Raw genomic sequence first — 253,089 nt, 5'->3', positions numbered from 1 at the left:
TGGCTCGTGAGTAAGTGCTTACTCGGAATAAAATTGAAATTTTATACATTTAAATCAAGAAAATAAAAATAAATCGAAACTTTTTTCAAAATGTTGTGAAATTTTACATACCATTTCTATAATAATAACAATAATAATAAGGGACATGTTAACTTGTGCATTTAGGGCACAAGTTAAGAAGCTTAAAAAGGAAATTAAAAATAAATTTTATATTAAAAGTATAACTTTTGCAACTTTTAAGATATTGAATACACAAGTTCCAAGAAAAACTTTCTACATTCGCTTTCTTAACTTATACCCCAATGACACAAGTTAACATTTCCCTAATAATAATAATAATAAGCCTTTAGCCTTCGGCTGTGTTATAACTTATAATCCTCACATGTTTTAGTAAACATAGCAATAAATATAAAAGTGAAACTCTCTTATTTGTGTTTTTGTAGCCAAGGTTCGTCCTTACTTTGTGTTTGAAGTTAGGGATGACAATGGGTATCCAATGGGTAGGGTACAACAGTGCCCGTCCCCATATCCGCATTTATAAAAAATACTCATACCCGTGCACGTATCCTCGTGGGCAACAACTTTAGTCTCCTTCCCCATACCTTATGGATACCTAGGTGTCAATACCCGCACTTTAACTATGAAAAAAAAAAACATCACAAATGAAATAAAACTACGATCCCAATTTTTTAAAATTAACTCATAAAATAACATGAATCGTGGTATTTTATCAAATAGAAAACATCCAAAATATCCCTAAAAAATTATACACCGGCATGATGAAGTTGTTATTGTATTAAGCAGTTGTTTGGTTTAAGTTTAGGTTTAGGTTTAAATAGCTAAATTAATTAATTAATTATACATAAAAAATAAATAAATAATTTATGATATTATATAAATATGTATATGTGAGGTTGCGAGTCTGGGCAGTATAGTACTGTTACCCGTGCCCATGTCCATTTAATTTTGTGGGTATTACCCGTACCAGTGCCCAGACCCATAAAAGCGGGATTTTATCCTACCCATTGTAGGTATTTTTTGAGTGTACCCATTGGATCTGGGTCCAATTGCCATCCCTATTTGAAGTTGACCTTTAAAGAATTTTTTCATGATTTAAAATTAAGGATTCTTCCCTTGCAATTAATTTGCTCGACGATGGTTGTATTGCTTTCATACTCAAAGGACGCTCATAAGTAACATTCATCATATACACGATGATTCAAGTTTAATCTTTTGGACCCAAGTCTAATGTGTAGCAAACTAATTTGCATATGAATTCGCCGTACATCACTTAAGTTTGGATACAAATTTTAAGAATTTGAATTTCTTCAAGTTTTTTATTTTTAAGGTTTTGTTCGTGGATGCCATTTATTGTTAATCGCATAAATTATGATAATGCTTTAAAAAAACATGTGTGGATTACGATAAAGTCGGAAACTTAGTTTATACATTTTTCAGTCATTATTACAAGTAAAAATTAACATTTTAGATTCATTCATTAAATGATGTATACGGTATATAATAAAAATCATATACATAATTAATTGAATAAATTTAAAATATAGATTTTTTTGTTATAATAGTGATAATACTCAATAATGAGTTTTTTTTTTTTGACAAGAAGAATGAGTTAAGTATCTAAGTTTAAAATAAATAAAATGATAATAATGAAACATAAAATACAATAATTAGAATGTGTACTATAAACTAAAGAATCAAAATTTGTAAATATTTCTAAACTAAAGTAAAAGCTCGATAAAATAACAATACAAGTCACGTCGATTATAACTATGAAAAGTCATAATCATGATCATCAGGGCTTCCTATTGCCTTATAAGTTTGATTTACATAACCATTTCTCAAAGACATACGCAAAGCATAGTTTGGATAAAGTTCCCATGTACAACCTTTCGCACAATAAGAACCACTTCGAAATCCCAAAAATTGTCCAATTTCTTTATCATGTTGCGTCAATAAACAATTGTATCTTATTGTGGTGAGAAATTTGAGTTCAACCTCAAATGTAAATGGCTTCATGCTAGAAGAATTCAAATATCCCGTTTTAATATCATTCTCGCTCGATATGCATTTAACACGAACATTCTCGCCTGGTATTTTAGATGTTATTTTCACCGTTAATCTTGGATGAATCAATTCGTACCACAAAGAATTTGAAGCTTGAGTAAAAGGAACAAATGCCAACACAAAAATTGTGAGAATGAAGCAAAGTTTAACACCTCCATTGGTAACATCCATTGTTGATGGTAATTAGAATCGAAGGTATCACTAATTGGTATTTTTCACCATTAATTATTTTTTGTGCAACAATAGACAACATCTTCATGGTGTAAAAACAATCTGCAACAAGAATTAGAGTTGTAAACCGTTATTAATTTGTGGTTTTGTTTTGTATTGTCTCTAATATGTCCAACTCCCTCCCATACCTCATGTTAACTAAGTGCTATTATGGATTTTTATAGTAAATGTAGATATATTTTGTGGTTGTGCCGAGAAGAAATTATTAGCCATCAGTTACTCCATACTAAAGATATTAGAATTAAATATATTTTTGGTCCCTATAAATATGTTAACTTTTCGTTTTAGTCCCTCTAAAATTTTCCTTCAACTTTTAGTCCCTATAAAATTTTCAATTACTACTTTTGGTCCCTATTTTTAATTTAATTTTTGTATTTTTTAATAAAATTATGCAGAAATGTGTAAAATATTATAAAAAAATTTGAATTTTTTAACAAAACACAAATTAAATATGAATTTTTAACCATAAAAAATATAAAAATTCATGTTTTGTTAAAAAATTTTAAATTTTTTTTAAGTGATTTTTATAATATTTTGAATTTTTGTGAATTTATTAAAAAATATGAATTCTAGATATGAGTTTACTTTAAAAGAGGGACCAAAAGTGAAGATTGAAAATTTTATAGGGACTAAAAGTTGAAGGAAAATTTTAGAGGGACTAAAACGAAAATTTGACATATTTACAGGGACTAAAAACATATTTAACCCAAAATATTAGAGTTACTTAATGGGGACAAGACCATTGATTGTAAACGAGTCTTTAAAATCACAAAGGATTCATTTTGCAAAATTAAGAGATGCAAAATTTTAGTCGTTGTTGAGGGTTTTACTCTAAATGATTGAATGATCATGCATAGATTAGATTTTTTATCTTATATTTGAGAAAATGAATGTTAGGGTCACACTCTCTAACACACTCATCTGACACACTTCAATCACAATTGGTCAAGTCAGTAATATTATTTTATCTTCTAATCGACTCTGTAGGGTGAGAAACTACCCTTTGTTAACAAAAAAAATTAAAAAAATATTCGGAACTTTCCTTTAGATCCGTAACAATTTAGCTCTCGATCTCAAGCTCCTTCCAATCTGTCTTGGTCGCTGTTATTGCCATTGTTTATGTCAAAAACTCTTCTAGTTATTTCTGAAACATCTTCATCTCAAGATCTCTTTTTTGTTCCTTACAACTTTGTGGCCAAAGTAAAAAAAAAATATCTTAACATGTTTTCACTTGCCAATGAATTTTTTATCTGGATTGCTGTGGTTTGTTTTTGTAAAGGATGGACTCTTGAATGTGAGGTAGAGCGCGCAATGGAAGAAACTTTTGGGAGGTTGCAATTGGAGAGGAAGACAAAAAGTTAAATCTAAATGATATAAAAATAAAATAAAATGAATGGTTACACATTCTATTAGTGAAGCCCGTAACAAGTAAAATAAAATAAAAAGTGGTTGATGTGGCCAATTGTGATTGAAGTGTATTAGAGAGAGTGTCCCTAGCATTCCTCATTTGAGAATAATTATCTTCTATCGTCTTGACATCAGTTTTCATGTTGATATGTTTCTAAATTCCATTAAACACGATTATCTTATATCATCTCAAAAGCTTTTAGACCATTCACATGTTTTAAAGGTTTTGTTCAATCTTATCGTTCCAACATCAAACTTCATCGTTTAGTACTTTGGTTAAAGTCCAAAATATTTCTTTTAAAATAATAAGATTGAATAGATATTTTTTTTTAGGGAGGACTGAATTAGATACTTTGAAACTTAAGAAGAAATAATTGGAATTATAGAAATCTATTATTTAATTATTATTTTTGTTGAAATTGACTTAAAATTTGATGGAAATAATATTGTTGCTAAAAATATAAAAGATTTGATTTAAATGTATTTTGTGTGCTTTCGGAAGATTATTGCTGAAAATATATTTATGGACAAAAAATATATTTTTGTACCGTATGAAGGAAGATTTGATGCAAATATATTTTTAATAGGAATATTTGATGCAAATATATTTTATGCTGAATGAGGAAAAAAAGGAAACGCATCTTCAGCGTGATATTCGTTTCAAATTTACGAGTTATATTTCTCTATAACTATAAACCTTGTATCAAATTAAATTTGAGAGAGGTTGAGAACCCGAATACAAGGGTTTAGAAGCCAAGTAGAGATTTCTCTTGCAACAAACATTAGGGGTTGAGATTCTTTTGATCACCTTGGGAGAAACACTATTAAGATTGGTCTCTTGGTCATGGGAATAGATTCAGTCACGCGGGAAGAGAGATCCGGACACGGGAAGAGATTTAGGATTTAGGTAAAATTAAGTTTGAAGACTGATTCTTGTAACATTTTAATATCTCTTTTGTAAAGTTACTCATCACTATAGTGGAACGGAGAGCTACTCAGACTAGGTCACTATTAGACCGAATTGGATAAACAAGTTTCCATGTGTTCTCTCTTTTTTCGTTACACATGTTATATTAGTTGCTTGATTAACTTGCTCCATATATCAAATATTTTATTAATGTGATTTTTATCGAATTCACACCAATTTTTCATAATTCCTTGGTAAAAGGAGAACTATTCATGTGATGAACCCATAAAAAAAAAAAAAAAAAAAAAGCTTAGCTTTGTTGAACTTAGATTACAAGAGTTTTTTATGTGAATTTTATGTGATTTGGTGAGACCATAATTTCGTGCACAGAGAGTGTTATTATATGTTGAGCACGTGTTATCACGCGCCTACCTTATATTGGTTAAACCGTTGTAGGAGTTGGAAGCGCAAGCTTTGTTGCTCGATTTCAATGGCCGCCGCGTCTTCTTCTTCTTCTTCTTCTGTTCGAATTGTTGTTGTCGGTGATGTGGTAAACTAAACTAAACTAACTCTCCTTACTTTAATTTCGATAATCTTCGATTGTTAATATAATAGTACCTTCCTAATCTTTTTAAGCATGACTGCTGGAACTTTCAACAAGATTCCAAAGCACTTCAATTCCTCCAGGTAATTAATTATTCTCATTTCATAAGCATTTTTTCAATAAGCACTTAATTAAGTTGTTTACTCAATCGCATCCTTGATATAGAAAGGTTGGAAAAGAAAGTATGTCCAAAAACTATGCTATGCTCTTGGCTGGGAGCTAATTGAGAATATAAATTACTGAAACAATCAAATTAAGGGAATTCAAAATTAAAATTTTGAATTTTTTTCTTCCTTTTGATTGGATGTCACATTAACAAGTAGAATGAAAATGTAGAGAAGATTATGCTATTGCATATACAAAAATATTCTCTTGAGTTAATGTTTCAAAAGAATAAGTATGTAATATACAAAAGTACTATTTTTTTCTTCTTTTTTTCACTTTCGTGTTATTCATTGTGGTGGAATTAAGGTTTAATGTAATAAGTATGTAATGTATGGGTGGGTAGGAGGGAAACATGCATGTGTGGACTTGATTGGGGTTTCCCCACTTGTGGGTTTAGGGACCGAGTTTTTTATTGTGGGACATACAACCCTCAAAGCCACTTCAAACAAATTGGCTAAACATGAGAAAACATGTTATGACAATCAGCTTGCTTGCATTTGACAATTTTGGCTTCCTAGCACTAGAGGTTAAGGATCTTCTACAAAGAGCTCAAAGAGTCATGCATAACAATGTTGTGTCTCATAGGTCTTTAAGAGGATTGATTTTGCCATCTAGAAAGGGTTAGCGGCGCAGCTTGTTGCACGCTTGTCTTCTATTCCTATGTAATTTTTTAATAGTAGTTATGAAATGTTATAATAAAAAAAAAAGATAAGAAGTTGTCTCAGGAAAAAAAATCTACTCAAAATTATGTCGCTTAATTCATACTCCCTCCGTTTCAAAATATAAGCAAAATTCACTTTTTAGGATCATTCATTTAATGATGTATGTGGTTCATAATATGGACCACATACATCATTAAATGAATGAATCTAAAAACTGAATTTTGCTTATATTTTGAAACAGAGGGAGTACTAGATATGCCATCAGGAAACCTACAAATTTTGTCGCTTAATTTTACATATGCTCTTAAATTTCAATTTCCAAAAGTCAGTCGCTTAATTTTATAGTGTGTGCTATGCTAAATATGCTGTCATGATACCTATAAAGAAAGCGATTGTGTTGTTTGTGTCTTAGTGAGTGTGCAAATTGAATTAAGTGGTTTACATTTTACAGTTAGTTTCCTTTATTTTTATTTATATGAACCTAATAACAAGCATACATATGTATATCTGATCAATCAATCTAATATCGACCTATATTGCACTGCAGCCAGACTTGGTGCTCTTTACAGGCAAGTTTCATTGTTACTGCTGCTCAACCTATCACACTATGTTGATATTTCTTAAATTCATTTAGTGTTGTTGGTTCTTTGTGGCCTATTCTAGTTGGTGAGGAAATAGCGGGTGCATACCTTTGAAATTTTGTATTGAATTCCATGGCATTGTTATTTTGCACATATAAATTACTCATAACTGTTCACTATTTCATCATATTCTGTTTCTTATATCTATCAATGATTTATTATGATTTTTTATCATATGATTCATACTTCTCTTAATGTTTACATCCTTTTTCAACTACACTGAATTGAATTTTGTTAGGTGATTTTGGCGAGGAAAATCTTGAAATCGTTCGCAGTGTTGCAAATATTGAATTTGCTAAAGCAGTTATATTAGGAAATCATGATTCCTGGTTTACTAAGCGGTTTTCTGACAGGTGAATTTTACATGTTTGTCCTCAAATCATTTTTCTTTTGTGTGTTAAATTTACGTGGTGGAAAGCTTCATCCACAAGACTTTAGATAATCTCATTTTAAAACAAATGATGGGATACAATAACAATGGATTTACAATGTGAACAAGCAGTCATTTTTACGCACCTGCATTTCCCCCTCTCCCTAAACGAAAAGCACCCGCACGCGTACACATTCACGGAGGCAGACAATCTCATGGATCCAAAAAATTTGGATTTAAGTTTTGTCCATATGTTAATTACATATTTCATTTGCAGTTTGTTTTCTGCCCTATAAGTATTAGTTGCAGGCAGTGATTTGCAGTCCAATTTTTTACTAACATTTTGATTTAAATGTCAGTGAGAAGGATAGAGTTCAGCTACAGCTAGAATGGTAAGTTCTAAAGAATTAATTGTACCTTATGATTACAATCCTGATGCCTCACCTAGCATGGAAATTTTATTGTTGTTCCATGATGAGTACACTCTTGATGAAAGCATATTTGCTATCACAATCCATTGCTGATATGTGTATATAATATGTGGGTAAAGTAACAAGTTCATACTTTCATTAAAAGAAAATGGGCCAGATATTCTAAATCCTTTCCCATTGAGGGTTTGAAAGAATTCTAAGATCTCTATGCTGCTTTTTAACTGTGGAACAAAATTTCTTAAGTACAGAGAAGTTATCAATGCATGAGAAAGAAAGCAGATTACTTAAAAGCCTAATTGGCACCTTTCTAGATTTACTGAAAAGTTCACTTATAATATTTTGTTTTTATAGAATTAGTTGGATAATTTATTGATATAAATGTATATATTACTGTGAATCTCAGCCTTGGCAAGGAGCATGTGGCTTATCAACGTTTAGATTTACCTCTAATAAAAGTAAGTGTCGTTGGTGGGCGGCCATTTTCATGTGGGGGTAAACCATTATTTCGAAAAAAGCTGCTGTTTGCAAGGTGTGTATTATGTAAAAGCAATTATAGACAATTTGACTCTCTAAGGGATCCAATGTCAACTCAATGTTTTAAGATTCAAACCTTTGTTTCTAATCCCAACAAGAGAGTTGAGTTTTCTTATTTGCTCCAATTATGTGGTCACTTGAAAAGAGTGTTGCAAAAATTTTCCATCAGAGCTAGTTTGCTTCAAAATAGTTTGAGGAAAATAACCACTTTTAAGGATTTGTGAATTGTTTTTGCTTTTGAAAAATAGTCAGAAATCTGATTGTAATGAAAAGTAAATTTGAGTATCTTCTTAGATATAATCTGATTATAATGAGTGAAATAGATAAGAAAATGCTAAAAAAATGATTTTTATAATTGTAAACTAACAACAAATAGGTTGTACTTTACATAAAAAATCCCAATAATAAAGTAATCAATTTTTATAAATATAAAATTATACTTTCTTAATCTTAAATGGATGGTCCCACATAAGGCCATCTATTTATGTTTCTGATGTATTTCCAATATCTAGCACTATCAGACACCTAGAGTTACTTGACTGTAATATCCATTGTTTTCATAAGGCATAAGCAACACTGAAACGGTAAAAGTGAAGTTGGATGGCCTTTTTTTACTTCACATGAAGATAATGTATGGTATTTTACCAGTACTGAAGTTGCCATTGTAAATCATAGTTGATATTTCAAATTTGAACTTTTTCTTAGATATGGAGTTAAAGACATGGATCAGAGTGCCAAGAGAATCCAGAAAGCTGCTATTGGTACACCAGAGGATCATTTTCTGATATTACTTGCACATAATGGACCCACAGGTGCAACACAGAATCTCTTCTCTAGCAGTGCTGGCTTGTCACGTCAAATACCAAAATAATTCCTGAATTTTCTTTGTGCAGGCCTTGGTTCTGGTTCGAATGATATATGTGGAAAAGATTGGGAATTGGATGGTGATGGTGATCATGGTGACCCAGGTAATAATTAATATATACATCAGAGCTTGGATTGTTATTAAAAATAAAATCTCGTGTTTTTGGTTATTGGAAATCATTACAACTGTCAAGTCCTGGTTTCCCCCATTCCAAATTAATGTTAAATATTTGTTTTCTTCATTTCAAATGGCTGTGTACGTTCTTTTCGTATGTCGAATAATAGTAGTGATTTGCCTGGTCATTTTCTGTTTTGGTGGACATGTCCCATAAGATGCAAGTGTGGTCGATGATGTCAATGTTGCAAAAATGGGAAACTGATTTAACTAGTTTATTATGTTTGCATAACAGATCTAGCATACGCAATATCCTTGCTAAAAGAGAATAATCAGGTATCTATTCCTTTGGTTGTGTTCGGCCACATGCACAAAGAGCTCGCACATGCCAAGGGTTTTAGGAAAATGATTGTCATTGGGGACGACAACGTCATATACTTGAATGGGGCCATTGTTCCTAGGGTCAAAAGTTTGAGCGACGAGGACAAGAGAAGCTTAAAGGTTGAAAGTCCTATGTCCTCACTAGTGGCAGAAGGTACAGCAAGAGCCTTTACTTTAGTTGAGCTCTCAGAAGGAAGAGTTACCAGAGTTGCAGAAAGTTGGGTATCTGTTATTGAAGATAGGACCACATTAAAAGAAGAACATATATTATTCGAAGACAATTAAGAATCAAGATCCTCATCTTCTAAGTTGTCGTTTTTACTTACGGGACATGGTATTTAATGCTTAGATGAAAACAGTACGAGGTGACATATGCTTTGATATTAATTCCTTATATAAATGAATATATTGTAGCTAATGTTAATATATGGTAATAGACATCATAACATCGGCTTTGATACCAATTCCTTATCTAAGATTTTGGTAGTAATTCATATTTTCCTTTTAGCAGAGAAGATACCTATCTGTTTTGCTTGACCTTGCACATTTTTTCTTGATGCATCTCATATCAGCACATAAAAATTTGCTTTCGCAAATATAAATAAATAAAATATACAAAATTTGAATGAGGAATTGGACATAGGTGAAGCAAGGATGGGTACTGGCTTACAACAGCTGATTCTCTGTACTCCTACTGGGACGAGGTGCAAATACTTAGGAAGTCAACAAGATAAATGATTTCTTGCAAGCATACTAAAATGACCAACCTTGAACCCCTCCAAAAAAAAAAAAAAAAAAACCAACCTTGAATGATGATATTTTTTTACACTGGGCCAATTTGACACCTTGAACGTGTTCACAACTCAATACTGTAGCAAAAATAAAGAAGATGACAATTGCTTTTCTCACATCCATTGTTTCCTAGAGACACATGGAAATGACCAAAAAACAGCGTTGCTATATGGTACGATAAAAAAACTGGTACGATAAAAAACCGCACGAACAAGCTTCAACACATCTGTGCGTACACGTCTCTTGGCTAGCACCGTCATAAAAGACGCAAGCACCGTCTTCGCCGTTGTCCTGGTCATTGCCGCCCCAACCACCGTGATAACACCAGAGTTGGTTGCTGCCACATGTTGCCAACCACTGTAGAGTCACCACCAACAATATGTCTCTGGCACGCGACTAGTTTCAACATGTTTACCAGTTCCGACATCGGCGCCGGAGGAGAGAACATTTGGAAAGGCACCGGCGTGGGAGGTTACTCTTTTTACTACCATTGGAGCGTTTTTGTCAGATTACTTTCATTTCCACCATTGGAGAGTCGATTACTAGTTGCGATTTCATGTAAAATGTTATTTCAAAGAAGGATATAATGTTACGGTTGGTATAAAAAAAAAAACATGATCAATTTTTTAGTAAAAATAATATGCAAGAGAGCATATCACTGTTTCGTGGGATTTGCACGAAACATCTTATCGTGCACTTTAGCATTTTTCCTAATTTAATGAGTGCAAATTTTCAAAGAGACGTGGATGATTAAACTTTGGGAAATGACATTAAGCATTAAATTGGCATAAAAGTAATTTTTATGGAAGGTACACTCTCCGGTCACAAATATAAGTAAAAATACATGTTTTGGATTCATTCAATAAATAAAGTTTGTGGTCTTTATTGTAGATAACATACATTATTTATTGAATGTATCTAAAATATGAATTTTTTCTTATATTTATAACCGGAGGGTGTATGCAATTAATGCATGCTTATCATAACTAGATGTGTACAATTTGTGAGTTAGAATTGGAAAATGATAGTAGTATAATGAGAGTAAATTTCAAATGAGTGATGAATGATTAAACTTTGGAAAATGACATTAAGGATTGAATGTGCAGAGAAGTGATTTTGTGGACGTTTTGTAATGTCTGCATGCTTAGATAGACATGTGTAGTTAATGAATTAGCATCGGAAAATGATAGTAGTCTAATGAGTACAAATTTCAAATCAAGTATGAGACGATTAAGCCTTGGAAAATGGTAGTAGTCTAATGACTACAATTATGGAGTTAGCATTGGAAAATGGTACTTCCTCCGTCTCATAATTATTGTCTTTTTAACAATTTTTCTTTTTTTTAAAATAATTGTCACTTTACAATACCAATTTAGCATTTATTATTTTTTCTCACTATTATACCCTTATTTATTGAATCTCAAAATAATTGTCACTTTACAATACCAATTTAAGCATTAAATGAATATAAAAGTATCTTTACAAAATGAATAATGATATTTGAACAATCATTTGATGATAATTTTTGTGATAAATTCATTTTTCATTCTCTTCTTATTGGTAAAAACAATAGAGAGAAAAAAAAGGACTAGAGAAATAAGTACATCATGTGAATATGAGAGAAAATTGTCTAAAAATTATTACAAAATAGTTGTTCAAGTATCATTTATCTTACAATTAATGAGTTAGAATTTTAAAATGGTAGTAGCATAATAAGTGTAAATTTTCAATGAGAGATGAAGGATTAAGTCTTGGAAAATGGCATTAAAGAGGTTTTTTCTAGATTACCCTCTCTTATTTAGAGGGTATTTTACCCTCTCATAATATCAACCAATCAAAATGTAATATACATTGACAACATTAAATGTCATAAATGAATCAATTTTTTTCTAAAAAAAGAATCAATTATAATCATAAGGCAACTTTTAATACTTTTAATTTTTATTTAATTATAGACATGATTACATTAGAGATCCTTTATCTTATTTATTTGTTACACTTGGGTCCTTTATCTTTATTTTTTTCCACTTAGGTCTTTTATCTCTTATAAAAGCACATATACATCCTTTTTCTCATTTTTTTATTAAAAAAAATACATAATTTTATTTTTTAAAGTATCTTTTTATTAAAAATGAAACAAATCCAGAAATATGATGAAGATGTTCATCATTTTCATCTTCTTCCTTTGAATCTTCATCATCTTCATTGAATCAAAAAAATTTCTACACAAATATATCTCCAAATATCATGAATTAATGTTATATTTACCTCAAATCTTCTTTTAAACACAAAAATCAAACCCCTATAGGGAAAGAGATTTAGTTTCATCACAAAAAAAAAATTGTTATATAAATTGTCACGCTGTATATTATTATTATTATTATTATTATTTTCTAACTCAATATTCAAGCCCGACATAAAAATAACCCCAAAATTGATAGCAACTTTGCACATCAATTTTGTTGTTTCCAGAACAATCTTAACTTTCGTAAAGCCTAACCCTTCCGCCAATGACTAAGCCTCCACCATCCTCCTTGCAACATTTATGAAATTAAGGTTTTGATTTTTGTGTTTAAAATAAGATTTGAGGTGAATATAACATTAATTCACGATATTTGGAGATATATTTTAGTAGAATTTTTTTTTATTTAAAGAAGATGATGAAGATTCAAAGGAAGAAGATGAAGATGATGAACATCTTCATCATATTTTTGGATTTTTTTTTCAGTTTTAATAAAAATATATTTTTAAAAATAAAATTATGTATTTTTTAATAAAAAAAATGCGAAAAAAGATGTATATGTGCTTTTAAGAGAGATAAAGGACCTAAACGGAAAAAAATAAAGACAAAGGACCAAAGTGTTACAAATAAATAAGATAAAGGACCCATAATATAATATTGCCTTAATTATATTTAGGTGTTCAATCTTAATTAATTTACACTACAAGACCGGCTTAAAACAATTAAAATTTCACATCAAATTTCTTTCATCTGAATGTCCTTAAATTTATCAGTTATATTCATAAAATTTATTCCTCCCATTTTGATTGTTCAATTTTGTCGTTCCCAACTGCCGCATTTTTCAATTTTCGTGAGAATCGTCATGATTTCAAATATCGTGAGAATTGTTGTTATTTCCAGTACAACGTCAGATATGATGACTTGATTTTTCTTTTTGATTTGATTTCTCTTGGTTGTGATGTAGTTAATTATAACAATTGAGTAAATCATCCGTTGTACTTTGAGGGCTGCTAGCAGGTGTTGCCGCTGTGATGTTGTGGAAGTTTGCTAGCATTTTTTGGTTGTTGCTGAAATGGTTATGTGATGAGGCTTTTGTTCTTTTATTTGGACTTAAAAGACTTTTGCTGATAGCGAGACAGGTCTATGCGTGTTAACAGATTTTATTAGGTTGGCTGCTTAAATAAAAAAAAATAAGTCACGATACCTGACGCGGTTCTAGAAACAACGACAATTCTCACGATAATTGGAAATTGCGGCAATTTGGAACGACAAAATTGAACAATCAAAATGGGAAGAAGAATGAAAAAGAAACAAAAAATGATCAATATGGAAGAATAAAGAAGAAGAAATTTGAAAGAAGGAGATGTTTTTGTTCTCACGTTCGGGGTTCTGGAATGGAAGAAATTTTATGAATGTAAATGATGAATTTAAGGACATCAAGATGAAAGAAATTTGATGTAAAATTTTATCTGTTATAAGTCTTGTAGTGTAAATTAATTAAGATTGAACACCTTAATATAAAAAAAAAATTAAATCATTTGTTGTTTCAAAAAAAAAAAATTAAAAGTATTAAAAGTTACCAAGATTAACTCTCCTTCAAAAAAAATAATTAAGATTAACTCTTTTATTTTTAGAAAAAATCTACTCATTTATTTGACATTTAATGTTATCTATGTATCTTACATTTTGATTAGTTGATATCATGAGGCAGGTAAATTACCCTCTAAACAAGAGAGGGTAACGTAGGCTTCACCCATTAAAGATCGAATGCACATAAAAGTGGTTTATGGAGGTTTTGTAACGTATGCATGCTTACATAGACATGTGTAATTAATGAATTAACATTGAAAAATGGTAGCAGTCTATTGAGTGCAAATTTCCAATCAAGTATTCTCTTCGTTCACATTTATAAGTAAAAAAATGACTTTTTAAGTACATTGAATAACTAATGTATCCGGTCACGTTTATAGGTTAGATACATTAATTATTGAATGTACTTAGTTGTTTTTTTGCTTATAAATGTGACCGAAAGGAGTATGAAACGATTAACCTTGAAAAATGAAAGTAGTCTAATGAGTACAATTATTGAGTTAGCATTGGAAAATGATAGTAGTTCAATGAGTACAAATTTCCAATGAGAATTGAAAGATGATACCTTGGAAAATGGCATTAAGGATTCTATGCACAGAAAAATGGTTTTATATTTTTTGTTCTATATATAGTTTTGGTTCATGTCAAAATAAACCACAAAACTGTTTCATCCCTCAAGCGCGTTTCATTTTTCTTCCTCTGTCAATGTCACATAAACAGTGTTGGTATTTTTTGGTTTCGGATGATTTGGTTCAGATGCTTTATCTCTTCATCGAGTTTAGAGCTCAATATCGTGTTGATATCACCAGGTTTGCTTCCATCTTTTATCTCGTTTTCTTAGTTTATTTAATTTTGATATCCCTGTTTTACTCTACTACCTCTTTTCTTAATCCTTCATGATATTATGGAACAATTTTCATTGTTTTTACTCATCTGATGTTTTATTTCGAGTGAGTGGAAGGATAGGACTTGGACTTTTGTCATTCTTATCATCTGATGCAGTAGATTCAGATCGTGTGGGCAAAAAGCTCTCCTCTACCTTTTACTCACCAAAAAGGTAATATGCACTTTTTCTATCCCTTTCTATGGCTTAAGAAGAAGATATGGGAATAAAAATTTGTTTGTTTTGATGCATGAATTTAAAGGTGACACAAAACATAGAGGAATTTAGTGACGAAAGCATGAGATCAAATGGAAATAAAGCCAAATGAGACGAACATAAATCCATTGTGTCTTTGGGACCTTATTCAAGCTGGAACTCTTATATGAGATTATACTAGGGTTGTTTTGACTAGGTAGCAAGCACAAACTTCCACTATGAATGCTGGTTGTAACTCGTTGATATATCCATAACGATTTTTGAATACTAGGTGGGATGAACAATGGGGTGATTTGTCTCTGATACATGCTAATAAGTGTGTTCCCGTATCTATCGGTTCCTGTATTAGATTTTGCTTTAGGAGTGGCAACAATGAGGAATGTTGCTAGCTATATGAGTCATAGCCAAACTCCCATTGTGTTTGTTCAGTTTAACTACTTTCAATGGAGAACATCCATCCGATTAGAGACTCGAGCCTTGATAATGGGGTAGTAGCAAATATTAATGAGAAAATCACTGGCAACATCACTATATATAATTGAATATTTTACTAACTTTTTATATTGTTAATGTTGAAGTTGAGTTTTCATTTAGTTTATGTATTTCTACCATTCTGTGAAATGTCATTGTCATGGAAGAACAGTAGGATGAAATGACAGAAGGCAATGGTAAAAACAAATAAACTAAATGAAAACTCAACTTCTACATAATCAAAGTCAGTAAAACATTCAATTATATGTTGCAAGGTTGACAATGAACTTCTTATCAACCTCAACTACTACCTCATAGCAAGGCTCAAATCTCTTGTTGGAGGGATGTTCTCCATTGCAATCATCATAAGGTGAGGGAAATTCAAATTATGGTGATGAAACTGAACAAGCGCATTGGAAGTTGGTCTCTGACTTGTATTGCTAGAAACATTCCTCATTGTTGACATATCCAAAGAAAAACCTAAAGGAGGATATGATTATAGGAGGAACTCACATGATTAGCGTATATCATAGATAAATCATCCCATTGTTAATCTTGCCTAGTATTCAAAAACCGTTTTGGATATATTAACGAGTTACCACCGACTTTCCTAGTCAAAGTTTGTGTTTGTTCTTTTGTCAAAGCAACACCTGTGTACTTGCATATAAAAACCCCACCTAAAATAAGGTTGAAAGACTCAATGACTTTAAGTTTGTCTCATGGATTTATTTCTATTTGATTCCTGGCTCTACTCACTAAATTCCTCTATCTTCCGTGTCACCTACTGATCCATTTATAAAAGAAACAAAACTTCTGGTTTTTCTTATCTTATAATTAGGACATATAAAAAGTGTATAATACATTTTTTATGAGTGAAAATGGGTACTGGGTGAAGAAAAGACTTTTGCACACGTGATCTGAATTTACTATATCAGATGATAAGAACAACATAAGTCCATGTCACATTCTACTCCGTTCTATGAAGCATTGATAGTGAACTTTTTTAGATGGTATGTGTAGATACACCAAAGATATATGTAGGTCTATGTCATACATCTCGTGTATATGCTATGTTTGAGGGATTTATTTTGCTAAATTGAGACTCCATTTATCTTATGGCTGGATTTTAAGAAACCGTGCTTTCTGTCATTGGCGGTTGCACACTTACTGTTTTTTGACAGGTGAGTTTTACAATCATTTTGCTTCTACGATTGGTCAAATTTACAAGGTAAAAAAAAAAAGCTTCATGCTCTTAGCTTCTTCCAAAAGACTCTAGATAATTTCATTTTCTTTTAAAACAAAGGATCGGATGCAATTACTATGAATTTACAACGTGAACATGCAAACATCTTTTACACACAGACTCAACGACCGACAATCTCATTGATCTAATAATTTTGGATTCAAATTTTTTCCATATGTTAATTGCATATATAGTTAATAATTTGAAGTTCGTTATCTTCCCTTTAATATCCACTATTTTTATAAAGGCACAAGCAACAGTAGAACTTAATGTTTTGTGGTGCTTTACCATCTTTACTGAAGTTACCATTGTAGCTCTAGATGTATCCAATTTGAACTTCTTCTTAGATATGGATTCAAAAACATGGATGAGTGCCAATAGAATCCAGAAAACTGCTCTTGGTACACCAGATGATCGTTTTCTTATATTACATGCACATAATCTCTTCTCTTGCATTGCTGGCTTGTCACATCAAATACCAAAATAATTTTGGAAAAATTGGAAAATTAATGTTGAAGACAGGACCACCTTAAAAGAAGAACATGTATTATTTGAAGGCAACTAATTAAGAATCAATTATCACATGGTATTTAATGCATAGATGAATACAATCCGAGGTCACATATGCTTTGATGCTATTTCCTTATCTAAACGAATACATTGTATTTAACGTAAATATACGGTGTAGAATTGGCATGGGCTTTGATACTAACTGCTTATTTTAGATTTAGGTAATTCTTGTGTTTCATTTATCAGAAAAGATATTCATATGTTTTGTTGGGTTATCCAGGATGTTTCATCTATCATCATTTGTCATGGTGTGTTCTCTTTTACTCGGAACTTCTAATGTGATGCCATTTTATTTTCCGATATTTAGTTATCGGCGTTGTTTATTGTCTGTTTGTCTCCCGTTTCAGTGATTTTTATTTTTTTTTGCAATTATAAGTACTGTGCATGAATTCTGATGTTGATTGGGCACGTCTATATCATTTTCACGTTAGGTTTTTAATGGACCCAATGACAATTGCAGCAGATTATTTGTGAGCTTGTGATCCCATATGTGGTCCATGAAATGCCTCCCATAACATTGAGATATTCCAAAGTAAAGGATAAATAAAGAGGACCAAACTTTGATGCTGACTGTTTGGTCATCTTTAGGTGAATGATTTACTCAAACGAAAGAAGTAATATCATTTGATTAACCATGCAAATAGCATATGATATGTTATGTTACACAAATACTATCACCTTTTTATGCATATTGCATTAGTACTATCCAATGGGTCAACACCAATCAGCAGCTTGTCATGCATATTGGATTTACCCTTGACGCCTTTTTAAAGCCTGCGATTCTATAAAAGTGTGATGTAATATTACTATCCAATGTCTTTTTTCTCCTTCCTTCTGAAAGTTTGGTGCACCGAATTCTAAGCGGTCTATGCAAATACTTTTGACTCCTTATGCTCCTTTACAGCCATTTGATGATAATAGAAAATAAAGTGAAAAGGAAAAACTTTAGTATTCCCAAGCTCTTCCCTTGGTTGCCATTGACATTGATTCTGACCGTGCTAAAAGTTGCTAGTAATGACTAATGTAAGAATTTGGAGCACCATTTTATAATTGTGCTTTGAGACTCGATTGAGGAATTGAATGGAAGGTTAGAGACTTGGAGATGGACCTTAGAAATGTATGATTTTTGCCTGAGTATAAGCAAGATAGAGTATATGAAATGTAACTTCAGCAAAAGGCAAAATAATTCTACCTGAAATGTGAATATCATACCCAAATCAATTGCTTAAATATCTTGGGTCCATGGTATAAAATGATGGAGAAATAGAAACAGATGTAAATCCTTGTATTCAAATCATGTGGTTGAAATGGAGAAAAGCTTTGGTGTTTTATGTGATAAGAAAATACCACTTAAGTTGAAAGGAAAATTCTATCGGTCAGGAGTCAGACTAGTAACATTGTACGGTACAAAGTGTTCTACGGTTAAGAACATAGAAATCAAGTAAACGTAACGAAGATAAAAGACAAACATTTTTCAAAATAAAAAAAAAAAAAATTAACACAAAGAAATGTCTTTTTTATTAGAGGAACGACAAATAACGCACATGTGGAACTGAACTAAGTTTTTTTTTTAAGTGAACCTAAGTTTTTTCTTTAACAATTTCTTTCATTCATTATAAATGAATTAGTGTTTAAATAATTTTCGTCGATTGATAAAATAATTGATGATTTTTTTTAAAAATTAAATCAAATGAGAGATATTTTAATATACTGTCATTAAATGCGAGAGAAGTTTTTTTAATTAATTTATGGTATATTAATAAAGAAATTAGTGTTTAAATAATGTTTTTTGACTGATAAAATAATTGTTGGATTTTTTAAAAATTAAATCAAATGAGAGATATTTTAATATATTATCATTAATTTGAGAGAAGTTTTTTTAATTAATTTATGGTATAATAATAAATAAATTAGTGTTTAAATAATTTTTTTTGATTAATAAACTCATTATCGGATTTTATAAAAAGTTAAATCAAACGAGAGACATATCGATATATTATCATTAAATACGAGAGATATTTGTTAAGATTCGTTTATATTTCATTCCAAAAACAAGATAATTTTGTTTATATTTTATTTTATTTCAAAGGGAATATATCATTAAATTGGATAGGACAAAAATAGGGAATAGCTAGAAAGAAACAAGATATTTGTAATTTAATAAAAATAAAATATATCAACACTTTTTTTTAAAGGAAAATTTATTTTACTTTATTTTTTATTTTTTTTATGAGATCCAACATTTTATTATCTAAAATTGTCAATATTAAATAGTACATTTGTACGTAATAAAAAAAGTAATTCATCTTAAAATGAATGAATGAGGAATCCAATTCAAATTCCGACTTATGAATATTAAAAAAAAAAAACATGTAATAATCAGTATCATTAAAATGGTAATAAAATAGTAATATTGTATCTTATGAAAAGGATGAAAAGGTGAGAGAAGGAAGGAAAGAAAGGGAAAAGATGAATGGTGATAGCAGAAGATGTTGTTCCTTCCAGCTCACCCGTTTACTACGGACATTCACCTTTCCTTCTTCTCTTTCTCAAATCAAAAATATTTTCTTTCCTTTTCCTTTTTTTTTCTTCTTCAAAATCATATACATTATAGAAATAAAAGATAACAATCTCATCAACTTTTTGCACACACATAATTATACCCAGAAATCTTCGAACATTACCCAAAATAACTCTTTCTTTTTTGTTCTATATAATGTTTTCGTAGTTTAAACCACCACAAAATTGTTTTTGTTTCATCCCTTCTGTTCTGTAAATGGGTAATGTCACGGGAACGGTGGCGGCAAAGTTTGCGTTTTTCCCGCCGGAGCCACCAACATACGAAGTTTACAAAGAGAACGATGATGGGGTGTTGAAGATTTCCGGCACGACGGATAAAAGCGTCGACGTTCATATTGTAGACACAAAAGGAGGCAATAAGATCGTTGCTACGTTGTGGAAACACCCTTTTGCAAGGTTTACTATATTGTACTCTCATGGTAATGCTGCTGATTTGGGTCAGATGCGTGACCTCTTCATTGAGCTTAGAGCTCATCTTCGTGTCAATATCATGAGGTTTCTTTTCTTAATCCCTTATATACAATTTTGCATGCTTTTATTAATACAACAGTTTTTGTCTGTTAATTAATAATTAGCCATGGTTACTAATAATTCATATGATAATAGAGACTTGGTAGCTTTATGGTGTTGTTTTGAATTCATTTTGAAGTATAAACAAAAGATCTTTCTAAGTATTTCTTGGATCTTTGTGTTATTTTGCAGCTATGACTATTCTGGTTATGGACGTTCCACAGGTAAGGTAAGTAACTCATTTTACTAATATGAAGAGGTTTTGAGTAACACAAATTATCAATTTTTTGGTTGAATTATGTTTTTATCCAAGTGAATCTAACATTTATCTATATTCTTTCCAACTGTGATAGCCATCTGAGTTCAACACGTATTACGACATAGAGGCTGTATATAATTTATTGAGGAATGAATATGGATTTAAGCAAGAAGATTTGATTTTGTATGGTCAATCCGTTGGAAGTGGACCAACGACACACTTGGCTTCTAAATTGCAAAAATTGAGAGGTGTTGTACTTCACAGTGCTATTCTTTCTGGATTAAGGGTCTTGTACCCTGTAAAGGTCACATTTTGGTTTGACATTTTCAAAGTAAGTTTTGCCATACAATTCTTATACCACTGCCATAATTTTTAGCACTGAGTTTTGTAGTAACAAAAGTTTTCAATTTCGTTTCAGAATATAGACAAAATTCGGTATGTCAAATGTCCGGTGTTTGTTATACATGTAAGTATGTCTTTCTTTCCATCTATGTATGTAATCAGTTTATGCAATTGTGTTCCCTTTTCTGGTTATATTTGATCAATCGTTTCTTTTTGAGGCTTCTGTCCTGATACGGCGTTTCTGTAATTTCCTATTTAGCTTGATGATGATTTTGTCCACATGAAAGCTTGACTTAACCCTCAATTAGAAAAGAATAGCTCAAGTCTGAAGTCTGAATGCTTGATTGCGTATGTCATACAAAGCCAAGTGCACATGATTAGCGTGTATCATAAACAAATCATCCCATTGTTTTCCCATCTAGTATTCAAAACCTGATTTGGATATACCAATGAATTACCACCCGCATTCCTAGTCAAAGTTTGTGCTTGCTCCTTAGTCAAAACAACCCCTGTGTTTGTCTCATTGCTTTATTTCCATTTGATCCCATGCTCTCCTCATTAAATTCCTCTGTCTTCCGTGTCAGCTTTAGATCCATCCATAAAAAACATATATATATATTTTTTTTTTCCTATCTTCTTCTAAAGCCCTAGAAAAAGTATATAGTACCTTTTTGGTGAGTGAAAATGGGTACTGAGTGGAGAGGAGCCTTTTGCACGAGCGATCCTGAATCTACCCTATCAGATGATAAGAACAACGAAAGTCTGAGCCGAAAAGTTGTGCTCAATTGAATTTTCTTTCTGGAGGTAGTAGTAATCCATCCACTGAAATGTTTTTTTTTTTTTTTAAATGTTTTATTTCGACTGTTCAGGGACCTGGTGGTGTTTGAATACTGGTATTTTTTATTAGCATTTCATTTTATAACAAAGTATAGAAATGTTTTTTTGACTTGTATTGTCGCCACATTATATTTTTCTCCCTGTTTAGTAAATATCTTAAGATTATGTTAATAGGTAGGTTAAGTTTTGTGTCAATCTGTTCATCTCCTTTAGAACAATACAATAATGAAATTTAGGTTCTGGAATAAACACTGAAGACATCAGTCTGTCTCATTCTTGTGTTTCTTAGAATAACTAGTGCCCCTAATGGACCTCTCCTATGAAACTCCAACTGAAAAGGGGGGCGGATGAGTACAGTTCAGTTCCTATGGTGCATCCGTTTGTAGTGAGTAGGGTCTCTTTATCGCTGATCAGTTATTACCCTTTTTCATGCATTGTTAACCTAAAGGCACAACAACAATCTACAGTTCAAGTAAAGATATAAAATATCTAAATGATGTTCAATTTGTTGTGTATATTTAGTGGATGGTCATCATGGTGGGATGTCAATATGTAGATTATATCTTCTGTCTGATTGGAACTTCGTATCCAGCATAGATTTATAAAATATATGGCTTTTGGAAAAATGCTGCTTCCATTTTTATTTTGAGCAGTCTACACTAGTTATCCTATGTATGTCTGTTACAAAAGATGTTTAATGAATATCTAGCATTTATCTATCACTCCGTGTCCCCATTCTACCAAGTACCAATACTATTGATAGAATAGGTAACCACACAACATTTTTGGTGCTTAACGACAGTGATTAATAACTTCTTTTTCCAGTTCTAGAAGAAATACTGAAATTGATATCTTTTGTTATGTTTTAGAGCGAACAACACAATCATTGGGGAGATTTCAGAATATGGAAACTTTTAGTTGTTGCCTAGTTTATGAGATATGGCCGAACAACATGTAGCAATAGCATTATAGTCATTGTTGTAAATGGAGCTGATTTCGAGTATTAAAATTATTATGGCTTTCAAGTTTTTGTTGTATAATATTGCTTAGTCTCATTATTTACGGATTCGGTACTTTATAGTCTGCAGAAAGCATCACAACTGACATGGATATTTTTTGACACTAATAATAGTTTTGTTTCTGCTTATGGATTGTTTACAGGGAACAGAAGATGAAATTGTGGATTGTTCTCATGGAAAGCGGTTGTGGGAGCTCTCAAAGGAAAAATATGACCCCTTGTGGGTTAAAGGTGGAGGCCATTGCAACCTTGAAACTTTCCCCGAGTACATCAAGTATTTGCGCAAGTTTATCAACGCAATGGATAAACTTTCTATCACTTCCCAAACAAACAAACAACTCACTCAGAGTCCTAGTATCACTGATTCCAGACATACCAAATGCTTAGGATTTGTTAAAAGATAGGTTCATCTTTTTTGAGGTTTCATAATCAGTTTGTTTATGGAAATTTACCCTCAACTTCAATAGTGCCCATGTCACTTAGTCTTTAGCTTCATAGGTTTTTCAATTGGCACTCAGTACAATGAGTTTATTAGAATTATAGGATGTCTAGGACCCGACAATTTTCTTTTGACAGTGTCTTTTCTTTTTGATCAATTTCTTGATGATGTCTTTGATCTAAATCCTGTTGAGATAGTGACAGCTTTATTTAGGTGGTGAACTCCTTAGTGGTGTTTTGTTTTCCTGTTTAGTTATTGTCTACTTGATTTAAAATTATGGTAAAGTTGTTTTGCATATGTATAAATATAGGTTCATCATAATAAAAGTGTATCGACATCTTATAATTAACAAGTATTAAACCAATCAACAATGATGTTGTACTCCGAGGCCGTAATTGACAGTGTCTTTTAGTATTTTGAATCATTGACATCTTCATGATTTGCTGTTAAGTTTGAAGACATAGATTGTGTGATGTTCACAAGATTACGCAATCTCAAGTTCAACTTTAAAAAAGAGAAGTGATATTTGGACAACCAAAATAAAATAACTTTAGGGACAACCTTTATTCCTCTCTTTTCATTGGACAATAACAATAGAGAGAGAAAAAGAAAGAGAGAAAATAAAAGTAAAATGTGAGTATGAAAGAGAAAGTTGTCACAAAAATTGTTTAATAATGGTTGTTCAAATATCATTTCTCTTTAAAAAAATATCCTTAAAAGTAGGTTAAAAGCTATGGTCTAACGAAAAATAATGCATGATGTGATGGTCATTTATTTTGTTTTTGTCAAAAGTGTTCTATTTTTGTAGATACTATCAATTTTAAGGGAACAAAGCTAAGAAGAGGGACTCACTATACAAATAAAATAAAAGTTGATATATTTTAAAAAACTAAAAAAAAATTCAAAAAATAATCCTATATTTTACGGAAATCATGCTAATACCGGAGGGGATTGGAAAAGTTTGTGGAATTGGAAGGGTCTGCAACATATTCAAACCTTCATTTGATTGGTTGCTCATGATCGCATTTTAACTAATTACCGTCGAAGTAGATGGGGTGTTGACATATCCCCAATTTGTCCTTCTTGTGGGAGTGAGGATGAGACTACTCTTCATGTACTCAGAGACTGCACTTATGCAACTCAGGTATGGATCAGACTTGTACCTTCAGATTGTATAACTGACTTTTTTTCCTTTGATTGCAGGAATTGGGTTTTTACAAACCTCAACAAGCGTCAAAACAGAGATCTCAACTCTAACTGGAAGACAACTTTCATGACTACTTGCTGGTATATTTGTAAATGGCGAAACAAGACAGTCTTCGAGGAAAATTTCCAGAGACGGAGAATCCCACAAGTATCATCCAAAAGTTTACTAGTGATATTGAAGATTGTACACTTAATCATTTTCAAATGGATCTTCGACACACTGAAACAATTTATATTGGCTGGAAATATCCTCAAGAGGGATGGATCAAACTCAATTGTGATGGAGCTTGCAAAGAGAATGGAGATCGCTCGGGTTGTGGAGGCTTACTTCGGGATGCTAATGGTAGATGGATCAAAGGTTTTGTCCGCAAGATTGGCACTTGTGATGCTCTTCATGCAGAGATGTGGGGTATGTACCTTGGTCTAGAGTTGGCTTGGAGGGACGGTATTTCTCAGCTTTGCATTGAAAGTGATTCAAAATTGCTTATTGATATGATAACAAATAATTGCAAGATGAATGGGACAACCCCTGTACTCATTCGGCGTATTCAGGTTCATCACACTTTGAGAGAAGGCAACTGAAGTGCTGATTGGCTTGCCAACTTCAGCCTTTACCATGGATTCATGGAATTTTACTATTTTGGAGACCCCTCCTAGTGAGCTCAATAGTCTCTTCTTTGATGACATCTCTGGAGCTTGTATGCCTATAAATGTTCGTGTAATTGTTTAGTTTTCTCTTTTGGGCTTCCACCCTCTTTTGTACTAAAAAAAAAAAAAAAAAAACTTGAGGTAATCTAGAAGTCCTAGCTCAACTGGCAAAATGCCGAAATTGTTAGGCCGGATGCCATGATCGAGGTTTGAACCCCGGTACATTCATTTATGTGTGTAAGTTTATAATGGCTTTGCCATTTCGTATATCTACCAAAAAAAAAAAACACTTGAGGTAGAACTTATGGACTCGGTGGGTTACACTTGTTTTGTTGCATTAAAAATCATTACTTTTTTTTATTTTTTATTAATCATTACTTAAAAAAACAGATAATAAATTTGGAAAATATCTTATCAATATCGAATCATTTCTTTCCTTGCAAGTTTAGAGTGTAAGCACTATTTTTGTTCGCTATCCACAACAAATCTTCGACATATATAATTAGAGACGAAACCCTACTTTTTTGTGTTTTTTTTAAGACCCTACTTTTTTGTATTGTTAAGAAAAGTTCACAACGACAAATAGCAGAACAAAGCCTTTGACTACACTTGTGTTTTTTTCTCTCTAGGGTTTTTCTTGAGTTTTTTTTTCTATTTCCTTTGAAAATTTAGAACTTTTTCGTCTGTTATTTGTGTGATCACTGATCACTACTTGTTTTTCTCATTCGAGTATTTGATTCTAGTTCATGATGGTTGTGGTTGTGGAGGATAGTTTCGGTGTTGTCAATGTTTTAGGAGAAGGTTTTCCGGCGGGTATGCGTGTTCTGGCAGTTGATGACGATCCAACTTATCTCAAAGTGCTGGAGAAGCAACTTCTCACATGCAACTATAATGGTTCGTTGCCTTTCTTTTTCGTTCATTCAATATGATTAAGCATTGATTATTCTTTATGTTTACTATTCTCCACATGCAACGGTGTAAACATATATTGGAAGTAGCTTTGATATAAGGAAACCTTTTTTTTTTTTCTTCTTCTTTGAGGCGTCGATATAGTAAACCTTAATTCTTTTTTCCAGTAAATTGGTGATAAGGTTAGTTTTCAGGGTTTGAACTGTCGTGAATTCGTTAAAAAGTTACATCAATAAAACTTGATGTGTGGAGCAAATTAATCAAGCAACCAAAACAATGTGGGTGACACTTATAAACACAAGTAAAATATAGAACAACAAAAGAGAAAGAGAGAAAGAACACACGAAAATATACTGACACCTACTCTGGGGGGAGAGAGCAGCTTTCCGTTCCATTATAACTTTTGAGTAACTTTACAAAGAGATATCAAAGAGTTACAAGAATCAGTCTTCAAACCTAATTCTACCTAAAGTCTTGAATCTCTTCCAGTGACCAAGAGACTCAATTCTAATAGTGTTTCTCCATGGTGAATCAATCAATGATGATTCAATCCCAACCCTAGTGTTTGTTGCAAAGAGAAAACTTTACAAACCCTAGTTTTATTGTTGGCTTCTAAGCCCTTGTTTTTCTACTCTCTACATCTCTCACTTTTCATCAACGTTTATGTTTTTTCTACATTAGCAAAAATCCGGCGCCGATTTTTTACGAGACAGAAGTCTTAAAACAGCACCCAAAATCGGGTTCCAATTTCTCCAAATCGGCCGTCGATTTGGCAGTTTCATAAACACCAATTTTGAGTCATATACTCATATTACAACATGAACTACGACCTATTTATCATAGGCTATATAAATGTGTTTGGAGTCTGATATGTATTAGTGTCCGATGCAACTTTGACGCATGTCATGTGTTAGTGTATATTTATGCTTCATAGGTTATAAGTCTTCCAGTGCCCGAATGTCTACCACTAAAGCTACCTACTCACACATATATCGGTTGACAATTTTCTTGATTTTAAATACATAAATTCATTCTTTTGTCAAGACTGTTCTGGGAGTGTTTGTTTTGGCTTAAAATAAAATTATTTTGTTTTTGTAAAATGTAAATATTATTTTTGAGATTTATAAAAAAAGATGAAGTTTTTGTCAAAAAAAAAAAAGACGAAGTTAATTTCCGTTTATTTACTATCATATATATATATATTTTTTTAAAGATTTAAAGTACTTACACTTGAGTTCCTTGTTTTTCTTAAAAGAAAAATAGATTTTGAAAAAACTTTTCGAATAACTTTTCGTTTTGAGGCTAAAAATTAATCCATTTTTTTAACAAAATATTAAAAAAAAAATCTGAAACAAACACTATAAAATCATATAAGTATTTTTTTGGTTAAAAAAATAGAATTTTTGTCTTCAAAAAATCAAAAACAAAAGGGTCATCTGTTTTCTCTACTTCTAAAGTTGAAATTTTAAACTTTTTAAAGATTATTACTGTTTTATTGGGCTGACATATTTAGTGCTTTTTTTGTTTATTTTTTCTGAATGGCAAAAGAAAATTTTATTAAAAAATATGAGTTAAGTACAAGTAGTAGGATACAAGTAATACTCACTAAATCACTAGCTTGATTCTTGGTTGTTGCAGTTACTACAACTACGAAACCTGTGGAAGCGCTAGAATTGTTGAGAGAAAAGAAGGATATGTTTGACCTAGTAATTAGTGATGTTAGCATGCCAGACATGGATGGCTTCAAGCTCCTTGAGCAAGTTGGACTTGAAATGGATTTACCTTTCATCAGTAAGCTCACACACCTTTGTCTTAAAATCTGTATTGTTTACCTAATTAAGATCCACTTCTTATATTCAGATTGTATCTAAGTGACGATTTTTTGTGTGTGATATATAGTGTTGTCAGTAAATGATGATATAGAGAAGGTGATGAAGAGTGTTATACACGGTGCTTGCAACTATCTAGTGAAACCGATCCGAATGGAAGAGCTTAAGAGCATATGGCAACATGTAGTTAGAAAGAAGATTGAAAGCAAGGATCAAAATCAAGGTATCATTAGTGATGGGGTATATGGTCAAGACACCTCATCTGAAAATATTGCTAACAAGAATAAAATGCATGGACGAAAAAGAAAGGAACAAACTGAGGAGGAAGAAGCAGAACAAGATAATGATGAGAAATGTTCGACTCGAAAGAAGCCTCGTTTAGTTTGGGATCATGAGTTGCATCGAAAATTTGTTTCTGCAGTTAATCATGTCGGCCTTGACAGTGAGTTTATGTGACAATGATATTTTTTTTTTTACTTTGCTAATTTGATGAATGATTGTTAAATATGGATATTATTGTTCCTAATATGTAGTTTCTTCAACTGTTATTGCAGAGGCTTCGCCTAAGAAAATACTTGACTTGATGAATGTTGAAGGACTTACAAGGGAAAATGTATCCAGCCATTTGCAGGTACAAATTATATATAACTTTCCCTTTTGTAAAGAAATCTCAGACTAGTTTATCATGAAAATATTTGATCGCCTCCATTTTGCAAATACTGTCGAAGTTAAAGGGGATAATTTACTTTTTAACTTGTTCTTGTAGATAAATAATGATCCGTTGCTCATTGAAACTTCAGCAAGCAAGTTTATGAAACGTAAGTATAAAAACTGCGTGTAACCTCATTTTCGTTTTCGATTGCAGAGATACAGAATTGATATCAAATGGCTATCTAAACAGGATAGAGGAGATGATGCGTTGGATCCCTACCAGCAAAAGGGTTCAGTAGGTGGATATGGGGATTTTTGCACCTTATCTGGATCAACAAGAGTCCTAAGCAGCATACTGCCAGCATATGCATCCAATGACATGTTTTGTCGGCTGAACGCACCGTCCAGTTTGAACTTGGAAGGAATGAGTTCTTCTGCACTAGTCCCTCCACTTCAGTCTCATAACATTCCCAATTTCGAGACACCAATGTTTTCTGAAAGTGAAAGTTCGAGTTCTGTACATGGCATTCAAACGTCAATGGACATCAACCAGTTTCAGCAGAATATTTATCTGCCTGATAACATTAATTTAAGTCCAATTGATGATTCAAATGCAGTTACAGATTCCTCTAGCTTCCAAGACATCGGAGCCACTGTCAATAATGCAAATGTTTCTCTTTCTTGCATCTCAAGCAATCACATACAAACACATAAATCAGGAGCATTTATCAATCACTCTCATGTTGAAGGTGCTGCTGTGAAAACACAATCTTTTAACCCCGTCACAAGTGGTTCCTCTAACTTTGCTTCCAATTCTGTTCCATTGAGTGAGGATTTTAACAATGATCAAATGTTGCACAATAACTTTAAGTTTGCTTCTCCCAGTTCTCATTTTTCTTCGACAGACATTGTTGCTGTTCCTTTGGAGGAAACAATGCAATGTCAAGATGGCTTACTTGGGAATGTTATAAATGCTCCATGGTACACACAACATCAAAATGCGAGTTCTTCCTTCAACAATACCTTGGATTATCTTGCTTCTTCTAATGGAGACACTAGTTCCATGGTACATGGTTTAGCTCAAACTAATAGTTCATTAATCACTCAGATGCCTGAAGTTGAGAAATTTTATTCAGATGAAAGAACTATGGAATCAAACGGTGATTGCTTTTATGAGCAATTGCTTTCTCTAGATGGATTCATTCAGAATAGTTGTGTGCCTTGGATGACACAATAAGTGAAGTGGTTAAACAGGTATGCACGATTAAAATATTCTTGTGTTTTGTTCACTTTTTAAATAAGGCTAAAATATGGTTTTGGTCCCTGCAAATATGCCCCGTTTTGGTTTTAGTCCCTGTAATTTTTTGTTTTGTTTTTGGTCCCTGCAAATATGTCTCGTTTTGGTTTTGGTCCCTCTCCCCACTTTTGTGATGATTTGCAAGCGTGACACATAATAACTGAATCCATTTATTAGAAAAATAGTTCCTGCAAAATCTTTTGATTTTTAAAAAGGTCCCTGCAAAATATTTTACTTTTGAAAATAGTCCCTGGAGGGACTATTTTAAAAAACAAAATATTTTGCGGGGATCAAAAACAACAAATTTGTTTTACAGGAATTAAAACTAAAACGATGCATATTTGTAGGGATCAAAACCATATTTTAACCTTTAAATTATGTGCAAGTCTATTTATAGATGGAGAAATACAATTTGATGCTTACAATGTTGGATCATGCAGTTGAATCCTTCTGATTTACCAAGAGTTTAGGAGCATCAAAGCCGTGGAAGCTATTACCCTTGTCTTGGAGTCGTTTCATCGAGTAGTTTAACCAATAGTTTAGATTTATATATGTTCAAATTTTGTTTCTTGCATCCCAAGACTACTTTTGAAGAGATTTTGACCTATTTCTTTAGTAGAAATAGTATGTGCTAGCTGTCAAATTTCGCATTCTTCTTTATCATCTTTATGTATAAACTACTTTCTCACTCACTGTCACTGGTTTCCTCTCTCTAAATCAAGGTTATCAAAACCGGACCGGACCATCCGGTTCGACCGGTTGAACCGTGAACCGGGCCATTGTCCGGTTCGGTTGGCACCATAAACTGCTAGTTTACAGAACCGGATAGCAGACCGGGAAACCGGTTGAAAACCGGTAAAAAAACCAGAAAACCGGCGGTTCGATCGATTCTGCAGGTCAAACCGGTTTTCCCTTTTTCATCTTAAAAAATTCAAAACAACACACGAGTTGCTAGAAATGAGGCATAAATGTTGGGTTACGTAGATACATAAAGAAGAAACAGAAAGAAGAAGAGGATAATTTGAAGAAACAAGAAATGTACTGAGGTAAAAGCAACTAGCAAGTGAATACTGATAATGGTGAGATGCGCCGCACATACTGGTACTGGACAAAAAGAAAATGGTGTGGTCAATACAAATTGAATTAGGGTTACAACTCTTATATTAGTGTTTTGGGCCTAACCAAGCTACATGACCCACTAGCTTTAAATAAAAACATATACGTATCAATTCATATAAATTGTAATTATAAGTAAGTATTAATTTATGGGTACCCCTGATATGGTCCTTTTTTTTTAAGGTCCAACTGTGGTCCTTCTAATATGACCTGATATAGCCCGTGGTAGATGCAGTTCCATGTTCTTCTCTCTGCTTCGTCTCTTCCTTCCACCGCCACACCAAGTCCTTTTCTTAAACGGATCAGACCAAGTTCTTTAACTTCTTAAAAAACACATGACTAAGATTCTACTGTGTGAGGTGCTTAAAGGTTTTGGGGTTAGACAGAGTTTTTAATTTTTACGATTTATGTCTTGGAATGAAGTTGCAGAAAATTTAAGGACCAAAAAATTCTGCAAAATCTAACTGTCCTCAATTCCACTTTGTTGGGGTTGCAAGTTAAGAGGATATGACGAGGGGGAGAGTGGTGGGGTTCACATATGTTAAGCATAAGATGAGTATGGGTTTCTATGGGTTGGATTATGTGATGAGAGAAGTTGTAACTTAATGTGTGAGTTGTTATTCAAACTTGACTCAAAAGCTCATAAACTTCAAATCCAACAACAACAAAAAAACTCATAAACTTTGTTCTTAACTTCCACAGAAAATGAAATTGTAAACTTAAATTAGATGCATAGTGAAATTTGGGAGTTCCATGTCTTTCAAATTCACCCACACATAGATATTGATGCACCTTTATGGGTAATGTTTTTAACTGGAAGAAGCTATGGGAACCTGCTATAACCGGTCATTTTATGAGGTCCATGGTTGGACCTTTAAAAAAAGGGACCATACTAGGGGCCACCTTAATTTATATTACCTCTTAAAAAAATAGTTAATTTATTCCCAAAAAAAGTATTACTTTATATAAATAATTTGTACAAAAATATGAATATTATATTATTTTTGTATGTTTTTTAATTATATAAAATTTAAAATGTATATTTACTTAATACCGGTCCGATCCCGGTTGAACCCCGGTCCAACCCTAAAACCTCAAACCCATTAGCACACCGGTTCAAAGACCGGTCCGATTCTGATTACCTTGCTCTAAATATTTATCTATTTGGGACTTGTTTCCTCCTTTATTTATTTATATTCATACTTTGCCATTCAAAAAAGAAAAAACTGGTTGCCTCTCTCTAAATATTTCTTTATTTGTTTGGCTTCTATGATACGGATCCAAAGACATGTGCTTACGGTCATTTTGATTTTGTCAGATATGTAGACATTTTTTCCATTTTATGTTGTGAGTTTGTTCACAAATTTATCTTTTTTAGTTCTAATGATGTTGGATTTGTGTGATTTTCGTATTCTACTAATTTGAATATAGAATATTTTTTAAAAAATAAAAATTAAATCAGTAGTATTACTTTCTATACTCATCATCAAAAGACATAGAATTTTGCTCTCCCCCTGCACTTTTCGTTCGCACCCTGCAGCCATACCAAAAATGTCCTTGCGCTAGTTAAGTAGCGCAAATGTTAAACTATGTGTTACTTAATTAGCGCTGCGTCACTTAAGATGCGCATGTATAAAAATACTGTGTAAGTTAACTCACGCCTCACACAAGTTTTAAACAATCAAGCTGGGATTGTTGTTGTCATCATCATAGGTGCATAAAACAAAAGAAAAAACTGGCCTTTTATATTATAATATGCTATCCCTTTCATACTATAATGTTGTTGTGGTGCTCTGTTATGATTAAGTTTCAACTTTTACAAGTCTTGCTGTCACATTTTCTATGCAAGAAGATGGATTCTCCCATACACGTGGCTTTCAATTATAGCTTTGCATGCCAGCTCTTTTGATTCATTGGCTTTGCATTTAATATTCATTGGCATGGTATTTAATATTCATTAAATGGTTTCTCCACCGCAAAGCCATGAATGCAAGAAACATGTGCCTAAGATGACAACAACAATTCCAACTTGATTGTTTTAAACTGGCGTGAGTTAACACACACGGATTATAACACCTGCGTGAGTTAACTCATGCAGCGTGATTTAAGTTACGCAGGGGTTTTTTCGTCATGGCTGCAGGGCGCAAGCGAAAAATGCATGGGGGAGAGCAGAATTCAAAGACATGTTCTTGGGCGAAGGAGCTATGCGTTACTTGTAAGCCCGTTTGCGTACGTACAACATTAGCAAGTGTACTAACTTATATCGAAGTAATAAAATTTATAAGATTCGTATCCACATGGACTGTTTCAACTTCTACTCAGGAGTGTCATTATTATTAAGGATGTTTGTAAAATGGGGGTTGCACCGAGGCAATTGGTTTGGATTGCAAATGTAAATAAAATGGTTACGGTAAAATTGGTTTGAGAAATAATATGGAGAGATGACTAGGTCAATCAATTCATCACTCATTAGCAACCTGTTTCTTAAGTTTACGAACGATATACAGTTAACGACAAATTAACAAAATAGATATAAGCCCTCTTTCCTGATTATAATTCCCTAATTCCTCAGGTGAACCTATATTCATTCAAGGTTAAAAGTCCGTTAATTTAATTATCACAACCTAACAACGCTCCATCCCTAGATTGTCCGTTAGATTAAACAGTATAGATATTTCTGAGTTACACGCTAGTGTCAAGAGTCATATAAACTCCTGAATCAATTATATTGGGTCAGAATCATAAAAGCATTAAGAACCATTTATACTGAATAAACTAGAATGACATTCATAAAGATTAAGAGTTACAGGTTACATATACATGAGCTAGAACAGAATCATCTCTTGACCTAATCAGAAAGGATCTAGCTAATCATGGTTAAAGCACAAATAACTAATATGAAAGAAGGATTCATTACATGAAATTGGTAACCAGATATGAGTTTTGATGGTCTCCCACTCCAGATCTCCAGCTCCAAAAGACAGTTTCTTTCTCCAAAATTTCGAACCCTTGCTTAGAACGCAGCTTGGCTTTTATAATAAAAATCTGGGTCTCGCCAAAATCGGAGTCCGATGCCCCAAATTGGAGCACGATTGGTAATTTAAGTTCAAATCCAATCCGACGCGCCTGCCAAATCGGAGAACGATGGACTTTCATCGTAGCCCAATTTTTTACGTGGCCACAACCTCAAAAATTCTCTCAAATTGTAGCTCGATGCTCATAGATCGGAGCACGATTTCTGCTTTTCTTGCAAACATAAAATATGCCATTTGTAGCTTCTAGCACATGCATAATCACCTGAACTCAACCAAAATTACATAAAAACTATAACAAAAGTGTTATATGACCTAGTGTCATCACTTGTTTTGGCTCCCAGTTTTTTTTATTACTTGTAATTGACTCTTTCAGCTGAGGTTTTGACACTCCTTATACTAAAATCTCCAAACTTTCAGTAATATATTTCATTTTAACTTCTTAAAAAAAAATTCCCAACATAATATTAATATACTAAAAACATTTACTTTACAAAAATATGACGGACTTAATTCAATCCCACTCACAAAAGAGTTTGTAGAGACAAACGAATAAATTTTCGAAATAATTGACCAGTAATTCTTGCATGTATGCTAAGGTGGGAATATGTAGAGACAATGTACAAAATCATTTATTAAAATTAAGCAATTTACGAGCAAACCATTCTTTTTACAAGGACTAAATAAAATTTATATCATATGAGAAATTAGAATTGACATATTATCATCAATGATATGATATCATTGCATTGTTCGGTTTGTTGAGTGGATAAAATTATTATTTAACAGACTTAGTTTATGTCGTTAATTACTACTTACAAAGGATAAAAAAAATTCATATGCATACACATGTAGTTTTCTACATCAAGCAAGCCAAAGTTGGGGACTGGACCATCGACCACACACCATCAAGCATCACGCTATACCACCGGATCATTGCCAACCGTGTATTAATCTTTAGGCTTTCAAAAATTCTTCAATCCATCTCAAAATTACCTATTTACCCCTAACAACAATTAACTTAGCTGACTTTCAAGATATTTTTAAATGGGTTTAAAAAGTGATTCATATGATCTAAAAAATAGCAAATGACACTTAATTATTGTTGGAGAGACAAATGACAATGACAGTTAAGTGTCGTTCGACCAACAACAATTATGAAATAAGAAATTTTAGAAATAAGAATCATTTACTCTATATCAAAATACAGCTAAGGTCTTCTTGTTCGTATGATATTAGATGAACGTATAATAAAAAAATAGCATTGCTACGTAGTGCGAGAAACAATAGCACGACACGAATCATGGGGTAGTGGTGTTATAATTTCAAAATACATAAAAGCTAAAATAATTTGCAATCTCATGAAGGATCCTACGGCACTTATTAATTCGTTGTTCCTCGTCATTAGTTTTGTTGCACCATAAAACTTTTTCTACAAAAAAAATTATTGGGATCTCATATAGTATAATAGACCGTATTGGTAAATTAAATGCAAAATATTAAAAGCATTGATAATTTTAGACATTTCTTAATAAATAGTATTAATTTATTTTTTTGGTCAAGAGTATTAACTTTGTTTAAATGTAGTTAACATTTTGTCTTTAACATACAGGGATCTCATAAAGTACTATAATAGACCGTATGATTAAATTTATGATTAGAAACTTTCGAAGTTTCCATTTTCATTGTTTCGATTCTGACAGTTCATATTTTGGGAGACAAAATTGTACAAGACCCGTTTTTGTCCGACAAAGTTGCCTTAATTTCTTTTTGAGGGGCCTTTAAAAATATTTATTACCACCAAAAAGAAAAGAAATATGCTTCCACTAAATATGATGGGTCCTGCTAACCGGTGCCTCCGGGACACTGGTTAAACATACCATAAAAGGAAATTATTACCATAAAAGGAAATTGTTTTTGACTTTATTATAAATTAATTATACAATTTCAATGCATTAACTACTATATAATTTCCTTTCTCATATCCTTAACCAGTGCCCCGGGGGCACCGGTTAGCATTTCCCAAATATGATATCAATTTTTGTTGACTCGTACCTCTCCAATAACAAGGATTAAAAGATCCACAAGTCCTAATTCAACTATCATTAATATCAAGATTGTTAAGCGAGACATCACGGTCCAAACCCAACATTTCCACCTTTGTGTATGAGTCTATAATATTTTGTCATTTCGTCTATTAAAAAACAGACCAAAATGTAGTGTATTTATTGGTTTTTCAACTATAAGCAAAGGTTAATCACTCAATCAATATTTAAATACTACTGTTTCAGAAATATCTTTGCATTAATTATAATGTTGTGAGACGATAACAATTAATCAAGGATGGTAAAGTATTTTTTACATAAAATAAAAAAGAATTAAATAGAAATAATTTTTTTCTTCTTATAACGAAGGAGCAAGTTGAAATATAATCAAAGAAAATGGGACTCACCTCTGAAAGAAAAAAGGACCCGTACTCGTAAACATTGGATTTCCTATTGTCTATTGAGTCACGGGTTCGTTTATATTTCTAAGATTATATAGGACTCAAGAGGAAAAAAAAATCCGTAACAAATAATTTGTCAAAAAAGCAATTTTTTTAAGGCTAATTTTTTTTTGTAGACAGAGAAAAAGATTTGTAAGAGTTTTTTTTTTTTTGACACGTTCTATTTTTGGTTGCAATTTTTGAGACATGTTCCCCAATTGAAGTAAAATAAAATATTTGAAGGATTATATTTTCTGAGTCACTCCTAATAACAAAGTCGCGGTGCGAAAATTTCGTAATCATTAGATGCCAAAATAAGCACACACATTTAATGTCCATTAAACCTCAATAAACTCAAAACAAGCATCGAAAATTATAGTATTAGTCATAACAAGCACATAGTAATGGTTAAGAAAAAAAAAACTGATAATAAATTTGGAAAGAAAATATCGCATCAAATCATGAAATCAATTTCTTTCCTCAAAAGTTTCTAGTTTTGTTTGGCAAATCCCCAACAAATATATTTAGTTACAAAACCTTATTCTTCTTTGTTGTTAAGAAAAGAGAACAAAGCCATTAAATATATTTGCATTTTTCTCTCTAGGTCTTTTCTTGAACTTATTCGTGTGTTATTTGTTTGATCACTAATCAATATACTTGTTTTCTGTTTTGTTTATTTGTTTTCTGGTTTATGATGGCTGTGGAGGATCGTTTGGTGGGTGAAGATGTTACAGAAGAAGGTTTTCCAGTTGGTATGCGTGTTCTGGCTGTTGATGATGATCAGACTAGTCTCAAAGTGCTGGAGAAGCATCTTCTCACATGCAAGTATAATGGTTCGTTGCCTTTCTTTTTCATTTGGTCAATTTGATTCTCCATTTATGATGCTTTCATGTTTTCACTTACTATTCTTCTCTCATGCAATGATCTAAACATATAATTGGAAGTATCTTTGATATAACAAACCCTTTTTTTTCCCTTTTTATTTTATTTTATCGGCAAGTGTTAGTTGTTAGTGATTAGTGAGTGACTATTTTAGTTTCTAGGGTTTCAACAATGACTTCTTGGTTATAAGCAAGCTATAAGAATGTTTGGACTCCGACATGTGTTAATTAGTATCGGGCACAACTCATTCAATCACTTACATTTTCTCAAATTATTATAAGTGTGATGTGTATAGGTTATAAATTTATAATGTTATGTAAGTTTTCCGGTGTGGGTGTGGTTATGGTGCATAAGGAAATCCTTATGCACCCTGCATAAATCCAAAAATGGTTTCTGTGAGTTGTATTTCAAAACCATTAGATGTACTTAATGGTTTCCAGCACCCTGCATAAAATTATGCCAAAACCATTTTGCTGTGGAAATGGTTTCTGTGAGTTGTACTCCAAAACCATTTCTGGATTTATGCAGGGTGCATAAGGATTTTCTTATGCACCATAACCGCACCCTTCCGGCGTCCCTCACATCAGCTACATATAGGTTATATACACACATCAGTACAGTTTTCATGAATTTAGATACAAAAATTCATTCTTTTGCAATATGGTTGTGTTTTAATCGTGTTCTCCTAAAGTTGAAACTTACATCTTTTAAAGATTACTTCTATTTTAAATATCTCTCACTGAATCACTACTTTGATTCTTGGTTGTTGCAGTTACTACAACTACGAAGTCAGTGGAAGCGCTTGAATTGTTGAGGGAAAAGAGAAGCATGTTTGATCTTATAATTAGTGATGTAAACATGCCAGAAATGGATGGTTTCAAGCTCCTTGAGCAAGTTGGACTTGAGATGGACCTGCCTTTCATTAGTAAGCTAACAAACCTTAAATTGTCTTAACATGTGTATTATTCAGCTAATTAAGATCCACTTCTTATATTCATATAGAATCTTTAAGTGATGATTTTTTTTTTCTATTGGTGTGATATAGTGTTGTCAGGACATGATGATAGAGAAAGGGTGATGAAAGGTGTGATGAAAGGCGCTTGCGACTATCTAGTCAAACCGATCCGATTGGAGGAGCTTAAGAACATATGGCAACATGTAGTGAGAAAAAAGATTGAAAGCAAGGATCAAAATCAAGGTATCATTAGTGATGGGGTATCTGGTCAAGACACCTCATCTGAAAATATTCCTAAGAAGAATAAAACGCATGGACGAAAAAGAAAGGAACAAAGTGAGGAGGAAGAAGCAGATACTGATGAAGAGAATGACGAGGAACACTCAACTCGGAAGAAGCCGCGTTTTGTTTGGGATAACGAGTTGCATAAAAAATTTGTTTCTATAGTTAATCTGCTTGGCCTTGACAGTGAGTTTATATGACAATGTTTTTTTTTGTTTTTTTTTTTTTACTTTGCTAACTTGCTTGACTTGAAAACATGAAACTTAAGACCATTGATGATTGATACTTAAATATGGATATTATTGTTCCTAATATGTAGTTTCTTCATCTATTATTGCAGAGGCTTATCCTAAAAAAATACGTGACTTGATGAATGTTGAAGGGCTTACAAGGGAAAATGTAGCTAGCCATTTGCAGGTACAAATTATAACTTACCCTTTAGTAAAAAAAAATCAGACTACTTTATTATTAAAATATTTGATCATCGCCTTTTTGCAAATACGGTTGATTTGAAGGGGATAATTTACTTTTAAAAATACACTTGCATACAAATAATGGTGTGAAATTTTTTTAGATCCGTTGTTCATTTAAATTTCAACAAGCTAGTTTACGAAACAAAAGTATGAAAACGGTGTGTAAGCTCATTCTTGTTTTTGATTGCAGAAATACAGACTTAGTCTCAAACGACCGTCTAAACAGGCTAAAGTAGATGCTGCACTAGATCCTCTCCAGCAAAAGGGTTCAGTACGTGGATATGGAGATTTTTGCACCTTACCTGGATCAAGAAGAATCTTAAGTAGCACACTGCCAACATATGCATCTAGTGGCATGTTTTGTCGGCTGAACGCACCATCTAGTTTGAACTTTAGACGAATGAGTCCTTCTGCACCAGTCCCACCACTTCAGTCTCAAAACATTCTCAGTTTCAAGCAGCCGATGTTTTCTGCAAGTGAAAGCTTGAGTTTTTCCCAGGGTGTTCGAACATCGGCGGAAATTAACCAGTTTCAGCGGAACATTTATCCGCTTGGTAACAAGAATTTAAATCCAATTGATTATACAAGTGCTTTTACAGTTTCTTCTGGCTTCCAAGACATCAGAGATACTGTTAATAATGCAAATAGTTCTCTTTCTTGCATCTCAAGCAATAACCTATCAACACATAATTCAGGAGCATTTGTAAATCACTCTTCTGTTGGAGGGGCTTACGTGGAACCAAAATCTTTTAATCCTGCTACATATGGTTCATCTAACTTTGCTTCCAATCCTTCTCCATTGAGTGAGGATTTTAACAATGATCAAATTTCTGGCAATAGCTTAAATTTTGCCTCTCCCAGTTCTCACTTTAGGAAAAGTCCAGTTGATTTTTCTTCGACACTTGCTGTTCCTTCGGAGGAAGCGATGCAATGTCAAGATGGCTTACTTGGGAATGTTGTAAAGGCTTCATGTTACACGACGCAGCAGCAAAATGTCAGCTCTTCCTTCAACAATACCTTGGACTCTCTTGCTTCTTATAATGAAGACACTAGTTCCATGGTACAAAGTGTACCCCAAACAAATAGTCAATTAATGACTCAGATGCCTCAAGTTGAGAAATTTTATTCAGATGCAAGAGTGACGGAACCACGTGGTGATTGCTTTTTTGAGCAACTGCTAGCTCTAGACGGATTGATTGAGAATAGTTGTGTGTCTTTGGATGACACAATAAGTGAAGCGGTTAAACAGGTATATACGATTAAAAATATTCTTATGTATTAATCACTTCTTAGCAAGTTCCATACTGATTTATTTTTTTATTTTGTAAAAGTAAGTTTATGATTCAAGATTAAAATGAGACGTAATTGATAGATGGAGAAATGAAATTTGATCTTACAATGTTGGATTTTGCAGCAGAGTCCATCTGATTAACCAAGGAGCATCAAAGCCATGAAAGTTACTCCAGTCTTGGAGCTGTTTCATCGAGAAGTTTAACTAGAAGCTTGGATTTATCTTAAAATTTTATTTCTTGCATCCCAAGACTATTTGAACTAGAATTTTCTGTAGCCGCATATCGTAGCTTATGGCTGGCCGTAACTTAGAGGAGATTTATCCTATGTCTTTAGTATTACTAGTATGTGCTAGCAGTCCAGTTTATTTTTACAACTGTTACTATTATCTTTATGTTTATAAACTTTATATATAAACTATTTTTAAAGACTGACTTCACAAGCAAGAACTGTTGCATCAAACAAGCTCTTAGTTTGTGGTGGATTGCTACCATGAACTCCAAGTTCAATACAATGAGTACATGACTGTAAGTCAGAGAATATGCAAGGGATGTTCTAGTTTTAGATGGAAATGGTTTCTATCGTGTTAAAATAGCGGCCCGTGAATTAGTATTGTTGGACAAAGATCAAATAACTCACGTTTTCAGTTACTTTTCCAATTTACCACACTAAATATTAATCCAATTGAGTGAGTGTGTGGTCTTCTGACATGCTGTAATTTGTGTTAAGAATTTCACATTGAATAAGTGTTCAACCAAAGTTCTAAGAATTGAGATGATTTAATTTTTCTTAGACTTGCAATTTAATGGACATACACTTCAAGAAAGTCTCCAAAATATCAACACTTCAATAAACAAGAGAAAATACAAGACCAAAATGGTCCACGCACTAAATGTGAAATTGCATCATTCAATGGGAACAATTATCCATCAATTCTACCCAAACAGAAAGAAAAAAATGCACCACTCAAATGCAAACTCAAAGCATCAATGTACAGTTGTACACATAATCTGAGGAAACATAAACATAAACATGCATATTTTTTTTTAAGGAATAAACTCCTACCATATTGTTGTTGATATTCCATTGTTCTATGATATCAGTTGAATAATAAAAAAAAAATATAAAGTACTATTTATTAGAAAACAAAACATCAAATGCATTGATAATTTTAGACATTTTTTAATAAATAATAAAATATTTTTTAATGTAGTAGTTAACATTTTGTCTTTAACATACAGGGATCTCATAATTTATAGTATTTTCGGTAATTTACAAAGAAGGTTACTAGACCCTACTAATAAAATTGTGATTAAAGACTCCAAGTTTTCATTTTCATTGTTTTGAATCCGGCTGTTCATGTTTTAGGGACAATGCTGTACAATCACAACGATTTCTTTTCCTACAAGATTACCTTCCAAAAGATTTCTTCCGATCTCAATTATAAACCAAAACAAAGCTTATCCTACGCATTTGTTGGCTTCAAATATAAATAATTACTGTTTGTCAACGAAGGTCGACTCAGTTGATAAGTGTGAGAGTTTTTTTTTCCTTCTTAAAATTCAAAGTAGGGAATTGAAATGTAACCAGGGAAACAAGGACTAGTACTCGTAGAAATTGGATTTCTTGCTGTCTCATGGTTCACACATTCAAAACACCGGTGACTATTTGATCAAGATTGAGAGAAAAACTTACTTGTAACCCCTATGTATCTTGCACCACTACATCTGGGGATTTCTTAATCATTACATGCCAAAAGAAGCACACGTTTTTATGGAAAATAAAACATGTAAAGACAGAGTGATTCAATTTGGAACACGGTTTTGTTTCTGTGGGTTACACTTTGCTTTGTTGTATTAAAAATCATTACTTAAAAAAAAAAACGATAATAAATTTGGAAAACATCTTATCAAATCATGAAATTAATTTCTTTCCTTGCAAGCTTAGAGAAAAAACATATTCCTCTGTGTTTTCACAACAACATATAGCAGAACAAAGCCATTGATTGAATATTTGTGTTTTTCTCTCTAGGCCTTTTCTTGAGTTTGGAACTTTTTCGAGTGTGATTTGTCTGATCACTGATCAATACTTGTTTTCTGTTTTGGATATTTGATTCTGGTTCACGATGGCTGTGGAGAATCCTTTGGAGGTTGAAAATGTCTTCAGAGAAGATTTTCCGGTGGGTATGCGTGTTCTGGCTGTTGATGACGATCAAACTTGTCTCAAACTGTTGGAGAAGTTTCTTCTTATGTGCAAGTATAATGGTTCGTTTCCATTTTTTCTTCTTTCTTTCAGTCAATTCATTTCTGCATTGATGATTCTTTGATGTTTTCCCGGTACTATTCTCCTCTCATGCAGTGGTGTAAACTTATAATTGGAACTATCTTTGATACAGAAACCCTTTTTTTAATCGGGGCAAATGTTACTTGTTAGTAATTTAGTGATGATTATATTAGTTTTTAGAGTTTGAACCACGACATATTGGTTATAACTTATAAGCTTTGTAGTCGGTGTCTAGCGTGTGCTAGTATCCAACACCGACACATCTTACATTCAATCACTTTTGTTTTCTCAATATTTTCGATGTGATGTCACAATATTTTCCCAATTTTTGGTTTATTTCATGTATAAATAAGTAAGCTTTTATGTTTAGCCACCCTAATAATATATGTTGAACTACCCAAACAAGTATATTTGCCAAAAATTTAGTAGAAACATAAAAGATAAAAAATTATTATTTGATTGGAAATTGTATTTCTCGTGTTTTGACACTTCCGGTCTTTGTAACAAATACATAGAGAACTTTGCTAGCAATAAAAATGGTAAGACAAAAGTCGGAAATAAAAATAGAGGATGAGTTTCTTGCAAATAATTCAGTTGTTTTGATTGGAAAAGACATTGCTAGTCTGTTTGGTACAAATTATGAATGAATATGATTTTTTGAAGTGTTGTTGAATTCAACTTTCCTAAATACTGTTTTCTCATTTTCTATTATTCTATGCTGCTCTAATTTGCATTTAAAATAAGTAAAAATTATTGCAAATTTCTTTGAGGACACTTTATTTGTTCGCTTGTATAGTATTGTAATCTAATTGTATATGTACATATACACACACATCAGTTGACAATTTTCTTGATTTTAGATACAGAAATTCATTCTTTTGCGAGACAGCGGTATTTTCTGTTCTCATAAAGTTGAAATTTTAAATCTTGTAAAGATCACTACTATTTTATTGGGATGAAACATTAGTGTTGGAAGTGGGAACTAGAAGCCTCACTATTTTTATTAAACGTTTGCTATTAGTGGGTGAATTGACGGTCCTTTATAACACAGGAAGCCTTTTTATTTTAAATGTCTCTCACTGAATCACTACTTTGATTCTTGGTTGTTGCAGTTACTACAACTACGAAACCTGTGGAAGCGCTAGAATTGTTGAGGGAAAAAAGAGATATGTTTGACCTTGTAATTAGTGATGTAAGCATGCCAGAAATGGATGGATTCAAGCTCCTTGAGCAAGTTGGACTTGAAATAGACCTACCCTTCATCAGTAAGCTCACATACCTTTGTTTTAGCATGTTTATTATTCAGCTAACTAAGATTCACTTCTTATATTCAGATAGTGTCTTTAAGTGATGATTTTTTTTTGTGTGATATAGTGTTGTCAGGAAATGATGATAGAGAGAGGGTGATGAAAGGTGTGATGAAAGGCGCTTGCGACTATCTAGTGAAACCAATCCGATTGGAAGAGCTTAAGAACATATGGCAACATGTAGTGAGAAAGAAGATTGAAAGCAAGGATCGGAATAAAGGTATCATTACTGATGGGATATGTAGTCAAGACACCTCATCTGAAAATATTGCTAACAGGAATAAAACCCGTGGACAAAAAATAAAGGAACAAAGTGAAGATGAAGAAGAGGAAGAAGAAGAAGCAGAAGAAGATAATGATGAGGAACGCTCGACTCGGAAGAAGCCTCGTTTAGTTTGGGATGATGAACTGCATAAAAAATTTGTATCTATAGTTAGTCAACTCGGCCTTGATAGTGAGTTTATGTGACAATCATTTTTTTTTTCTTTTGTTACTTTGCTAATTTGATTGACTTTAAAACATGGAATCTTTAACAAGACCATTTGATGATTGAAACTTACATATGGATATTATTGTTCCTAACATGTACTTTCTTCAACTGTTATTGCAGAGGCTTATCCTAAGAAGATATGTGACTTGATGAATGTTGAAGGGCTTACAAGGGAAAATGTAGCTAGCCATTTGCAGGTACAAACTATAATTTCTTCTTTTGTCAAAAAAATTCATACTAGTTTATCATTAAAATATTTTATCACCACCTTTTTGCAAATACCGTCGAAGTTAAAAGGGATACTTTACTTTTAAACATATGCTTGTATGCAAATAATGGTGTGAAAGTTTTTTATATCCGTTATTCATTGAAATTTCAACAATCTCCTTTATGAAACATAAGAGTGAAAACTACGTGTAAGCTCGTTCTCGTTTTCAATTGCAGAAATACAAACTTAGTCTCAAAAGACCATCTAAACAGGCTAGAGTAGATGCTGCATTAGATCCTCACCTACAAAAGAATTCAGTAGCTGGATATGGAGATTTTTGTACCTTACCTGGATCAAGAAGAATCTTAAGCAGCACATTGCCAACATATGCATCTAGTAACATGTTTTGTCGGTTGAACGCACCATCTGGCTTGAACTTGAGAGGAATGAGTTCTTCTGCACTAGTCCCTCCACTTCAGTCTCAAAACATTCCCAGTTACAAGCAGCCATTGTTTTTTGCAAGTGAAAGCTCGAGTGCTTTAAAGGGTGTTCGAACGTCAGTGGAAATTAACCAATTTCAGCAGAACATTTACCCACCTGGTAACATGAAATTAAGTCCAATTGATGATTCAAGTGCATTTACAGATTCTTCTGGCTTCCAAGACATCAGAGCTAATGTTAATAATGCAAATAGTTTTCTTTCTTGCATCTCAAGCAATCACCTACAAACACATAATTCAAGAGCATTCATAAATCACCCATCTGTTGGAGGTCCTGCTATGGAACAAAAATCTTTTAACCCTGCTACAAGTGGTTCCTATAACTTTGCTTCCAATCCTTCTCCATTGAGTGAGGATTTTAATAATGATCAAATATCTCACAATAGCTTAAAGTTTGCCTCACTCAGTTCTCAATTTAAGAAAAATCCAGATGATTTTTCTTCGATACGCGTCATTGATGTTCCTTTAGAGGAAACGATGCAATGTCAAGATGGATTACTTGGGAGTGTTGTAACGGCTTCATGTTACACGCATCAGCAAAATGTGGGTTCTTCCTTCAACAATACCTTGGATTCTTCTAATGCAGACACAAGTTCCATGGTCCATAGTGTACCCCAAACTATTAGTCCATTAATCACTCAGATGCCTGTAGTTGAAAAATTCTATTCAGACGAAAGAACTATGGAATCAAATGGTGATTGCTTTTTTGAGCAATTGCTTGATGTAGATGGATTCGTTCAGAATAGTTCTTTGCCTTGGATGACACAATAAGTGAAGCGGTTGAGCAGGTATGCACGAATTAAAATATTCATGTGTTTTGTCTTAGAAAGGTCCATACTGATTTCTTTTTTAATTTTGTGAAATTATGTTTATGATTCAGGATTAAAATGAAACGTAGTTGATAGATGGAGAAATGCAATTTGATCTTACCATGTTGGATCATGCATATGAATCCTTCTGATTTACCAAGAACCTATGAGTATCAAATTCGTGAAAGTTACCCGTCTTGAAGCCATTTTATCGAGTATAACCAATAGTTTGGATTTATATTCAAATTCTGTTTCTTGCACCTCAAGACTATTTGGACGTGATTTTGCTGAAGCTACAAATCATAGCTTATCTGCGTATGAATAATCATAAGTTAGAAGAGATTTCACTTAAGGATTTATAAATTTTATATATAAACTATTTTCTTAGTCATTGAGTTGCCTCTCCCTCTTCATATATATTTATGATTTATGACTGGTACTGCTTTAGAGATTATTTTTGGAAAGCTACTCTTTGAAATTGTTTTTAGAGTTTTTATAAATTCTTATTTTTTTAATATTAAATTGTAACAAACGGATAAAATACTCTTTGAAATGATTTTTTTTTATTTTAAAAAATGATTTTTTTCCTTAAAAGAGCTACAACAAGCGGCCTCAAACTGCCCGTTTGTTACAGATTACAATAAAACTGATTTCGAAGCCAAATCAAACATACTGTTAGTTTGCAGTAAATTGCTTCTTTTTTCTTTTTTTTTTTGAGGAAAAGATGCTTATAGCATTTCATTAATGATAATAGATTCAATACAATCGGGTACTTCCTAATATATTGTGGGACTAGCTGTTAAAGTGGCTTCACCGGCGAGAACGTGGGCAGCCACATTTGCTTGTATCCGACTAAACTCCACCCTAGAGTTTGCAAATGAGGAAGAAAAAAGATTCTGACATGCTATAATGACTTGGCCAAACTCTGTTGCATCATGGCGGTGAGAATTAAAAGCATCTGCAGTTACCTTGGAGTCGACCATAAAATCCACACCATCGAATTGCATGTCTGCTAACCATTGCAATGCATGAAACAAACCAAGAGCTTCCCCAACATCAACAGAGTACTTTATAGGAAAACTCATAGTTTGAGCAAGGATAAAGGTGCCATCTTCATCGCGTAAACAGGCCCCAATACCTGTACGGTTCCAAGAGGAAGAGAAGAAGCGTCAATGTTACACTTTACTCTACCGGGTTGTGGTTTCTGCCACAGAGAAGGACTTGCTGACGGTGGATGCACATGCCGAGACTGTGATTGTAGGAGCTGCTGAGAGGTGCCTCTGGCATGTTCTGACCTGTTCTGCATAGATGAAGGCTGAGACTGAGGTTGCGCTGACAGCCATTCGTCCATTAAGTGTCGAGCCCGGATCAAAAACATGAACACACAGCTCTTGTTCGTTTTGCCAAAATTTAAGGTTACGGTGTTTCCAAAGGCTCCATAACACTGCCGCCATGCGCTGTTTAAGCAGTAAATTGCTTTTATCTACTATAAATTCAGCATAAGAATGAGGTAAGGATATTCCCACCATGAAGGAACGAGATCATGTATGGTATTATGGAAACAGATCATGTATTTAGCTAATCTTAAAGTCACTTTTAAACTCAATGTAAGGATGAAACATTATTAGAAAGTTTAAACAAGAATTTTTTATCGAGCCGTGTTAACTAATTGTGGTAAAAATGCTTCTTTCCAATATTCAAAGTTTAAGGTAGAAGTAGAATAGCAAGGTTGTTGGTGGTGCTGTGCTGAGTTACTTGTGGCCAAGTCCCACATCGTTGGATGGAAACAACAGACACCAGAGACTTAAGTATAAATAAAGTGCTTTGAACAACGACCATTACATAGCGTTCTCAGCCTATCCTTTGAAGGAACATTTTTTTAAAACTTGAATGTGGAATTTTGTTTTGAAAATTGTTCAATCAATTTTTTTAATGCAAAATTCTACATTAAAGTACGATCAGAGTACTTATTAGTTTTAGCATGGCTCCAAATCCAATAATTATTTTTTTTAGGAAAACAGTTTTTAGGGGCATATGGCTTCAACGTTTATTATTTCTTTTGCTTCAGTCCTCTATTTAGAGGGTTTTAAGTGCGAGAAATACTTAGTTAGGCACAAACACTAAATATTACATGTTAGGCACACACGTAAAACTAAAAAAATTAACAAGAAAAGGATTGAAGTGGTATCAATTGATGTGTTTGTGTTTAAATTTTGTGTCAATGCTTGTGTTTATACAAGACCATCTCTATGTATATAAATTTTCATAAAAATTTACGTTTTAACGTTAGTATTTCAGGCACTTGGCATTTTTCAATGTTAAAGAACAATGTTGTATTGCACTTAAAAAAAATGAATTTCTTAATTTCCTTTGGGGGAGTTTTCAGTTCGTGAAATCTTTTCTGTTACACTTAGATTACATTGCTCTCATATGGTTGATATAAGTTATAACAGCTGATTTAGTTTTACTAGCTGAGAAACGGGTTTGGATTCTCCTGCTGTCTATATGGTTATTCAAATATTGTGGTTGAATTGTGTATGTATAACCCAAGTATGTATGCCCAAATATTTACAAAGGTCGTAGCGTCAACTAAGGAAGGAAGAAATCAATGCTAAAAATGACAAGAGCAATTGCCGCCTTATACTGTGGAGGCCGAGAAAATGCAAAGACAGCAAAAAGTCAGTCACTTCTTGTTCCTTTGACAGTGGGAAATCTGTATGAGTTGTGAGGGTGCGTCTCAAAATGTTCTAGAAAGCTAAGAGCCTTTAATTTGGTGGGGGTACTTGCAAAGATTTCATAGCAACAGACAACTGTTGCATCTCTTACAACTTCATGTTGTGTTTGGTTTGATGCGCTATGGCGTCAAAGACACCTTCATTGTGTTTGGAAGCCAAATCAAAGACGATTTTAGTATGGAATGGATTGCAATGACTTCAAGTCACAAAATGGGTAAGGATCTTTTAGTTCTAGATGGAAATTGATTCTCACATGTTAAAAACGGCATAGTCATTGCAGTACGTCAATCAGACCAAGTCATCAAACAACTCACAGTGTCAGTTGATTTCCCAATCCAATTTACCATATTAAATATTTATCCAATTGAGTGAATGTGTGGTATATTGACGTGAGGTAATACATGTTAAGAGTGCTTCATTGGATAAAATATTACCTAAAATTCGATTTTGTAAGGATTAAATTACAAACAGATACAATATTCTCTAGAGTGATTTGTTTTTTAAGAAAAGTGGTTTTTTGTCCTTAAAAAAGCTACAACAAATGACCTCAATCGGCCGGTTTGTTATGGATTACAATAGAACTGATTTGGAAGCCAAATCAAACACACTCATAGTTTGTGGTGAATCTTAGCCAAATCAAACTGATTTGAATTGCTTTTAAATTCAACATAATGAGTATGACTACAAGTCAGAGAATGAGGTAGGGATGTTCTAGTTCTAGATGGAAATGGATTCTCTCAGGATCTTTTGCGTTGCTTCAATGCCAAGTCTATTTAGAGGGTTTTAAGTGCACTCGGTGCGGTTTAAGGTTAGTATTTCAGGCACTTAGTATTTTTCAATGTTAAATGTTAAAGAACAATGTTGTATTGCACTTCAAAAAAAATTAAATAATGAATTTCTTGATTTCCCTTGGGGGAGTTTTTAGTTCATTAAATCTTTTATGTTACACTTAGATAGATTACATTGCTTTCATATGGTTGATATAACAGCTGCTTTGTTTTACTAGCTGAGAAACGGGTTTGGATTCTCCTGCTGTCTATAATGGTTATTCAAATATTTTGGTTGAATTGTGTATGTATAACCTAAGTATGTATGTCCACATATTTACAAATGTCGTAGCGTCAACTAAGCAAGGAAGAAACCGATGAGTCTTGAAATATTCTAGTAAGCTAATATTTGGTGGGGGAACTTGTAGATATTTCTGAGCAACAACTGATTTGGCCTGACATGCTTCCAACACACCTTCAGTATGTTTGGAAGCCAAATCAAACACAGTTTGCAGTGAATTGCTATAATGTACTCTAAGTTCAATATAATTAGTGTGACTACAAGGCAGAGAATGAGGCAAGGATGTTCTATAAACCAAATGCAGAGCAAAACCACAATTCAACCAAAGAATAAATAAGATAAAGAGAGTAAAGAAAAAGATAACAACACCAAGAAATTGTTGACCCAGTTCGGTCCAACTTGACTTAATCTGGAGGAGAGATTGATCCCTCCAATCCACTATCAATGAGTTCTTACAAAGAGATACAAATGGGTTACAAGAAATTAGCTTCAACAAGCTCACAAAAAACAACCCTAATTTCTACCCATTTTCCCAATCTCACCAATGAACAAGACACTCATGATTTTCACTCTCCCAAGGTGTTTACAATTGTTTCCCAACTCTAGAATCTAACCCCCAAAAGAGAACCAACCCTTAGCCTTTGATTTCACTAAGGATCTTCTCTTTTGGTTTCACGAGACTCACCCAAGTTTCTCACAAAAGACTCTACACTCATGTGTTTCCCAACCCCATGAATCTTCTCCAAAAGGCACCAACCCTTTTCATAAGAGCCCCCTCTTTTGGTTCTCCAAGATTCACATTTTGAAGCTTTGAACCTCACCCAAAGACCCTCAACCTTTAGTATCTAAAACCCTAAAAGTTCCCTCCTTTGGTTTCCATGAGATTCACTAAGCTTACCCAACAAATGAGTCAAAGAATGCATATGTAGTGTTCAGATCCGGGCAAAATTGTGTCACAGTTGGTGCGTACGACCCAAGGTACGATCAACCTTATCCTGAAAACGTGTCCAACAAGCCGAAAATCGTGTCACGTTTTCCCAAAATCGTGTCACGATTGGACACCCTGCAAACCATGCTCACTGCCTTCAAAAATCGTGACATGATTGCCAAATCGTGTCACGTTTCTTCACTTTCTCCAAAATCATTTTTGAGGCACCTTGACTCTAAAATGATGATGATGCTAATTTAACCATCAACCACCATTCTCCTTTACCTTTCCCTTGCATCCAACTACACCAAGTAGTTCCACAAGCTTCCAAGTCTTATTCCTTGAATCCAACTACACTAGGATTTTAGGTAGTTCCACAAGACTACACCATAACTTCTTCGGCCCCCGGAGTGATCAAACCCGTCCTCCCGAAGATTCACTTTCCTCCAATTACCCTTGGTCTTTTAGGTAATCACACAAGCAACACCATACATTCTTCAACCCCGGGAATGCCTCCCGTACTCTTGAAGAATTCACATGCTCACAACTAGAGCATAACACCCAAGGCCTCCATAGTCGTACCATTCTCGGTGTCACTAACTCCACCTCAAGTTGAGCTTTCTCTACCTCAACTTCCAAATGTGTACACACACTATGCTTTCACCTTGTCACTCCACCTTAAAGGTTGATCACGAGTATTATTCACACCGCCTCTCCAAGCTGAACTTACCCATTGGGAACACACACATCACCGCCATGACACCACCATCATGACCTCCTCTCTTTACACTTAACCTTCTTTGATTGTGCTAGGTTGACCAACATCACCGTCTCAACCTTCAATGCTTCCATACACTTCTATTGAACCATGCTTGTTTCCATCTCCAAGATGTAACCTTTGGTACCCATGGTGCACACTTGACAAACTTCTCCCCTTGCCCCACAGTGGGCGCCAATTGTTGTGAATTCGGTCAATTCCAAACTTCACATCAATGAAATTTATATTCGTGGAGCAAGTATCAATGACAACCAACAACCAAAATAAACCACAAGCAATAACAACAATATAGACCTAGGTTCTCTAAGGATTATATTGCTTGTGGTTTATGTGATATTGAGGGGAAGAGGCCAATTGAGTAGCCTGCTGAGTTTCTCGTGGTGTTGGCTTATGTGATGCACCACCAATTAAGTTTAACTTTTATCCTTTCTTCTTGGCTTCTTGCTTCAATGGCCACATACTACTCAAATTGTCCCAATAAAATGTTAAATGTTGTCTTGCATTTGGAAATGAACTGTCTGAAGCTACAACTGCAAATCGTAGTTATGGATGGTCGCAAGTTAAAAGTGGTCAAAGTTTGCAACCTTTTTTTCTATAAACGCCATGTTTATAAACTTATGCTAACCTTTTGGAGTCATCCCTTTTGTATTTCAACCTAGCAAATTGTTTAGGTAAATAAATTATAGTTAAAAATCAAGTAGTTATCTTGTACAGTTAATTTTGTCCAGCAAAAAAAATCTTGTGCGGTTAATGCTTATTTATCAGAAAGAAATGGATTGGACTGCCGATGGAAACTATGGCATCAACATTGATTATTTTGTAATGGCAAGTGCAACAATTTTAGTTGCATGATTGGAAGTGCATTCAACTACATCAACCTCACGGTAGGAGAATATTTAACCACGATTATTAAGAAGCTATAAACCCTTGCTTCAAACAAACCAATGCAAATAACTGTCTCAGTTGGCAGACATAACTGTAAGCAAACTTAACAGAAGATAACCATGCTACTATCCATTTGGCCATCTAAACACAATTCAAGTGAAACGAACTTGACGAATTCATGAATAATCATTTCTTTCCCATGTCGCTAAATAACACTTCCATTATAATTTCTTCAAACTGGCCAATTCCTGATAAGTAGCACCAGGATTTCTTTTCTATTACTATTACCATCACAAAGAAATAGAGCTTGAGTGTTTGTATACATAACACATGTTTGTCTAACATTCACATTCACATGGAATTAGCTATAGCCTACATGTTCCTTGATCAGATTGATCAGAACAGATGGAGTTCTTCACATGATCTCTCTTACATACTAAGTAGTTGGTGATGCCAATTAAGACATGAATTTCTTAATTTCACTTGGGGGGGATTTCAATTCATTAAATTTTTTATGTACACTTAGATTATATTGCTTTCATATGGTTGATATGATATGACAGCTGACTTAGTTTTACTGGCTGAGAAACGGGTTTTGATTCTCCTGCCGTCTATACTGGTTATTTAAATATTGTTGTTGAATTGTGTATGTAATACCTAAGTATATCCACATATTTGCAAGTGTCATAGCATCAACTAAGGAAGGAAGAAATCAATGCTGATAAGGACAAGAGCAATTGCTGCCTTAAATTGTCAGGCTGGGACAATGCAACCGAAATCATAAAGATTAAACATAGTACAAATAAAAGCTAATGATATGCACAGCTGTATATCATTAGCTAATACTGTCAAGTGTCAACGGAACACGGAGGTAGTCACTTGCATCTTTCTATTGAAATCAAAGACTGCATGAAATTCAACTATATAAATTCAGTGATTTCTTGTTCCTTTGACAGTGGGGAATCGAGCAATGTTCTAGAAAGCTAAAAGCATAAAATTTGGTGGGGCTACTTGTAGAGATTTCATAAGCAACAACTGTTGCATCTCCTACAACTTCATATTGTTTTTGGTTTGACGCGCTATAGCGTCGAAGACACCTCCATCGTGTTTGGAAGCCAAATCAAAGACACTCATAGTATAGAGTGGATTGCGATGATTACAAGTCACAAAATGGGTAAGAATTTTCTAGTTCTAGATGGAAATGGATTCTGTAATGCTAAAATGACATAGTCATTGCAGTAAGTCAAGAAGTTCAATTGAATGAAGATTAAGCCATGAAACTCACAGTTTCAGTTGATTTTCCAATCCAACTTACCGCACTAAATATTAATCCAATTGAGTGAATGTGTGGTATTGTTACATAAGGTAATACATGTTAAGAGTTCTACGTTGGATAAAATATGACCGAAAAGTTGGTTTTGTAAGGCTTAAGTTAATCCCAACCCAAATTCTGAGACTCGGTATAAATGACAAACACTTCAAGTTGAACGAAGTCTCCAAAATATAACACTCAAATAAACAAAGGGAAAAAACACAACATCAAAATGGTACATGCACATAATAACCAATAATTAGTGAAATTGCATCATTCAATGGGAACAAAATTATCCATCAATCATCTCTACACTAACAGAAAAAAATATTGAACCATTCGACAATTTCTGATACAACAAGCTCAAAGCATCAAATGCACAGTTGTACACATAATCTGAAGGAACATAAACAAACATACTCAAATACAATAACCAATAATTAGTGAAATTGCATCATTCAATTGGAACAAATTATCCATCATCAGTATCCTAAGAGAAAAAATAATTGCATCATTCTACATTTTCTGATACAACAAGCTCAAAGCATCAAATGTACACTTGTATTGTACACATAATCTGAGGGAACATAAACATAAATAAACATGCTCAAATACAATAAAACAAAATCCACATTGTAACATAATTATAAAATCATAAAACAAATACACAAACAAGATTGAAAAAACTTATCTATAGAACAGCACTACCCTGTTCCTGTTCTTCAAGCTTCTTAATATGTGCCTTAAGAACCATAATAAGTTCTCTAGCAGGAGCTTGAATGGTAGTAACCAAAGCAGAAGAAGGACTTTTCAATGAACCCAACAAATTAGCATAAATCTCGCCACGTGTCGGCAATGTTTCAAGTTTCTTAAACTCATCAGGACCATAAAATTTCCCTTCAAAAACAGCACCAGTAAAATCATTTTCTTCAAGCTTCTTCTCTTTCTGAAAATCTCTATAAGGCTTAATAGCAGAGGGAATCTCTTCAGTATGAACAAACAACCACACATTCATACCTGTCATACATGGCTTCAACGTCTCCCATTGTGTTCCTTCAAGTGCTTTATAAACCAACGTGTTCTTCGCAACAACGAGTTTCGTTGTTTCAGGAAGAGTTTTTCGAAGTTCTTGAAATTGTTTTACGGTGAAGCCTTTGTAGTTGATTCCGGCGAGGAGGTAACAGTTTTCAAGTTGTTCTTTTACGGTTTCAACTGTTTCTTCTTTCTTTGTGCGTGAAATTGCGGCGTTGATGGATAAACGGTGGGTTTTGGAAATGGGTCTATGTTTGTATGATGTGGGTGGGTTGAATGGGTTAATGGGTCGGGTTAGGATTTGAAAAGATTGGGTTTTGGTGGATGGAAGAGAGAAGCTGAGTAGAGTTGCAGTAGCTTCCATGGTGATGATGGAAATGGAAGATGAAGAAAACTGAAAATGGGATAAAAGGGTTGGTTTGATTCATATTGGCTTATCTTATCCCTTTGTTTCTTTGGTTTTTCATCAATCACAATGGGGGCAATATGGTACTTTGCAATGGGTTTCAAATTTATTTTATTTTTTCAACTTTACTTATTTTTTAAATACTTGTATTAACTACTCAATAATATTAATTACTACCTCCGTCCCTAATTATAAGACCGTTTTGAAAGAAAAAAAAATTGTCCCTTTTTATAAGACTCATTTTCTATTTCCAACTACATTAATTATTTCTTTACATACATGCCCTTATTTATTATACATTTTTTTTCAATCAACAATAAATAACATGTTGAAAACATAAATCAACACTCTCTTAAAAGATAAAATTGTAAAAATAATAGTAATTACAAACATATTTAATAAAAATATTCACTCTCTTAATTCCCGTTATTTTTTTAAAAGGGTCCTATAATTAGGGACGGAGGTAGTATTCAATAACTTGTCTTCGTGACCTAAGCTTAGTTGGTATGGATTTATTTTTTAAATACTTTAGAAGTCTATTAACTATTCAATAATTTATTTTCGTGATCTTAGCTCGGTTGGTATGAACAATGCATAATATATGCAAGATCTAGGATTCAAAACCCGGCCACCAAAAAAAAAAAAACTATTCAATAATTTTGAAATTGGTTTCTAAACTAAATAAAATTATAATTAGGTTAATAAATTAGTAAATAATTTATAGTTAGATTTATGAACAAGGTTTTAGTTGAGTACTTAATTTTTTAAAAGGAAATGTTAACTTATGCTCTTGAGACATAAGTTTAGAAACTAAACATAGAAATATTTTCTTGAAAATTGTGCATTCAATGTATAAAAATCTTAAATTTTATCTTTTCAATACAAAAGTTATATTTTAATTCTCTTTTTAGCTTTTTAACTTGTATCCTTAAGACACGAAGAGTTAGCATGACTCTTTTCTAAATAATGTGTAATTGAGCTTGTATATTTTAAAATAATTTGTGCAAAGGTCTCTAAACTTGTTGGTAATTGTGAATTTTATTATAAATTATTAGAGTTTAAGAATCATTTGTAGACTTATTGCATTTTTGTTATGTGTATTTCACCAAAATTGCAATTATGCTTGACTTAGTCTAGTTAATTGTGATTGTAATTATTTAGCAGAATTTGAGTTTGATTTTTAGTTGTAATAATTTTCGATCATATTTTACTTACCTCTGGTCGAACTATATTTGAATGACTCGTTTTTCCTTAAAACGAGATGTTAACACCAAAAACATTAATAATTACATTAACAGATTTTTAATCCTCAAAGAAAATGACTAATTAATTGAACGTATTTCCAACAAGTTTTTTTTTTTTAAGGAAATGTTTGTAGTATTTCATTAGATTTTAATTCACAAATACACAGTGCCAAGGCATGAGCGATTTGATTGGTTTTTCTCCGACTAAACTCGACAAGAGAGTTTTTAAAAGCAAAATTACAATGATGTCTACATTCATACATGATTTTATCAAACTCAGTAATAACATTGCTTCCTTTCTGTAAATAATTCATCACCTTCATTGAGTCAAGAATAAAATCCATGTTATGAGAAACAACAACAAGGCTGTGAGGAACGATCCTGGTTCAGTTAATGTGCAGGCACGTGATGAGAAACAACGTTTAGCTGTGAGTATTCAGGAACAGGCGAAGAAAGTGCAGGTGAACCAGAATGTTGTTTCTTTCTATTTTACAAATATTCCTCTTGATATATCATATGTTTCATTGAGACAAGGTTTTGAGGTATGTGGTATATTGGAGGATGTTTACTTGGCACGTAAACGTAATGTTAATGGTGGTGCGTTTGGTTTTGTTCGTTATGGCAAAGTGAAGGATGTAGAGAAGCTCTTGAAGGCTTTGAACAATGTCTGGTTTGGAGATTGGAAGGTGGTGGCTAAGGTGGCGAGTTTTGGTAGGAATGGAGGTGGTAGGGGTGAAGGCAGTGTTAGGGGAGAGGGAGAAAAAATTAATGAGGGAGATAAAGAATTAGAGGGAGAAAAAAGAGAGCTGGGGGGAAGGAAGGTTGTTGACGGAGAGGCTCAAGGTGAAGGGAGGAGTAAGGGGCTTGAGGGAGATGTAGCTGCGAGAGGAGGGGTGGTTAGTAGAGAAGAAGCTGAGGCAAGGGTGGAGAAGAGGGTGAATGTGAGAGAACCGGTTGGTGCGAAGGTGGTTGTGGGAGAGGCTGCGAAGATCCACATTCCTAAATATACCTCCAAGGATCAGGATGTTTTATGGGCTAGTAGGGGATGGTTGCTACGGTTTTGAATGGAGATGCGATCCCTGTGTTGCAGCGACGTATTTTTGATGCGGGCTTTGAGAATTTAGACATAATTCCTTTGGGAGCTGATAAGGTCTTATTGAGAACTGAAGATGATAGTGATGTTAACTTATTGTTGGCTGAAGCATCGGAATTTTTTGCAAATTTTTTTTCTAATATTATGAACTGGAGGAAAGATATGGTGGTTCGCGAAAGAGGAGCTTGGGTGAGGATCTATGGGGTGCCGTTACAAGCGTGGAACTTGGATTTTTTCAAACTTTGTGTCTTTGACTATGGTCGTTTGTTGAAATTGGATGATTCCACTCTGGAAAAAATCCGGTTTGATTATGCTCGGGTTCTTATTTCTACGCCTTCTGTGGATTTAGTTATTTCAGATGCAAAGGTGATGATAGATGGAGCTATTTATGAACTTAAAATTGTGGAGGAGGGAGGGTTTTCGTTGGGTGAAGATGCTTGCTTATCGGAGGATGAGGAGGTTAAAGAAGAGGAGGATATGGAGGATGAGAGAAATATTGGGGATTTACATGTTGATGGTGAGGTTGATAATTTGATGAAGCATCTATCAGAGGAATGGCAGAAGGAGCAGCAGGACCTTCAGGTTCATAAGGTTATTCCTATTAACGATTTTCCTTCACTTGTTGAGAGTCCGGTGGTGGGTACTAAAGAGGTGTCGAAGGGTGTTACGGAGGTTTCCTCTCAAAATCCTTGCGCAGCTCAAACAGTTCCTTTACAACAAGCTAACAACAAGGTTGTTTTGGAGGATGATATCGCACGAGCTGATTTGGATCGAATTTCTTGTAGTGGTGCTAAGAGGAAGAAGCATCGTACGTCTTCATGTCATGTCCTCCTAGTCGGGTCCATACTGTATCGGCAGGTCCGTGGAGTTGGGAATGGGCACGTCAACATAAGGAGTTGGTGATTGGAGATGCAGCACCTGTTGAAATTTTAGACTTTAACAAACAGACTTCTAGTGCTATTAAAGTCACGAGAAAGAAGGGTAATAGTTCTTTTCGGCACTGTGCAATGAATTTGAAGCGTATTGCGAGGTTATCAGAGGAAGACCGTAAGGTTGTTTTGCGTGCCTTGCGCAAGAAGAAAAGGAGACATAAGGTGGTGTCAGATACTCATGTTAATAAGGTAAATTCGCCGGTTAGCTCTTCTGTTAATGATTCACAGTCATCTGTTAATTACGACTGGTCGAGTTGGTTAGTACTTCATGGTAATAGCAAGGCTTTATCGGATGATGTTAGGGGGATGGGAAAGTTAGTGGGGGTGAATTTTCAAGGGGATATTCAAAATAGGTTTGATGTGTTGTCAGGTGTTGGAAGAAAAAATAAAGAGGTTGATGGTGGAGAGAGGTAAGGCCGAGGGTTGGGATGAGGAGGTAAGGGTGTTTGTGGTGTTGTGGAGTGGGTAGTGTTAATGAAGATTATTCCTTGGAATGTTAGGGGCTTGGGTGGGTTTGAAAAGAGAAGGGAAGTGAGTAACTTGGTGAGGGAGAAAAATCCGTTTATCTTATGTTTACAAGAATCTAAATTATCTGTTGTAAATGATTTTGTGTGTAAAGGCCTATGGACTGATAACCGTGTTGATTTTTCTTATCAACCTTCGAGTGGGGCTTCAGGAGGTTTAATAACTCTTTGGAATTGTGAAGAGGTTGTGGTGTGGTCTTCGTTTAATTTTGATCATGTGTTAGGAATTCAAGGCCAGTTTGTGAAGACGGGTGACAAGTTTACTATTCTAAATGTGTATGCCCCGTGTGATGTTAACCGACAACAATCTCTTTGGCAAAATATTTCAGCTCGTTTGACGTCGCTGTTGGACGAGAATGTTTGTGTGTGTGGAGACTTTAATGCGGTTCGATGTCCCGAGGAACGAAGAAGAGTGGGCAACGCTGTGAACTATGCTGGTAGTGCAAGTTTTAATGCTATGATTGATGATAACGGCCTTATAGATTTACCGCTTCGGGGTCGTAGGTTCACTTGGTATCGAGGTGATGGGAGGTCGATGAGTCAGATTGATAGGTTCTTGCTGTCAGAAAATTGGAGTTTGTCGTGGCCTAATTGTTTTCAGATGGCTACGTCGAGAGGTTTGTCAGATCATTGTCCTCTCATGTTGTGTGTTGATGATGCAAATTGGGGGCCAAAACCGGTTCGTATGTTAAAATGTTGGGAGAAATTCACTGGTTATAAATCTTTTGTTTGTGAGACCTGGAATTCGTATCAGTTTGAAGGTTGGGGCGGTTTCGTGTTGAGAGAAAAACTAAAGTTGATTAAAAGGGACTTATCGGTGTGGCATAGGACTCACACGAATAATTTACCAGCTAGGATATCGGTGTTGAAGGATCGTATTGGGTTTATTGAAGTGAAGGGAGAGTCTTCGTCTTTGTTGGAGGATGAAATTGCCGAACTGCATGGTCTCTCTGAGGAAGTGTCCGCTCTTTCTAGGGTTAATTCTAGTATTTGTTGGCAACAATCTCGTCTGCAATGGTTATGTGAAGGGGATGCTAATTCTAAATTCTTTCATAATATTATGTCTTCTCGGAGACGCCGGAATACTATCCCATTCTTTTTGGTCAACGGTGTTTTAGTGGAAGGGGTTCAAGATGTTAGGGCAGCGGTGTTTGAACATTTTTCTTCTCATTATCAAGCTCGTAGAGTTCATCGGCCACGTATGGATGGTTTAGTTTTTCGATCTCTTGCTGTTCGCGAGGGGTTAGATTTGATCAAGCTTTTTACTGTTGTGGAGGTGAAGAATGCTGTGTGGGATTGCGAAAGTTTTAAAAGCCCTGGGCCTGATGGTATTTCTTTTGGTTTCTTAAAAGATTTTTGGGATTTGTTGAAGGGTGATGTGATGCGTTTTTTGGTGGAATTTCATAGAAATGGGAAGTTGGCTAAAGGGATAAATAGTACATTCATTGCACTTATTCCTAAGGTGGATAATCCTCAAAGTCTTAATGATTTTCGGCCCATTTCATTGGTTGGTAGTATGTATAAGATTTTGGCGAAGGTCCTTGCAAATAGACTTCGTTTGGTCATTGGCTCTGTTATTTCTGACGCTCAGTCGGCTTTCATTAAAGGTCGCCAGATTCTTGATGGGATATTGATTGCAAATGAAGTTGTTGATGATGCTTACAAACGTAAAAAGGAATTGCTTCTTTTTAAGGTTGATTTTGAGAAAGCTTACGACTCCATTGATTGGTCTTTTTTGGAGGAAGTGATGGTGAAGATGGGGTTCCCAACACTTTGGCGTAAATGGATTAAAGAGTGTGTGGGGACCGCTACAGCCTCGGTGTTGGTCAATGGCTCTCCAACAAATGAGTTCTCTTTAGGAAGGGGGTTGAGGCAAGGGGATCCCCTGTCACCTTTCTTGTTTCTCTTGGTGGCTGAAGGTTTCAACGTGCTTATGGAGGCTATGGTTGCTAAAAGGCTTTTTCATGGCTATAGTGTGGGTAGTCATGACCCTTTGTTGGTGTCCCATCTGCAATTTGCGGACGATACTTTAATTTTATGCGAAAAATCGTGGGCTAATATCCGTGCTTTGCGCGCTATTTTATTGATTTTTGAAGAACTCTCTGGTCTTAAGGTCAATTTTTCTAAGAGCCTTTTGGTAGGGGGTTCATGTTCCGGGTTCTTGGTTGGCTGAAGCATCGTTGGTTTTGAATTGTAAGGTTGGTTCTATTCCTTTCATGTATCTCGGGTTGCCTATTGGAGGGAATGCTAGTCGGTTGGTGTTTTGGAAACCTCTCATTAATCGTATTAACTCTAGATTGTCGGGTTGGAAGTCGAAACACTTGTCTTTGGGTGGCCGTCTGGTTTTACTGAAGTTTGTCCTATCGTCCCTTCCTGTTTATGCTCTTTGTTTTTTCAAGGCTCCGTCAGGTATTGTTTCCTCTATTGAATCTATTTTTAATAATTTTTTTTTTTTTTGGGGGGGGGGGGGGGGAGTGCAGATCACCGCAAAATTATTTGGGTAGACTGGAAATCTGTTTGTCGGAGTCAGGAGGTTGGAGGTTTGGGGGTTAGGAGAATAAAAGAGTTTAATTTAGCATTGTTAGGGAAGTGGTGTTGGCGGGTGTTGGTAGATAGGGATAGCTTATGGTTTAGGTGTTGGTGGCGCGAAATGGGTTGGAGGACGGTTTGTTGAGAGTTGGAGGGAGAGACGGCTCTGCTTGGTGGCGGAACATAGCGGGTTTACGTTCGGAGGGTTGGTTTTGTAATAATGTTAGTCGTTTGTTGGGTGATGGTAACAATGTTTTATTTTGGACTGATATTTGGTTTGGAGAGTTGTCGTTACGTGATAGGTTTAGTAGGCTGTATGAGTTATCTTTATTTAAGGGAGAATCTGTGGCAGCAATGAGAGCTTTAGGATGGGATGAGGAGGGTGAGGCGTGGAGGTGGAGGCGTCGGTTGTTCGTGTGGGAGGAGGAGTCGGTGGTGGAGCTTAGGCTTTTACTTCACAATGTTTCTTTACAGGCACATCAAAAGGACAGGTGGCTTTAGAAGGCTGATTCTTCTTCTTCTTACACAGTTCAGAGTGCTTACAAAATGATTCTAGCTCAGACCCCGTTAGACCAGGTGTCAGAAATGCCTTCTTTTTGGCACAAGGACGTCCCGTTGAAGGTGGTGCTTTTTGTGTGGCGTTTGTTTCGTGATCGGTTGCCTACGAAGGTTAATCTTCACAAGCATCAAGTTTTAGATGTTGAAGCTCAATTTTGTGCTGCTGATTGGGGTTTTCTTGAAACATCCAATCATTTATTTCTTCACTGTATTTTTTCTGGTTCGGTTTGGAATGTAATTGTTAATTGGTTAGGCGTTATTACAGTTATGCCTAATGATGTTCAAGGGCACTTTATTCAATTCAGTCTTTTAGGTGGTGTCTCTAAGTCCAAGCAATCTATTCTACAGGTGATTTGGTTTGCAACAATGTGGGAGATTTGGAAGGAAAGAAATAATAGGATTTTTAATGCAAAGGTTAGTTCTGTTATACAGGTGGTGGACAAGATTAAATTGTTGACTTTCAAGTGGTTAAATGTGAAGTTTGTAACTCTTCCCTTTAATTATCATGGTTGGTGGCTTAGTCCGTTTACTTTACTAGGCATAGGCTAAGGGCAGATTGGTGTTGTTTTGTTTTGTTTTGGTTTGTGGTGCTCGCAATCTGGAGTTTTGTAACATTCTTACTTTGTTCTTCTTTTGAGGTTTTTATTCCTTTGCACACCTTGTGCTAGGAAGACCTCGGGTGTGTTAATATATTTCATTTTAGTTTCTTAAAAAAAAAATCCATGTTATATACCTGAAGATCTGACACCCACAATATAGCATGATAAAGTCCGAATAACTCCTCCTCCAACGTCCACGAAGTACAATAGAGAGTGCCACAAGGTTTTTGCAAGCACAAAACATTCATTGTAGTCATGAATGCACGTAACAAGTTAAACATCAAGTTCTCACATTGTGCATTTCTCTTTTTTTCATTCTATGTGTTGATAAGACCCGAAAAATTTCATCTGATGTATACATAATTATTTTATTTAAATTTCATAAAAAAAAAATAAAAAAAAAATATGTTAACCTCATTATCTATAACATAATTAATGCCACTTTTTTATTTTTACGAAATTAGTGGTCGAAATTTACTTATGTTTATAAATTTAATTAATGTCTGTTTTATTTTTATTTTTTAGTGATGTATGGGAAAATATTTATTTTATGATACTATAAGTACTAACATTAACACGTCCGTCTTTTCGTTGTTATTGATAAAAAAAATAAAAGATAAATAAATAAATACAATGAGAGGAAAATATTGTATGTATAATTAGTTGATGATAATAAATTCTTAGTCATTGGATTCGTTCTTAAACCGCTACTAAGGATGTTTATATCAAGTAGCAAGAGGTTTTGGGGAGAAAATTAATATAAACAAACATGAGATGATATTCAAATAACTAATAAGGATTTCTATTCGTCAAAAAATAACTCTAATAAGGATGTTTTCCGTTGTTAAAGCGATTCATATCTTTATCTTTATAATTTTTAGTTTTGAAAACAACTTATGAAAAAAAAAACTCTCGAAGGAATTAGGGATTTGAAACAAGTACATGTTGGTGTATTATGCCGCTACATCACAGATGATTATGATGTTAACTCAACTTCCCTTCCCCCTTAAAACACGGCTGCACTTTCTCTCCCCTTAGTAAATGTTGATTGACCACTCTCCCCGCATCTGGCAATTCCAAATCCCTCTTCTTTATTGCTCCCCCTCAGTTCTCACACACTCCTCTCTCTTTTTCAGTTTATTTTTCGTCCTTACCCCCTTCATTCTTTACATGTCAATCTAATATCCCTCATTCACTCCATCTCTTTTACTTACAAGAACAAATATGATATTTCATAATCACGATCTCAATTTCAATTCCTCCCTCATCTCTCCAAAATCCTTTTATCTCCTCTTCTTTTTTGTCATGAAGATGAATGTTATTAGGGTTCAAGAGTTTTAGATTTTTTTGAATACGAGGTCATTCCAAGTGATTACTAGACATCGACCCGTGCTAGTAATAATTGACAATGAAGTAAAAAATAATATAAAAGTGCAATGGCATAGTTGATTTTATAATGATACATCTCATATTAATGTTCAAAAAAGAAATCCTCTCATATTTTTCTTTAATGGATCCTCACAGACCACAAATCAAACCTGCACAAAAGAAACTAAAATATCGTCAGAACTCCCAATTTAAAATAGCAAATCCTTTCAATGGTCGTTGCAAATGTTCAACAATTTTGCAACCGAACTAATGTTCAACACTTTCAATCTCAAAAGCAACCAAACTTAATTGAACGAACAACAAATTTCAATAATCATTTAGAATATTCATATGAAAAGTCCACACATACAACAATTTTGCCGACTTAATGGCGGAACAGTCTGATCCTTCAATTATGCTTAAAACATCATGCAATGCAAAACCAAAATTCAATTATGCAAAATAAAAGATTAACCACCCCTTGTTCATTTTGAAACCGTCACCAACAACAATATCATTCTATACACCAGTATAGTTGAGTTAGTTCAAGTGGTTCTCAAGAGAACAATCCAATTTGAGCTTCATAAGCAATTCGATTTTTCCTGCAACTTCATTCCCATAACACAATAAATTGATATACATTTTGCTCAAACATATAATTAATGAACCACCATATCACAACATAAATTAGAATACATAAATAAGAATATATAATTAAGAAGACGTAGATAAGAAGACATAAATAAGAAGACATCTTTTTCATTAAACTACTATTAAACTATAAGAAAACACGTAACACAGTGAATTTTCATCTAGCTAGAGCTGTATTGCATTATACAAAATTATACATCATAAGGAAATAATAAAGTGATTGTAATCCAGTAAAGTAAGAAAAAACTCATTGTATTCCCAAGCAAGGTTGCTTATATAAGAAAGCTAAAGCTATCATCAGAAAGTGCATTTACTGTTTTCTCTATTTCTTTCTTAACAGCCATCCTTCTACCAAAATCAAAGGCTTCCATACTCTATATGAGCATCACTTTTTGGAGATATTGAGCAACCTATCAATATATCAATTCACTCACCTGTCACATTTCCAAAAAACAATAAGATAAACAACAAACTTGTTTGAATTAGAACAAATATGAAATAAAATAAAATAAAAAGATTTGTGCATCACAATTTAAAAAAGGTATGGCAGTGAGAAACAGAACATATTGATTCAAATGAGCTAAAAAAATAAATAAATTAGAATCCATTACTCATGAAAAATGCCTAAATTCTTTATCTCAAAATCTATCATTCGTACGACCAAAATATTTATCGATCTGAAAAGTCGATGCTAAAGAGAAATTACAAAAGTAATAATTAGAAAATAGAGATATAAATCGGTGTCAGAAGAAAACCTAGAAAATGAGATATTTCTTCATCATGATGGTGTGTTGGGAAGGAAGAGAATTGAAGAGATAGTGGGAGAAGAACAAATGATCAGGAAATAGAATGGAAAAAGAAAGGATTTGCATCGGACGGAAACTGCATCATAAAAATAGGACATTTTGGTATTATGGAATGGAAATTGTTGCTAATTGGCTTCAAATTTGTGGTTTGGAAGAATAGAGAAGTCGTGACACGATTTCATCAACGTGTCACGATTTTCGGGCAGCGAGCATGGTTTTTCAGGATGCTCAATCGTGTCACAATTTTGGGAAAACGTGACACGATTTTCAACTTGCTGGGCACGTTTTTCGGATAAGGTTGGTCGTACCTTGGATCGTACGCACCAATCGTGTCACGATTTGGACAAACGTGACACGATTTTGACAGCTGAAGACTACTATATAAGTGTTCTTGTGCAGATTTTGGAGGAGAGCTTGAAGAGAGAGAAACTTGGATTACAAAGGAGGTAACTTTAGGGTTGAGTGTCTTTGTAGTGAGAATCTCTTGGGTTGGAAGTTGTAAACACTATGGGTAGTGAGATTTCACCATTGGAAGGATCAAAAAGCTTTCTTTTTTGTGTTTTCTCTTAGGATTCATTGAGTGTGGATGACACAAAATGGGTAGAAATTAGGTATTGTTCTTGTGTAAGCTTATAAGCTAATTTCTTATAACTATTTTGTAACATTTTCATCATAGTTGATTGAAGGGCTGCTCTCTCCCCAGACTAGGTCATATTGGACCGAACTGGGTCAACAATCTTGGTGTGTTTGTTCCTTTCTTTCATTGCTTATCTTTATTACTTTGATTATGCTTGTGGTGTTGCTCTACACTTAGATCTATGTCTGTTTTTTTGTTGTTGTTGCTTGGAGACACTTTATCTATTGATTACCACTTCCTTTGCTCCACACATCTTTGTTATTCATTGGTGTGATTTTGTCTGAATTCACAACAGAAATAATAGGAGTGATTGCTGTTTTTTTTGTTATGGATAAGAATAGGAGGATTTGTTTATTTGTTTAGTAAAATTAAGGAGAAAAATTATGAGTGATTTGTTCATTTTGATTTTCATAACAATTAACATTTTGATTAAATTAAATAGGATTAATATAGTAAAATTAAGCAAAGAAATTAGGTTAAATCTAAGCCAAAATTTTGCGTTCGGATTAGCTTTAAGGAATAAGAGATATAGTTTTTTGGCTTATTAGATCGTTTGGTCCCTTATTTAATTTCATATTTTCATTTTGGTCCACAATTAATAAAAATGGTGTTTTAGTCCCTTACGTTTTCCTCCGTTTGCCAAATAAATCATGACTGTTAAGTTTAACTCCAAATAACTATGTGGTCCACCGTAGACCTTATTAATTTTTTAATTTAAACCGTTTGATTTTTTTAAAGAGAATACTACCATTGGATTATGCAGTCTACTTTATCTAATGGTGAACCAACACCGCCAAATTTTATTTCATTTTCTTCATCTTCTTCATAATTCAACAACACCATCATCATCACTCATGAACAAGCAAGAAAAAATTCCAGAAACAAAAATCAAAAGAAACATCACATGATTAACCTCTCTCTTTCAAATTTCAATTTCTTATTCTTTGTTCCAAAATCAAGTAAAACCACCAGCTTCATCGGTAACACCACCAGCTCACAATCCAAATCAGATCATAAGGTGCACAATCATCAAAGAATGCATCACACCACTCAAATGCGTCGCTCCCACAACCGTCACTCCTCTTTACAAATCACTCCCGTTTTCCACCACCGAAAACTAACACCATCATCATCTCCGGCCACGGCTCCGATTCCGGCCACACCATTGATTAAAGTCACAGACCCTCTCATTCAGAGCTTCTTCTACAACCTTCTTCTCTAAAATCCCCCATTCCCGATTCCACCCTTTCTCCACAAACCCCCAAATCGATAACTCCGTTAGCCCCATTTTCATTCCGCCGTTACGAAACCCCAATTCCTCCACCGTGTTCTCAACTCCGTCAAACAACTCTAATATGAATTAGAACTCCTAATGGGTTGGAATTAGAGTTCCTGAAAAGAACTCTGATTATAATGTTCCCTTGAGTGAATTAGTTTTATCCTTCTGAACTCTATCGTAAAATAAATGAGGTTGTTGCATGATCGGTTCCCGTAACAATGGGTTGGATGAATTTAATTGAACCAGGAGGGTTAGAAACCACACCTGTGAAGGTGAAAGAACCACCATAGTGAAGAGCCATGGAACAAAGAAAATCACCTCACACAATACAAAGATTCAGAATCAGAACAGTGTTGAATGTTAATGGATTAAGGTGATGAATGAAGAATGGGTTTAAATTTTTTGGTTATCCGATTTGATTTTTTTTTTTTTTATAGAAGAGATGATATCGTGGTGATGAATGAAGAATGGGTTTAATTTTTTTTCTTCAGAAGAAGAGATGATATTGTATTTTGAGTTTTAATTTTTATTATTTTTTTGGTTTTAAATGAGTATGAAGATGGATGAAGGTGATGAAGATGAAGAAGAAATTGAAGGAAGAAGATGAAGAAAAGGAAAGAAAAATCATGTGTTTGTGGTCCATTATAAGAGTCAAGGGTCTTGCATGATCCAATGGTCCCCTTTATGTTCAAAATGATCAAAGGGCTAAAATTGAATAAATTAATAAGGTCTACCGTGAACCATCTATAATGTTGACTCACAATAGACATTTGAGATTAAAGTTGACATAAATGATTTATTTGACAAACGGAGGAAAATGTGAGGGACTAAAACACAATTTTATTAATTATGGGACCAAAATGAAAACATAAAATTAAATAAGGGACCAAACAATCTAACAAACCTAGTTTTTTTAGTTGGTTTCAAGTATCTCTCTTCATTTTTCTTATTTTTTTAATTGCAAGGGTTATATATTGGTTACTTTTATAGGATTGTCTCTATCCATATTTAATCCACACAAACATATATAAATTTTCATTTAAACCTATAAAGGTATGCAAGTTTTGACAACAGTTGGGAAAGAAATGGTTATTGCTCACTTCATCAATTTGAATTTTTTTTTAGTCCCGTAAAATTTCCTTGGATGCGACATGTTAGATTATAGCATTTTGTCCAGAAAATTTATTGTCTAAACTTTTTATCTCTAATGGCTATTGTTTGATACAGTTTGCAATATTATTTTTTCATGTGTATATTATTTTCATGTTGGGCTGTTTGTACTCCTCCATTTAGAAGAAGTTTTGAATCTGTTTATCTCAATACTTTTTTTTTTTTTTATGTGTACATTATTTTCGTGTTGGAACAATTTATAAGACTTTAAATCTATTGTTTGCTAAAAAAAAGAATTTAAATCTATTGTCTAATTATGTTCAAGTGAAATATCTTTTTAATCATTTTCCTTTGAAATTCAATTTTTTTTCGGTAGATAGACGAAATGACAAAGTCATTATAAACTCACACACACAAGTTGAGGTACCGAGGTTCAAACCCCGATCATGGCATCCGACCTAACAATTTTGACATTTTGCTAGTTGATCTAGGACTTCTGAATCCTTTAAAATCCAATTTAATATCGAGGAATATTTTATAATTGGCAATAACATAAACATTGTACACAATGAAAATGTTTGTGGTATTGCAATTGCGGTGCACCTATTTTAAGTGCACAAAAATTTTGTTCACCAATAGTTTATATAAACTCTCCATAGCAAGTTACTCCCTCATGTCTTTTATATTCCCTCCGGTCCTTATTATAAGAAACAATTAACTTTTTTGGTTCATTGTATAAGTGATGTATCTAGTCTATATTTACAATAAGATACATTAATTATTCTATGAACCTAAAAAGTCAACTTTTTCTTATAATAAGGACCGGAGGGAGTATAAGAAAAGAAATCAAAAATCATCAAAACCAAGATAATTATGTCCACTAATATTGAAAAGATCAACATTAAATGAGAGTTAGAAAAGCCTTTTAAACAATAAATGTACCTTAAAAGTTGTGACTTTTTCTTATAAATAGGACCAATTTTTTTTTTTTGAAAATTTTCTTATAAATAGAACCGGAGGGAGAAGTTAATAGACTTATAAAGTATTTAAAAACAAATCAAAACTTCTCCAATTGCCTCTCCCTCTCACCATTTTGTCGTCACATTGTTTGTGACCACCTCACCATCACTATTGTAAATTGATTTATGATATTGGAAATTATTATAACTTGATTTCTTCAATGGTATCATTATGTCCTATATATAGCCAATATGATAGTTATATATGGAACTCTATAAAACCCGGACATCGCACAAGTTAGAGTATAGTTTTAACAAAACATGCTTTACCTAAAAATAATGATGTTTGTTCTCCCTATTTGCTCTTTATCCTAAATGATAACATTCGAGAGAGTTATCTTCCAAAACCTGTAACTTTAAAAACACAAAACAAAATAAAAAACAACGCCAAAAAATAATAGGGTGTGGATAGAAGACAGCTCCTTTGCACTTTTGGCCCAATCTATTTTAGAATTGGGTTTTGGTCAATAAATCTCCTTTTTCATTAAAAAAAATAATTTAATCTTTTTAGTTGAAATCAAATTGACGTTTCAAAGATTTCTTACCCCCACACCCAAACCTATATAAACCTTCAACCATCACTCATCTCTCTGCATCACTCTCACTCTCAAATTTTCTCTCTCTCAATCGCAAATTAGGGTTTCAATTCTCTCTCTTAATCGCAAGTTAGGGTTTCGCATATCAATTCCCAAATCATTCGATTGGTGCCGCCCAGCACTATCGTCTCTTCAAGAAACGACGCCAAGTTCTTCTTCAACCTCAACCGTCTTCCTCCATTCTCTAGAAAAAGGTACCATTTAGGTTTCGATTGTCATTCTTTGTCGTGATTCAATCTCTGAATCGCGTTCTTGTATTTAGATTTGGTCTGGGTTTGGTTTCGTGATGTTAGATTCAGGGATAATTAGTTATAAAAATAATAATTTGATTTGATTTTGGATTTTTTTTTGTTGTTGTTGATGCTGTTGCAGTTAAGAGAGTCTTCCATAATGGTTGCTAATATCTGGTCCGATGATAACAGTCAACAACTCGAAGCAACTACGGAATTTCGGAAGCGTCTTTCCATCGGTAACTGTTGATTTTATTTGATGTTTTTAATGCATTATCATTATTATTATTATTATGTTGTTTTGATTCTTGATGTTTGTTGTGTAGAACGCTATCCTCCGATCGATGAAGTTATTCAATCTGGTGTTGTTCCTCGTTTTGTTCAATTTCTATATAGGGAGGATTTTCCTCAACTTCAGGTTTCAAACTTGTCCTTTTTCTTTTAAATCTTTTGGAAATTTTTGTAGTGTGGTGTAGCCGTGTAGTTAAAATTTGTTGTTTTGATTGGTTGTTTGTTTGTGTGACTTTGTTTGTTTAGTTTGAGGCTGCTTGGGCACTCACAAACATAGCATCTGGAACTTCGGAGAACACTAAGGTGGTAATTGATCATGGGGCAGTACCAATATTTATCAAGCTACTTAGTTCACCAAGTGATGCTGTTCGGGCACAGGTATGTTTATACTAAAATGTAATAGCAGTAGAACTGGGATTGTCCTTTTTTCTTTTTCTGAACTCTAAAACACTGAATTTGTAGGCTCCGTGGGCATTGGGAAACATTGCTGGTGATTCCCCTAGGTGTCGTGATCTTGTTCTCAGTCATGGTGCCCTGATCCCGCTGTTATCCCAGTTGAATGACCAAACAGAGCTTTATATATTGAGAAATGCCATTTGGACCTTGTCAAACTTTTGCAGGGGCAAGCCACAACCCCCACTTGAGCAGGTAATTGTTGTTTTTATTAAATTAAAACTGAACCTACAAGACGACCTTTATCTGTGTATTAATACTAGAATTTTGATGGACAGATGAGGCCAGCGCTTCCCGCTCTCAAGCATTTGGTTTTTTCCAAAGACGAAGAAGTCCTAACCGATGCATGGTGGGCACTCTCGTATCTTTCTGATGGAACAAATGACAATATCCAAGCGGTGATCGAGGCAGGTGTATGTGGCAGACTGGTGCAGCTCCTTCTGTAAGTACCAATTCTTATTCCCTGGTCAGCCAATATTCTATTGCAATTATTGATTATTTTGGCTCTAAATATATGTGCATGTTTTGAAGGCACCCATCTCCTTCAGTGCTGATTCCTGTCGTTCGCACAATGGGAAATATTGTAACTGGAGACAATATGCAGACTCAGGTAATGTCATAATGGATTGTGTATTGTTATAATCAGCTGCAACCTAATGTATTTCTAATTAAATTTACCTTTTATTGAGAAAAGTACTGAATTGGTGTTGTGTTAGTTATTTTGGAAATATAATTAAAATTTGAAATATTATAACCTGAAATTTGGTGGGACTCTTTTTGTCAGGCTATTATCAATCATGGTTCACTCCCATGCCTTTTGAGCCTGTTGACCAGTAGTCACAAGAAAAGTATTAAGAAAGAAGTTTGCTGGACTGTGTCAAACATTACAGCTGGAAACAGAGAGCAGATACAGGTAAGCTAATAAATCCCATTATTTTGATACTCAAATGATGTAAAAGCGCTCTGAACTCTACCTTATATGTACGGTGCAGGCTGTCATTGAAGCTGGTTTGATTGCTCCCCTAGTCAATCTTCTTCAAAATGCTGAGTTTGACATTAAAAAAGAAGCTGCATGGGCACTCACTAATGCTACATCAGGTGGTACCCACGAGCAAATCAAGTAGGTGAAGTTATTTTTAATTGTTATTTTCTGGCTCTGCTTCATGCTGGCAACATTAGAGTTTACATATTAACTTACCAAATGTTGTTGTTATTACAAGGTACTTGGTTAGCCAGGGTTGCATTAAGCCTCTGTGTGATTTGATGGTTTGCCCTGATCCAAGAATTGTTACTGTCTGTCTAGAAGGTCTTGAGAATATTCTGAAGGTTGGAGAAGTGGAGAAAAGCTTTGGTAACACGGGAGATGTCAACTTGTATGCTCAGATGATAGAGGATGCTGAGGGATTGGAAAAGATTGATAACATGCAGAATCATGACAACTATGAAATTTATGAGAAGGCTGTTAAAATTCTTGAGACATATTGGTTGGAAGATGAAGACGAGACACTAACTTCATGGTGTCTGGTCTAGTGATATTTCACTGGGGAGAAAGTATGTTGCAGCAGCTAGGACCAATGATGTGACGTTTGGTGGGAGGGATGGGGGGTTCGGTCCAGTATCTGTTGTCAGTCCGGTCTAGTGATATTTTGCCGGGGGAGAAAGTATGTTGCAGCAGTAAGGACCCATGACATGATGTTTGGGTGGGGGGTTCGGTCCAGTATCTGGTGTCAGTCTGGTCTAGTGATATTTTGCCGGGGTAGAAAGTATGTCGCAGCAGCAAGGACCCATGACGTGATGTTTGGGTGGGGTGTGGTGGGGGGTTCGGTCCAGTGTCTGGTGTCAGTCTGGTCTAGTGATATTTTGCCGGGGGAGAAAGTATGTCGCAGCAGCAAGGACCCATGACGTGATGTTTGGGTGGGGTGTGGTGGGGGGTTCGGTCCAGTGTCTGGTGTCAGTCTGGTCTAGTGATATTTTGCCAGGGGAGAAAGTATGTTGCAGCAGCAAGGACCGGTGGCGTTTGTGTGGGGTGGGGGGGGTGGGTTGGTCCTTGAAATTCATGGTATCTGGTGTCAGTCTGTTTTGCTGGGGAGAATGTATGTTGCAGCATGAAGGACCCGTGATGTACAGCAATGATGAGATGATGACTCTTGAAGATCTGCATGCCGCCATCTCAGTATATTTAGTTTACGTTGTTAGTAGTTCAGCTATCGCTTATGCGGCTTTACGTTGTTAGTAGTTCAGCTATTGCTTATGCGGCTGTGAGATTATGTTTAGAGTTTACTACGTACTATGTGAGAAACTATTGGAGGTTTAGAGTTTACTACGTACTATGTGACAAACTATTGGCTGTGAGATTATTTATTGGAGTATTGTTTTAGACTTTCATGAATATCTTTTTATTGTAATTGGAATTTTTTATTTTACATGGTAATTGTTTTCAAGACATAACCGCCGTATTTTTAAAATCTAAACAAACAATTTTCATGCATCAACCAGAACGAAAATCTACCTATGAAACACTATCTATATTCGTCCTCGTGAGCTTAGCTCGGTTGGTTTGAACAATGCATAATATATGCAAGGTCTTGGGTTCAAACCCTGACGATAAAAAAAAAAAAAAAAAAACACCATCTATGTTCAAACATGTATCTCATATTCATTTAAATTAAATGTGTACCTTTCACTTAAGTACCATCTCATTTAAGTTGCAGCCATTTAATGACAAGTAAATCATAAATCGAACCTAAAGATTGTTATTTTACTTGATTTGGGAGTCTACATTTAAAACTCAAAGCGCATGGGGTTGCCACACTAACCTTTATGTTCAATTCGTCCCACCAATAATTGTATATTGGATGCAATAGGAATTACCAGCGAAACCCCTTCATGATAATATGAGTTCCTTGATGTGTATTACACAACTACACCAAACGTATCTCCTAACAGTATTTTACGGATTTATGGTTCCAGCAATTCACTCGTGCATTAGAGAATTGATGGATGATTTAGAGCAAGAGAATGAGGGAGAATCATGTTGTTAATGTGACAAAATTCCATTTTTGGTTGTGTCCAAATTAATGCCCAAATATCAAGCATTTATAGTGCATTATATGACCCTTCACATGAGAGAAAACACCCCCTTTGACTTGAATCAATGTTATGGTTCATTAAGCATCCATTTGCCAAAGGTTATGATCATATACACTTGAATCAATGTTATGTTTCATTAAGCACCCTTTTGCCAAAGGTTCCAATGTATATGAATGATTCCAATGAAGAGTTACAATTTTTGGTTGTAAAGTGATTCTATTATTTTGGAAAGGCTTAATGATGTGTTTCGTCCTTGCAATTAGGCGTCATTTAAAAATTAGTCCATGTAATCGTTAATCCTGGCAATTTACCCTTGCATTGTTTAATCATTTAAAATTTCGTCCTTTGACCAACTTAATCACTACCAAGTCATCAAATTAGCAAAATGGCATGTGAATGGACAAAAATACCCTCGTCTTTATTATAAGAAGAAGATGAAGACAGGGGTAAAAATGTCATTTCACGAATGGATGATGAGGGTATTTTTGTCTGTTCCCATGCCATTTTGCTAATTTGATGACGTGGCAGTGATTAAGTTGGTCAAAGGACGAAATTTTAAATGATTAAACAATGCAAGGGTAAATTGTCAGGATTAGCGATTACAGGGACTAATTTTTAAATGACGCCTAATTGCAAGGACGAAACACATCATTAAGCCTTTTGGAAATCATCAACAGTTTTATGGTTGTGGATCATTCAACATCATCATGTTGTATGTCATATCACCATTTTTCAGTCCAATGAAATGAGATAGGGATTAAAGTTGAAAGATTTTAAAAGGGTAAACTATAACAACCTCCCCCAAGTTATGGATAAATACAACAAACCTCCCCTATATTTTCAAAATCATCGTATACGTCCCCTCTGTTACGTTCAGTTAACTCTATGTTAGAAATCAAAGTGCATCATTTGGTCATGCGACCTTTGCGTTTCCTCTCAAAACCGCCAAAAATCATGTGATTCTAATAAACAACCTTTTGTCTTCTCTCCATAGTTGTTCATCTTCACCCTCACTTGTCGCTGTCATCTCTTATCATCTTCCTTCATCACTGGTGATCATTGTTCATGTGCATTCTCTCTATCGATGTCTTCGTCGCTCTCAATAGCTATTGCAACATCGTTTTTTCTGGTGTGTTGTTTTCTATTAGAAAATTTTAATTCGAAAAAAAAATTACATCTATTAGAAGATTTTTTATTTATTTTTTTACCTCAATTAGAAAGGAAACATATATTCACAAACAACTAGAATACATAAAAAAAAAACAATCACAAACAATTAGAAAGGAAACTTATATTCACAATCAATTATATTGACAAATGCATATTCTGATATTATTATGCTAACAATGAATTATGATTCAAAACCAGTTGTATCATGACCATATGTAAAAACACAAAAAATTAACCAGCATAAACTATCTTGCAATTGATCATCATGGCTCATGAACCAGTTTTATTGCGCTAACGTTTGAAAATTATTAACGATATTTTTGTTTATGAAATTTTGATTTTGATTAAAATTAAAACAAAACACGGTCCTCGTGAGCTTAGCTCGGTTGGTATAAACAATGCATAAAATATGCAAGGTCCGGGGTTCAAACCCCGGCCACCACCAAAAAAACTAAACTAAACACGAATATCTATTCCAATGACATAACAATATAACAAAAAGTATAGTCTAAATTCTTATTTTTTAATCACAATAGTCAATTGCGGATGGCGGCGCGTAATGGCCGACCCCAAAAATGCTATTTGATAACTTTTTTGACAAATTACGTAAATAATACTATAAATTATAAACAAACATATATCTAATATAAAATTAAATATAACATTCAAATCTCATGGAACATTCATAAATCATACAAAACACCCAAATCTTTTGAAAGCTTTTACTCATGAATCATTTATATATCATACAAAACACCCAAATCTTATGAAAGGTTTCAAGTTTTTAACATAATATCAAAAGTCTTAATCAAATTTAACATAGTAGTCAATCTCGGGTAGCGGTGCGTAGAGGCCAACCTCAAAAGTGGGATAGCGGGTTAGCGTATAGCGGTATGACAAATAGCGGTCACAGATATTTGATTATTTTTTGAACAAATTACATGAATAATAGTATAAAGTATAAACAAACTTTTATATTTCTAAAAAAAATTATATTTAATAAAAAGTTAAATATAACACTCAAATCTCATGAGACATTCATAAATCAAAACACCAAAAAACAAAAGATAGAGAAACAAATAAAAAAAATCATAAAACAAGAGAAACCATAAAACAAAAGAAAATAGAGGACAAAAAAAAAATAGAGAAACCATACAACAGAGTCAATTTGGTTTTAAAAATCCTCAAAATATCCTAAAATCAATTTAGAAATTTGGAAACCATGCAAAATGTTTTAAAAATAGTGTCAATTTGAAAATTTTCAACTAAAATCAAATAGCGGTTGAAGCGGCCGCTGTCTCATTCTGGACTGCTACGACGATTAGCGTAGCGGTTCATCGCTGCTACACTATAGCGCCGCTATCGGCTGCTTTTGACTACTGTGTTTTTAATGACACCAACAACAGTCTTTATTTCTCTAAAAAAAAAAAAAATTATTATAGAAAAAAAATTAAGGCTATAATTGAAATAATGAAAAAATAAGTATGTATTTTTTTTAAAGGAAAAAAGTAAGTATTGATATAATCATCTAGTTTGTTAACTTTTTAAAGGATAAAGGAAAAAAAAATTGGACATACATATAATCATATCGAGTTTGTTACACTTTTATTTTAATATATGAATTTTTTTTTATCTATTTGTTACTTGTGTTATTTATATTGAAAATTGAGGGCATTTTTGGAAAGAGAAAAGTCAGCCCGAAAGAGCTTAAGGGGGTTATTTTCTTTATATATATATAGTATATATTATAGAAAAATTTGTTGTTCAAAGGTATATTTGCGTTTGTTACACTTTTGTTTTAATATTTAAATTTATTCTTATCTATTTATTACATGTGTTATTTGTATGAAAAATTGATGGTATTTTTGGAAAGAGGAAAAATCAAATCCAAAAGAGCTGAAATTAGTTTTTTTCTTTATATATAGTATAAATATTGTTGGTGTCATTGAAATAAATAATCAGGATTAATTTAGTTTGTTATTACTTTTTTTTTTTTACAAGAGGTTTGTTATTACTTGAAAGTTACAAAAATTTATATTTTTAGTTTTAATCAAAATCAAAACATCAAAAAAAAAAACACCGTTAATAATTTTTAAAAGTTAACGCAACAAAAAGAGTGGAAAGACGGGCACGTGAATGCCCGTCTTTTCGCTAGTTCTCTATAATAATAACTACGAAAATTAATGATCTACAAAAATACAATTTTGCTTCATCTTAATCTTTTGACACCTCGGCATATATTTACCCTTTTGTGTCTTTTGCAACAAAAATTCTATTTAAATAAGAGAGAAAATAACTTTCAACAAATCCATTCTCTAATTATGAAACTTAATGTCTAACAAAAATACAATTTTACCCTTTCTTAATATTTTGACACATCATCAAAATTATATCCTTTTGTGTTTTTTTCTTCAGCCTCCCCCTATTTTTCTCTCTTAAAATCAAATTAAAACAAAGGCCTAATATCAGTTTTCGCCCCCTAAGAAAAAAAACTACAAAACCGCTCCCTAAGTTTTGTAACTTTAGAAGTTTTGGCCCCCCAAGGCCAATTTTTGGTAAAAATAAATAAATAACAAGTGGCACCTCACTTAGGGTGCCACGTCAGCGTAGACCGAGTCAAAATTGGCTTTGGGGACCAAAACTACCAAGATGCAAAACTTAAGGGGCAGTTTTGTCGTTTTTTTTCTTATGAGGTCAAAATCGCAGCTTTGAGAAAGTTAGGTGGTTAAAACTGCTATTAAGCCTAAAACAAACTCACTTGATAAGACACGCTAACTTAATATTTTTTTTCAAAAGAATAAACAAACATAATCTTAATCTCAATCACAATAAGAACAAATTTTCAGATAATTCAACTTCTATTTATATTTAGAGTTTAAAACAATATATTCTCTATAATAATTACGGAAGTTAATGACCTACAAAAATACAAATTTACCCGGGCATAATCTTTTGACACCTCAGCTTATATTTATCCTTTTGTGTCTTTTGTAACAAAAATCCTATTTAGATGAGAGCGAAAATAACTTTCAAAAAATCTATTCTCTAATTATGAAACTTAATGTCTAAAAAAAAATACAATCTTACTCCTTCTTAATAGTTTGACACGTCATCAAAATTACATCATTTTGTGTCTTTTGCTTCAACCTTCCCCTATTTTTTTATATATTAAGAACAAATTAAAACAAACTGACTCGAAAAAACACGCTAACTTAATCTTTTTTCAAAAGAATAAGCAAACATAATTTTAATCCCAATAAGAATAAATTTTCCTATAATTCAACTTCTAATTATCTATAGAGTTTAAAATAATCTATTCTCTATAATAACTACGAAAGTTAATGATCTTTAGAAATAAAATTTTGCCTCATCTTAATCTTTTGACACCTTAGCATATACTTACCATTTTGTGTCTTTTGTAACAAAAATCCTATTTAGATGAGAGAGAAAATAACTTTCAAAAAATCTATCCTCAAATATGAAACTTAATGTCTACCAAAAATACAATCTTACCCCTTCTTAGTATTTTGACGCGTTATCAAAATTATATCCTTTTGTATCTTTTGCTTCAATCTCCCCATATTTTTTTCTCTCTTAAGATCAAATTAAAACAAACTCACACGATAAAACACACTAACTTTATCTTTTTTCAAAAGAATAAACAAAGATAATCTTAATTCAATCAGAACAATTTTTTTTATAATTAACTTCTAATTATCTAAGGAGTTTAAAACAATCTATCTATTCTCTATAATAACTACGAAAGTGTCCCCGTGAGCATAGCTCAGTTGGCAGGGACATGCATAATTATATGCAGGGGCTGGGGTTCGAACCCCGGACATCACACTTATTCACCTTGAAAAAAGTGAATTCTAGCCACTAGACTACTTGACAAAAAAAAAAAAAAAAACTACGAAAGTGAACAATCTATAAAAATACAACTTTGCCGCATCTTAATCTTTTTACACCTTAGCATATATTTAACATTTTGTGTCTTTTGTAACAAAAATCCTATTTAGATGAGAGAGAAAATAACTTTGAAAAAAATCTATTATTTAATTATGAAATCGTAATGCCTACAAAAAATACAATCTTATCCCTTTTTAATATTTTGACACGTCATCAAAATTATATCATTTTGTGTCTTTTGCTTTAACCTCCACCTATTTTCTCTCTCTTAAAAACAAATTAAAACAAATTCAATCAATAAAACTAACTAACTTAATCTTTTTTCAAAAGAATAAACAAATATAATCTTAGGGGGATGTATTGGATTAGGATTTTATGGAATTTTAAAAGACTTTTTAATTACGAAAAAGTCTTGTGGTATTCAATCAAGACTTTTTGCAACTTAAAAAAAGTCTTGTGGTATTCAATCAAGACTCTTTTTCATTTTAAAAAAGTCTTGAAGTATTCAATCAAGACTTTTCATCACTTAAAAAAAGTCTTGTGGTATTCAAAATTATTCAAATTTCAAAGGATTGTTTAATAAATTGGATTTTGATGGATTTTGTGGGATTTTGTAGTGTAATTTTAACAAGAAAAAATCTTTCATGAAAAGATGAGATTTCTTGAGATTGTTTTTCTTTTAAAAGTTACTCTCTCTCTCTCTCTCTCTCTCTCTCTCTCTCTCCCCCCCTTCCTTTTCTCTCTTTGTTTCTCTATCTCTCCATTCTCTCTCTCTCTCTCTCATCTCTCATCCCCCCTCTCTCCCTCTCTCTATCTCATAAAAAAATAAAAAATTGTATTGAGAATATTATGATAGAGAGTATGTCGTAATCAATGTTCCACAAATCGAGTGTTAACTCTCCGAGATTACCGAGTTTACCTTTTTATGTACAAAAATTGTGTTAACTCTGAGGTAAAATCGGTTTCTCGTAAAATTAGAAGGTTTAACGAGTTTGATTGAGTTAACACTCGGTAAACTCGTCTAACTCGACCGATTTATAATGGCTGACACAATATATTTTTTTGAAAGATTTATAAGTGCTGGCATAATTTTAAATTTGTACAATTGAATTTTGTGGGAATAACATTTTTAATAAATAAAAAATGTGTATTGAGAATAATGTGTTAGAGTGTTTTTTAGTCCCTTAAAATCTTATAAAATCCATAAAATTCTTAAAATTTGAAAATCAATAGTAATTTTTTTTTATTGGTTTTATTTTTCTTTATTCAAACGCTAGAATTTATTTGTTCATTATTTTTATCATTCACGCTTGTAAGTTTGCTCTTTTTCCCTTAAAATTCATTGAATCCTTTGAAATTTTAAAATCACATAAAATCCTTTGAAATCCTTAAAAGTCAGTGTGATAAATCCTTTAAAATCATGAGTGTATAAAGTCTTTTAATAAAAAGTCTTTTAAAATCCTAATCCAATACACCCCCCTTAATCTCAATCAGAACAAATTTTCCTATAATTCAACTTATAATTATCTATAGAGGTTAAAACAATATATTCTTTATAATCTCTATAATGACTACGAAAGTTAATGATCTACAAAAATACAATTTTTCTCCATCTTAATATTTTGACACCTTAGCGTATGTTTACCCTTTTGTGTCTTTTGTTACAAAAATCCTATTTAGATGAGAGAGAAAATAATTTTTAAAACATCTATTCTCTTATTATGAAACTTAATGTTGTCTACCAAAAATACAATCTTAACCCTTCTTAATATTTTGACACGTCATTAAAATTATATCCTTTTGTGTCTCTTGCTTTAACCTCCACCTATTTTTTCTCTATAAAAAACAAATTAAAACAAACACACTCAATAAAACAGGTTAACTTAATCTTTTTTCAAAAGAATAAACAAACATAATCTTAATCTCAATCAGAACAAACTTTCCTATAATTCAATTTCTAATTATCTACAAAGTTTAAAACAATATTTTCTCTATAATAACTACGAAAGTTAATGATCTACAAAAATACAATTTTGCCCCATCTTAATCTTTTGACACCTCAACATATATTTACCCTTTTGTGTCTTTTGTAACTAAAATCCTATTTAGATGAGATATAAAATAACTTTTAAAAAATCTATTCTTTCATTTTGAAACTTAATGTCTACCAAAAATACAATCTTACCCCTTCTTAATATTTTGACACGTCATCAAAATTATATCCTTTTGTGTCTTTTGCTTTAACCTCCAACTATTTTTCTCTCTAAAAAACAAATTAAAACAAACACACTCGGTAAAACACATTAACTTAATTGTTTTTCAAAAGGATAAGCAAACATAATCTTAATTTCAATCAGAACAAACTTTCCTATTATTCAATTTCTAATTATCTAAAGAGTTTAAAACAATATTCAATTTCTAATTATCTAAGGAGTTTAAAACAATATATTATTCTTTATAATAACTACGAAAGTTAATGATCTAAAAATCTAAAGAGTTTAAAACAATATATTCTTTATAATAACTACGAAAGTTAATGATCTAAAAAAATTGACCAAAAACCACCCATCAATGAAAAACTGGAAGACAAAACCTAGAGAGAAAAATTAGGGCTGGTTTGTTAGAGAGATAGAGAGAGAATGTTTTATAAAAACGTAGTTTGGATCCCCCTAATTTCACTTACTTTTGAAATTGATCCCCCTATTTTAAAAGGGAGTTTCTACGGTACACCCTTAAATTAAGGTGTACCGGTACACCTATTTCATAATTCAATAAGTTAACAATCATTTTTATGTAATAAAGAGATGTCTATCGACTTTTATATTTTAAAAAATATCATTTCATCATTTATAAGAATCATACTAATTTTTTTAACATTTTATCCAAAAAAATAATCAATATTCAATAATATGAGTATTAAAAATTAAAAAAATTTGAATTTTGATTTGCCGACACTTTTGAAAAATAAAATATAATTATTATAATTGTAACTAATAGAAAATATATTTTTTCTAAGAAAAAAATATTCATTAAACTATTCATTTAATATATGGGTGTACTGGTACACTCAATTTTTTTGAGTGTACCGTAGAAATTTCCATTTTAAAATCACACAGTTTTAGTCCATCTTTTATATTTTTGAACTTAAAAAAGATGATATGTCAAATTTAAATTGAATTTTTTTCGAGAGATTTATGGTTGTGGATCATTCTACATCATCATGTCGTATGTTATATCATCATTTTCTAGTTCAACAAAATGAGATGTGGACTAAAGTTGAGTGATTTTAAAATGGAAGAACCAATTTGGTGAGTGAGTAAAAATAGAGGGACCAAGATTGTAATTAAACAAAAAAACCATAAATTAAGCTTTGCATGTGGCTGAATGGAAACAAATGCAGTTTACTCGTGTTGGTTGAATGATTTGATGATTTATTTATTTTTGAGAAAGATTTGAATAATTTCTATTTATTTTAATGGGTTATTTTTATAAAAAAAAGAATTGATATAATTAATTGATTTAATGAGTGGATTTGATTTAATTTGTTTTGATTTGAGAAGAGGATTTCGATATTATATTGATTTTTTTAAATAATTTATTTTGTGTATGATTTTGTTATGACTTGTTTCTTTTTACCAAGATTTTAGTCCGTGATCTTTTGGAGCTTCAAAGGTAGCATCTAATTTGCAACCAACAATGCTCTATAACCTAAATGAATCAAACAATTGCGTAACAAGCAGCATGCAAAGGATGGAAGGAAACTTATGGAAAATAAAAATAAGAAAGTAATTAGGTTGGTGAAATTTCCTATAGTTGGAGCAAAATAAGAGGAATGAGATGTAATCAAATGATTGAACTTAAATGATTAATAAATTTTATTAAAACACGAATAGTTTTGAAGAATATGAATTCGATTTATGGGTGGATACATATCAAATCTTTTTTTTCTAGAAATCAAAAGGTTCAAAGAAAGGGGGTGTATTTATGATAAAATAATGAGGGTCATAGGGTGAGAATTTTTTTTTGACTGCCTTAAAAAAATTATTATGGCACATAAAGGAATCGGATTTTAAAAGTGATAAAATTGGTAAAAAAAAGTGATAAAATAAACATATATTAAAAACCATGGCTCATTAATTACCTATATTAGAAATAAAACATATATATTTAGAAAGGAAAAAGATAGGTAGACATCTTTTTTACGTTTCCATGTGACAAAGGTATTTTAATAATTTCACATCACATCATCATCCTCTCTCATCTCTTCTTTCAATATTTTTGTCACTTGTCACAACTGCGTGTGGGTATCAAAGTGTGTACGCTATCTAAGGTGGTTCATGTATAAGGTTCACAAATCACAATCAATTAGAAAGGAAACTTATATTCACAATGAAATTATATTGACAAGAATACATATCCTGATATTATTATCCTAATAATGAATTAAGATTCAAAACCGGTATATAAACTCTTGTACTCACGACCATATATAAAAACACAAAATTAACCAGCATAGACTATTATGCAATTGATCATCATGGCTCATTACCTCTATTCTGTTCTGTTTTGTTATGTTTTACCATGTATATATCTCTTTCTGCCTGTACTACAGCATGCAATGGGAGAGCCAGAGGTTGTGAAAGGTGTAGACTTGGAGAGGTACATGGGTCGATGGTACGAAATAGCTTCTTTCCCTTCATTTTTTCAGCCCACAAATGGAGAGAACACTAGAGCCACATACATTCTCAACAGTAATGGCACTGTGGATGTTCTAAATGAGACTTGGAATAATGGTAAAAGAGAGTCTATACATGGCATTGCTTATAAGGCTGACCCTAATAGTGATGAAGCCAAACTCAAGGTCAGATTTCTTGTTCCTCCATTCTTGCCATTTATTCCTGCTGTTGGGGATTACTGGATTTTGTACCTTGATCAAGATTATCAATTTGCTCTCATTGGTGGGCCTACCGAATTATTTCTTTGGGTAAGCACCTCTATCTACCTTTGACTTTTCATGTTATATTGTATGGTCGTGGAAAGATCTATGTAACTCCGACACTTACAAAATACCTGACATGACACCAATTTATGTCGTTGTGTTTGATATTCCTGTTATAGGGGTAGATTTATTGTGGTCGTTTTAAAAATTATGAATCCTCAATTAAAATAACTTTTAGTTCATGAAAGAAGTAAATGAGACAATTTATCACCTGGTTGAATCAAATTGGAGATGTGAGAAGAACATGTGTGTAAAAGACCTTGTTGTACGATGTATTTTTCACATGATCATGGAATTTTTTTCCAAGGACTAAATTGGGTTTTTCATTTTTTTCCTCAAGCACCACAATTGATCTTCCCTCTATTTTATATGTGTGTGTTCTTCTCTATTTCAATTATCATGTCATGAGTGTATACTAATGTTCCTTCGTACCATAACTTTGATTATTTTGGTTCCTAGATATTATCCAGGCAAACCTATTTGGATGATGAATCCTACAACAAACTTGTTCAGAAAGCTAAGGATGACGGGTATGATGTGACCAAATTGCACAAGACTCCGCAGAGTAATCCTCCACCTCAGTAAGATAATAAGGTCCTCAAAACACCAAAGGCCTATTAACGAATAACTAGGTGTGGTCCATGTCATGACATGAACATTGTTATGGAACTACATCTTTACCTATTATGATGCACCGGGTAATCATTTTCCTTTGTTAAAATAAAATCAACAGCCACACCTCAATAATTCACAAATGGATTCCTTGCATATTCAAAAAGAAAAATAATGGGTTCATTGAATTTTCCCCAAAAACTGACTCTCTCTCTCTATATTCATCTCTTCCCCGTAGTCCATCAAACGCAGTATAGTTAAGAGTAGTGATATTTGAACAATTCTTTTGGGACAACAGAAAAAGGAAGAGAGAATAAGAAAATAATGTGAATATGAGAGAGAAGGTTGTACAAAAATGGTTGTACAAATATCATTTCTTTATAGTTAAATCTAACTTCAGATCTATATTTTCTTTCAAAAAAATATGTGTAACACTAATGATATTTCATTAACAATATAATGATATTTAGAATTATTGAAAACAGGTTGCGATAAAAAAAAAAAAATGTTGTTACTTAGAATGATACAACGCTATATTTAAGCATCAATATGACAATATCCATCAAAACTTGTTTTGAATTTTAATCAATCTCATTCAAATGTGCATATCAAGGATTTCAGTCATTTTCGAAGGGTATTGCCTATGGAAAACTTACGTTTTTCTTATGGTGTTTGTGTTGAGTCTGAGTTATGGTGAAACTTGACCTATAAATACTTCAGAATATGTTTTTAAAATAGAAAAGAAAAAGGAAAATCATATTGTTTTCTAAAATGATTAATCTCCATTGTTTTTGCGGTGATTTAGAATTCTAGTTGTCCATGCCCTTAATAGTCTTCTTTGTTTGAAAAATCCATACAACACTAAATTCATATGACTAAATTGTTTTCTTTGTTTCGTATTGATCAAGTTATTATTAGAACACAAAAACTAATCCAAATTTGAATAATCTTAATTAAGAGCATCGTAATTTGTTGCAGTCAATAACAAAAGTAAGAAAACTTCTCTTCTTTATTATTGGCTATGGTCAATAAGAAAAAGAAATCTTAATTTCATTGTTTTTTATTTCTGCATAAATCTTAATTTCGGTAACAAGGATTGGTATCGGTGGCAGCCGACTAGGGTAGGAGATAATAACAAGGTTGTTGATTTTCATTAAATAGAATCTCACGTTTGTGATTAATTGTTCTCGTTAATTTTTCATAATAATCAAGTGTTCTCATTAGAGTCACTCCCTATATATATATATATAAAAGATAAATATATATATAAAAGATAAAAATATGGGTTACTGTTTTACCCCTATAATATAGATCATTTTCGGGTTGCCTTGTAAAATAAAATTGTTTCAAAATACCCTTTAATAGGTCATTCAAAAACAAATTGTTCTTAGATTTTTTTTTTTTTTTGAAAATGGTCTATTAGAGAGTATTCTAAAGAAAAAAAAATTATAAGAGATAAACCCAAAAATAACTCATATTACAGAGGATAAAAACACTATTAACTTTAATAATAATGCATACAAAAAATATTTTAGTCAAACGATAACAAAACAAAATGATCTTTTCCATTAAAAACAAAACGAAAACAACACCAAATAGTTATCTAACCTCCTATCAAGATCATCCAAGCTTCAAATAGGAGGAAGACCGTAAACATAACCATAAAGTCAAATCATATCCTTTTGATAGGATGGGGTAGCAAAAGCTACCCCAAATTTTTTATTTCAATTGAATTACTAAGTATATATTAATCTACCCCAATAATATATTTTTAGCTACTTCAAACAAATTAGTTTGCAAAAAATTAGCATAAATTAAAAGGTTAAAGAATTATTATTTGATAAATAAATTTATTTGTTTTATTTTGACATTTCGGACTCTACAACAACTATAGAGAAAATATTTTTAGCGATGCAAATTATCAATAGTCAAATATAATAGACGAGAGTTTAATGTAAATAGCTTATTTGTCTATCTTGAAAGCTCGTTACGGTGAGGAGGGGGGAGGTTGAAGGACGATGGCAGCCATGCTTCGACTTGGTGGAAGGCGATGTGTGGGGTGCGTGAGGGCCTTGGGGAGGGTGTAGCGAGATGGTTTGAAGATAACACTCGTCGGATTATGGGTGATGGGAGGGACATTTTATTCTGGCATGACATTTGGGTGGGAGAAATTCCTTTGAAAATAAAATTTCCCCGCCTATATGAGTTAGTTGAGGATAAAGAATGTTCGGTGGCGGATGCGAGGAGGGTTATTGGGCCAGATAGGGGTTGGGAGAGTTTGTGGCGTCGTCGATTGTTGGCTTGGGAGGAGGAGAGTGTGAGGGAGTGTTCTGTTTTACTACATAACATTGTTTTGCAGGAAAATGTGCACGATGCTTGGCGTTGGATCTTAGATCCTATTCAGAGTTATACTGTGCGGGGAGCATATCGCTTTCTCACTACCTCTGGAGATGCTTTGGATATGACTCTGGTTGACGATGTCTGGCAAAAACATATTCCCTTAAAGGTGTCTTTGTTTGTGTGGCGTCTTCTTCGCAACAGAATCCCAACAAAAGACAATTTGGAGCGACGACGTGTTATTCTTCCTATTGACACGGCTTGCATTTCAGGTTGTGGAGAGGTGGAAACGGCTAAACATCTTTTCTTATATTGTGTCATATTTGGCTCTCTTTAGTCTCATATTTGGCGTTGGTTAAACATTTCTTCAGTTATGCCGTCTGACATCAGACAACATTTTATTCATTTTAGTCATATGGCGTGTAACACCCCATTACCCAAAAACAATTAAATAACAAATATTCATCAGAGTAATTCCACAACGGGTATGCTACACTTCATTTCAAAAATTTCTTAAATAGAAAATAAAACTATTTAATTCAACATCTTTCATAACTTCAAAATCATGCAGCGGAAAGTTTGCATTTCAAATAACAACAACAAAGGTTAAATTCTCCAAACAACATCTTGGCATAAAGCCTAACAACAAATTCAACCATCATAGGGCCATAACAACAAGTTCCAAAATAAGATACATAGGAAAGAAAACAATAATAAGAGTATTTCTCATCCCACGTATCAGAGCCCTAGACACGACATTGAGCCACCACCAACTACTCAGGATCACCTGCAAGTTACCCATAGGAAGGGCAACATTTTCAAGCAGAAGGGGTGAGATTCACAACAATAAAATATAGATAATAAAATCTTCAATTGAATCTAACACCCTAAACATCAAATACATCATCTTGCAAATATAAGTATATAATTCACAAGCAACAACAAACATCATCAAAATCCATCCGTCACAATATATATAATAAATATATGTATTCATTCAGCAACATCATCATCATCAATGTGTCGACTACAACCAACAACTAAGACTCATGCAAATGACATGACAACACTGCTAAGACAATACCTTAGACTCCTCAATAAATGCAAATATGCATGTGGTACCAGACAGGACCGAAGCCCTCACCGCTTTTGAATGGTTAAAGCATTCATCAGGACCGAAGACCTCACCGCTGTTGAGCAACTAGTGCTCCAGGACATGAGTCCTCTCCGCTGTTTATGCATATACAATGGACCTACTTGTGTATATCTACATACAACTTTGTTATCATGGTTTTTGGGTGCCAAGCCATTAATGGGACTTGAACCTTTTGACCGTTGATATCTCTCTTTTTTCTTGGGAAGGGTAAAAGGAGAAAAACCCTTGAGTTTCCGAATCCGGGGGTCGTTTTCGCTACGGGAAGGTGTTAGGCACCCGGAGCGATTATGGTATTCCATAAGAACCGCTCTCCTAAGTTTATTTCTACGCTTTAGTTTTATTGCTTATTTGTAAAAAAGGGAAGGTATGATTAGTGAAGAATGGGGGTGAGAAGAAGTAGAATTTGATTTTATTTCGGCTTGGAGGAGTTTTGACTCATTGCCTACGTACCCTTTTAAGGGATCAAAACCGATCGTAGTTCATTCTCAAAAAATAGTTTTTGTTTTTGTTGGTTAATTTTAAGTTTGAAAAGAGATTTTGAAGAATAGAGATGAGAGGCCTCACGGGCATAAGATTTGGAAAGTGTGAGGTGGAATTAGTCATTTTGCAAAAATAAAGTCCAAGGAGGATTAAGATTCATTAAAAGTTTTACTTAAGAAAATAAAAGGGGAAATAAGGAGTTTTGACTCCATTTTATTTTCAAAAAAAGGTTTTCAAGTGAGGTTATCTGCACGTTTTGGAAAAAGTTGGATTTTTCTAAGTGTTTAGACCTAAGCGTTCGTCTAACCATACAATCCTATGCATACATCTAAGGTGAGTGTGTGAGTGTCGGTGCGTCATAGTGTCCATAGTCCATATTACAAAAATTGCCTAAATACATTCTATGGCCCCTTTGCCAAGCTACAAACCAATGATAACAAATTATATCACCAAATGAATTAAAACTTGCAAAAATACATGCTAAGCTAAAGAAAGTGGAGGGGGTGGTGGAATACTATGAAATGTATGGCACATGAGATGAAATGGTTAGTAATCATAAAGCATAAAATAGTAGGAAATAATCAAAAGGAAATGCATAAGAATGGCAAAGAAAAAGTAATAAAGTGGTAATAAACCTAAAAATTTTTGATATGATACCTAAAGGTGCTTGCAACCCATAATCGTCACATCATGGCAATTTTGAAAGAAATTTTGTTTCAAGCCATGACATGAAATTAATGGAGACACATGCAAGCAAGATATCACACCAAATTCATAGAGAAATTTGACACTTTATTTTTTAAAACAAACACTTGTTGCTTGTAAAACAAGAAATCCATAAAATCATATTCAAAAACAGCAAACAAAAGCACATTTCCAGAGGCATACTCATCACCATATTAGGCATCAATTATCCATGTCATAATATCAAAGTGTCAAGAACAAAACATAGCAAAATGCATACCAAAAGTGTAAAAACACATGGAATTAGTTCATGCCATTTTAACTTTTTTTTTATGCAAGAAACACCATAGAAATACCAAAAATGTATCAAGAAACCACTAGGATTTTTTAGGAATTTTCATAAAAAAAGGTGAGTAAGCAACAGGTGCAGATAGCAAGGAAATACGGTGCAAATAGCAAGAAAAACAGAAAACGTGAAAGAAAACTAAGCCCAAACCTAAAGCCCACACTCAAAACTCAGATTGCACAGGAGCCACACGATTGATCCAGGATTCTGAAACCCTAGATCAAACGGCCAGGAATCAAAGAAGGATGGACCGGACTGGACCGGTCCGGTTCGCTGGCTTATAAAAGTGAAGGAGCACCGGTTTATTTCATTTTCCACTCCCCTTTCTCTCTCTAACTCTTCTCTCTTCTCTCATCTCTCTCTAACCTCGCCGCCGGCGAGGATGAAGCTACGGCGGAGACCTTGAAGGTCCGCCGGAAACTTCATCTTCTCCGGCGAGTTCATGCAGTTTCCGGTGACCTAAATTTCTAGATTTCAAAGATTCTTGCATATTCTGATTCGTCCTTTAACCCTAAACACGAATCCAGCAGTTATTTTTTCAAATACAGTTTGAAACGACGTAGATCTTAAAAAAACTTTTACGGTTTCGAAATAATTTTTGATTTTTGAACAAGAACGTTTAGATCTTTAAAGATCTACATCGTTTCGACGTTTGATTATTTTTTTGATGCTTGTTCTTGCTTTCAAAACTTTGATCCTTACGGATCTAGGTTTTGATGTTTACGGTTATAGTTTTCTTTGAATTCTGGAAACTTTGGATCTGTTTTGCTTGCGTGATTTTTTAGGTTTAACAGTGATATTACTTTTGAAAAAGAGGAAATGAGTTTTACCTGAAGTTTTGGTTGAAACTTTTAATGGAGGAAAATCTTTGGAAAGAAACTTGAATGTTCTTGATGATTTTGATCCTTCTGCTTGCTTTTTGGACCGAAAATAAATCGGTTTACCGGTTCATCTTCTTCATCTTCTCTGATTCTTTCTCTACTTCTCTGTGATCACGTGCTTGAGCTTGCTTCAATGCTTCTTAGATTCGCGTAAAAACCCTATGATCAGTGCTTGAGCTTGCTTCAATGTGAGCTCGCACTTTGAATTGTAGGATAATTCTTCAATCCAGTGATGAAGATTCACACGAATCTCTGAGGATTGATGTAAAAATCAATGAATTTGTGTATGAATTTGGTTCTGGAAATTTCTAGGGTTCTTGTGTTCTTGATGAGCTTGATGATTTTGATCTGTAACTGCAAGGAGAGAGAGTGTGATTTCTGTTTGTGATGTGGCGTGTGATTATTGCTTCTGAAATCTGACTTAATGCTTATATAGCTGACATGTGTGCATTGGAACCAATAGGAAACTGACATGTGGCATCTGAACTTGTATGAAAGAGGCACGGATTTGGACTTAAAAAATGAACTTTGGACTTTTCTGCAAAAATAAGAACTTGAGGACTAAACTGCAATTGACAAAAAGGATTGAAATGAAAATTGGAAAAGAAACTGGACTGAAATGAAAATTGGAAAAGAAACTGGACTGAAGTGCAATTTTGGACCTTTTCGAGGACCAAAAATGCAAAAATAATAAAAACAATACAAATAAAAATAAAATTGGTAATTTGACCAAACGTAAAGCGGAACACAAATAAAATTGACAAAACGGACTAAAACGAACCAATAGCCTAAATGAGGTACTTCAAAGTAACCTCTCTATGCCAAAATTTTGTGTAAAATGACCAAAATGCCCCTAGGGCTAAAATTGACCTAAACAGACTCAAATTGACTTGACACTGACTCAGATGCAAGTTTGAAATGAATTTAACAAGGTTTACTGATGAAATGTAAAAAACAATCTGAAAAGACTCAGAGACAGTCACAAGGATGAAAATGGGCCCCACTGCAGGAAATGACCAAAATACCCTTCTGTACTACTTTTTGCAAATTTTGAAATAAACTGTGGTAAAAACAATGTAATGATTCAAAGACACTTTTGAATGACTTACAAGACAAGTAAAGACATTTCAAAAGGTTTTATGCAAGAAAAACATAGGTAAAATTGTGATTGGAAATACAGCGAGGCAGAGACAAATTGAACTGTGCAGTTGAAATTTGATAATTGACAAAGTTTGAAATGAAATTGGGCCCAGTATTTTTAGGTCCAAAAACAGGGTATAACAGCTGCCCCTATTTAAGTTTCTTTGTCTGGAGAGTCAAGAGACGGAGTCTTTGGCTTGACAGGACGAAGATACTTAAATATTAGCATTTGCACTGTGTTTGGACGTAAAAATACGCCTACCCATTTTCAAATAATATGCATGCCATGCATCATTTGGATTATGAATGCAAGACCTCATGGGGATTGGAATTAACAAAATATGTCGTATCCATTGCGGGATTGGTAGACACTGACAAAGATAGTGAATAGCAGAGTAACGGGAAACTGGAAACAAGTTGGACAGGTACAAGCTGTCCTTGGATTCAAACTAGCCACTTGACCGGGGATGAAATAAACAGACAACTGCGAGTTGTTCTTATGGATTCGAACTGGTCACTTCACAGGGGATAGAGGTTACTGGACAAGCATGAGTTGTTCTTATGGATTCGAACTGGTAACTCACTTGGGGATATTGGAAAGTGCGAGTTGTTCTTATGGATTCGAACTGGTGACTCGACTGGGAAAAAGAGAAAATTGACAAGTACGAGTTGTTCTTACGGATTCGAACTGGTCACTCGACCGAAAGCAAAGGCAAATAAACAGGTGTGAGCTTGTTCTTGGATGCGAACTGGTTACTCCACCGGACAGAAACAGATAGACAGGTACAAGCTGCTCTTGGATTGAGCTAGCCACTTGACCAAACGGAAACATATTGACAGGTACAAGCTGCTCTTGGATTGAGCTGGGCACTCGACCGATAACATAGGCAAATTGATAGGTACAAGCTGTTCTTGGACTTGAACTAGCCACTTGACCAAACAGAAACATATTCACTGGGGATTGGTTTTTGACAAAATATAGATTGAGATTGACTTGACGTCAATTCGATTTGAAAGGTAGAAATTGACCGATATTATTGGCTCACAAGGTTTTGACAGAGAACCTGACATGAGTATCGAATTGAGACTGATGTTGACATTGGAAATGCAATATGCATGGATGATATAACAGTTTCATTAAATGTATGGGCACGTAATATGCATGATTATGCATGTATGAATGCTTGTAATGCATGACTGTTGGCAGTTTGTAGGCACGACTTCACGGGGAAGACAAGACATTGGATTATTGGGCACGTAGTGGCTCGTGCTATATTACACATTCCTGGAAATCCTCTTTGGAGATGACGTCGTTGGGAGACGTTTCGGAACCATGGCTGAGGGCAGGTAGGTATGCAACTTGCTGGAGATAGAATCTTGGAAGACCCGACTGGGGAAAACGCCGTTGTGCTGGGCATTTCAGCGCTGGGTATGTTGTAGACATTGCATCTGTGGTCAATGCTTTTTGCATGTTATATTCTCATTTTCATTCATCATTTTTGCATCCCATTTTTGCCTGGATCGCCCTTTCGGGTTTTCGATCCACCGGGGAAATAAATTCTTTTCAATGCCCCATTTTTGCCTGAACTGCCCTTCCGGGTTGTCAATCCAGCGGGGTGCTCATTTTTGCCTAAGCCGCCCTTTCGGGTTCTCAACTTAGCGAGCCTATTCAATTTCATGCATTTTCATTCTGTTTTTTTCATTCTTGCCATTGACCACAGACTATCCTGGAGGAGAACCTGCTTGTAACATATATTGAAATAGACATCAACATACTCTCGCTCATGCATGTTTCATTTGAATGTACCCTGTTGCTCAAGTTTGCTTTTCAAAATAGACAAAAAGTTTTCAATTTTCAAAAATGTTTGTTTCAAGCATTGTCATTATCAAAATAGAAGGAAAATGATTTGTATATAGCTTTGAAAGTAGAAGAAAATAGAGTTTCAAGCAAAAGCACAGGCTCAAATTGATGTATAAGAGTGGTGGTCAGCCGAAGGCGTGACTCCACGGATTTACAAAGCTTGGAAAATGGTAATTTTATTGGTTGGTGGTACATTGAACACAGTAATCATGACATTTCCTAGAAACTTTGAATTCGCAAGCATAGGAGCTTTTGATGAAGATGGTCATTAACAACTGCAGATGCCCCAAGGGGACGGTGGTTAGCCAGATATAGTTACTTGCCTTTTGTTTCAATCTCATTTTTGCATGAACCGCCCTTCCGGGTTTTCGGCTCATCGAGACGCTCATTCTTGCCTGAGTTGTGTACAATCTCAGCGAGCTTTTTCATATATATTTTTTGTCCCTTATTTTTGCCTGGACCGCCCTTTCGGGTTTTCGATCCACCGGGAAGCGCATTTTTGCCTAGGCCGCCCTTTCGGGTTTTCGACCTACCACGCTGTTCTTTTCATATTTCTAGGCAAAGTATTTCTTGACTATATCGGCATTCACTGGATTTGGAAGTTCTACACCATCCATGTGTGTAAGAATTAAAGCACCACCGGAGAAGGCCTTCTTGACAACATAAGGACCTTCATAGTTAGGCGTCCACTTGCCCCTTGGGTCGGGTTGTTGGCTTATCCTCCTTTTCAATACAAGTTCCCCTACCTTGAATTCTCGAGGAAGGACTTTCTTGTCAAAAGCAGTCTTCATTCTTGCTTGATATGACTGTCCACGAGCCATGGCATCCATACGTTTTTCCTCAATCAAATTCAACTGATCATACCGGCTTTGGCACCATTCAGCCTCAGATAACTTTGCTTCCATGATCACACGGAGGGATGGGATCTCCACTTCCAAAGGAAGAACTGCTTCCATACCATATACAAGAGAGAAAGGGGTTGCCCCGGTTGAACTGCGCACTGTAGTACGGTAACCATGCAGAGCATAGGGTAACATCTCATGCCAGTCCTTGTAAGTAGTTACCATCTTCTGGACAATTCTTTTGATGTTCTTGTTAGCGGCCTCAACTGCACCATTCATCTGTGGTCTATAAGGAGAAGAGTTATGATGCTCAATTTTGAATTCTTCACAAAGAGCTTGCACCACATTATTATTCAGGTTGGTACCATTGTCGGTGATAATCTTGCTGGGAACACCATATCGACAGATGATGTTGTTCTTGATGAACTTAGCTACCACTTGCTTGGTCACATTGGTATAAGATGCTGCTTCAACCCACTTGGTGAAGTAGTCAATTGCTACTAAGATGAAACGATGACCATTTGAAGCCTTCGGTTCAATTCTTCCAATCATGTCGATGCCCCACATTGAGAACGGCCATGGGGAAGAAATAACATTGAGAGCGTGCGGAGGCACATGAATCTTATCAGCATAGATTTGACATTTGTGGCACTTTCTGGCGTATTGGTAGCAATCATGCTCCATGGCCATCCAGTAGTAACCTGCTCGTAACAACTTCCTTGACATAGTATGCCCTGTAGCATGGGTCCCGAAGGTACCGTCATGTACATCATGCATTAACTGTTCTGCTTCATGTTCATCAACACATCTTAACAATACCATGTCATAGTTTCTCTTGTACAAAATATCTCCATCTAACAGGAATCTACTGGCCAATCTTCTCAGGGTCTTCTTATCTTGTTTGGAAGCACCCGGCGGATACTCACGGCTCAGCAAGAACTGTTTGATGTCGTAGTACCAGGGTCTATAGTCAACCACATTTTCACCAGCCTGATCGATCACATCCCCAATAGCAAACACATGTGAAGGTCTTTCAAGGCGTTGCACTTTGATTAATGGCACATCATTCCAATGGTTTACTCGAAACATGGAGGATAGAGTAGCAAGAGCATCAGCCATTTGGTTCTCATCACGAGGAATATGGTGCAACTCAACCTTTGTAAAATATGTCAGAAGACGCCTCGCATAATCACGATAAGGAATCAGCTTAGCATGGTGGGTCTCCCATTCACCCTTTATCTGATTGATGACGAGCGCAGAATCTCCATAGATGTCGAGGTGTTTGATTCTCATGTCAATTGCTTCCTCGATCCCAAAGATACATGCTTCATACTCAGCCATGTTGTTGGTACATTCGAACAAAATGCGGGCGGTAAAAGGAATGTGATGCCCCTGCGGGGATACAATGACTGCCCCAATTCCTTTGCCATAAGCATTGACAGCACCATCAAAGACTAAACCCCACTTGCTATTGGGATCTGGACCTTCATCAATCAACGGTTCTTCGCAGTCTTTGGATTTCAAATACATGATCTCTTCATCGGGGAAATCGAATTCAATTGGTTGATAATCATCAAGAGGTTGGTAGGCAAGATGATCGGCAAGAATGCTACCTTTGATTGCCTTTTGAGTTTTGAACACAATATCATATTCAGACAAAAGCATCTGCCAGCGTGCAATCTTCCCAGTAACAGCAGCTTTCTCAAAGATATACTTTATCGGATCCATTCTGGATATCAACCAAGTTGTATGATTCACCAAGTAATGACGCAGGCGTTTGGCAGCCCAAGCTAAAGCACAACAAGTCTTCTCAAGCATTGTATACCGAGTTTCACAATCGGTGAACTTCTTGCTTAGATAGTAGATAGCATGTTCTTTCTTTCCAGTTTCATCTTGTTGACCAAGTACACATCCCATGGATTCATCAAATACTGCCAAATACATAATCAAAGGCCTTCCCGGGTGGGACAAGGATAGGTGGTTCCAGCAGGTAATTCTTGATGCTATCAAAAGCTTCTTGGCATTCATCATTCCATACAATAGGCTGATTCTTTCTGAGTAGCTTGAAGATCGGCCCGCAGGTTGCGGTCATGTGAGATATGAACCGGGAGATGTAATTCAGACGTCCGAGGAAACCTCTGACTTGCTTCTCGGTCTGTGGAGCTGGCATTTCTCGGATAGCCCGGACTTTATCAGGATCGACTTCAATGCCCTTTTGGCTGACAATGAAGCCTAATAACTTGCCGGATCTGACGCCGAATGTACATTTGTTGGGATTCAATCGAAGCTTGTACTTTCTCAACCTTTCGAACATCTTTGTCAAATATTCAACATGCTGCTCCTCATCTGTTGACTTCACAATCATGTCATCCACATATACTTCGACCTCTTTGTGAATCATGTCATGAAACAGAGTAATCATTCCTCTTTGATAGGTAGCACCAGCATTTATCAAGCCGAATGGCATCACTTTGTAGCAGAAAGTACCCCATGGAGTGATAAAAGACGTCTTTTCTCTATCTTCAGGAGACATTTTGATCTGATTGTAACCGGAGAAACCGTCCATGAAGGAGAACACCTTAGACTGAGCAGTATTATCAACAAGCACATCAATATGAGGTAATGGAAAGTTGTCTTTTGGACTGGCTTTGTTCAGATCTCTGAAGTCAACACACATCCGGACTTTACCATCCTTCTTTGGCACAGGTACAATATTGGCAACCCATTCAGGGTACTCAACTGTCATGAGGAAACCCGCATCAATCTGCTTTTGAACCTCGCTCTTAATCTTGAGAGCCATATCAGGATGAGTCCTTCTCAATTTCTGCCTGACGGGAGGACATTCAGGCTTGGTGGGGATCCGATGCTCCACAATCATAGGATCCAGACCTGGCATATCTTCATACGACCATGCAAAAATATCCGGATATTCCCGGAGGAGTTGGATGATCCTCTTTTTAACCCCTTCCTCTAGAGCAGCACCGATCTTGACTTCTCGCTTGTTTTCCTCGGTACCTATGTTGATAAGCTCAATCTCTTCCTGGTGAGGCTGAATGGCTTTCTTTTCTTGCTCAAGTAACCGAGTGATCTCATATGGTATGTCATCATCTTCCTCATCTTCGGCTTCATACACAGGGAATTCAAAATTTGGAGGAACCGTAGGATTACTGTGTTCAACGGGTTTATTATGGTTCAACCTGCATATAATGATTGGATGATTTTAGAAAGAGTTTTTTTTTTCATGCAGATTTTTGAAATTAATAAGAAAATACAGACGTTTTGGTTTTTTCTGGCATTACCATTTTTCCAAGAAAAAGGCACTAAAAAAAAAAAGCAGTCGTGAAAGAAACGACAATTTTTTTATTCATCAACGGCAATGCCGAAACAAACATGCCCTTACAGAAAATATCACTTTCGCTTTGGGCAGAGCGAGAGGATTGTTATTTTTGAAAACAAAGCGCTAAAGCAACAAGACACATTACTCGGAAACATGCATGATTGAAGGAATGTCAATGGCATCCCAATCTCTCGCAATGCCTCCTGGTGTAACAAATACAGGCCCGAGACCAGATCCAGTGGCTTCTTCAGAGATAGCATTAACAAACCCTGCACTGTGGAAGACTCCCGAGGAAACCCTTGATGACGGGGAGAACCCGAGACCTTCTTTACGCTTGTTCTCACAGAGCTGTATCACCTTGCCCCAACCGGCAGTCTGACCTTCCTGGATAACCCTCTGAGCATCTTTCAATGAAGCCATAGCAGCCCCAGCTTTCTTAGGCTCTGCACCTTCAATGATCAAACCTTGGAAAGCAGTCCCTTCAGCAGACCCTGCTTCAATACAAGAAAAGGAAGACAGCTGGCTGACTAAGTATGCTTCTTCACCATGGATTGTAACGAGTTTTCCATTCTTCACAAATTTCAACTTCTGATGTAAGGTGGAAGTAACCGCACCCGCATCGTGTATCCACGGTCTTCCCAGCAGACAACTGTAGGATGCATTAATGTCCATCACTTGGAAGGTAATCAAGAAATTCTCAGGGCCAATGGTTATCGGCAAGTCTATCTCTCCCAGCACATTCTTTCGAGATCCGTCAAAAGCTTTGACCAAGAAAGTACTTCTTCTCAAAGGGGTCCCACAGTAGCTCAACTGATCTAGAGTTGTCTTGGGCATTACATTGAGTGAGGAACCGGTATCCACCAACACATTTGATATCATGTCTGATTTACAATTCACCGAGATGTGCAAAGCCAGGTTGTGACTCTTTCCCGCTTCCGGCAACTCTTCTTCACTAAACCAGAGATTGTTACAAGCAGTAATATTTCCCACTATGCCACCGAAACGATCTACCGTAACTTCGTGGTCAACATAAGCCTGCTCCAGCACTTTCAACAAGGTATTCCTGTGAGTCTCAGAGCTTAAGAGTAATGACAAGACAGATATCTTCGAAGGAGTCTGCAGCAATTGATCAACGATCTTGTAGTCGCTCCTCTTTATTATCCTCAGAATCTCATCTAAATTCGAATCCTCTATAGATTTGCCTGACTGGTTCACATCTGTAGCAATGGGTGAAACAACGGTTGGAGTTGCTTCTTCAACTGGTGGAATGGTCGGTGTAGCTACCTTCTTCTGAAATAACGGCGGACGAACCTTCCCGCTTCTTAGCGCTGCAGAAGTTCCTTCGGCAATATTGCTTACTGTGGCAAAGGAGGCTAGAGGCACCTCTACTCCATTTTCTATCATAGTAGCATTGTATTTGTATGGAACAGCCTTGTCCGAAACATAAGGAATTGGTCCTGGCAACCTTATCACCAAAGGCTCAGCACACTTCTTCAAAGGCACACTCTTGACAGGCGGATCGTGAAAAACTGGCACAATCACGCAAACATCATTGACAGTCAGAAGATTATCATTCATCAAGCTTTGGATGTCGTCTTGAACAGTATGGCAACCCAAGGGATTACGAAGGCATCCTAGACATTTGGCATGATCATGGCTGAACAGAGAAGCTTTGCACAGCTTGATGTGTAGAGGCACCAGAGGAGTGGCAACATTGCGGACATCAAGTCTAGGAGCTTCCTCACACACTTCGATCATATTCACAGCGGCATGATTTGGTAGCGGATTGTCGAGGACATGTGGAACATTATTCTCAAAAGTCAGCTTCCCTTGATCAATGAGTTTCTTCACGATATACTTCAAAGCATAACACCCCTCGACATCATGACCTAAGGCACCTTGATGAAAATCACATTTGAGATCAGACCTGAACCTTGGAGGCAACGGGTCAGGTGGGGGCTTGCCCTGCCTAGTTGTACAATGCCCTCTTTGGAGTAAAGTTGGAAGAAGCTCTGCATACAACATAGGTATAGGAGGAAAAGTTGGTCTAGTATATTGCTGCTGCTGCTGTTGAACTGGCGGTTGATGTTGTACCTGTTGAGCAATGGCATTGACAGGAACCTGAGGTTGGCCCGGTGGTAAAGGGTACTGATGATAAAACGGTGGGAAGAACGGATGCTGAGAGTACGGCACATATGGGTATGACGGAGGCATTTGAGCTGCATTGATAGGAGCAACAGTGGCCATGGATTGACCGGCTCCCGCTGACACCATCCCCACTTCCGTTTCTTTCTTCTTGTGGTGTCCATTACCATACCTCTTCGACGCACTCGCAGAAGATTCAGCTTTCTCAAACACAATGATTCCATCCCTGACGGCTTCCTCAAGACGGGTTCCCATAGTGACCATCTCCGAAAAGTTGTTCGGGGCAGCGATGATCATCCTCTCAACATAATCTTTCTTCAAGGTCTTTAAGAACGTCTGGGTCATTTCTTCTTCATCTAAAGCAGGAGTGATACGGGCAGCTGCCCCTCTCCACCTTTGCGCATATTCACGGAAACTTTCCTCCTTTTTCTGAGATAGGGACCTGAGGAACTCCCTATTCGGCTTCAAACGAGTGTTAAACCCGTAGTGGCTCTTGAAAGCAGCGGCTAGTTCATCAAAAGTATGGACATCATCTTTGCTCAGACTAGTATACCATTTTGCGGCATCTTCCATCAGACTGTCTTGGAAGTAATGGATCATAAGGGAATCATTGTCCTTGTAGTTGCCCATCTTCCGGACATATTTGACAATATGATTTTGAGGACAAGTCAGCCCGTTATACTTGTCGAACTCCGGGACTTTGAACTTTTTTGGAACATCTACCTTCGATACTAAGCAGAGATCCTGAGTTTTAATAGAGTCTCCATTTCCCCTGTTGGCCTTAATTTCCCGTCGGAGCTCTTTGGCAAGTTCTTCCATTCTCTCTTCCATAGTTCCGGTTGTGGCAATACTCCCGCGGTGCGCATTAGCATGGACAAATTGAGGCACCGTATTCACAATGGGCTCTGTAACAGTTGTTGCGGCTTGAGTCAAGGCGGTACTAACAGGAGTTAAGTTTGCCCCTGAGATTGGGCCACTGTTGGTAGTACCAGAGGTGCCTGCCCCTGTATTAGCAGTATAGTACGGCGGAAGTCCGTAAGGATACCCAGATGGCATGATAAAGCGGGGATCAGTTGTTACGGTAGGAGTCACATTTGCAGCTGCAGAAACTACAGGAACTGGTTGTTCCTGAGCAGCCAACAGAGCAGTCATAGCATCATGAGCTTTGGCTAATTCCTCCTTTAGAGCTGCCAATTCGGTACGGAGCTGTGTGTTCTCTTCTTCCATAGCCCTTTTCTTTCTTCTGTATTCTCTGGTTCGATCGGTTCTATCAGGTTCGTAGACCCTCTGAGTACGAGCCACTTTTCACACTGCGGCAGAGAAACCAGGAGGTGGTAAGCACTTGGAAGCCTTTGTGACCGATGCATGATGCATATGATGCATGATATGCAAATGCAAGTGCGAAAGACTTATTTTTCATCGAAGGATTTTTAAACAAATTAGAAATCTTGCAAATAATCAAAACTACATAGTATTTTCAAAAGGAAGACTTTGAAATTTCAACAAGATAAACAAATGAAGCCCTCAAGCATAGGAAGTAGTCGGAGTATCATCGGACTCGGAATCTGAATCACAGTATCTGGCAAAGAAGTCTCGTCGTCCTCTGGCTCTCTTGGAATCCCTCATAAGCAGCTCGTCTTTCTCTTCCAATTCCCTCCGGGCCTTAGCTAGTTCTTTCTTCAGCATCAGGTTCTCATGAGTCTTCTGCTCATCTCTACCGTCCAAAGTCATGATTAGATTCTCAGCTTGATTGTACCGAGCTTTCCATACTTGCTTCTCATGACTCTCCATAGCTAGGTGCTCCTGATACATATCCTGAGTTGTGGGGAGTAGAGGTAGAGGCATAGATGGAGTGGATGAAGACACGTATCTCATAGCTGGATAAGGCATACCAATCTCCTCAGCTCGATCTATCACCCACTGAGTATAAGCCTCATGAGCAACACCGGATCTCACACCTAGATGCTTCACACTCTTCCTTCGAACCTCGGACCAAGCATTCATGAAAGCTTTCCTTTGTCCGGTAGGAGCATTCGTGTAGAAGAAGAACTCTGGAGATGTAGCAAGATTGATGGGCTTCGACTTCATAGGGAAACCAAACTGTCTCATAGCAAGCTCGGGATTGTAGTTGATTCCTCCACGGGTACCAAGAAGAGGTACATTGAGAAAGTCTCCACAACCCATAATAATTTCCTTCACCTGAGCGGCAGGAGTGAGCCAGACGACCTCATTAGGAGTGAGAGCCATAATCCGCTGCGAGTAGGACCAGTTCTCCGAGTTGTCATGGAAGGAACTCGGAAGGTGCGAAATAAACCACCTATACAAAAGAGATATGCAGCAAAGTAGGTATCCGCTAGCAAAGTAGGAACCGGGTTCTTGGAATGAAAGATCTCGATAGCATTCATGTCCACAAAGTTGTCGAGGTTCGGAAAGAGAATGAGCCCGTAGATAAGCAAAGCAAGAATAGCCTCGAGTGTATCCTGACGAGTAGTACTGAGATTAGCCTGATCAAGAAGGTACTTCGAAGTGAACCCCCGGATGTGAGACTTGGTAATAAGATGGTTGGAGACGTTGGAAGTCTTGAGGTAGAGATCCTTAGCAATAACCAGAGGAGTAAGAGAAGTTTCGGGACCGGTGAAAGGCGTCTTCTCGGCTATAGGTAAACCCACTAGATTGGAGTAAGCCTCGAGAGTAGGAACCAACTGGAAGTCCGGGAAAGTGAAGCAACGGAAGCTCGGATCATAAAATTGCACTAGAGTGTGCACTAGCTTCTCGTCCACATCGGTTCGGAGCAAAGTAAGCAATCCCCCATACCGGAGTCGGAACCCTGTTTGACTCTTGACCTTGAGTGCCAACTCTCTCAAACTAACCAAATCCACTTCCTTGAACTTGTAGCACTTGGTCTTCTTCATACCTGTGATTATTTGCAAAAATTTCCATTTGTTTAAACCCTTCGATGAATGCATGAAAAATGTTTATGCATGAATGCATGTATGCATGATTGTGTTGTGTAGTTGCAAAGAACAAGGTGGGTTGAGATTCAAAGTAACAGGGCCACGGATGGGCACGGCGTCCGGTGAACTAAGGCTTTGGATAGTAGTAACCAAGGTTCTAACACAGTTCCCAAACTGCAACCTCTCTCACATATATCATGGTAGTACAGGACGACACCCGTTCCATGATTATTTGTAAGAAGGTCTAGTTTGAGTGTAGTATCGCGTGACGACTAAAGTTTGAGACAACACTCAATTTAGCCACCGCACTACGTCCTAAAAAGGCTAGGATGGGTTTGGTAACTACGGTTCATAGCTTCGTCGAACAATTGAAAGTGAAGTGCCTAAGCATGACAACACACGCCGACAATATCACCTTCAAAATGCCTCAGCTATGTGAGATTGATCGCATAATCCAATACACGAGGCAACCCCCGGATCGAATTGTCGATTATATCTCTACCTAAACATAAGTTCACTCAGCCCGGGTATAGGACTTTTGATATTCTCACCCCACACGTCAAATGAAAGTAAACAAGTATTCACATATGTAAGCAATAAAACAAAGCGTAAATATAAACTAAGGAAAACTAGGCGCGACCCGCTAAAAAAAATCCCCAGTGAAGTCGCCATTTCTGTTATCATGGTTTTTGGGTGCCAAGCCATTAATGGGACTTGAACCTTTTGACCGTTGATATCTCTCTTTTTTCTTGGGAAGGGTAAAAGGAGAAAAACCCTTGAGTTTCCGAATCCGGGGGTCGTTTTCGCTACGGGAAGGTGTTAGGCACCCGGAGCGATTATGGTATTCCATAAGAACCGCTCTCCTAAGTTTATTTCTACGCTTTAGTTTTATTGCTTATTTGTAAAAAAGGGAAGGTATGATTAGTGAAGAATGGGGGTGAGAAGAAGTAGAATTTGATTTTATTTCGGCTTGGAGGAGTTTTGACTCATTGCCTACGTACCCTTTTAAGGGATCAAAACCGATCGTAGTTCATTCTCAAAAAATAGTTTTTGTTTTTGTTGGTTAATTTTAAGTTTGAAAAGAGATTTTGAAGAATAGAGATGAGAGGCCTCAAGGGCATAAGATTTGGAAAGTGTGAGGTGGAATTAGTCATTTTGCAAAAATAAAGTCCAAGGAGGATTAAGATTCATTAAAAGTTTTACTTAAGAAAATAAAAGGGGAAATAAGGAGTTTTGACTCCATTTTATTTTCAAAAAAAGGTTTTCAAGTGAGGTTATCTGCACGTTTTGGAAAAAGTTGGATTTTTCTAAGTGTTTAGACCTAAGCGTTCGTCTAACCATACAATCCTATGCATACATCTAAGGTGAGTGTGTGAGTGTCGGTGCGTCATAGTGTCCATAGTCCATATTACAAAAATTGCCTAAATACATTCTATGGCCCCTTTGCCAAGCTACAAACCAATGATAACAAATTATATCACCAAATGAATTAAAACTTGCAAAAATACATGCTAAGCTAAAGAAAGTGGAGGGGGTGGTGGAATACTATGAAATGTATGGCACATGAGATGAAATGGTTAGTAATCATAAAGCATAAAATAGTAGGAAATAATCAAAAGGAAATGCATAAGAATGGCAAAGAAAAAGTAATAAAGTGGTAATAAACCTAAAAAATTTTGATATGATACCTAAAGGTGCTTGCAACCCATAATCGTCACATCATGGCAATTTTGAAAGAAATTTTGTTTCAAGCCATGACATGAAATTAATGGAGACACATGCAAGCAAGATATCACACCAAATTCATAGAGAAATTTGACACTTTATTTTTTAAAACAAACACTTGTTGCTTGTAAAACAAGAAATCCATAAAATCATATTCAAAAACAGCAAACAAAAGCACATTTCCAGAGGCATACTCATCACCATATTAGGCATCAATTATCCATGTCATAATATCAAAGTGTCAAGAACAAAACATAGCAAAATGCATACCAAAAGTGTAAAAACACATGGAATTAGTTCATGCCATTTTAACATTTTTTTTTATGCAAGAAACACCATAGAAATACCAAAAATGTATCAAGAAACCACTAGGATTTTTTAGGAATTTTCATAAAAAAAGGTGAGTAAGCAACAGGTGCAGATAGCAAGGAAATACGGTGCAAATAGCAAGAAAAACAGAAAACGTGAAAGAAAACTAAGCCCAAACCCAAAGCCCACACTCAAAACTCAGATTGCACAGGAGCCACACGATTGATCCAGGATTCTGAAACCCTAGATCAAACGGCCAGGAATCAAAGAAGGATGGACCGGACTGGACCGGTCCGGTTCGCTGGCTTATAAAAGTGAAGGAGCACCGGTTTATTTCATTTTCCACTCCCCTTTCTCTCTCTAACTCTTCTCTCTTCTCTCATCTCTCTCTAACCTCGCCGCCGGCGAGGATGAAGCTACGGCGGAGACCTTGAAGGTCCGCCGGAAACTTCATCTTCTCCGGCGAGTTCATGCAGTTTCCGATGACCTAAATTTCCAGATTTCAAAGATTCTTGCATATTCTGATTCGTCCTTTAACCCTAAACACGAATCCAGCAGTTATTTTTTCAAATACAGTTTGAAACGACGTAGATCTTAAAAAAACTTTTACGGTTTCGAAATAATTTTTGATTTTTGAACAAGAACGTTTAGATCTTTAAAGATCTACATCGTTTCGACGTTTGATTATTTTTTTGATGCTTGTTCTTGCTTTCAAAACTTTGATCCTTACGGATCTAGGTTTTGATGTTTACGGTTATAGTTTTCTTTGAATTCTGGAAACTTTGGATCTGTTTTGCTTGCGTGATTTTTTAGGTTTAACAGTGATATTACTTTTGAAAAAGAGGAAATGAGTTTTACCTGAAGTTTTGGTTGAAACTTTTAATGGAGGAAAATCTTTGGAAAGAAACTTGAATGTTCTTGATGATTTTGATCCTTCTGCTTGCTTTTTGGACCGAAAATAAATCGGTTTACCGGTTCATCTTCTCTGATTCTTTCTCTACTTCTCTGTGATCACGTGCTTGAGCTTGCTTCAATGCTTCTTAGATTCGCGTAAAAACCCTATGATCAGTGCTTGAGCTTGCTTCAATGTGAGCTCGCACTTTGAATTGTAGGATAATTCTTCAATCCAGTGATGAAGATTCACACGAATCTCTGAGGATTGATGTAAAAATCAATGAATTTGTGTATGAATTTGGTTCTGGAAATTTCTAGGGTTCTTGTGTTCTTGATGAGCTTGATGATTTTGATCTGTAACTGCAAGGAGAGAGAGTGTGATTTCTGTTTGTGATGTGGCGTGTGATTATTGCTTCTGAAATCTGACTTAATGCTTATATAGCTGACATGTGTGCATTGGAACCAATAGGAAACTGACATGTGGCATCTGAACTTGTATGAAAGAGGCACGGATTTGGACTTAAAAAATGAACTTTGGACTTTTCTGCAAAAATAAGAACTTGAGGACTAAACTGCAATTGACAAAAAGGACTGAAATGAAAATTGGAAAAGAAACTGGACTGAAATGAAAATTGGAAAAGAAACTGGACTGAAGTGCAATTTTGGACCTTTTCGAGGACCAAAAATGCAAAAATAATAAAAACAATACAAATAAAAATAAAATTGGTAATTTGACCAAACGTAAAGCGGAACACAAATAAAATTGACAAAACGGACTAAAACGAACCAATGGCCTAAATGAGGTACTTCAAAGTAACCTCTCTATGCCAAAATTTTGTGTGAAATGACCAAAATGCCCCTAGGGCTAAAATTGACCTAAACAGACTCAAATTGACTTGACACTGACTCAGATGCAAGTTTGAAATGAATTTAACAAGGTTTACTGATGAAATGTAAAAAACAATCTGAAAAGACTCAGAGACAGTCACAAGGATGAAAATGGGCCCCACTGCAGGAAATGACCAAAATACCCTTCTGTACTACTTTTTGCAAATTTTGAAATAAACTGTGGTAAAAACAATGTAATGATTCAAAGACACTTTTGAATGACTTACAAGACAAGTAAAGACATTTCAAAAGGTTTTATGCAAGAAAAACATAGGTAAAATTGTGATTGGAAATACAGCGAGGCAGAGACAAATTGAACTGTGCAGTTGAAATTTGATAATTGACAAAGTTTGAAATGAAATTGGGCCCAGTATTTTTAGGTCCAAAAACAGGGTATAACAAACTTGACCATGCATACATACTCCATATGACTCCACTTAAACAACATGTATGATTCAATAATTTTAGCATACATCACAGTCATCAGCAACAACATCCGGTAAAGATCCAACCATCCAGAAATATGCACAATTAAATATAACTATGCTTAAAACAACAACACTCAATCACTACCATTCATGCAAGAAAATCAGCACACAAAACTGGGTAGCTCGCCTCGCGAGCACATCTGCTCGCTATGGCGAGTTCACAAAACTGGTTGCTCGCCATGGCGAGTTCAAGGCGAACTCGAGGGCGAGTGAAAAATAGGTGCTCTCGGGAATTATGACATTTTTCTCACTCAGACCTCAAGTCTAAGCTCCCTATTCATCTTTTTAACCTAAAATTTGCTCCAGTCATCATTAAAATCATTTATGCACATTAAACCATCCCCAAAACATCTTATAACAACATTTCAAAAATCAAGTTTTGATCTGGCTTGCTCGCCACGGTGAGTTGGTCTGCTCGCGAGGCGAGCTATGAAGTTGCTCACTCGCCATGGCGAGCACAGCTACTCGCGAGGCGAGCGATGAACTTCTGTACGGGCAGAAAACAGGTTTTTCCCCAAAATCCCATTTTTCTTCAATTCACTCCCCAAATTAGTTTATAGATGTAAATTGACTTACTGTATACATTCAGAGACTATTTCTAACACCAGAACTACATTCTCTACCCCAAAATCATCAATTCTCACAAAACCCATAATTTCCCAATTTTCACCAGAACACTGTTAAACTCAAAATCAGAAATTGAAATCTATACTACTGAAGTAAACCTCACCCTTACCTTAGAATTGCAGAAAGAAATGCACAGCAATTTGGTTCCTGGGTTCCACTTGTTCTTCTCTCCCTTTCTTCCAAAAGTTGGTTTCACGTAAAAACTGTTTCTGACATCTATTTTCCTAACTTCCTCTTACTTAACTCCCTTTATTTTCACTTAACTCTCCATTAATTTTAATAAATTCTATTAACTCCCCAAACTCCAAAATAATTATTATTTCTCACTTAATCACATAATATTAAAATCAACCATATAATAAAATATATCACACCACATAAATCACCAAAAATCATATATATAAATATATATGTAGACTCCACATAAATCAAAATAATTAAATAAATCGACTAGGGCGTTACATGGCGGGTCTGCCTAGATTTACTCATTTATTCTTGAAAATTATTTGGTGTGCCTCCGCTTGGGTGTTGTGGAAGGAAAGGAATAACCGTGTCTTCCAAAATACGGTTTCTCCTCCATCGACCCTTATTGAAAAGGTTAAATTGCACTCCTTTTTATGGCTGAAATCGAAACAGATGTCATTTAGCTACAGTTATCATGATTGGTGGAAACATCCGCTTTTGTGCATGGGTGTTCACTTGTAATTTTTTGCTTTATGGTGGTGCCTCTTTGTTTTGGGCACCTTGATGTTGTAAATACTTTTTGGGTGGTTGGCCTCTTGCACACCTTATACGAGGCGAATCACTTTGGTTAATATCATATCTCATTTTAGTTTGTTAAAAAAAAAAAAAAAAAAATATCCAATTATGTATATATTTGATTTCTTGCTACCTAGTTTTATAGAAATTTAAAATATTTAACCCTTATATTGAACAAACAAATAATATTTTAAAATAGATAATTCTCGTTACCTAAAAAATTATTTATATTTGACCCCTTAAAAAAAATATAGCTTCGCGGTTGAATCATCATCCCCTACACAAATCAAAAAGGAAAGTCAGATATATCATGGGTTTAGTCTAACTCCACGCTCCATACATGATTTCATAAATACACGTCTACAAGGAGAGAAAACGTGTTGTTGTCCAAAAATACTAACAGCATCCACAATAATAGTAAATTAAAATGAGTCTTTAAATAGGTCATATACACGTCATTTATTTATAATTTTTAAATAAAAGTATTTATTAACGACTCAATGACTTCATGGTGTTATACTAAAAAAAAAGTCCTTAAATAAGTCCACTATTAAGGACTTTAACATATGTATTTAAAAAATAAATAAAAAAGAAATTGACAAAAAGAACTCGGCTCAGACTGTCCGGTCGAACCGGTCCAACTGTGAACCGGTGGGTATACCGATAAGACTCGCTGAAAACCAAACAGAACCGGTGACTCGGCCGGTTTTCGAATCAAACCGATTTAAGAAATATTTATTACTGAATTTGAAAAAAAATTGCAGCTTGTGTGAATAGAATCGAACCATATACTTCATGGTTTGTAACAAGGAACTTGACCACCGCACCATCTTGCCTTTTTTATTTATTTTAGGAAAAATAGCATTTCATTAATAATAAAAATTTCAATACAATTGGGTATATCAAAATAAACGGCGGGACTAGCTAAAGACGTGACCTCTCTTGTAAGAGCATGAACAACTACGTTGGCTTATCGCTTAACAAACTTCACCCTAGAGTTAGAAAAGAAAGTGCTGAACAAAGAACGACAGGAGGAAATAATACAGCTAAATTTGGACAAGTCATTCCTAGTAGAAAGGAAAGCATCAGCTATCAACTTAGAGTCTGTTTCAAAATCGACGTTGTCAAATTGCACCATCTTGCCTATTGTATCATGTTATGAATCAATTTTTTTTTTTTTTAATAAGTTATGAATCAAATTATATATATTATACATCCGCATTTTTCCCTTTTTTCTAAAAAAAGAGCACATCAATTTTTTGTAATATACATATTATATTAATATTAAGGCTTAATTTATCATAAGGTCCCATAACTTAATTCTTTTTTTTTGAATTGGTCCCATAACTATTAAACGTTTTAAAATGGTCCTTTATCTTTGTTTTAGTCATCAATTTGATCATATTTTATTAATTTTAAATCCAATAAAAAGAAGACCGTTGGATAATGGAGGTCCATTGGATCTAACCATGTATTACCAACACATAATTTATATTGATTTCTTCCTCATCTTCATCTTCTTCATATAACCATCATCAACATTCATGAAAACCCAGAAAATTCATGAATCAAATCCAGCAACTTAACAAACACAAAATATCATTTTTATTTGTTCAAAAAAAAATTTGTGCCTCCAAATATTTTTCGTACTAAACAAAAATAAAAATGCTATGAACGAACACAAGACAACCGGTGGTTTTTCAAAGTGCGTGAGAGTGAATTAAGTAAACGGAAATGGTGAAAAAGATGCAGAGAGTTCTGGAGTTCTATAGTGAAATCGGCGACATGGTATTAATTATTCACCATATCATTATTATTCCATTTTCTAATTTCAATAATTGAATAATTGTGTTTTGTTTTATGATTCAGAGATACTCATTTATGAAAGCACAATTAATCGCGAAAGTAATTGAAGCATTTGAAATCAAATAACATTGCTAATGATGTTTATCAACATAACTTTTCTCATCGCCCTTATCATTCATGATTGGATTTGATATTTTGTGTTTGTTAGTTGCTGGTTTGATTAATGATTTTTCTGGGTTTTCATGAAGGTTGATGATGGTTATATGAAGATGAGGAAGAAAGTAATTTAAATTATGTGTTGGTGATACATGGTTAGATCCAATGGACCTCCTTTATCCAACAGTCTTCTTTTTGTTGGATTTAAAATTAATAAAATAGGATCAAATTGATGACTAAAACAAATATAAAGGACCATTTTGAAACGTTCAATAGTTATGGGACCAATTCAAAAAAAAGAATTAAGTTAAGGGATCATACAATGAATTAAGCCTAATATTAATATTAACATATACACTACCCAAAAAAATATTAATATTAATGCAAAACAAAGTTTACTTTCACTCAACAAAATATAACTACAAATATTGAAATATATATTACACTTCGTTTTTAAGTTGTCGAGTCATCGATTCAATATGATTTAATATAGTTAAATACTTATACAAATTTAACCTTAAGACCGAGTGTTCTACCCGAGTTATCCGATTTAATCTGTTTCAGTCATGCGGTTCAACCAGTGACTCAGTGGTTCGATCATTGACTCAGTGACCCAGTACACCTGCCGAGTCGATGACCGAGCCGAGTTTTAAAACTATGGAATCACATGAACTTGTGATTGTGAGATCAACTTTTATCTACTTTGTTTTCTATTTCAATCGTAGAACCCGTTAGTTGCTGAAGAAAAAGAGTTTTTATATAATTGTCGATAACTAATAGATATCTACTTTTTTCTTCCTCCAATGAGGGTCTTTAATAGATTGAAGCTCTGGTTAAATAAATGATTTTCCATTGAAGATGCTTGGTTTTATTTTATTGTTGTAGGAGAAAATGTACCTCATAAAATTTACATGTTGAGATGAGATTCCCAAAACTTATTAATTAATGTATCACAAAAATATGATGGGCTTAGAGGGAATATATCAGGTACGTTCAACCCATTTTGTTATGATAAAATTATATTAAATGAGAACATAAATCAGTTGGTATGGACAATATATAATATATATATGAGTTAAAGGTTCGAACTCAGACATTCTACTTCTTCACATTTAAAATATGCGAGCTTTCACCATTAAACTACTTAACTAAAAGAATTAAAAAAATTACACTAATTAATTTTTATCAAAATAGTTTCGGCTATTAGACTACTTGACTAAAAGAAAAATTTAAAAAATTACACTAATCAGTTTTTATCAAAATAAAAACTACACCAATCAGAAGAAGTCTACGTAGAAAATTCCGTCAACAAACATGCACTATATGCACTCATTTTGTGAGACAATTTCTTATATACGGGTTGAATGTACATACATTCAGTGGACGAATGGATGGGCTATATCGATGGCACCTTTATGTTCTACTCAAATTATAGACAAATTATTCAATAATAATATCATTGTTATTATTCTTTATTCTTATCATGAAAAATGGTAAGATGTTTCTTTAAATTCATCGAATATGGCATCAGTTCAGCTTCAAACACTTGATTGAGATGGACACATAGGTCCACTATACATTTCTTGATCAAGAAGTATCGTCTCTTTGGTTTCAAGGCTTCACACATGAAATTAAAGGACGTAATTTTGGCATTTTGCAATCATAGTTATTTTCCTTTATTAGAAAAATAGAAAACCACACAAATTTATATTGTATACGTGTAAGGCCCAAACGTCTCAATAAATTAAATGAACAGAACCTTATCAAAATTAACATTCAAAACTAGAATATAAACTCATACCTAGGACCATATAATAAAACACAAAGAAAACCTTGGAAAGTTACTCCAATCTGATAAGTGCTAACTAACCCTTGTTCTGTTCTATTATATTGTGTCTCTATACCTGAAATAGAGGAAGCAATAACATCCACACAGCAAAAAATGGGAAACACCGTAGGGAAGGACAAGGAGGTTGTGAAGGGTGTAGACTTGGAGAGGTACATGGGTCGATGGTACGAAATAGCTTCTTTCCCTTCATTCTTTCAGCCCAAAAATGGAGAGAACACAAGAGCCACATACACTCTAAACAGTGATGGGACTGTTCATGTTCTCAATGAGACTTGGAATAATGGTAAAAGAACCTCTATAGAAGGAAGTGCTTATAAGGCTGACCCCAAAAGTGATGAAGCTAAGCTCAAGGTCAAATTCTATGTTCCTCCATTCTTGCCAATTATTCCTGCTGTTGGAGATTACTGGATTTTGTACCTTGATGAAGATTATCAATATGCTCTCATTGGCGGGCCTACCAATAAATTTCTTTGGGTAAGCAACCCTATCTCTAACTTTGCCTTTTCATGTTAAATTAGGCATTGACACCAAGTTACATCCGACACATGTGATTATATTTAATTAATTCATTTTTTTAAATTTATTATAGCATGTTTATGTTCAATGTCGTATCTGTGTATGTGCAGCATCCGTGTCTGTGTCATAGCTTCATAGAGAAAGAAAGATTAGTTGTGGTTACCACAAATATTGTGTCTAACAAAAATACTAGAAACGACTTCTTAGTACATGATTGAAAACAATAAACCTAGACAATCTAGCTATGATTGACTAAATCATAGATATGAAAATGTTTAGCTAAAGACTAAGTTGTTAAATTTATTTTTTACATGACTAAAAATTGTTTTATTTAAGGATTAAATTGAGCTTCACATTTTTTTTTCAAGCACCACAAATGATCTTCACTCTATTTATATAGCGAGTGAACGCCCAATTTGATCACTCGCAATTTTTTCGTGGCTCAATTTAATCTTTGACGAAAATAAAATCAAAAGTTGTTCATTACATTTTTTATATCAGAGACAATTAGTCTTTGACTCATTATGAGAGACTGAGAGAGACTAATTTGTTTTGTCCGCAGTGCAAAAATGTCAGAAAATACTTTAAGTTTTAATTTTGTCAAGGCTAAATTGAACTGTGATAAAACTATGAAGGACCAAATTGAATCTTTCATCATGTGTGTATACTAATGTTCCTTCATACAATAACTTGGATTATTTTGGTCCCTAGATACTATCCAGGCAACCCCATTTGGATGAAACAATCTACAACCAGCTTGTTGAGAAAGCTAAGGAAGAAGGCTATGATGTGAGTAAATTGCACAAGACTCCACAGAGTGATCCTCCACCTGAGTAAGATGAAGGTCCTCAAGACACAAATGCCTGTTTGGGAAATAAATAAATAAATAGTTATGGTCATGACATGAACAATATTATGTAATCAGGCTGAAGAAGTGTTAATTTCAAGTCATAAATAATATGGATCAATTTAGTTTGGATATATTTGTAAATTGTAATGCGTGTATTGGTTTGTTCTGTAAACAAACTATAGATAAGTTGGTATTTGATACTCAAATTGTGTAAGGAGTTGTTAACTTATTGTTGGTGAGAATCAATGTTTGATATTCTACTCCAAAGATTAGTTGTTTACTTTTCCTTTTTCGTTGTTGAATATCTCTTTTGCTGAGCAGTGGGGATCCCATGATTTATCCTTTATCTACGTACTAGTACTACATCACTCTACACATGGTTGATGTGGGAAAGGTATGGGTAGGGAGCATTCGTTCATATCATTGTTGTGGAGTGTGATTGAGTTAGATTACCAACTCTATCTCTTTTCCAACAGCACCCTCTCAAACTACCAAACATATATACCTGTTGAAAATCAAAATAATATGACGAAATAATGTTTACAAACACTTAATTTGAGACAGGAATACTGAAATCGGATCACAACGTCTTTCACTAAGATGTTCCACTGATAGAGAGTGCAAACTGCAAAGTGAAAGTATTACTTTATACGTGATATATCAAATGAATGCAAACTCAACAATTACAAATTATTGCGGTTGATTTGTTAAGAAAATATATATATATATATATATATATATATATATATATATATATATATATATATATATATATATATGGGGTTTGCTAGGATACACCCACTAGTTTTTATTAAGGTGTGTTTTAGCAAACATATAACTAAAAAGTTGTTAAATACAGACCTTCTAAAAAATCTTAAAATCTAATGGCAAGTTTAAGAGGATGATGGAAAAATAGAGTAGATTGAATTGTGTGTGGATCCACAAGTTCTATCTCAACTTTAAAAAATCTTAAAATTATTAGGCCGAACGTCATCACTTGAATTCAAATTCAGGTAATTTGTTTCTGAGTTTATAATAGTTTTTTCCTTTTGTCTATCTATATCAGGGCGAGAGAATTGTATTTGAAAATGTATAGGTGTTATCATTTTTGTTTTTAATAGATCTAGATCCTTGATTAAATCCAATGGTAATTTTTTTACACTCCACCAATGAAAGAACTTGATTGAGCTTTCACCATAGCCACCATAAAAGTTATGTGAAAAAATTATGATTACTGAAGAGATATTTTTAGTCACAAACTAGCTCATTGTGGTTGTAAACGGACTACCTATATGTCAATGAAGAAAGATAAGTAGTTTCTTTGAAGTCATAATAAGCAGTTGAAATTGACACATTGGTCCACTCTCCATTTCTTGATGAGGAAGCAAGCATTCTCTCTCTCTCTCTCTCTCTCTTGGATTACGATAATATTCGAGAAGAAACGGTCATCCTATCTATTGTCATAGGATTCTGTTTGACACGTGTAAGGACCAGACATCTCCACGTCAAAGCTCCAAACCCACGTTATTCTTTTTTACAAAAGCACACAGAAAAACCTAATTCATTTCCAAGTTCCAACACCAAAACACGAAGAAACCCTTTTGTTCTGTTCTTCTTTCTAACCTCGATAGCATCAACAATGGCAAACAAAGAAATGGATGTTGCGAGAGGTGTGGATTTGAAGCGTTACATGGGTCGGTGGTACGAGATAGCGTGTTTTCCATCAAGGTTTCAACCAAGTGATGGTAAGAACACAAGAGCAACCTACACTCTGAGAGATGATGGAACTGTGAATGTTCTGAATGAGACTTGGAGTGGTGGAAAAAGAAGTTACATTGAAGGTACTGCTTATAAAGCTGATCCTAATAGTGATGAGGCTAAACTTAAGGTCAAATTCTATGTTCCTCCAATGCTTCCTATCATTCCTGTTACTGGGGATTATTGGGTTTTGCACCTTGATCATGATTATCATTATGCTCTTATTGGACAACCTAGCAGGAATTATCTTTGGGTATGTGTTTTACTTTTTCAATTCAATTGAGTTTCTGAATGTATGTGTTTTGAAACCATTTATGTTATTATAATTCAGAATCTCTAATTATGTTAATTGGATTAGGTTATTTAGGTTGATTTTTCACTTGGTTAGTAAACTATTATATGATAATTTAGGGGCTTTTCATAAAAATTAGATTTTGGAATGTAGAGTAATGGGGAAGTCTGGACTATATATAGAGGAGCCAAATTGATGTTGTATTGTATTGTTGTTGCTGGAATTAGCTAGCTAGTGCTAAATTGAAGTCTCCAATCAAAGGTTATAGAGGTTTTACAATGGCATCACATTCACAATTGCAATTGTGTCCGTATTGGCCACATTTGCTTGTGCTTTGATGCAATTTTCTGATTTGACCCGCTCATAGATAGATTGAGAGTAAGAGAGAGATGTCAATGATGTATATTCATGTACCTTTCTAAGTAATTCGATGACCTTGTGTAATCAAGTAAATTTGATCTATCCCGATTGAATTGCTTCCTTTAGACCAACGGGGATGGGTCTAGTGCCTAGACACCCACAACATGCCGAACGAAAATTTGTGTCGGATAGTGGCTCAAATAGGATTCCCTCCTTAGAGGGAACCCGTGGGAAACCAAAAAAGTACTTCTTTTATAATCAATGAAAAATAAAGTGTACTAAATTGCGTCCTAATATATGATTAGGGTATCACATAACCACAAATCCATTACTCCAACTTATTTAAAATTATGAAAATGCATTTGTTTGGCTTGTGAATATTTTGCTAGTGATTTGTTAGTTTCCTACCATAACTTGGATCATTTTGGTTCCTAGATATTATGCAGGCAACCCCATTTGGATGAAGAAATCTACAACGAGCTTGTTCAGAAAGCTAAGGAAGAAGGGTATGATGTGAGCAAACTGCGCAAGACTCCACAAAGTGATACTCCACCTGAGCAAGAAGGTCCTGAAGACACCAAAGGAATTTGGTGGTTCAAATCCCTGTTTGGAAAATAAATAAACAAACAAGTATGGTTATGAACAGTGTTATGTAATCACCTCTGAAGTAGTGTTTATTTCATGTCATGAATAAAGGTCTTTGGAACTCTAATCAGATCAATTTAGTTTTGATTTCTATATATATCATCATGTATTTGCTTGTTTTGTACATATAGACTGAAGATGTGAACTTTAGTAAAGTTGGTATTTTATATTCAAATTGTGTTTGTTCTTACTGTTTTTTTGAAAATTCACAATTCAGTATGTGTTATTTTACAGCATTGTTTATTTGTTTACTTTTTCTCTGTTGAATTTGGTCTAAGCAATGGCCAACAAATGCTTTCTTAGTAAACATTAAAGTTGACTCGAATTATTGGTGTTTAAGCCTTAAGGATGATAATTCTACTGAGAAAGCTCTTCTGCTATGATAGGAACTTATAAACTGTCACCAATCACCATCAGTAAGTGGTAATACGGTATGGTTAACTAATTGAATGCAAGAATCCAATGACCTTCAGTAATCTGTTTAGTGTAAATTTCACATTCATGATAGATGGTGGTGTACAAGAAGATTTTAACTTCATATTAATAGGCAAAAGACATGTGAAAACAAAAACTTGCGTCTAAATGATAATTTGCTAAAAGGAGAGGAATATTTCACCTATTTTAAGTCTAATATTCAGTTCTCTTTGGCAGTCATCATAGTGAAAAACTCAGAATTTCACCAAGGAATTGATAGAGATAGACAAGTGTGCCAGCAATTCACTTCAATAATTTCATCGCAACATAGAGGTCTTCATTTTTTATTTTTTTTTGAAGGAAACATAAAGGTCTTCATGTTCATTTTAGTTTTCATTCAATAAACATACACATTGATAGATGATTTATTGGGGTATATACACTTCAGAACTTCTTTGTGCAACTATTAACAAGTTAATTAGAGTGAGAAAATGAGAATAAACACGATCCAAATTACTTTTGTTCTTATTCATTTAAGGTCAAAGGTCAATGACAAGAGTAATTGGTGAGTTAATTTTTTTTTCCCTTTTGTCTTGATTGGAATCCATAACTACTCACTCTAGTAACATATAGTTCAAACTAGTTGAGCTATCCACCCGTCTATTTTATACTAAATTTTAAATTGTGATTATTAATGATGATATAAATTAACGGTTTTTTTTAGTCAAAAATAAAGTTAGCATTTCTTATGAAAACAAAAAAAAAATGACATGTATTGTATTGTGTTGTATTTACGAACCACAATTAAGAGTTGTATTAAATCAAATAGCAATTGAACTTACCTATCTGACTGAGGAACTTTAGATTACCAATCTCATTTCTTCTTAAAATCAGAAGGTTAATTCAAAAAAAAAAAAAAATACAAATAAGTTACACGTAAAAACAGTTATATTGTATTTACGAACCAAAAATATGAGTTGTATGTATTAAACGGAACTCTGCCTGCGATTTAGTAGCTAACCCCGTGTGGTAGGTATCCCCACAATATCAAAACACGCAATTTAGCACAATATTTTTGTGTTTTTAACAAAAGGAAAGTAACCAAAAACAGTCCACATGTGAAATTAGATTCTAATAATAACATTGTTATTGGTTGTCCTATGAATTGAAATCCTGACCAGCTATTTATGCGCCTCAACTTGTGATGGAAATAAATAGAATTGTTCTTATTTGAGTCAATAATTTAACTCTCCAATTTGCTTCCCTTTTTCCCCTCACATTCCCTTGAGGGTCTTCCTCACGAGCAAAAACTGTCATAGGGAATGCCTGTTTCATCCATCTAATCTAATAAACATAACATAACATATGATGATCATTAATTTTTGGGTATGCATATGATGTTTCATATTTTCTGTTTCCATTTAGATCATTTTCTTTTGACTAATGTATGAGATTATATCAATATTTATGCACGAGGTTAATAAATCTTACTGCAAAATGAACGTTAAAAGGTTGTGTTCCAAACAATGAAAAATATCATAATGAAGGCCTTGTGTTCCAATTAATATTTTCATTGTAATTCTAATTCCATGTTTTGATTGACATTGATTTTGAATTGTGACAGGAAAAAATAAAAATGCTCAGAAGGTTGTTTCTGTTTTCATTTTTGCTTCATTCAACGTTGGCCCAAAAACCTGCCGTTCCTCATCATCATCCTATAGCTCCACATCAACCTGTAGTACCTAATCCTATCCCTGTCAAGAAATGGTCAACATTAAGTGGTTGGTAATCCTAAACCTTTGTTTCTCTGCCTTGTTTCCATTTGATGTTCTTCTGATCAATGTTGGTAAATTGCAATTATTCTGTAATATGTTATTTAGTACCAAATGTTGTCATATACCGCGCTATAACAATGTTGTGTAGCGGTTAAAAAAACCACTATTTTCCATAATTTGTGATCGACAACATTGCTTCTGGTAATGCTCGGCATATTGATTCTTTAAATCATACCTTGCAGGAAATGAACCACTTGTAATAGCCCGTGGTGGTTTTTCAGGACTTTTTCCAGAAGGTACTGAGAAAGCAATTGAACTATCACAAGACATAAGCATTTTCTTGTGCAATCTTCAGCTGACAAATGATGGTGGTGCCTTTTGTGTGACTGGGGCTACCCTTGACAATTCAACAACTATAGAAATGTTTGATCCTAAGCAGAAAACTTACAATATCAATGGGAGGGATGTGCAAGGACACTTTTCTACAGATTACTCTGGTGTTCAGATTGAGAATGATGTAAAAAGTGAGTCTTATATCAATTTACATTCTCTTCATTGCATTTTCTTATTAGGACACCTTGTCATACAAACATGGATGGAACCAGAAAATTAATGAGGGGAAAAATGTAGATTATATATTGAAAAATTGAGCCATTTAGAGTGAAAATAAAATAACTGCTAGGATTGTTGGTGCGTGCATATTAAATAGATAGATGAACTGCAAAAAGTCATAACTAGCTATGCTTATTTAAGCATTGGAACTTATAACTCAAGTTTCTCTTTGCTATGACTTCCAGTGACTCAAGCCATATTTTCTCGACCCGATTTTTTCGATGGTGTTTTCCCAGTTGCTAATGTTGATGCTCTCCTAAGTACCAAAACACCACCAAAGTTTTGGTTGAATGTTCAGGTTCTCCCTCTGTTGAAATTGAAAATCCTGAAGCACCGCAGTTCATTCTTTTACTTCTTTCTTTCATCAGTGTGTTGCGTGTTGATCAGTTTTTTTGTTGTTGTTGCAGAATGCAGGTTTCTACACCCAATACGGCAAAAAAGCAGTAGAAGTTGTTCTGGAGATTTTGAGAGCTCTTCCAGTAGACTTTGTTTCATCTCCAGATATTGGTTTCTTGAAGAGTATCGCCAGGCAACCAAACAAAGCAACCAAAGTCGTCTTTCAACTTCTTAACGCTATGGATGTCGAACCACAAACCAAACAACCATACGGAATTATAATAAAGGATCTTGTGGCAATCAAATCATTTGCATCAGGCATCATGGTCCCAAAAGAATTCATATTGCCTGTTAAACCAGACAAATATCTAGGACTTCCCACAACACTTGTAGCTGATGCACATAAATTAGGACTAGAAGTATATGCTTCTGGTTTTGCTAATGATTTGTTTTCAAGTTACAGTTATAACTATGACCCTACTGCTGAGTACCTTCAATTTATTGACAGTAGAGATAGTGTTGACGGTGTTGTCACTGATTTCCCAACTACGGCATCAAATGCCATTGGTGAGATAACAAATCTGAAATCTCCAACTTTTTAGTTCATGATCTATTTCTAAAATAGCAAAATCACTCTTCTAACCTTTCTCACATTGTTTTTTTTTACAGGGTGCTTTGCGCACAACAACACTTTGCCCAAAAAAGGTATATATATTATAAGTAATGTCAAGTTTTCTTCAATCCTACAGTTATGACATGAAAAAACAAAGAACAAACAAGTCTATAACGATACATTTGCTTTTGTAGGACCGACATTAATCATAAGCAGCAACGGATCAAGTGGTGTTTACCCAGGCAGCACTGATCTTGCATATCAGCAAGCTATAACCGATGGCGCTGACATCATAGATTGCTCAGTTCAAATGACAAAAGATGGAATTGCCTTTTGCGCAAATACCATAGATCTTTTAGAAATAAGCACTGCTTTGCCTAAATTCATGGCTCGATCTTCCAGTGTCCCTGAACTTCAACCAAAAAATGGAATTTTCTCCTTTGATCTTACATGGACCGAGATTCAAACATTAAAACGTAAAAACTTCCTTACAACATTAGCTCATATTAAATTGCAACTTTTCAACAATGAACTTAAATGGTATATATTTCCCTTTTCAGCTCAAATGGTCAACCCTTTCGGCAACGAGTTTCAAAGAAACCCAGCAAATAAGAACAACGGTAAATTTGTTACCCTGCCTGAATTTTTGGATTTGGCCAAGACAAAGGCAGTTTTTGGCATTTTGATCCACATACAGGTGAGCAACATCGCCAATTCCCTATATTACTTTTATTTGAAAATTTCCTACTAATGCTAAGCACTAACTCTATTTGCTTCACAGAATGCTGCTTACCTCGCATCAAAGAAGGGTCTTGACATTGTAGGTGCTGTCACCGCTGCTTTGAGCAATGCTACCTTTGACAAGCAGGCCACACAACAAGTCTTCATCCAATCAGATGACAGTTCGGTCCTATCCAAGTTTAAGGATATCCCATCTTACAAAAGGGTGTTGCTCATTGAAAATATAATAGACGATATACCAGTACAAACAGTGGAAGAAATTAAGAAGTACGCAGAAGTAGTGAATATTCCTAAACTCGATGTTATTAAAGGATCTAATTCGTTGTTGATAGGATTGACAAATGTTGTTAAAGAGTTGAAAGGTGCAAACCTAACAGTATTCGTCCATATTCTCAAAAATGAATACTTGTCGCTGGCATTCGATTTTTGGTCAGATCCAAATGTTGAGATTGCTACTTACATGGAGCTTGTTGATGGCATCGTGACCGAATTTCCAGCCACTGCATACAGATTTATGAGTAAGTAATACCAATATGTTTAGCTTTCTTAGATTACTCAAGCAAACTGTATAAACCTTCCTCATTGTACCAAGAGATTTAAGTACCATTTTCTAATTTGCAGAAAGCCCGTGTAGCGATCCGAATCACGGGCTTGCCATCTTACCAGCACATCCTGGTGATCTTTTAACTATGGCTCCAGATCTTTTGAAACCAAAAGATGAACCTCCTAGAACTCTACAAGTTGCAGACGTTGTTGATCCACCTCTTCCTCCAGTGATTAACCTAGCTAAAGCTGAGCCTCCTGCTGCACCTACTCCTCCACCACCTGCTTCAGGTGTAAGGGCATATGGTGCCAACTCTGTTATCTCCCTAGTAGCAGTTTTGGTGGTTGAAATGTTTTACGCTGGCCATTGATTTTATTAAATTAGCAGTGTCACAATCTTGGATCGGCAATTTTCGTCCCAAAATACTTTAGCATTTGATTATATCTCGATATAGAATGCATATGTCAATGTTTCTCCAAGGGATGAAACAAAAAAAAAAAAAAAATGTGAGAACTACTGAAATATTCATTAACACAGATTGATATAACCAGATCAAGGCTAACTTTAAATGATTGTGCAAAATTCTCCATATTCTATTAAGTTCAGTATAGTAGTATAACAAATGAAAAATAATAATCAGATTTATGTTCGGAATACTCAGAAAATAAAAGTCTGAGGGATTAGTACTACAGTTCCGCAAAGAGTATGCCGACTCACACCAAAGACAATTGTTAACACAGTATTGGCTAGATGATGTATGGAACGAGGGAGGGAAAATTGAATGAATAGAATTCAACAAGAAATTCCCATCTTTCGTTCCATACAACTCTACTCAACACCACATTAATTGGAGTTTATGGTTTTGGTTTCATATAATTACTAGATCGATCTATCCATCCATCCATCCAGATCCACACTCCAAAACAACTGTCATATACTCTTAGCGATTAGAGAGAGAGGGAGGAACAAAGAATGAAAGTATGAACGAGATCTTGAAATAGAAAAAGAGAGTAGTAGTAGCAAAAGGAAAGGAGTGTGGAACCCTAATTTTCTGATCAATGTCTCAGTGCTCACTCATATTTATACACCAGACTGACTCGTCTTTGCTTCTTTCATAGTATTTGCCAATTCTACCCTTTGTAAAATTAAAATGTTTGAAATTTGAATAAATTTTTTTAATAATATAAAATACACAAATAAATATTAGTAATACGAAAATCTCCACAACTCAATTTTTTATGTGAATTTATGGTAACTTTTGTCATTTTGTCTATCTATTAAAATAAAGATAAAACATAATCAAAGTGAAAATGAGAGTTATTCTAAAACTTGTTAAAAAATATTTGTACAAATATCATTTCTATTGATAATAGGATAATTTATAGGGTTATGTTATGTTGTTAAGTGTTCTAAGGTCTTTTGTTAAGGAAACCAAAAATAGATTTTAAAAAAAATCAAAAATCAAAAGTAGATTCAAAGATGTTTTCGACTTTAAAAAAGTTTAATTCATTGCTTTACTCCATTTCCGAATACAATATTTCTATTTTTTTTTATCATTTTCATTAATACATCAAGTGCACTCTTTAGCATAATCCCTTATGAGTATGGTATTTGATTAAATAAAATTGAGTTGACATTATTCTTAATACAAGTACAAATCTCCTTCTAACCGATAGGTTATTGTTTTATTTATGCAACGAGTTTATTGTGAAAATATTTATACGATGATTTTTAGACTCGTGAAATATTTGAAAAGGAATTGCAAATTGTGATATTGTTTAAAGTAGATGAGTCGTTGTATTACAATGATACAATGAAAATTATACGAAAATAAAATATCTATGTGTACTTATTTATTTTTCAATTATGGAGATTGCTTAGAATTTATCTATAGATCTAGTGAAGTACTATATATTATGAATGTTGGTTTGACAATATATGAGAGATATGTTCGGTTTAATGACAACTCTTTTATGACTCTCTAGCTTGGCTTGGTACCAGTGAGAGCTCTTTTATTCTTAAGTGGTGTGTTACTTCTAAATTCGATATGACTAATAAAGAAAGAGGCAGACGTGACTATTCCTATTTAAAACCGTATTTTAATTAATCCATGTAAATCTTGGTTGTCCTGTGTGTTCGGTATTACCTACCATGGAAGTTATTTGGTGAAGCCGGAATGAATTTGTTTTTTTAGAGTGCTCTGATTTTGAAAAGAATTCTGTCTCTTTATCCTGCACTTTTTCCAAATATAACCCTACGTGAGTTAAGTAACGCAGCGATATTTAACATGTGCACCTCATAATCTATGTGTGACTTAAGTCGCACACCACTGAGCCTATGCGCGAGTTAACTTGCGCAAGTTGGCCGGTGGTAAAAACTGAACCACAAACATTTCTTGGACGGTAGTCAATGGTTTTAATTGGATTTTACACGTTTTTCTTAAGTTTTTCTCACGTTTTTGGACCTCATTAAGTGTCATATACCTTATACCACCAATAAAAACCCTCACATACTTCCTCTTTTCCTCACATTTTCTCCTTCCACTCTCTCCCCCTCTTTCTCTTCTTCTTCTTTGTTTCTATAGTCTCTAGGGTCTTTATATCCCTTTAGGTAAATACCGGTGGCTTTTGGAGGAAATAGTGGTTCGTTAAGTTGCAGAAAAAGACATCATCCCTTGAGATAAAATTAGGTTTGTTTCATTTTAATCCTAAAATCTTTTAACTGTGGGTAAAAAGAATCAATACAGGGGTATAAAAGGAACCAAATTTAAATTTAACTCAAGGGGTCTTGATGTCGTTTTCCCCCAACAGGACGGATCACTATTTTCCCCAAGAGCTATTGGCATATACCGAAGAGGGTAAAATATATGTATTATATAATGTAATGTTTGAATCATAATAATAAAATGAGAGTTATTTTTATTAATTTTGTTTTTTATTTGTATTTATTTTCGCATTTATTTTATGTTTATGCTTATGTATTGAACAAATGAATATTGAATAAATAAAATCGATTTTATTTTCTAATTTTGCATTTAATGAATAAATAAATTAGAATGAAAATTGAATTAGTATAAAATCGAATTTATTTTAAGTGCATAAATAAATTAGAATAAAGTGACCAAATAATTTAGAATAAAATAAAATAAAATAGAATTTATGTTTAGACTTTGCGCCATATTGACTAAATAAAATAATTTATTGAATCATATTGAATAAATAAAATATTTTAGACTTTGCGCCATATTGAATAAAGTAAATAAAATAATTTATTGAATCATATTGAATGAATTAAAAAAAGTAGCCACTTTGCGCCACTTAATGTTCGCACTAATTTACACCTGCGCCACTTAACATGTGCAACGCCACTTAACATGCGCACAAATTTACACTTGTGCTAGTTAACTAGCGCATGGGCGTTTTGGGCATGGTTGCTGGGTGCGAGCGAAATGTGTTGGGTGAAGAGCATAATTCTTTTGAAAAACAACATTGTTGGAAAGATTAACGAGCTATTTGAGTAAACCTCAAAAGGCCTTAAATTTCCGCTTCAAGTTCAATGTTTATACACTTGCGGCCTCATATGGATATTCATTGGTCTACTCCTACAAGAGAATTTGGTCAAGTTAAAACATGGATTGAGCTATTTGTCACCTTACCGGGAGGGGTATGTGTGGCGGAAAAAGGTCAAGAGTGAGAGTGGCGATGGTTGTGTGGTTAACATGTCGTAATTACATGAACAAGAGTGTGTGATCAACCAAGCGGAGCTAAAAATAAATTTGGAGGTGGGCCAATTTTAATGTGTAATTTTATATATTTTTTATTAGTTAATTTTAGTGACCAATAATCTTTATCTATGAAACATAATATAAACCGGGTTTTAAAAATATTTTAACATAAATATTATATAATTTTTATTATATTACACCATATTTTAAATTTAAAAAAGAATTGTACATAAGTTGGTGAATGGTATTAGATTAGATATATTAAGAATAAACGCAACATGTGTGGTTGAAAGGTTGTTGCTTTAGTGGTTTGGAGATTTTTAGAAAGACTATGGGTGCACTCGTTCAATTCCCCTTTGAGATTTAATTGATTTTTTTTTTAAAAAAAGAACCATAATATAATATAACTTCTTATTTTAATATTTGCTATATACTTATTAAAAATTAATCTCTTTACTGGTCCATGAGTGGCTCCGCCACTCTGATCAACACGATAAACCTATATTGTTCAATTCTTCTCCAAGCAATACATTGTGGTTGACACACAATCTTCGTTTAATGGTGTGGTGAGAGGTGAGGGGAATTAATTACGAGAGATTAAGAGCTCGTTTGTTACAAATTAAAATAAAAGTGATTTTGACATAAAATAAGTTAGAGATTATATTTTAGAGATTTTGTGAAAAATCAGAATCTATTTTGTATTTGTTTACCGTAATAAAAATCACTTTTTTAATTTTTAAAACAAATAATCTAGTTTGTTTGGATATAACTATATAAAATGGATTTTTTGTTATAAAATTAGTTCAATCTATTTTTTGAGAAGCTGCTACATTGAAGTTTTTAGATTTTATTTAAAATCTGTAACAAACGGATGCAAAACTGATTTTTTTTTTTTTTCTTAAAAAAGCTATAACAAACGGGCTATAAATTATGGGTTAAACACAGTTTCCTATTCTTAAGGTTTTGTTTGGGAGTTTGGAGGAGAAGGGAGGGGAGGACTTTGGAGGGTTAAAAATATATAGAAAAATGGATCAAAAATTCACATTTTAATTATGATAAACTAATACTTATGATTAATATGCTTTTTAATTTTAAGAATATTATAACAACATAGATTGAATTTGAAAAATTCATATAAATCCTCTGTAACCCCCCAAAACCCTCCCCCAATATAATTTTTGAGTTCCCCAAATGAGGGGGATTATCACGAGTAAAAAATGAACCTTCAAAGCCCTCTCCTCCCAATGTCTTTTATTCCTTCCACTTGCTCCATCATTTTTTCCAAAACCCTCCCCTCCCTTCCTCTCCAAACTCCCAAACAAAGCCTAAGATTTATTAAGTAGGTCTCAAACCCATGCATTTAAATCAAAAGAAAACTAAAAAATATGTAATTTCACCTTAATTTCTTAAAACAGATCAATATCACACCTAGTCAAGGTTAGATTTTAAAGGTCGTGCAAGTTTCTCCATTCTTTCTAGATCAGTATAACAAATGCTAAAATTTACACAACAAATAAATAATACAGAATCTGATTCAAATGAACCACTTAATATGAGATACACTTTACACTAAAAAATTACTTATCCAGTCATTTTGCAGCTTAAACAAGAACATTTCAACTACAACATTTTTTGGTACGGCAGAAGAAAGACAGTTCCATCTACAATACAATGTCAAGAGTAACAAAACAATTGTGCATTTCAACAGCATAATCTTCACCTGCATACTCAAAAGTGAAACTGAAAGTTCATCTAACAACAATACAAGACAGTCAATGTTATAATGCTTGAAATCAACATTAGAAAGAAAGAAAGCTTTTATTTCTTGCGAAGTTCAAATAAACCAATATGAGTGTTTCACCACAAAACCAAGGTTTTTTCTAGATTACCTTTGAAGAATGGTGGGTAATTTACCCACCAATCAATGAAAATGAACAATTTGTTGGTGGGATTAAGATAGTTCATAGATACCACTTAAAAATGTGTTTATTTATGTGGCTAATGTGTATTGGTTGGGATAAATTACTCATCATTGTTCCATGGGTACCCTAGATGTCACCCAAAACCAAATATAACACCGTAAACAAATATCCAAAAATAAGAAAAATATAATCAGAAGCAGGAAAATATAATCAGAAAAATATAACATATGTAGAAATGATGGAAAAATCAAATCAATGAATAAAAAAAGGAATAACTGTTAACACTAAATATGCTAGCTAGATGACATATGGAATGAAAGAGGGAAAATTGAATGAATAGAATCCAACATGAAATTCCCATCTTTCACTCCATATGACTCTACCCAACACCGCATTAAGAAAATTCGTTGATTCAGTTTAGGGTTTGGTTTCATCAAATTCGAGGCTCAGTTTTGGTACAAAGATGAAATAGATCATCGAAAAAAAAAAAGCACCGCCATGGATGGCTGCAATTGGATTCAAAATCCTAAATCGGGAAAAGGACAAGATTGTCAATTTCACCCAATTGCCACGCCACCGGCAAGCATTTTTATTCAACGGCGATCTATCCATCCAGATCCACACTCCAAAACCATCGTCATTGCCTCTTAGCGATGCGAGAGAGAAAAAAAGAGGATCAAAGAATGAAGGAAAGGATGGGAAAAGAAAGATATAGATGCATATAGCGATCAATAGAGAGAGAGAGAGAGAGTAGTAGTAGATGATTATTATTATTATTATTATTATTATTATTACTATTTTGGGAATGAGCAATTTTTGTTGGGTAAAGAGCAGAATTCATGAGATTGGGATTCTGCTGAAGCATCAATGAAGAAACCTCATTCTGTAAAAGGAGTGTGGATGGTTGCAGAAACCCTAATCTACTCGTCAAGTCTGAGATGCTCAAATTTATACACATCTTTATTTTTTTTGTTTGCTCAATCTTGATTGGGGCCTTTTTTGTTTTGGGCTACATGAATGTCAAACAAAGGTGAAAGTTTTGCTTTTTGCAGTTTGAGTTTTGCTTAAAATTTCCTCTCTTTGTTGGTTTTAATATTTCAAGTGGGTGTGTTTAATATAAGTGAATGAATTACATGGCATCAAGTTTGCTTGTCCTATCTGTCCAGTATCAAAATTCTCTCTCTTGTTGTTTTGGTGGTTGCAATGATTTATGCTGGTCATTGATTGATTTTAGTAACTTGCCATTACTACCATTTTGGATCGTTGATTTTCTTCCCAGTATATTTTAGCGTATGATTATATAGTGCAGATCTGCTCCAGTGCTAAATTGCTCCAGGTAACCGATGTGTGATATGTGGCAGGGTCAGATTTCAACGGATTAGATTTAAAAACAAAATCAGTTTTTCCTTTGACAAAAACAAAATAAAACAACCACAAACATTCCACGCTTCGGCCCTCCTCCGCCCCTTTCCTCTCCTTCCTCTTCTTTTGTCGGTACGCCACCGTTCTTCTCTCTCTTTTGCATTTCAATGGTGTTCCGACGACGATTTTCGGTTTCCCTCTCTGACTCGCCGTCATCTTCGCTATTTCCTCCTCTCTTTTTTTTACAGTGTTGGGATTGAATTGAGACGATTGAAATCGATGAGAGCGTGTTTGAAGATTGTTAGTATTGATTTTCACCCAAAAAAAATCCTTTCAGGCTTCAGATATGCTTGTGTCTCATGTATGCCTCTGAAGATTTTAGTAATTAAGCATTTGCAAGTCCTAAAATTGGTGTATAAGTGTTAGTGATGGTTGGAGAGATACTGTGTTATTCATTGTTGTAATTCTGCTATATTTGTAATTCTGCCTCTTGACACAATGTGATGTCAAATGCTATAAAAATTCTGCTCATGATATTTAAAAAATCTGTTGTTGATGTTTCATTGCAGTAAAAAGTTATGCCAAGAATATCATTGTAAAACTTCTGCTATTGGCATAAAAATTATGTTGCTGAAGAAACCATTTTCTATTTTTTTAATTAAAAATAACTTAATTTGCAAATATAAAATCTGAGCCATTAAAACTGTTTTTGACACGTGTCTTCAATCCGTTCAAGCAACAGGACAGTAAATGGATTTAAAAAACTGGAGCTGATCTGCACTCCTCGATATGTACCATAGAATGCATATGTCACTAGTTGAAAGAATTATTGGGATGAAACAAAAGAAATCGTCAATTAAAAACAACGAATAAGCCACTGCATTTGTATTTGGATTGTGGGAAGTATTCGTTAAAATCAATCGATGTATAACATGAGAAATACTAATCCACTAAATTTTAAAGGCTGCGCTAGATTCTGAATAATATCAAGAGAAATGATATTTGTACAACTATTTTGGTGCAATTTTTGTACAACTTTCTCTCTCATACTCACATTATGTTCTTATTCTCTCTCTACCTTTTTCTCTCCATTTTTTTTGACCAATGAAAAGAGAGAACAACAAAGTTGTCTCAATGGTTATCAAAATATTACCACTCTAATATCAATTTAGTATAACAAATATAAAGATGTGAAAGAGAAAGAAAAAATAATTGAATTGGCATATTTGTCACAATTAGATTGGTCAATGTCATGTGACATTACCGTCTTAATGGAATCCTTTGATACCATAGTGAGTTTCACATAATCATTTGGTAAAGCTAACTTTTTTTTACGATATTTTTCTATTAATATACAAAAATAAATAATATCATATAAGATGTTGTTAGATTTATCTCGATGAGTATTTTCAAAATATCAAATATTAATAATTTTTTCTAATATGTTATTTACGATATTTAACCTCAAAATTATGCATTAACATGCGTAATAAGGTCAACTCTATCAAGTATTATGGGACAGATTGAGTATTAGATTAGGATATTTTTTGGTAATAGTGATGTTATATGGACGACCTAAAATGGTTGTTGTGTATGCACACCGTATGAGTTTATTCAAATATTAGCATGGCACGTAAATTGAAGCTAACAAAAAGATAAATGATATTTGAACATCCATTTTGTGACAACTTTCTCTCACATATTCATATGAGATTTTACTTTATCTCTCTATTGCTTTAATTTTCGTGTCAATACCTATTTTTTCTTTATAAAACTATAGTTGTCAAATAAGTTGTCACCCAAAAAGTTGTTCAAATAACACATCTCATAAAATGTTAAAAATAAAGAAGAAGAAAAAGTAGATGGATCTAATAATATTTAGTTGTATGACAACTTTAGATGTTCAAATAACATTTCCCTAAGGGTGTGTTTGGTTTAATGGAAAGATTAGAAGAGGGAGAGAAGTCAGTGGAAAGATTTACTTTCTATAGTTTGGAACCCCTGCCCTGGAAACAAGGAAGGAAAAAAAGTTTTAGGCAGGACCCACACTAAAATCTTTTCTTTGTTGGATTGGACGGAAACAAAAGTGGAGACAATATTTTGTTGAAAAAGACAAAAATAACCCTATTTAATGTAATATTAGCAATATGTAACGCATTTTTTTTTTCTAGAATAAACAATGTATGATGTCCCTAACGAAACAATATATAATGCTGAGACAACATTGCATAAGCAAAATATATCTTTTTTGAACAAATAAGTAAAATATTATATTTTTTAAACTGCAGCGCATTAAAAATTTTCTACAAATTACTGCCGTTTTGCCGGTTAAATTTTTTGTATTTAAAGTTGGAAAATCATGTCATTAAAAAAAAGTTAGAATATCATTTACTCAAGATAAAGTTGGAAAATTGTTGTTAATATTGTTTAATTGAAAATTTTAAAAAGTTTACTTAAGATTTAATTAATAGTAGTAAAAAAATTGAATAAAGATCAAAGAACAATTTTAAGGTTATTTTTTTCATTGTGCAAATATTCATCTTTCACTTCTCTTATTTTTTGGCCTATTTGTATAATATATATTATATATATTAGTATTTTATACAAGGGTATTTATGTCAATTATTGAACATAGAACTTTCTTTCTATTCTACTTTCTCTTGTACCAAACAATCATAACAATCCTCTTACTTTCTACTCTCTTTCTTTCCTTGCACAATCTTTCCTTTCACTTTCATTCACCAACCAAACACAGCATAAAAGTAAGAGTATAATGGGGACCCACAAAAAATTGATTTTTTCTAGTTAACACCCAAACTTTCATTTTTTTAGAGAAATGATATTTGTACAATCATTTTATTATAATTTTTGTACAATTTTCTCTCTCATGCACACATTATCTTCTTATTTTTTTTATTTCTTTTTCTCTCTCTATTATTATTGACCAATGAGAAGAGAGAATAACAAAGTTGTCTCAAAAATTATATCAAAAGAGTTGTTCAAATAACACTAAACTTTTTTCCAGAACACCCAAACTTTCATTAAAATCACTACTATCATAATACCAAAATTGCTTGTGCAAAAAAAATAAAAAATCATAATACCAAAATTGGGCTTTGTCCAACATGGAGTAGAAAAATGGTATTGTATAATCTAAAGATGTATTTTTAACGCTAGAGTAATAAATCATATTATATCTTATTTAATTTAGAGCAATGATATTTGAACAATTATTTGGTACAATTTATTTGACAACCTTCATTTTTTTCTCTTTTTATTGGTCAAAAATAATGGAGAGAGAAAAAGGAAGAGAGAGTAAGAATATAATGTGAGTATGAAAGATAAAATTGTCTAAAAGTTATCACAAAGTGGTTGTACAAATATCATTTCTCTTAATTTAATGATTTGATTTATTGATTTAATAGTGAAAATTGGTTTATATTATACAAGATCTAAAGATGTATATCTTATTTGGATGGGGTCTATGTGATGTGATCATGAACTCATTAAGCATGTGGAAGAAAACATATAAAAAATGCACAAAAAATTAATATTTTATTCATTTTAGTTTAGATTTTCGAATTTAATTCCATGCATTCCTTTGAAGTGCTAATTCACGTATAGTATACATATGGGAAAGTCACTAATTTAAGTTTTGTTATTCAAAGATACTTGAATTCAACAAGTCAAAAATTGATCTACTCCTTCCATTTCTAAATATAAACAAAATTGATATTTTAGGTTCATTCATTTAATAATGTATGTGATCCAACATATGAATCACATACATCATTAAATAAATGAACTTAAAAAATAATTTTTTTCTTGGGAGTATCATCTATGTGGGAGTAATTTTCATAAATTAATGATGGAAATTGATAATGATTGCCATGAATTCATACAAGTGGACGTTACTTTTGATTTATTGGAATACTAATCCCATTTGGATCAGTTTGGAAGATCACGCAGAAGAATGGTGGTGTTTTCAATCAACATTAGTTTCTTTTTTTTTGTTATTTTAATAAATATTTTAAGGCTAGTAATATGCCGTCTAAATTTAGGATTTAAATCTTTGTCAAAAAAATAAAATTAGGATTTAATTTATATGTTTTATTTGAATTAATTAGCGACGATAGAGTTCATTAGAGAAAAGCACTATAAATTGTAAGTTTCTTTGTGATATATATATATATATATATATATAATTTTGATAAAAAAAAAACACACTTTATGTATTGTGAGAGCTTTGTCTCTTTTTTGGTTCTGAAATGAACCAAATTTATCGAATCTTATCAATGAATTCTTTATCATTGTGACGATACTTCATAGCTCAGCATTCCTTCTTGGATTGAAAGTGTGTGGCGCGTTCTTTTACCATTCCTTTCCCCAAATCCATCATTTTATTTACTCTTTATTCATATGCGATTTCAGTTCTCTATCACTATGAGTGATCAAGAAGGCTCGTAGCCTAGACCTACATTGCACTTATGAGGGGTGCCTGCCTAAGGCAAGTTGTTCTCAAGTAGAACAACCTGGATCATGTATAAACAAGTGTGTTGCTGATTTGAGTTAATGATAATAAATTTTGTTTTATGTTTAGGAGGTGGACTATGGAAACAATCTACTTTAACTTGTGATGGAGGGATATTGTAACACCTCGTTTTCCCAACTTAAAAATTTCATAAAAATAATCAGAGTATTCACATAAACGGAATGTCACATTCTTTTCTTAAAATCATAAACTGAATAAATAACTATTTATCCTTTAAAATTCAACAACAAAATCTTTAATACTTCGCAGCAGAATTTATTCAATAACTAAAACAGTCTTTGGCATAAAGGCCTCTTCATAAATGTCTCATAAAAATCCAATCTAAAAACATAGTCATAAATCTTCAAAAACAATACGTAAGGAATAGAAAAAGCAATAACAAAGTTCTCATCCCGTTACGTATCAGAGCACCTAAGACACACGAGAGAGAAAGCTCACACGACATCAACTATTCTTGGTTACCTGCAAGTTACTCATACGAAGAGCAACATTTCCAAGCAGAAGGGGTGAGATTTCACAAAACAATAATATTAAGCATATAATTCAACAATTATATTTAACAACCTAAAATCATCATAATATTCATCATAGACATTAATATATGATATATCACATCTTTAATAGTTCATATAAAGAATCACAGCTTCAACAACTTGGTAACTTAAACATCCTTGACTTGACAAATGCGACTCTAACTTGACTATGCAACTTATACCTCTTATATGCATGTGGTACCAATGCAGGGCATCAAGCCCCCAACGTATTTGAGCGTAAATAGGCTCCCAGGGCATCAAACCCTCAACTTTATTTGAGCGTAAAAAGGCTCCCAGGGCATCAAGCCCTCAACTTAATTGAGCAAAGGCTCTAGGGCATCAAGCCCCCAACAATGAAATGCTAATGCATGGACTCGACCTCTTAAAAATCTTAAATCGACAACCTCTTATATAATCCAATACTTTGGAACTTCATCATCTTAATCAACTTAGACCGACTCATGCAGCTTAGTTGAATAACAACAGCAACACAAGCAGTATACAAAAACAGCATGACATAATAATATCAAATGCAAGTCAACAACATCTCAAATATACATTCATAATTCAAGTAATAAGTATGACATCATAATCAACATCAACACATCTTAAAACAGCTTCACAGATTATCATTAATATTGTAAACAACTACCATTCCTACCCCAAAGACCAACTCATGAACTCATTAGACCCTTTATACAAGGTTATCTCCTTCCTAAAAAACATCTCTAGATGATTAGGATAAAGTTCCTACACTTAAGAAGAAGTCTGGAAACATTTGGAGTGAAGAAAATTGCATTTTTAAGGTTTCTGGTAAGACAGCATCAGACATACTAAAATTACAGATTTTTCTGTGAAAATCGCCTCATGATCACTAGAACCGCCTCATGATTTCGACAGCATCAGACATACTAAAATTACAGATTTTCTGTCGAAATCGCCTCATGATTTCGACAGCATCAGATTTCCACCCTTCACGTTTTCGCGCCTAAAAAACAAACCGTTAACCCGTTTTCGATGCCGTTTTCGCCTACGCGCTCCTGACACATAGCTCTATCACAATCTACAGAAAAATTCCAGTTTCAACCACCCAAAAATCGGTTTCCAAAACCTCACATAATCAGTCATATGCAAAAACATTTAGACACCGACTCTTCAAGCGAAAATCCCAATTTTCATCAATTCAAACTCAAAAACTGATTAGGAATTTAACCTATGATTATTCTACAATATGAACACCACCTATTACTTTAATTCATCAGATTATCTACTCTTTCTACATCAATCTAACAATTTTTCATCAATTCCTCACTTTAACCCTAATTCTCAAATCCTCCAAAACTAATCCCACCCTTGTTAAATTTAATCATCAGAATTACAGACTTAATAAGATTGAATGTTAGTCTCACCCTTACCTTATAACTCAAAATCACCGCTTTCTAGGTCTTTCTCCCTTCTCTTGGCTTTTTCTCCCTTTTCTCCAAAATTGATCGTACGTTATGTTTTTTTTTTTTTTTTTTTTTTCTAAACTAGGTTTCTCCTATTTATAACCCTTTATTCTGTTTTATCTTATTTCTCTTTCTCCCCAAAACTCTCTCAAATCTTATAACAACCCCTAAACCCAATATTATTTTATTTTCAAATCTTATTCTATTAAATAATATAATAAGCCACTTAATAAATTACATAATCATATAAATATATTCTAAACTCTTCTTAATAAATTCTAGACTCAATTAAATAATTAAATAAAACAAATAATTCAAAGAGGGCGTTACATATATCGAACGGATAAAAAAAATATTTGCATATGGAAACAATTTACTTTAACGTGTGATGGAGCGATTTCGAACGGATAAAAAAATATTTGCATATGGAAACAATCTACTTTAACGTGTGATGGAGCGATATCGAACGGATAATAAAAATATTTGCATTTAGTTTTCATTCCTTTGGAGAAGTCGTATACTAAAGTGCCTAGAAAGATTTTATGAAAAACTCTAAATAAGGAAGGGATTAGGTTTGCTTATATTAGAGCTATCAAAAATATGTATGACGATCCTTCAAAAAAAAAATGCATGACGAAGCTCCAACTAGTGTGAGGACACATAACGGAGCAATAGATCGACGATCTTTATATAACAATAGGATTTTGCACCAAGAGTCATTTGTAAACACTTATCTTTTTTTACTTTAGTTTTTTGATGCACTTATGGAACACAACCAAGGGTTAGTATTGAGATATATGTTTTTCACGGATACCTATTGTAGTATAAATTCCCTTAATTGTATATCAAAGAATATAATGGAAGCATTGCCAAAGGTCGATTCCTCGAATTTTTCTTGTCCATAAAAACAACAAATCAAAGTATGAGTTCCTCCGAATTGGGCATAATAATAGTTTTGCATGGAAGAAAATTTGATTGGATACTGCATGCATAATGCTGGAAAAAAGTTTCTTTAAAGCTATTATACTAGTATCTGTTATCTAATCTTCTTCTTTTTCTACGGTATAATATCTTTTTTTTGACAAGTTACGGTATAATATCTATTATCTGTGAATGTTATACGTTGAAACCAATTTTACACACTGAAAACAGTTTTGTTCAAAGCTATCCAAACATTATTTTACAAGAATCATCGCTTCATCAATGCTATCAAACATAAATTACATTCAACTTTTTTTTTAATGAATTTAATTTCATCTTACATTCAAGTAAAATCAATGTACACAATATTTTTTTCTTATTTTTATAGTTTCCTTCTATTTGAAGTAATCTTATTATCAGACACCAAATATCGATACCTCTACTCAGCCATGATTCAAACATTAATTCTCATCACATTGTGAAAATCCAATCTCTTCCACCATTGCCATTGGTCTAAAAGAAAATTACTCCAAATAAAGTTGGACCAATACTTTCTCAATTTACGGAGTCTTGCAACCCATAGGGTAAAAAATTTTAAGTTTTTTTTTTTTTAGGTTTGTGCCCTATAAAGTAGTCGCTCTTCCCAATTATATGATCCAAAGTATCCAGTTATTTTTTTCAGAGGAGAAATCACAAATTTTTTATTTTTTTTTAACTAAATTGTTGAACCTATAAGTTTTCCTTTCCAAACTTCATGGCTAAAATTTTGATATTCTTAAAATTGTTATCGACTTATGATCTCAAACATTGATTTTTTTAAAAAAAATAAAACTAACCGCTTGCATTACACTTTATCTTGTAAAGCGTACCACCCCTCATTTTGGATCCATTTGTAAAGTATAAAAAGCAAACATTGGCATACATGTAAAAGAATTGGCATAAAATAAACGACGAATATATGCGATAACCAATAACCGTTTCATCATTAGTTCATTCTGACTGGAATGGTAGAACTGACAGTCAAAATATTAATAATCCACAATAGATAAAACAGCTCACAGTGGCGGAGCCCTTCATGGGCGTGGCCCATCCGAAAAAATTAAAAAATCAACGATTATAGGTCTATTTTGCAAGATTTTATACAATTTTGTGTCGGTTTTAGATTTTGATTGATCCAAATTCCCGCAAAGTGGTGTAGTGGCCCACCCAAAAAATTTAAATAATTCAATTATAGGTCTATTTTCGAGATTTTATACATTTTTATGTCGGTTTTAGGTTTCGGTTGATTCAAATTCCCGCAAAGTGGTGTAGTAGTCCACCCGAAAAATTTAAACAATTCAATTATAGGTCTATTTTGCGAGGCTTTAAACAATTTTTCAACGGTTAATTTTAGTGGCCCACCCTAACTTTTTTTTCTCGCTCCGCCACTGACTCACTAAAGTCTGAAGTCCACAAAAAGGTCCTACTTCTAACTTACTCATAATATATTTATAGCTATCCAAAGTACAGCACTACATTCCCATGAAATTGATCCTACTTTTCCAACTCGCCATGAGATAAGATGTACTTCTCCCCCTGCAAAGCTAAGATAAACTAGGTCAGAATTTAACAAGCATATTAACCGAATTGAAAGGAGCACTTGCACAATTATAATATCAGAAACTTTTCCTTTCTGAACAAGACCCTTTACTCCTATTTCAAGCTTCAGGTTCGAAATCTCTCATCCTTTAATCATAAATAGGTCTTTCATAAGATAGTGGATTACTGGCCTGAAGCAAGGGTGCATGGCAGGCTAGCTCTTTAGTTGATCCTGATCCTACGTGACTAGGTCAAAGATGAATAGCGAATACTCCGTCCTAGCCTATGTATCAATTTCTAATTTTTTTAATATAAATTGAGAATCAATTCTCTCTTTTTTTATTTGTAATTCGGAAATTTGTTTTTTCCTTTAATTTGGAAATTAAAGAATACAAAATAATACAGAAATCAAAAAATAAATGCTTTCTCTAAGAAAGCATTTATTTTTTTGATACAACGATTTCCATTGGTAGACTCAAGAATATGGAACGGGGTGCATTATATCAGTCATTGTTTGATTTTCCATCATTTGCTTTTCAAAATTATCCATGATAGACAGGAACAATTGAAAGGCTCAAGGTCTAACAAACCAAATACCTTTTGATGCAGTGATTGCATAGCACAGGAGCATCAACATAGGTCAGGTGTGAAGCTTGAGTTTGTTTGACATAGACTTATCTTATTTGACAAACTTGTAAATTAGTTTGTGGTTACTCTTGGTAAAGCTTACAACAAATATCTTTTATGTCATTTTATGTTGATCAGTTAGCTCGCTTACTAATTTTAACAACCACTTGAATATCAATCAACTAGCTTTTCATTTATAAACTTTCAACTATAGTCTATTAGCTACTAGTTTAACTTATAAACTACTTAAACTATTGCCAAATAGATACTACAGAATAGAGTGTGAATAAACTGAACCAAGTCACACCCTTGACTCATTTATGGGAACCAATCATTTCATTGTTCATAAAAAAAAAAAACCGTAGAGTAGATTGTTGTATTGAATTAAAATGCACTATTAAGCTATTAACTAATTAGATATTAGACGACTTTCAATATAAACCTAAATTAGTATATTATTTAATGCTGCCCCTGACAAGAGTCTAAAAGTTGTTACATGTGCCTATGAATGCAACTGGGTTACCATGTCATTCTTTCCAAATTACTATTTTAGTATGTGAAGCTATCAATGAAAAATCAATGCAATGCTGAACAAGAGCTCAGCTGAAATTCTGAAACATACCTTTCGCCTATCCTCTCTTGCGCTTAAGTTGCTTCATATGTTCCACGATATAAGTAATAACTTCTTTTAGTGTTGCCTTCCTCTGTTCCTTGAAGTTCCATAGCTCATGTACAGAATACCCACCACTTGGGTTGTATTCATTTACTTCTTTCAAGGCTGTTTCAACAGCTGAATATATCTCATCTCCCCATTCCTGCTTGAGCTTTTTTAATTTCTCATCTTCCTCATTTATAACTGACTGTGTCAATATAACAGTATTACCGTGTTAATTACTATACTATTTCTACATTGAAGCATAGCTACTTCAAAAACACAGAGCATGTCTTTATGGTACATACCTCATGGGTATCATTCACTCTGACCACTTTAAAAGGGTGCCATGCTGAATTTTTCACATTCTCCTGCCAAACAGAGCAAAGCTCCATGGCCTTCATCCCAGCTTCTTCTTGAGAAACAAATCTTTTCTTGCAGACTTGCACAAAAACCTTCTCATCAAGGTCTCCCATTCTTTTCGTCCCAATATTAGTTTTATTAATACCCGTCAGCATTTCATTTAACCCCTAAAACAATAGAAATTAGAGAGAGAGAGAGAGATAAATGAGGGGGAACAACTTTAGTCTCCACAATATATTCACAGCAGAACAACAAAATATCAAAATTCTTATTTCCTAAAGAAAGGTAGAGATGATCTTCACGCGGGTACTTTATAACTTAGCATGAAGAAATCTATGCAACTTGTTAGTTGGTTATAGTTAAGAATACAAGAAGATAAAGGTTAAAAGGATGCAACAAGTATGAGTAACATTTCTTTTTATATAGAATTAAAAAAAATGAGATAAAGTAAATGAGATCATACCTTTATCAACTCTTTACGAGCTTCCTGCAGTTCATCATTGCTCTGGCGCTCCTTGACAATGAGGGTTTGATTCATAGACTCCATATCCTCCAAGCTTTCTATTTTGTCTGCCAATTCAGTACTCATTTCTTCCATTTTTTTCTTAATAGCTTCATCATCTTGATCTCCAAGATGTTTCATAACTTGCAATTTCCCTTTTAGTTCCTCAATCTCCATTTCTAATTTTTGCTTGGCATCTAGTTGCTTTTCCAATTGAAGGATCTTGTTTAAGGCCTCTTCTTTTTCTCTCTGGTAGTTTGGAAATCCAAATCAGCAGAAGACACTCGCAATGGATGATAACATTGATAAGTGATTAAAAAAAAACATACGCTGTTGTAGTGTTGTCTTTTTATAAACGAGAGTAAATAGAGGGCAAACCTTTTGCTCTTCAACAAGCCTGAATACATTCTCATCAGCTATCTTCTGCTCCTTTGAAGCCAACAAGAGTGATTCGTTCCTCGAGTCTTTCTAGAAGGACAAAGAAGTAATATTTGAATCTTGAGGAAGTACACATACATGCTGATGATTTTAAAGTCTTGAGGCACATCAAGCAAGTAGAGATTAGAAAGTGGGATGAAAGAAACACATCGGGCAGATGTGGTTTTTTATGGATTTTGAAAGATGATTTTTTAATCCAAAAAAAGAGGATGATTTTTCAAATGAAAAAATGCGCACTAATATTTCATAGATCATATGAAACTACAAATCTTTATAACGAAATTTCGACATAAATGAGGTAGTTAAAACTAAAACCATATATTTGTAAAAAAAATAAAACCATATATATAGTATACATTGATATTTCCTCACAATAATCAAAAGCTATTGGCATATAGACTCTCGGTCCAATTAGCAGATGGTGGAAGGCCAATAAAAGTTGGGATTCACTTAAAGGGAGTCAATAGGATCAAAATAAAGTACTTTGTTACGCAAATCAAGAGCAACCAAGGACATCGGTTACCATCGACAAAGACAGGTCTAATTTTTTGCAAGGACAATGGTAGATAAGAACGTATGAGTTATGACCAGCAACAAAAAATATTTAAAATGTGCAAATACTAATTGAAAAATGCAATATATACCTTCTTCTTGTCCTCTTCCAGTTTCTGCCTCTCTTGATCAGTTAGTACCTCACGCTTATTTAGATCTCTGCTCCAGGTATCAAGCTTCCGCATTTTTTCATCCAATTCATTACGCAACTTTTCTTGTTCTTCCAAGATCCTTCGTACCTCCTCACGGGCTTTACGCTGCATACTCCTTGACTCTAATAATAAAATAAAAATAAAAAAGTGAGACAGACATTTTTGTAGCATTAAAACCTATAAGTTTTTTTCTACTCTTCTGCTTCAATGATCATACAAGAATAGAAAAAAATACATGGCCAAACATGAAGCACACAGCCTTTACATACAATAAGGCAAAATCAGATTCTAACAGACATTATACAAACCTTCAACAAAAGCATTGTGAAGCCTGTCTTTCTCCTCCAGCATCCTACTTAAGGACATGGTCTTCTCATTATACTTATACTGCATTTTGTTGAGGTTTTCATTTGTAATGTCAATTTCATTGGCCAGGTTTTCCACAATGCTATTTCTGCTTTCAGATGCTTCTTGAACAATATCTGAAACTGTTCTCAGCCTTCCTTTGTTCCGAAGGTACTCCCCGATTGGCCCTCCACAATTATAATCATCTTCACGTGCAACCCATCCATAAATGTCTGAACTGGCCTGCATGTCCTTTGAATTCCAGTCCTTCTTCCCATGATGTTTAGTTTCAAAGGATTTCTCAAATTCACTTGCATTCATGAAACCATTCCAGTCATTGTTGAAGTCTACTACAGCCTGAGTGTCACCATCCATGAAGAATACATGGACATCCAATGGTCTGTACTTGGCAAATTCCTTTAGCCAGTATCCAGAATCGTTAAAGTTGCTCTTAATGTTAACGATTATGCCTGTCCATGGCCAGACATAATTCTCAACCTGCGGTACAGGTTGGTTGACAGCTTCGGCCAAAGCCGGGGGAGGTATTTGGTCTGCTTCATTTACTAGGTCGGTCTCCAAATACTTTGCCAGAGCGAGGTGGTTTGCCTTTTGTTTGGCGTTTCTGTTTGCTGAACCTTTGCTTACTCCGGTTGCATGTTGCATCAAATCCTTATATTTGAACTCTTGCTTCTTTTTTCCAGCACAATATGGGCACCTGAGTGTGCCGTTTAAGTTCTTCACTTTGTATTTACCATCCTTTAACTCCTTATAAGGTTTGTCAGAGTATTCCTCAATCTCAGACTCACTGATATCTGACTCTTCTTCAGAGCTGTAGTCCATTGAAGCTCTGCATACAGTTACGAATGTCAGTTCATAAGTATAAAGTAGCATATAATTTGATGAGGAATATCAATCAACAATGAGCAATAGCATGTAATTTAAATGAAGAAAAGAACATTAATCAACAATATACAGTTGCATATAATTGAAAGGAAAAAACTAATAATAACGGAACAAAGGTTAAATTTTAGAATAACTCAGATGGGATATTTTTGTTTGGTAGTAAAGGGTGGATGGAATATGCTAGTTAATTTTTAAAAAATAGATATCACATTCCCATCTATAACACCAATCCACATACCCTAAAAAAGGTCACTTTCACAGAATATGAATAGGTGAAAATAAATAAAGTTGGTTGAAAAGGAAAACAGAACTTGTGATCGACAGTTTGATTTCTGGAATGGTGATTCTAAACAACAAATTTTAAATTGCGGAGGAATTTGTCTCAAACATCTGCAGATGCCCGATAGAGAACAAATTCAAAGAAGCACACCAAATACACGGGTATATAGAAGCATCTCTGGATAAGAGCATAAAATATATGTTTTTCATAAAAGAAAACAACATTACAGTGAGATAGATGGACATGAGAGATATATATGATGCAATTAGAAAAAAGAATAAGATATTCCCCAAAGCAAAACAAACTGCATAAGTGCATAACATGCATTGTGCACAGTTTACAAATACAAATTCAGAACATATAAGGAAAACTACAGCCATGCATGAAGCAGAGTTACATCAAAATGCACTACTTATTAAAAATATAGATTCAATGACATGCACTCTCGCAAAAGAAAAACCACACACAACTAAATAACTAAAAATTGTTAGAATACAGTCTGCAAATAATTGAAAGAAAGCTATGAAACACTAACAGACACTTGACACAACATAGACACATAATGAGAACATGAATTATTTGAACGTAACCACATGTGTCAATGTCGTGTTAGTGTTGGACACCGACCGACAGTATCAGAGGTGTTGGTGCCACAAAGAAAGAAAGACTGGTTGAAACTAGGCAAAATAATAATATACAAATAAAAGACCTTATAATACCCTAGTTCCTATCACAAAAATGCAGAGCTAAGAATAGGAAGAAAAAATACAGATAGAGAAATAATACTATTTAAACTTTCACACATAGGTATTCAACTAAAAATCACATATCTCCAAATTAACATATCCCCTGACATAAAATAAAATGAAAAACGCAGTTGTTACCGATCCTGCACAATGCAGCATTTATTTCAAGTTCATGAAGTTCAAGTAACACTCTTAACCCTAATTTTCTTAATTTACCCTCACTAATTACAAATTAACAGATTTTGTACGAATATGAGAAACCACATTTGCAAAAATAACTTAATCGATCAAAACAATGAGCTAAATTAGGTTGTAAATTAAGAAAATCAGCAACAAACGTATCACATAATACATGCAATTCTATGATAGAAGGAGAAAACGAAAACAAAAACTACGTAAGCTCAGAGAAGAACAAAATGGAGAGAGAGATTTTTACTTTGAGGTGGTTACTAGAGAAGGGTTACTCGTCGGGAGGGCAGCGGTGGTCCGATCAGAGTGAAATGTGAGTGTATGTGGGACCGGACTTCTCTTACGAAAAAGAGAACTTTATGACATGCTATCTGTGTTGTCCTCCTATTAGATTAGGATATATTTTGGTAATAAAAAACTGGGACCCATAGAAAAATTGATTTTTTTCTAGGTAAAAACACCCAAACTTTCATCGAAAAATTAGGGTTAAATATGTTTTTGATCCCTATAAATATGTCAATTTTTTGTTTTAGACCCTCTAAAATTTTTCTTCCTTCAATTTTTAGTCCTGCAAAATTTCCCATCTTCACTTTTGGTCTTTCTTTTAAAGCAAACTCATATGTAAAATTCATATTTTTTAATAAAAATTTGAAGAAAATTTCATAATATTAGAAGAATCTCTCCCAAAAAAATTAGAATTTTTTAACAAAACATGAATTTAATATGAATTTTTTTTTATATTTTTTATGGTTAAAAATTCATATTTAAATTATGTTTTGGTATAAAATTCTAATTTTTTGGAGGAATTTTTTTTACAATATTCTACACATTTAATTAAAAAATACATAAGTTAAATTAAAAATAGGGACCAGAAGTAGTGATTGAAAATTTTATAGGAACTAAAAGTTGAATGAAAATTATAGAGAGACTAAAAGAAAAGTTAGTATATTTATAGGGATCAAAAACATATTTAATCCTAAAAAGTGCTACTATCATCGTACCAAAATTGGGTTTTGTCCAACGTGTCGTAGCAAAATGGTCCTGTATCATCTAAAGATGTTTTTTTAACCCTGGATCAATAATCATAGTATATCTTATTTTATTTAATTATTTAATTTATTGATTTAATAGTTAAAATTAGTTTATATATGATGTGATGCATCATGTATAAACAAGTGAGTTACTAATTTAATTTAATAATAATCAATTTCGTTTTATGTCTAGGATGTCGACTAAGGAGGTGATCAACTTACATTATCGTGTGATGAAGCGATATCAAACGGATAATTTTTTTTGCAATTAGTTCTTATTGATTTGGAAGAGGCGTATGATAAAGTGTATAGAAAGATGTTGTGGAAGGGATTAGACTTGCTTGTATTAGAACTATCAAGGATATGTATGACGGAACTCAGACTAGTGCAAGGTCGCATAATGGGGCTATCGACGATTTTTCCATAATAACATGACTGCATCAAGAGTCAATTCTAAGCCCTATTCTTTTTTACTTTAGTTTTTGGATTTACTTACATAACATATACAAAAGTTAACACTGAGATATACACTCTTTGCAGATGATGTAGTCCTTCTTGAAGACTCGAGGGATAAATTTAATGGAAGGTTAGGGACTTGGAGACAAACCTTAGAAGTGTATGACTTATGCGTGAGTGGAAGCAAGACAGAGTGTATGGAATGTAACTCCATCAAAAAGGCGAACCAATTATTCTTGACTTGTGAAAGTTGAAGAACGTATCAAACCCCAGATTACACGGTTTAAATATCTTTGGTCCAGAGTACAAAATCACAGAGAAAAAAAAGCAGATGTAAATAATCGTATTTAAGTTGGGTGGTTGAAATGGAGAATAGTCTCATGTCTTTTACGTGGTACAAAAGCACCACCTAAATTGAAGGGAAAATTCCATCAAACATTGGTCAAGTCGACGATGTTGTATGGTACAATAGAGTTGTCAAAATGGGCTGGGCCGTACGGGCCGGCCCGAAAACCCTAATAAAACGTATGGTTTGGACCTTTTAATTGCAGCCCGAATTTTTTCAGGACATTGCTCGTAAAACCCGTAACCCGTTAGGGCTATCCCATTCGGGCTCCGGGCTGCCCGGAAGCCTGCAAAAAAAATACAACTGGTTTTATTTTTTTCCTTTTTTTTGTGGTTTGTTATTACAGTTCTAGTTTCTCATCTCAGTGCAGCACCACTTGATATTTTCTCGATTGTTTCTCTCTTATTAATTTCCTGATACGTCATCCCATTTTCCAGTTAATGACAACCTATAGTGCATTAGTAAATTAATTTTTACCAGTACTACTATATTGTTGAGTGAATAGTTGATAAAAGAGTTGAGGCACCACATTTCAAACAATAGTTTATGGTACTAAAGAGCAAGGAAACAAAACAGGCAAAGACTATATGCGTTGGAAAGTAGCAGATAATGTAATTATAAATGAAGATGGAGACTCTCTTAAAAATGCTACTCCCTCCGTTTTTTAATATAAGCAAATTTTGACATTTAGATTCATTCAATCAATGATGTATGTGGTCTATAATATAAACCACATACATCATTGATTGAATGAACCTAAAAGTCAAAATTTGCTTATATTAAAAAACGGAGGGAGTACCAAGTTATTTTGAAATGTCAATGAAATAATTTGCTAGCGGTTAACACTTACCAATAACTTTGGAAATAGCGCTTGGGGCAATGACGTAGCTAATGAGGAAATAACTGAGGCGCGTCTATTGCTGGTTGAAAACTATTTCCAAACCCCCTCTGAGCCTGAGCTTGCCTTGGGCCTTTGAGAATTTCTGGAAGGGCTCCCTTTTTGGGTAAAGCCCTATAAAAAAAAAAAAAGGTTCAAATAAGAATACTTACCAACCATAGTAGTCATTTCATTTCACATAGACCAAAGGTATTTTTGGCAAACTAAACATTTTGAAAATAAGATGCAAGCATCCCAACGCTCACTGCCATTTCTCTTACTACGGTACAATATATTGTATCGTTAAGAACCAACATAATAATAAAGTAAGTGTACCAAATCAATTACGTTATAATATTCTATTATAAATCACATCTCATTAATCATGGTCGGTTACATACATGAATTAAAGTATCACATACCATAGTCTGGTCCAACTCATTCATCTTTAAGTATTTCTAAATATTTTTCTTATGATAATTTTTCTAAATCTTCTTGTGGTTTTAGGATCTAATTATCCTCCATCTTTAGGGATTTTTGGTATTACTCTAAAACAAAATACCTGTCCCGATCCTCAAATCAAGCAACATCTATTGATGTGTTTTAAAAAAAAATATTTGTTTGATTAAAACCAGTTTTAGAAAAAAATATTCATCTTCTCGTATCATAGTTGTTCCTTACAAAAAAGTTTTAATAAACAAAACATTTTATGGATGAATGACACATGGCAGAAATAAAATCAAACACCGAAATTAAAAGATTTATAAAAAAACATTTGCTTAATTAACATGGTCTGCAACCGGTAAAATGTTGAAATTATTAGACCGGACGCCTAATCTAACTAAATGTTATTTAAAAATTAATTTAAGAGATTAAAAGCGTAATTTTGTAAAAAAAAAAAACAACGCGCTTCTTCCTTTTTCTGAAACAACGCACCTCCTTCTCATATCATCGCTGCCCATCCCTTTCTTGCCCGCGTAAAACCGTCAACAACCTACCTTGTTGTTATTCTTCATCTCTCTTGGTAAGTTTTATTATGCTTTCTTTCTTTATCATCTCTCTAAAACATATTCTGTAAATTCCAATTAATATTCATTTTAATAAATTGGACCCATTGCGATTGTTTCTTGAGTGAGTACTTGGTTATGGTTTCTAATATAATAATGCTCCAGTTCATTGCTGTTATGAATTTTTTTTAGTAATGGGATTTAATTTCATGTAATAAAAGAAAGGGGATGAATGTGAAATGAAAAGAGTGATATAGTGCAGGTATGTCAGTGGCGGAACTGGGGGGTGGGAAGGGGGAGCGCCACCGCCACCCCATATTTTAAAAAAATACTTTTTTATATACCTGAAATTACCGTAATGCCCTTCGCTAATATGAATATTACCAATTCAATTTCATTTCCTCTCCTCTTTCTCTTTCTCTTTCATCTGCGCGTTTCTCTTTTTTCTTTTCCCAGCCAAAGCAAATCCACCGAACAACATCCACCACCACACCACCGCCGGCGAGCCGCAACCACTCTCCTCCTTCTCCATCCATCACCGCCGCATCCTCCTCGATCTTCTGTATTGATTCTTTAGTTTAGGGAGCTGTCTCCATCCATCTCTCTCCACAAACCCTAATTGTTGTAACTTGTAAGGTAATGTGAAATTGAATGTAATTTCCTTCAATTATGATTCTGATTTGATGATTACATGTTCTTAAGTTGTGTTTTTATCATTACATGTTCTTTAGTAATGTGAAATTGAATGTAATATTCTGGTAATGATTTGTAATTTTGTATGTGTCTTTGATGATTTAGTAATGTGAAATTGAATTTTTTTAGTTTTCGATTGCTACTGATTGCTTCAGAACTCTGAATGTTTCAGTAAGACATGAATGTTCTGCTTATTATTATGGTTTAGAACATGAACTCTGATTGCTACTGAACTGTTACTCTTGTTTAAATAATTGTCTTGAGTGTGAGACACTCAGTTTTAAGAATTCCAATTGTATGAAGACATTTTGATAATATTTAAAATTTTATCTGTTTATTGGCAGTTGGAGATTTTCTGGGGGCTGAGGACTCATGTTTGGTGTATATAATCAAAAGAGGAAATGTGTTAATAGTTGGTTAAGGTGAGTGCTCTTTTGTTCTGGGGTAACCATAATCCGAAATTTATCATGCCAATTCACTCAATGCCCGCCTTAATTTGGGACCAATAAAATGCTTGAACATCAGGAGTAATTTAAACGTTCTACATTTATGTAGTGATTAAAGTTTTTATGACACAATGGCATATTTGTTGCCTGATGTTCAGTCACTTTTCAGGAAATCAATAAATTATTTGCTTACAATTACTAATATTTTGTTAAATTTTTTACAGTGAACATGTGCTGGAGATGCTTTGTGATTTGCGCTTTCGTCATCAACAGCACTAATTTTAGGATCAGAAAGCATTAATCTGAATTTACGGATATTGGCAGTGGTTTTCAATTGTTAAACTTGATGTCTATTAGAAAACCTCCACCCCCTCGTCTCCTCCTTAACAATGTCTCTTGCATGAGAAATGCCTCGCAAGTTCTGTCCAATGTGAATGTCTCTCTTCATGATGGAGGGGCACTTGTGCTAACAGGCGCAAATGGCTCAGGAAAGTCCACTTTCATGCGCATGTTAGCTGGGTTTTCTCGTCCTTCTGCAGGAGAAATCCTTTGGAATGGCCATGACATTCAAAAATCTACAATCTTCCATCAGTATAAGCTTCAGCTTAACTGGGTCTGCCTCAAGCATGGAATTAATGAGAAGTCTACTGTTCTGGACAATGTTGAGTTGTTTGAACTTCTTGATTACAAGCGAGGGAAGGCTAAGCTTGCACTTCAGTTGATGGGACTGGGAAGATTGGCTAAGGAAAAGCCAAAGATGCTTTCAATGGGCCAGCGGAAAAGATTGCAACTTGCCAGATTGCTCGCAATTGATCGCCCCATATGGTTGCTAGACGAGCCTTCAGTTGCATTAGATGATGAAGGTGTAAAGTTACTTGAGTACATTATTGCAGAACACAGGAAACAGGGAGGAATTGTGATTGTGGCGACTCATTTACCCATTGAGATAGAAGATGCCATGCTCTTGAGGCTGCCACCAAGGTTTCCAAGGAGGATGACACTTATAGATATGCTTGACCGGGCAGATATTAGTTAACTTTTATTTTTATTCACATTTTACTTCAAGACAAAATTAAGTCTTGGAATTATTTATTGCAAATGTCATTTGTGACATTTTATTAATTCAGGATTCCTATGTAGTCAGCCTTTTGTACAAGAGTCTTCTTGGTCATGCTTGTAAACTTGCAGCCTCATGCCTATGCTCTTGTATCTTCCATAAAATATTTCAAGAGCCCTGAAAATAACTTTTTGTATTGTATACTGCTAAGAATGAGGTAAATGTTTTATCTGCCAATTTACAAAAATAAACTAAATGCATATTCACACATGATTCCGTCAAACTTAACGTGGTACAAAACATTTCGACACTTCAAAAAGCATTTCACAACTGTAAAATAGTATGCCGATAGAGGACAACACAGATAGCATGACAAATAAAGTTATCTCTTTTCCGTAAGAGAAGCCCGGTCCCACATACCCTCACATTTTACTCTGATCGCTGCCCTTCCCGACGAGCAACTCTTCCCTAGTAAAGTTAAAGAATAATGAATACTTGCTTATTCACATCCTTCAATACTAGATAGTACTAATTCAGGGTCGTCCCAGTAAAATTGGAGGCTTAGCTCTCTTAGTAAAAAAAGGCTCCTAAAAAAATAAATTTTTTTTATAAGAGAAACAAAACTATTATGTTTTTATTTTATTTTAATTTTTTTAAAGAATAATTATAATGTTTGTTGTTAGAACTTTGCGATTATATACGACAAAGGCCATTAGACTTAAAATAGAAAGATAAAAACATTATAATTGAACTGAAGTAGAAGAGATAGTATTGAGGATATAGAACTCAATTCCATTAAAATTAGGACCAAAAAGACCCTATTATGCTGGGAAAAAAATACAATTAAAAATATATAAAAATTTGGCATCAGTGGGAGTTGAGCTAGAGCCAAAATGCTCAACACCCTAGTGTTATGCCACTAGCACATGCCATTAGTATTATTATCATTTCAACGTTACTTGAATATATTAATATTTGCAGCATTATATATTTAAAAAAATATATATTTTGGGCTCAAAATTAGGGAGGCCCAGCTCTATAGAGCTGTTTGCACATCCCCAAAGACGGCGTGTACTAATTGTATCATAGTACTTCCTAATTGCTAGACAATCACTTAGTAATTGTGATAGAATCACTTAGTATTCCACCAAGTTCAGGTCATAATTCTAGGAGCTTTTTATACCTATAAATACCTTTGTATATATCATAAACTCTTCATTCTCATATCCTTTATTTTTCTTTCTAGTAACCACCTCAAAGTAAAAATCTATCTCTGTCTCTCCATTTTGTTCTTCTCTGAGCTTACGTAGTTTTTGTTTTCGTTTTTTTCTTCTATTGTAGAATTGCATGTATTATTTGATACGTTTGTTGCTGATTTTCCTAATTTACAACCTAATTTAGGTCATATTGTTTTGATCGATTAAGTTATTTTTGCAAATGTGGTTTCTCATATATTCGTACAAAATCTGTTAATTAGTAATTAGTGATGGTTAATTAACAAATTAGGGTTAAGAGTGGATGTTCATGAACTTGAAATAAATGCTGCATTGTGCAGGATCAGTAACAATTTTATTTTTTGTTCTTTTAGATTCTACGTTTTGCATATTATTTGTGATATTTACTAATTTAGTTTTATGTCAGGGTTATGTTAATTTGGAGATATGTGGTTTTTAGTTTTTTTGTTTTGTTTGAGAGGAATAAGTCTATTGCATTTCATTAAACAGAATGTGTTCAATACAATTCGGTATGGTAACCAATATTTGCTAGCTGAAGATAAGGCCACCTTAGCTAAACTATGGACAACCTCATTTGCTTGCCTCCGTACAAACTCAACACATGAGTTTTCATAAAATTGGCTAAAGAGAGTTTTACAATTAGAAATGATATTTACATACTCTGTAACATTAGTATGACTGAAATTTATGCTATCAACTACTCTCTTCGCATTCATCTCAAAGTCAACAGTTCCCAGTTGCAACAAATGAACCCAATCCATAGCAGATAAAAGGCCTAAAGCTTCTCCAACATGTAATTCACACATAGGGCTGAAACAGTCCGTTCTAGCCAACACAAAGTGACCGTTCTCATCTCTAATGCACATCCCTATGCCAACCAGATTCACCGTCTCAGAAAAAGCTGCGTCAATGTTACATTTAAACCTCCCTGGTCTTGGTTTTATCCACTTCACGTTGCTAGCTGGGTATTCTCGTACTTCCTTGAATGGACCTTGTCGCCTTCCAATCTTCTAAAAGTGATTTGGCACGATCAAAAACAAAGCCTTGCGCATCAGTTACTTCTTTCCAAATCTTATTGTTTCTCTGCTTCTAAATGCTCCATATAATATAGCCAAAAAGAGAAGCATCTTCATGTTGGAGTACATGAAGTGTTTTGAAGATAACTTCCTTGATGTCCTGATATCCATCTAGAATATGGTTGACAGAATAGTAAGCATTCCACATACTCCATATATTTCTACTGCCAGCACATTTGAAAAGCAGATGCATGTTGTCCTCTTCCTCCAAATTACAAAATGCACAAACAGTAGTGCAATTAACTCCCTTATCTTGCAACCATTTACGCGTCGGAAGACAATTTCTACAAATGCGCCATATGAGATTTTTAACTCTCGATGGCACCTTGAGTTTCCGAACCAAATCCCATGAGCTTTCTACTTTGAAGTGAGAGGTGTCTAATAATTCATTTATACACAAGCGGTAAGCAATACACAGGGCCGTCCCTGAGAATTCGGAGGCTTGGCTCTGGGAATGAAAAGAGGCCAGTGATAAAATCAAAACGTATTTTTTTTTTAAAAGAGCAATGTTCTATTTATATTTTTTAAAAGATAAATACAAGGTGCCGTATATATGCGGTACACCCAAAGGTGAAAATGACTACCGTATACATGAGGAACCCCCACCTAACACTAAGCTCTTTTGAATAAACAAGCCAATCTCTATCACACTTCTCTCCATTTGATAAAGTTCTAGTATACAAATTAGCCGTAAAGCGTCTAGAAGATTTATCTCTAGGACCCTTCACGATACTTAAATCTCTTATAGGGCCTTTTGTAGCTAACAACTCAATCATTTTAGACTCGAGAGAATCCCAATTTCTTGGATCAAATATATCTACACTAATGTGAATGTCATTAACATTATCAACATTTTGATTATCATCTTCATTATCATTAAGGTTTTCAACATCAACATCCACAGCAACATTATCATCGATAGGAATAGCATCAACAAGAATGTCGTCAATAGGAATAGGCATAACATCAACATTTTCAACGGGAATAGCATCAACAGGAATAGTATCAACAGGACTATCATCAAAAGGAATTTGTGTTTCTTTTACAATAAATTTATCAAGAGCTCCTGTTTGGGATTCAATTAACTAAGCAATTTTTTTCTTTTTCCTACGCTTCTCAGCGCGAGACTCAAACTTTCTAATCTTAGGCGGCAATCTAGGAGGAGCCAATTTAGGAGGCATAGAGGAAGAATAAAAAAAAAATAAAGAACCTGAAATTCTTCACCGTTCTTGACCAATTCCGCAATGTCGAAGTTGAACCACATCATTAGACATACAATGTTGAGATTGAACCATAAAATAAAATTAAAATATAATTAGTAATTAGCAACATATATGATATATAAATTCAATTATACACTGAAATTTGAATAATTTTAACAAAAACTCCCAAAACAGTAAATATGCAGAAATCAATTATTACTATTTCTGTTGATAATCAACCAAATCTCTATTTTAGCAATTTCAACATTCAACAAACAGTGTTGTTTTGGAAAGGGGAAAACCGATTGAAATTTGAAACAATGTTGTTTTCAACATTCAACAAATCTCTATCAATCTCTATTTTAGCAATTTCAACATTCAAATTAATGAAAGAGAGTTTATTTACTTACCAAACAGTGTTGTTATGGAAAGGGGAAAACTGATTGAAACCGTGAATCAGTGATGATTTGGTGAAGAAGGAAGAAGAAGAACGAAAGCCTGATGATGTGAATCAATTGATGATTGATTAGTGGTGGTGGTTCTGAATCGGTGGGAAGAAAATCGGTGATGAGTATTGAGTAGTGATGAGCGAGTGAGCGACGAATTGGTGAGGGCATGAAATAATTTTTTTTTTTTATTGGAGGATGGTATACTACTGGGCATATTTTTTTTTTTTTAGGTCCATCCTTGGGGGAGGCCCAGCTCGGTTGAGCTGTTTGCACTCCCTCAGGGCCGGGCCTGGTTATACACAAGTGGTTTTTAGTTGAATACCTATGTGTGAAAGTTTAAATGCTGTTTTTTTATTCCTTCCCATTCTTAGCTCTGCATTTTTGTGATAGGAACTAGAGTATTATAAGGTCTTTTATTTGTATATTATGTTTCCTAGTTTCAACCAGTCTTTCTTTCTTTGTGGCACACACCTCTGATCAAAGGCGTGTCCCACACTTGTCGGTCGGTGTCGGACACTAACATGACACTGACACATGTGATTACGTTCAAATAATTCATTTTCTCATGATGTGTCTATGTCATGTGCAGTGTCAGTGTCAGTGTTTCATAGCTTTCTTTCAATTACTAGCAGACTGTTTTCTAACAATTTTTAGTTATTTAGTTGTGTGTGGTATTTCTTTTGGGAGAGTGCATGTTATTGAATCTATATTTTTAATAAGTAGTGCATTTTGATGTAACTCTGCTTCATGCATGGCTGTAGTTTTCCTTATATGTTCTGAATTTGTATTTGTAAACTGTGCACAATGCATGTTATGCACTTATGCAGTTTGTTTTGCTTTGGGGAATATCTTATTCTTTTTTCTAATTGCATCATATATATCTCTCATGTCCATTTATCTCACTGTAATGTTGTTTTCTTTTATGAAAAACATATATTTTATGCTCTTATCCAGAGATGCTTCTATATACCCGTGTATTTGGTGTGCTTCTTTGAATTTGTTCTCTATCGGGCATCTGCAGATGTTTGAGACAAATTCCTCCGCAATTTAAAATTTGTTGTTTAGAATCACCATTCCAGAAATCAAACTGTCGATCACAAGTTCTGTTTTCTTTTTCAACCAACTTTATTTATTTTCACCTATTCATATTCTGTGAAAGTGACCTTTTTTAGGGTATGTGGATTGGTGTTATAGATGGGAATGTGATATCTATTTTTTAAAAATTAACTAGCATATTCCATCCACCCTTTACTACCAAACAAAAATATCCCATCTGAGTTATTCTAAAATTTAACCTTTGTTCCGTTATTATTAGTTTTTTCCTTTCAATTATATGCAACTGTATATTGTTGATTAATGTTCTTTTCTTCATTTAAATTACATGCTATTGCTCATTGTTGATTGATATTCCTCATCAAATTATATGCTACTTTATACTTATGAACTGACATTCGTAACTGTATGCAGAGCTTCAATGGACTACAGCTCTGAAGAAGAGTCAGATATCAGTGAGTCTGAGATTGAGGAATACTCTGACAAACCTTATAAGGAGTTAAAGGATGGTAAATACAAAGTGAAGAACTTAAACGGCACACTCAGGTGCCCATATTGTGCTGGAAAAAAGAAGCAAGAGTTCAAATATAAGGATTTGATGCAACATGAAACCGGAGTAAGCAAAGGTTCAGCAAACAGAAACGCCAAACAAAAGGCAAACCACCTCGCTCTGGCAAAGTATTTGGAGACCGACCTAGTAAATGAAGCAGACCAAATACCTCCCCCGGCTTTGGCCGAAGCTGTCAACCAACCTGTACCGCAGGTTGAGAATTATGTTGGCCATGGACAGGTATAATCGTTAACATTAAGAGCAACCTTAACGATTCTGGATACTGGCTAAAGGAATTTGCCAAGTACAGACCATTGGATGTCCATGTATTCTTCATGGATGGTGACACTCAGGCTGTAGTAGACTTCAACAATGACTGGAATGGTTTCAAGAATGCAAGTGAATTTGAGAAATCCTTTGAAACTAAACATCATGGGAAGAAGGAATGGAATTCAATGGACATGCTGGCCAGTTCAGACATTTATGGATGGGTTGCACGTGAAGATGATTATAATTGTGGAGGGCCAATCGGGGAGTACCCTCGGAACAAAGGAAGGCTGAGAACAATTTCGGATATTGTTCAAGAAGCATCTGAAAGAGAAAATAGCAAACGGGAAAACCTGACCAATGAAATTGACATTCCAAATGAAAACCTCAACATAATTCGGTATAAGTATAATGAGAAGACCATGTCCTTAAGTAGGATGCTGGAGGAGAATGACAGGCTTCACAATGCTTTTGTTGAAGGTTTGTATAATGTCTGTTAGAATCTGATTTTGCCTTATTGTATGTAAAGGCTGTGTGCTTCATGTTTGGCCATGTATGTTTTTCTATTCTTGTACGATCATTGAGGCAGAAGAGTAGAAAAAAACTTGCATAGGTTTTAATGCTACAAAAATGTCTGTCTCACTTTTTTATTTTTATTTTATTATTAGAGTCAAGGAGTATGCAGCGTAAAGCCCGTGAGGAGTTACGAAGGATCTTGGAAGAACAAGAAAAGTTGCGTAATGAATTGGATGAAAAAATGCGGAAGCTTGATACCTGGAGCAGAGATCTAAATAAGCGTGAGGTACTAACTGATCAAGAGAGACAGAAACTGGAAGAGGACAAGAAGAAGGTATATATTGCATTTTTCAATTAGTATTTGCACATTTTAAATATTTTTTGTTGCTGGTCATAACTCATACATTCTTATCTACCATTGTCCTTGCTAAAAATTAGACCTGTCTTTGTCGATGGTATCCTACCAATGTCCTTGGTTGCTCTTGATCTGCATAACAAAGTGCTTTATTTTGATCCTATTGACTCCTTTAAGTGAATCCCAACTTTTATTGGCCTTCCACCATCTACTAATTGGACTGAGAGTCTATATGCCAAAAGCTTTTGATTATTGTGAGGAAATATCAATGTATACTATATATATGGATTTAGTTTTTTTTTTTTTTTTTTTTTTACAAATATATGGTTTTAGTTTTAACTACCTCATTTATGTCGAAATTTTGTTATAAAGATTTGTAGTTTCATATGATCTATGAAATATTAGTGTGCATTTTTTCATTTGAAAAATAATCCTTTATTTTTTTGGATTAAAAATTCATCTTTCAAAATCCATAAAAAACCACATCTGCCTGATGTGTTTTCTTTCATCCCACTTTCTAATCTCTACTTGCTTGATGTGCCTCAAGACTTAAAATTTTTTAGCATGTATGTGTACTTCCTCAAGATTCAAATATTACTTCTTTGTCCTTCTAGAAAGACTCGAGGAACGAGTCACTCTTATTGGCTTCAAAGGAGCAGAATATAGCTTATGAGAATGTCTTCAGGCTTGTTGAAGACCAAAAGGTTTGCCCTCTATTTACTCTCGTTTATAAAAAGACAACACTACAGCAGCACATGATTTTTTTTGCTGATTTGGATTTCCAAACTACCCGAGGGAAAAAGAAGAGGCCTTAAACAAGATCCTTCAATTGGAAAAGCAACTAGATGCCAAACAAAAATTAGAAAGAAATGGAGATTGAGGAACTAAAAGGGAAATTGCAAGTTATGAAACATCTTGAAGATCAAGATGATGAAGCAATCTAATTTCTATTGTTTTAGGGGTTAAATGAAATGGTGACGGGTATTAATAAAACTAATATTGGGACGAAAAGAATGGGAGACCTTGATGAGAAGGTTTTTGTTTCTCAAGAAGAAGCTGGGAGCATGTGAAAAATTCAGCATGGCACCCTTTTAAAGTGGTCAGAGTGAATGATACCCATGAGGTATGTACCATAAAGACATGCTCTGTGTTTTTGAAGTAGCTATGCTTCAATGTAGAAATAGTATAGTAATTAACACGGTAATACTGTTATATTGACACAGTCAGTTATAAATGAGGAAGATGAGAAATTGAAAAAGCTCAAGCAGGAATGGGGAGATGAGATATATTCAGCTGTTGAAACAGCCTTGAAAGAAGTAAATGAATACAACCCAAGTGGTGGGTATGCTGTACATGAGCTATGGAACTTCAAGGAACAGAGGAAGGCAACACTAAAAGAAGTTATTACTTATATCGTGGAACATATGATATGAAGCAACTTAAGCGCAAGAATTTAAAAATGAAAATAAAACTTTCCAACCCCCTCTTAAACCCACCCACCCTCCATCTAAAATACCCAAGCACTCACTCATATGATATGAATGATTCATTAATTCATCATTCTCAGTGCAGTATCCAGCAAGAAAAAAACATCGTTGGTCATATGAATCGTAAATAACCCATTAACCAACCTTAGTCAAAGGTTGTTTGGATGTCTCTTCCAAAGATCTTCCCTCCGCAACATCGTCAACTATTACAAGACCTCATAGAATGTACTCACAACAAAAACATCCTCAAAGGTCGAACACTTCACGCTCGCATTCTAAAAACTGGTTCCATCTCTTCCATTTACGTCACCAACACTTTCCTCAATCTCTACGCCAAAACCAATCACTTATCACACGCTTTAACCCTCTTTGATTCTATAAACGACAACGACAAAGACGACGTTTCATGGAACTCTCTCATCAACGCTTTCTCTCAAAACCATTCCTCTTCATCTTCTTCCTTCGCTATAAGCCTCTTTCGTCGTATGATGCGTGCCAATAATGTGATCCCTAATGCCCATACACTCGCCGGTGTTTTCTCGGCTGCTTCTAATCTTTCTGACGTAGTAGCCGGAAAACAAGCTCATTCTGTTGCAGTTAAGACTGGATGTTCTGGTGATGTATATGTGGGAAGTTCTCTTCTTAATATGTATTGTAAAACTGGTTTTGTTTTCGATGCTCGTAAACTGTTTGACAGAATGCCTGAGAGAAATACGGTTTCTTGGGCTACTATGATTTCTGGGTATGCTTCTAGTGATATTGCTGATAAGGCGGTTGAGGTTTTTGAACTTATGCGGCGTGAGGAAGAGATTCAAAATGAGTTTGCTCTCACTAGTGTTCTAAGTGCATTGACAAGTGATGTGTTTGTGTACACTGGTAGACAGGTTCATTCACTTGCTATTAAAAATGGTTTGCTTGCCATTGTCTCTGTTGCAAATGCTCTTGTCACGATGTATGCTAAATGTGGTAGCCTTGATGATGCGGTTCGGACTTTTGAGTTTTCGGGGGATAAGAATTCGATTACTTGGTCAGCCATGGTTACGGGCTATGCGCAGGGTGGGGACTCGGATAAAGCTTTGAAGCTGTTTAATAAAATGCATTCTTCTGGAGTGCTGCCTTCTGAGTTTACTTTAGTTGGGGTGATCAATGCTTGCAGTGACCTTTGTGCTGTTGTAGAAGGGAAACAGATGCATAGTTTTGCCTTCAAGTTGGGGTTTGGATTGCAATTGTATGTTTTGTCAGCTGTGGTGGATATGTATGCAAAATGTGGTAGCTTAGCGGATGCTCGTAAGGGTTTTGAGTGTGTACAGCAACCTGATGTTGTTCTTTGGACTTCTATCATAACAGGGTATGTACAGAATGGGGATTACGAAGGTGGTCTCAATCTGTATGGGAAAATGCAGATGGAGAGAGTTATCCCCAATGAACTAACAATGGCAAGTGTCCTAAGAGCTTGTTCCAGTCTGGCTGCTCTAGATCAGGGAAAGCAGATGCATGCTAGGATCATCAAGTATGGTTTCAAGTTAGAAGTTCCGATTGGAAGTGCTCTTTCTGCAATGTATACAAAGTGTGGAAGTTTGGATGATGGGTACCTTATTTTTTGGAGGATGCCTTCCAGAGATGTAATTTCGTGGAATGCAATGATATCTGGACTTTCTCAAAACGGTCATGGTAACAAAGCCTTGGAGCTGTTTGAGAAGATGTTATTGGAGGGAATAAAGCCTGATCCAGTCACGTTTGTGAATCTTCTCTCTGCCTGTAGTCATATGGGACTGGTGGATAGAGGCTGGGAGTATTTCAAGATGATGTTTGATGAGTTTAACATTGCTCCGATGGTAGAGCATTATGCTTGCATGGTTGACATCTTAAGCCGTGCAGGCAAGCTCAATGAAGCTAAAGAGTTCATTGAATCTGCAACGGTTGATCACGGTCTGTGTTTGTGGCGTATATTATTAGGAGCTTGTAAGAATCATCGGAACTACGAACTAGGTGTTTATGCTGGAGAGAAACTAGTGGAGCTAGGGTCACCAGAGTCATCTGCTTATGTATTGTTATCAAGTATATATACAGCTTTAGGGGATAGGGAAAATGTAGAGCGTGTCCGGAGGATAATGAAAGCCAGAGGGGTGAATAAAGAACCTGGCTGTAGCTGGATTGAGTTAAAGGGTTTGGTTCATGTGTTTGTTGTTGGAGATAATCAACACCCACAAGTTGATGAAATACGGTTGGAGTTAGAGTTGTTAACCAAATTGATGATAGATGAAGGATACCAACCTCTTTTGGATAGATTGCCTGAAACTGTTATTGATAATTTGACAGGTATTATTAGATAGGTTTTCCCATTCTTTACCTATCAACACAATCCATAGAATGATTTTATTTAGTTGTATGGATTGGACAGTTAGCGTGTGCTTTAATCCATAAAAAGTGCACTTTGTAATTATCTTAACCTTTGTTGAGATTATTACAAAGGGCACCTTGACCATCATCATCATCATTATCATGTCTTAAAATTTATTTGACCCATCTGCTTGCCTTTCTCTGTGATGCGAATATCTATATAAATATAGAAAGAGATATTGGTTTTTATTAATTGAAACAATTTCAGGTTTTATTCTAATTCTTCAATTTCTTTTCCTTTATTTTCATTTGATTTTATTCATGAAGATCAAGAAGGAAGCGACGAGATACAAATTTCCGTTTGCGGTGGCTTGTAGCAATACAGAAGAGACTATCTAGCTACATATGCAAAATGTAAGATTATATTGTTAATTCCATTCATAAAACCCTTTTTGATTTAGGTTTTTGCGAGAAGACTAGTTATACTTCTACATTTTCAAGAAATTTAGAGTCAGTTTAGTTTCCATTCCATTCCAATTTTCATTTTTATTTAAAAAAAATGTCACAAGTCCTTTTCTATTTTGAAAGCTTTATAGACAAGAAACAATGAAACAACAAAAACTTGTTTTTACTTTTTACCCTGATAGACCCTTATCTTGTTCCATCAGACTTTTTGCATTTGATCACTGCCTTTGTAGGTGTTTTTATAAGTTTCTTTACGTTAAAGCATGGATGTGACCCATATCATTCTTCCTCCAACTGAAAATCCTGATAGTTGTTACTCCCAAATTATTGTTTTTTATTGTTTTTAAACAATATATTCTTTTCTGATTTCAAAAACAACTCAACTTCTTGGTGGTATATTCGTTTACAGGATGGCGTTTGACTACTAACTGTTGCAATTAGTGCATTGCCGTATCTGTCTGGTGTTTTTTGCCGGTTGCTTAACAATGCAAGGATCGTCACCCACCAACAAGGAAGGTAATTGACAAGCCAATGGTCCAAATAGCCAGCAACCGAAAATTTCAAGCCTGTGACGGACATCCAGATGTTTGAAACTTTTGGGTTTGAAAATTGAAAGAAAGTTAGAGAATTTGAGGAATTACTAAAAGAGTGAAACTTCCAGCAGGATCAGCCACATCTTTCTGTTGGCCAAGAAATTTTAAAACTGGAACAGCAAAAATGTAAATTGGAAAGAGGATACTACTTGTCACTAAAGATATTATCCACCAGCGTTGCATGTAAACACCAAGCAAATGAGTCTGTCCAGCTCCACGGGATGAAATTTGAATTTGAGGAATAAAAGTCATAATGTGAAAGGTTTAGGAGATGACTCAGAAAGAACTTGCCCGATTAATGAGCTGTGTGTTTAATATAATGATACTGATTTATATAGTTTGTAGTGAAACAACTATTAATAAGTTTTCTTTTCAATTTATCAGTTTGCATCCAATTTATGTATAAAAAAACCTTGTATATCGAGAACAGAAGTTATTTAGCTATAGTAGTTGTCAAAACAAGAAATAAGTGAATGAGTAATGATATTCGTACAACCATTTTGTGACAACTTTCTTTTTCTCTCTTTATTGGTAGAAAACAATAGAGGGAAAAGACAAGAGAGACTAAAAATATAATGTGAGTATAAGAGAGAAAATTGTTCAAAAGTTATCACAAAATGATGAGAAATGATTTTATAAATATCTTTTCTCTTAGGTGAAAAGTGTGCGTATCGTCATTTAGTGTAAAAATAATGTTTACATTATGCGTGGCATTGTTAAGTTTGTTGGTTGAAATTGAGAATTATAGCTGATTATGTGGAATGTATAAGAGATGACAATGACATACAAAAAAGAAGAAAAAAATCACATGAATAAATTTGATGTGTTTAATATACAACGACAACAAAATAGATTTCAATTGCGTTAATCTCAAATGGTAAATGAGTTTTATCAAGTATATAAACCTGTCAACCCAGCATTATTTAACTCTTTATATACTTAATAACAGATGGTGACAGAAGGGCAAAACAAGACCCATATTTTAAATACTTGAATCAGAACCAAGACTCATCAGAAGTTACTAACGTGGAGGAGTTTGATGATGCAAGATAAAAACTATCATCTTCACCTACACGTTACACACTCCCGAAAGAATAGTAGTATTGAACATCAGAAGTTACTTGAATTGCCTTAGAAGTTGATTTGCTCCTGAATGATCTTCAAAATAGTCTCAACAAGCAAGAATTCAATTTAATTGCTTATTCTCGTAACAATGAGAGGTATGTGATTATCCTATAGGTTGGCAAAGGTGGTATCAGCAGACTGAAATTGAACTTGTTGTATTCTTTTATGGATATGGTATATAATACTTTATTTGTTAACACCTGCTGCAATGTTGTTATGATTGTTATTGTAGACAGCTTCCACAACCTGTATACAATCCATTTTGATCTGAATATGATGATTGTTCAACAATTGTAGCAACGCAGTGCTTGCCATAGTCCGTATTCCGTAACCAAACTTATTCCCTGTCAGAAAAAGAGCCGCATGTATGTTACGTTTTAGCGTGCCTCCTCGTGGTTTTTGCCATCTGATATTGCCTCCTGATCTTCTGTGATCTGAGGCTGCACTGTGGTTCTCATGAACTGCCCTCAAATCTTGTAATGTATCTACAGCTCTTCTTGCAACCTCAAAGCTACTTCTACTGCAATTCTCCCACACAATGCCATTCCTTTTCCACCAAATACTCCATATTCTCATTGCCATAACACAATTTGCTCACTTGATAAATTTGACCGCATATGCATTATGGCCTCCAGAAACCTTCAGCTTCTTTCACTATAGACTGAATTAGCTCCCATATTCCTACTTCCATCCATACTTCCTTTGCAGCATCACATTAAAGAAACACATGCTGCTCATTTTCCAATCCTCTTAGGCAGCAAGCACAATTTCTTCTGCAATCTGCAACACATCTTTTTGTATCAACCTCGATCTTGTTCGCAGCATACCGCATAAAGCTGTCCAAAGGAACACCTTGACTTTATTCGATATCTTCAGCTTCCGGAGCTTATCCCATTCCCCTGGTTTGCACAGATGCGAGTTATCTATGCTTCTGTCCATGATGAAATAGTATGCTGACTTAACCGAATAATTGCTATCTCGACTACATCCCCATGCTATTTTATCTTTGTCTTGCATACCTTTAGTATAACCGAGTTCAATACCATTCACCTTTAGAGACCTGAAAATTTTATAGTGAGGTCAAGAAACATTTGTGGCCCTTGACAAACTAGGCTAAGAAAACATCTATGATTAGTTTATCATTTAATATATTTTATAACTAAATTAACCTCATTTCTCCAACCAAACTTCATGTCCATATTCAGCTTTACCAAACTTCATCTATGATGTAGAAAATCTGAATCATAATCAGCTTAGTAACTGGTGCTCGTTACTGTGAAGAAACATGGTATTAGAGGGCTAAAGGTCATACTCATTAAAGAGCATATGAATACTCATGTGGTTACATATTGAATTAGATTGAAAAGTGTGTACATGATATATATATAGCACTCTGAGTTATGATTCATTATTTTCTAGAAAAACAATACTGTAAAGCAGACATTACTGGTATATAATTTTCTAAAAATAATATTTACAATATTAAGAATTTTACATTGTTACCTCGAGGTGCTTAGTTTCGATCACCTGAAAAAGAGTTGTTCCTCAGTTAGAAAACAAAATACATTGAACCGTAAAAATAACTTTTATGGTGCCATTATTTTCATGTGAAAAACATTTCGGTCAACGCAATGGTACTCTTCAAAGTTTGGTTGGTTATGTATTTAGTAACGAATTATTCATATTATGTCAAATTTTGAATGAATTTTACCTATAAGGTATTGGTACTCAACCAAACTCCAGAATACATAAGAACTTACCAAATAATTTTACTTAAAAAAGTGAATTTTGATATCTTTGCACACTTAAAAATTAATGACTTCTCAATTCAACTTCCCTATATTCTCTAAAGTAGGAAGTTGTCTCCAGTAAAATGAGGGGGTAGATTGAGAAATCATCAAAAGAAATTGTTTGGAGGCCAAATAAAAAAAACAAAAAAAATTAAAAAATGACCAAAACCCGTATCCAACGAATTCGGGGGCCCAATAAAAACACACTCACTTCGTTTTCTCGGATGGATGCAGTTTCTTTTGTTATCGTGCGTGATTCTGAAATGAGGGTTTAAGGTTGTTCCGACCATTGTCTCACGTTGTTGTTCTCTCTTTCGTCTGATCTACTTCTGGTAATAACTACCTTTTCTTCATTCTCTTATGTTTTATTTTTGTTGAAAATAAATAATATATAAACTTAAAGTGGTTATAGTTTCATAAATTCTCTGTTAATTCAACAATTTAAATTGATTTCTATAGTTTCTTCCCTTATTTTATAACTGCTTTGAATTCATATATAGCAAATTAAAAAACCAAAAAATATATATCATTTTAAGCTTATTTGGCACTAAGGGATAACATTGGAGAGTTTTTGGAGGGGAGAGCTTGCTTTTCAATTTTAAATTAAGCGTGATTAAAGTACTATGTGATCGTCTAGAAGTCCTAGCTCAACTGGCAAATGCCGAAATTGCAAGGCCGGACGTCATGACCCGGGTTCGAACCCAGGACCTCACAGTTGTGTGCGAGTTTTTTTTCAGTGGATTACCACTTCATCTAAGACCAAAAAAAAAAAAAAAGTACTATGTGATCATTTATCATGTTTTTTCAATTTTTAAAAAATATCTAATATGTTTTAAAATATAGACTTAGCCTTTCAAAGTCCTCCCCTCCCAAACAGACCCTAAGATTTGATTGATGAAATGGAAATTGCATCTGTAGTTATATTATATGTAACTAGAATATTGTTAAAGAATCTATAGTGTAACTTAGGATCTGTTTTTATTTGTATTAATATATCTAGCTATCGTTTAGGTTTGTGGCATCGGATTCTTATCGCTTATAAATAATGGAAAACTCAGATAAAACTCCGTCAATTTCATCATCTCCAGCGTTACCTTCAGCTGTCGCGGAAGAGCCAGCGACCAAGAAGGTGAAGATGTCTACCACTACTTCTGATGATGAAGGATGTACAACTGCTGAAGGAAGTAAGGTAAGATACAAGCGCCGTAAGGTAGCTATTTTCTTTGCTTACTGCGGTGTTGGTTATCAGGGTATGCAGAAAAACCCTGGTGCAAAGACTATTGAAGGTGAACTAGAAGAAGCTTTGTATGTTTCTGGAGCTGTACCTGAACAGGATCGTGGACTTTCTAAACGGTATGACTGGGCTCGGTCAGCTAGAACTGATAAAGGAGTTAGTGCTGTTGGTCAGGTTGTTTCGGGCCGATTCTATATTGATCCGCCTGGCTTTGTTGACCGCCTTAATTCAAACCTTCCCTCACAGATACGAATTTTTGGTTTTAAGCGAGTGACTGCTTCTTTTAGTGCTAAGAAGTTTTGTGATCGGAGGAGGTATGTTTATCTCATCCCTGTGTTTGCTCTTGATCCATGTTGTCATCGCGATAGAGAGACTGTGTTGGCTAGTTTAGGGTCTGAAAATGAGCTTGTTAAGTGTTTGCCGTGTTCTGAGAGAGGCCGAAAAGTGGAAGGTGTGGTTGGTAATAGTAAGCGCAATCTTGAGCTAGAAGCTGTGGATGTTGAGAATGGTTCATCAAACAAAAATGATGTGGTTGACTCTGGAGTTACAAAGGATGTGGAGGTTTCTTTAAGCAAAGGTGATGATAATCATTTAAATAAAGAATCCATTAATGACAATGAGGGTAAGGTTTCAGTTGAAGAAGTAAATTCTAAAACTGTGGTTTCTGATCAGGATGAGGTTGCTCCCATAAATGGTGGATCTGAGAATAATTTAGGCATTCTCGAGGAAGAAAAAGTGAACAGAGAGGATACGGCTGCCAATGGAAGTGGTTTTTGTTATGGTGAGAAGGAGAGGGAAAGATTTAACAATATTTTGAAGTGTTATGTTGGAACTCATAACTTCCATAACTTCACGACCAGAATAAAACCCGAGGATCCTTCTGCAAAACGTTTCATTATTTCATTTGATGCAAGCACCACTGTTGTAGTTGAGGGCATGGAATTTGTGAAGTGTGAGATTGTGGGACAGAGCTTCATGCTTCATCAGATACGGAAGATGATGGGGCTTGCCGTGGCAATCATGAGAAATTGTGCACCTGAGTCACTTATTGAGAAAGCTTTGCAGAAGTGAGTGCTGCTAATTTAGTATAGTTTATCTCCAACTTTATATCTGAAATATTGTGACAATCATCTAATTTAGTTTTTTATTTTTATTTTTTCGTCCAAAATGCAGGGATGTTAGCATCACTGTGCCTACTGCACCTGAGGTTGGATTATATTTAGATGAGTGCTTCTTTACTTCATATAACCAGAAGTGGAAAGATACCCACGAAGAGGTGTCAATGAAAGCATATGAGAAGGAGGCTGAGGATTTCAAAATGCAGTACATATATCCTCATATTGCTTCCACAGAATATAAGGAAGGAACTGTTGGCCTATGGTTGCATTCTTTGAACCATAGAAACTATCCAGATCTGCGCATCCTTGACGGGGAAGGTGTCACGAATGACAAGAAAGTTGAAGTTGACATGAATGACAAGAAAACTGAAATTGAAGTTGTAACCGAATGAAACTTTTTTCGTGCCGGTCATTGTAGAACTCATTCTTTTTAATTGGTTTATGCCTTCCTTTGACATTTCAGACATATTATACTTATCTATACTGCTACGCATCATAGACAATTATATGCAGGACATGGCCCTTTTCGTGTCTATTATTTTGTTGAGACACTTAGGAAAGGGAAATGGAAGAGTATTTTCATTACTTCATTGTGTTATTTAAATTTTCTTTTTGTTCACTATGTCCTGATAACCAACACCGCAGTAAGGGTTTAGGGTGTCCTGATAACCAACACCGCAGTATTTTCTTTTTCCATTAAGCTTAGGTGGCAATCTAGTTAAATAATGCTCCGATTATCCAATTTGATGTTTCCAAAGGTCTCAAGCACACCTTTTCTTTGATACATTTTGTAAAGTTATGAGGAACATGAATACATTTCGAAAAAATTAACCTTATGTCTTCACATTTTTACTTGAGCTTTGTTGTTGCGTTTATCATGACTCATGCGCTTCAACCTTGGAATGAATTGCCTTAGAAGTTGATTTGCTCCTGAATAATCTTCAAAATAGTCTCAACAAGAAACAATTCAATTTAATATTTTAATTGTTTATACTCAAAACAACGAGTGGTCTGTGATTATCCTCTATTATTTGAGTACTTAATTTTTCTTTGAAATTGAATTGCACTTTTTTTTGTTTATGATCTGGTATTAGCATAGCAGACTGAAATTGAACTTGTATTCCTTTATAGATATGGTATATACTAATTTCCTTGTTAACAAATAAGGCACTCACTTGATATCTCTTATGAACTGACTTGGTATATACCTATTTTTGTACCATTGATTTGATGCAAAGATACATATATAGTACCACTATACATTCTTTTTTTGTTTGTTGAGAGAATTATAGCTGTTTTAAGATTTTTGGGGTCATTCATAAACATAGTTCATTTTTGCTAGTTGTAACTTGTGTGTGTTTACATTTGGGTTTGTGAAAGCAGGGTCCTGATGGATATATTGTTGATTGTGTTCATGTTCACACCAACCAGCTTTTGATCACCCTGACCTCAAAAATCACAAGATTTAGGTGAATTACTACTTTTCTATCTCATCTAATGCTTTACGATCCAAAATTCTCAACTTGACTCGATTAGCTTGAATTTGTTGTATCTTTCTTTTGAGGATCATTTTGTTTCTTGTTTGAATTTCAAACAATCTCAGGTTAGTGATGCAAATTAGGCTGAATTTCCATCCAAAAGGGTTCACTTTTGGAGATAGCAAAATCTCTTCAAATTGAAAGCCTTTGACTCAGGTTTGGCACAAAATTGGGATGTGTTCTGAAGAAACAATTCTTTATCAGAAGTACAAATAATGATATGACATATTAAGAACTGGATCTATCCAGAATTTTTTTAAGAAGAACCAAAGAAGCATCCCTCGGCAAATCCTGCTAAACCTTTACCTAACATCATCTCTCAGAGTGGACATCAGATACTGGCACTACCATCATACTCGTAAGTCATAATGCAGCTACATCAAGGTCATGTCAATACTAGCTCCTAAGAAAATATTCATTCCAAGATCATTCTACAAAAATTATTAGCTAGAACCTCTTAGAAAATACACATCTTCTGATAGTACTTGCTTAAATTAAAAGTCCTCTAATATTTGGCATCTCTTATATCGGTTCTCAGTTATTTTGTCTCTTATACAATTTCTTCCATCTTACTTTTTGCATTTGATCATTGCATTTGTAGGTAATGAAATAAGTTTCTTCATGGTAAAGCATGGATGTCATGTGACCTATATCATTGCTTCCTCCATGGAAAAATACTGATAGCTGTTACTTCCAAATTATTGTTTTCTGTTGTTTGTAAACAAATTATTCTTTTCTCCTTTCATAAACAACCAAACTTCTTAGTGGTATATCCGTTTACAAGATCGCATTTCTCTACGGAGTGTTGCAATTTGTTCATTAGTAATGATGCTTGCAGGGGAAATACCCAATCCATGCAATGACATTAACCTTACCTTGAGCCTGAAGTAACTTTTGGGCTTGAAAATTGAAACAAAGTGAGAACATTTGTGGAATTACTAAAAGAGTGAAACTTCCAGCAATACCAGCTTTGTATCTTAAGACCAAGCATAATAATTTGTCCAGCTCCGTAAGCTTGACAGCAGAGCATTACTATTTGTGGGATGAAATTTGTATTTGACAGCTCCGTAAGTTATTTCACAGCAATAACAAAGCTTTGGATTGCTTAGTTTTATATATGAACTGCTCAGTTTTAATTTGCGCTTTAGTCGATGTGGGACTTGTAAGAACTCAAAACAAAGATACCCGCTCACAATTACCCCTTCCCTTTGCGCTACCCTGACAATCAAGAACTTGTTCTCACAATCTTTCTATTCACTCATCCATGCGCGCACACACACACACACACCTATTTGGAATGTTTAATCTTTTCTCTTCAATTTCATATGCTTAAAATCTTTTTTTATTTCTTCAATACCTCAAAGCTAGAACATTAAACATATATTTATATATCCCCCCACGAAACCTAAGCTTCATATATTTATATCTTTTTGAATTTATGCAATTCAACTCTCATTCTCATGCCTCCTTCCTTCACTCAGGTCAATTAATTGTCAGGGTTTGATTCATCTTTCTTTTCCATCAAGTTTAAGTAGCAACCTAGTTTTTTTTTTTTAATCTAGTAACAACCTAGTTAAATAGTGCTCCTATTATCCAATTTGATTCTAATATGATGTTTCTAAATATCTTAGGCACGCTTTTTTCATTTACACATTTTGTAAAATGATGATGAACACGAATATAGTTTGAAAATTTTTACCTTATGTATTTGCATTTTCACTTAATCTTTTCTTGTTGCGTTTAACATGATTCATGGGCTTCAACCTTGGAATGAATTGCCTTAGAAGTTGATTTGCTCCTGAATGATCTTCAAAATAGTCTCAACAAGCAAGAATTCAATTTAATTGCTTATTCTCGTAACAATGAGAGGTATGTGATTATCCTATAGGTTGGCAAAGGTGGTATCAGCAGACTGAAATTGAACTTGTTGTATTCTTTTATGGATATGGTATATAATACTTTATTTGTTAACACCTGCTGCAATGTTGTTATGATTGTTATTGTAGACAGCTTCCACAACCTGTATACAATCCATTTTGATCTGAATATGATGATTGTTCAACAATTGTAGCAACGCAGTGCTTGCCATAGTCCGTATTCCGTAACCAAACTTATTCCCTGTCAGAAAAAGAGCCGCATGTATGTTACGTTTTAGCGTGCCTCCTCGTGGTTTTTGCCATCTGATATTGCCTCCTGATCTTCTGTGATCTGAGGCTGCACTGTGGTTCTCATGAACTGCCCTCAAATCTTGTAATGTATCTACAGCTCTTCTTGCAACCTCAAAGCTACTTCTACTGCAATTCTCCCACACAATGCCATTCCTTTTCCACCAAATACTCCATATTCTCATTGCCATAACACAATTTGCTCACTTGATAAATTTGACCGCATATGCATTATGGCCTCCAGAAACCTTCAGCTTCTTTCACTATAGACTGAATTAGCTCCCATATTCCTACTTCCATCCATACTTCCTTTGCAGCATCACATTAAAGAAACACATGCTGCTCATTTTCCAATCCTCTTAGGCAGCAAGCACAATTTCTTCTGCAATCTGCAACACATCTTTTTGTATCAACCTCGATCTTGTTCGCAGCATACCGCATAAAGCTGTCCAAAGGAACACCTTGACTTTATTCGATATCTTCAGCTTCCGGAGCTTATCCCATTCCCCTGGTTTGCACAGATGCGAGTTATCTATGCTTCTGTCCATGATGAAATAGTATGCTGACTTAACCGAATAATTGCTATCTCGACTACATCCCCATGCTATTTTATCTTTGTCTTGCATACCTTTAGTATAACCGAGTTCAATACCATTCACCTTTAGAGACCTGAAAATTTTATAGTGAGGTCAAGAAACATTTGTGGCCCTTGACAAACTAGGCTAAGAAAACATCTATGATTAGTTTATCATTTAATATATTTTATAACTAAATTAACCTCATTTCTCCAACCAAACTTCATGTCCATATTCAGCTTTACCAAACTTCATCTATGATGTAGAAAATCTGAATCATAATCAGCTTAGTAACTGGTGCTCGTTACTGTGAAGAAACATGGTATTAGAGGGCTAAAGGTCATACTCATTAAAGAGCATATGAATACTCATGTGGTTACATATTGAATTAGATTGAAAAGTGTGTACATGATATATATATAGCACTCTGAGTTATGATTCATTATTTTCTAGAAAAACAATACTGTAAAGCAGACATTACTGGTATATAATTTTCTAAAAATAATATTTACAATATTAAGAATTTTACATTGTTACCTCGAGGTGCTTAGTTTCGATCACCTGAAAAAGAGTTGTTCTTCAGTTAGAAAACAAAATACATTGAACCGTAAAAATAACTTTTATGGTGCCATTATTTTCATGTGAAAAACATTTCGGTCAACGCAATGGTACTCTTCAAAGTTTGGTTGGTTATGTATTTAGTAACGAATTATTCATATTATGTCAAATTTTGAATGAATTTTACCTATAAGGTATTGGTACTCAACCAAACTCCAGAATACATAAGAACTTACCAAATAATTTTACTTAAAAAAGTGAATTTTGATATCTTTGCACACTTAAAAATTAATGACTTCTCAATTCAACTTCCCTATATTCTCTAAAGTAGGAAGTTGTCTCCAGTAAAATGAGGGGGTAGATTGAGAAATCATCAAAAGAAATTGTTTGGAGGCCTAATAAAAAAAACAAAAAAAATAAAAAAATGACCAAAACCCGTATCCAACGAATTCGGGGGCCCAATAAAAACACACTCACTTCGTTTTCTCGGATGGATGCAGTTTCTTTTGTTATCGTGCGTGATTCTGAAATGAGGGTTTAAGGTTGTTCCGACCATTGTCTCACGTTGTTGTTCTCTCTTTCGTCTGATCTACTTCTGGTAATAACTACCTTTTCTTCATTCTCTTATGTTTTATTTTTGTTGAAAATAAATAATATATAAACTTAAAGTGGTTATAGTTTCATAAATTCTCTGTTAATTCAACAATTTAAATTGATTTCTATAGTTTCTTCCCTTATTTTATAACTGCTTTGAATTCATATATAGCAAATTAAAAAACCAAAAAATATATATCATTTTAAGCTTATTTGGCACTAAGGGATAACATTGGAGAGTTTTGGAGGGGAGGGCTTGCTTTTCAATTTTAAATTAAGTGTGATTAAAGTACTATGTGATCATTTATCATGTTTTTTCAATTTTTAAAAAATATCTAATATGTTTTAAAATATAGACTTAGCCTTTCAAAGTCCTCCCCTCCCAAACAGGGGTGTGGTTATGGTGCATAAGGATTTTCCTTATGCACCCTGCATAAGGATTGCTAATAGGGCCCATTAATAGTAGCCCAACAAATTTTCTGCTTCCTACACCCCCCAAAACAGAAAACAAGTAAAACTGGCAAAACAAAATAAAATATTCATTTCATCAAAATTCATTTCTTCAACAACCACCTCTCTTTCACCTCTCACCGGAAACCGTCGCCGTTAACTATCGCCGTCGTTCTTCACCACTGTATCAATCGCCATCATTTCTCAAGGTCGTCGTTCTCCACCACTGTTTTGATTTCCCCACCATCGTCGTTCTTCCAATCGCCGTTCTTCACCTTCCACCACCATCGGAACACGAGGTCCATCGGAAACAACCTCCACCACCGGAAACACTAGCCGCCGTTCTTCATCAACACAAGGTCGTCATTCTTCACCACCGGAGACACCGTCGTTCACTACACCAGCTCTTCACCACCACCGTCGTCGCCGTTCACTTCCAACACCGTCGTTCACTTCCAACGCCTTCGTTCACTACAACATCTTCAACAAACAGCAACATGTCGAAATCAAATCAGGTTTGCACTGGACTTCTTTATTGATCGTAAATTTGATTTCAACCAAAACCATTTTTACGTGGAAATGGTTTCTATGTGTTGTACACTAAAACCATTTGGTGCTGGTAATTGTTTTCTTTGGATTAATGACTCAAGTATATTATAATCATCTGATGCTGGTAATTGATTTCTTTGATCCAGGTTAACAAATCTAACGACGGGGGGCCAATTCCAAACTTCAGTATTGGACTTACGCAATTAGAGCAGGAGCAAGCATCTGATGAAGATAAAGGAAAAAAAAAGGGTAAAAAGATGGAAAAAAGGGTAAGTCTTCAATTCTATCTGCTGTCATTTTTAGTACGAGCAATAATTTCTTCGTTGATTTTTTAGTACGAGCAATAATTTGTTCATTATGCTGCAATGTTGTTCAATTGAAAGGTATTTTTCATTGATTCTGAAATAAATTGTTTTATCTATGTTTCTTTGATGTTTTGATTTCATCAATCTCAATTTGTTGTTGTATAGTTCATGCTATGTTTTTAATTGTTGCTGGATGTATGCTCTATGATTCATGTTTTGACTCTTCGTGCTTAACACTGAACTGCTAGTGATAGTTAACCTATGATATGAAGCATGCACTCGGACACACACAGTGCTGATACGACACGTCAGACACAATTTGAGAAAATTAGACAATTCAATGTAATCACATGTGTCCTGTCATCATTTGATTTGATACGCTATGTAGCACGGACACTTCTATTTGACGAGGATTTGGTTTGTCTGAATATCCATAACCAATAAGATCAATAGAGTATATGCGGTGGGATTTTGCTAGGTCTGGAATATTTTTCCTCCAGTGATCACTGCAATGAAGTGTATTCTCAATCACTCAAAATAACTGCAGAACCAAACAGACCTAGCTATAAGACCCTTACAATAAATATGTGATATAATATGTGTCCTGCATTTTCTAATTGAAATGAAAGAACATGACTGCATGTTTCTTAATCAAATTTCTAGATACCTCTATTCATGAAAAAATTCAAGAATAAAGATCCCTATAATTCACAGTCACTTGTAAACTAATAAGATAGTCTACTGTGTTGTGTCTTATATTTCAACACTGATATGATGGATAAATGTATCTAATAAGATAGAAGCAAATATCTGAAGACCATATGATGCTGTCAGTTATTCTAACTGTTGCTCCTCCCTATTAGCTCTCTTCCATATATTTGGTTATGCAATATAAGGTCTTTATTCCAAGTTCAAAAAACAAGAAAATGTGAGTGAGTAATCACTTTTGAGAAAAGGAATTCTTCACTGAACTCCATCTACAATTCACAAATCACAAGATACATAAGTTTAGAAAATTTATGTGAGCCTAACTGATAGGAATAGGATCACACATAACAAATTCATGCACTGCTTGGACTTGCACAATGTTGAATGTTGGAAATAACATATGAATGGTGGAATGGTAGTTCTGGGTGAGCATCAAGTCTCACGAGAGGCTTCAATCCAAGAGGAAAAAAAACTGAATTGAATTTGTCTTGAACTCTCTCTGCATTTGTGTGTGTCTGCATCGTCTTATATCTCTCTCTGGCCCACTTGAATTTTTCTTAACTACAAAGTTTCAATTGTTTCATTGAACACTGAGATGATAAATACATGTGTTTGATAAGATAGAAGAAAAAATCTAAAGACCGTTGGTTATTGGTAGTTATTCTAAATTTCTAATAGTGACATCTCTATGTTAGCACTTTTTTCGTGTATTTGGGACTCTTATATAACGAGTTCTTTAGTTTTAATTCAAAATACAAGAAAACATGAGAGGAAACTTACAAGAGGAATGTCTGAAGGTCTGTTCTTTAGAAACTTAGACAAAATATGTGAGTGTTCATTAAACTATATATCTATAATTTGCAAGATCACAATGTAATCTGTTTCCTCTTATGGTTCTGGACATAACCCTTGATTCTAAGGTGAACCACATTAATTAACTTTAATTGAGTTCTTATGTGTTTTGTTTTTTCACAGAAGTTCCAACCATTGTACTCCAAAACCATAAGATGTATTTAATGGTTTTCTTTGCTCATGCAGGTGAAAAAAACTAAAGAGCTAGAGCCATTGCCATCATTCAGTATTGGACTAACTCAAATGGAAGAGGAGGGCAGGAATGAAGAGGCTAAAAGTTCAGATGTGGAAAATGAGGAAAATGCAAAGCAAAGACTGAGGCATAAGATGAGTATACCTAAGGTATATGATCTTATGAATTCAGTAAATGGCAAACAAAGAAAGGATGAGATCATTAACGTATTGAATGAAAGTGGCTTTGGGGGAATGGTTCATATCTGCAACTGGAACAGAGTCCATACTTTCTTTGTGGATTGGATGGTTAAAAACTTTGACAAAGAGAACATGTGGATAGCATTAAGCAAGACCGAGGTACTTCCATTGAAAGAGGAAGATGTACATCGGGTCTATGAGCTTCCAATGGTGGGGAAGCAGATTAACCTTGATCTCTGCTCTGTGGAAGCAATTAAGAGATTGAGGATAGAATTAGGGCTGAATGGAAATTATTCTGCTTCTGTAAGGGTGACTAATTTGGAGAGAATATTGAAGACTCAAGAGAATCCAAAAGCTTGGGTGAAGGGTGCAATATGTTTTATCATTCACAAAATTAGGTGTATGGAATACTGAAACCATAAGTATGGTATAATGGTTTTGATAGTGTTCTAGGTAAAACCATACTTATGGTGTAATGGTTTTGATCAAAATTATTATTGGTAAATGGTTCTAATGGTTTTCTTAATAAAAACAAATGTGATAAACAGTTATTTTAGGCCCAAGAATGTTGAATTTAATTAAAATTTGCTCAAAATTAGGTGTATGGAATACTGAAACCATAAGTATGGTATAATGGTTTTGATAGTGTACTAGGTAAAACCATACTTATGGTGTAATGGTTTTGATCGAAATTATTATCCGTACATGGTTCTAATGGTCTTCTAAATAAAAACAAATGTAATAAACAGTTATTTTAGGCCCAAGAATGTTGAATTTAATTAAAATTTGATCAAAATTAGGTGTATGGAATACTAAAACCATATTTATGGTGTAATGGTTTTGATAGTGTACTAGGTAAAACCATACTTATGGTGTAATGGTTTTGATCAAAATTATTATCCGTACATGGTTCTAATGGTTTTCTAAATAAAAACAAATGTGATAAACAGTTATTTTAGGCCCAAGAATGTTGAATTTAATTAAAATTTGATCAAAATTAGGTGTATGGAATACTGAAACCATACTTATGGTATAACGGTTTTGATAGTGTACTAGGTAAAACCATACTTATGGTGTAATGGTTTTGATCGAAATTATTATCCGTACATGGTTCTAATGGTCTTCTAAATAAAAACAAATGTGATAAACAGTTATTTTAGGCCCAAGAATGTTGAATTTAATTAAAATTTGCTCAAAATTAGGTGTATGGAATACTAAAACCATACTTATGGTGTAATGGTTTTGATAGTGTACTAGGTAAAACCATACTTATGGTGTAATGGTTTTGATCAAAATTATTATCCGTACATGGTTCTAATAGTTTTCTAAATAAAAACAAATGTGATAAAAAGTTATTTTAGGCCCAAGAATGTTGAATTTAATTAAAATTTGATCAAAATTAGGTGTATGGAATACTGAAACCATAAGTATGGTATAATGGTTTTGATAGTGTACTAGGTAAAACCATATTTATTGTGTAATGGTTTTGATCAAAATTATTATCCGTACATGGTTCTAATGGTTTTCTAAATAAAAACAAATGTGATAAATAGTTATTTTAGGCCCAAGAATGTTGAATTTAATTAAAATTTGATCAAAATTAGGTGTATGGAATACTGAAACCATAAGTATGGTATAATGGTTTTGATAGTGTACTAGGTAAAACCATACTTATTGTGTAATGGTTTTGATCAAAATTATTATCCGTACATGGTTCTAATAGTTTTCTAAATAAAAACAAATGTGATAAAAAGTTATTTTAGGCCCAAGAATGTTGAATTTAATTAAAATTTGATCAAAATTAGGTGTATGGAATACTGAAACCATAAGTATGGTATAATGGTTTTGATAGTGTACTAGGTAAAACCATATTTATTGTGTAATGGTTTTGATCAAAATTATTATCCGTACATGGTTCTAATGGTTTTCTAAATAAAAACAAATGTGATAAATAGTTATTTTAGGCCCAAGAATGTTGAATTTAATTAAAATTTGATCAAAATTAGGTGTATGGAATACTGAAACCATAAGTATGGTATAATGGTTTTGATAGTGTACTAGGTAAAACCATACTTATTGTGTAATGGTTTTGATCAAAATTATTATCCGTACATGGTTCTAATGGTTTTCTAAATAAAAACAAATGTGATAAACAGTTATTTTAGGCCCAAGAATGTTGAATTTAATTAAAATTTGATCAAAATTAGGTGTATGGAATACTGAAACCATAAGTATGGTATAATGGTTTTGATAGTGTACTAGGTAAAACCATACTTATGATGTAATGGTTTTGATCAAAATTATTATCCGTACATGGTTCTAATGGTTTTCTAAATAAAAACAAATGTGATAAACAGTTATTTTAGGCCCAAGAATGTTGAATTTAATTAAAATTTGATCAAAATTAGGTGTATGGAATACTAAAACCATACTTATGGTGTAATGGTTTTGATAGTGTACTAGGTAAAACCATACTTATGGTGTAATGGTTTTGATCAAAATTATTATTGGTACATGGTTCTAATGGTTTTGATAGTGTTCTATGTAAAAACATATGTGATAAGAATGTTCAATTTAATTAAAATTTATAAGAATGTTCAAATGTGAAACCAAACTAATTGTCTAATGGTTTTGTAACAACCTATAATCATCAATACATAACAATAAAGAATGTGAATGTATAATTTCCAATAGATCATATCAAAATATTCCTAATAAAATCTATTACAAACTTATAACATAAAAACAATCAATCAGTGACCGCTTTTTTTTTTAAAGCTTCATCATCTCTCTTTTGTTTCTTCCGATTTATAAGGAATTTCTGCCTTTCTCTAGCTTTTTCATAATCACTTTTAAGTCGTTTCGTTGACTTAATTGGATTTGGTCTTTCTTTGAACTTTGGTGCAGTGGACTTCACCCCAACAGATGGTTCACCGACAGCAGCTCCTTTTGAAGACTTGGATGATGATGTCACGGAAGATGGGTCTGTACGAATACCTTTAGAAAGAAGCAACTCCTCTGCCTTTTTCCCAGCTTCAAGAACACCGTCGAGAAAAATTTGAGATGCCTCCGGATCTGCACAAAAACGTGTAGAAAGCTGAACGGTAACAGCACAAATTTGTTGATATCGTTGTGCTTGAGTGGTGTCTTCAGTGCCAACATTGATGGTAGATTTCAGCTTATCAACAGACGGACGCACATCTCTAGTCCAACGCTTTAAAACATATTGTCCAGGTATTGTCTTCAAAAAATGATACTGCACATAACCACCTAAGAACTCAAAGATCTTCAAAACATGTCGACATAAAAAGCCCCTGTTCTCAAACATACGACATGAACAACTAAAACTTTTGCTTCTAATGTCAACTGTGACAACCCTTTCATCAAATCGATCATGATCTTCAAAACTTGGGAAAAGGTTTTATTGAAGTTCTGCATCCAAAACATCAACATTGGAAGGCCCTTCATTATCATTATCAACATCATCATAATTATCATCAACCTTTTCAATTGTGAAAACTTTGAAAAACTTGTTAAAGGCAGACCCTTTTGTTGTGTCCTCCTCATGATAGTATTTGAAGGAAAGGTCATACTGCCTGTGAATAAATGCAAAGCAAGCTGGTGTGTACTTGTTGACAACGGACCGCATCAGCTGACTATTGGGATAATTATTTTTTGTTCTAGTGTTTGCAGCCTTGAAGTCCAACTCAGCATGATTATCTCTCATTCTCTGAACCATAATGTTGAAATGACTAAAGAATCAAACAAGTGAATGGTCTGGCTGCAGAAATCCACGAAGAAAAACATTGAAAGACTCACTTAACTGAGTTGTTTTCAGACCAGCTGTAAAATGTGACTTGACCCAAGCTGAAGACCAGTGCATACGATTTCCGTAAGTTTGGACAAGCCACCTAAAGTCTGAAGTAGGCCTTCCATTAAAACAATTTTTCATCATCTGATCCCAATTATAGTCGAAATCTGATTCATCGTCTACATTTGAAACCAAATTAGTTAACTCATCGAAAAATGCACTATTTGCACGAGAGCCAAGATTTTTCTTTGCATTCTCTGCCATGTGCCATGAACAAAGCCCGTGAAAAACACCTGGAAAAATATTCAGAATTGAACACAATAACGCACTAGCCTGGTCTGTATATATAGTCTGTGGTTTCTTATTGGACATACACTTCAAGAATGTTGTAAACAACCAATCAAAAGTAGCTGCTGTCTCATCGTACAATAGCGCAGCACCAAATAAAACACTCTTGCGATGATTGTCAAAACCAATAAAGGCAGATGAAATAATGACCAATAAATGACCTAAATCAGAACAAAATACAACATACATATAACTAACTTACAATAAATAATGAAACCAACCCTAAATTATAATGCATTTATGCTAGTATGTAATCACAAATTATAAGAAATCACGCCTCAGCAGTGAATAAACTCAATGATAAAACACATAGACACTAAGTATTCTAATAAGTATGTACTAAAGATCGATCACACAAGACAATTTCATTAGTGTTCTATGTAAAAATTTAATTAAAATTTGATCAAAATTAGGGGTATGGAATACTGAAACCATAAGTATGGTTTAATGGTTTTGATAGTGTCATATGTAAAACCATACTTATGGTGTAATGGTTTTAGATGAATTTATTATCGGTATATGGTTAGTATATGATGAATTTAATTTCTGGCTAAGTAAAAATGCCTGCAACTTTATCAATCTTACAGTCAATCTCGGACACATATGACAGCCACACCTAGACACTAGGTAGTTCAAAATGTACTCCTACCTACACTAACCATGCCAGAACAAAAATACAACATAATGAAAGTAAACACTAATTAAAAACCTGAGAGAAGTAAAAGATACTAACCTAATGGGCGATATTGATTGTTTGTTCGGTAAGTTGTATCAAAACTGATGACATCACCAAATAGAGAATAATCTAGTTGCATAATTCCATCTGCCCAAAAAATGCTAGCTATGTCTTCTGCAGCATCAACTTGGATATCATAGTAAAAAGATGGTTTCGAGAGAGCTTCATTTCTAAAGAATTCTTGAATTACAGTTGCTTCACCAACCACCATCTCCTTTTAACGAATTGTCATTAGATAGTTCTTTAAGTCTGAAAACCGAAAAGGAAGATTCTCCGTACCTCCAACTCCTTGACCAAGAACTTCATAAGACGTTCTCATCGACATTCCAGCTTTAGAATTTATTAGAGCTAGTTGTCCTTGAACTTCATTTACTTCTCTAAATGATCTTAGATAACACAAATGCTCTGGTTTATGTAATGGATGACAGTGAGCCATATCCCATCTATAAATCTTATACACATTCAAAACTTCATCCAGCTTCAAATATATTGCAGCTGTACAACCGACCCTTTCCTCAGGTTTTTCTTTCACTTTCACAAACTCAATAACCAGTGGATTGTCTGATGTTGGCCTGTTGTTAGGATTAAGCAAACTTCCCTTCTTGTAACCTTGTTTGTTACAAACATAACGCAAATAATGTACCTTTTCTGATTTCTTATTTTGTGAATTAATCTTCGACTTCAACATAGTCCTAATAGAAAATCCAGTGTTATATGCATAATTACCATAAAAATCTTCAACCTCTTTGATAGATTGAAAGACTAAAGACTTCCATGATTCTTCATTGCTAGGGGAGTAACATTCAGTACTATCAGCATGAATCATTGAAGAAGTTTCAACACTCAGTTGTCCACTCTCAGCATGAATCAGTGATGAAGCTTCAACACTCAGTTGTCCACTCTCAGATGAAGTTGATATCAAATCCATTGAAAACAGCAACAAACACTATTAAGAACAAACAACCATTAGCACATTAAGCATTTTTCATTCAATATACAAAACGATTAACACATCAATGCATGTAAATTTGCAGATTAAGCATTCAAGATCAGAAAAGTAGACAAGGACTGAAAAAACTACAAACAATAACACATCAATGCTCTTATTTTTCAATCTAATATTCCTAAAAGTTTCGCATAAATCTTTGCCTGACTTGAATAATGAGTTATTCACTCTTGTTTATCATCGGCTTAAATTCGATTGTATAGCTATAAATTCCATTTTTCTTGGTTACAAACCAGGAATAAAAGGACTCCTCTTTTCACTGCATATCATATTAGGTTCTAGAAGTGACAATTTTATGTGATTAACAGTTTTATGTGATACATTGATTTTCATAAGTTGTAAATTTTAGGTATCATACAACTTTCAATAAGTGTCCTGGAGTTTGTGACACAAGAGTTTTATGTCTGAAACTATATAGAAAAATAAACTTGTTTGGTTCTGACTAGGTTTGGATATTGTTTTTACAGAAATCAATTGTAGCAAATATAAGTTATTACATGATACAATAGTCCTCAAATATAGTAAAATGTTAATGTCTGAAACTATATAGCAAATAAACTTGTTTGGTTCTGATTCTTAATGCATCTAATTTTAGTCTCTTAATGACACTTCACATCAAAATTGTAAGACTCTGAACAATAATTTTGTAAATCATGTTCAATGACACTTCACATGAAAAACTTTATCTGCTGTTTCATATCCTTTACTTATGGTTTCAGGTTGAGAAAGAATTCTATGTTGAGGAATTAGTGTTTCCTTATAAGCAAAATCATAAATTCAACACAGAAACAGGGAATACAAACAAACAATAAATCTTTGCCTGAAAAAACTACAAACAATAACACATCAATGCTCTTATTTTTGAGGAATTAGTGTTTCCTTATAAGCCAAATCATAAATTCAATACAGAAACAGGGAATACAAACAAACAATAAATCTTTGCCTGAAAAAACCACAAACAATAACACATCAATGCTCTTATTTTTGAGGAATTAGTGTTTCCTTATAAGCCAAATCATAAATTCAACACAGAAACAGGGAATACAATCTATTGAATTTATTAAGAAATTCAATAAATTCAATCACAAGAACAGGGAATGGTTCATAAATCACCAAAAATGCAGGAACAGGGAATGGTTCATAAATCACCAAAAATGCGAAATTGAAAACCGATCCAACACAGAAAAACATCACAAACGCGAAACCTGAAGGTTAATCGGAGTTGAGCGAGCGGCGAGCGGCAGAGAATGAGCGGCGAGCGGCGGTAGAGATTGAGAGGCGAGCGGCGGTAGAGATTGAGAGGCGACGGCGGCAGAGAAGCGGCGAGCAGCGATCGGCGAGGTGAGAAGAGGAAAATGAGAGTATGAGATGTGAAGGAGAGTGTGAGCTGAGATTATTACACGTGTAAAACCAATCTGAAGGTTGAAAAGAGCTTATGCAGGGTGCATAAGGGAAGCACTTATGCACCATAACTTATACCCCCAAACAGACCCTAAGATTTGATTGATGAAATGGAAATTGCATCTGTAGTTATATTATATGTAACTAGAATATTGTTAAAGAATCTATAGTGTAACTTAGGATCTGTTTTTATTTGTATTAATATATCTAGCTATCGTTTAGGTTTGTGGCATCGGATTCTTATCGCTTATAAATAATGGAAAACTCAGATAAAACTCCGTCAATTTCATCATCTCCAGCGTTACCTTCAGCTGTCGCGGAAGAGCCAGCGACCAAGAAGGTGAAGATGTCTACCACTACTTCTGATGATGAAGGATGTACAACTGCTGAAGGAAGTAAGGTAAGATACAAGCGCCGTAAGGTAGCTATTTTCTTTGCTTACTGCGGTGTTGGTTATCAGGGTATGCAGAAAAACCCTGGTGCAAAGACTATTGAAGGTGAACTAGAAGAAGCTTTGTATGTTTCTGGAGCTGTACCTGAACAGGATCGTGGACTTTCTAAACGGTATGACTGGGCTCGGTCAGCTAGAACTGATAAAGGAGTTAGTGCTGTTGGTCAGGTTGTTTCGGGCCGATTCTATATTGATCCGCCTGGCTTTGTTGACCGCCTTAATTCAAACCTTCCCTCACAGATACGAATTTTTGGTTTTAAGCGAGTGACTGCTTCTTTTAGTGCTAAGAAGTTTTGTGATCGGAGGAGGTATGTTTATCTCATCCCTGTGTTTGCTCTTGATCCATGTTGTCATCGCGATAGAGAGACTGTGTTGGCTAGTTTAGGGTCTGAAAATGAGCTTGTTAAGTGTTTGCCGTGTTCTGAGAGAGGCCGAAAAGTGGAAGGTGTGGTTGGTAATAGTAAGCGCAATCTTGAGCTAGAAGCTGTGGATGTTGAGAATGGTTCATCAAACAAAAATGATGTGGTTGACTCTGGAGTTACAAAGGATGTGGAGGTTTCTTTAAGCAAAGGTGATGATAATCATTTAAATAAAGAATCCATTAATGACAATGAGGGTAAGGTTTCAGTTGAAGAAGTAAATTCTAAAACTGTGGTTTCTGATGAGGATGAGGTTGCTCCCATAAATGGTGGATCTGAGAATAATTTAGGCATTCTCGAGGAAGAAAAAGTGAACAGAGAGGATACGGCTGCCAATGGAAGTGGTTTTTGTTATGGTGAGAAGGAGAGGGAAAGATTTAACAATATTTTGAAGTGTTATGTTGGAACTCATAACTTCCATAACTTCACGACCAGAATAAAACCCGAGGATCCTTCTGCAAAACGTTTCATTATTTCATTTGATGCAAGCACCACTGTTGTAGTTGAGGGCATGGAATTTGTGAAGTGTGAGATTGTGGGACAGAGCTTCATGCTTCATCAGATACGGAAGATGATGGGGCTTGCCGTGGCAATCATGAGAAATTGTGCACCTGAGTCACTTATTGAGAAAGCTTTGCAGAAGTGAGTGCTGCTAATTTAGTATAGTTTATCTCCAACTTTATATCTGAAATATTGTGACAATCATCTAGTTTAGTTTTTTATTTTTATTTTTTCGTCCAAAATGCAGGGATGTTAGCATCACTGTGCCTACTGCACCTGAGGTTGGATTATATTTAGATGAGTGCTTCTTTACTTCATATAACCAGAAGTGGAAAGATACCCACGAAGAGGTGTCAATGAAAGCATATGAGAAGGAGGCTGAGGATTTCAAAATGCAGTACATATATCCTCATATTGCTTCCACAGAATATAAGGAAGGAACTGTTGGCCTATGGTTGCATTCTTTGAACCATAGAAACTATCCAGATCTGCGCATCCTTGACGGGGAAGGTGTCACGAATGACAAGAAAGTTGAAGTTGACATGAATGACAAGAAAACTGAAATTGAAGTTGTAACCGAATGAAACTTTTTTCGTGCCGGTCATTGTAGAACTCATTCTTTTTAATTGGTTTATGCCTTCCTTTGACATTTCAGACATATTATACTTATCTATACTGCTACGCATCATAGACAATTATATGCAGGACATGGCCCTTTTCGTGTCTATTATTTTGTTGAGACACTTAGGAAAGGGAAATGGAAGAGTATTTTCATTACTTCATTGTGTTATTTAAATTTTCTTTTTGTTCACTATGTCCTGATAACCAACACCGCAGTAAGGGTTTAGGGTGTCCTGATAACCAACACCGCAGTATTTTCTTTTTCCATTAAGCTTAGGTGGCAATCTAGTTAAATAATGCTCCGATTATCCAATTTGATGTTTCCAAAGGTCTCAAGCACACCTTTTCTTTGATACATTTTGTAAAGTTATGAGGAACATGAATACATTTCGAAAAAATTAACCTTATGTCTTCACATTTTTACTTGAGCTTTGTTGTTGCGTTTATCATGACTCATGCGCTTCAACCTTGGAATGAATTGCCTTAGAAGTTGATTTGCTCCTGAATAATCTTCAAAATAGTCTCAACAAGAAACAATTCAATTTAATATTTTAATTGTTTATACTCAAAACAACGAGTGGTCTGTGATTATCCTCTATTATTTGAGTACTTAATTTTTCTTTGAAATTGAATTGCACTTTTTTTTGTTTATGATCTGGTATTAGCATAGCAGACTGAAATTGAACTTGTATTCCTTTATAGATATGGTATATACTAATTTCCTTGTTAACAAATAAGGCACTCACTTGATATCTCTTATGAACTGACTTGGTATATACCTATTTTTGTACCATTGATTTGATGCAAAGATACATATATAGTACCACTATACATTCTTTTTTTGTTTGTTGAGAGAATTATAGCTGTTTTAAGATTTTTGGGGTCATTCATAAACATAGTTCATTTTTGCTAGTTGTAACTTGTGTGTGTTTACATTTGGGTTTGTGAAAGCAGGGTCCTGATGGATATATTGTTGATTGTGTTCATGTTCACACCAACCAGCTTTTGATCACCCTGACCTCAAAAATCACAAGATTTAGGTGAATTACTACTTTTCTATCTCATCTAATGCTTTACGATCCAAAATTCTCAACTTGACTCGATTAGCTTGAATTTGTTGTATCTTTCTTTTGAGGATCATTTTGTTTCTTGTTTGAATTTCAAACAATCTCAGGTTAGTGATGCAAATTAGGCTGAATTTCCATCCAAAAGGGTTCACTTTTGGAGATAGCAAAATCTCTTCAAATTGAAAGCCTTTGACTCAGGTTTGGCACAAAATTGGGATGTGTTCTGAAGAAACAATTCTTTATCAGAAGTACAAATAATGATATGACATATTAAGAACTGGATCTATCCAGAATTTTTTTAAGAAGAACCAAAGAAGCATCCCTCGGCAAATCCTGCTAAACCTTTACCTAACATCATCTCTCAGAGTGGACATCAGATACTGGCACTACCATCATACTCGTAAGTCATAATGCAGCTACATCAAGGTCATGTCAATACTAGCTCCTAAGAAAATATTCATTCCAAGATCATTCTACAAAAATTATTAGCTAGAACCTCTTAGAAAATACACATCTTCTGATAGTACTTGCTTAAATTAAAAGTCCTCTAATATTTGGCATCTCTTATATCGGTTCTCAGTTATTTTGTCTCTTATACAATTTCTTCCATCTTACTTTTTGCATTTGATCATTGCATTTGTAGGTAATGAAATAAGTTTCTTCATGGTAAAGCATGGATGTCATGTGACCTATATCATTGCTTCCTCCATGGAAAAATACTGATAGCTGTTACTTCCAAATTATTGTTTTCTGTTGTTTGTAAACAAATTATTCTTTTCTCCTTTCATAAACAACCAAACTTCTTAGTGGTATATCCGTTTACAAGATCGCATTTCTCTACGGAGTGTTGCAATTTGTTCATTAGTAATGATGCTTGCAGGGGAAATACCCAATCCATGCAATGACATTAACCTTACCTTGAGCCTGAAGTAACTTTTGGGCTTGAAAATTGAAACAAAGTGAGAACATTTGTGGAATTACTAAAAGAGTGAAACTTCCAGCAATACCAGCTTTGTATCTTAAGACCAAGCATAATAATTTGTCCAGCTCCGTAAGCTTGACAGCAGAGCATTACTATTTGTGGGATGAAATTTGTATTTGACAGCTCCATAAGTTATTTCACAGCAATAACAAAGCTTTGGATTGCTTAGTTTTATATATGAACTGCTCAGTTTTAATTTGCGCTTTAGTCGATGTGGGACTTGTAAGAACTCAAAACAAAGATACCCGCTCACAATTACCCCTTCCCTTTGCGCTACCCTGACAATCAAGAACTTGTTCTCACAATCTTTCTATTCACTCATCCATGCGCACACACACACACACACACCTATTTGGAATGTTTAATCTTTTCTCTTCAATTTCATATGCTTAAAATCTTTTTTTATTTCTTCAATACCTCAAAGCTAGAACATTAAACATATATTTATATATCCCCCACGAAACCTAAGCTTCATATATTTATATCTTTTTGAATTTATGCAGTTCAACTCTCATTCTCATGCCTCCTTCCTTCACTCAGGTCAATTAATTGTCAGGGTTTGATTCATCTTTCTTTTCCATCAAGTTTAAGTAGCAACCTAGTTTTTTTTTTTTAATCTAGTAACAACCTAGTTAAATAGTGCTCCTATTATCCAATTTGATTCTAATATGATGTTTCTAAATATCTTAGGCACGCTTTTTTCATTTACACATTTTGTAAAATGATGATGAACACGAATATAGTTTGAAAATTTTTACCTTATGTATTTGCATTTTCACTTAATCTTTTCTTGTTGCGTTTAACATGATTCATGGGCTTCAACCTTGGAATGAATTGCCTTAGAAGTTGATTTGCTCCTGAATGATCTTCAAAATAGTCTCAACAAGCAAGAATTCAATTTAATTGCTTATTCTCGTAACAATGAGAGGTATGTGATTATCCTATAGGTTGGCAAAGGTGGTATCAGCAGACTGAAATTGAACTTGTTGTATTCTTTTATGGATAAGGTATATAATACTTTATTTGTTAACACCTGCTGCAATGTTGTTATGATTGTTATTGTAGACAGCTTCCACAACCTGTATACAATCCATTTTGATCTGAATATGATGATTGTTCAACAATTGTAGCAACGCAGTGCTTGCCATAGTCCGTATTCCGTAACCAAACTTATTCCCTGTCAGAAAAAGAGCCGCATGTATGTTACGTTTTAGCGTGCCTCCTCGTGGTTTTTGCCATCTGATATTGCCTCCTGATCTTCTGTGATCTGAGGCTGCACTGTGGTTCTCATGAACTGCCCTCAAATCTTGTAATGTATCTACAGCTCTTCTTGCAACCTCAAAGCTACTTCTACTGCAATTCTCCCACACAATGCCATTCCTTTTCCACCAAATACTCCATATTCTCTTTGCCATAACACAATTTGCTCACTTGATAAATTTGACCGCATATGCATTATGGCCTCCAGAAACCTTCAGCTTCTTTCACTATAGACTGAATTAGCTCCCATATTCCTACTTCCATCCATACTTCCTTTGCTGCATCACATTAAAGAAACACATGCTGCTCATTTTCCAATCCTCTTAGGCAGCAAGCACAATTTCTTCTGCAATCTGCAACACATCTTTTTGTATCAACCTCGATCTTGTTCGCAGCATACCGCATAAAGCTGTCCAAAGGAACACCTTGACTTTATTCGATATCTTCAGCTTCCGGAGCTTATCCCATTCCCCTGGTTTGCACAGATGCGAGTTATTTATGCTTCTGTCCATGATGAAATAGTATGCTGACTTAACCGAATAATTGCTATCTCGACTACATCCCCATGCTATTTTATCTTTGTCTTGCATACCTTTAGTATAACCGAGTTCAATACCATTCACCTTTAGAGACCTGAAAATTTTATAGTGAGGTCAAGAAACATTTGTGGCCCTTGACAAACCAACCAAATAATTTTACTTAAAAAATTGAATTTTGATATCTTTGCACACTTAAAAATTAATGACTTCTCAATTCAACTTCCCTATATTCTCTAAAGTAGGAAGTTGTCTCCAGTAAAATGAGGGGGTAGATTGAGAAATCATCAAAAGAAATTGTTTGGAGGCCTAATAAAAAAATATAAAAAAAAAAAAAAGCAAAATGACCAAAACCCGTATCCAACGAATTCGTGGGCCCAATAAAAACACACTCACTTCGTTTTCTCGGATGGATGCAGTTTCTTTTGTTATCGTGCGTGATTCTGAAATGAGGGTTTAAGGTTGTTCCGACCATTGTCTCACGTTGTTGTTCTCTCTTTCGTCTGATCTATTTCTGGTAATAACTACCTTTGCTTCATTCTCTTATGTTTTATTTTTGTTGAAAATAAATAATATATAAACTTACAGTGGTTATAGTTTCATAAATTCTCTGTTAATTCAACAATTTAAATTGATTTCTATAGTTTCTTCCCTTATTTTATAACTTCCTTGAATGCATATATAGCAAATTAAAAAACCAAAAAATATATATCATTTTTAGCTTATTTGGCACTAAGGGATAACATTGGAGAGTTTTGGAGGGGAGGGTTTGCTTTTCAATTTTAAATTAAGTGTGATTGAAGTACTATGTGATCATTTATCATGTTTCAATTTTTAAAAAATATCTAATATGTTTTAAAATATAGACTTAGCCTTTCGAAGTCCTCCCCTCCCAAAGAGACCCTAAGATTTGATTGATGAAATGGAAATTGCATCTGTAGTTATATTATATGTAACTAGAATATTGTTAAAGAATCTATAGTGTAACTTAGGATCTGTTTTTATTTGTATTAATATATCTAGCTATCGTTTAGGTTTGTGGCATCGGATTCTTATCGCTTATAAATAATGGAAAACTCAGATAAAACTCCGTCAATTTCATCATCTCCAGCGTTACCTTCAGCTGTCGCGGAAGAGCCAGCGACCAAGAAGGTGAAGATGTCTACCACTACTTCTGATGATGAAGGATGTACAACTGCTGAAGGAAGTAAGGTAAGATACAAGCGCCGTAAGGTAGCTATTTTCTTTGCTTACTGCGGTGTTGGTTATCAGGGTATGCAGAAAAACCCTGGTGCAAAGACTATTGAAGGTGAACTAGAAGAAGCTTTGTATGTTTCTGGAGCTGTACCTGAACAGGATCGTGGACTTTCTAAACGGTATGACTGGGCTCGGTCAGCTAGAACTGATAAAGGAGTTAGTGCTGTTGGTCAGGTTGTTTCGGGCCGATTCTATATTGATCCGCCTGGCTTTGTTGACCGCCTTAATTCAAACCTTCCCTCACAGATACAAATTTTTGGTTTTAAGCGAGTGACTGCTTCTTTTAGTGCTAAGGAAGTTTTTTGATCGGAGGAGGTATGTTTATCTCATCCCTGTGTTTGCTCTTGATCCATGTTGTCATCGCGATAGAGACTGTGTTGGCTAGTTTAGGGTCTGAAAATGAGCTTGTTAAGTGTTTGCCGTGTTCTGAGAGAGGCCGAAAAGTGGAAGGTGTGGTTGGTAATAGTAAGCGCAATCTTGAGCTAGAAGCTGTGGATGTTGAGAATGGTTCATCAAACAAAAATGATGTGGTTGACTCTGGAGTTACAAAGGATGTGGAAGTTTCTTTAAGCAAAGGTGATGATAATCATATAAATAAAGAATCCATTAATTACAATGAGGGTAAGGTTTCAGTTGAAGAAGTAAATTCTAAAACTGTGGTTTCTGATCAGGATGAGGTTGCTCCCATAAATGGTGGATCTGAGAATAATTTAGGCATTCTCGAGGAAGAAAAAGTGAACAGAGAGGATACGGCTGCCAATGGAAGTGGTTTTTGTTATGGTGAGAAGGAGAGGGAAAGATTTAACAATATTTTGAAGTGTTATGTTGGAACTCATAACTTCCATAACTTCACGACCAGAATAAAACCCGAGGATCCTTCTGCAAAACGTTTCATTATTTCATTTGATGCAAGCACCACTGTTGTAGTTGAGGGCATGGAATTTGTGAAGTGTGAGATTGTGGGACAGAGCTTCATGCTTCATCAGATACGGAAGATGATGGGGCTTGCCGTGGCAATCATGAGAAATTGTGCACCTGAGTCACTTATTGAGAAAGCTTTGCAGAAGTGAGTGCTGCTAATTTAGTATAGTTTATCTCCAACTTTATATCTGAAATATTGTGACAATCATCTAATTTAGTTTTTTATTTTTATTTTTTCGTCCAAAATGCAGGGATGTTAGCATCACTGTGCCTACTGCACCTGAGGTTGGATTATATTTAGATGAGTGCTTCTTTACTTCATATAACCAGAAGTGGAAAGATACCCACGAAGAGGTGTCAATGAAAGCATATGAGAAGGAGGCTGAGGATTTCAAAATGCAGTACATATATCCTCATATTGCTTCCACAGAATATAAGGAAGGAACTGTTGGCCTATGGTTGCATTCTTTGAACCATAGAAACTATCCAGATCTGCGCATCCTTGACGGGGAAGGTGTCACGAATGACAAGAAAGTTGAAGTTGACATGAATGACAAGAAAACTGAAATTGAAGTTGTAACCGAATGAAACTTTTTTCGTGCCGGTCATTGTAGAACTCATTCTTTTTAATTGGTTTATGCCTTCCTTTGACATTTCAGACATATTATACTTATCTATACTGCTACGCATCATAGACAATTATATGCAGGACATGGCCCTTTTCGTGTCTATTATTTTGTTGAGACACTTAGGAAAGGGAAATGGAAGAGTATCTTCATTACCTCATTGTGTTATTTAAATTTTCTTTTTGTTCACTATGATTTTGTTTTTTCAATTTACAAACATACATGAGCAATGGCCTTCTCCACTGTGCAAGAAGCACCCGATAATATATATATATATATATATATATATATATATATATATATATATATATATATATATATATATATAGGGATTTGCTAGGATACACTAACTAGTTTTTACGTGGGAGTGTTTTAGCAAAGATATAACGAAAAATTTGTTAAATACATCTTAAGATGAATGTTGCTAAAACACACATTCTAAAAAAAATAAGTGGGTGTGTAAGTTAACAACTCTTATAGGCATTTGCTAAAATACACCCACTTATATTTTAGAATGTGTGTTTTAGCAAGTTATAACTAGAAAGTAGTTAAATGCACTTTAAGGTGTAGCTTGCTAAAACATTCCCACATAAAAACTAGTGGGTGTGTTCTAGCAAATCCATATATATAACACTTAAAAAATATTTTTAAATTTATATATATAATTGATTCCAATATATTTATGGGTCAAAAATTTAAATTTTTTTACTTTTGAGTTACGTGGTTCAAATGGCTTTATGCAGTTCTAACGTAAAGTTATGTGCTTTGAACAAACGAATTGAACCTGATGAGTCGAACCAAACTGTTCGTGAACTTTAAACGAACCGAACTCGAGCTGAAAAAAAAAAATTCGTGTTAAACTCGAATTGAGGTTCGGACCGAGCCAATTCTTAACGAGTCAAGTCGAGCTCAGACAGGTTTGATTCGAATCGACTCATTTCCAACCTTAGTTCTAATAATCAAAAGCCACGAAATATGCTAATTTATCTTTAACCAAAAAATATTTCATGGAACTCGACGACATATCGTTAGATAACAAAAAAACATTATTGTTAATAAATAACAGAACATTTGCAAATATGTCATATAATTAAAAACAATTTCGAGTGTTGATTTCATATTCAATTTGTGGCACAGATTAAGTTTTGTAATCTAAGAGATTCTGGTGAAATAACCACTCCATAATGTGATGAAATTGCTAAAAAACCTTTTTATTCGGCAAGTCCAACTATTTCCGTATTTTAATGACATCTATGCTCTATGCATGCTCTATGTGGTTCAAAGTCACTTGCAACCAAATATGGTACTTTGTCGATACTTGTTATGTGTTGTTGATGCTCCCTTTAATCTCTCAGTCATTTTTAAGTTGGTATCTCGCCTTTTGTTTTTAACCATAAGCTTTTTTTAGACGTTTTCTTTCCAAATTCGCTGATTGTCTTTTATGAGCAGCTTCCTCATCTCCACTAGCAGCTTCAGCATCTTTGTGTGCAAGCAACTAAGTTTTTTTGGTTCAAGCATAGTATTTTCAGTCTCTCAATCAAAAACATGTCTTTGCATTGACACGATTGGTTCCACATAAAAATGTATTTTCACTGGTATCATCGAGAATACTATACTAACAACTCTAGCAACGATATAGTCGATTAACATTAACAAAAGGGAGAAAAATCTATTAACACTAACAAAAATCTGTTGTGTGCAAGTGTGAATTATATGTCTCACATCGGATAGAAAAGTAAAGGTTGAACACCTTATAAGTAAGAGGACCCATACACAGATTGTCTTAAGGTTTTGGATAAGAGTGTAGTCTCTCTCTCACGTGTTGTTGTTCTAGCCTCAGTGTAGATGGTCCCTCGGGCTCCCCTCAGTGACCCAACAGTGGTGTAATTCATTTGTAGTTACATATATTTATTTTCATCTTTAACTATTTGTAGTTACATTCATTTTTATAATTAGATTAAATAAATAAAAAATAGTACACAATGAGAAGTTTATATTGTATTTATTTTGTGATTAAAAAATATATTTTAGATAAAGAATAAGGGCTAAATAATTGAGTTGAGTAAAAAAAGCTAAAAATTTAAGATTTTTATCATAATTAATGATATTTATAGTTTTACAACTATGAACTAATAGTGTAAAATATTTTTACGCGTTTATTAAATTTTTTAATACAAATATATTATTTTCATTCGTTGATTCAAAACATAAGGTGTACAAAGAATAAGATCAAGTAAAACTAGAAATTGCAATATATATATATATATATATATATATATATATATAACTCAAAAAATTATATGTAAATAAAATTATCTCAAACTTGGAAGTTAACAAGAAAAAAGGTAACTTTTTTTTTTTTGAAGGGAAGAAAAAAGGTAACTTGGAATTTGTAGTTTATTGATATATATTATATAGTTAAACTCAATATGTGAAGAGACATATATAAACACGATTTATATGAAGAAATCAAAGGGAGGTGGCTCTCCGATGGTTTCTCAATCTGCAAATAATCGTACAAGGTCGACCTAATGCTACCTCTGGAGTTTCACGTTAATCATAACATTATTCATGTTGGTGTTAATCATGCGGATCTTTCATCTCATACTAATCCTTCCACAAATATTAGGTGTGCAACAAAATAATCATGAATCTTAGGTTGTGAGCAACATAATTTTGTTGCTACATGTAAGAATAGATTTTTACATAATGCTTGTGAGAATTCGCATAACAAAATTTTTATTCAAATAATTTTTTTAACACAAATATGAAACATCGTATATTACTATTCACACAAGAATTGCATTGATAAGACAATTCAAACAATTACGTATAGTAGGTGGTTAATGGTATTTTGTTTTTTAACATTGAATTTTTGACAAACAACATTGATAATTTATTTGTTTTATGGTTAAAGCAATTCACGTACATAATTATGTTTGAAAAATGGCTGGCTAATGAATATCATGTTATGATTGAACATTGTTTTTTACACATAACTTTTTATTTTATTTTTTCATTTCATGGTTAGCTAATTTCTAATATTTAGTTAATTACATTCAACTAATGGTCAGTGAATATAAAATAAATATTTTATTTAATTTATTATATATATATATATATATATATATATATATATATATATATATATATTATTTTCAAGTATTTATACACCATTAAGCATGTATTCTTTTCGATAGTTGAAAAAAAAAACTAATTTGGTTTAAAAAAAATATAAAAAAAAAACCTCTTCATGAATATTAAATTCATTTTAAGTTTCTTCTTATACAAAAGTTTGATCTTTCTTATGCTTGATTGGATTCAAAGGCTGCAAGAATTGACAATTTGTCAAAATCAGTGATGCATTAAGGTCCGATGAGCGTTTGAGCAATCGACCATCCGTTAGTCATAAACTGATTAGACTATGTATGTAAAGAATCACCTATTGGCACTAGTTCATAATTCATATTTTATTCAGATTTCACTTGATTCGTTATCCTATGAATAGTTGAAGATGATGACAACTATCAAACCCTATTTATCAAATTTCTCAAGTAGAAGATATGATATGTTTCGGCAGAATAGCAGGTTAATTACATCCTTCATCACGAAGATTGGGTGGTATGCCAGTAACAGTTCTATGGACACCACAAACCTACACGTAAACATACATGGCATTGTGCTACAACAACCGGTGCATAATCAGACACATGGAGAAGATGGACCCGAACACATCTCATGCTAGCAAACAAGTTCAGCTTTTTTATTTCCTCAACAACACAGCTAAAGGGAAAAAGAGAACAGATAACCAAATAAATACATAAATACATGGTTACATATTTTGCAGAGTCAATTTTCAAAGAGAGCAATGGTTAACAAAATCCCTTCTAAAGCAAGATAGATTAATGAATAATGACATGATCTCCAGGAATGACCCTGTAATAAGAAGCTAAATTTGAGTCTATTCAACAAGAATAAAACAGTAGAAACTTGTATACCATATACCACAGTTAATTTCTACCAAGAGGCAAAGATCTGCACGAACATGTTTCTTTAAACTCAGACTTCCTAGAAGTAAAAATCAATGCATAGACCTCGGTAGCATTTGCCGGGGCAATATCAGTCGCCTTAAAACGCTTAGCAGCAGCACCGCCAGTAAGACTTTTGTTCCCATTAGCAGCCTTAAACCGTATGTCAATTATATTGTGAACAAAATTATCCTCTAGACTATAGTACTCCAAGCTATTCGCACCACTCCACTCTGATTTTTGGCATATGTTTACCAAACCATACTGCATTCGTCCAGCACTGCAGAGTAACCATCAATACACACACCATTGAGATGACCAATGGATGGCTCCCACCACATGTCATGATTTCGAAACTCCCACACCCAAATCAACTGATTTCAAAACCCAGCATAAATAACTAAAAAATTGACAGCCAGCAGAAATAACCAAAAATTTCACAACATTGAGATTGATCCTGCTGATTTGGCTTGGTCATTTCTTAAATACACAACAGCCAAAACACAATCCTAGTTAGATAGGCTTTTTCTCCAAGCTTTACCCCCCGTTTGCAATCAGTTATTCCATTTACATAAATTCGGGTCTTATATTATACCACTTTCAAAAACACCATGGCCACTGCAGACAACACTGAAGTGAAAAGCAGTCCACTTATTTATTTCTCTACTGCTCCTCAAAATGAATTTTTCTATAAACCCATTGAATACCCTTGACTTGGAATCACCAATCCTTTGCAATACCATCGTTATTTTGTTTGGATTTCACTCTATACTACTCATTTTCCTAGTAATAGTTGATGATGACAACTGTCCTATATATTTATCAAGTCCCTTAGGTTGAAGATATGTTTGAGTTGAATGGTAGGTTGAATTATATTCTTCATCTACAAAGTAAAGATTGGGTAGTACGATAGTACGAGTTCTATGGACAGCACAAACCTACACATCTGAGACGAGACAAAAATAACGAACCCAAACATTTCAGGTTCAATCTATCAAGCTTTAACTTAGATGGTATGCACATAACTATAAATAGCATGAAGCTACAACCGGTGCATAGTCAGAAACATGGAGAAGATTGACCCGAACTCATCCTATACAAGCAAACAAGTTATGCTTTTGGTTTCCTCAACAACACGACCCAGGGAGAAAAGAAAGGACTGCAAAGTGGGTTCTAAACTTCCAAAGAGGAGCATTCGACAATAAGCAAAGGCCTTATGTTATTGAAAACAATAGTCATTGCACTGCTTATTATTTAGTGTATTCATGTTTATATTTACCATTGAAATTTTTAACATTTTGCTCAATCCATCATTTTCTAATTAAAAAATCTTCACATTCAAATTTTTGTCCACATTTGATGTTCTATCCAGCTTTGTAAAAAAAAAAAATTGCTCGATAACTGAACAGTGAACACAACAAATTGTAATTGAGTACATTTAACATGAATATAAAGTACAAACTTGAATACAAAATACAAGTTAATTTCTACCAAGAGGCAGAGACCTGCAAGAATATGTTTCTTTAAATTCAGACTTTCTAGAAGAAGTAAAGATGGAAGCATAGACCTCGGTTGCATTTGCCGGGGCAATATCAGTCGCCTTGAAACGCTTAGCAGCAGCAGCACCACCATTAACACCTTTGTTACCATTAGCAACCTTCCCATTCTTATCCACCTTAGCCGAAGCCTTCTCCACATTCAAACCATGCTTAGTACCAGTCAACTTTGACGCTTCCAAACTCAAACCATCGACAGCCTCACTATCATTATTCTTAACCTTCTTGGTTTTTTTCTCCCTAACCTTAGCCTTCTCCTCCTCCATCCTCTCCCTCAAAACCTCAACCTCTTCTTCATTCCCATTAATCACAATCTTATCCCCCTCACCAAATTCCTCATGACAAACCAAACACGCCGAAGATTTAACTTCTTTCAAAGCCTTAGCACTCAAAACATGCCCACAATTCCTAAGAGCGAAAAACTTATACTTTCCATTAAACTCAAGCCCCGCAACGGGACACCGAAACTTAGCACCATCATCCTCACCAGGAACAGATTCAAGCTTAATTTTAATCATATCCTTCAAACCCTTAATATACCCAAACTCTTTCGGCAGCTTCTTCCCCAACAACGCTTCCACCAATGATTCCTTATTGAAAATATTCCCAAGCTTATCAATCACACACGGTTCACGTAAAGGCTCATTCGATAACGCACAGTTCTGCCATTTCGATAGCCTCTGCTCGTTTGGATCAACCTTATCGGGTTTCTTCTCCGCGTACATCTTGAGGTAACAGTCACGTGACTCGGCACATGTAGAGCCTCCATCTCCACCGCCACCACGGAGGCGTGATTGAAGGACTAGGGTTGAAAGAGGTGCGATTCGGGAGGTGGAGAAATTGGTGTCATCGGAGAGAGGTTTTCCGTTGAGGGTGAAGTAGAAGGATGATTGTGAATTGGGGAAGATAGAGTGTTTTAGATCGGAGAGGGTTTCGTCGCCGGTGACGGATTTAGGGTGAATTTGTAGGTCCGGTGATTGAACAAGGATTTGGAATGATTTGCGATGCATTTTCGATTTTTCTAGGGTTTGTGAATTTTGTATTTGTATAGAGAAACGAAAATCGGAGATTGAGTGTCTGTTTGGTTGCCCAGTAGATTTTTAAATACTCACGTTTACAACATCTCAACGTAATTTGATCTTAAAAAATATGTTTGGCTTCCAAAAAGATTAATTGATTATAGAGGTTAAACTTGATTTTTCTGGAATCAACTAAATCGATTCTCCTTATTAAACAATTATTTTCTATCTTGTTTGTCAATTATGCCCTTGTTTATAAGTGAACATGTTCTTTTATTTCTTTATTATGTAACCATCCCTAGTCCCTACTATATATTGCACTGTGCTACCGGTTATATTATAAATTATACATTTTCTTTTCCAATGGATAAAATTATACTATTGTGTTTTTTTTACACCCTTTGGTTCTTATATTATTAATCATTAAATTGATGAAAAAATATATATTAATTATAACTCTTTTTTTTTTTTAGGGGAATTATAACTCTTATAAATTAATATTATTTCAAAAAGAATATTTGAAGCAATAAAAATTCATTTACGATATGTGGAAATAATTTTCTAAAATGAAATATTTAGTTTTAAATAAAATTAAAAGGGTGTTCTAAAAAAAATATAATTAAAGGGATACTTTGGTCATTACACATTCAAGATCAATTTTGATTTAAAATACTCAAACAACATCAACTCATAAGAATCACTTTTAAGTATATGTTTCCAAACATAAACCAATTTACATCAAACTCAATTTAACCAAAATCAATTTTCTCAAACTCAATTCTATCAAAATCAATTCTCACCGCCGCCAAACCAAGCACATACTAAATGATTATTGTATCGTGAATTTTTTGAAATCGGAGCCCTTGGTTATTGATTTTAATTTTAAGAAAATTTTACCCTATACTCCAACATACGTACTTTCACCCTATAAATATTCAAATATTCCAATTTTATCCTTTTTCTTTTTTTTAAATTCAATTTTCCCCTTTTTGTTATTTCATCAATTACACATAATTTTCTAATTCGGTATGAGTTCAACCCCATCCGATATAAAGGTTTCAAATTTTATTTTTTTCGGAATACTCATACTAATCTTTCCAAAAATTATTCAGAATAATCATGTGTATCTTTCCGTAATAATCCAAACTCTCAACTGGTTGGATCCAATAGTGAGAAGGGTATTCACTGGTGGTTTATTGCTCTTATGTTCCAAGCAAAAAACAATGGAATGATATTGGTGAGGGATAGAGAAAAGTATGGTAAGTAATTAACCCACCTCTTCGAATCAAGTCTTAGTAATCTAAATAAAATAACAATAATTTCCATTCTCAATTTTAACAGAGAAGAATACGATTTCAGCTGAGGATTGAGTAACAAAAAATTAAGAACTTAAAAAAACGAATTTCCAGAACCGATTTTGAGAAGAATCAACCGGAACTTTTTGCATATGTTTTATGGGAATCAATGATTCCGAGATCGATTCCTGCAATTCAGAACACGGTTATGTGAACTATTCTCTCGTAACCCACTGACCCAAAAACGTTGACATATCCATAATCCTCAAATAGTGAACAATTAAGGGAATAAACATATGAAAAGATCAAGAGAGCAATCAATAATTGATGTTTGGCAAAGACGTCTTACTGTTTGTTTGAGTTTTCCTGGCGAAGGTTTTTTTTTTTGGAAAAAGGTGGGGGTGAACAAGTGAATGGTGATTGTGTTTTATTTTTATATAAAGGGTAAATTTGGTAGTTTGTGTCTAATGTTAGGGTGAAGGTATAATTGTAGGGGTATGGGGTATAACTTCCTAATTTTAATCGATCGATGCTTGCGGGTAACCGACTTATACGACAGCTTCACTTGATTGGGCCTGGGATTAGTTGTAATATGGGCTTTGTATTGAGCTTGTTGGGCTTGACAAAGAAATTGTTCGAAAATTGCTTTTTTAACATCAAAACCTTCCTAAAAACACATGTAAAATACTTAAATGTCCGCAACGGTAGTTAACTCCCGCTATCTTATAACTAGAAAACTGGCGGTAGTTAACTACCACTCGATTTTTTGGTCATTTCCATGTGTGTTTAGAAAACATTGGATGTCAAAAAAGCAAGCTTCAAATTGTTCACTCTTAAAACTTTGGAGTATACACCACATAAATGATATTTGTATGAATTTTTTTCTCTTTATTTTTGGACATAAACAATAGAAAGAAAAGGGATGAAGAGATAGAAAGAGTAAAAATACAATATAAGTACGAGAAAAAGAGTTATTCTAAAAGTTGTTACGAAATAATTGTACAAAATCATTTTTCTATACACGATCACCGTTAATGCAAGCAAAATAGTTTTACACAAATGAAAATTATACTTATTTCATGTCATACCACTTGCCCAAAACTATCTTTATAAAAGTTGGCAGATATAGCAAAATGATGAATTTTCTTTAGATATTGGTGTAAAATTGTTTTATATTGATAATGCATATCTTTTAAATCTTTATGAAGTAGACATAGTGTCTTTTTCCTTCTAAAAAACCTACTTTGAGATATATGTATGGTTTTGAGAAATAGTTTGGGGGAGAATAAGCTCTTTTAGGATGAACTTGTTGAGTAAAATAGAAAGTGTGAACTTACTTGGCTGTTTGTAGTAAATTTTCCCGTTTTCATGTTGATGCTTGTAGCGTCAATGTGCCTATCATTTCATATTTATCGATAATAATGGTAGAAGTTTTAAAATTTATCCGAATATTTATAAAAAAAAACTTAAGTTATTTGACTCTTGAAGAAGGATAAACTTGTAAAAAAAAATTGAAAGAGTAAATGTTACACCAAAACTTAGTATATATTTTTTTTAAGCAAGAAAAAAAAAACTTAGTATATTTTTATATAAAAGTTATATATTTAAAATATTTGATTATTTAATAAATAACGAAGGACTAAATTGTAAATAAAAGATTTTATTTAAAGGGAAAGTTGGAAAGGAACTAAGACACACCAAAAATTTGTATTCCTTTTATATATAGTATAAATATAGATATCTCTTGTCCCGTAAGTATAACTCAGTTGGTAGCTACCAGGATCATTTGTGCAGTGGTTGGGGTTCGAATTACGGATTCCTCACCTCTCCACACATAATGTGTGTGAATCTAGCCACTAAACTGCTTGACAAAAAAATATAGATCTCTCACATCTATTTAATTTATTCTCACACTTTCATATTCTTCGTTCTAAATTTTAATTCACATTGAAGAATATTCTTTTCATTTCTTTACCCTAATCGTGTAATTTACCGTTCATGTATTTTAATGAATGATCGAATTTTAGTTTATGGTTGGATGCATTATGTGTATGGTTGGTTATGTTGAGATGAATTTTTTTGTTTGTTTGTGCACGATGAGAAATGGTTTTATTTAAAAGTATATGGCATAAGACTTATCAAACATATTTAACAAGGACAACTCAACACATATTAAGGTTTAAGATGGCCTTTTTAAATCTAGTAGGTGTGCTTTTACAAATTACAAGAATTATGGTAAATTTATTTTTAGACGTTTTAAATACAAAAAAAATTACTATATTAATGTAATCAATTTCATTTAATATTTTTTTATTCATTATAAGTTCAATCAATTTAACTATTATTGGGATGATATTAACTTTAAATATAATTATATAAAATATGATTGTATGATGCAAAAGTGGGTTCAAACACTAAGCTTGGACTATCACTCTCAAATCAAGAGATTTTTTATTTATTTATTTTCTCCTTTAATTGTAAAGTCACTCTTTCCCACATCCCTTCCCTATCCTCCAACCTGAAAATAGAAGCATATAGACCTAAAAACTACATTTATTATTTAGGTCTTGTTTCATGTAACCTCGTAATAAACCATCATTCTTGCTCTAATTTGGAATTAATTGAAGACTTGGACCACCTCACATGTGCCATTCTATTCCAGCAGATTCATTGTGCTTCAATTTCAATTATTTGTTAAGATTATCACATTACTGATTGTATGATACTAGTTTTCTACTTTTGTCATTCACCATCTTGGATTTCATATCAGTTTGAATATGAGTTCTTCCTCCATCTCCTTGTACTATAAATTAGTTTTAGTGGTCAAACATGTTTGTTGTAGTTTTTCGTAGTAATGATATTACAATATTTATTTAATGTGTGTTTGTATTTTTTTCCAATGACGGTGTTAACTTAAATGGATTATGAAATTGTGTTGACTTAATAAATTGTGTTGTCAATTTAAATTATTCAATTTTAGATAGTGTTTTTTTTTAAATAGTGTTGTCAATATTAAATTATGTTATCTCTATAAATTGAATGAGGCGTATTGTTCTCTTATTGGGACATTTCATATTCTATATTATAATATTACAAAACTAATCTAACATAGTTCCGATTATGAAATGTGAAAACTCTCCATCACCACACAAAACTATCCGGTTCGGATTCTATAATTTAAAGTAGGTATTTCTCATTATAAAAAGAAAAAATGTTAATTGTCGGTGAGGTTTGACAAGGAAAATGGTACATTTTAGATTTTATAATTTGGAAAAATGTAAAAATACATTTTAAATTAATAGATAAAAAATGGATAAAATTTAAAAAACAGAGGGCACAAGAAGGACGAAATTTGGTAAAAGTAAATGTAGTTTTAACGGAGGCTCGATCAATGTCATGGTATGGTAGGCCATGCAATTTTACTTTGAAACAAAGCAAGCAATGTAATCTTTTTCAACGTGGTCCGTCTATATTTTCTTCATGGGAAGAACTGTATGGTCATAATCTCAAATGGCTAAAATGTAATTAAATTGAAGTGGTCCTCAGCCACAAATCAGCAAGGAATGGGAAGTAGACATGGTATCAAGTATCAACAACAACAACCCAGCACGCTTTACACGCTTTATATCATGTTTGTTTCTATGAACTATCAGCTACCCCCCATTCCCACAACGACCCCATTCTCTTCTTGTCAGCTTGTGTGTGGTCAATAGACCAAGCTTGACAATTAGTAATTGATTTCAAGTATTTGTTGGCAGTTAATGACAATTATAGCAAAATCAGTTTCCATCTTTTAGTCTACTTTTTCACATGCACATTGGACTTTATTGTCATTTTATTTCTTAAAAGATTCACAATTTAATGATGGAAAATGATAACTAGTATCCTTAAGTCAATAGTTAAGGAAATCAAATACTATAATATGAATATCTTAAAACTTGTGTATGCAAAGTTTTAAAAGTGTAAAAAATGATATTTTCAATATAAATAATTTTTTTTTTTTTTTTTTTTGTGTTTTTAGCTAATGGTGCCCCGTACCACTAGTTAACAAGACCCTTTAATTATAAAGCTCACTTTTTAAATTTAAAGTTAATTTCTTCCGCAAATCAAGTTGTGATATACAGAGTTCCAAGGTATATGGAGTTCCAAGTCTTTGGGTATGACCATTTCCATACTTTTTTTTGCGGTCAATAGTAATAATTAGTTGTTAGATTAATATTTTTTTCTCTTTCAACTGAGTTTAATTCGGGTCCTCCAACTCATTTAACTCTAAACATAGTTTAAATAACACTAATCATAAGTGACTCAATGAAGAAGTCTTTGTGTTGCATCTCATTCATGATTTGATGTAAAAAAAAAAAAACATATGTAACTTTAGCAAAATAGCCATCCCATAACTTGTTGCTAATTAGCACATAATTCTTGATATGTTTCATAAGTGTAAAATAAATATGTACTATAACAGATTTGAATCAATTAATTAACTAACCTGACTCAATTTTTTTTCATTTTTCCATCTAACATATGTTATCTTAGTGAACGCCATGCATCAGCTTCACAAGCAGGAGGAATAGTTTAGCTCTTAATATTAAGGTTCCAACCAAGAAGAGGGATAAATTTATCCAATTTCTATGGCACAGCATATCAAATGTATGCAATGCACATTGGTAGATGAAACTTCTGCACTAAAAGGTGTCTTTTGGGTTTGCATTTCACTCTTCACAGTTTTGAAACCATTGCATTTAAAAAAGGGTAATTCGGTGCACTAAAGCTCCCGCATACGCAGGGTCCGGGAAGGGGTTCCATCATTATTGGTGTATTATACGCAGCCTTATCCTATTTTTTTACACAAGAGGCTGTTTCTAGGACTTGAACCCGTGACCTTTTGGTCACATGACAACAACTTTACCGATTGCGCCAAAGTTACCCATCAAACCATTACATTTACCTTTAATTTTTTTTTTCTCCCGTTATGGGATGTAGTGTTTGCAAACTCTAACAAAAGTGATTGATAGGATATTTGCACTTACGAACTATAACATGCTCAGGTTTTATAAATTTCGTAATATAAATTAATTGCAGCATGCATCTATTTAAAAATGAAATGAGTTATTTTATTTTTCAAAGCTTCACATGTAAGAAATTGGCTTCAAATTGTGGATTCAATTTATCTGCTTTCCCTCTTTTGATGGTATACCAGAAACTAAAATCCAAATGTGTCACATACTGTGGTATAAAATTTGACTTGGACAAAATCCTCCAAAAATATGTTAAGGTAAAATATAAGTTATTGAGTTTGGTTTAGTGAATAATGTTTTTTTTTTTTTTTTTACAATGACATTGATACGAAATTTACACCGCCGCTTAGCCGGAATTACCACTAAGAGGCCTAAATCTCTTACCACTTGGACAAATTCATTCTTGGTGAAAACAATTACTTCATCCGTTCCATAATAACTGAGCCAATTCAAAAAAAAAAAAGTATCTCAAAATAACTGAATCATTTCACTTTCCAATACAATATTAATTACTTTTTTCCCTTTATAACTCTAATTAATACTACTTTCATCACCTCAATTCAATATATTCCACTTTGCATTTATGATAGTGGAGAATACACTAATACTTAACAAAAACACTTAAAACTATTTTTCTCTCTCTTTCATTTATACATTTTTCTTTCTTAATATGTGTGAAATAAGCTTTTGACTCGGTTAATCTGGGACGGAGGAAATGTTATTTTAAAAAGGTAAAGTATATAATCGGATGAATAGATAAGCCCTACATCATGAATGTAATAAAATAACTGTTGATTTTCTGTTTTATTTTAATAAACTTGAACTCATAATTCTGTTAGTGATTTTTTTCCAACATTCATGATGTCAATCTTATGTCATTTCTTTTGAAAAACTAGTAATTCCACTAGATAACCGTTTATCAACCACAGATTCCTATTCGGGTACAAATAGCAGCATATACCGTTTATTATTCTACTTTGACAAAATGAATAAATTATTCACCTTGCTTCTGACAAGTAGAATAATAAACACTGTTGAGAACTACTACGATCATTCATTTCTAAGCAAGTTACTCAATTTTACTTCAAAACATTTTTCTGCATGGAATATATATATTAGCACATCCTTCTCTTCCTAAAGCAAGATAACTAAATGATGAAAAAAATTCAAAAGATAGGGACAAATTGAGATAAGATAATTAACGCTGGATCACTTGGAACCACCAAAACAATTCAAGTTTGTCCCTAGTCACAGGACAAAGCTATTTGTGGCTCACCTTCTCTTTACACCATAAATATTGATTGTCACTCACCAAACAATCAACAAGAAAACCAAATCAACTATATTAACCAGACACTCCTCCTACTCTCTTCTTCTCTCTGCATTTTGAGTCTTGAGAGTTTTCATTTTCTAACATGGCTGCTACTGGAGTGCTTGCCGAGATTTTAGACGGAGATGTATACAAATATTATGCTGATGGAGAATGGAAGAAATCTACCTCTGGAAAAAGTGTTGCTATCATCAACCCTACTACAAGAAAGCCTCAATACAAAGTTCAAGGTAATTTCACTTTCTCTTTTGTTTTCATGTAAGTATATGGACTTGCTGCCTAAAAAGGATGAACAAAAGCAACTATATATGTTTTTACTGAATGCAAGACTTCTAAATTATATAATATGAATATATTCTGAAGTTTCAACTTTTAATTTCACAACTAGTAATTGTGAAGACATAGATACTGTTAATAACGTTTTGGGCAGAGTGAATTTGCAAATTGGTCTTCGAAATTGTGAACATCGATCAAAATAATATCTGAATTTTACGAATTGGCAGATACATCTCTGAAATTGTAATATATCGGTTAAAATGATCCATCCATTAACTTTATGTCGTTAGAGGCTATAACTTGGTATGCTAAACGAACATGTGGCCTACACGTGAATCCCACGTGACCAAAAACTTATGTTGCACGTTAAATTCATGTATTTCATGCCAACTCTAGAGTTTCTACCTTGAGATCCAAGCATGTTAAATAAATTTACCTCATAAATTTCGTATGCAATTTAGTTGCAGATAATGTATTATTGATGTGAGATCTACGTATTCAATTAACATATGTTATAGACTCTTGCGACAGATGTTAACAAATGAACCGGTTCGATGATTCATTACAATTTCGAAGATATATTTGCTAATTCAAAAAACTCAAGGACTATTTTGACCGATGCTTACAGTTTATTATACGACTAATTTTCCTAATTGCTCTTTTCGGCCAGAAATGAAGTTATAAAGAAAGGAGATGACATTTGAACGCTAGATCATTCTTTTGATGATTGTATAAAAAACTAGATTGATAAATATAACAGATAAGAACTGTGTTCAATAAGCTCTAATCCTCTTAGAATGATATCCATGCAGCTTGTTCACAAGAGGAAGTTAATAAGGTTATGGATTCAGCAAAAGCAGCACAAAAGTCATGGGCAAAGACTCCACTTTGGAAGAGGGCTGAACTTCTTCACAAGGCAGCTGCAATCCTCAAAGAACACAAAGCTGCAATTGCAGAATGCTTAGTCAAAGAAATAGCAAAGCCAGCGAAAGATGCAGTTACAGAGGTGCATATTGTTTTACATTGTTATGTTGAATAAGTTAAGTGTTGTTTAGGACTATAATCTTGAGAAATTATGAAAATAATTGGAATTTTTTTATTTTTTTCAATGAAGGTTGTAAGATCTGGTGATTTGGTTTCTTACTGTGCTGAAGAAGGAGTAAGGATTCTTGGAGAGGGAAAGTTTCTGGTTTCAGATAGCTTTCCGGGAAATGAAAGGACCAAATATTGCCTCACTTCCAAGGTCTATTTCACTACATATTTTACTTAATATTCAAATCATAAGTTACTATATACTTCAATCATTTTAGAACTGGAAAATCAATAGGACAATATACTTTATAAAGTCAATAAATTGACACAACATCAAAATCCTGAGATACATTCAAGGGTGTGGTATATCTGCATTACATTCAATTATCTTAGTAACTTATAAAGAATTGTAAATTAAATGATCATGGTGAAATGTCATGTGTTATCTTATTGTTTTGTTTTGCTTGGTTGACGATGTGGTCTAAGAAAGCTGCACTTGATTTTCAGATCCCATTAGGAGTGATCTTAGCCATTCCACCTTTTAACTATCCTGTCAATCTTGCTGTCTCAAAAATTGCTCCTGCACTCATTGCTGGAAATTCTATTGTGCTCAAGCCTCCAACTCAGGTAATTTATATCCTTCATTATGATACTTGTAAAAAATACTACACGTGGGATCCATATTCTCATACTATCCACTTTCTTATGGCCCTGTTTTGATAAAAAGCTTAATCAAGAACTTATAGATTAAGAATTTATCACATAATTCATTTCTATAACAAATAAAATAAACTCTTAACTATTTTCATATAGGCTATAAACTGTTTTCATAATAAGCTGACAACAACTTATTGGCATGTCATAAGCAATTTCCATTAGCTCTAACAAACACTTGTGATTACGCTTGTAAATAAGCTCAAATAAATCAATCCAAACAGGCCCTACGTCATAAAAGTTCTAGCAAACCAAAACAAAAAGTTTATGTCAGAATTTTCAAGTCTTATTTTCTTTATTGTTCCTTCTAATGGGTCTATGATGCTGCATTTCAGGGAGCTGTTGCAGCTCTTCACATGGTTTATTGCTTTCACTTGGCTGGTTTTCCCAAAGGTCTAATCAGCTGTGTTACTGGCAAAGGCTCAGAAATTGGTGACTTCCTTACAATGCATCCAGGAGTGAACTGTATAAGGTGACTATATATCAATCAATATGATGCTCTCATAGTATATGACTATATGCCACTTTTATCTCTACTGACTTGTAACCTTGCTATCTGACAGCTTCACTGGTGGAGATACCGGCATTGCAATTTCAAAGAAGGCAGGCATGATTCCGTTACAAATGGAATTGGGAGGAAAAGATGCTTGCATTGTACTTGAAGATGCTGACCTTGATTTGGTTGCTGCAAACATTATAAAAGGAGGTTTTTCATACAGGTGAATGACATGTCTCAATTAGCACTTCTGGTGCAAAGGAGGGAGCAGGGTTTGTCTTTTCATGCATTTACTTCATAAATAAATATAACCGGTGCCACTATAATCCATGAACGTATTTAAATTGCAAACACATCCCTATGTTTATCTTTTATTAGTAATTTTACAGACTAAACCGACTAACGAAAGACACATTTGATGATCAAAATAACTAACAAAAGACACATTTGAGGACTAAACACTTCAACAAAAACTGAAATCGCTTGACACATTCAAAGCCCAAAATGACCGTTTATTCATATAACTGCTAATACTAAGCTAGACACCTCAGCCAATTACATCATACGCTTCTTGATATGCATTATACAATATAAGATGAATGTTGCATGGTGAAAATTCTCATCAAGAAATTAAATGCATATTCTCACAAATGAATGGCTATTTTCAAAATTTTAATGCCACTTACGGAACTTTTTTTTTTCTTCATGAAAAGTGGTCAGAGGTGTACTGCTGTTAAGGTTGTCTTGGTAATAGAATCAGTTGCTGATACTTTGGTTGAGAAAGTGAAGGCTAAGGTGGCAAAACTAAGCGTTGGACCACCTGAGGATGACTGTGATATCACCCCAGTTGTATCAGAATCATCAGCTAATTTCATTGAAGGCTTGGTGAATGATGCTAAGCAGAAAGGAGCAACATTCTGCCAAGAATACAAGAGAGAAGGGAATCTTATTTGGCCTTTGTTATTGGATAATGTTAGGCCAGACATGAGAATTGCTTGGGAGGAGCCATTTGGACCAGTTTTGCCTGTAATTAGGATCAATTCTGTTGAAGAAGGCATCCACCATTGTAATGCTAGTAACTTTGGACTTCAGGTAATAATTTATACTTGTGATTTGGGAGCATAGCAATAATAATTTGTATGAACAAAATTGAACTTGAAATTGTTCAGGGATGTGTGTTCACAAAGGATATCAACAAAGCAATGATGATTAGTGATGCAATGGAATCAGGAACAGTTCAGATAAATTCTGCCCCAGCTCGTGGGCCAGATCATTTTCCCTTTCAGGTGAAACCTACAAAATCAATCCAATTAGTACGTTTGATTGATATCATGGTAGATGGCTAGAATTACAACGAGCCAGTGTGATTCTGGCAAAACCATCTTAATATCAAATATGCACATGTTATTTATTTGATACAATTTCGAAAATAATAAAAAACAAACAAAAACATTTATATATCACAAAGCAAAAACATGTCTCATACTATCAAATGTTTTCCTATTGACAGGGTATAAAAGACAGTGGAATTGGATCACAAGGAATTACCAACAGCATAAACATGATGACAAAAATCAAAACTACCGTGATAAACTTGCCAAGCCCTTCTTATACCATGGGCTAATAATAGCATATTTTTATGTATGTGTGGAAAAAAATCAATTTACTCTTAGCTCCTCCATAAGTCATAGTGAGCTGACAAACCACATGAGCTAAGCATTGTATTCAGAATCAGAGATAAATAACAATTGTGGCTATGTGGTAGATAGTTCTGTCACATAGCTACTTCATGTGTCTATTTTATTTATTTTACTAATGTTTAGCATGATATGATGAATCTAAAATGTCTTGTACGTTGTCAAAAAGTTAGGAATATGATGATGTTGTTCCAAATAAATTGAATTTCAAATCAATGAAATGAACAAAAAAATGTAACAACTTTCCCTTCTATCGTATCATCATTGTTAAGCACATCGTGTTAGGCACAACGAGCAAAAGCTAAATGTTTTAAAGAGTTGAGCAAAACATTATGCGTCAACATATGTTTTTATATTATCGTGTATTCTGTAATATAACTTGATATATTTTGTGGACTGGTAATGAAGAAATGAAAAAGAAATACATGTCCGTGGCAAAGTCAGTTAACTTACTATTTGAAGGGAAAGAAAAAGGAGGGTTTGGAAGAGGAAGAAGGGAAAAAGAAAAAAAAGAAGAAAAAAAAAACAACCGGAAGAAATAGATGACATTGAGAGGAGAACATTTTGGAGGTTTATTTTTCTTCATAATACAAAATCCTACTCATTTGAGAAATTAAAAAATTATATTGGATGATAGTTTTGGAGGATTTACACATATTAAAAAAACATTTTTCCAAATTTCAAAAAGTGAAATACATGATTTTCAAGATAATATTTCATTTAATAAACCTTAACTAGTGCCCTTGGCATTTCCCTATTCTTAAAATTAAAAACATATTAATCATAAATATTTATTTATCATTCTTTAAAAAATATATTCTTTTTTGAAAATTGTGAAAGATTTTACAATTTTCCCTTATATTTCCAACCCTTCAAAATCTTCCCTTCTCAACTCCCTTAAAGATTATTTATGTTCGAAAGATTTTTTTTGTGTGTATTATTTATGTTTGAAAGATCATTTTAAACATGAAAGAAAAAACATTTTGTCCATACTCAATCATCCAAATGTGAAAAGGATTAGCATACCAACATGTTTTTCTTCTATGGTAAAATATTTAATGTTAATTTATTGAAAATAACTGTTCGAAAATTTCTATAGGATAAGTTTTGACAGGACATTTCTTTCAAAACAAAAAGTTTTGACAGGACATATTACCATTTTATAACCTTAATTTTTTTATTTTTTGTAAAAAAAAATAATTTTTAATTTGTTCAATTTCTTAATTTTTTTTTTACGACAAACAAGCCATTTCATTTGTAGCCCAACCTAAAATTAGTGGACTGAAAATGTCAGCCCAATGAGCATTATCAACATATTTGTTGAAGGAAATTGCCCTTTGCACCCATCACGTTTGCTCAAAAAACCCTGAATTTATCCAACTTTCAATGAAACAAACATATCAGAAGATACGTTTTGATCGGATTTTTCTATTAGAAGCTATCTTTCGATCGGTCTTTTTAAGGGATTGAACAATCTAGGGGGGCTTCTAATGCAACCTTCTTTGTTGAAATGGGTGATGAGAAGATGTGGTTTCAGGGAAAAAGAAAAGTATAATAAAGAATGTGAGAACTAAGAACTCTTCGAGACTACAGACAATTTTTTTTGAAGGAGAAAGGAGGTGAATTATAAAGTGAGAAACCAATAAAGACCGGGAGAACAAAGTCACCGCCACTAAAGGACAAATCTACATCTTTTTCTATGAACGGATAAAACCTACTTAAAATAAAACACACTAAATTTTCAAAAATTTCCTAAAGCGCTTAAGAATTATGTTCCACAGTATAATAAATTTAGGCTAGTAAGTGGGGGTCGATGTGTAAAGAGAGCCCTATCACCTGAATAGAAGGAGGGATGTGATTGCTACAGGACAAGGACATATACCTATATCTTTTGCTGCTGGTTGCCAAGCTTCAATGAAAGCTTTATTCATGTTTAGTCTAACAAAAACTTTCCTCCCCATGTCGTCTAGACACATCAATGTTATTGTATATGTATGTTTTCAAGCTCTCTTGAGTCTTGTCTCGTCTCGAATACTTAAATTGTGCACCCTTTTAGAACTTTACATATCCTTCCATTTGAACCCTTCTAAAGAAAAATATCCCTCCATTTGAACATGGGTTCAATCACTCACGACGCATATATGTATAGTAAGTACTATTGCCAATGTCTTTTATGCTCATCAATTCCAAAAGAACAAATTAAGAATATATATCCCGTCAAAATTAAGAATATACTCCCGTCGTCGTAAAATATAAAAAAAAATATATTGGTTAACAAAAGTTAATGTATTTAACTCAAAATTTATACGAATATATCAATTTATTTTGACTTCATTTAACTTACATTTTGAGATGAATGGAGTATATGATGTATCATAAGGAAAATGTTATTTCATGCGAAACAAAACTTCACGAAAACATTACGATGATGAATTGCTACCGTAGCTCGAAGCATTTTTATATTTAGTGGCAGCCATGATTTCTGCTCATCAAAGATCTGATACTCAAAAACGATTCACAATTGGTTCGGGATAAAATAATTTGCTGCAAATAGTATCACTCATAACTACGTATGTGGTACATTGGCGAATTATTTAAGGATATATCTCGTTTGTTTATGAGATTTTAGTGGCCTAAGCGTGAGCCTACGATTTAGTCAATAATTAATAAGTATATAATAAAATTAAATTCTTAAAGTGTGAAAATAATTTTCTTGAAGATGATAACTTTTTTTTTTTTGAGGAAATTTGCTTGAAGATGATAACTTGTGTTACATTAAAAAAATAATCTAATACAAACATCATGCAAAATCATCTTGTAAAATTGACGATCTCAAGTAGTTTTTCAATATTAGTTAGTGGTATGCTAACCACTATTCTTATGTTCTTTGAGTTTCTCATTTAAATGCTTCCAATTATTCACTTCATCATTTGCTAAAAGACTTACGTGACAGCTATTTTGAGAAGTGAACAATTTACAACAAAAACAATATATTTTATCCATATGTTTAGAGTAAGCTAATAATTTGAACCAACAAGAATAGTGAACCTTTAAACATTGTTTTTATTTTTGACTTAACGCCCCCTAATTTTTTTTTTTAAATATTTTGAGGCCTAATTAAATTTTAGACTTATTTTTTAATCTAGGATGATATTTCTCCCTTAGATATAGTCCTATCTGTTAGCACATGAAGAAACATGATATGCTATGATAATATTCTGTTATCATGAGACGATCGTCTAACCAATTTATTTTTCTCTGTAATAGTGTAACCAAATTTTCTCTATAGGTAAGAGAGTTAGAAATCAAATTTACGTTCTCTTAATTAAGGGTTCAAATCTCTTATCATTGATCATTGAATCAATTCATTGTTGGTAATATTAGATTTAAGGCTATAAAACAAACTTTTTGTTGTTGTTTATGTTGATAGTTGAGACCTCAAGGAATAGTTATTGAACCACAAATACATTACTTCCTCAGTTCCAAAAGATAAGTCGTTTTGATCATTTCATTAATTTCATACAAGAAAGATAAATAAAGAATTATTTTACAAAATTATACTTAATTAATGGTATGAAAACGATAAATTTTAAACTGAAATAAATTATAGAGTAATAAATAGTTAATGGTATAATAAAGAAAGTGACATTAACCTCTAAAAAAAAATTACATGCTCCTTATTTGCCTCAAATTAGGTGTCATTTTTATCACCTTTCCTTGTCTCAAATTTCTTCTTTTTTTATGACATGAGTACAATCTTTTTTTTCTTCTTCCATTAACGTACCCTTATTTATTGCATTTAATCACCTAATTACTTCACAAACTATGATTAGTAAGGTGTTCTAGTAAATGAAATAACATTTTACTATTAAAATCAACACATCTAACTATTTCTTTAATAAGCGTGTAAAACACACATCTTTTAAGATGAAAAATGGAAGAAAAAATTCTCTCTCTAAATAGGCTAGAAATGATTCGAACTTTATTGAATTCGATTTGATAAGAATTAGCTCAGCTTAAAATTTGACTCAAATTCATTTAAAATCTTCTTTTTAGCTCGAACTCAACTATATAAGAATAAACTCTGCCCAAAAATCAACTTAAGTTCGTTTAAAATCTTCCATTTGATTTAGTGAAATCATCAAAATTTAAGCTAGTGTTAATGAGAAAACTGGTTGAGAGCACATTACATTAAATAATTAATAATAATGTTATGTAACCTCAACTCCAAATCTACCGAACTTCCTCACAAGTTGATGTTTATGTGGCTAGATTCTTCTCTACTTTCCACTAATGTATCCTATGTGAGACTGTGAAAGCTTATAGAACTACTGCATATGTTACTAGGTCACTAGGTGATTAATCCTAGTATTTTTTGAGGAAATCCTAGTATTTTTTGATAGGTTTTAGTAATATGCTATTAGGCGATCCATTTTCCAGAAACGTAAAAAATTCCATATGCTTATTTGCTTTTTAAAATATTCAATTTAAGAAATATGAGAAGTTTTCAAAAGAAACTCAACATAAATTACTACTTGAATATATAACATTAATTTTTAATAAATATTATATATAATTGAGTTAGTTTATGATCCAAACGAGTCGAACTTATGTTGAACTCATTTAGCTTAAGTTATAATTTGTTTGGTTTATGAACGGTGACAGATCTAAAAAAATTTAAAAACGAGGCACCGTGTACTTTGATTTATGAACGAACGGTGAGAGATGTAAATTTTTTGAATGACACCATATATATAAATTGTCCATATTCTAAAAGGTAAATGTTAACTTGTGCCCTCAATGGCTGGCACATGTTAAGGAATTTATTATAGAAATATACTTATTAAAAGTCGTATAGTCAACTTCTTAAAAGTTAAATTATCATATTTTTCAATGCAAAATTGCTAATTTTAACATGACTCAAATTGACTCGATTTATTTCTTAACCCTATCCGTTAAACAAGCTCGAATTTGAAAGAGAGGAGAGTTATAATGAGACCTCAAGGAATAGTTTTTTTTTATTTTTTATAATGACCTGAATCATGGATGCAAGGAGTAGTTTATTTGACCCACAAAATAGTACTACTATAGTATGAATTCCAAAATAAATAAAAAAGGTGACAAGGCTACCTATGCAATTATCCGTCCGTTCCTGGTGAAACGCATTGCTCTGTTGCAACATGTGTTCTGTCCATACTCTCTCTCTTTCAAGTTACTTATTAATAAACTTTCATTTCAACCCTCCCACTCCACATTGACTCAACAAACTCTCTTCTCTCTACTCTCTCTCCTCCAACTTCCACACACACACCACACGCATCTTCTTTCCTCATGCAGCCTTGTAGCAGAGAAATGCAATCTCTTAACTCTCTCTTCAACTCTTCTTCTTCTTCTTCTTCTGAAATTCCCATTCCTCTCCAAAGTCAGATCCAAATTAACAACAACAACAACAATCACAACGACACATTCAACCATCACGACGATTTTCTCAAACAAATCCTCTCCACCAATCTTCCTCCTTCATGGAACACTCTCGACCCAAACCATAACAAACCCTTATTATGGGACCCCAATTCCGACGAAAATGTCACTTTCCCTAATTACGATGAACAACACAACAACCTTGCCTCTAAGTTTCGTAACCACCAGATCACTGACAAAACCGCCGCCGCTCTCATGCTTCTCACCGCCGATTCCGGAGGTCTCCTCCACATGCCTGCTGACTTTGACTCCTCCCAAAACGACGTCGTTAACACCTCCTCCGTGAGTATATTCATATTTTCTCACTCCGTTTATTAATTAACAACTTTATCGTTTTTATTACTGAATATTTTAATATTGTTAGCTTTTACAGGCTGCTGGTGATGCTTCCGTTCAAGCTCTCTTCAACGGTTTCTCCGGATCTCTCCACGGTGTCGCTCAACCTCACCATTTTCAACCTCCACAGGTTCTATTCTTTTCCTTTCTTAATTTTTCAAACAAAATTATTATTTGTTGTGAAATATTTTTCATGTGAATTAAAATTGATTTGATTTACTATTTTTGGAAATTTGAACGATAGGGGCAGAGTTTTGGAAGTGGTTCGGTGAGTGCAACGAACCAAGCTCCGGCAAGTGGCGCTCCGGCTCAGCCGAGACAAAAGGTTAGGGCAAGGAGAGGGCAAGCCACCGACCCACACAGCATCGCCGAAAGGGTATGTATCTTGCTATGAAGTGTTTGGTTGTGCAGAAAATTGGGTACAATAAATAACTTAAGTTGTCATTTTCAGTGTAACAATTAATATACTTATGAAAACGCCAAAACGTGTAATTTTTTCAGAGAAAATGCGGTTGTTTGTCAGTGGCTAACAGAATATAAACCCTTATTTGGGAGGGCCTACGCCTACTATCATTCTGTTTCTGTTTTTAAAATCGCTTTCTTTTGTTTCTTTTTGGATCAATGTGGAAGGGTAATAGTACAATGGTAATTTGGTAATTTTGTTTTTATGTATGGCAGCTACGGAGGGAAAGAATTGCTGAGAGAATGAAAGCTTTGCAGGAACTTGTTCCTAATGCAAACAAGGTAACACTCAGTTATGGCTAATTTTGTTGATTATCGGGAGTAAGAGTGATATTCAATTTCAATCATCACGTGATCTTTTACTTAACAAAAAAAAAAAAAAAAGTTCCATGCATATATCCAATTTTCTCATCTGATTAGTATTAATTTAGATCATGTTGTAGTTGAATTATCAATAATTTTGATCTAAATACTTCAACAACAAAAAAATTGATCTAAATTTAATTAACTATCTACTCAAGTGAATTAACTACATCTCTAAACATGATCCCGTTTGTTATAACGAAAATTATTATAGGTCTTAAATTAGAAAGTAAATAATTAATTTAGTTCCTGACATTTTATTTTTTTCTGACAAAAAAATACTAAATTAGCTCCAATATTTTCAATTTGGAGACCAACTAACCCCTCTACTATTTTTTCGGTACATCTAACCCCTCTAATATTATGAGTGGAGAACTAGTTTCTCCTATGTATAAAAAAAAAAAAAAAAAAAAAATTATAGACTAAATTGTGGATGCTATTTTTTGCTAGCTAGGAAGTCAATTAAGAAAAAAAAAACTATGAGGGATTAAATTGGATATTTACTTTCTAATTAAAGACCTGTAATACTTTTCATACACTCGTTATAACACACACACACGATATCTAGATAATTCAATTTAAATCAAAATTATGGATAATTCAACTACACGATTTCCTATAATGATCATGGTTCATTGCCTGTAAGCGCACCACTTTCAATCTAGTGTGGCGGTGATATACTTTCATTCGCGTGTTTACATGTCCACTTGTTTTACTCGATGGAGCTTATTTTATCATAAAATTTATGGCCTCAATAATTATCTCAAGATGTGGTTAGTTAACCAATTAAAAAACATTTAAATATAAGACACTTATAAACATAGTGTAATGGGTGTATCTATCCATGTTGAAATTTTAATTATTTGTTTGGTCTGTGGATCGACAGACAGACAAGGCTTCCATGCTGGATGAGATCATCGATTATGTGAAGTTCCTACAAGTCCAAGTCAAAGTGAGATTCCCTTCTATTTCTTCAATATACTTTTGGGAAATTTACAAAATACAGTTTTTACTTAAATATGTCCAGTATATCTATCTATCTATATAGAATGATTTTAACAATTTTTTTCCTTCTGTTGTTTTATGATTAACAGTACTAATTTTATTTTTTAAGAGTTTTCTAGGTACTGCATATTGTTTTTAATCTTTGTCACTGGTTGCGTAATTGAATTTATTTACAGGTTTTGAGTATGAGCAGATTAGGTGGAGCAGGGGCTGTAGCTCCTCTTGTGGCTGATATGTCCTCCGAGGTAAGTTTTCCACTTTCTTTCTGAATTAACCAAAGTTATTATTTATAGTAAAAAGGAAACTTTTCTCGTGGCTTTCTTGCTGCTATTGTTCTTTCAAAAAAGAAAAGAAATAATCCCATTTTTCTTCTGCTTTTTCTTATTACTTGTTTCTTCCTAATTCAATGAAATAAAAAATAATCAAGCTCCTATTACAATTAGTAATTTATATCTTTTCCTATCTAAAATTGGGATAGCACAATGTCGCCCAACTCTATGTCACCAATGTCACCTAACTCTATGAGATTGTGATTGATCAATGTCACCCAACTCTATGTCACTCAAATACTACCCCTAAAATTGAGAAAGCAAGAAATTGTGGGAAGTATTAAAAAAACATGTTAGAATTTCCATAAGAAGAAATACTCAGCATCCACGAAAATAGAGAGACGAGTCTTCTCACTAGATGACACACCAACTTTAATTTTTGTTAGCTTTGTTTCATAGTATTAATCAATCAATTCTGAAATTCTCAATCACCACAAAACGACAACCCAAAAGTAGCACGCGTAGCTACTTTCTCAGATTCCACTCTCTCCCCTTAACAGTGCCACGTGTTCTTTTTTCCTTGTAGGGTGTCAGTGACTGCGTCCAAACAAACGGCAACGGAGGGGTCCACCCACGAAACCCTAAAACGGCGTCGTCCTCCAACGAAAGCCTCACCATGACGGAGCATCAAGTGGCCAAGCTAATGGAAGAAGACATGGGATCTGCCATGCAATACTTACAAGGCAAAGGTCTTTGCCTCATGCCTATTTCTCTTGCTACTGCAATCTCTACTGCCACGTGTCACACCAGGAACCCTTTGATCAATGCTGCTAATAATAACATCAACGGTAGTTCCAACCCTATCACCGCATCTAACGGTGATGGGCCATCTTCTCCCGGAATGTCCGTTAACAGCATCGTCAAAGATGCTAACTCCGCTTCTAAGTCGTAGACGCCGTCTGTTTCGTTGACTTTTTCACTCAACAGAGACATAAACAAAAGAGTAGCATCTAAGATGAAAACACAAAATGAGGTGGAGTTTCTCAAGTCTAGGAAAATAATGCGTGGGACTTTTACGACGTCGTATTTACCTAGACTTTGGCAGATGCTAACTTTCGTATTAATTTCAGCCTTACCATCTTTCTATTATAGGTCTTATTTTTGTTGTAATTTTCTTTATTTTTTGTCATGACTTTCCTTTTATTCAAATTGGTGCACTCTTAAATTTTAGTTTTTATTTTCCGTTTGGAAAATGTAACGGGTGTGAAAAGAGATAAGTTTGTACGAGAAAATAGCATAATCATTATTATATTGACGAATGATTATTTTGTTTTCTCTAGACAAATTTTATGTTTATTTATTTCTCATGCAATGTTCTTAAACACTCATTTAGTAAGATCATTTCTTATTTTCCATCAAATTTTTGTAATCATAGCGTATGAAAGAAGGTGATAACTAGGGTACCCATGGAAGAATGGTGGGTAATTTACCTCAACTAATACACATTAGCCACATAAGCACATATTCATGAACTATGTTGACCCCACCAATAAATTGCTCATATTCATTGGTTGGTGGGTAAATTACCCACCATTTTTCAAAGGTAATTTAGAAAAAACTATGAAAGAATGATTTAAAGAAGGGCAATGCTAACCGGTGCCTCCGGGGCATTGGATAAAGAATAAAAAATAGGCAATAAATAAATGGATTTCACTTGATTTATCTTAATTAAAGTGTAAAATATTTTAAATAATTAAAATTAATAAATGTTATATTCAATATCTCTCTGCCATCATCAATACCATAATCAATCTTCTTTTTTTTTAACTTCTAAAAAATAAAATATTCAATCTTTTTTTATTTACGCTACGTTCAATTTATTAGGTATTATTCAAATAAAAAATTTGTTCTTTTTTTTACATCTTGTCTTTATGTTTTTTTTTTTTTTTTATATTATCGTTTTTATTTGTAGATGATAAATAACATAATTGAAATTGATGATGTTAGTGCTACAAAAACAAACAATAAATACAACTATATCTTATTTTAATTAGTTGACTTATATCTCACTTTAATTTAGGTAAACCAATTGAGATTCATTTATTTATTGTCTATTTATTATTTCTTATACAGTACCCTCGGAGCACTGGTTAGCAGCACCTTTTAAAGAATGTGTCGTTAGGGTGAACACATGTTGAAAGAAAAATAAAAGAGTATATGATAACAATACAACAAAACTAATATATCTTGTTTAAAAATTGTCCAGGTGCCGTTTAATTTGAAAAATGAGATTTTTTTTCCACCATGGAAAACACCAGTCGATTTTGAACTGGCAAAAAAAACAAAAACAAACTCAGTTTATTATTTTAATGTTGTTTTCAATTCCAACGTTGTTGTTGTTGTTCACCATGTATCTTTGTCAAATTGTTGCAATAGATCTCAATGTGGCTATGGATTCAATTCCACCGTTGCAAGAATGTCCCCAAAGCTACCTTCGCATCAATTCCCGTTTTGGTTTATGAGTTAAGAATAAAAGGTGAATTGAAAACAACATGAACCCTAATTTCAATTCTTCTCCTTTTAATTTAAGTGAATTTAAAATTGAGAAATTAGTATAAAAACAAATAAAAACATTCCAAATTTATTTTAAAAAGTCCCTTTTCTATTTTTAGTGGAATGGCGAAGAAGAAGAAGAGGGTGTGTGAAGAAGAAGAAGTGAAACGAAGAAGAGAAGTAAAGGATTTGTGAAGAAGATAAAGTCAGGCGGTATTTGGTCTTTTCGCATTTGTCTGATGAGTCCAGGGGTATTTTTATCCATTTTCATGCCCAGATGGATGAGCTGTCAAGTGAAAACCAGTTTAACATTGCCACGTCAGTAATCATATGACATGGCAATGATTAACAGGGTCAAAGGACGAAATTTTAAATGATTAATGATTGCAAGGCTAGTTTGCAAGGATTAGCGAATACAGAGATTAATTTTTAAACGACCCCAATTGCAAGGACCTAATTGCAAGGATGAAATACATATTTAAGCCTTTTTTTATTTACACATCATTGTCTTAAAAATCAATCAATTATCAGTTTTTTTTAAACATACAAATAAACTTTCATTTTTAACAGTTGATTATTCCTTTTAGCATTAATCAAATAAAAAAAATTATTTTCGGATCTTTGTATCAAAAAAAAAAAAAAACAAATATATACATATTCCCTAAATTAACAAGCATATACGTGTGATTAGGTTATAACATTTTCATTATTCCTTCAAAAAAAACATTTTCATTATATACATACGTATGATCCGAAACATTATCAACAAGTCCAAAAATTATTGCAAAGGCCCACTACTGCATACAAAACAGAAAATGTTATTTAATTATGATGTGGGGTCACAATTTTTGTTTTATACACCCTCCGATCATTAATATAAGCAAAAAAACTACATTCTAGGTTCATTCATTTAATGATGTATGTGGTCTACAATAAAGACCATGTGCATCATTAAATGAATGAATCTAAAATGTAAATTTTTGCTTATAATAGTGACCGGAGGGTGTATAATCCAACAAAAAGTTAACAGATAATAAATCTGAACCATCCAAATTATAATGTATTAAATCTATGTCCATTGTTCATTCTTTTTCACTTAGCTATCACTTTTCAGTATTCCGTGCTTCATTTGTCTCCTTTGGTTTCATTTTGTGTGTTACACTGAGTTATTTTACGCATATTAAAAAAATATTATTTATTTTTTGAAAGAAGAAATTATTGATAACAAAAAGAGCATAACAATTTGTCTCTTTCAACAAAAAAAACAATAACAATTTGTCAAATTGAATATTGGTATAATTCTTGTGAAAAAATATATATTTTTATTCACTAGGTCATAATGCAAATTGAAAATAATGTTTCAAGAGTGATACATATGAAATTGGCCACGTTTTTCTAATATTATTAGTTATGTATTGTTTATTTTTTTTACGGAAATGTACTATGAATTATAATAATTAACGTGGTGTTGTGTATTCTTAATGAATTTTTTTTTTTTTTTTTATATTATCTTGTTAGGTAAGTTAACATATGGAATGATGTGACGATTCAAAAATAGATGATACAAATGCAATATTGATAATATATTAAGGCTATGTTTATCATTATGAAGACGAACTTTTTAGTTCTTTCGAAAGAAAAGAAAGACGAATTTTTTAGTTTAAAGCTAATAGCTTATATTTATATGATCAAAATAGATTTTGGCAACAATTTTTTCTCACAAAATTATAACTTAGCTAATGAACTTATGTTAAGAACGAATCATTAAAAATATATTTGAATTCAAATCTTCACAAGGATTTTGATTTGAATCGATTAAGAAGATTGTTCGAGCTCGAACAACATTTTGTGTATAATCGATAAGAGAGCAAATAGTGAGTGGATTTCGGTGGAATGTTTTGTGAAGGTTGGTAGCCATTGGAGACTGATATAGGGGTCATATATTGGGGACGGTCGATGCCCATCGACGTCTGGATTCAATTTTCTGTTGGAAGACGTTGTTAGCCGTTGAGGTGTTACAAGTTGGAGATGGTTGGCTTTGAGTAAGGCCTTCGTAAAACGGATCTTATATCAAGTCCATAACATACGATATTTTGTTAGACTTTATTTAACACTCGGACAAATTCATTGTCTTATTTATTCCTAGAGAAAATCATAAAGTTAAGAAAAGGGAGGAAAAAACAATAGGTAGAAGATGTAATGTAAACATGTACTGGACCGTGAGGTGATGATAGTGGGGAGCAACTAAATAATCCGGTCGTGCGGAGAAAGAGATTAAATGCCCACGTTTGATTAGCATGGCAAATCATCAGTTTTAAGAATTTGTGGATCCCACGTTAGATTAGAAGAAGTCTCTATAGCGCGTAGTTTCATCATCGTGATATCATTCATTCTTATCTCTCCCACGATCCTCATTCGAATCATGCCCAATTCCTTTTTTTTATTGTTGATACATTCCTCATATGCCCATGTCTTGGATTGGAACAGCAAGATCATGACAAAAAAATATATTTTGATTCATAGTATAATTTAATTTAATAATGTGCTTTAGAAAAAATGATTTTTAATAAAGAAGGAAATAAAAACTGAGATCCATGTAAACGTTGTTTATATAATGAAATATTACATAAATATTTGATATATTAGGGTGAAAGTTCGAATCACGGTATTATTTTTTTGCACTCAACGTAAGTTTTGCGCAAACGCACATTGAATTGAAAGGAGGGGAATCCTCTTCAAAAAAAGTTGAAAGGAGGGGAATCAAGAATAGGATATGAAAAACTTTCCGAAGGCCTTGATATCTAGCTAAGACATTAACAAAGTGTAGAGTACTTCACGACGATCGTGATTTGTATGAGCCTTCTAATTATTACCTTAAATCAAAGAGATAATTCAGGTTAAACAATAAGTGAATATGGAGTGAAGTCTTTTACCGTGATTCGTATGAACTTTCTATTTATTACCTTATATCACTGAAAACAATACATTGCCTCAAAAAAAAAAATTCATCCAAACACATTCTTAGAGATTACTCCATCCGTTTCAAAATGACTGTCGTTTTAGCAAAATGAAATTGTTTCAAAATGAATGTCATTCTCACTTTTCAACGCACTATTAATTACATTTTCCAAATACTACCCCTTAATTATTACTATGCACACTACTTCCAAAGTACCACATTTTACTTTAATTTATAATGATGGGAAATGCATCAATAGTTAACAAGGCTATTTTAGTAAAAATGTCATGTTTAGAGTGTATTTCTTAATATATGTGAAACAACCATAAACGACACTCATTTTAAAACAAATGAAATGCAATATAGCAATAAAATCCTTTGATAAAATGGTCGAATCTCTAATAAGGGCAACACAAGAAAAGAGATCTATCAAGTTATGAGTCATTCACGTTAACTTAAGAAAGGATGGTGAGGAGTTTTCCGCACTAGCTTTAGAAAAACAAACTATCTCCTTTCACATGTGGTTTCAATGTATTAAAATTGGTGATGAATATATTTTCTGTCGTAAAATATATAATATATTTATCTGTTCACTTCATAAATCATTTTCACCGTGAACTTATTTAAGGAATTTTTTTGTTTAACTAAAATGCCTTTTCGCTTTCTAAATAAGTATTTTTTAACGAAGAATATATATTACATAACAAATGTTTAATATATTTTATCCGTTTTTTTTAAGGAAATATATTTTTTCCATGAAATGTTAAATGTTAATTATTATCATTTTAATATTATCTTAAATTAATTTTGCGTGCATCACTCATCTTTTTTTAGAGGTTGTTTGCATCACTCTTACCCTACATATTGGGAGGGAGGGAGGGAGAGTTAACACTCAACATATAATCTTGATTTAGAGAAGAAAGAAAAGTAAAAGAGTAAGAACACAGAGGAGAGAAAGATAATAGAAAGTTTGTTGTTTCGTGTTATTATTGAATGTGAAAGAAAAGTAAAAGGTTTTATCTTCCTTTGGTGCAAAGACATCACACGATAGTTTTGATATCCTTAATTGATTTTTTTTCTTTCTATATTTATCTTTAAATAATGGTGGGTAATTTATCCACCAACCAATAAAAATGCACTTATGTAATTAATGTTTATTGGTTGAGTAAATTATCCACCATTCTTCATGAGTAAGGTGCCACCATCTTGATTTGGTTGACATTTCAACCCACCACATCATCTTAGTATATTAAACTTAGTATATTAAAATAAAGAGGAATATTATTATGAACACTCTCTCTAACATTAACTTTTCTATCATAAGAAACTCACGTAGGTTTCATGCTATAGAAATAGATCTCAGTTGAAATGGTGAGATTCACATGAATTTTACGAAATAAAATAGCAAATGTTAGAGAGTGTGTTCTTAACATTTCTCCATTATAAATAAGGAAATATAAGACTTGGAAGGCTAAGCCATAATCCAAGGAAACCAAAACGTGCCAATACAACTACCTTAAAAAAATCTTGTCACGAAAATCCATTGAGATAAAATCACACCGAAGGGAAGAAAAAAAAATAGTGCAACAAAACACTAATAGCCAATCAACAACATCAATAAAGAAGAAAAACCATATTAGCAAAAACCTAAAACGGGGAAGATATCGACGATTATGAAAGTAATCTTCCTTAATACAATGAGGTAGAATATCCACCATGTAAATTCATACAAAGTAAACACATAATTATCAGTTAAGTAATCAGTAAAATTGTTTACTTCTCTGAAAATGTGGCTAACTCTAAATTAGAGAAAGCTTGCATAACAAGAATAAAATTTGTTTCCAACCAAAAGGTAATTCTAATGCTTGTGACCTGCTATCTAAAATTCTAAATAGCTAAAATAGCCTCCCATTAGCTGAGAGAGAAGAATTGACACTCTAAAATAACCTTGATTGACAATTGAATATTGTTATGAGGATAAGTTTAAAATATTATTTTCCGAAAAATAGGAAGGAAAAAAAATTCAGGTAAAATAGGATATATTATTATCCCCCCTAGATACTGGAATTATTTTTAGTAAATAAATTAAAGACTCTGGAGGCAATAACTTGGACAGTTTTCGCTTGTTGCTTAGAAAATACAAACGGTTAAGAAGTTGAAAAAGAAGAGAAATGTAATTGTGGAAAAAGAAGAGTATATGTTTATGAGGAGAGGAGAGAATATATTGAGTGAGAGAAGAAATAGGAAGAAAAACGTTTACAACAGTGTCAGTGGAGGAGATGAGCTCTAAAAACGATACAAACAATAGGTGTGAATGCAAACACAAACACCAACAGAAACTTTATAGCGGAAAATGAATTAAGGCATTGTTGAACTTGAAACCGCCCAGTGCTTCATTTCCTGTCTGTTTCCCTTACTTTTCCTTTAGAATTCATTGCAACCAAACAATTTGTTGTTGGAAGCATAAGTTATCTTGTATGTTTAGAAGTTTAGAACCCTCAAAAAAGAAGGTTGTTTTGTTTACTATGTGTCATTCTTCTGTGGCTGCTGGTATATGCTATGCAGAGGTGGTTATGGGTGATTATTTGTATGCATGAATGCACACATTTTCACAACATAAAGCATGGTTTTTTCCCTCTTGAGCCGGGGAAGGGAGATCGCATCCACCACCAATTTTCATTCCCCTCCTCCATATCCTAGTTCCAGTTATATCTACCATTTTAGAACACTACTTATCATAGATCATGCATGGTCATTGAATATAAATCAGGATTCCTACAATTTTCAATTACTCATAAAACAAAGTTACTTGTTGCTACTTGTTGGAAACCAAGAAGTTAAACATAGGTAAAAAAAAAAATATAAAAAAAAAAAACCTATGATGTTTATTTTTTTTTAGCAGTAAAAAAAACTATGTTTATAAGTGAAGGAGAATTTGAGCCTACTGGTTCGAACTTTTGAACTATGAGTCTATACATTCAAGAACACAAGCTAGCTCACTATGTTCTCACACTCTAATTAGGTATGTGCGATAGTCCAACACTACTGCTAAAATTAATTTACACAATTATATGGAATATACATAAATACAAACCTTCTCTCCATCACACCACTGAAGACTTTGGACCGATGGTATATCACTATTTAGTGAAATGAAGTGGAACGACATTACATTTACGTCCATTTTTAAAATCTAACTAACCTATTCTATATTATCTCACGCCTTTTCACCGCATGCTACCACCAGCCCAGAGAAGAACGAGTTCAGGAGACAATTAATATCTCTAAGCCATGAATGCATTCCTCTCTTCTTTTTATGTCTAGTTTATCGTTACATTTATTGAGCAAAGTGGACTCGTTAAGGGAAAGCTCTCTTAACACCAACTGTGTTCATTCACGGCTTGAAACCAAACATCTCACCTCTTAGACCAAGAGATGTATGATGTATCAGTCGTTCATTTGAATTGGAATGAGTGACAGAAAACAGAGGCACCCAAATTTTTTTATTCATTGGTAGCTAGAAAGTAGAATTGATGATAGTTGCAAACTTTGCACTTCATCAATTGTGGCTACGTTTATTCAAAAAAAAAAAATCAATTGTGGCTACGTTTCTACAGAGTATCCAGCTGGTCATTGGTCCAACAGTTTGCAAGACAAAAAAACAATTCATCAGGGATATGTTATTTGTGAACTGAGGGTCTGGAATAAAGAAATAGGTATGGAAAATGCCATATTTTGAATACAACGAACTATCTCACAAGACAAGTGGTGTCATAAATCTAACAAAATCTTCATGTTTTACTATCCATGAAAGGGATGACAAATATTCAACAGAATATATATTTATCAAACTAATCATTTCTACATCTACATGCTAAACAATAATGAGTAACAAGTGAATGCACAAATTTGAACCTAAATCCAAATAATAGCACAGCTTTAAACAAAGTAAAATCAGATTTCCAGCAATAATGAAATTTCTAATTTCAACCAAGATTGGAGTTATTTTTGATTCGATGTCTCTACACTAGAGGTGAGACAAGAATCAATAATATGTCTAAGGAAGGAAGTACAAGACAATCATTGAAAGCATTGGACAAATACAAGGCTTGGCATAAAGAAGGTTCAGATTTCAGAGAGACGATGGAAGTGAAAGAAGTTGGTGAATTTTCCAAGATGTAATCTCTGTATATAATATTTTCTATAGGCAAATGCTAGTGGATAGTTTGTTAGGGGAGGGGGAGAATGTTAGTAGCTAGCAGGGGTCGAACCCTGAACATTCTACATGATACTCCTTCAGTGTCCCAACCCAAACCACTGAACTAATCCTTTAGGGGAAAAATAACAGAGTTTCTTTATGATTATCTTTCTTCCCTTCCTCAAACAATAAAGTTTAATCATTTTGTCATACATCCCTTAGTGACTCTGAGCTATTATTGCATAAAAAATTAAACCCAGTACGTGTTGTTTCCATTAATTTTTCGTGACCAATGCAGAGATACTCTAATGTTTAATAGCCTCAATACTTGAAAACAAAAGCAAGCAATTGAAGCAAAAGAAAATATAAATTATCGAAGTCAGTACATTTTGAATAGTCAAGTCTTGCGGCAATGAATACCAGTTATTATTAGGTACAAACTAATCATTGTAAAGCTAAGAACACCGAAACATTAAAGCAATATTCAAGATTCAAATACGCTGAAAGCAAAGCATGAAAGCCATTCTAAAGCTTCTATTTGCAACTGATTCAGATAAGTATTCCACTTCCAAGTTCCACCCATAAAAAGACGACGAAGTGAAGTACATCTTTGTCAGGGGCCAAGTTGATCTTTAAATTTTACACCCCTGCCAACATGAATAAACTGAACCTAATGAGGGTATTCTTTATTTGTACCGTCATAAACATTCGGCACTTCAAATCTCCTATCAATGGATATTTTCATTGCAACTAGGAAAAAACTAGTGAACCCAACATCATCAACACATTAATGACTAGTGACTAATGCTAACTAAACATATATTTGTAAGAGCAATGCCATGTAACGTGAATAAACCATCCCAAAATTTTCACGATGCTGACATGTTGCTTTAATAAAGAGAGAATACTTTTTAATTCCAGTTTGAGTGGAAAACATGTTGGTAAATGTATTTGACTTGCCAATCATAATAATTCACGAGCATTTTGTGCAGTGGTTTTTCGCTGTATATACCATTTCCTGACTTGTAATAGAAATCCTTATCAGAACATTAACATACTGAAACTAAAGAACCATGTATAAGTTAGCATTGTGAATCCAAATTACCCATTATTTACTACTACTAATACTACTGCTACTACTGCCAGAGGAGTGGTTCATGAAAATCAAGGAGTGGGTTTGAGAGTGTAAGGCTTTGGGAGTGACAACGGACCTCTCCTGCTGCCTTTATCATCCAAAAGCCTCTGCTGAGCCTTTTTGTTCTGACAATATTGTCTATCAAAATGTTTCACCTGCCACATGATAAATTAACATACCAAATTGAGAAAACATTCAGTGTAGAGAAGCCAAAATTGATTTTGTGTATGTTTGGTTCCACTTCTAGAGGGGCCAAAATTGGCTATGAAGGTATATAATTGATTCAGACATGTTTGGTTGCTCACAAGTATAATTGATTTTGCCTCAATAATTGATACTAACTTGAAGCTAGGGTTTGTAGCTTTTGATTCAAACATAACCTTCAACTCAATTTTAACCATAGCCTATGTTTGGTGGTATCACGGTGGGTATGTCAAAATCACCGTTTGTCGTCTGTTTCTGACATATCCACCCTGATACTAAAGCACCAAACATGAGCATAATGTTATACCAGACATAGGCAAATCAATTTACTCAAAATAAATTTTTCTGACTGCAGAACCAAATATATTATCAATTTTTACAATTGCAAGATGAAAACGGAGAAAGGGATATAAAGGGTTATGTTTGTTACCCAAGAAGATCGGCACTGTTTGACGAATTGATTCCTGGATTGTTGGCATTCTTTGGGGTAAAGCAAACCCACTGTTGCAATTTCTGTTGGCTTCTTGTCACATTTATTTTCGATGCATGAGTAGAAAGCATCACGAGCCTTGTTAAAAAAAAAAAAAAAAAAACATGAATATCAAATTATGTATATAACAGGACAAAGAAGAAGAGAATGGGAGCAACCTTGTAGCAAGATTCTCTGGCTTTGATGAGGACATCAGACTGGATTTTGTCACCGTTTCCTTCAGCTGCATAAGCTTCCGTCGCCATTCCTAATTCACAAATTCAAAACTTTCCTGTTGCAAAATGCAATGCGCACTCAGAATATGGGATCAATTTTGTTGTTGGAATTTACTCTTCACCCAACACATTTCGCTCGCACCCTGCACCTATACCTAAAATGCCCATGCGCTAGTTAATTAGTGCAAGTGTAAACTTGTGCGCAAATTAAGTAGCGTTGCGCATGTTAAGTGGCACAAATGTAAACTAGTACGATCGTTAAGTGGCGCAAAGTGCCTACTTTTTTTTTATTCATTCAATATAATTCAATAAATTATTTTATTTACTTTATTCAATATGGCGCAAAGTCTAAAATATTTTATTTATTCAATATAATTCAATAAATTATTTTATTTAGTCAATATGGCGCAGAGTCTAAACATAAATTCTATTTTATTTTATTTTATTTTAAATTATTTGGTCACTTTATTCTAATTTATTTATGCACTTAAAATAAATTCGATTTTATACTAATTCAATTTTCATTCTAATTTATTTATTCATTAAATACAAAATTAGAAAATAAAATCGATTTTATTTATTCAATACATAAGCATAAACATAAAATAAATGCGAAAATAAATACAAATAAAAAACAAAATTAATAAAGATAACTCTCATTTTATTAATATGATTCAAACATTACATTATATAATACATATATTTTACCCTCTTCCGTATATGTCAATAGCTCTTGGGAAAAATAGTGATCCGTCCTGTTGGGAAAACAACATCAAGACCCATTGAGTTAAATTTAAATTTAGTTCCTTTTATGCCCCCATATTGATTCTTTTACCCACGGTAAAAAGATTTTGGGAGTAAAAGGAAACAAACCTAATTTTATCTCAAGGGATGATGTCTTTTTCCCCAACTTAATGGACCACTATTTTCCCCCAAAAGCAACCGGTATTTACCTAAAGGGGTATAAAGACCCTAGAGACTATATAAACAAAGAAGAAGAGGAAGAAGAGAAAGAGGGGGAGAGAGTGGGAGGAGAGAATGTGAGGAAAAGAGGAAATATGTGAGGGTTTTTATAGGTGGTATAAGGTATATGACACTTAATGAGGTCCAAAAACGTGTGAAAATTTAAGAAAAATGTGTAAAATCCAATCAAAACCATTAACTACCGTCCAAGAAACGTTTGTTCTTCAGTTTTTACCACCGACCAACTTGCGCAAGTTAACTCGCACATAGGCCCAGTGGTGCGCGACTTAAGTCACGCAGAGCTTGTGAGGTGCGTATGTTAAGTCTCGCTGCGTTACTTAACTCACGCAGGGTTATATTTGAAAAAAGTGCAGGGCGCGAGCAAAATGTGCAGGGTGAAGAGCAGAATTCTTATTGTAGTTGATGATAATGGCTATATGGGCTGAACTTTTTGAACACGTTATATATTAAGCCCATATAATAAACCCCTCACCTAGTCCATATACCCCACTTTTTTCATAAATCTCAATTTTGTGTTCACACTTTTAACAAAAGATTTCTAAGAAAAAAATATGGCAATTTTAAAAACTGAATAATCTGAATTATAAAATATTTTTAAAAAATTAGGTTATTTTAGGCATAAAAAAAACAGAAATGATAAACAAACACACAATAACTAACACAAATACGACACCACTGTATCAATATACGGTATTTTTTTATTTTTTATTTTATTTTATTTTCATCTTCTTCTTACTCTCTCTTCTCTCTCTCCCTCCATTTTTGTTTCTCTCTCACACCACCGCCGTATTACTTTCCGGCAACGGCAATCACCATCGTTTTCCTCTCCGGTCATTATTCTCTCAAAAAAGACAACGGCCAAAGAAAGAAGCACGGATCTTGAACCCAAAAAAATGCAGCGGTCGGCGACAGAGAGATGACAGTAGGTGAGAAAGGGATAATAACGGAGGATCTGTTTGTTAGTTCCGTAGGCGTTGGTAGTCGTAGAAGACAGTAGGCGGCAGAAAAGACGGATCTAAACTGTTTGTAGATCTGTGGATGGTGGCGAGGACGAAGATGATGATGGAGATGACGAACACGGTGAGCGACGAGGAAAAGGACCACGGCGCCGAGGATGAAGAAGTACGAAGGTTGTTATTTAGTGATGGTAGGGGACGGTGGGAACCTGGGTGGCAGGAGGATGGAGAATGGCGGTGGATGGGGATGTTCCAGATAGAGAGAAAGAAGATAGGATTTTTTTTAACAAACTCCCCTCATTTTTCATTGAAATATCAATTGTGCCATTGGACTTTAATGGAAATTACACAATTGTCCCTAGTGTCATATTTGTGTATGTATTTTTGTGTCCATTTATCATTGCTGTAAAAAAAAAATAGGTAGTGTTAGCTTAGCTGACATTAATGAAGAACAAGTCATATTCATGTACTACGAGCTTCCATTGAGAAACAAGCCATGACATGATGATGGAGTATTCGTTTAGAAGAAAAATATAATTTGTTCTAGATTTTTTGCTTAATTGTAATTTTGGTTCCTTATGATTATTTTAGGTTTTAAGTTGGTTCCCTTCTGTTTTAAAAGTTTTAAGTTGGTCCCTTATGTTTTAACAGTTTTAAGTTGATTCAAAATGTTACTCACATTAGAATAAGTCAGTCTCTTCCGTCACTTAACCGTTTAGAGATTCGGGTTGACAATATGGATGATGAAATTCAACTTATTTAAATTTTTTATTTTATTATACTTAATATCATGTCGCATAAGGGATTAACTTATTTCAATGTGGGTAATATTTTGGACCAACTTGAAACCTTTAAAGTCTTTATGGCAGCTATCTTGCTAAACCTAAATTCTTGTAGTTCCTTTTTATTCTCTCTTTATGCTCGGAATCATACTTATTCGACATCTAATTTCACGGGTTGGACATACCTTCTTTAGCTCATTTTTATCTTTATTTGTCTTTGAGGAAAATCCCACGAATCGTCTTTTATCGACATTGTATGGATGGCAGGCAAATTCTAGCAAGGGCAAACCTAAACCTCTACTTCTACCACAGCAGCCTATAACTTGTTAGGGACCAAGTTAAAACTTTTAAAACCTAAAATAAATACAAAGGATCAAACATGTAATTAAGTATAGATTTTATTTTCTCTCATAAGTTATGTTCAAGCAGACTTGAAAATATAATCAATATAATTGCAACTTAAGTTGAAGTATGATTGGTACAATATGATCTAGCGACTCTGCTAGGGTTTAGTATTTTTTTTATGGATTTTCCATTTACGTTAATAGAGCAGTTGCTGACTGTTGTCATCGCCGTCGCAAATCTTATGAATCAACCAACAAAATCAGTGGACCTGTTAAATCTTTTAATGGCTTATTAACATATTTGAACAATATTAATTATATATTTTTTTAAACATACTCCATTAATTGTAATTAATAAATGTATTTTAGTAAATGAAACACACTTTATCATTAAAATCAATACTCCCTCCGTTCCTGTATGTAAGTCTCCTTTACATTTTTCACATTTTTTAAGAAAAGTTGTCAGTGTAATTAATATGTTTGTTTAGTGTGTTATTATCAAATTGTCATTTATTTGTATGTGTATTAAATTTAACTTTTCATATTTCAAGATAAGTTAGTAATTAAGGGTATGTTTAGGAAAAAATAATAATAAATGTATCTAGTAATTTGAAAAGAGGTTTACATTTATGGACAAAAATAAAGTCAAATGAGTGCTTAGATATAAGGACGGAAAGAATATTACTAATCATTTCCTTAATAAACGTGTAAAATTCAAAATAGACACTTAGTTTGAAATGGAGGAAACATTGATGAAGATTTAATGTTTTTTATGAAGAGTAATAACATTTCTATTTCTTTATGATGTTGGAGAGTTTTCATAGTATTTTTATTTTAGCCCAATTTTAATAAGTGTCTTGTTAACGAGTGTCATCGGGACACTCTTTAAGCATTTTAAAATAAGTAATTATTCTTAAAAAGTCAAATATTTTGATTTCCAAGGCAATGATTACATGCATTTTTAAAAATACTTACTACTTATGGGTCTTAAAGAGTGCCCCGGGGGCACTAGTTAACATTTTCATTTTAATAATTTTTGTTTTATTTTTATTTTGGATTTTCGACCCATTAGAGTTTTGTTATTTTCCTAGGATTTAAGCTTAGCAGTTGTAGCATGTGAGACATTTTTTATTCGGTGGTTTTCAGAACCCTATTCTCACAAGTTTGTCACTTGCAAACTTGTTTCTTTTCAATATAGGTTTAGCGTTTGCTAGCCTACACTCTCGACTGCGTCAGTTGGTATCAGAGCAGGTTTCTCCTGATTTTTTCCCAACGTGATCAGTCATTAGAGATCAACCGGTGACGAAAGTAGAGCTTAAGGGTACATTTGTGGCTTTTACCACGACCATCAATGCTTTGACTGCACAAGTGGCTTGTTGACAACTTAGGTCACTAACAACGCCAATAACAACAACAGCAGCAGCAGAAACAATCAGAGTGAAGAACTGATTAGGGTTCCATGTGGTGGATGTTGAGACAAAATCCTTATTTGATGTTTTAAAGATTACAAACATATTATATTTATTTAATCTTGTTATCTACTAATTCGTTTTTGTGAGAATTTGTTTCATGAGAATGAAATGAGAACGTTCTGGCGAAAACGATGAAATTGGAACAGTACATTAAAAGCGAACAAGTCTGCTCAGCAAGAAAGCTTGGCTGATTATGTTTACTTGGGCCATAAGAAAAGCTTTAAGCCCATTTGGAAAAGTAAAGCCCATTAAAAGGTTAAGATCACATGGCTTACTTAAGCATGACATCACTAGAGCAAAAGGACATGACATCATCAGAAGTGGGCTGCAAGTTATACAGCTCATCACAGCTGGTTATCTCATGCGCAAGCAAAGCAACAGTGCTTTCTAAGTCAGGCAAATCAGAAAGAACATTCTGAGAACGTTCTGGCTATTTTAAAGAAGAAAAGAGAAATCAATTGAGACTTTGGACAGCTATCAAAAACGTGTCCAACAGCTCTATTTTCTCCCTTGGTCACCAAGACACTCCTCACCTATAAATACAAGGGCCTTTGAAGGTCATAAGCAAGAGTTTTGAAAGCTAATATCTCTCAAAGTGAAAATCATCACTACAAACAAAGCTCTTCGCATACAAAGCAAATTCCAAGCTCTCTCACTATATCTCTTGGATCATCTCTCTTGAATTTGCCTCTTGTAAAACTCAAACAAAGATTTGAGTATTTATTCGATCCAAACAAATCTCTTCATACAAAGAGTGTTGTATTTCTCAAAGTCTATTGGGCTTAATAGTTTTGAGATAGAAAATTCCAACCTTTCTTTTGCTAGTGTGCAAAGAATTGTATAAGCCTGCTGAGGTTGATAATACAGAGGTTACGGACTGATCTGGTGTGATCAAGAAATTGTAGTGCTAGTCAGAAGTTTCTGTTAGCAAGAAAACTATAGTGGATAATCTCACACGAGGTGTGGGGACTGGAAGTAGCCGGGTTTGGTGAACCAGGATAACTCTCCTGTGTTATTCTCTCTCTCTCTCTCTCTCTCTCTCTCTCTCTTTATTTAAAGTTACACAACACACACACATTATTTTATTAATCTCCAGAACATTCTGGTCCTTGCTAAAATAATCTTTTAACTTAACTTCATTTTTCTCATTCTGTTTATAATCATTCTTAAGAACGTTCTGTTCTAATTCAATTAATTGTTATATACTCTAATCTTGATAAACTAACATTCACCAAGATTATTCTTGAGTATATAAATCTAAAATTAAGTTTCAGGAATAATTTTTAAAAGGGTCACAATTCAAACCCCCCTTTCTTGTGACGTTTATTGCTACTTCAATTGGTATCAGAGCCCGGGCTCTACAAAAACACCTAACAAGTGTTGGAGAAAAAAATTCAGGAAGAAGGCAATGTCAAAAGAAAAGTATATACCAGAAGGTCTATCATGCACAAGACCACCATTCTTCAATGGAAAGAACTATTATTTCTGGAAAGGAAAAATGGAACTATTCCTCAGATCCCAAGACGTGGATATGTGGAAAATAATCACAAATGGAGAACACATACCTATGACAACCGATGCAACAACAAAGGTGGAGACACTCACACCAGAAGCATCATGGTCAAAAGAAGATAAAGAGAAAGTACTTCTAAACTCTAAAGCTCGACTCTTTCTATCATGCGCACTAAGCATGGAAGAAAGTGAAAGAGTTGATGAATGTGTGACTGCAAAAGAAGTGTGGGACACTCTAAAAATTCATCATGAAGGAACTAGCCATGTAAAAGAAACAAGAATAGACATTGGCGTAAGAAAATTTGAAATCTTTGAAATGAACGAAGATGAGAACATTGATGAAATGTACTCCAGATTCACATCTATTGTGAATGAATTAAGATCACTTGGAAAAACTTATACCACTCATGATCGGATAAGAAAAATCTTAAGATGTCTTCCAAGCACATGGAGACCCATGGTAACTGCAATCACACAAGCTAAAGACTTAAACTCTTTAGCTCTTGAAGATCTCATTGGGTCATTAAAAGCTCATGAGACGCTGCTGCAAAATGATAAACCATCAAGGAAAGGAAAGATGGTTGCTCTCAAAGCATCTCAAAGTGTACAAGAAGATGTCTTTTCACAAAGCGAAGAAATTAAAGAAACCAATGAAGAAGAAAACATCCAAGGTGAAGCAGAAGACGAACTAGCTCTCATCACAAAGAAGATTCAAAGAATGATGAGGAGAAGAGATCAAATAAAGAAATACTTTCCTAACAAGAAAGATAACTCAAAAGGAGAAGTTGACAAAAGTCAAGTAACATGCTTTGGATGCAACAAATTAGGACATTACAAAAACGAATGTCCATTAAACAAAAAGAGTCAGAAGAAATCTCCTTACTCAAAATCAATGTTTACATGGGATGATCTTGAAGAATCAAAAGATGAAGACACTGAAGCCAACATGGTTCTAATGGCAGATTCAGAAAACGAAGAGGTAATTCTTATCAACCAACCTCTAGTATATAAAGAGTTAGAAAATAAATTTGATAGTCTTTTATTTGACTCAAATTTCTTAACAAACAAATGTCACTCTTTACAAAAAGAAATTTCTGAGTTAAAAGAAGAAAAAGAGAAACTTCAAACTTTGAATAATGATCAAAAGAAAATCATTCAAAGTCTACAAGATTCTTATTTTCAAGCAGCTGAAAAATTAAAAACTTTTGGAAAAACAAAACTTCCTGAAAATTCTAAAAATGAAAATGTTATTCTTAAAAAGGAAGTCAAAGAACTTAGAAATGATCTTTCACAGTTTATAAAATCAACAGAAACATTTCAAAAAATTGTAGGTTCACAAATGGCAGAATTTGACAAAACTGGTTTAGGCTTTAATCAAATATATGAAAAGGTTCTTATACCACAAAAACTAAAATGTTCTTTCTGTAATAAAAGAGGACATCATGAATCAGTCTGTTTTCATAAAAAGAGAAAACTAGAAGAACCATCTATCTCAGAACATTCTCCAGAACATTCTTTCTCATTAAAAAGAAAAGAATGCTCATATTGTAAGAGATTAGGTCATCTAGAATTAAACTGTTTTCTCAAGATTAAACATCTTGAGACCAAAGAAACTAACCTCAAAGGACCCACATCTTCATGGGTACCTAAGGAACCACTAACTCAAAATGCAGGGATCCTCACAAGATGCAAGAACAAAGCCATGGTACTTGGACAGTGGTTGTTCTAGACACATGACTGGGGATAAACAATGCTTCATCTCCTTCACAAAAAAGGAAGGAGGTCTAGTAACCTTTGGCAATAATGACAAAGGACAAATTAAAGGTAAAGGTATTATTGGTAAAAAAGACTCTGCAAAAATTGAGGATGTTCAATATGTTGAAGGTTTAAAACACAATCTACTAAGCATAAGTCAATTATGTGATAGTGGCTTCGAAGTTGTTTTCAAACCTAACATATGTATTGTAAAACATACATCCTCAGGTAAGATTTTCTTTACCGCTTCTAGAAAGAAAAACCTATATGCTTTATACTTAGATGATATTCCAGCAGAAACATGTTTTATGACACTTGAAAAAGATAAATGGATTTGGCACAAAAGAACTGGACATATAAGTATGAAAACTATTTCAAAAATCTCCAAACTGGATCTTGTAAGAGGACTTCCAAAAATTGATTTTGAAAAAGATAGAATATGCGAAGCTTGTACAAGAGGTAAACAAGTTAAAAGCAGTTTTAAAACAAATGATTTTGTTTCAACTAAGAGACCTCTTGAACTACTTCACATAGATCTATTTGGTCCTGTTAGAACCGCCAGTCTAAGTGGAAAACAATATGGGTTTGTTATAGTTGATGATTTTTCCAGATATACATGGGTTCTATTTTTGAAACATAAAGATGAAGCTTTTGAAGCATTCAAAACTTTTTGCACATTAGTTCAAAATGAAAAAGAATCAAAAATCATTTCCGTAAGAAGTGATCATGGAGGAGAATTTGAAAATGCTTTCTTTAAAAACTTCTTTGATGAAAAAGGAATTTCTCATAATTTTTCATGTGCAAGAACTCCACAACAAAATGGAGTTGTTGAAAGAAAAAATAGAACACTCCAAGAAATGGCAAGAACAATGTTAAATGAATCAAATGTAGAAAAATACTTTTGGGCTGAAGCCATAAATACTTCTTGCTATATCATAAACAGGGTTTCAATTAGAAAAATTTTAAACAAAACCCCATACGAACTCTGGAAAAATATAAAACCTAACATCTCATATTTTCATATTTTTGGATGTTATTGTTATATTTTAAATGATAAAGAAAATCTAGGAAAATTTGATTCAAAATCAGATAAAGGAATATTCTTAGGATATGCAACAAACTCCAAAGGATATAGAATTTATAATTTGAAAAATCAAACCATGGAAATAAGCATGCATGTTATTTTTGATGAGTTTGATGACTTAATAATCAACAAAGAAGATGAAGAAGAAATTCCTCAAAAAGAAAGTAATGATTCTCAAGAACATTCTTCTCAAGTTCTTCCAAAAAGCTGGAAAACCGTCGGTGATCATCCTCCTGAACAAATCATTGGAGACACATCTGATGGAATAAGAACAAGACGATCATTTATGAATAATGATGTCAACATGGCAATGATCTCTCACATTGAACCAAAAAATATACAAGAAGCAATATGTGAAGAATCATGGGTAAAAGCCATGGAAGAAGAACTCTCTCAATTTGAAAAGAATGAAGTATGGAATCTTGTTCCTAAACCTCAAAATCAATCCATCATTGGAACAAGATGGGTATTTAGAAATAAACTAAATGAAGAAGGAAAAGTTATCAGAAACAAAGCTAGATTGGTAGCTCAAGGGTACAATCAACAAGAAGGTATTGATTACGATGAAACCTTTGCTCCGGTAGCCAGGTTAGAAGCAATTAGAATTCTTCTTGCATATGCATCTCATAAAAATATTAAATTATTTCAAATGGATGTCAAAAGTGCCTTTTTAAATGGATTTTTAAATGAGGAGGTTTATGTTCATCAACCTCCTGGTTTTGAGAACACAAACAAACCAAATCATGTGTTTAAACTCACAAAAGCACTATATGGTCTTAAACAAGCTCCTCGAGCTTGGTATGAAAGGTTAAGTACATTCTTAATCAAAAATGATTTTTCTAGAGGAAAAATTGATACAACCCTTTTTAGAAAAAATGACAAAACAAATTTTTTAATTGTTCAAATTTATGTTGATGATATCATATTCGGTTCAACAAATGAAAAAATGTGTGATGATTTTTCAAATCTCATATAAAGTGAATTCGAAATGAGTATGATGGGAGAATTAAGATTCTTTCTTGGCTTGCAAATTAAGCAAGAATCAAATGGCATTTTTATTTGTCAAGAAAAATATATAAAAGATCTTCTCAAAAAATATAAAATGAATGAAGCCAAAATAATGGCAACTCCCATGCATCCAACATCTAATTTAGATAAGGATGAAAATGGAAAAACCATTTCTGAAAAAGAATACAGAGGCATGATTGGATCTCTGTTGTACTTAACTGCTAGCAGACCAGATATTGTTTTTGCTGTTGGTTTATGTGCACGTTTTCAAACCTCTCCAAGGGAATCTCATTTAACTGCTGTAAAAAGAATTTTCAGATATCTAGTAGGTACTACTGATCTTGGCCTTTGGTATAGCAAAGGGTCTTGTTTTGATCTTATAGCATACTGTGATGCTGACTATGCTGGAGACAAAATAGAAAGAAAAAGTACAAGTGGAGCATGTCAGTTTCTTGGGAATGCACTCATAAGTTGGTCATGCAGAAAGCAGAACACTATCGCTCTGTCAACTACAGAAGCAGAATATGTGTCAGCAGCCAACTGTTGTTCTCAAGTTCTCTGGATTAAAAATCAACTTGAGGATTTCTCAATAAGGTACACAAATATTCCAGTATTTTGTGACAATACAAGTGCAATAAATTTATCAAAGAATCCCATTCAACATTCAAGATCAAAACATATTGAAATAAAACATCATTTCATTAGGGATCATGTTAATAAAAAGGAAATTGAATTGATTTTTGTTGATACAAAAAATCAATTAGCTGATATCTTTACTAAACCTTTAGTTGAGGATCACTTTAATTTCATTAAAGAAAAATTGCATATTATTCAAAATCCTTGCAAAAGGTCAAAATAGGAAGAGTCTCTCTTCATCAGAATGTTCTGAAAACATTCTTTGAAAATCTGTCTCCCAAAGACTGGCTTGAGGGTCACGCCTCAACCTTGTCCTTTCAGCTTAGTTCTATTTAAGCTAATCTCTAGGTAAAAATTTAATTACCAAGAAATCTCTTACAGCTCATTAATGCTCTTGTCCTCTCTCTCATCATTAAACCACTAATAGTCACTTCTTACCTTTTTCCTTCTCCCAAAACCGGTTTTCACTTTTTCTCTCTAAACTCCCACTCTCTTCCTTCTTCAAACCGTCTCTTCTTCTTCTCTCAACCACCATTTTCTCCATCACAAAATGGCTCGAACCAAAGGAACCGGAAAAACCAACTCAGATGACTCTTCTCCTTCACCATCACCAACCCGTTCTCCTTCTCCACCATCTCCTCCGGTGACAAAACCGCCGTCATCTCCTCCTCTGTTCGATTCAACACCACCACCAACCAAGGAAACCACTCCATTCGTAACTCCACCACAATCTCCGCTCAATAACTCCACAGAACCAATCATGCAAGATGGATATCTCACCACCGAAACCACACCAGAAAAAACTCCATTAAAGGACGACGAAAAACTTCCCTTCATCCCTGACCCTGAATCCTTCCATCCTCTCGCGATGGTACTCTACGTTGAACCAAAACCAACTTCGGTCAACTTAAATCTCAACACACCAAGAATAGTTGTTGAAGATCAACCAACCGCTCCTCAGGAACCTCCAAACTTGAACAAAATGGCTCCTCATCTCAGGAACATGACCAAAAGGAAGTTGCCTCCCAAGAAGGCTAAATCTGCTCCTAATCCAAGACCTAGAAAATCTCAAAGGCTTCGTTCTGCAGTTGGAACAAAGAAAACCAACAGTGTAGACACAACTGTACATGATATCTCTGATTCAGATGAAGAAACTGAACCAACTACCCCTTTGGCTGAGAAAACTCCTTCTCCTCTTAAGCCCAAACCTAAGAGTAACAAAAAGGTCTCTAAACCTCCTATCAAGGGTTCTGTACCAAAACCAAAGCCTAAACCAACTGTGAAGGACAAAGGAAAGCAGAAGCAAACTGCTCAACCAGAACGTTCTTCAGAAAGTCTTTCTGATAAAGACTATGAACTCTCTTCAGATTATTCTCCAGAATGTTCTCCAAAGCGCAAAAATCCTTCAAAACAGAAGATCATTCATATCTCTACAGGAAAGAGAGTACCTCTGTTTGATCATTCTCTGAAAAAGGATTTCAAAGAAAAATGGGGAAATAGGTCAATTGGAATTGGAAGGTATTATGATTTTGTCAAGCTGGAAAAAGACAAAGTCGTTCTTAAGGAGTATGTTGATGAGCAAGGCTGGACCAAATTTCTACAGCTTCGTGAGAGACACTACCCAAAGCTTGTCCAAGCTTTCTATTTCATGGCAGAAGCATACCCTGAGGAAAGCTTAATAGTGTCTAGGATTAAGGATGTTGAGATACGTCTCACTCCACAGGTAATCTCTGATACTCTTGGTATCTCAAATTCTGGTCAAACTGTCTTTGGTGATGATTGGTTTGAAAAACTTGAAGTCATTTCTGAAAATGTTTACAAACTCCTTTTCAAACCAAATGTCACTGAGTTTGTTTCTTCGAACCTTCTGCCAACCCCAAAAATGCTGAATGGCATAAGCCAACATTGTGTCTTGCCTAGAAATGGTAATTTTCAACATGTTAGTTCAAATGATCTCTTGGTCATGTATCATCTTTTAATGAAAGAAAAATTGAGTCTTCCTCATATCATTATTCATAACATGATCAATGTTATTCAGTCTCATAACAAAAAGTCTTGTCTGCCATATGGAATGGCTCTGACCAAAATCTTCATTAAGAATCATATTCCTTTTGAAGGTGAAAAATCTATTTTTGAGTATTCTCAATTTACTCCAAAAAATCTGAGTCACATGAAGCAGGAACCTATTGATGAGCCTCCTTCTGACCTCAAAAGAAAGAGGGAAGATGGGTCTGATCTGCAGAATCCAGTTCCAGAAAATGCTTCTGATGAACACTGCAATCCTCCAGAACGTTCTTCAGAACGTTCTCCTGTGATGGAGGAAGATCAAGAACTGCTTGAAAACTTTGGCAATCATGCTTCTCTGTCAAAAGTCAAAGCTTCAGAAATTCTTCAAAGTTTCACTGAAAAAACCCCAATCACAAAACCTTCAAAATTGTTTATCTCTCCTCAAAAGCATGATTATTCTGCTTTGTTTCAATCTGACTCAGTGGACAAGTTCTTTGTTCCACAAGCTTTTGATTCATCTGTCCAGATGGACTCTCTCAAGTCTCTTCAAACTAATCTCTCCTTTCCTTCAAGATTCAATGAATCTCCTTCAATGGCGCAAAGGATTTTTGAGCACAATGAAAGGCCAACCAAAAGGTCCAAGGTTGAGAAAGACTGCAGTAAGACACGCAGTGACTTGACTAGGGTAATTGAAGGGAACAATGCAATTTTGCATTATCTGTCTTGGATGACTTTTGAAATGTCTCTGTCAAGGAAGTGGAAGGACTCCATAAGTGACAAGAATGAGTTTGCTAGACCAGAACAAAACCCATTCCCAGTTCCTATGTATCCCATGTTCATGCCTACTATCTCTTCATCATCTGATGCTTCTTCTCCAACCATTCCACCTACTGCTGCTGCTGCCCCTTTTCATGATGACAAAGGGGGAGATGATTTAGGGGATTATGAGTTAGGAGGACCAGGAAAACAGTTAGGATCTAGGGAAGAATAAATCACTATGCTGCTGTTTATGTTTAAGTATTTTGATGTTTAAAAACTCTGTTTTTATTTCTCTGTTTATGTCTTTTGATCATGATTAACTAAGGATCAAATTGCTGCTAGTATGTGCGCATATGAACAATGCTTTTTGGTGTTTTGAAATGCTAGGTTTGATACCTTGTAATGATCTTCATGATTTATGAATTATGTTGTTTATGTTCTATATTCTCATTTTACATATTAAATCTTGAATGCATGAATTGAGGGGGAGTTCTTTGATAAAATTATCAAACTCAATTGTCCATAAACAAATTCTGGAAAACTCTCAAAATGGCACAAAATTTTGGTTGCTAAAATTGAGGGGGAGTTTTTAACAAATTTTTCAAAAACTCAAAATCAAAATCAAAATAAATTATAAATGTTTGTCATCATCAAAAAGGGGGAGATTGTTGAGACAAAATCCTTATTTGATGTTTTAAAGATTACAAACATATTATATTTATTTAATCTTGTTATCTACTAATTCGTTTTTGTGAGAATTTGTTTCATGAGAATGAAATGAGAACGTTCTGGCGAAAACGATGAAATTGGAACAGTACATTAAAAGCGAACAAGTCTGCTCAGCAAGAAAGCTTGGCTGATTATGTTTACTTGGGCCATAAGAAAAGCTTTAAGCCCATTTGGAAAAGTAAAGCCCATTAAAAGGTTAAGATCACATGGCTTACTTAAGCATGACATCACTAGAGCAAAAGGACATGACATCATCAGAAGTGGGCTGCAAGTTATACAGCTCATCACAGCTGGTTATCTCATGCGCAAGCAAAGCAACAGTGCTTTCTAAGTCAGGCAAATCAGAAAGAACATTCTGAGAACGTTCTGGCTATTTTAAAGAAGAAAAGAGAAATCAATTGAGACTTTGGACAGCTATCAAAAACGTGTCCAACAGCTCTATTTTCTCCCTTGGTCACCAAGACACTCCTCACCTATAAATACAAGGGCCTTTGAAGGTCATAAGCAAGAGTTTTGAAAGCTAATATCTCTCAAAGTGAAAATCATCACTACAAACAAAGCTCTTCGCATACAAAGCAAATTCCAAGCTCTCTCACTATATCTCTTGGATCATCTCTCTTGAATTTGCCTCTTGTAAAACTCAAACAAAGATTTGAGTATTTATTCGATCCAAACAAATCTCTTCATACAAAGAGTGTTGTATTTCTCAAAGTCTATTGGGCTTAATAGTTTTGAGATAGAAAATTCCAACCTTTCTTTTGCTAGTGTGCAAAGAATTGTATAAGCCTGCTGAGGTTGATAATACAGAGGTTACGGACTGATCTGGTGTGATCAAGAAATTGTAGTGCTAGTCAGAAGTTTCTGTTAGCAAGAAAACTATAGTGGATAATCTCACACGAGGTGTGGGGACTGGAAGTAGCCGGGTTTGGTGAACCAGGATAACTCTCCTGTGTTATTCTCTCTCTCTCTCTCTCTCTCTCTCTCTCTCTCTTTATTTAAAGTTACACAACACACACACATTATTTTATTAATCTCCAGAACATTCTGGTCCTTGCTAAAATAATCTTTTAACTTAACTTCATTTTTCTCATTCTGTTTATAATCATTCTTAAGAACGTTCTGTTCTAATTCAATTAATTGTTATATACTCTAATCTTGATAAACTAACATTCACCAAGATTATTCTTGAGTATATAAATCTAAAATTAAGTTTCAGGAATAATTTTTAAAAGGGTCACAATTCAAACCCCCCCTTTCTTGTGACGTTTATTGCTACTTCAGTGGATTTAAGAACCATATTTTCACATGTTTCTCTCTGTCTCCACAGGAACAACAACCACAACCAAAGCTAGAAAACTTCCTCGGTGGATACTCTTTTACCGACCATCATGAATACGGTGGTGTTGTAAAGCAGTTAAAAGACATAGAGCAAATTGAATCGAATCGTGTGAATGTTGATATTGGCCATATAACGTAACAAGATCATATCATCATCAACAAGACTTCCCATCCCATTTAACAGATCAAGTCATCTATGCAGTAACAAATGACTCTAATTTGTTATTTGAGGTTGTCTCTAATGTGTATTTTGACACTATCCTTTAGAGTTGTTATGCACCTTTAATCTACTTTCTCTTTCACTTAAAAAATCGTAAACCTAAATTTTTAACAAGAAAAAAAAAGGTTCCACCTAAAACCTTAATTGTATTTGCTTATGTGTTAAAATTTATTTATTTTTTCGATCCCTTTTCAAAATACACATTATAGAAAGAAAAAAAAAACATGTGCACAACCTAGCTACGAGGCGTGTGATCGTTTTAGACCAAATCAAATAAAAAATTAGAGATAAACTCAAATCATGATATTGAAAACTAGTGAATGAATCGACCGCCAACACGGAAGCAGATCCACAAACCAACAACTCACTGCAAAGAAGTCAGAGCATACAGTGAAACCGCATGAAATGCCAACAAATTTCCATATCACCAAGTCAAAGCCCTTTTGAGCAAACAACCTGAAGGCGAAGGCCAACACCATAGCAAATCAGAACCTTCCAAAAATTGTGTAAAAACGCATACCTGGTAATTAAAACCCATAAGACGATTTGGAAAAACCAAAGGGTTCTCAACCGTCGCAGCCCCATGAATAGTATTTGAAGTACTAGCAGTGCAATGGTGTACAAGCTGACACCATGAATTAGTAACATCGTGAAGAGCCAGTATCGCAAAAGAGTGCGACAAATCTACGAATTAAACCACCACTCAAACCTGGAAAAAGACGCATCAGAGCCAAATAAACTCACGTTGGAGCTAGCAATCTCAAAACGAACAACCCCCAATACAAATCCAGCAGCAAACCCATAAGCAAGTACCATAACTAAATCATGTTTAACTCAATTATAGCCAAAATCAATTTTACATAATGAATTTACTCAGATTTAATTTTTCTTAACACTCAATTATGACATGATGATTTCATGAGGTTCAAGAATTTAGGATTCATCGCCCTTAAAAAATGAATTAAGGATTGATAAATTTGTACATGCAAAAAATGTATTATTAAGCCTGTCCATTAGCAAGATGTTATATATTCAGCTAAATCACGGTTTATTTCTCTATTTGGTAATGATGTTCCACCAGAATAGCTTGCCACCATTTGTTATTAATTTGGATATTGGTCAAATATATCCACTATCCACTATAGGATACACTTCATGTGGTTGGAGGTAAACGTGACCTACAAACCCAAGTCAAAATATAGTTCTGTTTGTTTTTCATTTGGGGACTTAATTGGTACCTGTGTTAATTAAGTTCTTCAGGGGTGCCCGCCAATTTTGACCCCATTAGGCAAAAAGATAAATGCATGCACTTGAGCACATCCGTAGTGGCTGATGATTAATCAAAAGAACAATAATGAGTAGACCAAATAATTGTACTTCATAATCTTGTGATAATAATCATTTTTTGGCCTTTTCTCCTTTTCTATAATTAAAGAAAAGTCATACACTGTTATGAAATAAAGAATTACTGGATATACATTCTTCTTCACTTTCCTATAACCCCATTAGTAAGTGAATAATTAGGGGACCTCAATTTTCTTGATCACTTACTTACTCATCTTGTATACTATAAATAGGGTTCATATTGTATTATAAAGATACACTTGTGAAGAGAATAATACAAAGTGATTTCATCTTCTCCTTCCTCTTCTTCTTTGATTTTGTGCTTTTACTTTATTTCTTAACACGTTATCAGCACGAAGCTCTCAGCTGAATTTTAAATAGAAATGGAGCATATAGGGTGTGTTTGGTAAAATTAAGTTATAAGCTAGCTAGCTGAAAAACTAGTTGATTGAAATTAAAGTGTTTGGTAAAATTAACGTTTAAAATGACTGATAAATATAAAATGACAGAAAAGTACACATAAGTTTAATATGTTTTTTTAAGGACATATATTTAATATGTTATGAATTATATTTATAAACATTTTAAACTAATATAGTTTTTCTTGTTCAATATTTATGCGCCGTGCGACCAGCCAGCAAGGCAAGTATTATGGAATTCTTTATCTGCTCGTTTGGCTCTGTTGGGTGATAAAAAGGTGTGTATTTGCGGGGATTTTAATGCAGTTCGAAATGAGGGGGAACGACGATCAGTAAGAAATGGCTTCATGTCTGCAGATTTTGTTCCGTTTAATAGCTTTATTGATGATAATATGTTGGTGGATTTACCGTTGCATGACCGTAATTTTACTTGGTTTAAAGGTGATGGAAAGTCCATGAGTAGGTTGGATCGGTTTCTTTTATCAGAGGAGTGGTGTTTATTATGGTCTAATTGTACTCAGGTTGCTCTTTTACGTGGACTGTCAGATCATTGTCCATTGGTGCTGACAATAGACGAGGAAAATTGGGATCCGTGTCCGTCTCGGTTGTTGAAATGTTGGCAGGAAGTTCCTGGGTATAAGAGTTTTGTCAGTGAAAAATGGAAATCCTTTGAAGTCACAGGTTGGGGTGGTTTTGTCTTGAAAGAGAAACTTAAACTGATAAAGGTTGCTCTGAAGGAATGGCACTTGACTCATACTCAGAATTTGCATGGGAAAATTGCCTCTTTGAAGGAAAGGCAAGCCGCCATTGATGGAAAAGGGGAGGAGGACGACCTAAATGAAGAGGAGGTAGTGGAGTTACGCGGTATTTCGTCAGATATTCACTCTTTGTCTTGTCGTAATACGAGTATATGTTGGCAACAATCTAGACTTAAGTGGCTTCGTGAGGGAGATGTTAACTCGAAATATTTCCATTCTATTTTGGGTTGTCGGAGGCGTCGAAATTCGTTGGTGTCGATCTCTGTGAATGGTTCAGTGGTGGAGGGCGTGCATCCCATCCGTCAGGCTGTGTTTTCACACTTTGCGAGTCACTTTCAACTGCAACATATACAAAGGCCGGCGATAGATGGTTTACAATTTCTAGGTTTGTCTTATGTTGAAGGGGGCGGTCTTATTAAGCCTTTTTCAGTAGAGGAGGTGAAAGCAGCCATATGGGATTGTGACAGTTTCAAGAGCCCGGGCTCTGATGGTATCAACTTCGATTTTTTCAAAGACTTTTGGAGTGACTTGCAAGTGGATGTTATGCGTTTTGTTAATGAATTCCACAGGAATGGCAAGTTGTCGAAAGGTATTAATTCTACTTTTATAGCCCTCATTCCAAAGGTTGACTCTCCTCAAACCTTAAATGATTTTCGCCCCATTTCATTGATTGGCGGTTTGTACAAAATTCTGGCTAAATTATTGGCTAATAGATTGAGACAGGTTATTGGTAGTGTTATTTCTGATACGCAGTCTGCGTTTGTTAAGAATAGACAAATCCTTGATGGGATTCTGATTGCGAATGAGGTGGTTGATGAGGCTCGTAAATGTAAGAAAGAGATGATGATGTTTAAGGTGGATTTTGAGAAAGCTTATGATTTTGTTCATTGGGGGTATCTGGATTCGGTGATGGGAAAAATGTGTTTTCCGACTTTATGGAGAAAATGGATTAAGGAATGTGTTTCGACAGCTACAACATCAGTTCTTGTTAATGGCAGTCCAACAGATGAATTTCCTTTAGGTCGAGGTCTGCGTCAGGATGACCCGCTTTCCCCATTTTTGTTTTTACTAACAGCTGAAGGGTTGAACGTTATGATGAAGGCTTTGGTTGATGCAAATTTGTTTCGTGGTTATAGTGTGGGGGCCGAAAATGAGGTGGTTTTATCTCACCTTAAGTTTGCTGACGACACTTTATTGTTAGGTGAGAAGAGTTGGGCGAATATCCGGGCATTGCGGGCGGTTCTAGTTCTTTTTGAGGCGGTGTCTGGGTTAAAAGTTAATTTTCATAAAAGCTTGCTAGTTGGAGTTAATGTTCCAGACTCTTGGTTGACGGAAGCAACGTCGTTGTTGAATTGTAAAGTTGATAAAGTGTCGTTTCTCTACCTGGGATTGCCCATTGGTGGAAACCCGCGTCGGCTGTCTTTTTGGGAACCTGTGGTTAATCGTATAAAATCTAGACTGTCTGGATGGCAAAGCCGACATCTTTCCTTCGGAGGTCGCTTGAGAGAGTTCAATGAGGCATTGTTGGGGAAATGGTGTTGGAGATTATTAGTTGATAGAAGAGGGTTATGGTATCAGGTGTTGGTTGCTAGGTATGGTGTGCGTGATGGGAGGTTGGAGGATGGGGGCCAGAGTGGTTCTATTTGGTGGACAGAGGATCGTAGGATTAGGGATGGGATTGGTGGAGGCGGTGATGGTTGGTTTGAGGGTTGTGTGGTTAGGCGTGTGGGTGATGGTGAGGATACTTTGTTTTGGCATGATCGTTGGTGTGGTGATGTCCCTTTCCGGATTCGTTTTAGCAGGTTATTTGGTTTAGCTTTGAATAAATCAATAACTGTTAAAGATATGTTTTCTCTTGGTTGGGGAACGACAGGTGATGGGTGGCAGTGGCGTAGGGCTTTGTGGGTGTGGAAGGAGGAAATTTTAGAGGAGTGTAGGTTGTTACTTACTAATGTTTCTTTGCAGCCTCTTTCTTATGATGTGTGGCAGTGGCAACCGGATCCTAATGATGGGTACTCGGTTCGAGGTGTGTATGATATGCTCACTAATCGGGAGATACCACAGGATATGTTTTGGGATGATTTGATTTGGCATAAGCATGTTCCGCTTAAGGTGTCTATTTTCGCTTGGCGGTTGCTTCGTGATCGACTTCCCACTAAGTCTAACTTAGCAACCCGTGGTATCTTGGATTTACAGGCGTGTTTATGTGTGTCAGGTTGTGGACTGTTGGAAGATGCACGCCATCTATTTCTGTCTTGCAGATGCTTTGGTTCTTTATGGCCTTTAGTGAGGTCTTGGATTGGCTTTGATAGGGCTGATCATTGTGATATTTTAAATCATTGTGCTCAGTTTTCACAGTATACAGGTGGTTTGAAATCGCGGAGATCCTTTCTTCGGCTTATTTGGTTACTCACGACGTGGGTTATATGGAATGAAAGAAATTATCGGCTTTTTCAACAAAAAGAAAATTCTATTGATCAATTATTAGATAAAGTAAAATATTATTCATTATGGTGGATGAAAGCCCATAAGGTTGTTTTTATGTTTGGTGATCAATTATGGTGGTCGAGTCCCATGTCGTATTTAGGCATTGGTTAACCACGTCTTGTAATTCTTGAGGACTGCTTGTATCTTTTCTAGTAGTCTTTTCGGTACATCTTGTGCTGTGAAGATTGCTATGGCAGTGTTAATATAATCCATTTTTGCTTGTTAAAAAAAAAAAAATTAATTTATTTCAAAGTATTTTTGTCTTTAAAATGATAAATGTGATATATGAATTTAACTGAGATTATATTTAATAAAATTTGTATATTATTACAAAAATATTTGAACGAGACCGTATAAAAAAATACAAACCTCAAAACATATTTTAACGAACAGGAACATTAAAAAAACATCAAATAGAAAGAAAAAAAAAGTGAATAACGCAGCCGTAAAAAAAAAAACGCAACGTGGGTAGTTTTGTTTTCTTGAGTGGGTAGTTTTCTTAAATAAAAGATGATATAAAGGACAAAAATGGAAGAAAATATAAAAAGCTACTAGCTATAAGCTAAAAAGCTACTTGAATTAGCTTTTCAAAAAACGTTATAAGCTCATGAGAAAAGCTTGTTACCAAACACGTCACGTTTTCATCCAACGAGCTTATAAGCTAATCTAACAAGTTATAAGCTAGCTTATTTATGTTACCAAACACAGCATAGTATTGTGATAGATAAATACTTATAGGTAAGTTTGATTTCTTCTCCTTCTTATGATTACGTTTGGTTATTTTTAGTGTGTGTTTGGTTCTGCGGTGAAAAAAATTGATTTTGATAGAATTGATTTTGAATGAATTGATTCCGACCAAAAGCGAGTTGAGTGAAATTATTTTTTGTTTGGATGCATTAATATGAAAGTGATTCTTATTGATATATGTTGTTTGGATAGTGCATTAATATGCATTATTGATTTTGATATATGTTGTTTGGATGCATTATTTTTTATTTTAAATGTATAATTACCAAAATGGGTTTCATTATAATTATAAGTATTTATAAATACAATTAGATATCATTTCAATTTTAATTTGTATCATTAAATTTAGGGTTAATTAAGTTTTTAGTCCCTATAAATATTCACAGTTTTGTTTTTAGTCCCTACAAAATAAAATCCCACTTTTTAGTCCCTGTGAGATTTTCCTTAAACATTTTAGGGACAAAAAATGTTAATGGAAATTTTTGACAGGGACTAAAAATGCTGATGGAAAATTTTGTAGGGACTAAAAATGTTAATAAAAAATTTTATAGGGACTAAAAAGTGTAATTTTATTTTATTGGGACGGACTAAAAACTAAATTCTGAATATTTATAGGGACAATTTACTTAATTAACCCTTAAATTTAATATTTTATAATTGTAAAAAAAATTAATTATTTATAAAATTGTTTTGACAAAATTATTCATAAATTATTTAAATCATATATTAAGGGTTTCTATGATAAAAACGTCCTTGAAAAATGTGAATTTAAATTACTAAGAAATCCATAATATAATAGGCTTTTGTCATGTACAAAGTCAAAATAAATAAGATTGGGTTTAATCGTACAAAATATATCAGCAATTTTTTCTAATTAGCAATTTATTGTTTTAGTGAAATTTATGATCTACAGGAAAAAACTATACTGCAGCTCCTTGATTATTTGTTGAGTGAAACGGTATAAGAAAAGGATAAATATGTAAAATAGAGAGCATCCATCGATAAAATAATAAATAAATTGTAATCAATTTCCACCGTGTTTCCAAAAGCTACTAATACCAGCTTCTAATCGAATTGCTTTTACATGCCAGACTCAATTTTAAAAATAGTTACTCAAACACCAATTTTTTAGCAAACTCACTTTTAAGATTTTGAAACTCAAGTTTATGGCTCCCCACCACGCAGCCAAACGAAGACTTAGGGGGTGTTTGTTTCTATAGAAAGATTGTGATAGGGAAAGAAAGTTAAGAGAAAGATGCACTTTCCTTAGTTTGGAACTCACTTAAAAGACTAAGGAAAGAAAGAATTTTGTGGGACCTATATTAAAAACCTTTCCCCTCATGTATGCACGGAAAGATTGTGGAAAGGTTGGGAAACACCCTATGTTGCATGAAAAGTCCAAAACATTCCCAACTCTTGTTACTTTTCTTTATTTCACTTTTTTACTAACTTATTTATTTCAATATTCATTTGTAATCTCTCTCTTTTTATTTTCTCAATTCATTGCCTAATATTTTTTGTCCGTCTCCTCTGTGTCAATGGCGTGCAATTAAGCTACTCACGCAATAGCCACAAATTTTTCCAGACACTATATATATATATATATATATATTCAAGGAGTCAAGGGTATTTATGTCAATTACTATATATAGATTTTTCCTTCCTTCAATTTTCTATTCCACTTTCTATTATACCAAACAACTAAAACAATCCCCTCACTTTCTCCTCTCTTTCTTTCCTCATACAATCTTTCTTTTTTCTTTCTTTCCTTATACTTTCATTCTTCAACCAAACAAAGCCATAGATAAATAAAATGTGGTATTAAAATAAGAAAATATAATCGATCTAAGTAAATGTCAATAGTAATGAATTGTTGCATAGATTAAACATATTCTGATATGAATGGAATTGAGAAAGAAAGTAAAGAAAAAAAAAAGGGCGTCCAAGCATATTGAAAATATACAGGTTAAGATGTTTTGATCTCATTCATTCTTTAAAGTTCTTAAAATTTTATAACGTAGTGGTAGATGTGTGACTCACATTCATTCTTCAATTAATTAGCTTTTCAATTGTTGGCTTACATCTATGACCTAATGGTAGAACATATAAAGTTTAACTCTTTAAGAATGCATGAGATTAAAACTTCTTAAAATTAAATGCATGAGATTAAAACTTCTTAAAATTTATAAGGTATTCTTGTTACTTCCTTTTATGATTCTTTGCTGAGGTTGCTCATCAAATGATATTTGATTTTAGTGGATGATATTTTTCTTGATCCATATTGGTACAATGTAAGAAAATTTCCATTCTTCATTCATACTATACTCATGCTAAACAGTTTGATTGAATCCTTCAGACCTCTATAAAATTGGTTTAGTATGTGAAAATTTCGTACTATAAAAATATTGTTTGTTGTATAGCTACTTATTGGTTGATGGTTTTGATTT

The 253,089-nt window shown here is 33.9% G+C and overlaps 24 protein-coding genes, 2 long non-coding RNA genes, 1 other non-coding gene and 2 pseudogenes across 35 annotated transcripts; 23 read left to right on the top strand and 6 right to left on the bottom strand.

Annotated features, from left to right (window-relative positions):
* Positions 1–4,934: 4,934 nt before the first annotated feature.
* Positions 4,935–9,893, top strand: LOC11436325 (uncharacterized). 2 transcript variants are annotated; one of them, XM_003610339.4, is made up of 9 exons: positions 4,936–5,180; positions 5,267–5,317; positions 6,609–6,630; positions 6,941–7,055; positions 7,432–7,464; positions 7,907–8,032; positions 8,743–8,849; positions 8,931–9,005; positions 9,312–9,893. In XM_003610339.4, the coding sequence occupies exons 1-9, from the start codon at positions 5,034–5,036 to the stop codon at positions 9,680–9,682; spliced, it is 1,047 nt and encodes a 348-aa protein (XP_003610387.3). In that variant the 5' UTR covers positions 4,936–5,033; the 3' UTR covers positions 9,683–9,893. The 2 variants fall into 2 exon arrangements, with proteins under 2 accessions (XP_024638735.1, XP_003610387.3); XM_024782967.2 differs by lacking the exon at positions 7,432–7,464 and having other exon boundaries at positions 4,935–5,180.
* Positions 9,894–19,838: 9,945 nt separating this feature from the next.
* On the top strand, positions 19,839–23,694 carry LOC112421139 (alpha/beta hydrolase domain-containing protein 17C). Of its 2 annotated transcripts, XR_003011185.2 has the most exons (6): positions 19,839–20,479; positions 20,687–20,723; positions 20,848–21,084; positions 21,172–21,219; positions 21,355–21,899; positions 23,094–23,219. XR_003011185.2 is itself a non-coding variant. In XM_024781511.2 (5 exons), exons 1-5 carry the CDS (start codon positions 20,181–20,183, stop codon positions 23,352–23,354), a joined length of 882 nt encoding a protein of 293 aa, XP_024637279.1. In that variant the 5' UTR covers positions 19,842–20,180; the 3' UTR covers positions 23,355–23,694. The 2 variants fall into 2 exon arrangements, 1 of the variants encoding a protein (XP_024637279.1); XM_024781511.2 differs by lacking the exon at positions 21,355–21,899 and having other exon boundaries at positions 19,842–20,479; positions 23,094–23,694.
* Positions 23,695–25,211: 1,517 nt separating this feature from the next.
* Positions 25,212–29,869, top strand: LOC11440093 (two-component response regulator ORR24). The gene is made up of 7 exons (XM_024780847.1): positions 25,212–25,313; positions 25,987–26,137; positions 27,791–27,943; positions 28,052–28,204; positions 28,364–28,423; positions 28,536–28,612; positions 28,847–29,869. Exons 1-7 carry the CDS (start codon positions 25,212–25,214, stop codon positions 29,867–29,869), a joined length of 1,719 nt encoding a protein of 572 aa, XP_024636615.1.
* Positions 29,870–37,125: 7,256 nt separating this feature from the next.
* LOC120579998 (two-component response regulator ARR12-like) lies at positions 37,126–38,881 on the top strand. The gene is made up of 3 exons (XM_039832837.1): positions 37,126–37,395; positions 38,217–38,369; positions 38,490–38,881. The coding sequence occupies exons 1-3, from the start codon at positions 37,254–37,256 to the stop codon at positions 38,879–38,881; spliced, it is 687 nt and encodes a 228-aa protein (XP_039688771.1). The 5' UTR covers positions 37,126–37,253.
* Positions 38,882–39,027: 146 nt separating this feature from the next.
* On the top strand, positions 39,028–40,801 carry LOC11437879 (two-component response regulator ORR24). Its single transcript, XM_003610334.4, has 3 exons — positions 39,028–39,098; positions 39,345–40,403; positions 40,569–40,801. The coding sequence occupies exons 1-3, from the start codon at positions 39,051–39,053 to the stop codon at positions 40,584–40,586; spliced, it is 1,125 nt and encodes a 374-aa protein (XP_003610382.4). The 5' UTR covers positions 39,028–39,050; the 3' UTR covers positions 40,587–40,801.
* A 1,768-nt stretch (positions 40,802–42,569) lies between these two features.
* LOC11438630 (two-component response regulator ARR12) lies at positions 42,570–46,003 on the top strand. The gene is made up of 6 exons (XM_024781168.2): positions 42,570–42,708; positions 43,840–43,992; positions 44,102–44,254; positions 44,429–44,488; positions 44,645–44,721; positions 44,969–46,003. Exons 1-6 carry the CDS (start codon positions 42,570–42,572, stop codon positions 46,001–46,003), a joined length of 1,617 nt encoding a protein of 538 aa, XP_024636936.1.
* Positions 46,004–54,167: 8,164 nt separating this feature from the next.
* On the bottom strand, positions 54,168–55,212 carry LOC11442695 (50S ribosomal protein L10, chloroplastic). Its single transcript, XM_003610331.4, has one exon. The coding sequence runs from the start codon at positions 55,141–55,143 to the stop codon at positions 54,439–54,441; it is 705 nt and encodes a 234-aa protein (XP_003610379.1). The 5' UTR covers positions 55,144–55,212; the 3' UTR covers positions 54,168–54,438.
* Positions 55,213–70,046: 14,834 nt separating this feature from the next.
* LOC11435787 (importin subunit alpha-2) lies at positions 70,047–73,487 on the top strand. The gene is made up of 10 exons (XM_003610329.4): positions 70,047–70,324; positions 70,503–70,599; positions 70,687–70,778; positions 70,898–71,029; positions 71,114–71,299; positions 71,383–71,546; positions 71,636–71,714; positions 71,889–72,017; positions 72,097–72,224; positions 72,325–73,487. The coding sequence occupies exons 2-10, from the start codon at positions 70,521–70,523 to the stop codon at positions 72,632–72,634; spliced, it is 1,299 nt and encodes a 432-aa protein (XP_003610377.1). The 5' UTR covers positions 70,047–70,324; positions 70,503–70,520; the 3' UTR covers positions 72,635–73,487.
* Positions 73,488–83,684: 10,197 nt separating this feature from the next.
* LOC11440092 (temperature-induced lipocalin-1) lies at positions 83,685–85,056 on the top strand. The gene is made up of 2 exons (XM_003610328.4): positions 83,685–84,257; positions 84,732–85,056. The coding sequence occupies exons 1-2, from the start codon at positions 83,796–83,798 to the stop codon at positions 84,855–84,857; spliced, it is 588 nt and encodes a 195-aa protein (XP_003610376.3). The 5' UTR covers positions 83,685–83,795; the 3' UTR covers positions 84,858–85,056.
* Positions 85,057–86,934: 1,878 nt separating this feature from the next.
* On the top strand, positions 86,935–87,558 carry LOC112420983 (uncharacterized). Its single transcript, XM_024780846.1, has one exon. The coding sequence runs from the start codon at positions 86,935–86,937 to the stop codon at positions 87,556–87,558; it is 624 nt and encodes a 207-aa protein (XP_024636614.1).
* Positions 87,559–112,503: 24,945 nt separating this feature from the next.
* LOC11436323 (temperature-induced lipocalin-1) lies at positions 112,504–114,181 on the top strand. The gene is made up of 2 exons (XM_003610324.4): positions 112,504–113,022; positions 113,776–114,181. Exons 1-2 carry the CDS (start codon positions 112,642–112,644, stop codon positions 113,899–113,901), a joined length of 507 nt encoding a protein of 168 aa, XP_003610372.1. The 5' UTR covers positions 112,504–112,641; the 3' UTR covers positions 113,902–114,181.
* A 1,282-nt stretch (positions 114,182–115,463) lies between these two features.
* Positions 115,464–117,159, top strand: LOC11427119 (temperature-induced lipocalin-1). Its single transcript, XM_003610323.4, has 2 exons — positions 115,464–115,925; positions 116,760–117,159. Exons 1-2 carry the CDS (start codon positions 115,554–115,556, stop codon positions 116,940–116,942), a joined length of 555 nt encoding a protein of 184 aa, XP_003610371.1. The 5' UTR covers positions 115,464–115,553; the 3' UTR covers positions 116,943–117,159.
* A 1,792-nt stretch (positions 117,160–118,951) lies between these two features.
* LOC11436322 (glycerophosphodiester phosphodiesterase GDPDL6) lies at positions 118,952–122,413 on the top strand. Its single transcript, XM_003610322.4, has 9 exons — positions 118,952–119,164; positions 119,401–119,682; positions 119,956–120,068; positions 120,178–120,673; positions 120,776–120,811; positions 120,914–121,195; positions 121,280–121,416; positions 121,501–121,978; positions 122,082–122,413. The coding sequence occupies exons 1-9, from the start codon at positions 119,020–119,022 to the stop codon at positions 122,372–122,374; spliced, it is 2,262 nt and encodes a 753-aa protein (XP_003610370.2). The 5' UTR covers positions 118,952–119,019; the 3' UTR covers positions 122,375–122,413.
* On the bottom strand, positions 120,763–121,962 carry LOC120580316 (uncharacterized). Its single transcript, XR_005646037.1, has 2 exons — positions 121,831–121,962; positions 120,763–121,629 (listed from the first exon to the last, which is right to left on the bottom strand). It is a non-coding gene; the product is annotated as an uncharacterized lncRNA (long non-coding RNA).
* Positions 122,414–137,833: 15,420 nt separating the features above from the next.
* On the top strand, positions 137,834–138,799 carry LOC112421399 (uncharacterized). Its single transcript, XR_003011714.2, has 2 exons — positions 137,834–138,174; positions 138,654–138,799. It is a non-coding gene; the product is annotated as an uncharacterized lncRNA (long non-coding RNA).
* Positions 138,800–139,299: 500 nt separating this feature from the next.
* Positions 139,300–144,184, bottom strand: LOC11440090 (factor of DNA methylation 1). The gene is made up of 7 exons (XM_024783054.2): positions 144,041–144,184; positions 141,639–142,522; positions 141,271–141,452; positions 140,567–140,656; positions 140,150–140,437; positions 139,632–139,853; positions 139,300–139,531 (listed from the first exon to the last, which is right to left on the bottom strand). Exons 2-7 carry the CDS (start codon positions 142,513–142,515, stop codon positions 139,301–139,303), a joined length of 1,890 nt encoding a protein of 629 aa, XP_024638822.1. The 5' UTR covers positions 142,516–142,522; positions 144,041–144,184; the 3' UTR covers position 139,300.
* A 2,303-nt stretch (positions 144,185–146,487) lies between these two features.
* Positions 146,488–146,638, top strand: LOC112421451 (U4 spliceosomal RNA). Its single transcript, XR_003011780.1, has one exon. It is a non-coding gene; the product is annotated as a U4 spliceosomal RNA (small nuclear RNA).
* Positions 146,639–147,414: 776 nt separating this feature from the next.
* LOC11438629 (ABC transporter I family member 1) lies at positions 147,415–149,953 on the top strand. 2 transcript variants are annotated; one of them, XM_024780334.2, is made up of 3 exons: positions 147,415–147,527; positions 148,548–148,625; positions 148,874–149,953. In XM_024780334.2, exon 3 carries the CDS (start codon positions 148,996–148,998, stop codon positions 149,683–149,685), a length of 690 nt encoding a protein of 229 aa, XP_024636102.1. In that variant the 5' UTR covers positions 147,415–147,527; positions 148,548–148,625; positions 148,874–148,995; the 3' UTR covers positions 149,686–149,953. The 2 variants fall into 2 exon arrangements, with proteins under 2 accessions (XP_024636102.1, XP_003610365.1); XM_003610317.4 differs by lacking the exon at positions 147,415–147,527 and adding an exon at positions 147,643–148,146.
* Positions 149,954–150,945: 992 nt separating this feature from the next.
* LOC11439562 (factor of DNA methylation 1-like) lies at positions 150,946–157,872 on the top strand (annotated as a pseudogene).
* A 154-nt stretch (positions 157,873–158,026) lies between these two features.
* LOC11443127 (pentatricopeptide repeat-containing protein At2g33680) lies at positions 158,027–161,718 on the top strand. Its single transcript, XM_003610315.4, has 3 exons — positions 158,027–160,215; positions 160,564–160,650; positions 161,111–161,718. The coding sequence occupies exons 1-2, from the start codon at positions 158,061–158,063 to the stop codon at positions 160,611–160,613; spliced, it is 2,205 nt and encodes a 734-aa protein (XP_003610363.1). The 5' UTR covers positions 158,027–158,060; the 3' UTR covers positions 160,614–160,650; positions 161,111–161,718.
* A 2,669-nt stretch (positions 161,719–164,387) lies between these two features.
* On the top strand, positions 164,388–167,183 carry LOC11442694 (tRNA pseudouridine synthase A). Of its 2 annotated transcripts, none has more exons than XM_024782764.2 (3): positions 164,388–164,541; positions 165,221–166,510; positions 166,617–167,183. In XM_024782764.2, exons 2-3 carry the CDS (start codon positions 165,255–165,257, stop codon positions 166,951–166,953), a joined length of 1,593 nt encoding a protein of 530 aa, XP_024638532.1. In that variant the 5' UTR covers positions 164,388–164,541; positions 165,221–165,254; the 3' UTR covers positions 166,954–167,183. The 2 variants fall into 2 exon arrangements, with proteins under 2 accessions (XP_024638532.1, XP_039688493.1); XM_039832559.1 differs by having other exon boundaries at positions 164,419–164,541; positions 165,268–166,510.
* A 4,657-nt stretch (positions 167,184–171,840) lies between these two features.
* On the top strand, positions 171,841–184,711 carry LOC11440088 (tRNA pseudouridine synthase A). Of its 2 annotated transcripts, none has more exons than XM_024782763.2 (3): positions 171,841–171,995; positions 182,752–184,041; positions 184,148–184,711. In XM_024782763.2, the coding sequence occupies exons 2-3, from the start codon at positions 182,786–182,788 to the stop codon at positions 184,482–184,484; spliced, it is 1,593 nt and encodes a 530-aa protein (XP_024638531.1). In that variant the 5' UTR covers positions 171,841–171,995; positions 182,752–182,785; the 3' UTR covers positions 184,485–184,711. The 2 variants fall into 2 exon arrangements, with proteins under 2 accessions (XP_024638531.1, XP_039688491.1); XM_039832557.1 differs by having other exon boundaries at positions 171,869–171,995; positions 182,799–184,041.
* On the top strand, positions 172,534–175,729 carry LOC112421339 (uncharacterized). Its single transcript, XM_024782765.2, has 3 exons — positions 172,534–172,956; positions 173,137–173,259; positions 175,042–175,729. Exons 1-3 carry the CDS (start codon positions 172,939–172,941, stop codon positions 175,639–175,641), a joined length of 741 nt encoding a protein of 246 aa, XP_024638533.1. The 5' UTR covers positions 172,534–172,938; the 3' UTR covers positions 175,642–175,729.
* On the bottom strand, positions 180,124–182,393 carry LOC120579855 (uncharacterized). The gene is made up of 2 exons (XM_039832558.1): positions 182,334–182,393; positions 180,124–181,068 (listed from the first exon to the last, which is right to left on the bottom strand). Exon 2 carries the CDS (start codon positions 181,048–181,050, stop codon positions 180,340–180,342), a length of 711 nt encoding a protein of 236 aa, XP_039688492.1. The 5' UTR covers positions 181,051–181,068; positions 182,334–182,393; the 3' UTR covers positions 180,124–180,339.
* Positions 184,712–188,960: 4,249 nt separating the features above from the next.
* Positions 188,961–191,316, top strand: LOC11439066 (tRNA pseudouridine synthase A-like; annotated as a pseudogene).
* A 5,272-nt stretch (positions 191,317–196,588) lies between these two features.
* LOC11427118 (replication termination factor 2) lies at positions 196,589–198,676 on the bottom strand. Its single transcript, XM_024782772.2, has 2 exons — positions 198,599–198,676; positions 196,589–197,827 (listed from the first exon to the last, which is right to left on the bottom strand). Exon 2 carries the CDS (start codon positions 197,762–197,764, stop codon positions 196,679–196,681), a length of 1,086 nt encoding a protein of 361 aa, XP_024638540.1. The 5' UTR covers positions 197,765–197,827; positions 198,599–198,676; the 3' UTR covers positions 196,589–196,678.
* A 6,606-nt stretch (positions 198,677–205,282) lies between these two features.
* Positions 205,283–209,730, top strand: LOC11436321 (NADP-dependent glyceraldehyde-3-phosphate dehydrogenase). The gene is made up of 9 exons (XM_003610302.4): positions 205,283–205,646; positions 206,505–206,698; positions 206,807–206,935; positions 207,232–207,351; positions 207,774–207,910; positions 208,002–208,157; positions 208,648–209,026; positions 209,104–209,220; positions 209,445–209,730. The coding sequence occupies exons 1-9, from the start codon at positions 205,502–205,504 to the stop codon at positions 209,556–209,558; spliced, it is 1,491 nt and encodes a 496-aa protein (XP_003610350.1). The 5' UTR covers positions 205,283–205,501; the 3' UTR covers positions 209,559–209,730.
* A 5,060-nt stretch (positions 209,731–214,790) lies between these two features.
* LOC11441077 (bHLH transcription factor RHL1) lies at positions 214,791–218,929 on the top strand. Of its 2 annotated transcripts, none has more exons than XM_003610299.4 (7): positions 214,791–215,394; positions 215,477–215,578; positions 215,693–215,824; positions 216,127–216,192; positions 217,160–217,225; positions 217,455–217,523; positions 218,134–218,929. In XM_003610299.4, exons 1-7 carry the CDS (start codon positions 214,963–214,965, stop codon positions 218,497–218,499), a joined length of 1,233 nt encoding a protein of 410 aa, XP_003610347.2. In that variant the 5' UTR covers positions 214,791–214,962; the 3' UTR covers positions 218,500–218,929. The 2 variants fall into 2 exon arrangements, with proteins under 2 accessions (XP_003610347.2, XP_003610348.2); XM_003610300.4 differs by having other exon boundaries at positions 214,793–215,394; positions 215,486–215,578.
* Positions 218,930–227,605: 8,676 nt separating this feature from the next.
* Positions 227,606–229,434, bottom strand: LOC11437300 (uncharacterized). 3 transcript variants are annotated; one of them, XR_003011051.2, is made up of 4 exons: positions 229,245–229,434; positions 229,027–229,164; positions 228,363–228,547; positions 227,606–227,904 (listed from the first exon to the last, which is right to left on the bottom strand). XR_003011051.2 is itself a non-coding variant. In XM_003610298.4 (4 exons), exons 1-4 carry the CDS (start codon positions 229,329–229,331, stop codon positions 227,897–227,899), a joined length of 312 nt encoding a protein of 103 aa, XP_003610346.1. In that variant the 5' UTR covers positions 229,332–229,433; the 3' UTR covers positions 227,606–227,896. The 3 variants fall into 3 exon arrangements, 2 of the variants coding, with proteins under 2 accessions (XP_003610346.1, XP_013458597.1); XM_003610298.4 differs by having other exon boundaries at positions 228,469–228,547; positions 229,245–229,433; XM_013603143.3 differs by lacking the exon at positions 227,606–227,904 and having other exon boundaries at positions 228,147–228,547; positions 229,245–229,433.
* Positions 229,435–253,089: the final 23,655 nt, after the last annotated feature.

This window comes from Medicago truncatula, chromosome 4, assembly GCF_003473485.1.
Source record: "Medicago truncatula cultivar Jemalong A17 chromosome 4, MtrunA17r5.0-ANR, whole genome shotgun sequence".
NCBI classification, from domain to species: Eukaryota; Viridiplantae; Streptophyta; class Magnoliopsida; order Fabales; family Fabaceae; genus Medicago; species Medicago truncatula.
The sequence above is the reverse complement of the archived record's forward strand: the minus strand, read 5'-3'. Positions and strand labels throughout refer to the sequence as shown.

Coding starts and splice junctions, on each gene's coding strand:
- LOC11436325 (XM_003610339.4), top strand. CDS start 5,034: ATGTTGAGCACGTGTTATCACGCGCCTACCTTATATTGGTTAAACCGT. Junction 5,181..5,266: donor TTGTTGTTGTCGGTGATGTG/GTAAACTAAACT, acceptor AATCTTTTTAAG/CATGACTGCTGGAACTTTCA. Junction 9,006..9,311: donor TGGTGATCATGGTGACCCAG/GTAATAATTAAT, acceptor TTTGCATAACAG/ATCTAGCATACGCAATATCC.
- LOC112421139 (XM_024781511.2), top strand. CDS start 20,181: ATGGGTAATGTCACGGGAACGGTGGCGGCAAAGTTTGCGTTTTTCCCG. Junction 21,085..21,171: donor TTTGGTTTGACATTTTCAAA/GTAAGTTTTGCC, acceptor ATTTCGTTTCAG/AATATAGACAAAATTCGGTA. Junction 21,220..23,093: donor GTCCGGTGTTTGTTATACAT/GTAAGTATGTCT, acceptor GATTGTTTACAG/GGAACAGAAGATGAAATTGT.
- LOC11440093 (XM_024780847.1), top strand. CDS start 25,212: ATGGATTCATGGAATTTTACTATTTTGGAGACCCCTCCTAGTGAGCTC. Junction 28,205..28,363: donor AAGCAAGGATCAAAATCAAG/GTATCATTAGTG, acceptor AGCCTCGTTTAG/TTTGGGATCATGAGTTGCAT. Junction 28,613..28,846: donor ATGTATCCAGCCATTTGCAG/GTACAAATTATA, acceptor TTTCGATTGCAG/AGATACAGAATTGATATCAA.
- LOC120579998 (XM_039832837.1), top strand. CDS start 37,254: ATGATGGCTGTGGAGGATCGTTTGGTGGGTGAAGATGTTACAGAAGAA. Junction 37,396..38,216: donor TCTCACATGCAAGTATAATG/GTTCGTTGCCTT, acceptor TGGTTGTTGCAG/TTACTACAACTACGAAGTCA. Junction 38,370..38,489: donor GATGGACCTGCCTTTCATTA/GTAAGCTAACAA, acceptor GGTGTGATATAG/TGTTGTCAGGACATGATGAT.
- LOC11437879 (XM_003610334.4), top strand. CDS start 39,051: ATGAATGTTGAAGGGCTTACAAGGGAAAATGTAGCTAGCCATTTGCAG. Junction 39,099..39,344: donor ATGTAGCTAGCCATTTGCAG/GTACAAATTATA, acceptor TTTTGATTGCAG/AAATACAGACTTAGTCTCAA.
- LOC11438630 (XM_024781168.2), top strand. CDS start 42,570: ATGGCTGTGGAGAATCCTTTGGAGGTTGAAAATGTCTTCAGAGAAGAT. Junction 44,255..44,428: donor AAGCAAGGATCGGAATAAAG/GTATCATTACTG, acceptor AGCCTCGTTTAG/TTTGGGATGATGAACTGCAT. Junction 44,489..44,644: donor TAGTCAACTCGGCCTTGATA/GTGAGTTTATGT, acceptor CTGTTATTGCAG/AGGCTTATCCTAAGAAGATA.
- LOC11442695 (XM_003610331.4), bottom strand. CDS start 55,143: ATGGAAGCTACTGCAACTCTACTCAGCTTCTCTCTTCCATCCACCAAA.
- LOC11435787 (XM_003610329.4), top strand. CDS start 70,521: ATGGTTGCTAATATCTGGTCCGATGATAACAGTCAACAACTCGAAGCA. Junction 70,779..70,897: donor AGGATTTTCCTCAACTTCAG/GTTTCAAACTTG, acceptor TTGTTTGTTTAG/TTTGAGGCTGCTTGGGCACT. Junction 71,300..71,382: donor CACAACCCCCACTTGAGCAG/GTAATTGTTGTT, acceptor TTTGATGGACAG/ATGAGGCCAGCGCTTCCCGC.
- LOC11440092 (XM_003610328.4), top strand. CDS start 83,796: ATGCAATTGATCATCATGGCTCATTACCTCTATTCTGTTCTGTTTTGT. Junction 84,258..84,731: donor CTACCGAATTATTTCTTTGG/GTAAGCACCTCT, acceptor TTTGGTTCCTAG/ATATTATCCAGGCAAACCTA.
- LOC112420983 (XM_024780846.1), top strand. CDS start 86,935: ATGTGTGGGGTGCGTGAGGGCCTTGGGGAGGGTGTAGCGAGATGGTTT.
- LOC11436323 (XM_003610324.4), top strand. CDS start 112,642: ATGGGAAACACCGTAGGGAAGGACAAGGAGGTTGTGAAGGGTGTAGAC. Junction 113,023..113,775: donor CTACCAATAAATTTCTTTGG/GTAAGCAACCCT, acceptor TTTGGTCCCTAG/ATACTATCCAGGCAACCCCA.
- LOC11427119 (XM_003610323.4), top strand. CDS start 115,554: ATGGCAAACAAAGAAATGGATGTTGCGAGAGGTGTGGATTTGAAGCGT. Junction 115,926..116,759: donor CTAGCAGGAATTATCTTTGG/GTATGTGTTTTA, acceptor TTTGGTTCCTAG/ATATTATGCAGGCAACCCCA.
- LOC11436322 (XM_003610322.4), top strand. CDS start 119,020: ATGCTCAGAAGGTTGTTTCTGTTTTCATTTTTGCTTCATTCAACGTTG. Junction 119,165..119,400: donor GAAATGGTCAACATTAAGTG/GTTGGTAATCCT, acceptor CATACCTTGCAG/GAAATGAACCACTTGTAATA. Junction 119,683..119,955: donor GATTGAGAATGATGTAAAAA/GTGAGTCTTATA, acceptor TATGACTTCCAG/TGACTCAAGCCATATTTTCT.
- LOC11440090 (XM_024783054.2), bottom strand. CDS start 142,515: ATGGACTACAGCTCTGAAGAAGAGTCAGATATCAGTGAGTCTGAGATT. Junction 139,854..140,149: donor CTCGTAAAGAGTTGATAAAG/GTATGATCTCAT, acceptor CTATTGTTTTAG/GGGTTAAATGAAATGCTGAC. Junction 139,532..139,631: donor GAGTGAATGATACCCATGAG/GTATGTACCATA, acceptor ATATTGACACAG/TCAGTTATAAATGAGGAAGA.
- LOC11438629 (XM_024780334.2), top strand. CDS start 148,996: ATGTCTATTAGAAAACCTCCACCCCCTCGTCTCCTCCTTAACAATGTC.
- LOC11443127 (XM_003610315.4), top strand. CDS start 158,061: ATGTCTCTTCCAAAGATCTTCCCTCCGCAACATCGTCAACTATTACAA. Junction 160,216..160,563: donor TGTTATTGATAATTTGACAG/GTATTATTAGAT, acceptor TTATTCATGAAG/ATCAAGAAGGAAGCGACGAG.
- LOC11442694 (XM_024782764.2), top strand. CDS start 165,255: ATGGAAAACTCAGATAAAACTCCGTCAATTTCATCATCTCCAGCGTTA. Junction 166,511..166,616: donor ATTGAGAAAGCTTTGCAGAA/GTGAGTGCTGCT, acceptor TCCAAAATGCAG/GGATGTTAGCATCACTGTGC.
- LOC112421339 (XM_024782765.2), top strand. Junction 173,260..175,041: donor GTAAAAAGATGGAAAAAAGG/GTAAGTCTTCAA, acceptor TTGCTCATGCAG/GTGAAAAAAACTAAAGAGCT.
- LOC120579855 (XM_039832558.1), bottom strand. CDS start 181,050: ATGGATTTGATATCAACTTCATCTGAGAGTGGACAACTGAGTGTTGAA.
- LOC11440088 (XM_024782763.2), top strand. CDS start 182,786: ATGGAAAACTCAGATAAAACTCCGTCAATTTCATCATCTCCAGCGTTA. Junction 184,042..184,147: donor ATTGAGAAAGCTTTGCAGAA/GTGAGTGCTGCT, acceptor TCCAAAATGCAG/GGATGTTAGCATCACTGTGC.
- LOC11427118 (XM_024782772.2), bottom strand. CDS start 197,764: ATGCATCGCAAATCATTCCAAATCCTTGTTCAATCACCGGACCTACAA.
- LOC11436321 (XM_003610302.4), top strand. CDS start 205,502: ATGGCTGCTACTGGAGTGCTTGCCGAGATTTTAGACGGAGATGTATAC. Junction 205,647..206,504: donor GCCTCAATACAAAGTTCAAG/GTAATTTCACTT, acceptor ATATCCATGCAG/CTTGTTCACAAGAGGAAGTT. Junction 207,911..208,001: donor CCAGGAGTGAACTGTATAAG/GTGACTATATAT, acceptor GCTATCTGACAG/CTTCACTGGTGGAGATACCG.
- LOC11441077 (XM_003610299.4), top strand. CDS start 214,963: ATGCAGCCTTGTAGCAGAGAAATGCAATCTCTTAACTCTCTCTTCAAC. Junction 216,193..217,159: donor TTGTTCCTAATGCAAACAAG/GTAACACTCAGT, acceptor GTGGATCGACAG/ACAGACAAGGCTTCCATGCT. Junction 217,226..217,454: donor TCCTACAAGTCCAAGTCAAA/GTGAGATTCCCT, acceptor ATTTATTTACAG/GTTTTGAGTATGAGCAGATT.
- LOC11437300 (XM_013603143.3), bottom strand. CDS start 229,331: ATGGCGACGGAAGCTTATGCAGCTGAAGGAAACGGTGACAAAATCCAG. Junction 229,165..229,244: donor CCAGAGAATCTTGCTACAAG/GTTGCTCCCATT, acceptor TTTTTTAACAAG/GCTCGTGATGCTTTCTACTC. Junction 228,548..229,026: donor AACAGTGCCGATCTTCTTGG/GTAACAAACATA, acceptor ATCATGTGGCAG/GTGAAACATTTTGATAGACA.